This window comes from Sceloporus occidentalis, unplaced genomic scaffold (assembly GCF_023333645.1).
Source record: "Sceloporus occidentalis isolate IW3139 unplaced genomic scaffold, rSceOcc1.0.p SCAF_139, whole genome shotgun sequence".
Taxonomy (NCBI): domain Eukaryota; kingdom Metazoa; phylum Chordata; class Lepidosauria; order Squamata; family Phrynosomatidae; genus Sceloporus; species Sceloporus occidentalis.
In genome coordinates, this window is record NW_028317119.1 from 2014272 (window position 1) to 2302629 (window position 288358).

Consider the following 288358-nt stretch of genomic DNA (forward strand, 5'->3'; position numbering starts at 1 on the left):
GGGCTCTGTAGGGAATGTTGCATATACCATAATGTTCTTTTTTTGTAACCCCTTACTCATTTACATTCCATCGCATGCACAAAAGGCAATGCTGTAGCTCCAAATTTCCACAAATCAACAATTTAAGATGTATCCGTATGACTTACTCTGGGCAAACAAGCAGATACAATAAAATAGTCCAATACTTAATCCTTTTTCCAGTGGCAAACCTAGCACATTTGACACCAGAGGGTGATATTTTTTCACATTTAAAGGTAGTGTCCGTGTTTGAGTGTTGTGACCAGGGGGATAACTAGGAACCACATGTCTCTGGTGCAAAAATTGCCCCATGTGCCCCACCTTCACAAACATGTCCCACAGTACAACCTTGACCCCCAAACAGCTTTTTCTGTGCCATTTTAGACCCCAAAAAGCTTTGTTGCCTGAAACAGCTTGCCTGTGTCATGACTTGCTTTTTCTGCACCAAAAAAGCAGATAATTGGCATTGTAAAAATACCAAAATTCTGGTCACAAACCCTTCAATTTGCAGTAGGAAGGGTTTGTGAAAAAAGTATCTTTTCAGTGTGTACAATTGGTAAAGGGTTATTACCTGTGTTGGTCAGTATAAAAATATACAAATAGAAAAACTCACTAAGCTTGCTCACAGTAAGGGCTTACTCCATCGACTTGCTTTTTGTAAGTGACCAGTTTGTGTACCAAAACAGTTTGTACAACACAAGTTTTAGAGAAACAATAAATTCATTGTTTAAATTGTGTAAGGACTCAAATTCCCTCCATGTATGATGACCAAGATAGATGAAGATGAAGCTTTCACTCAGTGGACATGATGTAAATATCTCCTTACTACAGTTGAACTGAGTTACTGAACAAACTGGCATTTAACCTCTATATCTGTGCAAGCTGTCATCTTTGAGGCAGGTAGGTAGAGGGTGTATCTGTAGGTACAGCCTTATTTCTATACCTGGTGTGGCAAAGCTAGAGAGACTTTCTCTGTCAGTAGCAGGTTGGAGTGTCTCTATTCCCAGCATGAAAGGGTTAATAGATGGAAGTCAGCCCTTTCAGGTGAATTCAATTAATCTGTACTGCAATGTTTAAGGTCAGCCTCTAGAGCAGGGGTCCTCAAACTACGGCCCGCGGGCCACATGCGGCCTGCAGAGCGCATTTACCCGGCCCGCCGGGTGTTTTTGCCTCAGGACATCCATGTGTTCCGAAAGATGCTTTCGGAACACAAGGATGCCTCTGTGAAGTCCCTGCGGCACGCGTTTACTTTAAAAACGCGGGGACCGCCGGGAGCAGGCGCACGCAGCGACGTCACTGACGTCCCATGCGTGCACCCATGGCAACCGAGCGCCGCAATATGCCGGCATATTGCGACGCTCAGCAGTGAAACAGCCGGCACCAGCAAGCGGCTTTTAAACACTGATGCGGAGGAGAGAGAGGGGCGCCTAGCAACCGCTCGGCGCCCCTCGTTCTCCCCCGCATCAAAAAAAAGAAGACAGCCCTTAAAAGCCGCTCGCTGGTGCCCGCTGCTTCACTGCTGGGCGCTGAAATATGACGTCATATTACGGCGCTCAGCAGTGAAGCAGCGGGCACCAGCGAGCGGTGCAGGAAGAAAGAAGCATCGTGAGGAGGGGGGGGGATATATAATGGGTAAGGGGGGAGAGGATATATAATGGGTAAGGGGAGAGAGTATATATAGTGGGTAAGGGGGGAGAGGATATATAATGGGTAAGGGGGGAGAGGAGATATATATAGTGGGTAAGGGGGGAGAGTATATATAGTGGGTAAGGGGGGAGAGGACATATAGTGGGTAAGGGGGGAGAGGACATATAGTGGGTAGGGGGGAGAGGATATATAGTGGGTAGGGGGGAGAGGATATATAGTGGCTAGGGGATGAGGTATATAGTGGTATATAGTGGGTGGGGGGATATATAGTGGGTAGGGGGGGAGGGTATATTTGTTGATTTAACTTTACTTGTTCTTCATTTTAAATATTGTATTTATTCCCGTTTTGTTTCTTCACTTCAAAATAAGATATATGCAGTGTGCATAGGTATTTGTTCATAGTTTTTTTTTTTAACTATAGTCCGGCCCTCCAACGGTCTGAGGGACCGTGAACTGGCCCCCTGTTTAAAAAGTTTGAGGACCCCTGCTCTAGAGGCATTAAGAGTCTGACAACAGGGAGAGAGAGGCAATTAAGCCTGACACTGAGAAAAAGGTACATTTTAACAAGCTTGTGTGTTAGCTTGCTGGTTGGATTGTAACGTTGCTATTCTGATGTTTGTATTTGGAGATTCTTGTCAAGAAGTGGGCCATCCTGCCACACTCTACATACTGCCTCTCTAGCATTGTTTTACTCCTTTACATGCCACATATCATGTGGCTAATAGCGTAACCTAATTAAAGGAACCTAAATATTGCATTTTTTTATTTTGTTTTATTTATTTTTCTCTGACAGAGTGTATACCCCCTGTTTTTTTTATATTTTAGTTTAGTCTTTTTTCCTGCCTGCCTGTGAGCAGTTTTAGCAGTAGAAAAAAGGGAAGTGCTTATGCTGTTGTACAGAGCACTGGCGAACCATATCTCCAGAAGGGTATGGGTCTGAGCCGTAGCTAGCTCTTTTTGCGCCCAAGGCAAGAATGGAAAACTGTGACCCCCCCCCAGCTTTTTTATTTTTTAGGTCGTTTTATACACACTGTCCTTATATACACACACACCTGCCCATATACACATACACTGTCGTTCCTCACAACTGCACTTACGCACACACCTGCTCATTAATACGCATATACACATACACTGTCCTTACGCACAACTGCCTTTATGCACATATACACACACACCAGCTTACAAGCACAAACACATACATACACTGCCTTCACACACACCTGCCCAATGTCTGTCACTCCGGGCCTCTGCTTTAGTGCTGCTATTGATGCAGAGCGCCATGGGTGACGTCATTTGATTCTTCACACGTTCTAAACCCCCCCCCCCGGCATCTCCCCAACCAGTCCTGGAGGCTGCAGCTGTTGATCGGGTGTCTTTGCCCCTCCACTCGCAGCTGCGCCCGAGGCAAGTGCCTCACTTGCCTCACCCTTCCAACGGCCCTGGTATGGATGGTTTATGAATTTAAGGATACACCTTACCAGGAAAGGTTAAAGGATCTTAACATTGATTGCTTGGAAGAAAGACGTGACAGGAGGCATATGATAAAAAAACTTGTCTGTGCATCCATCGATACAGCCAGCCAGCCTGCCTGCCATTTTTCCTGTAGAACACTTAAACATCCATGCTTACAAACCTTCATATATGCTCCCTTCCTCTCGTACCTCCTTACCTCTCCCACAGCTTTCTCTCTTGTGCTCAAATGTTGCTTCCCAATGCCGGTCCAAAATTGTTAACAAAGAATAAGTCTGGCCTGGACTGTCATCTTCCACGACTGCTTGAACTTCTTATGGCTGTCAGAGGTGCTGCTTTCTCCGTTTATTGAGAGGCTACTTGAGGCCCTCCCTACTACTGTGCTCCCTGTCGCACTACTTTCAGTAGGATAATAGTGCCCTTCCTTTACCAGTTTTGTCTGATTTTTGAAGGACTAGCTATCCAAAGCAGCTGGACAGACCATACACTTCGCTCTGACATATACAGTGCCACTAGTGCACAGCATGCCTTTCTTTCACTGACCACACACACACACTGGTGGCTGCCCACATTTTTGAAGAATTGTACTACTGAAACGATTGTAGGCACATTGGGTAAAATGAGGGGCACAACTGGGGAATCCCTTGCACCCATGAAGAGCAGCAGCCATTTGGGCAGAGACCCTGAATACTTTGGGTACCACCTAAGCTCCCCAAAGTCACCGCCTCTGAAATGGACAAAGCCCACCTTTATAAACTGCCGCTACCTTATACTGGCACCAGAAAGCTTTTATCTGGCCAGGGCTCTCCTTAGTGGCCCAGCAGCTGCTTTCATGCCCACCCATTAGTTTCCAAGGGGATAAGGTTTTCTCTGTGACAGTTAGCAAACGCCCAAATAATGCAGCTCTCTCCACACCTGGTGGAAGAGATGGCTTTTAATTTGTGTAATATTGGGGAAATTCAGTCCTGCTACAAGGGGGTACATGTGCCTATCATCCAATCTCCATGCTCTGCTTTCACACTTCCGGTTGTGCGTTCCAAGCCTCGTTCTCAGTCAGAATTGAAATTCTTGCCGCCAAATTCTCTTCCGTTGCAGATAACAGCCTAATTTTAGCTCTTTTCCACTGTATATATAGAAGGTAAGTGAATTGACTGCTATGTGTGTTCCTGCTGTTTTCTTTTGGCTGGGTGCTGTTGCATCTTTCGTTATGTTGGCCCCTGATAATGCTGAGCCGCCCTCTGTCGAGGACAAAACTAAGAAGACTGTTATGAAGTCTAAACATGCCCAATGCTCCGGGTGTCACAAGGCTTTGCAGGATTCAAGGAAGACGCTCTGCTCCGCTTGCCTGAGATCTGTAGCGGATTCTGAGCCGTCTGGGGGTAGGGAGTTTTTGACCGGGCTTAAAGAGGAGATGCAGTCTACCTTCTCTGCCTTCCATCAGACTGTTCCTATTCCTGCCTATCACCACCTTCCAGCGGCACAAGACCCCGCTCTCCTGGGGCATCAGCCTTTGTTCTCAGACTCTGAGTTTGACTATCCTGAGGTAGAGGAAGGTTCCTCGGAGGAAGAAGAGATCCGGGAGGAAACTTCATTTTTGTTCCCGGTAGAAGAGATTGAGACTTTAGTTTCTGCTGTGAGGTCAGCTATGCATTTGGAGGAGGCCTCCACCCGGAAGAGTGACCCTTTCTTTGGTGCCAGCTTCTCCAAGCAGTCTGCCTCGTTTCCTGTTCATCCTGCGCTATCTGACATTATCAAGCAGGAATGGAACCACCCGGAAAGGAGGGTTAACCTGTCCAGACAGGTTAAACGCATGTTTCCCTTTGATGAGGACTTTGCTCAGTTTTGTGCTACCCCGCTGGTAGATACTGCTGTTATGAGGGTCTACAGGAAGACTACTCTGCCGCTTGAGGATGGCTCTCATTTCTCTGACCAGATGGAAAAGAAAGCTGAAGCTGCAGTTAAGAAATCGTTTGAGGCTTCAGCTGCTGTCCTTAAACCTGGAATTTCTCTGCCTCAGTTTCCAGAGCTGTCAAGATTTGGCTCTCCCAGATCGAAGAGGATATTGCTGCCAAGACCTCCAGGGAAACTGGCCTCAAGAATGTTGCTGCCGTGAAACTGGCCGTGGATTTTCTCTGTGATGCCTCCATTGAAAACATCAGAGTCCTGGTTCCTGTCCCTTGGCCAGAACTGTGCCAAGGGGTTTATTCTCCGTTTTTTCCGGTTCCCAAAGAGACCGGGAGGTCTTCGCCTAATCATAGACTTGTGCTTTTTGAACAGTCGTCTCCAGTTCGTCCGGTTCAAGATGGAAACCGTAAGATCCACCCTCGACACCTCATGCCTCAACGACTTCATGGCTTCATTAGATCTGAAGGATGCATATTTCCACGTTCCCATCCATCTCATCAACGTTTCCTGAGAGTGGCGATTCCTTGGGGTACAGCTGTCCAGCATTTTCAGTTTCAAGCCCTTCCATTCGGCTTGTCGGCGGCCCCAAGAGTCTTCAGGAAACTCTTGGCAGTCATGGCGGCCCATCTCCGATTTCAGGGAATCTCAGTCATTCCTTATCTGGACGATTGGCTTATCCATGCCCGGTCAGCGCCGATTCTTTGGGCTCACCTTTCCACGGTGGTCGACACGTTGCAAGATCTCGGCTGGATTCTGAACTGGGACAAATCCTGCACCGTTCCCTCTCAACAACTAGTGTTGCTGAGTCTTTGCCTGGATTCCTGCTCCGGGAAAGCTTGCCTTCCTCCTGCCAGGATCAAGGGAATTTGATTCCTAGTACGCAGGATTCGCTCTGCGCACCGCAGCTCCTTGCGGTTATGCATGTCCCTGCTTGGCAAGATGGTCTCCGCAAAGTATGCGGTGCCCTGAGCTCTGGCCCACATGAGAGTTCTTCAAAGATTTGTCCTCAACCATCTAGAAGACAACCCATTGGCTCTGGACCGGCAGGTCTGTCTTCCTCGGCATGTCAGAGCTTCCCTCTCCTGGTGGCTCCAACTGGACATCCTCGCCGCAGGGAGGAGTTGGTCTCTTGTCTCCAAGGTACTTCTCACCACCGACGCCAGCATCAGAGGATGGGGAGCTACGTTTCAGAACCTGTTCGTGCAGAGTCTTTGGTCTCTAGCTACGAAACTTCTTCCCTCGAACTGTCTGGAGTTACTTGCAGTAGAAAGCGCTGTGCATCACTGGGAGCATCTGCTCACCGGCAAGGACACTTTGCTTCGCTCCGACAATCAGGCAGTGGTAGCCTATGTCAACAGACAGTGGGGCACAAGAAGTCCTCGACGTCTCCGTATATCGCTCAGGATTTCCTTTTGGGCAGAGTCCTGTCACATGACTCTGTCCGCTGTCCACCTCAGAGGGACTTTAAATTCTAAAGCGGATTTCCTGAGCAGAACTCCTGTGCTGAGCGGCGAGTGGGCTCTGCATCCAGCAGCCTTCGACCTCATCCTTACCCGAGATCGACCTTATGGCATCCAGGAAAATGCTCAGATTCCTGTCTTCTGTTCCCTTAGGCCTCAGGATCATCCTTGGCGATAGATGCCTTCGAACAGGAATGGCATTTCCGGCTCGCCTACGTTTTTCCTCCCTTTGCTCTGGTCTCCAGGGTCCTACAGAAAATCAAGAAGTACCATGCCTCCGTGATCCTGATAGCACCAGACTGGCCAAAGCGAGTCTGGTATTCGGACTTGATCACTCTAAGTCTCTCTCCCCCTCTGAAGCTCCCGGCTTGGAGAGACCTTCTGCATCAGGGTTCGTTCCTACACCCAAACCCTGCCATGTTCCACCTGATGGCCTGGAGATTGAACGCGAACTGCTGAGAGCGCAAGGTTTTTCTTTTCCTGTGGCTGAGATGCTTCTGTAGAGTAGAAAGAAGGTTACCTCTCTGCGATACATTAAGATCTGGAAGAGATTTCTGGGTTGGTGTTGTTCCAAGGGAATTTTGCCATCTTCCTGTTCCTCGGCCTCCATTTTGGACTTCTTCCAAGAGGGATTCGACAGTGGACTTCAACCTTCCACTATCAGGGTGCATATTTCTGCCATCAGTGGGTTCGAGCTTATATCTCTGCCTGTGGTCAGACGTTTTGCCAAGGCCATCGTCCGGATGCGTCCTCGCTCTGTTACCAGGATGGTTCCATGAGACTTGAATCTCGTCCTTCTTAGACTCACATTACCTCCTTTTGAGCCTCTTCAGTCGGTTTCTCTGTATTTTCTATCGCTGAAGATGGCCTTTTTAGTAGAATCAGGAGATCGTGGATTGTTGCGGCCATCAACTTGGCATATTCTGCGGTTGGCCAACCTGCTCCTGTGGGGATCCGTGCCCACTCTACTAGGGCGGTCTCCACTTCCTGGGCCGAAAGATGCTGTATTTCGCCTGACCAGATCTGCAAGGCGGGTACTTGGCGAACTGTCCGCGCTTTTGTACAGCATTACCGTATCGACCAAATGGCTCAGGAGGACTCTCTTTTTGGTCGGAAGGTCCTTGGGGCTGTTTTGTGTCAAGTTTTCCCACCCTTCTGCTTTGGTACATCTATCCTTAGTGTCACCTGGGATGGCAGGGAAACAGGAAGTTCTACTTACCGTGAGCTTCTTTATCCTTAGTGTCACCAGGGACTGGCAGGGAAAAGAAGCTCTCGGTAAGTAGAACTTCCTGTTTCTTATCCGAAAAGCCTAGAAGACAAAACATAGAAAACCGACTGGTAGACAGAGTACAATACTTTATCATACTTGTTATGTAGCATGATTTAGAAGCTTAAAATTGTCCTGTCACCAAATATTAACTTCAAAACTGAGTATATGTTATGTTCCTATACCATTCTTGACACATCATAGTTTTAAACTAAAATGCCATTTCCCAAATAGTTGATCACAAGGGCTGCTTACACACATCCCCTACGCAGATAGCACACATCTCTACATGCTTTTAATACGGAATCATGCAATCCCTGTTGCATAAACGCTCTAACTCTGATCAAAAGATTTTGTCTCTCCGATAACGGAGGAGGAACTCTTTAGGAAGGCACCGGGCTCACCGGTTTTATAACCATAACACTTACACTCCCCCATTTACTTGCGATGTTTCAACAAATGTTAACTGGATCCCCCCCCCCCGCAGACATGCGATCTGCTAACATTTGTCTGATTCATAAGGAGGGTAAATCACTGTTAACCTAATCATACTGACCAATTTTATTAATAAACACTGATCTAAAAATGTTCACCAAAATATTGTCCAACTGTTCTTAACACTTCAATGATTAGCTTAATCCACCCTGACCAAGTAGGCTTTATTCTAACAAGGCAGGCAGGTGACAATACCAGAACATCAATTGATCTCCTCTGGTATGCTCTGAACTAAAAAAAAAGTGAGGAGAGCCTTTGACCACCTGGGCTGAACTTGTTCACAACGCAGTGACATTCCCTCTTGCCCCTGCTCTTTAGTATCTCTAGAACTCTTACGCCAAACAATTAGAAGTAATCCCAGGATCAAGGGTATTGGTGTGGGGGAGAAATCCTTTAAAATGGTTGCATATGATATTTCTCAACCTTGCACAACCACTCACAACTGCCACAGATGTCGGATGCCCGATACGCTGGCTCCCGGCGGGCAGATTGCCGCTCGTGGACGCCGGGTTCCTGATCCCACGGTTCCCGGCACCGGCGGGCGGATCGCCACTCACGGATGCCGGGTTCCCGATCCCTCGGTCCCCGGTACCGGTGGGCGGACTGCCGTCCGCGGATGCCGGGAACCCGAGACTGCTTCCCGAAGCTCCAAGACTGGCGTCGACTGCAGGAACTCTGGGGGCGGGGCTATGCCACGTGGCTGGTATCGGGGCAGTGATGGACGGCTGGAGGCTCGGCCATGATGTCATCTTGGAGTCTGATTGGCGCTGGCTTTAAAAACACGGAAATCCGTTTCTCCTGCACCCTGTTGTGTTACTATACTTCGTTTGCTGCTGTGTTCCTGATCTTCGTTAATATTGACCCTTTGCCTGCCAGACTACTCTTTGGATTTTGATTCTGTACCTCTGCCCGGTGATTCATGTACCAGTTTGGCTTGTCTGACTTCCCGCTCTGTGTCTCGACCCTCAGGCTTGTACTACCTGTTCTGTGTCAAACCCTTCGGCACCATTTTACCTGTGGGGTTCGTCTGCAAATTCCTTCACCTTATTTACTCAGTACCTATATCTACCTGCCCACGCTTGGCCTCCTTACTGTTGGGATCCTCTAAGTCCTGGTTCTCTGTTACTAAGGGCCTCTCTCTTGGTATCAGGGGATTGGGCAGAATAACTCCTGCGGTGAGTGCCATTATGCGGGTGGTCGTGACGACAACCTTTCAGTTCTTGTTCCAGATGATTGAAGAATATTCGGTCCTGGCAGGCTCACCAAAGCAGCCATACTGTAGAACAATGGAATGGGTAAATTCGATACCATCTGATTTAGATTGCTGGAGCCACGATATGCTTATCCTCTATCTCTTACTCTTCCATATAAACTTAATAAAAAATTTAAAATGTTTCCTATCATAAATGTGTAAAAGAATTACTACCTGAAGTGCATTTAGCAATTTGGGGAAGCTCACTGTTTTAATCGGGGTAATCCTGTCTGAAAAGGTTAAGTTCAATTTAGCGCAAGCCTGCGATTCAGACTGAATGTTGATTATTTTGGAGGAGATATTTAGCCTTTATAGTAGAAACAGATTATTTGGATTTTGAATCCCAAGATATTCTATGGCGGAGGGAGCCAAGGAGAAACCAAAAGTAGAGATTTGACAAGGGCAGAGATCTGGATTTAATCTTTAAATAAATCTTATATCTCATGACTCCACCTTACTCCTCAAAAGCATTTCAAGCTAGTCCAAGCTTTTTTCCCTAGTGCAAGGGATAGTTTCATAGGGTCTAGAAATAAAAAGTAACAGCTGCCTTTCTCAACTTCCTAGATCCCACCATGCTCCTTTTTAAAGCTTCCAGTCTGTTTTAACTCCATCAGCATAACAGTTCTCACCTGTGTTAACGAGAGAATCACTGACATGTCAGCTGGTCCTTTTTTGGGGGGGCTAAGTTCATTTTCATGACAGGGACTTTGCAATTGATTGCAATACATATGATCACTCTTCATAACATTCTGGAGCATATGCAAATTGCCATCATCTAAAGTGAGGCAGCAGACTTTGAAACTAATATTTGTGTCATTCTCAAAACTGTTGGCCATGACTGTATATATCTGACAGGATCCAGGGTGATGGCAAACAATAAGGGAGGCAGCAGACATCCCTAAAAGAGCATGTTCATCCAAGCCTTCAAGCTGGCCTGTACTGCTGCTATTGCCACCGGCGTAGGAACCGGGGGGACGGACCCCACCCCCAGGAAATCATGCGGGGGGGACCGATAATAGAGAAATTGAGGCGAGTGCCCTCAGGCGCAGCTGTGAGGGGCTGCACAGCTGCCCGATCAGCAGCTGCAGCCTGCATGAATGAAGTAGCGTCCAGTTCCGGTACCTCTTTTACAAATAAAACAAGAGACACTTCTTTATTTCAAAATTTTATTAAACGTCAGATATGGAATTATTTGTCCGCGGTGCGGACTAAATAACTTCAGCACCGCGACACTCAACCTTTATTAATATGTTGCAAAGTGTCAAATATTATTAACACACAAATTTGACACCATATATATCAATAATTTATTGTCAAAACGAAAGCAAACATAACCAATTGTAACCATTTAATAACCACTTTATAACCAAATTAATAACCTGCTGGTATGGGCGTGTCCACCTGTATCCCTGCTGGAACTGGCGGCGTCCCCTAGCGTGGCAGTCACATGACCCTACGATTCACAGGGGCGCATGCCCCTGGAGTGTCCTGCACTTACACCTCTGTGCACCACAAGTAACCATACCTAGATGGTTAACTCCTGCACCGTATCAGCTTAAAAACCAGAGTACCCGGCCAAGGCTGGAGAACGCGACCCCTTGCGCTTCACCGGCTCCCCAACACAGCCTCGGCCCTCTCCAAACCGGACCGAACGTCCAGCAGCCAAATGTCCAAACCTATATCGGACAAATGAACACCATCGTCACGGAACAACCCCGTAACGTCACCCTCCAAGTCCCTATGCCTAACCACGATGCCACCCCTAAAAGCCACAAAACGCGAAACCGACCTATTAACCTGCTTGCGCGCCCTTTCAATACCAGCCAACGAGCTGGCCCCACGCCAACGCAAACGGCGAACTATCTCAGACCAAACCAACACCGTCTCCGGGTAAGCGGCCCAAAGCTGAAGCAGGTCCGCCTTAATATCAGCTATCAGCGCCCAGATAGGAACCGAACATAAATCATTCCCACCGACATGCAGGAGCAGGATCCGAGGCACCCCATGGATCTGAACGTGGCGAGACACCTCCCGGGACACACGATCCCAACGCATACCTCGGAAACCGAGCCAGCGGACCGTCAACAGCACGGGATCAAGACCCAGCTGCCTCCCATTCGGACGCACAGCAGCCCGTCTCGCCGCCCAGAAAACATAGGAATGCCCCAGTATCCAAACTGCTCCTAAAAAAACAAACAAAGAAAAACAAACGTCAAGAAAACAACCTTCACAGCAAATGAGGACGAACATACGACTGAAAACGGCTAGACTCCCACCTACCCAACCTCATAATCACCTCCTGACGCAACCCCCATTGCGCAGCTTCCGTAGCCGCCCCAATCCGGAAGGAATGGGAACCATACTCATTAACCGACAAACCGAGGCTCGCCAGAGCCCGCTTAAACAAGGCAATAAACTGGAACCGGGACAAAGGGGAACCGTCCATATGCAACAGCAAAGGCCCCCCAACCCGAGGCCGTACTGCAAGATAAGCCCCCAGACAGTCATGCGGGCAAACCCCAGACCCAGGCAGAGCCTGCAAAACAATAAAACGCCCCCTGCCCTCCTGGTCCATCTTGGACCTCCGAAGACCCAACCGGACACCCCCACCGGACAGTAAAACATCATCAAACAGCAGGCCCCCAAGGACAGACTTGCTGGGGCTCACAAGCTCACCAATACGGAAGGCACCAAAAAAGGCGAGGACAAACGCCAGCCGAAACAACAAGAACTCCTCCCGCGACACACAAGCCCCGTCTAGAAACGCCACCAAATCCAACAGCAGAGGGTAGGAAACCGGCCTCCTAGAATCACGTCTAACTGCACCCCGCCGATACCCCCGCAGAGCCTGACGGACCATAAAGTGTTTAGTGAAATCAGGCTCACCCCCAGCCTTAAAATGGAAAGCAAGCGCCGCCATCCGGCGACCCAAACCCACAACAGATACCCCACCACTAAACCAATAACCCACCAGCCACAACAGGCCCTCCGCCCTACTAAGACCCTGTTCCAAGTTGGACGCCTCAGCCCAAAAAGCAGTCCATTCACCCCAAACCTGATCGTAAAAACCACGCGTAGAAGGGACCAGGGAACGTTGCAACAGGACCTCTACTCCAGCTCGCCCAGACTCCACATCCAAGCCGGAAAATCCGTGCCCACCTCGTCTGCCCCGGGCGCCAAAGCGAAGAACCGGTCCCACTGCAAACGAGAAAGGGAGTCAGCTATACAATTGTCAACACCAGGAACATGAGAAGCCCTGAGGCACACATTGAGCTGAAGACAACGCAACACCAAGCGCCGCAACAAGCGCAACACGGGAAACGAGGAAGATGTGAGATTAGAAATTGCCTGAACCACCGCAAGGTTGTCACACCAAAACCGAACCTGGCGATTAGCGAGACGATCACCCCAAACCTCCACCGCCACCAAAATGGGAAACAACTCCAAGAAAGTTAAATTCTTAGTTAAACCTGCTCGAGCCCAGCCGGCCGGCCAGCTCCCCACACACCAACTACCCCTAAAATAAGCACCGAACCCCACCGCTCCCGCGGAATCCGTCCACAACTCCAGATCCACGTTAGTGACCGGCTCCTCCATCCACAACGTCCGACCATTATAGTCGCGCAGAAACAAATCCCACACCTCAAGATCCTCCTTCAGGGATCTCGTAAGCCGCACAAAATGATGCGGGGCTGAAACACCCGCAGTCGCCAACGACAAACGCCTCGAAAAGACCCTGCCCATCGGCATCACCCGAGACGCAAAATTCAACTTCCCCAACAAGGACTGCAATTGCCGCAAAGTGACCTTGTGCAGCCGCCGAAAACTCGCAACCAAAAAACGAAGCTCAACCACTTTCGCCTCAGGGAGCCGATAAGACATGTCCCCCGAATCAATTTCAATACCCAAGAAACACAAGGAACTACACGGCCCCTCAGTTTTATCCGGTGCCAACGGGACACCAAAAAGACGCGCCACCTGTTGCATTGTGGCCAACAAAACCGCACACTGAGAAGAACCCGCCGGACCAACACACAAAAAATCGTCTGAATAATGGAAGGGAGACCCGCAACTTCCCTAACCACCCACTCCAGTAATGTGCTAAACTTCTCAAAGTACGAGCAAGAAATGGAGCAACCCATCGGGAGACACCTGTCAACAAAAAACCCATCACCCCAACAACACCCCAATAAATGAAAACTTTCCGGGTGAACAGGCAGGAGACGGAAGGCAGCCTCAATATCAACCTTTGCCAATAACGCCCCCCTACCAGACACCCTCACCCAATGTGCCGCCCTGTCAAAAGACGCGTAAGAAACCGCCGGGTCAATACCATCATTCACCGACTGCCCTTTCGGATACGACAGATGATGGATCAACCGAAACTTGTTTGGTTCCTTTTTGGGAACCAGGCCCAAAGGGGACACCCGAAAATCAGGGATAGGGGGGGAAGGAAACGGACCCGCCATCCTACCCAACCGCACCTCTTTAAGCAACTTGTCAGAAACAACAGACGGGTTGGCAAGCGCTGACTTAAGATTACGCGACCGAGCAGATAAACCCTCAACCTTAGACGGAATGCGAAAACCGTCCCGAAAACCCTCCTCCAGCAACCGGACAGCATCCCGATCGGTGTATTTAATCAGCCACGGCAGCATCATCTCCAGCCGCACTGGAGTCTCCCCTTTTCCCAGCACCGGCCTTACTCCCTTTCTGCCGCTTGAGGCACTTAGTAAGCGGGTGTGCGCCACTACAGCCGGAGCATTCGTGCTTAAAGCGACACAATGTGCCCCACTTGCACTGCCCCTCATTAAACTTCCAGCAGTATCCTTTCTGTTGCCCAGCCGACACCCCTGTTCCGGAAGTACCGGCTCCCGTCTGAAAAGGCTGAGACCCAGGACGACCAGGCGTCATAACACGCAGCCACAGCGCTATATCCTTATGGTCCCAACGGACCCCAGGACGCACCGCCATGTGCTGACGGAACTGCTCATCATACCGCAACCACGCCTGCCCACCATAAACCCGATACGCTTCCCCAATCGAGTCAAGGTAGCAAAATAACCCCGAACAATGCTCAGGCGCTTTCTGACCAATGACACTGGCCAAAATGGCAAAAGCCTGCAGCCAATTAGAAAAGGTGCGAGGAATCAAACGGTATCGCCGCTTCTCCTCATCCTCTTTTTTAGTGGCCTCATTCTTAGATGGCCTATCCAGATTGAACTTCTCCAGAGGAAGGAGCGAAAATATTTCCACATATTCCCCCTTCCAAATCTTGTCCCTCACGTCCTGCTTCAAATGCGTACCCAAAGGAGCCTCAAAACAAACATATATCTCCCCTCGGGCAGCGTCCGCCAGCCGAACAGGATCAACGTCAGCGCGCGAACCCCCAGCAGCCGGGTCGGCAGAAACGCTGCTAGCGCTAACAGGAGCAGTAACAGGCGCAGTAACAGGAGCCGGCGCTACCTGCCCCACAGACCCAGACGGCACCCCAGTCGGTACAACACTACCACTCCCCAAAGCACTGAGACCTGCAGCCCCAGGCGCACTATATGACCCCCACACCTGCGCCGGTGACGCACCCTGACCCCCCAAACCACATGTCGCCACCAGATCACGAAAAACGGAAAGCAATTGGAGCGCTACCGCCGAGCTATCCCCAGAAACCGCAGGTGTGTTCCCCAGCAAAACAGAAGCACTCCCACTACTCCCAGCCAACCCCCCAACAGGTGTAGAGTGCGAAGAAAAGTTAGAAAACAATGGAACCAAATGCTCACCCTGAGATGCAACGCCCCCAGCGGTGGATGTAGAAGGCATAGCCTCCGGGGAATGTGCAGCAGAATCACCGGACCGGAAAGCAGCAGGAGTGTTCATTAGGTCGTCCTCAGCTTCAGTGCGTGGAGCAACTGAGCGACAGCCAGCAGCAGCCTCTCCAGCGTCTCTGCAGCCACCCTGGGCTCCCCGGGCCCCAGCACCGGCCCGCAAGCTGGGCAGTGACACAGCCCGCGTAGGGTTCAGAGCCCTCAGCGGGGAAGCGGCCCCCCGCGATGATCGCACCCGGGCGCGAGCACCGGGGCGCCCAAAATCGCGCCGGCGGCTCCGGACGCTCTGGCCACTGAGCCCTCGACCCCGCCGCCAAGCTCCTCCCCGGCTGCACCTCCGGGTGAGGCCTGCCGGCCCTCCCGGATCTCGCATGACGGGAACTCCGGAGACGCAGCAGCCACTCGCCGGCCAGACACCTCCGGGCTCAGCCTGACGGGGGGGGCGGGAGACCCTGGAACGACCTGTCCTCGACGTCCCAGGGGCAGATGAAGGTCCCGGAGCCGGCGAAGAGGACAGGACCCCGGACAGACGCTCCCGGAGCCACTCGACATCTCCTCCAGCAGCCTCCTGAAGCTCTTGAAACAGGGATTTCATGCTGGACGCCATCAGGAACCTGCAAGACAAAAGGTAAAATTCTCTTGAAAATAATTGCCCCTATAGGCCATGACCCTTCCTTATATACCCCCCGGGAGGGTAATTACCCCCTCCCTTCTGGCCCTGCACGTGCCACCAATACTTAATGCTTTCAGCGCCAAAATTTCCACTTAGTCATGCCTTAACCCCTTAAACAGGCTTGACCATGGGTACCTCGTCCGCACTACATTCATGTGGCCCCTCTGTCCAATTCTTTCCCTCCGGGGCTGTTCTGGACTGGTTGGGGAGGTCACGGATTTCCCTAACCAGTCCAACATTAAGGTAACACTTATCAGTGTGCTCTCTGTCACTGAGCGCCGGGCGACGAGATATGACGTTTATATCCCAGCCCCGGCGCTCAGCATAAACAGCTGTGCGCAACTGCACTGAGAGTGAGCGGCAAACCAGGAGGAAGAGAAAGGAGGAAGAGAAAGGTAAGAGATGTGAAGAACGAAGGGGGGGGGTCTGATGGTAGATATGTGTGTGTGTATATACATATGGTGAGGCATGTATATGGGCAATGTTTATGAATGTGTATGGGCACTTGGGCAGGCATGTGTGTGTGTATAGGGCAGGTGTGTATATGTGCGTGTATGGGCACGCGTATAAAAGGGCAGTGTATGTGCATACGTGTGTGTATATAAGGAGTGTATTTGTCTTATAGTGTATACGTCTCTGTAAGTAAAAAAATGGTTAAAATTAGTGTGTGTCTGTCACTGTATGTAGCATTTGGACACAAGAGAATATTGCGGGGTGCTACTTGGTCTAGGGCATCACTAATACAAAGCGCCACGTGTTAAATCTAGGGGTAGGCAGCGTAAGTGAAGGATGTGTTTGAATGTGTGTCTGGGTATGATAGTGTATGTTATTGTGCACATCTGTTTTTATGGGTATGTTAGTACAGGGCTTGACAAATTTGTTTTAAATCTAGGAGCCAGCTAAAAAAGTTAGGAGCCAGGACTTTTTTTTGCCCCAGCACTAACACTTTGCCCCAGTACTCAGCAATCACAGTCCTGCCCAGACATACCCAGGTTCCAGCATGTACTGGCTGACTTGGCATGATAGGAATACATGCTGAAACCTGGCTTGCTGCCCCCCTTGTATATTGATGCTGCACATCACTTAGAGCCCCCTGTGCCATGCTCCTCCCCCCCACTTACACAACCATGCTATCACACACTGTCAGGAACTTACCGTTCACCCCCGCCGTCCGCGTGTGTCCTCGCCTGGCGGGGACCTCGTTGGCCGTCGGCATCTTCGTCCGCATGTGTCCTCGCCCGGCGGGGACATCGCTGGACTCCGGTGTCTTCGTCCGCGGCCCACGCGGACCGCATCCATGGAGGATAGGCCGCATCCCCTACCTCTCCTACGGCGCACGCCGTGTAGGGCGGACGCCAGAAGGAGATTGACAGCGGGGAGGCGTGTCCTGCGGTCCAGTGACGCAGGTGGGCAGGCAGAGAGGCGGGACAAAGAGGTGACGGACAGTCACCATTAATATGGTATATTGGGGAAGGAGGGCTTATGGGAGGAGTCAGTCTTTAGCGGGCTATTTAAACCTGCAGCCCTGTACATTCATTACTTGATTGTTCTGGTTACCTGCTATAGCCCTCTCCCTTATTGCTGGACACTTGTTTATTGGATTCTCCGGACTTTGACCTTGGCTTGATTATACGGACTTTGCTGATTCTCTCTACCCCTGACTGCGGATTGCTTAACGGTACTGCTTTTTGCCTATTCCTTTTTCCTTCAGTAAATAAATCATTGCTGTTGCATTATCCACTGGTTTTGTGTCTGCTGCTTCACCTGGTGTCTTTCTGCGCTGTGCTCCAACCCCACAAACCTTACACACACACTCATTCATACACCCTCCTTTACCCCCTTACCTGCACTGCAGATCTCTCACACGCAGACTTCCATAGGGGCCCTGCTGATTCTCTCTCTGTCTATCTGCACAAACTTCTCTTGTCCTGCCCACTGGGAGGAGGAATGGAGCAGTCATGTAACGTGAGATGAATTCATGTGACTCCTCTGGCTTCCTGTGGCCAGCGCAAGAGACGCTGCTTGCACAGTAAGACACACAGTTAAGCAGTGCGGCCCCTGCAGGGATTTTTTTTATTTTTTTTTTAATTTAATTTCGTCGTTTTGCCGAAGATGTGTTTCGGCCACCGGTTTGGCTCACAAACACCTAGGCGCCAGGAAAAAATTATCAGTGTTTAGGTATATTAGTGTTGGAATGTTTTCAGCCCTCTCCCCCTCCCGTTTTACTGTTTTTAGTAAATTTGCTGAGTCAGCTATGGGGGCCGGCGGGCAATGTTGATTGACGGCCCTGAGCTGACGATTGATAGGTGTGCATCACCTTACTGTGCTTAGGGGTGGGGGTCACTATATATATGGGAGCCCACCCCGTTTAGGTCACTTTTTCGATTGACCAGGAAAGCTTTCCCTCCCACCCCTCTTTTTTCTGTTTCTTGGCGGTTGGTTATCAAGCTGGCATAGCGCAAGGGTTAACCACCTTAGGTGTGGTTTGACCCGTGGTGCACAGGCCCTCGGCCTAAGTGCAGGACACTCCTTGGGCTTGTGCCTTGGTGAATCCTAGCCGTGACAATGGCTGCCGTGCAGGGGACGCCGGTGGTCTCTACGTTTTTACGGTTTTACGCCTGTGCCAGCCGGTTCGGTTGTTTACAATTTAGGGTTACGATTTGTAGCCTTTATATTTGGTTTACAATTGTTAGTTTTAAGGCTTGCACGTGTCATAGTAAGTCGGGTGGTGCGGCACGTGCATTGCTATATTATATACTATGTTATATGTGTTTACAAATAAAGTTCATTTTACTATGAATAAAGTTATTTATATCTGTGTCACGGTGTGGAAGGCGTAAAGCGGACTGCACCGTGGCCTTATTTTTCCATAGTTGACTATAATAAAGCATTATATTATTTACTTTGTGTTTGTGTATTTATTGTGGGAAGGGGGGTAAAGAGGGCGTCGTATTGGCGCTACCTCAGTCAAGAAAGCCCCAGGCGAGAGCATGGAGCAAGAAGGGCGCATGACTGAGGGGACGACAGGCAGCCCTCTCCCCCTCCCGTTTTCCTGTTTTTAGTAAATTTGCTGAGTCAGCTATGGGGGCCGGCGGGCAATGTTGATTGACGGCCCTGAGCTGACGATTGATAGGTGTGCATCACCTTACTGTGCTTAGGGGTGGGGGTCACTATATATATGGGAGCCCACCCCGTTTAGGTCACTTTTTCGATTGACCAGGAAAGCTTTCCCTCCCTCCCACCCCTCTTTTTTCTGTTTCTTGGCGGTTGGTTATCAAGCTGGCATAGCGCAAGGGTTAACCACCTTAGGTGTGGTTTGACCCGTGGTGCACAGGCCCTCGGCCTAAGTGCAGGACACTCCTTGGGCTTGTGCCTTGGTGAATCCTAGCCGTGACAATGGCTGCCGTGCAGGGGACCCCGGTGGTCTCTACGTTTTTACGGTTTTACGCCTGTGCCAGCCGGTTCGGTTGTTTACAATTTAGGGTTACGATTTGTAGCCTTTATATTTGGTTTACAATTGTTAGTTTTAAGGCTTGCACGTGTCATAGTAAGTCGGGTGGTGCGGCACGTGCATTGCTATATTATATACTATGTTATATGTGTTTACAAATAAAGTTCATTTTACTATGAATAAAGTTATTTATATCTGTGTCACGGTGTGGAAGGCGTAAAGCGGACTGCACCGTGGCCTTATTTTTCCATAGTTGACTATAATAAAGCATTATATTATTTACTTTGTGTTTGTGTATTTATTGTGGGAAGGGGGGTAAAGAGGGCGTCGCATTGGCGCTACCTCAGTCATGTGTGTGTGTGTATGTTATTCAAGTGTTTAAGTGTGTGGATATGTTCCTGTGTGCATGATGTGTTAGGAGTCTTAGATGGTTACTTCAATATATCATAGTAGTCTCTGTGGCCGTGTCCAGTGGGGTCCATCTGTGGTTGTAAGATTTTTCTGTTTCTGTAGGAATTTTCTCCCATTCATCCAGTAGAACGTTTTATGAGCTGGAGGTTATATACCAAGACATTTTGGACAACATTATGCTTCTAACTTTGTGGGAACAGTTTTGGGGAAGGTCCTTTTCTATTCCATCATGACTGTGCCCCAGTGTGAACAGGGAAAAGAAAAAATGTCGGTGCGCTAAGCTAGTCTTGTGCCCCAGTGTACAAAACAAGGTCCATAAAGGCATGGTTGCAAAAATTCCCCACAGAAACACTCCAAATCTTGTCGAAATCGTTCCCAGAAGAGTGGAAGCCGTTATAGCTGCAAAGTGGGGCCAACTACATTTTAATGTCTATGTATTTATAATGCAATGTCATAAAAGTCCCTGTTGGCATAATGGTCAGGTGTCCCAGTACTTGAGACCCAGCATTATTGCAACTTTTTTTATTCAAACATGGTTACATCTCTGGGGGATGACTTGCCATGAAAAACACTAATTCTTCAATTGTATACAATCTTAATAAATGCATATTAATACTGAGAGCACTTGATTTTTGTGTAAATTTGTATTTTATTTACCTTGCTTTATTAGGGCAGCTTAAAACTACAACTCACGGCATCAACCGACCTGTGTTAATAAAATGTTTCTATTTAGATATTAATAGTATTTAAGTGTTGTCTGCTCCCAGACCACAAATGCAGAAAGGGTCAATTGCATCACTGTATTTCTGTAGGATCTTTTGTTTTGTTAAAATCACTGAAATCAGTGGCGGAACTACCGGGGTCGCAGGGGTCACGACTGCGACCGGGCCCTGGAGTTCTGCCAGTCAGGGGGGGCCCAAGGGGTGCCGAGGGATTGCTGAAAACCACCACTCGGCAACTCTTGGGCCCCCCTGACAGTAATCCAGATTGCAGTGTTGGGAGCGTGAGGCGTTTGTCTTGGGTGCCGGCGCTTCACGTCATATGCCGGCGCTCAGCAGTGAAGCACCGGCACCCGAGACAAACGCCTCACGCTCCCAACACAGGAGTTGGCGGTAAGTGACCTACAAAGGGGGGGGTAGGGAGGGAGAGGGTAGATTGTGAGAAGGGGGGTTAGGGAGGGAGAGGGGAGATTGTGAGAAGGTGGGTAGGGAGAGAGAGGGGAGATTGTGAGAAGGTGGGTTAGGGAGGGAGAGGGGAGATTGTGAGAAGGTGGGTTAGGGAGGGAGAGGGGAGATTGTGAGAAGGTGGGTTAGGGAGGGAGAGGGGAGATTGTGAGAAGGTGGGTTAGGGAGGGAGAGGGGAGATTGGGAGAAGGTGGGTTAGGCAGGGAGAGGGTAGGGAGGAAGAGGGTAGATAGTGAGAAAGGGATAGATGGGTTGGGAATGGGGTGGGGACCTTAACAGATTCTCGCACCGGGGCCCTGAGGTTTCTAGTTACGCCCCTGACTGAAATATATGCCAAACTTTTGGTTAATTTTCTTTGACCTGTTTGTTTAATAAATAACTTCTCTGTGAAAACTGAACATGATACACTGAACACACACACACATAAATTTATATAAAAATGAACAATTTCCAGTTTACTGAACAAGAATATACCCTACCAGTAAAAATGCTACCCCCCCAGATTTTTAGGGGTTCCTACGCCCATGGCTATTGCTGCCCTAATATTTACCACTGATTACCTTCCCCAAATGAATCCCCGCTGTAAAACATGTGAGCTATCGGGAAGTATGGGTTGAAACCTCTGTGCCAATATGGTTGTAAAGATCAAATCCTGGTTTAGAAGTGTGACTGGCCTGTATGAAGTCGCCAATGAATGACTTGTTTTGGTTTGGGTAGCAGGATGCCCATTAAAGTCTCAGGGTAACTGGAGCATGATCAGAGATCTGTATCTTCAATACCCCCTCAAGACATGGGGCGACAACCCTGGTGAGATAAGAAAATAATCAATATCAGAAAGGGAACCATGTATTCCAGAAACAAAGGTTTACTCCCTCCCCTGTGGATTCAACACCCTCCAAGAATCTAACAGATCAAAATGGGTCTTAAAAACTCATAGAAACATAGAAAGTGACGGCAGATAAGAACCAGTAGGCCCATCCAGTCTGCCCAGTACTTTCCTTTAGTACTTGCCCTTATCCTATATCTAACTTGGCCTTATGCCTATCCCATGCTTGCTTAAATGACTTTACTGTATTAACATCTACCACTTCTGCTGGAAGGCTATTCCATGCGTCCACTACCCTTTCCGTAAAGTAATATTTTCTGATGTTACCATTAAACCTTTGCACCTCTAGTTTATGCTTGTGTCCTCTTGTTGTGGTAGTATTTCTCCTTTTAAATAAACTATCTTCCTTTACCTTGTTGATTCCCTTTAAGTATTTAAATGTTTCTATCATATCCCCCCTGTCCCGTCTTTTTTCCAGGCTATATAGGTTAAGATCCTTTAACCTGTCCTGGTAAGATTTATCTTGTAATCCATAAACCATTTTAGTAGCCCTTCTCTGCACTTTCTGGAGATACGGTCTCCAGTACTGTACACAATACTCCAAGTGAGGTCTCACCAGTGATCTGTACAACGGCATGAGCACTTCCCTCTTTCTACTCCTAATACCTCTTGCTATACAACCAAGCATTCTGCTAGCATTACCTGCTGCTCTACTGCATTGTCTGCCTACCTTTAAATCCTGAGAAATAATTACCCCTAAATCCCTTTCCTCACACATTGAGGTTAGGACAGTATCAAATATTCTATACTCTGCCCTTGGGTTTTTATGCCCCTGGTGCATTACTTTGCATTTATCTACATTAAATGCCAATTGCCACAGCTCTGACCATTTTTTCCAGTTTACCTAGATCGTTTGCCATTTGGCTTCTTCCTGCAGGAACATCAACCCTGTTGCAAATTTTTGTGTCATCAGCAAATAAACATACCTTTACATCAAGACCATCTGCAATATCACTAATAAAGTTATTAAAGAGAATGGGTCCAAGTACAGATCCCTGAGGTATCCCACTGGTAACAAGACCTTGTTCTGAATATACGCCATTGACTACAACCCTCTGTTGTCTGTCACTCAGCCACTCCTTAATCCATTCAACAACATTGGGATCTAAACCCAGAGATTGCAGTTGATTTATAAGTCTTCTATGTGGGAGAATGTCAAAGGCCTTACTGAAATCCAGATACGCAATGTCTACTGCACCACCTTGATCAATTACTTTAGTCACCCAATCAAAAAAATCAATAAGATTTGTTTGGCAAGATCTTCCTGAGGAAAACCCATGTTGTTTTTGATCTTGAAACCCATGTGACTTCAGATGTTCAACAATCCTTTCCTTTAACATTGTTTCCATTAATTTCCCCACTACAGATGTAAGACTAACTGGCCTGTAGTTGCCCGACTCCTCCCTACTGCCTTTTTTGTGAATGGGCACAACATTCGCTACTTTCCAATCACCAGGGACAACTCCCGTTACCAATGATTCATTAAATATATCAGTTAACGGTTTTGCTAGTACACCCCCAAGCTCTTTTAATAACTTGGGGTGTATCCCATCAGGCCCCATCGACTTATTTGTCTTTACCTTAGACAACTGAAGTAGAACCTCCGTCTCAATAAACTCACATATTTCAAATGATTCAGTCTTTTTTCCCAACTGAGGTCCCATTGCTTCATTTTCATCTGTAAAAACTGAACAGAAATATTCATTGAAGCAGTCAGCTAAACCTTTATCCTCTTCTACATATATTCCTTTTTTTTGGTCTAACTAATCCTTGTTTAACTTTCCTTTTCTCATTTATATATCTAAAAAATGTTTTATCTCCATTTTTTACTGAGAGGCCAATTCGCTCTTCTGCATGTGATTTGGCAGTTCTTATAACTTTCTTTGCCTCTTTCTGCCTAATTTTATAGATCTATCTTCCTTACTTTGGGTATTTTTGTATCTACCAAAGGCTAACTTCTTGTCTTTTACGATTTTGGCCACTTCTGCAGAGTACCACAGCGGTTTCTTAAATTTTTTACTCTTACTGACCAGCCTAATACAATTTTCTGTTATCTTCAATAATACAGCTTTTACAAAATCCCATTTCTCCTGAACGCCATTTAAATTGTGCCAGTCTGATAATACTCCTCTATACATATTCTCATTTTAGAAAAGTCAGCTTTTCTAAAATCTAAAACTTTTGTTTTTGTGTGGTGTGACTCACTGTTCGTATATTAAACCACACAGACTGATGATCACTAGATCCCAAACTTTCACCTACAGAAATATCTGTTAACAAATCTCCATTTGTGAACACTAAATCCAATATGGCCTCCTTACGAGTTGGTTCCTCAACTACCTGTTTTAAAGATAATCCCAGTAAGGAGTTTAGAATATCCGCACTCCGGGTACAACCAGCTACTTTCGTTTTCCAGTTCACATCAGGGAGATTAAAGTCACCCATGATTATAACATCCCCCTTCACTGTCATTTTAGCTATTTCCTCCACTAGTAGATTATCTAGTTCTTCTACTTGTCCTGGGGGTCTATAAATCACACCTATGCGTGTTACTTTACTTTTGCCAAATTGTACTGTAACCCAAACCGACTCTAAGTTCTCCTCACCAACTTGTATTAAGTTAGATTTTATGTTATTTTTTACATATAGGGCCACCCCTCCCCCTTTCTTGCCTTTTCTGTCTTTTCTATATAAAGAGTACCCCGGTATTGATATGTCCCAGTCATTTTTCTCATTATACCATGTCTCAGTAACAGCCACTATATCAACATTCTCAGTTGCCACAACTGTTACAAATTCATGGATCTTATTCCCTAAACTGCGAGCATTTGTAGACATGACCTTTAGCTTGTCATTTAACACCGATGCTGCAATAGCTTTCTGTCCTTGCTTTGGGGGGCAAAATATATGCTTCTCCCTATTATCTGTATAGACCAAGCCCCCACCTGGTTACTAAGTAAATCGCCTTCCCTTTCTATACTGTCTAGCCCGGTATTTAATCCCCCTCCCCATTCCTAGTTTAAAATCTCCTCCAATCGTCTAGCCATTCTCTCCCCAAGCACATTGGACCCTCTTGCATTTAGGTGCAATCCATCACGACTATAGAGATTGTACCCCAAAGCAAAAACAGCCCAGTGCTCTAAAAACCCAAAGCCCTCCTTCTTACACCAAGACTTCAGCCATGCATTTAGCTGCCTAATCTCCCGCTGCCTTTCTGGTGTAGTGCATGGCACAGGTAGTATCTCTGAGAATACTACCTTGGAGGTCCTTTTCTTAATCTTACTACCTAAGTCCCTAAAATTACCTTTTAGGACACTCCATCTTCCTCTTACTATGTCATTGGTGCCAATGTGCACCAAGACAGCTGGATCCTCGCCAGCCCCTCCCAATAATCTATCCACTCTGTCCGCAACATGCCGAACCCGGGCACCTGGGTGACAGCAAACCATTAGGTTGCTGCGATCAGAGCTACAGATTACCCTGTCTGTTTTCCTGATTATTGAATCCCCTACCACCACAACCTGCCTGGGCTTTCCTCCCTTTCGGATCCCCTGCACATTGGATGAGCTGCTCTCCTGGCTGTTAGAGAGAACAGCTTTTTCCGGAAAACCTACCTCTGAGTCTGCCTCTTCCTCTTCCCTTCCCCACTGCAACCACGTCTTACTGTTACCCAGCTATGTGCCTGACTCCCTTCTGACTGATCTCCTCCCTCATTGCTAGGGGCCCCATCTAAACTTTGCTCAGTGAGCAAGAGACTCCTCTCAATGTGCCTCTTCAGAGCACCAACCTCAGCTTCCAGAGAGACCAATTGATCACACTTACCACAGCGATATGGACCCAGGAACTGCTGTTCCAAGCATGCATACATATGGCATGATGTGAGTGAAATCTCCAAGCTTGCTCATACTTTATGAAGGGACGTGAGCACTTACAGAATTTTAACAATTGCTTTATGTCACTTACCCTCCTTTCTCTTACACTCTTGTGTTGCACGAACTGCTGTGGTGCACAAACTGGTCACTTAGAGAATGCAAGCCCCTTACAATGAGCAAGCTCTGTGAGTTTAACCACTTCCTTTATACAGAGCAACACAGTTAATTGATTATAAACCCCACCCTTAACTAATTACACTCTAGCAAATGGGAGGAAAAAAAACCCAAACAGTTATTTTTTTTGTTTTTTTTACCACAAATCCTTCAACCCTCTTGTTGCTAGTTGAGATACAAACCCACTGTTGGTATAGTTAGAATACCACTTCGCTGCTGCTGCTGTGGTGCACAAACTGGTCACTTACAGAAAGCAAGTCACTTAGAGAATGCAAGCCCCTTACAATCTACATCTAACTCCTCCCATGATCAGGTGGCAGGGAACCAGGCAGAGCCCAGTCTATTCAGCACCTGGTCCTGCACCACGTTAGTCACTCCCTAAAACTAATCTGGGCCAGAAAAATCAGCCAAGGTCTCCAGAAGATTACTATAGAAATTACCATTAGGAGCATCGGGCGCATGTACTTTTACTAGGAAGTAGTGTTGGCCAAAGATGGTTATGTCTAAGACAATAAATGGCCCCCTTAGAATCCAATATAGTAGAATGAATATAATAACGCAATGATTTATGCAACAAAACCACCACCCCACTTAATTTAGATGTACAAGAGGCGTTAACACATTAATCGACCCATGGCCCCCTCAAAGAGTTATCTGGCTCACATAGTTTTGCTCTAGAAAAAAAACTCATTGAAGGCTTAAGTTGTTTCAATTTAGATAAGATCATTTTATGCTTAAATGGACTATTAAACTGGCCTCCTGGAATGTTAATGGGTTAAACAAAGAGGTACACTCTGGGCAACTGAGTTTAAACAATTACTATTCAACCCTCATCCTCTTATTTGACAAAACCAAATACATATATTTTACACTGAGCCCCCCTGTGTCCCAGAGCTCAAGGTGGTTCCTCATATACCCCACACACCTGAATTTACTGGAAATGGTTTGAAAATGCAGTACAAACATTAAAACCAAAAACACTAGACAACGAGGGGCCAGCACCAATATAAATTAAAGAATAACAAAGATACTTATCAAAATTCTCTGGCAGCATTAAGACTCTCAAGGCAGGGAGGAACTGTCCATCCCCATCTAAAGCACACTCAGTTCATGAAGTTTGATCTTAGCATCCTGGAACGAACTGGAAAGGTAAGTTTAGCCATCTTAGGTGAATCTCAATTTTGCAGGATGTTTCAAACTCTGGGCTGAATAGTCCTGCAAAATCAGTATTTTACAGTAATTCTGAAGCTGTATGATATGCTGCAAAAATGTGTTTATCTGCAAAGGTCAGGACACATAGCATGATTGGTCTTGGATAGTGGTTAGGGTCTCACATGCGCTGGGTCGACCCCATGGGCTCTCTATAAGCAAAAGTTTGTTCTATGAAAAAGACAATCCAGAGCTTCATGTAGCCACCTTTGGAGCATGAGCTGAGGTTGGTTTGCCCTTACACTTTCCGGGAGCACCAACACTTGTAGATTGTTTCTCCTGCTCCTGTTCTCCAGATCGTCCATCTTATCCGAAAGATGACAGTACTTTTTGACTCTAAATACCCTTTTTATAGTTCTATTTCAGTATTACAGTTGTTTACATACAATACATCTTGTGGTGGCTGGTACTCGCACAACAGTGCCATAGTTAGTATAATTGAACTCAAGGACAGATGGCTTCAGATTTTTTAACAAGAACAACATAAAGCCGGGTGCACCTTGCAGCCAAGTACAGAAATGCACTTCCAAACTGCCCCGGCACTCACCCATGGTATGGAGAGGCGTCACCCGTTGCCTCTCCATACCACCAAGATGGCGACCCAAGGCCTGCAGCAGCCGACCACCATGGGGACCACCTGGGTACCACTCAGAGACCCCCGCTCTGTTATATGTGGAGCGAACCATGATCCCAGACAGTCTACATCCTCCCAGTCAATCAGAGACGCCGGATCCCCAGTGCAGTCATGTGATTAATTTGGCCTCCGACTCCACTCCTGTCCACAAGGCCAACATGGGGCCTAAGCACTCTGACGAGCAAAGACTCCCTGGGTGTAGCTGGTGAGCTCTTGGGCGAATGGAAGCTCAAGTTGGCCAGCAACCTTATCTCCAGCAAACAACGTAGAAACTAGCAGGATAGATGTCTATCCCAATATAGAACGGAAAAAGAAACACCTTCACGAGTGGGTAGGTCTTAAAAAATGAACATAAAATAAATTGAATTACAGTACCCTACAAATCTTGCTGCTCCCGCAGATCAACACTCCTCATAAGTGTTATAACAAATGGTGTATAGGCAAAGGTCGGGGCGCATAGATATGTGGGAAAAAATAAAACAAATATAGTGTAATAAGTTCGTACGAAAAAAATAAAAATAGAGATATTTGTTGCACTCACAAGTGTATTAGAAAATGAAAACTCGTCAAAAATCCATACTCTCTTTCGTCTTTGGAGCTTCTGTGTAGAAGATAGAAAACGAAATAGTGCAATAAAAATAGATATTGTTTAATGAATATAGATTAAAAACTTACAAACAAGTAGGCATAACGACTGGGTTATGCGTAAGAGCAGTGTCCTTTACAAAGGTAAGTAGATGATCATCAAGTCCATGTAAAGTCCGGGTTTCAATAGTTATAAAGTTTTCCAAAATATCTCAACGCGTTTCGCCGATTTTTGTCTCGGCTTCCTCAGGAGAAAATTTAAGAAATCAATCTGTATCCTGTCTGTGTTTTCGCGGTTCTTTTAAAGGTCCCGGCTCGCCGTCTTGTTCTATTTACGTCATTTCGACGTCATCACGTTTAGTCTTTTCTTTTTTCTTTTTTCTTTTCTTTAATCTTGCTCATCATTGAGATTAGAGCCTCACAAGGGACTCCTGTGGGTTTAATGCAGTAAAAGAATTCCCCATCTCTCTTATCTGCATATTCACATTTTTCTTCTTGAGAATCCAAATAAAATCCACATTCACTGTAAACTTCTCGAGTTCCATTGAGAAATAAACCAGTGTATATGATATATTTATATCCAATATTCCTTGCCTTCCATAAGGCTGCCACTCCTTCGCTTGGATGTAATAAAATAATGGATATTCTTATATTCCCCTCCCAAGATAAAATGGGTAATATATTCGTGCCCTTAAAAAGTCTCCACCGTATGTATTCCTTTTTCCCATGTAATCAAACATGTCAACTTGGACAGTTAATGAATCTCCAGTACAATATTTCAGTCTATAATCTAATATGGTTGCTCTGCTGTTTTTACCACTGGTTGTGTCATTTAAACATTTAAAAGATGCATTAGAAATTGTGTGATCTATGGCATTTAAGATCTTGTCTATTTTCACATGAATGTCCTTAGAATCATGAACTGCTGTTGAGTCAACAAATGAGGTCTTTTGTTCTAAATATGCCAAAGGGACAAATGGGAACTTCAACGAAGGCTAGTGGGAGAGAACAAAACACAAAAGCAAAAAAAAACAGTTACAAAGAAAAACTTTATATAATCGAATGAAAGTTATCAGATGGGCCCCGGAGCCAGCCCATTCAAGCAGTGTGTATGAGAGTAGCTGTAATGTGTGATAAGAGTGAAATGGGAGTAAGTTGTGATGTGTGACAGGCATGATGAGAGTAATGAGGTGGTAAGTGTAAAGAAGTGAGTTGTGATGCATGGTAGATATGATGGAAGTGACGTGTGATGGCAGATTGAAGATGTTTTAGTGAGTATCTGTTTTGGTGAGCGTGAGTTGTAGTGTGTATTTGTAACTGGGTGGGAAGCAAGGGGCCAAGTCCCTCCCTGAAAGTTATCATTTGAACCATTGACCCACATACCTTGGCTAATTTCCGATGGACAACGAAGCTAAGAACTAGAATGGCAACTAGAGAAAAAACCCAAATGATCCTCAGAATGTTAGATCTGCACATGTTACTGGTTCTGTAAATAAAGAGAACAGTATTACTTCACAAGATTTACCTGAAATAGTAATGGTATTTACTCCTAACTTAACAGACTATACTTTCTATTTTAAAACAGAATACTTCTTTATAATAAAACAAAAAAGAAGAGCGTGGCGAGGAATTATCCACTACTACAATGATAAACAAATAAGTTGCTTTGCTGGTGTTAGCATGTTATGGCAAGCAGATTCAGTCAGGTCTGGTCCCTTAAGTTAACTCTTACCTCTGCTGTATTTATGATTTGGTTCCAAATGTATCAGTTGTATTTGATTTCTTATGGTAGTACTGTGATTTGTAGTATAGCAACACAAAAAAACATGGAACACATACAGTATCTCACAAAAGTGAGTACACCCCTCACATTTTTGTAAATGTGATAACACTGAAGAAATTGCACTCTGCTACAATGTAAAGTAGTGAGTGTACAATCTGTATAACAGTGTATATTTGCTCTCCCCTCATAATAACTCAACACACAGCCATTCATTTCTAAACCTTGGCTACAAAAGTGAGTACACCCCTACGTGGAAATGTCCAAATTGGGCCCAAAGTGTCAATATATTGTGTGGCCACCATTATTTTCCAGCACTGCCTTAACCCTCTTGGGCATTAAGTCACCAGCTTCACAGGTTGCTACTGTAGACCTCTTCCACTCCTCCATGACAACATCACTGAGCTGGTGGATGTTAGAGACCTTGAGCTCCCCCACCTTCTGTTTGAGGATGATGGCTCAATAGGGTTTAGATCTGGAGACTAGGGCTGAAACAACTATTCGATAAAATCGATAATAATCGATAAGTAAAATCGTTGACAATGATTTTCATTATCGATTAGTCGAATCGATTTTTATCGATTATAAAAAGAGTTTTTTTCAGAGCAAATGCTCTGAAAAACTCCTCTCCTTATATAAGCCGACCTCAAACAGAGATCGGATTATAACACTAGAATCCAGATCCTCCGCAACGCTGCAGGGAACCTGAATTCCCCTCACTGTCAGCCGGTGGGTGTCCGTGCGATATGCACAGACAACTTCCGTCTCTCCCCTCCACTTCCATACACCCCTCTGACTCCTCCCCCTCCCATACACCACTCTGCCTCTCTCCCGACTCCTTGGTGTTTTGCGAACCTCCGTTGCTGACAGGCACATTCACTGCAGCTTCATAGAAGCCTCAGCGTAAGTGAAGGTGAGTAACGGAGGCTGTCTGTGCGCATTGTGCAGACCCCACCAGCTGACAGCGATGTGCACAGACAGCCTCCGTTACTCACCTTCACTTACGCTGAGGCTTCTATGAAGCTGCAGTGAAAGTGCCTGTCAGCAACGGAGGTTCACAAAACACCAGGGAGTCGGGAGAGAGGCAGAGTGGTGTATGGGGGGGGAGTCAGAGGGGTGTATGGGAGCCACCCTTCCATATACCACTCTGGCTCCTCCCCCTCCCATACGCCACTCTGCCTCTCTACCCAGCTCCCTGGTGTCTTGTGAACCTCTGTTGCTGACAGGAGGCAGAGTGGAGTATGGGAGGGGGGAGGAGGCAGAGTGGAGTATGGGAGGGGGAGGAGCCAGAGTGGTGTATGGGAGGGGGAGGAGCCAGAGTGGTGTATGGGAGGGGGAGGAGGCAGAGGGGTGTATGGGAGGGGGGAGGAGGCAGAGTGGTGTATGGGAGGGGGGAGGATGCAGAGTGGTGTATGGGTGAGTTATAGTGGTGTATTGGGGGGTATAATGAATTTCAGGGTAGCAGAGTGGTGTATGGGGGTGTAATGAATTTCAGCGAGGCAGAATGGCATATCTGGGGGAGTTAGAGTGGTGTATAGGGGAGGTAGAGTGGTGTATGGGGGGTATAATGAATTTCAGGGTGGTGCAGGGCATTTATGGGGGCGGAGTGGCATATCAGGGTGCACAGTGGCATATAGGGAGGTAAAAGGCATATAGGGGTATAAGGCATATCGATATTAGGCATATCAGGGGGCATAAGACATATCTGGGGGTAAAAGGTATATCAGGGGGCTCAGTTGCATATCACTGGCATATAAGGAGTATAAGGCATATGAGGGGGCACAGTGGAATCTCTGGCATATAGGAGGTATAAGGCATATATGGGGCAGAGTGGCAAGCTGGGGGTCAGATGTGCATAACTGGGGGCAGTTTGGTAAATAAAGGAAAATATAAACAAGGCTTTTTTCTCATAGTTTTTATTAAATATGAAAAATAGTTAACATATGAATTAATATTTACTAATAACTTTGTATTGAAACCTAGTTTGAGAAACACTGTGTTTGGGTTCTTGTAGCTTTTATTATTATGTCAGTAAAATAAGAAGGTGAATAAAGAGAGAGAGGCCATTGCGATGAAAGTGATGAAAGTGTAAATGGTACGTTTTTTATTACATTATTTTACATTTAAAACAAATTGCATTTTTTTATCCGATTAATCGATTAATCGAAAAAATAATCGGCCAACTAATCGATTATTAAAATAATCATTAGTTGCAGCCCTACTGGAAACATCCTTGGCCAGTCTATAACCTTTACCCTCAGCTTCTTTAGCAAGGCAGTGGTCGTCTTGGAGGTGTGTTTGGGGTCGATATCATGTTGGAATATTGCCCTGCGGCCTAGTCTACTAAGGGAGGGGATCATGCTCTGCTTCAGTATGTCACAGTACATTTTGGCATTCATGGTTCCCTCAATGAACTTTAGCTCCCCAGTGCCGGAAGCACTCATGCAGGCCGAGACCATGACACTCCCACCACCATGCTTGAGTGTAGGCAAGACATACTTGTCTTTGTACTCCTCACCTGGTTTCTGCCACACACGCTTAACACCACCTGAACCAAATAAGTTTATCTTCATATCCATGTCCTTAGTCTGCTTGTCTTCAGCAAACTGTTTGCGGGCTTTCTTGTGCATCATCTTTAGAAGAGGCTTCCTTCTGGGACGACAGCCATGCAGACCAATTTGATGCAGTGTGCGGCATATGGTCATGAGCACTGACAGGCTGACCCCCCACCTCTTTAACCTCTGCAGCAATGCTGGTACCACCCATACGTCTATTTCCCAAAGACAACCTCTGGATATGGCACTTAGCATGTGCACTCAATTTCTTTGGGTGGAACCTGTCCTGTGAAACCACTGTATGGTCTTGCCCACCGTACTGCAGCTCAGGTTTAGGGTCTTGGCAATCTTCTTATAGCCTAGGCCATCTTTATGTAGAGCAGCAATTCTTTTTTTTCAGATCCTCAGAGAGTTCTTCGCCATGAGGTGCCATGTTGAACTTCCAGTGACCGGTATGAGAGAGTGTGAGAGCGATAACACCAAATTTAACACACCTGCTCCCCATTCACACGTGAGCCCTTGTAACACTAACGAGTCACATGACACCGTGGAGGGAAAATGGCTATTTGGGCCCAATTTGGACATTTCCACTTAGGGGCGTACTCACTTTTGTTGCCAAGGTTTAGACAATTAATGTCTGTTGAGTTATTTTGAGGGGACAGCAAATTTACACTGTTATACTGGCCGTACACTCACTACTTTACATTGTAGCAGAGTGCCATTTCTTCAGAGTTATCACATTTATAAAAATGTGAGGGGTGTACTCACTTTTGTGATATACTGTAATCTAATGATATTAGGCAGGCTGGCAGCCGTTTTTTTTGTCATTTCCAGTGACGGAACAAAAAGATCAAATCTCCCTATTTCAAACTAACGTAGTTTAACACTTTGCAGACTGATAGCTGGCTATTTTAGGAAAGAAAATAAGAGTGCAGGCCGAACTAAGCAATGGAATTTGGCTATATGAAATAATAATAATAAGTGGAAGGTTTTGCATCTGAGTCACAAACTGATCAAGATTACCCAAATTGGCAGACCACATGAAATCTTTTTTTCTGAAATTGTGCTGTATCAACTTTATTATTGATGAGAAGAATTTAACTTAGTTAGCATGTGCCAATAATTCAGTTCTCAGCATTGCTAGCACCGCACATGTTGGTACTCAAAATTGGACTTGTGCATTCGTCTTCAGGCGAACATGAAAATGAACACTAAGAGTGTGTTTTCGTGTTTGTTCCGAAGAAATGAAGAACATAAGCGGCGGTAAAACGTAGACGAAGAATCTTCGTTTCTTCATGATCATCTTAATTTTCGCGGCGCGCCTACCAGATTTTCGAAGAGGAGGAAGAGGACACAGATTGCTCGCTCTTGTGACATCATGCTGAGGGTCTCGTCCAATGCCTGTGCTGCTTTTTTTCCATTCAGAAACCGCCTTTATGAGAGCAGAGCTTGCATTAGAGATCTATACATTTTCGCTGTGACTAATTTGGCAACACTGCTGTGCTGCATATGAGTGTTACAGAGAGAGGCTGTTCTGTGTGAGACTGGTAAGCCTCAGCCTGCCATTTCTCACAGCGTACTCTTCTTTAGCTCTACTGAATTAATTTAGTAATTTTAGTTTTTAAGTGCTTCTGTCAACTGTGTAGTGCTGTATAGTTGACAGTTTACACACAGTGCCTCACTATAGTATAGTATAGTTGGACCATCTGACAGAGCTAGCAGCAGAAAGGAGAGTAGTGCTGCTGAAATGGTCAAACTTTACCTCTGTGAAGTTCCTTCTGCGCCTAATGTTGTCCTCTTAGCTATTGGGATGAAAAGAAGAGTGTGTGGCCTGCACTCTCATGGGTTGCGCAGCAGCTACTATCATGTCCGCCAACCACTGTTCAAAGTGAGCGCGTGTTTTCTATGACTGGAAACATACTGAGTCCAGAGCGCTCACGCATTGGCATCTCATCTGATGGAGCAGATTGCCTTTCTTTAATGCAATCTGCCCAAGTTGGGGTACCCAGCTCTTAGCTTGGAAAGTAAATTTTCCCTAATGGTAAAAGTAGTTTATCCCCCTGGTTGCACTTTTTGCGGTGTGGCAACATCTGCTACCTCCGCCGGTGTAGCCAACTTACGCTAGGGCCTAGTGTTTGAGCTCTGGAAGTCCGCTCCCAAATGTCATGGACTGACAGTGTTTGGATGCTTTGCTCTGGGGTGAAACAGGTGAGCGGGTCGTCAATTGCCCACTCATTCACCTTTTCCGTTTCCAATGCTGCTTCTGCTGGTGGTGGTGCCAACGTCTTTTGCCAGTTCGCTATGCCCAAAATGACCCTAATGGTAAGCGTCTGTTTGCGGTGTGGATTGCGCGGTGTGGCAACGCCTGCTACCTCCGCCAGTGTAGCCTTACGCTAGGGCCTAGTGTCTGAGCTCTGGAAGTCCACTGCCAAACGCCATGGACTGACAGTGTTTGGATGCTTTGCTCTAGGGTGAAACAGGTGAGTGGGTCGCCAATTGCCCACTCATTTACTTTTTCCATTTCCAATGCTGCTGGTGGCGCCAGCGTCTCTTTTCTGCCAGTTCGCTTCCTGGCTAGAGTTATGCCCAAAATGTCCCTAATGGTAAGGGTAGTTTCTACCCCAATGGCTGGGTCTGTTTGCAGTGTGGCAACGCCTGCTACCTCCGCCGGAGTAGGCAGCTTACGCTAGGGCCTTGTGTCTGAGCTCTGGAAGTCCACTGCCAAACGTCATGGACTGACAGTGTTTGGATGCTTTGCTCTGGGGTGAAACAGGTGAGTGGGTCGCCAATTGCCCACTCATTTACCTTTTACATTTTTTCAGTCATCTACTTTTTCTCAGCAAATCATGCTTTTTCTTTCATTTCATTTTTTTCTGTCTGATTCATTACCAGCCAAACATAACCTACACATATACACAATTCACAAGGATCTTTCCTGTTTTTTGCCCTGGCCTTTACTTCTACACTCACTAGCCTACAATTAACACTATAACTGACACTTCACCCTATAACCCTAAGATAATATTTGCCTTCCAACAGTTCCAAATTTCCCTACAGTCTATGACACCTGTGAAATTAGCTAAATTTAATCGTAATGCCACATCTACATGCTGGAGATGTGAATTGGAAAAAGGCACATATACTCAGATTTGGTGGAGTTGCATCTTGATACAACATACTTGGAAAGAGTTATTTTACATCTTATCGGAACTCATGAATAGCCATATAAGTTCTACTCCTGAAAAGGCCTTGTTACTGTTACTCACCTGCCCTCGGCTCCCATGTTGCCGCAGCAGCCTCCACGAGGGAGAGGGAGACCTCCCTCCACCGCAGGGCCACCTCCGCAGCAGCCGACACGAGGGAGAGGGAGACCCCCCTCCAACACACGGCCACCTCCGCAGCAGCCGCCACGAAGGAGAGGGAGACCTCCCTCCACCGCAGGGCCGCTTCCACTGCCTTCCTCTGAAGGGCCGCGCAGGAGAGGCAGACCTCCTGGTACACGGCGTCCTGCTGCTGCGCGTACGCGCCCTCTAGTGGCGAACTCGCATACTGCGGGAATTTATGAAGGGAGATTATGCCATCCACAAGATGGCCGCGATTCACAGACACCGGAAGTGATGTCATGAGGGGCTGATGGGAGATTCAGACTTCCTCTGCGGTTTTTCATTTAAACCCCTCAGACCAGTTTCACCTTGCCTTCTGATGGTCGTCTATGCCTTGTGCTAGCACCCAGACAGCGTTTACCTTCTTGATTCCTGTGTTTGACCTCGGCTTGCCTGACTACGTTGTTATCCTGTATCCTGACCTCGGCTTGTTTATCGTTTATCCTGATCTCCTTAATCCTGACCTCGGCTACGTATACCGGGTATCCTGTTCTCCGGAATCCTGACCTCGGCTTGTCTGAACTGTTCTGTCCTGGAGTCCTACCTGACCACGGTGTCTCCAAACTACTTGTACGTGACAGTTACACATGAATTTGATTAATATTTCTGCTAACCAAAAAGCATTGTTTATCCAATGTTTATTGGCTATGAAAATAACTATAGCGAGACACTGGCTGCAAAAAAGATCAATTAATATAGACCATGTGATAAATCAAATTAACCATCAATGCGTAATGGAACGCGGATTCTACCAAGCACAGCAGAAATTATATAAATTTAACAAAGTGTGGAGATCCTGGTTGGTTAAATACCCTAATCCATTTTGGGATTATAGTTAGTAAGGAATCATAATTTATATAAGAAAGAAATCAGCTGAAGGCATGACTGGTACGAATGAAGTATGAATGTGTTCAAAACCCTACTTGTCCTTTTTTTCTTTTGTTTTTAATTAGGACAATCGACCAGTAGATATCTTATGAAAATCGTGGCCTATATGTCTAATAAAGATTTTTTATTAGTCTGTATCAGTAATAGTAATAGTAAGATAATCAAATGCTATAATAATTGTTAAGCGATCTTCTTGAGTGCATGTGATTACTATTATTACTGATGTCATTCTGTTATTGCTGCTGTTTTGTTAAATAAAATAAATAAATAAATAAATAAATAAATAAATTTCCCTACAGTCCCGTTGTTTGCATCCCGTCAACTTTGGAAAGTAAGTATGCCCCTCTGGGTAAGTATGCAAATGTAGGTAAAAATAAATAAAATAAAACAACTTTTATAATATAATAAAATAAATATGAGAAATGTACCTCTTATTTTTAATAACACCCATTAAATTTAAAATTAGGTCTTTATATAAGTCTTTAGAGAAAGTTTGGGAAAAATACCCTGTTACCAGAGTACACCTTCCCCAGTACTTGTCTGACTTGTTAAACCCGATCTACACAAGTATTACTGCAAAAAAATGTAAATCAATATATGAAATTTTCAATTGTGACTCGATCCCAGAACTACTCCCTCACCATAAGAAATGGGAAACTGACCTGAACAAGATATTGACCCTGGATAAATGGAGTAAAGCATTGTCTTTATTTAAGAAGGCCACTATATGCACCAATCACAGAGAACAGTTGTACAAGATGACAACAATATGGTACTACACTCCCGTGAAACTACATTGTTATTATGAGTCTTGTTCGGACAAATGCTGGAGAGGGTGTGGTCAAAGGGGGTCTCTAATCCATATTTTCTGGAACTGCCCTAAATTGAATAAATTGAAAGAAGACTTAAACACGTTAGTTAATCTAGTAGTGGGGAAACCAATAGTAATTCCTCCTGAATCAGCATTACTGAATATAGGTATAGATAAATTGAACTGTCTTGTCCAATTCCCGACAAGTCATATTTTCATTGCATACCGAACCTTGCTTGCGAAACTCTGGAAGACTGCAGTTATACCGGATATTAAAGATATCATAAGCATTGTATCTAAAAATTACATAAATGAACAGATATATGCATGGAGCTCGGGTAGGAGTGACAGAATGCTCTTCATGTAGGATACATGGCTGAAACACTTCCCTAAACAATAGATTACACTATTTACTATAGTTAAAACGAATAATTCATTATCATGAATTGGAGCGGACGAGACACTGGATATGTGAAAACTGATGTGCATCGAGGATTGGTCAAGAGGTGAGATTTGATTAATGGATAGAAATACAGGTCAATCCCTTACGAAAAAATTACTGCAGTTTTTCTGAAGTAATACTGCAGTTTTTTGGACATGAAAAAACTGTAATACTGAACTTTTACTGCAGTATTACTGCACATTTACTGCAGTTTTACTGCATTTGTACTTCACTGTACTGCAGTTTTACTGCAGTTATTTTTGTAAGGAAGTACAAATGCAATAAAGCTGCAGTACATTTAAGTACAACTGTAGGTTTGCAATATAAAAAAAGGTGCAGTAAATGTGCAGTAATACTGCAGTAAAAGTGAAGTATTGCAGTTTTTTCATCTCCAAAAAACTGCAGTATTGCTTCAGAAAAACGGCAGTAATTTTTTCGTAAGGGTTAAATTCTCTATTTTGTTACAGTTTGTTGTGCACATTGCACTTTTTGATTCTAAAAAACTACACTATTTACATTCTCATGACACATAATTACACGACTTTCTTATTCTTATAATAAAATGTTGACAACATAAAAAAAAAATAAAAAAAAAAATATTTAAAATTAGATTATTATTTATAAATAATACATTTTTAACCAAACCAGTGCACTACTACTACTCTTAAACATAACCGTAGATTAACCCTAAGCTATTTTTAGTTTTTGCGCCACATTTTTCCATCCGGATACCTGCCAACACACCTCATTTGTTGATGCCAGACGATTAGACAGACAAGCTGGTGACACTGACAAGCTGTGTATTGGATAGAGATTGTACAGGGAAGGGAACAGAGATAGAACAGACAAGCTGTCTGGAGGCAAAGATGGCACAAGTGAGCTGATTGAGGGCACAGGCAAGCTGTTTGGGGAAAAGATGGCAATCATAAGCTGTGTGGGACAAAGGTGGTATGAGGTCATTTGGGGGGAAATGGCACATTGAGAAATGTTGCTTGGTGAAGTCACAGGCATAGGGCAATTTTCAGACCAGGACCCTGTGGTTTCTAGTTACACCACTGCTCAGGTGTTATATGTGTCTTATCCGGATCCACTAACTTTGTAACCATTTATTTGTTCTAACCTTTCTTAGTTTTTTGGTCAATTTTTTTATCAGCTTTAATGCCTGTATAGTATCATTTAAACTGTAGTTTTTGTTAATAAAGTTAATAAAAAAATATATAAATCAGATGATTCTGAGTAGCTAATTATTAGAGACTCAAAGCCAAAATAAGTAAAGTCTACAGTTTACAATTTATACAGTTTGGCTACCTAGAGGCCCATGAATTTGCATGATAGCCATCATCTGCTTGGGAAGGTCTTTTTATGAGAACTCTGTTCAGAGTTTATATATATTATAAATGCCGTCACTGGCGTAACTACCTCTAGGGAGCCCCCTGTGACCTCTTCTTCCTGTCTCCTCGTTCCGGTTCAAAGATGTTTATAAAGGGAACTTCCGACCTGGTCCGTACTGATTCAGGTTGATAGGGCCCTTTCTAAACTATTAGGACCGGCACGGGGGGACAGAAGTGTATCGGGGTCATGTGACATCACGTGACCCCCGTGGTGAAACAGAGGCTGCTCGCACACTGTGCGCCATCAGCAAGAGAGAAAGCAGCAGTAGCAATGAGAGGTAAGCAGGGGCGGGAGGTGGGACATATGTATAAGCGTTTATGTGTTTGTATATGTATGTGTGTGTGTGTCTATATATATATATATATATATATATATATATATGCATGGATGTGTATGTGTGAGCATGGATGTGTAAGTGGGGTGAGATGTGTTTATGTGTTGTATGTTGGAAGGGGGGGGGCAAATAAGGCACAGACCAGTTGTGTGGGGACAATGATGGCACAGACTAGCTGTTGAAGTTGGGTGGGCCCGGGGGAATTTTCTCACCAGGGCCCTGTGATTTCTAGATACGCCCCTGACTGCAGTTTTCAAATAAATTAAACCATTCATGTATAGTTTGTTGCCCATTAAAAATTTTGTTCCTTACAATCAGCTATTGTTTTACTTTACTGGGAGGGTGGTAGATAAGTGAAACAGCATCCCAGCAGAAGTGGTAGAGGCTAATACAGGGAGGGCATTTTAACATGTATGGGATAGGCATAAAGCTATCATGAATGTAAGACAAGAGCAAGGATGGATTAAAGTCTGAGACTTTCTATTCAGAAAAATGACTAGACTTGATGGCCCAGATGGTTCTTATGTGGCATCAAATTCTTTGTTTCATTACATGTTCTCTCAACAAATGCTGTTATAGTAGAAATCAATTGTGATTGAAATCCATTAAGCCAAATGTATGGTACATGTGACAATGTACAATTTTTCTTATATATATATAACGGTATATACAAGACTTTCAGAAATATCAAACCAAGGAGATTCGGCTACTGAGAATGAAGTGGGTAATCTTAAATCATCAAAATATTTCCTATAATTTCACAGATGTCTTAAAGGCAGTAGCGTACCTAGCGGGGGGCGGGGGGGGCGGTCCGCACCGGGTGCCGCTCATCAGGGGGGTGCCAACTTGCCGGCACCCGGCACCCCTCCAGAGACGGACAGTAATGTCCGCCGCTGGAGGAGCAGGCTCGCAAGGGAGCGGTATCGGAGGTCTTTAACAGACCTCCGGCTCCCTTGAGTGATTTTAAGCCGGGTTCAACCCTTGAACCTGGCTTAAAATCACTCAAGGGAGCCGGAGGTCTGTTAAAGACCTCCGATATCGCTCCTTTGCGATCCGCGCGGCAACAGCTGCTGTGCGCCGGGATTTGTTGTCAGATCCCGGCGCACAACACTGAAGCCACGCCCACTGAACCGGAAGAAATCAGAAGAACTGAAGAAGAGGAGCGAAGAGGAGGAAAAGAAGCTGTAAGGAGAAAAGAGGAAAGGTAGGAAAGCATTCAGTGAGTGAGAGTGGATTGGTATGTGTGTGGATTAGTATATGTGTGGATTGGTATGTGTGGATTGGTATGTGTGTGGATTGGTATGTGTGGATTGGTGTATGTGTGGATTGGTATATGTGTGGATTGGTATATGTGTGGATTGGTATATGTGTGTATTGGTATGTGTGTGGATTAATATATGTGTGAATTGGTGTACGTGTGGATTGGTATGTGTGTGGATTGGTATGTGTGTGGATTGGTATGTGTGTGGATTGGTATGTATGTGGATTGGTATGTGTGGATTGGTGTATGTGTGGATTGGTGTATGTGTGGATTGGTATATGTGTGGATTGGTATACGTGTGGATTGGTATACGTGTGGATTGGTATATGTGTGGATTGGTATGTGTGGATTGGTATATGTCTGGATTGGTGTATGTGTGTGGATTGGTATGTGTGTGGATTAGTATGTGTGGATTGGTATATATGTGGATTGGTGTATGTGTGTGGATTGGTGTGTGTGTGGATTGGTATGTGTGTGGATTGGTATATGTGCGGATTGGTAAGTGTGTGAGAGTGATGGGTGTTATGCTGTACCATTTCCAATGTATTTTTCATTATATAATTATGCTCTAGTACATCATAACTCCCATCACTCTGGGAGCTGGGAGACAGAGGCCTTGCACCCCCACCGCAGGACTCCTGAAAGGTAAGTGAACTTCAAAGAGGGAGAGGGTAGATCGTTAGGAGGGGGTAGATAGGGAGAAGGGAGTGAGGCGGGGGATAGGGGGTAGATAGGGAGAAGGGAGTGAGACGGGGTAGGTAGGACAAAAGGGAGTGAGAAGGGGTAGATAGGGCAATCATACTCCTATCATGCCAAGTCTGCGAGTACATCCTGGAATCTGGGTATGCCTGGGCATGACAGGAATGTGATTGCTGTTAACAATCATATATATATATATATATATATATATATATTAATATTGTTATTTAATTTTTTTGTCCTATTTTGCTGTGTTACTTACTTTAAATAAAAGTGTTAGATTTTTTTTTTATGGTGTGGGGGGGTCATATTCGGTTTCGCCCAGGTAAATGCTGTATTTTCGGTTTCAGTCCAGAATTTGTTTCGGTGCATCCCTACTACTAATGAAGTGGTAGGCCTACACCACATCAATGTTTGGCTTAGTATATAGTGATAGGAGTTATGCTGCACTATTGTCAATGTCTGGCTCAATGTATAGTGATAGGGATTACGCTGTACCACCGTCAATGTGTGCCTCATTATATAGTGATAGGCGTTATGTTGTACCACCGTCATTGTCTGCCTCAGTATATAGTGGTAGGTGTTATGCTGTACAACCGTCAATGTCTGCCTCAGTATATAGTGATAGGTGTTATGCTGTACCACCGTCAATGTCTGCCTCAGTATATATTGATAACAGTAAGTGTTATGCTGTATCACCTTAAGTGTCTGCGCCGGTGTATAATGGTAGAAGCAGTTTTAAAGTGTGTGTGTGGGGGGGTGCCACATACAGGATCCGCCCCAGGTGCCAAATACTCTAGGTATGCCCCTGCTTAAAGGCACACAGTGGCTACTTAGTTAAAAATCAATACATATAGTAGGGTCAAATTAACAGCAGTTCTAATTTGTCAGCCAAATAAAAAAATTCTAGCAAAGAATTGGCTAGTGAGGATTTTAGGTTGTTGCAAATATGTTTTAGCAAAAAATATTTTGTCTTCTAATTTCTCCTTCATATAGCTTAAGCATTACCTTTTAATGTTCACCTTCACCAGCAACACAGTATTTTTCTCTGGTGCTAAAACAGCCAAATGTCATTAGTAGTCCTTCTGCAGGTGATAGTTACAGATCTTACAGGTTAGATCGGTCATTTAGTTAATGTTTTATGCAGACTTTGTGCAGGGTTGGTTTAACTATGGGTGTAGTTTTATTACTTCAGGGTGTGTGTGTGTATGCGTGTGTGTGGTGGAGCCCGTCCTGTGCAGAGATATCACAATGATAAATGCATATGATCCCCGAAATGCTAGTACTCTGGATTTATTTAATTAGATGTAATGTCACTGTAGACTTGTAAGAAATGAAGGGGGACTTTAAAATGTGATATTACATTTTATGCATAGTGTTTTTGGGAAGATTTGGGTTTCTGTAAGACGAGACATCTGGTTTTATAATGTAAGGTCATTTGCACTACATATGGTTTGGAAGAAAGGCTCAGACAGCTGAAGCAGGAGATGTATTAGATGTGTGTATTTTCACATAGACCGTCTATCTCCTCCATAAGTGGGTCAATCAGGAAATCTCTTGAAAGAGTGCAGTGAACAGAAGTGCTGGGTCAGGAGACTCAGAACAAAGCTGAGCAAGAAGCCTGTGGGCTGAGAGAGATTCCCAAGAATGTGCTTGAGTATCCCTTTTTTTTCTGTATGTCATATGTTTTATAACCTGTAACATATATATAATGCATGTTACTGTGTGCTATTACCTGGCTGGGGCTCTGATATATGATAATGCATGGTACTGTGCAATATTATCTGGCTAGGGCTCTGATATAGAAAATGTATGTTACTGTGTGATATTACCTGGCTAGGGCTCTGATATATATAATGCATGTTACTGTGTGATATTACCTGGCTGGGGCTCTGATATATGATAATGCATGTTACTGTGTGATATTACCTGGCTGGGGCTCTGATATAGAAAATGCATGTTACCGTGTGATATTACCTGGCTGGGGCTCTGATATAGAAAATGCATGTTACTGTGTGATAATACCTAGCTGGGGCTCTGATGTAGAAAATGCATGTCCCTCTTTCACATTTTGAAATGTTGGGAATACCTAAAAGAAGAGGAATATTTTTTATTTTATTTTATAAGAAGCATGTTCCCCTGAATCTAGAAGACGATGTTATATCTTTTTATGCTTAAGATGTATATATAAAAGTAGTGACCGTCACAACACATTCTTATCATACAGCCCTATTTCATTTATGTCCACTTATAACTTGTCAGTCTCATTTTACTGACACTTGTTGAAGTAAAGCTTGATTTGGAACATTCTTTAGTCTAATGAAAAAGTCAAACTATGTTACTAGAGCGTTATGTGCTGTGTGTGTCAGAGTTTGATTGTTTAAATACTTCTTTTCAAGAACACACCCAGACAGAAATAAGATTGGTTAGGCTGTTCTAAGAAGCATGACTCACATAGTTGAATGTGTCCCAGGATAGTTATGACCCACATAAAGTTGGTAAAGTTGGGCATTGCCACCAAATATGAAGGAGGGAGCCTGGCGTGTCACCACATCCCTAACATGTATTTGATTTGTTGAGATGATACTGAAATACCAGTGAGGGTGTCTTATATCAGTGAGCCAATAGTTTGTAAGACATTTCCTGGCCTATACTGCTTATAGAGCACTGATGTTGGCATGAGGGATACATCCAGGGCTAGTTACCACTTCCCAACAAAACTGGGGAGGAGCGGGTTCAAAGCCTGTATCAGGAGCTTGTAGAGGAGGGATATGCCATGGTTGGGGAGGGGATCTGTTATGTATAATAGAGCAGATGAGATAGCATATCTATCCAATGGGATAGGGAGTCTATCCAGGAGCACTTGTTAAGAGTTTTTTGAGTGTGGCATGAGAGTAGATACTCCTAACCTCAGCACTGTCTCCCAAAGAGGAACTCTTCCTCCTTACCATGTTCTCTAGGTATTCCTTGATTTGTGCAAGCTTGTTTGGTAGAGAGGGTTTATCACCAGACTATGAGAGGTTATATAACTGTCAATAATAAGTTCCAGAATTCTCTCATAACCTCCATGGGGAGGAAACACTGGGAACCCTGTTTCATGCATATCTTGGGTCCATTTCTTACGCATGCTTTGCAGTAGCGAGATGTGCTAATAGGGTATGAAAAAGTAGTCAATACGTAAATAGGATTGATGAGGGATCCAAAAAAAAGGAAAATCCTTCTACGTTGGGTTCAGGTGCTTCCAGCAAATATAGGCTAGGAGGGTTTTGATTTTTTCTACCACTCATGTGGGGATAGAGGAGTCACCCAATAAGGTTTCTAAATTTAAGTCACCTCCGAAGACAACAACCCCCTCCTGAAAGTGTCTGACTTTGTGTAAGGAGGGAATGCTGAAATAGAGAAAAAGGTGAGTTAAATTAGGGTTAACAAATGGCCCAAAATTTAAAAAAAAAAATAGCCAAAAATGTACGTGATGCTGATTGACCCTCTATCGGGGAGAGCCTCGTAAACCTGGCTAATGATGCTTCTAAGTCTGTCAGGGTTACTCAGCTGATGCCTATGGCCATGCCACCCTCTATATGTTTGATCTTGGAAGCTAAGCAGGGTTTCATCTGGTTAGTATTTGGATGGGAGAGCACCTGGGGATCTTCATGGACTCTTTGGGTCCCTCAGTTGTTGAGCATCTCCAGGACTATAACAAAAATATGTTCTTATATATTGTAGACTATTATAATCAAGCATTTACAAAATACATGTCAGGGGCTTAATGAACAGACCAAATAGAGGAAAGAGCAATAGAAAGAACTAATGGATTTTTTTTATTTTAAAACAGAAGATCTATAACAAAGGAAATAAAGCTGATAAGCTACTTTTAGAATAATAAATAAACAAACAAAAATATCCTATATAAATAAACTTTCCATATCTAACAAAATATAAAGCCCCTGGCTTGAATGAATAGAGCAGGAAGCCAAGTTATCAGAGACATACTTTATTCTACAGTTACTCAGCTTACAGGTTTCTTGGTATCAGTGCCATAACAAGAGTTGTGGTCAACCAGGGCAGAAAACAATTTCGTTCTCCCCCTCCCCATATAACCCTTCCCCACCGTCCATCTGGTTGTGGGGAGTGGATAAAGTAGATCTGACTGGATAAAGTAGATTATCTCTGGATAAGTAAAAATTAAATAGTTCAATTTATTTCTACAGTAAGTAAAGTACCAGGAAACAGATGAACAAATACACACACACCAGGACGGGAAAGGCACTGCCACAACAACACCCAAACACACGCAACAGGACAGGCTCTGCCACACAAATACAATGTATTTTCCACACTGCTTTGTCGTTGATTCCCCTTTTGTGTTCATGCTCCCTTGTGAATTGCCCCCAGCCAGCACCTCCTTTTAGTATTGATTTATGTGATGGCCCCAGCTGCCCCCATTGTGTATTTATGTCCCGTGCCAGCCCCCTTTTAGTATTAATTTATGTGATGCCCCCAGACCCATTTGTGCCCTCCAGCTATTTGTGCCCATTGTGTATTTATACCACTAGCCAGCCCCCTTTTAGTATTGATTTAAGTGATGCCCCCAACCAGCCCCTCCTTGTGTATTAATGCCCGAACACCCTTGTGTATTTTCCCTAGCCTCCCCCCATTGTGTATGTATGCCCCCAGCCAGCACCACTTTTAGCAATTATATATGTAATGCCCAAGCCTTCTCCTCATTGTGTATTGTTGCTTCATCACCTTGTGTAATCATGCCCCCGAGCATTTTGTTACCTGACTTTCATGCCTGCTCTGTGCTCTCCGCCACACAAGGAACTCCAGTGACTTTGGGAGCCCTCTAGTGTCACGTTTCGTCTTCAAGGGGGTGAGACGAAGAGCCATTTTCAAAATCAGCCGGCCAACCCAGAAATCTTCTTGCTTTCTGCACCCGGGGCTGCCACACCGTTTGTCCCCCCTGTTGCAAAACCTAACTGCTCTTGAGCTTTAGGTCATAAAATAATGGCAGGACATTCAAGACAAGTCAATAATAAGTGCCTGAAGTGTCATATATATATATATATATATATATATATACACTGCTCCAAAAATTTAAGGGAACACTAAGATTACACATCTTATATCTGAATGAATGAACTAATCGTATGACATACTTTTGTCTTTACATAGTTGAATGTGCTGACAACAAAATCACACAAAAATTATCAATGGAAATCAAATTTATCAACCCATGGAGGTCTGGATATGGAGTCACACTCAAAATCAAAATGGAAAACCACACTACAGGCTGATCCAACTTTGATGTAATGTCCTTAAAACAAGTCACAATGAGGCTTAGTAGTGTGTGTGGCCTCCACCTGCCCGTATGACCTCCCTACAACGCCTGGGCATGCTCCTGATAAGGTTGCGGATGGTCTCCTGAGGGATGTCCTCCCAGACCTGGACTAAAGCATCCGCCAACTCCTGGACAGTCTGTGGTGCAATGTGGCGTTGGTGGTTGGAGCGAGACATGATGTCCCAGATGTTCCCGGATTCAGGTCTGGGGAACGGGCGGGCCAGTCCATAGCATCAATGCCTTCCTCTTGCAGGAACTGCTGACACACTCCAGCCACATGAGGTCTAGCATTGTCTTGCATTGTCTCACAAGGGGTCTGAGGATCTCATCTCGGTACCTAATGGCAGTCAGGCTACCTCTGGCAAGCACATGGAGGGCTGTGCGGCCCCCAAAGAAATGCCACCCCACACCATTACTGACCCACTGCCAAACCAGTCATGCTGGAGGATGTTGCAGGTAGCAGAACGTTCTCCACAGTGTCTCCAGACTCTGTCACGTCTGTCACATGTGCTCAGTGTGAATCTGCTTTCATCTGTGAAGAGCACAGGGCGCCAGTGGCGAATATGCCAATCCTGGTGTTCTCTGGCAAATGCCAAACGTCCTGCACGGTGTTGGGCTGTAAGCACAACCCCCACTTGTGGACGTCGGGCCCTCATACCATGCTCATGGAGTCTGTTTCTGACCGTTTGAGTGGACGCATGCACATTTGTGGCCTGCTGGAGGTCATTTTGCAGGGCTCTGGCAGTGCAAACCTTCTTGCCACAGCTCGCATTGATGTGCCATCCTGGATGAGCTGCACTACCTGAGCCACTTGTGTGGGTTGTAGACTCCGTCTCACTAGAGTGAAAGCACCGCCAGCATTCAAAAGTGACCAAAACATCAGCCAGGAAGCATAGGAACTGAGAAGTGGTCTGTGGTCACCACCTGCAGAACCACTCCTTTATTGGGGGTGTCTTGCTAATTGCCTATAATTTCCACCTGTTGTCTGTTCCATTTGCACAACAGCATGTGAAATTGATTGTCCATCAGTGTTGCTTCCTGAGTGGACAGTGTGATTTCACAGAAGTGTGATTGACTTCGAGTTACATTGTGTTGTTTAAGTGTTCCCTTAATATTTTAAGCAGTGTGTATATGTATATATATTTACTCACAAAGTCCATTGCACACCATTCCAAATTTCCATATGTCCTGAGAAAAGTCAGCAATGACTGAAACGTCGACTTGACTTTGAATAAAGAGAAATTGTTAATTTAAAGACCTGTAGTGCTGACCATATATATATATATATATATATATAAATACAAAAATAATAAATATTGGTCAGGAGTGCTGAATTGGTCCGGATGAAAATCAGGAGGCACTTTCAATTCAGTAACAAAATTTATTGCCTGGTGCCCACATTCATTCACTCTCCCACACTCTCTCTAACTCCCTCACACTCATTCTTGTTCTCTCTCACGCTCTCCAAATGTCTCCCTACCTTCTCTGCTGACCACTTCTGCTTGTGCTTCCACTTCTGCTTGTTCTCCGTCTTCCCTTTTTCATTTTCTCTCTTTTATCTTCTATGTTTGTCTGCAGACATAACCTTGCACGAATTTCTGCCAAAATGGCGAACCTCCCGGTGACGCCCCCCTGATTCTCTAATGGCCGAAAGCGCCGCCATTTTGGCAGAAGTTCATATGAATCGTCAAATTTGACAAAATTATATGAATTTGCAATTCGTATCAATCATTCGTATGCACATTTACTAAGCAACACTATCATTATTGTCACAGCTGGCCAGTTAATCACATTTACGAACAAATGACAATTTATCATATACAAAATGCTAATCTATCCACAGAAAAATTTCCCATGTCATATTTCACTAATCACTCCTATAGTAAAGAACCTAAATGTTTATTCACCACCTTCTCCATCCCACAGAAACATAGAGAGTGACAGCAGATAATAATTCGGCCCATCTAGTCAGCCCAACCTCTGAGTGCTTTCTTTCTTACTTTCTTTAGTCTCTGGTCTTATTGTATATGTAGTTTAGCCTTATGCCTATTCCATGCTGGCTTAAATGACTTCACTGTATTAACATTTACCACTTCTGCTGAAAGGCTAATATTTCCTAATGTTACTTTTAAACCTTGGCCCTTCTATGTCCTCTTGTTGTGGTAGTATTTCTTCTTTTAACCCCTTGATGACAATTGCCGGTCTGGGCACGTCACCGAAAATCAAGTCGTTAACGACAATTCACGTGCCAGGACCGGCACGTCTTTAAACGGATGCAGAAAGCGATCTATTTTCGCTTCCTGCACCAAAACGGCGTTGCTGTAATGCCTCGACCTCGATCATTCAGCAATGCCATGATCGGCACAAAGGGGCCATTTCTGGCCCCTCCCCGGGGCGTCAACATCCGCCATACTTTGTATGGCGGCGGACGCCCGTTTTAAAAGCGTTTAGGAGGCGATCACTGCGGAGAGCGGTCACAGCCGCAGCTGCCGGTGATCTTCGCCATCAACAAGATGGCGGCGGCCCGGGAAAAAAAACAATAAAGTAGAAAAAGTTTGCTAGAAGGTCTCCAGACCCTCTAGAGAACTCTGGCTCCACTTGCAGGTTGGATACAGGTACTGCATTCAACCATGCAAGTCAATGGAGCTCAGCTTTCTAATCACAGTGTGATTAGTAAAAATAAATTACAAATAAAATAAAATTAATAATAATTAGAAAAAAATAGTAAAAAACCAGTAAAATGTAAAAATAATTTCCCACTGATGTCACTATCAGGGGAACCTTCAAGTTGAAAAAAAATGTTACATTTTTTTTTAAAAAAAGGCAAAAAAAATAAAATATATATATAAAAAATATATTTTTGTGAGCAAGTCCTAAAATTAGCATATTAGCTTAAAACGATTCTCGCATGGAAAGAGTTAAAATACTGGCATATTAAATGCCCATGGGGTGTCTACTTGATGGGGTAAATTGAATTGGCCAGGTTCAACAAGGTCCCAATTAACACGGGGGGAAGGATGGCCACACATCTAATTTCCAATTAGAAAAATGCACACGTACCAAATGTGGCCTTTTAGTTCCCCCCAAAAATGACAAACCCATGCATGTGGGGTACTACTGGTTGCTGAACACATATTGGGGTGTCATGTGACAGCGGCATATACCAGGAGCTGTAAATTCATACATAAAGTAGGTGTGTGTGGGAAAAATACACACACAAAAATACTACTGCAAACTTTGAAAAAATGCTGGTGGTAAAATGTGTGCATGCAAAGAGTTAAAATACCAGCATTTAAAATACCCTGTGGTGTCTAGTTTTCAAAAATATATGGTTTTGTTGGGCACACTGAAATGGCCCGGCTCAAAGATGTACCAAATAGGACATGGGCAGTGGATCCCCAAATGCCAAAGTTCAACATTGAAAAATGTGCATGCCCCAAATGTGGCCCTTTTGCCCCCAAACAGCCAGGCAAAATCATTCATGTGAGGTATCGCTGTACTCAGGAGATGTTGCTGAACACATATTGGGGTGTTTTATGATAGTGACATATACCAGAACCTGTTTATTCATACCTGAAGTAAAATGTGTGTGAAAAAACAAATGCAAAAAAAATTACTACCATAAAGTTTGACAAAGGCTGATGGTAGAATAAGTGCTTGGAAAGGGTTAAAATACTAGCATTTGGAATACCCTGGGCTGTCTAGTTTTCAAAAATATATGACTTGATGGGGTAAATTGCATTGGCCGGGTTCAAAGATACCCGAAATGGCACATGGGGGGAAGAATTACCAGATTTGGAAAAAATGGCTTTGAAATAGCAAAACGCTACCTGTACTTATTGCCCCATAATGTGTAGAAAAAAGCAAAAAAACATAAAAACATTGGGTATTTCTAAACTCAGGACAAATAGTAGAATCTATTTAGCAGGTTTTTTTTATTACCTTTTATAGATGAGTAAAAGATTTTTCAACTAAAAGTTAGAAACAGTCATTTTTTTCTAAATGTTTCACCATATTTTATACTTTTTTTAATAGTAAATAATATGATACAATCAAAACAATGTAATCTAAAGAAAGCCCTTCTTGTCCTGAAAAAAACAATATCTAATGCGTGTGGTTTCAGTAAACGGGAAAGAAGAAAATTAGAGCTAAACACGAGCAGCGCAGAAATGTTAAAACGGCCATTAGTTTGGCAAGATCTTCCTGAAGTAAACCCATGTTATATTGATCTTGAAACCCACGTGACTTTAGATTTTCAGCAATCCTACCCTTTAACATTGTTAGCATAGTTCATTTCCCCACTACTGATTTAACACTCACAGGCATGTAGTTTCCCAACTACTCCCTACTGCCTTTTTTGTGATTGGGTACAACATTTGCTAATTTCCAACCTTCTGGAAGTACTCCCGTTCACAATGAATGTTTAATTAAATCTGTTACCAGTTTTGCCAGTACACCACCAAGCTCTTTAAATAACTTGGGGTGTGTCCCATCACACTGGTGTAACTACAGAGGTTGCAGCTGCCACCGGGCCCGTGCCTCTAGGGAGTGTGACCCCTTTTTCCTGTCTCCTCGTGCCAGTTCAAAATTGTTTAGAAAGGGCCCTTCCAACCTGGACCACACCGATAAACTCATATATATCAAATTACTGTCATATTCTACATACCTTACTTCTTTTGACATCTATAAAACTATTTTTGTTTCACTTTCTTTGTTCTCATTAATTAGGTCACTTTAATTAAATTATTACTAAATTCTAACTTCTTGTTTCTTACTATTTTAGCCACCTCTGTGGAGTACCACAGTGGTTTCTTTAAGTTTTTGCACTTACTGACCAACCTAATACAAGTTTCTGTTACCTTCAATAATCCATCTTTTAAATAATCCAATTTCTGATGGACTCCATTTAAATGGCCCAATCTGATAATGACTCTTAAAGTATTCTCCTATAGTGACACATTTTCTCATTTTAGAAAAGTCAGCTTTTCTAAAATGTAAAACTTTTGTTTTTGTCTGGTGTGACTGTTCATATATTAAACCAGACAGACTAATGATCGCTAGATTTCAAACATTCATCTACAGTACTATTCACTAAAAAACAACATTTGTGAACACGAAATCTAATATGGCTCATCATTTGGTTGCTGCAATCAGAGCCACATATTACCTTGTATCTTAATAATAGAATCCCCTACCACCACAACATGCCTGTGCTTCCCTTCCTTCTGGATCCCCTATACACTGGATGAGCTGCTCTCCCGGTTGTTAGTCTGCCTTCCCAACATGCTCACTTAAATGGGCAAATTTGTTGGGTTGGAAAAACTCAGGACTACTTCCCCCCCCCACCGCAACCATGTCTAGCAGTCACCCAACTATGTGCCTGGCTCTCTTCTGACTGATCTCTTCCCTGATTGCTAGGGACCCCGTCTAAAGTCTGCTTAGTGAGCAAGAGACTCATATTAAGATTGTCAATCTCTCTCAATGTTTTAATATGCCTTTTCAGAGCTCCAAAGTGAGCTTCCAGAGAAGCCAATTGCTAACACTTGCCACAACAGTATGGAGCCAGGAAAACCTGTTCCAAGCATGCATACATATGCCATGATGTACACTGAGTGAGATCTCCAAGCTTGCTCATACTTTATGGAGGGATGTGTGTTCATACAAAATAGAAACAATTAATTTATGACTTACATTGGTTTCTCTTACAACTGCTGTGGTGCACAAACTGACCACTTGCAGAAAGCAAGTCACTTAGAGAAATGCAAGCACTAACCGTGAGCCTACAGGGCAAGAATATGGGGTGAAGTGCATAGGGTGGGGTCAGAGATTCCCATGGGTTATTTCTTTTCAGTTTTAGATGTAAAATGAGGCGAATTTTATAACTTCCCTGCCCCACTGTACACAGGTTGGAGAAAATAAAAAATAAATATAATGTAATGTAAAGAAAAGGGTGATCATAAGCACTTGCTAGGTTAATCGGGTCCTCGGGACACCTTTTTATTGTGTGTATTTTATTGTTTTTTCATTATTGGATATATTGCAGGGTAGTTAAAAGTACATTTTTAAGTTTCGGACAAAGGCATGCAAATTGGAAACTCACTAACCCTCACCTCAGTAAATATACACGTTGCTTTGTGACTTTTAGCATTCAAGGGTATGTTAAATATACATTTAACTGCCTTTTAAAAGCTTTTAAAATAAGATAAATGAGACGTAGGTGCCTATACTGCCTACACATATAAAACTTTTTTCTAACTATGTCTTAACCACTGATGAGTGTTTACCCAGTTCAGTCAAACATATGAATGTGGGAACTTGTCCAAAGCATATTGACTGAATTGATGCGTAAAGGAACTATATACAGCTATTTGACTTAATGTGGAAAAGTAAAACCAATACGTCAGTGTACAAAAATGTGCAACTTAAGCGGACTCAAATTAGTTTAATGAGCCCTCGACAGCTCAGCTTTTTAATAAATTGACCACTTACGTTGTATTTTGTTTATGCTTGGTCTCAGTACTGTCACAAACATGTCATCAGCAAAGGTACTGAGTGCTGTGAATATTTGCTAAAATTAGGAGGACAGTGACATAAGTACAATTCAGGTCCCTAGAGTGAATATAGTGCAGGGGGTGCAGATCTTCGGTACCACAAGATTTTTTGATGTAGAAGTTGACCTTTGAAATTGGCCCTCAACCATGATTTTATGTTGGCATGCATACACAATGTGTTTGTTAACATGCCAAATGTTTAAATTTTGGACAGAATTGTGTTTGGGTGCAGTGTAACAGAGGCACCCAGTGGGATCATGTAATGTGGTCAATGCAGTAGAAGGACAGCAGCTTTTATGGAGAGTTAAAGTGAGTGTTTGTGTGGACTTCCAGCATCTGGCCTTGGGTGGTAAGAGATTTGCCAAACTCAGTCCATGACCTTAGCGCAATGTTACAACTGCTGTCTTCCAGGAGCACATACATAGTTATTTGCCCTAAATCACCTAGCAAGAGGTTGATGATCCCAACAGTGTGGAGGCACAGGTATGACCAGGTCTAATAGGCATTATAGGTGGCAAGCATTGTAGAAATAATCAGATACCAAGATAGATAATACTCCAGGTAGAATTCCAGGATAGGCAGCACCAGATGCCAGATAGCAATGCTAAAATGATGGTTAGCCACAGGTGATTTTGGCTCAGTAAATAGCCATATACAGAACAGTTAGTCAGACAAGCCAGGTATGGTGCACAGGACAGGGCAACAACTTTACCATAGGAATCAATACAACAATCCCAGTACAGCAGAACTATACTAGGGTGCCTCTGCTTAGCAGTTCCGGATTTTTAAATCCGGCCCCTAGTCTTCCCCGCCTCTTTACTGCGTGTCATAGGGGGCGCCCCTGCTGCGTAACACAAGCCCGCTGATTGGAGGATCAGGGGAAGAGGTTGCCACCTGAAGCTCCTCCATTTTGCCCTAAGATAATCCTTGGAGGATCGGGGGAAGGATGTCACCGGAAACTCCGCCCTTTTTGGTGAAAGTTTGCTGAGATGCTATGTCCACGGAGATGTGGAAAAATAAAGAAGAGAGAAAAGAAAAGACAGCAGAATAAGAAGATGCAGAATAAGAAGATGCAAGACACGAAATAGAGACATGTAGAGAGCATAAGAGAGAGAGTGAACGAAAACCCAGGGAAGGAGAGACACCAAAAATATTTAATAAATTGTCCCAAAACCCAAGGAAGGAAGGTCAGCAAAAACTATACTATGTGTGCTAGAAAAAAAGAAAATCCTCATATCCATCCTGAAATGTCATCCTGAGTTCCTGTTAGATTTGTGGTTGTGGCGGTCCACACATCAGGGTAAGGATACACAATGCAGAGTTGGTATTACTTGATGGGTTAAACACAGCAGGAATGTAATGCTGAAGGACAGGGCAGAATATTTCATCAAGGTCGGGTATACCAGTAAAGGACTTGAAACACTAGTACTAAGGGATAAGGCAGGAACACAAGTTAGGGTCAAGCAGAGGTCTGGTCCACAGTTCAAGACTTAGTACAAGGCAAAAACAAGGAAAATTCCCAGAGGCTAAATATAATTCTTGCATGGGAAAGGCCTACAAGGTAAGTGAGGGTAAATGTAGGGGAAAATAAGTGCACACCTAGCGCCTATTATAACTGTCCATGTATTCCCCTGTAAAAACATAGGGCAGGAGTTGCCCCTTAAATTTTTGCTGCACGCTACTCGTAACCACACACCAGCGGCAGTCACCTGTGACCATCAGAGGAGACGAAGATTTCCAGCCGTGTACCAACAGCATGGCAGGGCAAGGTAAGAACAAACGGAAAAGCACTTTTTCATAGCAGGAATAACAGACCATCTGTAAGCATTTACACTGCTGTCCTGGCAAACCACAAGTAACCAGATGCCTATCAGCTGTCTTACGCACCCTCCTATATACCTTCATAGCTTGTGTAACCCAGAAATACTTAGTTGTAACAAAACTGTCAGACGATCATCTGGCAAAAACTGGCAACACTCATAAGTCCCAATCACACCAAACCTTATCATATGCACAGAGTGCTGTAGGCACCAATGACCAAGCAATCTGACCCGCCAATACCAATGGTCCATATCCACATGTAAACTTCCGCTCCAACCATCTCTGCCTCTGGAGCCAAGCTGTGAAAATGATCCCAAATCTGCCAAGATAAAGCATCAGCTATCCCATTAAATGATTCAACACACAAATCACCAGCAAAAAAGAAGATAAGTGGTTAATGCCATAAACCACACTCTGGTTTTCACACCAGAAAGTTATTTTACCATTCATGAATCTCTCACCATTATAGGAACCAATTCAAGTAGTGTCATGTTTTTTGTTAAACCTGCTTGCCACTATTCGCCAGGCCACAAACCTGAAAACCAAGATCTCCTATAAAAATATCAAAACTCATGGCATCTTATAGTCCAAAGCAACATTTCATCATTGAACATCACATCCCTCATGCAGAATGATCTACCATTGTAATTCATCAGAAAAATTTCCATCTTGTGCCTCATGCATCAGTCTAATAAAATGATGAGGTGACTTTATGCCTGATACGACATAGACAACCTATGAAAGAAAACCTGCCTCACATATGGATACAACTCCTGTATCACCCACTCCAGAAAAGTACTAAAAACCATACAACCCATCGGTAGACAATGATCAACCTGAAACTTGCCATTACAATGAAAACTCCTTAGGTAAAAGAGCAACAATCCTTCTTGGGCACTATCTGGGGGTAATCTAACCTTGATTTTAAATTTTTAAGCAACAAAACCCTGGGGAAACAGCTCGGCTGGTAGGCTGAACCACTGCCAGCCACGAATCCTGACACAATCAGACATCCAGCTGCAACTGACAAAGGACCAGGTGTGTCAGCGGCACTACCGTCTTCCTTTCACTCCACTTCCAGCCTGGAAATAGAGCGTTTTCCACTGCTGGCCCTGAATGGGTTGCCTTTTGAGTGGAGACCCGTGCGAGACAGGATGAAGGTGGTGCAGCTTTTATCCACCATCTCTTGCAGACACAAATCTTCTGCCAGTACTGGAGACTTGCCTGCCACGCTGGGCCAGAGGCTGTGGAACTGCGTCATCCATCCAGTAGGACTCCCCACCAGATGCTGCCAGGGAAACTACCCTGCTGGATGGAGATGAAAGGCGCTCCCGCTTTCGCCACTCTCGACATCCAGACTGCCTCCACTTCTCTTGATACCGCAAAAAAAAGGGAAACAAATTACATTTTACTGCCAAGTTTGGCACAGGTTTGCAGTAAAATTATTACATAAAAAGTGTTAATATGCCTTAAGTAAAATACTTTGGTTTATCAACTCATATATATACTTTTGTTGAACATGCTTGATTATTCTGGTCAAAAAACCACTTTCAAATCTAAATTTTTCCAACTTTTTTAGATTTTGTTTCATACTTTAATGATAGTTTATATTAGACTTGGGCACCAGGGGGCTCTTCGTGTTTGTCTTCGTGCTCGTCTTCGGGGGGGGGGAAACTTCGTATTCCGCGAATATTCGCCGGGTCCTGTCTTCTCTTCGGGCGAATATCCGTGGACATTCTTCGTGTTCGTTTTTTCTTAGTTTTCCCCGGTTAAGGGGTTAATACGGGGTTAAAGCTGCTCTGGCGCCAGGAGTTTAAACGTCCGTATGAGCAACTCTATTGGTCGTCAGCAGGGGGCTCGTCTGCCATTGGTTGATGGCAGGCGAGCCCCCTGCTGGCGACCAATAGGGTCGCTCATACAGACTGCTAAACTCCTGGTGCCGTAACTTGTCCGGCAGATCCCACTGGTCTCCCTGTTCTAGCATTTATTAACTGATAGAACAGGGAGACCAGTGGGATCTGCCGGGTAAGTTGCAGCATTGGGATTTTAAAAGTCTGTACGAGCGACTCTGTTGATTATGTTCTTGCGCATGCACAGAATGTTCTTGCGCATGCGCAAAATGTGCTCGCGCATGCGCGGAACGTCACAACGCTTTAGCGCTGACAAATGTCAGCTGATTATCCCATTTGCATCGGCACATTTTTTTTGACGATCTGGTTGTTTGGTTTTACCTAATTCACACTATTTTTTTTTTGGAGTATTAACACTGACTGTTTTTATATGGAACTGCACTGGTTAAATCTCTGTAAATGCCTATTACATACACTGATTGCACATAGTCTATGGGTATTTTATCAATATATTCCCTTTGGGCATTTAATGCATATGGATCTTAATATATTTCTTCACATTTGTTACTGGTTTCTTTTAACATCTGCAAGTATCTCATTTATTTATTATGGGATGTACACTTTTGAATATTTACTTATGTTAATGCATGATCATTAATTATGCTACATGTGTTGCTATATTGGATTGGTCTTTTGATTGGCTATCCGTATATTGATATGTGCTACTTAAGCTCTTACTTTTGAATGTGTGGTTAACTTGAAAAAGACCTCATTGTGAGGTTGAAACATTGGGTTTTTTTCTTCATTCAATAAATCTGCCTGACGCTGGAACCCTTGAGTGCCCGGAGCCTTTATTTATCTACTCTATTAGTCACCATCTCTCTTACGGACCTATAACTCCTGGCGTCATCCTACGGATTCCTGTTACCATTAACCCCTGCAATGCTAAGTAGACAACATAGGATGGAGGCAGTGACTTTTATGGGGGGACGGAACCAGGGAGATTAGCTAGGAGATATTAACGGAGACGCACACTAAAATTCTTCGTTTTCTGCTTCTTCGTGTACGTTTACCAGCTGCCACATTAGCTTATTCGGTATTCAACAACGAAAATGCACCATTCATGTTCGTTTTCATGTTCTCCCGAATATGAATGCACAAGTCTAGCGTTCACAGTCAACTTCTAAATGTTCTCTAAATGACTTGTAATATATGTGGGCTCAGAAAATATCTTAGTATTCCACTAGGTGGCACTCAACAATCATTAATACTCAAAAGAAAAAACAAACAAAAAACACAACAAAACATTATGGAAAAGAGAGAGTGATATTCAGCGCTTCAAATATAAATTCCAGATATATGGTATAATAACACAACTTAAACAGGTATAATACCTTGGTGCTGCAGACCCAACACACTTACCACAAATGTTTAAAAGAGTACACAAAAAGAAAAATAAGGTGCTGCACAAAATTTACAAAAGGCACCACAATATGTGTGAAAATTAAACAATACTGAAATGTATCAAAGTGGACTTTTTAACTATCTCTCCTCCGGTCTTCTGTTATACCGAAAGGAGCTCCTTTCTATTCCCCAGAAAGGGCTCCATTGGCTTTCTAACGAAGGCACCTACTGAAGAGTCCACTTTCATAAATGTAAGTATTGTTTAATTTTCACACATATTATGGTGCCTTTTGTAAATTTTGCGAAGCGCCCTTTTTTCTGTTTTGTATACAACATTATGTCTGACACAATTAAGGCTTTAAGGGATAGAGATGGTCTCCTGTGGAGTCAGTGCAGCAAGTACTTTTTTTTGTAGGGTTTTTTTAATGTTGGAATGGAAGATGTGATTGCATGCAGTGGAATGTGGTGTGGGCTCAAGCAAATGCTTACCCAGGGTCCAATCAATATTAAAGACAGCCCTGATTATAATATGTATACTATATAATATTGTGAAACATTCAGTCCTACTCCATGGGGTTGCATGTGCCTGTCATCTGCCTGCCCTGTGCCCTACTACTACCGCTGCTGCATTTCATTGACCATCCTTACTCTGGGGGAAGTTGTTTTTTTATTTCTATAATATTGGGGAAATTCAGTCCTGCTCCATGGGGATGTGTCTGCCTGCCCTGTGCCCTATTACTATTTCTGCTGCTCTTCTTTGACCAGTCTTACTCTAGGGCACCATTTTATTAAAAAAAATGTCTATAATATTGTGGAGGAAATTCAGTCCTGCCCCACGGGGCTGCATGTGCCTATCATCTGCCAGTGACTGTCTGCACTAGGGTGACCACAGACACGGAAGAGAGGGACGCCAAGCGGTCATTCATGAATAGGTTTTCAGCAACCACTCGGCGCCCCTCACTCTCCTCAAGGTCCCCAGCTCGGTCAGGGTGCTGGCATCTCATATGACGTCATATTCCTGTGCTCAGGAGTGAAGCAGCGCGCACCACGGCAAAGCAGGGAGACAGAGCCCTCGCGCGCCCACCGGAGGGAGAAGGTATATAATGAGAAGGGGGAGAGGGGTAGATAGTGAGAAGGGCAGTAGAGGGGGTAGATAGGGGGGAGGGGGTAGATAGTGAGAAAAGGGAGGAGAGGAAACTATTGAGAAAAGGGGTAGTAGGAATATTGAAATAAATCAAGAGTGAGAATGAATGCACTTTACATATCAGTTGTCTTGAGTTAATTGCAGGTTACTTTGCTATCCGTAGTTTTGAAAAGAAGATCGTTCAGATTGTGTCAGGGTCCATACAACAGATTGTGTCAGGGTCCGTACAACAGACCCAGACGCAGTGACTCACCTGAGTACCCGCTACTCGCGGGTACCAGGTCCAGCAGTGCATCTTCGGTCCTCTCCATTGTCACAGTCCCGTACGCGGCAAACATCGGGATTCCGGGCTGTATCCTCGGGTCCCGCAGACACAGGCAGGCTGATGCCTGTGAACGCCGGGCTCTGGGGTTGGGGACTTCCGAGTTCGATGTCGGCGAGCGGGTGGTCGATCGTCGGCATCGGACGTATAGGGCTTTCTCCGGGGGTCATTCTACCACGCTGCAGCAGCCTGCCCGCAGCAGTGGAGACCCCCTGGGACAGAGACTTACCCGATCCCGGATCCTTCCTACTCCTCGAGGCACTGACAGGGGCGTTTCGTTGCCACGCAACTGGAGGCGTGGTTTGGACGGCCGGCTGGAGCTTCAGCTGTGACATCTTCCTGGGGCGGGGTTAGGTTCTGGCGCCAGATTTAAAAATCCGGAAATGCTCTAGCCAGTTACCCTGTTGTGGTCTATGCGTTCCAAGTTGTGTTGTAGTGTTCCAAGTTGCTTCCAGTTATTTTGACCCTTTGCTTGCCTGACATCTCTTTTGCCTGCCGATTTTGTACTGTTGCTTTGCTGATCCTGTTGCCGAACCTTGCTTGTCTGACTACCCTCTCTGGATTTCGACCTCGGCTTGTATGACTACCCCCTCTGGATTTTGACCACGGCTTGTATGACTACCCCCTCTGGATCTAGACCCCGGCTTGTATGATTTCCTGTGTCTGTGTCCTGACTCGGCTATCCTGACTTCGCTCTGCCTTACACCTTGTACTGCCAACTCCGTTCCTACTACCTATACCTACCTTATCTGGCCTCCTTGCTGTTGGGATCATCTAAATCCTGGGCTGCTGCTGCCAGGGGCTCCTCCTTTGGTTGTAGTATTCCAGGTGGAAAAACTTCCGTGGTGAGTGCCAGTGTAAGGGTGGTCTTGACATCCATCTCCTCTGCATCCCGCATGGCTGCAGCGCGTGCCCTCACTCAACTTTATCTATCCCCACTCAGGCGGGGAATGCGTTTGGGTGATGTCGAGCCAATGGGCGTGGCGTTCTTTAGGCGGCAAGTTTAAAACCGAGCACTGAGCATTGCTCAGTGCTCAGTTATTATGCTTCTTATTGCTATAGCCTTGTTACATTTACCTACCTTGATTCCTGTGTACCAGACCCGGCTATTCCTTGACTCTGCTCACTTACCTTGATACCTGTCTACCAGACCCGGCTATTCCTTGACTCTGCTTACTTACCTTGATTCCTGTGTAACAGACGTGGCTATTCCTTGGACTTCGCTTCCTCAGTGTCCCTACCGTGTACCGACTTTGGCTAGTTACCGACTCTTTGGGCCTTGTCTTCTAAATGCCTTGCTCTTGTTCCTGTGTCCTGCATACTGGACTCCGCTGTGTATATCTACTCCTGCCATCCCCTGACATACTAACTGAGCCCTATGGAGCCCACAGGACTACCCAATGCCATTACAGCTCTGACTCATCAGATGGCGGCTATGAACCAGTCCCTCCAAGAATTACAGGCAGGCCAGAATCACCTGAGGCAACAAGTGCAAGTACTCCAGCTACAGCAAGGCTCCTTGTCTGAAGCAGTCTCAACCCCTCCTGCACCCACACCGGAGGGGGCCTCAGCGCCAGAGCCGTCAGTTCCCCTCCAGAGAGATTCGTACGAAGAGATTCAGTTCCCTGCCGGAGAGATTCGTACCAAGTGGGCACACAATCTCATCTGTAGTCCCCTTCTGGATTCCTGGTCCTCCTTCCACCAAGCACTTGACACGCTCTGTCACGACCCTTTCAGAGCATCCTCTGCTACTACTACCCTAAGATCCCTAAAACAAGGGAGACGGCCGGTGGAGGAATATATCATGGAGTTTAGACGCCTGGCTCTCGATTCATCACGGAACAAGGCGGCACTACACGACCAATTCCGCTGGGGTCTCTCAGACGCCACTATTCCTAATGGAGTTCATCTTGCTTGCTACCCAGATCTACCGTTACCATAGAGAAAGGAGAATGGAATGGCTGACCACCAACTCCACCTGGACCCCTGCTCGCCAGTCGACCACGTCTCAGGAGGATCCAATGCAGATCAGGATTGCGCGAGGGCCCCTGTCCGCAGCAGAGAAGGAGCGACGCAGAAACCTGGGGCTTTGCCTGTACTGTGGCAGAGCAGGCCATACTACTCCAATGGCTAGTGGCCTGTAGCCCATCTACACGTTCGCTCCAACCAGTTGTCTAGCATGTCATCTCACCTCTCCCTCTCTGTCTCCTTGCAGTGGAGTAAGAGATCCATCACTCTGCTGGCAATGATAGACTCTGGAGTAAGTGGCAACTTTGTGGACTCTAAGTACATCCAATCCTTTTCCATCCCGACGAAGAAACACAAGAAACATCCAGTCTCAATCCTACTTGTCGACGGCAGCCCTTTGAAGACCAGTCCCATCGTCTGAGAAATCATCACCTTGCTCATCAAAATAGAAGATAGACACATCGAGTCTCTTCGTTTTGATGTCATACCATCCCCCGTTTCTCGGATTATCCTCGGTCTTCCCTGGTTAAGACTACACAACCCCTCTATCAACTGGGAGACAGGGGTTTTTCGCTTACCTTACTACAACCAGACCTGTCTGAAACAGACGGCAGTCTGCCTTACCCACACAACAAACGCCTCTCAAGAGATACCAATACTGTATAGAAGATTTTTGGACTCTACCCCCTTCTAGACCCTATGATGGTCCCATTAAACTGTACCCCGAGGCGGCCATCTCATTCTGCCAAATTTACCCATTGTCTGAACCCGAATTGGCTGCATTAAAATAATATATTGATGACTCGCCAGGGGTTTCAATCGTCCCTCTACGTCCCCAGCAGGAGCTGGTATATTTTTTGTTCATAAGAAGGACGGCGACCCTGTGTCCTGATGAAAGTCTAATAAACAGACTGAAACGTTGATTAGGAAACTGCAGTTTCTGGAGTGATTATTTAAAGAAGTCCCTGGAGTGCCGGTAACTATTTTTGGATGTTATATCCATCTGGAGATACAGTCTCCAGTACTGTACACAATACTCCAAGTGAGCTCTCACCAGTGCAACGGCATAAGCACTTCCCTTTTTCTACTGCTAATATCTCTCCCTATACAACCAAGCATTCTATTAGCATTTCATGCTGCTCTTTTGCATTGTCTACCTACCTTTAAATCCTCTGAAATAATTACTCCTAAATCCCTTTCCTCTTGTAGAGGTATAGGACAGTATCAAATATTTTATACTCTGCCCTTCGGTTTTTATGCCCTTGGTTCATAGGTGGCATTTATCCACATTAAAGGCCAGTTGCCACAGCTCTGACCATCTTTCCAGTTTCCATAAATAAGTTGCCATTTGGCTTCTCCCTCCAAGAACATCAACCCTTTTGCAATTTTTTGAGTTATCAGCAAAAAGGCACACCTTACCATCAAGACCTACTGCAATATCACTAATAAAAATATTAAAGAGACTGGGTCCAAGTACAGATCCCTAAGGTACCCTACTGGTAACAAGACCTAGCTCCAAAAATACTGCATTGACTACAACCCTCTGTTGTCTGTCACTCATCCACTGCCTAATCCATTCAATATATTGAGATCTAAACTCGGAGATTGCAATTTATAAGTCTTCTATGTGGGACAAAGTCAAAAGCCTTACTGAAATCTAAATACGCAATGTCTACTGCACCACCTTGATCAATTACTTTAGTCACCCAATCCAAAATTCAATAAGATTAGTTTGGCATGATCTTCCTGAGGTAAACCCATGTTGTTTTTTATTTTGAAACTCATGTCACTTCAGATGTTCAACAATCCTTTCCAATAACATTGTTTCCATTAATTTCCCTACCCCCAATGTAAGACTTACTGGCTTGTAGTTGCCAGACTCCTCCCTACTGCCTTTTTTTGTGAATGGGCTCAACATTTGCTAAATTCTAATCCTCTGGAACTACTCCCATTACCAATGATTCGTTAAATCAAATCTGTATATCCCATCAGGGCCCATCGAATTATTTGTCTTTACCTAAGACAAATGAAGTAGACCCTCTGCCTCGAAAAACTCACATGTATCAAATGACAGTCTTTTCTTCCAAACTGAGGCCATTTTCCTTCATTTTCATCTGTAAAAATTGAACAGAAATATTCATTGAGGCAGTCAGCTAGACCTTTATCCTTTTCTACATACCTTTCTTCTTTTATTTTTAATCTTATCACTCCTTATTTTACTTTCCTTACTTATATATATATAAAAAAAATTCTGTGTCTTATTTGGCAGCTCTTATAACTTGCTTTGCTTCTTTCTGCCTAGTCTTATAGATCTGTCTATCTTCATTACTTAGTTTTTTTGGCATTTACTAAAGGCTAACATTAACTATTTTTTGCTCTTACTGACTAGCCTAATACAATTTTCTGTTACCTTCAATAATTCAACTTTTAAATAATCCCATTTCTCCTGGACTTCATTTGAATGGCCCCAGTCTGATAGTGACTCCTTTACACATATTCTTATTTTCGAAAAGTCAGCTTTTCTCAAATCTAAAACTTTTGTTTTTGTTTGGTGTGACTCAGTCACTGTTCATATATTAAACCACACAGACTGATTTTACCTACAGACATATCAGTAAACAAATCTCCATTTGTGAACACTAAATTTGATATGACCTCTTTAGGACAACAACTCGGGTCAAGTGAAGTGCGAAATCTCGGAGTACTCCTTGACAGTGGTTTGTCACTTAAACGTCAAATCTCTGCTGTAAAAAAATATACCTTCTTCCACCTGAGGAACATGGCCAGGTTAGAGCACCTAATCCCACTGGATACTGCTACCCTATGCTATGCATTTGTGACATCTCGTCTGGATTATTGCAACGCACTGTATGTAGGCCTCCCAGAAAAAGAACTTCACAAACTGCAGTCGGCTCACGACGCAGCAGCCAGACTATTAACAAATCAACCCCGTTCACGCCATATTACACCTATTTTACGGTTTCTCCATTGGCTTCCTATCAAATGGCAAATTCACTTTAAGATAGGTGTGTTGTCATTTAAAGCCCTAAAGGACCAGGGACCCTGTTACCTGAAAGAGCTATTAACACCCTATATCCCTGCTCGCCTCTACGATCCACACATATATCTCTTCTATCAATTCCCAAAGTGCGCATGAAATCAGGCTCCAACACATTCTTTCATGCTGCTCCCACATTCTGGAACTCTCTACCACTGTCAATCAGAGAGGCCCCATAGTTACATATAGTTACATAGTTATATAGGCTGAGAAAAGACAGGCGTCCATCAAGTTCAGTCTTTCCTATATCTGTTAATTTGTTGCTGTTGATCCAAAAGAAGGCAAAAAACCCCAGTTTGGCTCTTTCCAATTTTGCACTAACCAGGGAAAAAAATTCCTTCTTGACCCCAAAATGGCAGTCAGATTTCTCCTTGGATCAATAAGCTGTTTCCCCATAATTAAATATTATATCCCCGAATATTATGTTTTTGCAAGTATTCATCCAGTTGCTGTTTAAACGTCTGTACAGACTCTGATAAAACTACCTCTGCAGGCAGAAAATTCCACATCCTTATTGTCCTTACTGTAAAAAAAACCCTTTCCTCTGCTTTAGACTAAATCTCCTTTCTTCCAGTCTAAACGCATGACCATCTTTAGAGACTTTTAAAAAAAAAAAGTCTTAAAACCCATCTTTTCTCCCAATCCTTCAGATAATTTACTCTTTTTCTCTTGTATGCATATACTTGTAAAGTGCTTTGAGTCCCACCGGGAGAAAAGCACTATATCAATACTTGTTGTTGTTGTTGTAGTAAAGATAATCCCAGTATGTAGCTACAACCAGCTACTTTAATCTTCCTGATGTGAACTGGAAAACCAAAGTCACCGGTGATTATAATTTCCCCCTTTCTGTCATTTATCTGTTTCCCCAGTTAGTTGTTTATCTAGCTCTTCTACTTGTCCAGGGGGTCTATAAATCACACCTACACGAGTTACTGTACTGTAACCAAATTGTGATGTACTCAAACTGACTTTCTTTCACATATAGGGCCACCCATCCCCCTTTTTTGCCCTTTCTGTCTTTTCAATATAAAAAGCACCCTGGTATTGCTATTGTCTCAATGCTAAGGTAATTTTGCTCCTGGTCACTCCATTGTGGCACTCTCAACCTTGGTTTCCAGCCCTCATGGAACTCTCCGTTCAGGATCCTCTAGGACTTACAATATTCCAGTCTGTTCTACTAGGTCAGGTCCATCCTCTCATTCTTGATGGCCGTCTCTCCTTGGTTGCCTGGACGATTTTCAGGGGATCAACATTACACAGGACGCTAGAGATTTGCTTAGAGATTCACAGGCTCCAGGTACCCACAAGTCTTATCAGGCAGTATGGAGAACCTGGTCTCATTGATGTATGGAACAGGCTCCTATAATGTTTCTTTTAAAAAAAATTAGCGGAAACCTTTTCCTTTAGGAAAATCATACCGATCTATTAATGTTTTCCGTTCTGCTATTTCCAGTGGTCATGTGGTTCCAAGGAGGGACCCATTGGCAAGGATCCATTAGTTTGCGCCTGAGGATTTGTTCGTGTAGACCTCTTGCTCAACGTTACGATTTCTTTTGGGATGTAGCAGTGCTTTCTAACTGGCCATAAAGTAAGCAAAGGAGTAATGTAAGTTTAGCCTATGACCAGGGGCGTACCTTGAGTATTTGGCACCTGGGGCGGATCCTGTATGTGGCACCCCCCCCAAACACTTTAAAACTGCATAGCTTCTATCGTTATATACTGGCATAGACATTGAAGGTGGTACAGCATTACTGTTATCATTATATACCGAGGCAGACATTGATGTGGTACAGCATAACACCTACCCCTATATACTGAGGCAGACATTGACGGTGGTACAGCATTACACCTATCACTATATACTGAGGCAGACATTGACGGTGGTACAGCGTAATCCCTATCACTATACATTGAGCCAGACATTGATATTAGTGCAGCATAACTCCTATCACTACATACTAAGCCAAACATTGATGTGGTGTAGGCCTACCACTTCATTGTCTGGCTTAGGGATGCACCAAAACAAAACTTCTGGACTGAAACCGAAAATGCAGCATTTACCTGTCCGAAACGGAATATGACCCCCCATCATAAAAAAAATCTCACACTCACAGTAAGTAACACAGCAAAATAGAAAAAAAAACCAATAACAATATTAATATATATATGATTGTTAACAGCAATCACACTCCTATCATGCCCAGGCATACCCAGATTCCAGCATGTACTAGCTGACTTGGCATGATAGGAGTGTGATTGCTGTTAGCATGTCACATGTGCACTGGAGGCATAGAATCAGACATACAAATCCCGTATTTGCAGCTATACAATAATAATGTATGGAAACATAGCAAGAGATAAAACTACAGGCATAGATGATAGTTTTGCACACTGCCCACATAGAACCTGACCAGCACCCAGATTACACACATAGGATTTACCATCTTTGTCCCCAAACAGCATGAGTCAACTTTGTCCCCAAACAGCCCGGCCTGTGCCATCTTTGTCCCATAAACCCCAGCCTGTGTCATCTTGGTCCCCAAGGCTCAAACACCCTGCTTGTGCCAAGCATCTATATACAGCTATCATATACACAAACACTTTAACACTTTAACAAACACTTTAATTTCATTCACATAATTAATTCACACAATCATTTATTCTCTCACCCATTCACACAAATTTACACATTCATTAATGCATTCTCACAAACTCATTAATTATCTCCCTCATTCAGACAATTCATCCACACATTCATTCATTCTCTCACTCATTCTCACTATCTACCTTCCCCCTTTTCTACCCCCTTCTCACTATCTACCCCCCTCCCTTCACACTATCTACCCCCCTCCCTTCACACTATCTACCCTCTCCCCCTTTTTAGTTAAAGGTTTTGAACTTACCATTCAGAAGTCCTGCGGTGGGAGCACGACGCCTCAGTCTTCCTGCTCTGCCGCTGCTTCCTGCTCTGTCGCTGAGTCCTGCTCTGCCGCTGCGTTGCTTCACTGCTGAGCGCCGAAATATGATGTCATATTTCGGCGCTCAGCATGACATGCCGGCACCGCGACGGAGTTGCCGTTGCTAGGCGCCCCTCTCTCTCCCCTCCGCATAAAAAAAAAAATGACGAGGCTGCCGGGGATCCGGGCAATCAGGGACATGTGGTCACCCTGGCCCGTGGCATCCCCCTGATGAGCGACACCCGGGGCGGACCGCCCGCCCCCCGCTAGGTACGCTACTGCCTATGACAATTATAGGCTAAACTTACATTACTCCTTTGCTTACTTTCTTTTCGAAGAGCTTCTGGCATTCGGACCCTAAAAGTCGACGCTATTTCCTTCTTTCCATGATTCGAAAATGAACAAAAACACTTTCAAATTCCATTTCTTATCCGTATCTTATGAACGACTGTAAACTTGCTAGATGCCTTCGCACCTACATTTCATTTGCTTCTAATATTCAGCTTCTCAACTTTTGATCTTGTAGGCTAAACCTTTTCATCCTGTGTCCTCTTCTACCCTAGCACGATGGATCCAGTGGTTACTTACCCTGGCAGGTGTTGATCAACAGTTTGGGTGCATTCCGTCCATGGAGCGGTAGCTTCAGGTGCCTTTTTAGCAGGCAGCTCCCTTTTAGCAGGCAGTCTCCAGGCAGCTGATTGGTCTTGAGCATTTTGCGCATTTTATTTTTGTCTGTTAACTTTGGCGGTATTACCATTATTATCTCAATGTTCAAATTACAAATATGAAGCCTCCTGTCATGCCTTAAAATTTAACAATTATTCTTTTCTTGATGAATGAATAATCGGAATTTTAATAAAGACATGAGGCAAATATTTCCCTACCGCTCTTCTCTTTGTGATGTGTATTATTTTTTACTACATGTGTTTTCTTTTTGTATTAAATGTTAGGTTTTTTCTTTAGGAGATTATTATTGTTATTCAGACTAGATTTTTATTCATCAATTTCTTGCAGTTTGCTGCTATGTATCCCTCTTTTTTCTTCCAGTTTAAAGCCTATTGGGATTCGCTTCCTTGGTTTCCATTCTATCCATTTGACAGTTCAAGTCTACCTTTTCATGGTTTGCGTTCATCAGAAAGAGGAAGAAGGAAGGGCTGCATTCAACTATATTATGTTATATCTTTTTATTAATTGGTTGTGATCTGTTCTATTTTTATCTTTGCTGCTATAGTGACAGTAAAGGAAGATAATGCAAATATGCGCCCCCTGTCTTCATTAAAATTCCAATAATTTGTTCATCAAGACTAGAATAATTGTTAAATTATATATTGTGGGTTTTTTCAGGCTTTCTTTAGATACCATTTTGATCCTTGGGACATTTATCTATGATTTGTAAGAAGATACTGGAAATAATGTCAAAATTTTTGCAGATGACACAAAATTATATAAGTTAATAAAGTTTAAGCATGTTTCTCTGCAAAGAATTTAGACAAAATGGGAGAATGGGCAGTAAATTGGCAGATGTGTTTTAATATAGATATATGTAAAATTATGCACTAGGGTAGGAAAAACAAAAAACTTGGATGTTGGTATTGACAAAAGACTATGCAGTAGTGCACAGTCTCAGACAAGTGTGCTAATGCTAGCAAGATGCTTACGTGTACTAAAAGGGGAATGTGTTTAAGAGATCAAAAACATAATTCTGTCTCTTTATTAGTCATCGGTAAGACCAAATCTCGAATATGCAGTGCAGTTTTAGGCACCAGTACAAAAAAAGGACATACATAAACAGAAAGGAGAAGGGCTACAAAAATGATTAACCCTTTCAGGACCGGGATTTTGATACTAAGGTGTCGCTAAAGGACCGGAGCCGTTTTTGTGTTTTTGCCATGTCTTTCTTCAACTGTAATTTCTCTCTCAATTAGTGCACCCACACAAATCATATCTTGTTTTTTTCAGCACAAGTAGGGCTTTCATTTGAAACCATATTAAGCTGGGTAGTACATTGTTTTGTTTGAAATAAACTGGAAAAAGTGGGGAAAACAATGAAAAAACCGCATTTTTTACAGTTTTGTATACATACAAATTGTACACACATTGAACCAATGGGAAAAAATTATCCAAAATATATTCATTAACTTGTCCTGATTTGGAAACCACCCAACATGGCCAGGATTTTCATCTATTTTGACCAGTATAGGGCAAATATTGCAAGGCATGCATCACGTTTTTGAAATGTAATTTTTTTTCAAATTTGGCATGGTAGTCTAACTGCAATAGTTGTCACAGATACTGATTATAGTAAATAAGTCAAAGTGTACAACTAGGGTCATTTTGACACTTTTCAAACAGGGATTTTATCGCCAATTGCTGCCAAATTTTGAGGTATTTTTATATATATATATATTATTTTTTTTTGCATATGTTGCAATTATGCTTTAGATTTCATATTATATTTTGTATAGAATAGCTGCAACTGCAGAAAAAAACACCAAATTGTGTTCACCAACATCCAACAAGGCTTCACATGCATGGTTCATACATTTTTTGAGGAAGCTATGAGGGCAAAACTGGAACATGCGCATTTTAGTTTTCAAATTTGGAATTTTCAGAAATTGGTTTACTGGGCCCATATCCCATTTGGGAGATTTTGGAAGCCCCCACTGTAAATTACCCCATAAAAGTATATATTTATGAACAGCAGATAAGTCAAGGTATTCAACTAGGGTAATTTTTACAGTTTTCAGGCAGCCATTTCTTCATTGATGTCTGCCAAAGTGCACGGAAAATTTATTTTATTGCGTTTTTAATGAATACATTTCAATGTTGCAATTTATTTCTTGCACAGCATATGGCAACAATGGAAGACAACACCACATTTTGTTCACTATCATCCCCCCGGTTCCAACAAGGCCTCACATGCATGGTTCATGCATTTTTTGAGGAAGCTATGAGAGCAAAACGGGAACATGCGCATTTTAGTTTTCAAATTTGGAATTTTCAGAAATTGGTTTACTGGGCCCATATCCTATTTGGGAGATTTTGGAAGCCCCCACTGTAAATTACCCCATAAAAGTATATATTTATGAACAGCAGACAAGTCAAGGTGTTCAACTAGGGTAGTTTTGACAGTTTTCAGCCAGCCATTTCTTCACTGATGTTCACATCACAAGTTCACAGGGAAATTATTTTATTGCGTTTTTAACGCATACATTTCAATGTTGCATTTAATTTTTTGCACACCATAAGTGCAACAGTGGAAGAAAACACCACATTTTGTTCACCAACATCCCATGATTCCAACGAGGCCTCACATGCATGGTTCATACATTTTTTGAGGAAGCCATGAGGCCATAACTGGAACATGTGCAAGTTTTCAGTAATTCGTTTACTGGGCCCATATCCCATGTGGGGCATTTTTTAAGCCCCCCCCACTGTAAATTACCCCATAAAAGTATATATTTATGAACAGTAGACAAGTCAAGGTGCTCAACTAGGGTAGTTTTGACGGTTTTCAGCCAGCCATTTCTTCACTGATGTCTGCCAAAGTTCACAGGGAAATTATTTTATTGCGTTTTTAACGCATACATAAAAACTGGAACATGCGCATTTCAATTTTTAAACTTTTTTAAATATTTTTTTTGTGACAGGTTTAGGCTACTGACATCAATCAGGGAGACAGATCAATAATCAGCGACTTAAAATGTCACGACAAGTGATCAGGTAATAATTATGTTTTTTTATTTTATTAATAATTTGTGTTTTTTCATAATTACCCTAGATGACCCCTCTCTCTTTGTAGGGAAGGGTCATTCATGGGCTGCCACAATGATCCGATCACTCCTATTGGCCAGGAGTGATCTGATCATTATCAGCCCAGCATTTGACCTGGAAGCACCCTGGACTTTCAGGTCAGTGCTGTTATTTTTTTTTATTATTTTTTTTTAATTTTGTAATTTTATTTATATATTTTTTTTTACATTTTTTTTAACTCTTTCAATGCTGATGCTCCATTGAAGCACAGCATTGACTGATATTTAGTCCCCACAAGCTTGTGGGGACTAATATTAATCCCTGCAATGCTGCGATGGGGGTCATACACAATTGCAGCATTGAAGGGGTTAATTGAGCAAGAGGGGGGTGTGGAGACCAAAGAACCCTGCCTCTGGCAGCTGGGACACAATCTCCCATAGACTGGAGATTGCAGGGGAGGAGTCTCTTTGATCAGTCCTACAGGACTGATCAAAGGGCTTGTGGGGGCTCGTTTTTGCTGTTGCTGGTCTGCTGGGGCTTCCAGGCAGACCACTAGCAGCAGAGCCCCATAAAAAAATGGGAATTAACCCCTTCAATGCCACGGCATTGAAGGGGTTAACGCTGCACTGACGCTCTCATGGAGTGATCAGGCAGCAGGGGGGTGTTGTGTCAGGTCCCCACACTTGTGTGGGGACCCAATCAACACACCACCCCCTTCCCTCAAGCTGCCTGTGACAGCTGAAAATGCGATTGCAGGTTTTTCTGCAATCGCGGTTTCAGCCTACAGAATCACTCCGTGGGAGTGATCGTAGGCTTGGGGGCGGGCTTAGAGAGGCTGTGCTGGTCTTCCCAGACTCCTGGGCAGACAGCAGCAGCAGCGCCCCTGCGATCACCACGATTTTGGCGATGTGGGGGCGGTTTTTGGGGATGACGTACCTGGTACGTCCCGGTCTACCGGTGACCTGTGACCAGGAAGTACCAGGTACGTCCCAGACCTGAAGGGGTTAAAGGAATTTCAGTTTTGAAGAAAGGCTGTCCATATTGGGATTGTTTTCTCTGGAGAAAAAAAGTCTTTGTGGGGATGTTACAAGTACGTTCAAGGTCAATGGATTTCGCTTCAGAAGTCGTACCTTACAGACAACACGTGGATATCCCTTAAGATTGGAAGAAAAGAGACATTTTGGCCTATTTAATCAATATATTCCTTGTACAGGGATGTCCTACATTATGTATCCACTTGTACCATTTGTATTCGCACTAAGTGATCTCATTTAAGCCCTATTGGTCTGCTGCATCCCTTATCTGTGCCCTTCAAGCCATGAGAGGATATAGCAATGGACTTTATAGTCTGCCAAGGTCCATTACTTTAGTCAGAGGCATCCAGTGTACATCTCATTTTTGGAAAGCCTTTTAGTGTTTAGGGATATAGAGGAACCTGTCCACAGCCTTTCACCTGCGAAATAATGGCCAGACTGAAAGGATGAATCAGACGTTGGAACAGTATCTTACATTTCTCATCAACAGGATTACTGGTTGCATTTACTAACCTGTACTGAGTTTGCTTACAACAATCAATTTCATACCACTATTAAGATGGCTCAGTCTTTAAACTCGTATGGCTTCCACCCTGTAACAGTTTCAGATAATGTAACATCTCTGTAGACTCTTTGTCATCACTGAAGTTTCATGTAGGCTACAGAGGTTAACTCTGAACAAGCCGATCGCAAGAGTTGTCCAGCACCACAATACAAGATTGGGGACAGGGAGGAAGTAGCGCCTGATCTCGTGTGGGACATTCACACTAACACATACACTAGCACAACCAAACACACACAATAACACACCCAGGCACACACACTAACATACTCCACACACTATCCAAACTAACAGAAAACAAGTATAAGCCTGCATCAAGGGTAGGTTGAGTTAGAAAATAAAACTGTTAATAAAGAAAGGGTGAAAATAAAAAGAAAGCTGCTAAAATACACATGGAGCATTTCCCAAATGTCTTCCAGGAGCAAAGTACAGCTATAGATGTGGTAAATTGTAGCACCTAGAAACAGGTAGGACTATCATATTCAAAAATACAATATACAATGGATCAAGTACAGATAAAATAGTTTTTCAATAGAAAGTGTCTTTAGTATAAGTGTGTGACTTGTGATTAAAGGTAACCTGAAGAGCTTTGCCAAACGGCTTCCTCAGAGCTATGTGAAGAACAAATAACAATCTTAATTTAGTTTGGTTAATCTAATTTGTAAATAATTGTATGAACACATATGTAGCTAATGAATGCAAGTTAGTATAGTGGCTCTCTGGAGATATTATGAGGGAGTTTTTTCAGTGGTATGATTTAATGGTGGAAATTATTAATGCCCCCCCAGTTTGACTGTGGTATCTTGTGTGCCCCCCCTATATATTGTTTCTAGAGTCGCCACTGACTAAAACGCATACCTGGACACTCATTCTAATACGCACACCCAGACACACACGCTAACACATACACACACAGGCACTCACACAGACACACACCTGGACACTAACACACATACACACTAACTTATGCACACAGACACCTACACTTAAACACATATCTGGACACTCATCCTAACGCGCACACCCAGACACTCACTCTAACACATACACACACACAGAAACTCATACGAAATCACTCATTCTGAGGCTCACTCTAACATGAACACCAACTAAGCCACTTACGCTAACATAACCAGGCACTCAACAGTAGCAATACTCACACGCAGACTGACACTCATACTAACATGCACACACTAACATATCCAGACACACACATAAGCAGACTGTTAGGAACCAGCCTAAGAAGTTGCAGTAAAGGAGTCTAGAATAGAAGTGAATGCATATACCTCAGAATGGCAGGTAGAAGGCAAATGGTTAATCCTACAAACAAATCAGGTCTAGTAAGGGGCAGGAATACAGAGCTAGGGACACAATGTTGCACGCTGTGAGCATCAGCATAAAACCCCTTGAATTTCCTGGTGAATAGGAGTCTCTTGAAAAACATGTGAAAAACCAGATGGATATGTTAGGTGTCAGGTAACTGAAGATGAATTACAGCAAAGCCAATGTATAGTAGGACAGGTATGTCATATATGGGATGTTAGAGACTACACTTTGTCACTCTGGTCGACAGCGAGGCGTTAGGGTACGGCAGCAGTCCTTTTTTGTACTTGTGCAGTGAGCAGAGAAGACAACTGAAGAAACAAATCAATTTTGATGCAATGGGAACTGGACCAGGTATGATTGAACCAGGTATCAGGATAAGGTGGTAACTATAACCGGCAAAGAAAGGGAAGACACCTGTGTGTTAGGGTTCTCATTCTTCCTCCCACACCTTGCTTGATTGTTTGCTTGACTAGCTGTTAATTAGCTAGCCCATTTCTTGCTGTGCTCTGGCTATTTAAGCTGCAAAGGTTCAGTACCTCCCTGCACTTGCTGATTTCTGACCTCCTTGTGCTATCCCATCTTGGTTTCCATTCTTGACACTGCCGCCTTTTGTGTTCCTGACTCTGGTTGTTCTGACTACCCTCTCTGGCTTCTGGTGTCCTGACTCCGGCTCGCCTGACTACCCTGGTTTCTCACTTTGTTTTTTGAACTACAACCCTGGATTGTGCTATTATTATTTTGATTTGTTTAATAAAGATGTTATTTTACTGCACCCTGGTTTGTGGTTCCTGACATTACTTTTAGGACTAACACATAGACCAATTGGTGCTGGCTCTGCAAACTCTCCTGAACCAGGCAGCGCATCTGGATTCGACTCCAATTTCACACAATTTTGTCTCCACATTACCTGGTTGTCCTCGGTTACAGAAGCATAATCCCAGTTTTGACTGGTGCAAAAAGTGATGTATTTGGAAAACTTCAAGCCAGAGAGTTACCTCCTCACATTCCTCCTAGGGGTGAAGTATATCCTCTGTCTTTCACTAAGGCCATGGAGGAGTATGTTGTGGATGCTCTTTCCCACGGGTTCATCTGCAAAACTACCTCTCTGGCAGGTGTAGGCTTTTTCTTTGTGAACCAGAAGGTCGGTGAGTTGAGACCTTGTGTTAAAAGGTCTTAATTGCCTGACCAAAAAAAAGGTATATCCTATATCATTGATTACATACATTTTTAACGGCCTTAAGGGCGCTACGGTCTTCTCTAAATTGGATCTAAGAGGCACATACAATCTCATAGGAAAAACAACATTTAACAACATTACAAATATCTCGGAATGCCCTTCGATTTGTGCAATGCTCCTGCTGTTTTCCAAGAATTCATTAATGATTTCTTATGAGATATGTTGCAACAATGTATGGTCATCTATCTAGATGACATCCTTATTCGTTCTACCTCATTGGAACAAAAACAATGCATCAAATATATATCTATTTAAAAGATAGGGCTGGGTGTCTCCATGAAGACAGGGATGGACATATGGAAATAAAGAAACAGGAACAAAATAGCACTGTATTATATATATTGTAACAAGGTGCAGGTTGTTGTTGTGGAACGGGTATACATTCCCCCTCGATTTTGCAGGGTTTTGTATGACATATAGGGCAGGCTAGTGCTCCACCCCGCAGTTTACATTCACCTGGACTGACACAGGATCCAGGCCAGGAGTTTAAGCTGACTCCAATGCACTGGTCAGCTGCAAGTAATTAGCTGCACTGACTGCAATAAAGCCTTACCTGATGGACAGAGGGAGAGAGAGAGAGAGAGTTTTGTTTGGAAGCAGCAGGGCTTGCTATGTGCAAAAGAGACCATCAAAAAGGTTGGTGAGCTTACGTTCTGTTTAGTTTAGACCCTGAGTAGTGAGGGAGTTATATGTTAGTAAGTGCTCAGACGAGCTAGGGTTTTGTTTATAGGGAATTTGTGTTCTATGTAATTCTGTAAATATCTGCATACGTGGACTACAAATAAATCGTGGTTGATTACCTCACCGAGATGTGGCGTTAATACCCTAGAGGACCGTGCTGTTTGGTACCCTGTGTGGGTGCAGGATCACAATATGATAAAAGCAATAATACCAAATGTATTTAAATACACTCACAAACAACATATCCACTGTCAATCGTTTCAGTGCAATAAAAGCTTAATCAATCAAATCTGTCTTCCACCTTCCAAATCGCTTCAAAGTGCCAGAGTTGTTTAAAGTGCAATGGTGATCAATAAAGTGCTATATGGAATATTCCAAAAAAGCTTAGTTCTTCTCAACCCTCTCCTGAGAAGCAGAGAAAAAATCTGCTGGATAAGGTAACAAGTATATCAAAACACGTAAGATCAAAGTAAAAAAAACAAACAAAAAAAAACATGTTTTGTCGAGGCTATGACTTAATAAATACCCTTAACCCCCCATTGTCCAATCCCCATCCAGTCTTTTAATTAGTTAAATGGATACAGGTGATATTCATCTTCTTTTCTTCGTTATTGAATCTGCCAACTTTTCGCGAGATACCAGTCTCAGTAACGTCAGTTCTTCCCCGGTGTCTGCAGTTCAATTGCTTGTTTTTCTGTGTTCCCTCTTTACGGAGGCTCAAAAGATTTATTAAACACTGGGAATCCATTCCCACCAGCATTTCTATGAAAGGAATAAAAGGAACATGCCCAATTTTTTGTTATATAAAATTGGTTACATGATGGATACAGAAATACATCACTTTATATATAAAAATCCCATAGGTAAGAAATGTCATACATCATTCTCAAAATATTTATGTATATATAATAGTTTTATTTATTTATAGAATGCAAATCATGGCAAAATCCTAGTTAAGGCCTATTGGGACCATAGTCTTTAATTTATGAATCTAAAATCATTCTATTTGTGAAAGTTTTCTTGAGATCTCCTCCTCTCACACCCATAGTCTCTCAATTCTCAAAAAAACTAAATTTTGCCAACTAAAATGAGGATATGTATTACAACATATGGACACTGCATATTTAAGAGACTTTATTTTAATATTGTATATAAGTTCCCTTATTCTTGCACAAAGTTTTCAAAACTTTTGATTGTCTCGTTTTTATGATCTTTAAATCTCTCCATTACTAAATTATTTTTATAGTACCCTCTCGTGAGATAACCTGATTAAATTCCATTTCTTTAAAGAAATCAGTTCCTACGAACTCTAGTTAGCATACCTGGGAACTTCTGGGCTCCGGCTACCCAGATACTTCGCTTGCGGGACGCAGCCAGGACTGCACACTGGGCGGTCCCGCTGTCGTTAATGGGAATTCTTGCTGATGTTGGTGGGTGGTCCCGCTGACGTTAATGGGAGTTCCTGCTGATTCCGGGGCGGTCCCACTAATCCCGGGGCGGTCCCGCTGATTCCAGGGGCGGTCCCACTGATGTTCGGGGGTGGTCCCGACGATGTTCGGGGGTGGCCCCGATGACGGCAGCGGGTACCACCCCAATTTAAAAAAAAAATGAGTGGGGCATGTCAAGACCCTGCGACCCATAGAATTCGGGTCTTGACCCGGAGAACCTATTCTAAAGTAGGATATCATAGCACTAGAAAGGGTGCAGAGGCGGGCTACAAAATTAATAAAAGGAATGGAGCACTATAGTTATGAAGAAAGGTTAACAAATTTTAATCTGTTTAGTTTAGAAAAATGACGCCTCAGAGGGGATATGATAGCATTATAAAAAATATATATGGGGCCAATGAAAACCATTGTGTGGAAATCTGTTCATAAACAGGACTACGCATAGGACACGTAGTCATGCGTTTAGACTAGAAGAAAGGAGATTTAGTCTAAGGCAGAGGAAAAGGTTTTTTACAGTAAGGACAATAAGGATGTGGAATTCTCTGCCTGCAGAGGTAGTTTTATCGGAGTCTTTACAGTCTGTACAGCCGTTTAAACAGCAACTGGATGAATATAATCTTTAATTATGGGGAAACAGCTTATTGATCCAAGGAGAAATCTGACTGCCATTTTGGGGTCAAGAAGGAATTTTTTTCCCTGGTTAGTGCAAAATTGGAAAGAGCCAAACTGGGGTTTTTTTGCCTTCTTTTGGATCAACAGCAATGGATCAACAGATATAGGAAAGGCTGAACTTGATGGACGCATGTCTTTTATCAGCCTATATAACTATGTAACTATGTAACCGGAGAAGCAGTGCTCACCCGGCAATCTCTGGGTCAAACCTGGAGAGTTCCCAGGTATGCTAGTTAGTTCCCCTTTGGATATACCCTTCAATCAATTTGGGTGATGGCAAATTGATCGGTCTATGACACTAGGGTACTCCAAAGACTGAGTGAAAATGGTGTATTTTGCAAAATTGAAAAGTGCGAGTTTCACCAGTTCCAAGTGACATTTCTGGAGTACTTGATTTCTGCCATAGTTTTTGCTTTTTCCATAGGCCTTAAGCCTACACAACAGTTCTTGGGTTTTGTAAACTACTAAAGGAAATTTATTAAGAACCCTACTGACATGATCTGTAAAGAATGCTGTCCCACTCACAAGGAGTCGAGTGCCTCAAGGAAGTGTTTGCTAAGGCTCCTATTTTGCTTTACCCTTAACCCCTTCTACCTTTTGTGTTGGAGGTTGAAGGCACCCTCCTGTCTCAAGTCCTACTGTGGAAAGTCCTTTGCACCCATGTGGATTCTTTTCTAAACAATTATCCTCTTCCTATCTTCTTTCGATTATATAGTCCTGTTTCGCCAATTCTCCACGTTGTCTAAAGAGGAGTGCAATGTCACACCTGTCATTCCGCCTGATCATATCCTGGCCACAATATGTACTAACATCACTTCTCCTCTGGGTAAAGAGATCTTGGCTGAGCAACCTAACAGTAAATGCTTTGTACCAGAGAACCTCTGGGCCAAATTACGAAGAACCTATCATAAAACGAAAGCTGTCACTTGGGCAAAAATCAGATGCTATGGTCCATCTCTTGTCTCTGCTGTTGGTTCAGCCTCAGAAACAAATTCACTGCTTTTGTTGCACTGATTTTATTGTAGACATTCCTGTCTCCAAAAGTCATGCTGTCATCCTCATGGTTGTCGACCGTATCTCCAAAATGCTCAAGGTCTGGCCTCAATATTTATATGGGAGGTCTTTCGTCTTCATGGGTTACCCAAGGAGATGGGTGTTCCTTCTGTAGCCATATGGGAATGTGATGGAAATTTGACTATCCTTTTCCTCTCAGCTTACCTGATCTTGGCAACTGTTCATCCGGAATCCATGCCATATTGTTTTTGTTATTGTTTTTTCTTCTATTATTTTGATTGTTATGCTTGCATTTTAGGTGCCTAGGCTTCTCCTTATTTAAATTCCTTGGTCTCTTGTGCCCTTCTGGTGCCCAAGGACTTTGTCTTGTGCAGTTTTGCTGGATTTTTGTGTGGTGCCTCAAGGGAGTATACAGGTGGTCCTGCTAGGGGTTAGATGGAGATGGACTAAGCCCCATGCAGTACTACATGGTGTATTGGTAATCATATTAATCTGATGTAAAACTGTCTTACCTTGTGCTAAAAATCACCTATTGTTTGCAAACACTTTACATTAAGTTGTCCTTTACTATGGAAAGAGAAGAATAAAATACTTTTGAAACAAAAAAGCAATCTTCTTTGCCCTTCAATAATAAGCAAAGGCTGGTCATGAAATGCAAGTAATTCTGCAATGTATTCAGGCTTCACTTCCAGTTCCAATTCACTAGATATCTCCTACAACATTTGCATTTACTTCCTCCACTGAAGTCTCAAAGCCTTCAAAATCGTCCATAAGGGTGGGAAATAACTTCTTCCACTCACCTTTCACTATTGATTTTTTAACTTCATTCTAGGAATCTCACATCTTTTTTGATAACATTTAGAATTTAGAAGGCTTTTAATTTATTCTGTCTGGGCCCATCAGCTGTATCATTATCCAAGGCAGTTATAGCATCAGCAAACATTTTTCTTAAATTATATGATTTGAAGGTTGCAATCACTCCTTGATCCATAGGCTGGAGAATAAATGTATTATTTACAGGCAGGAAAAAAATGTAATTTTAATTTTCTCCTTGCAGCACGCTGCAGCAATAGGTTTACATTAATCAGTAAACCATGTTGCAAATGGATCAGCAGTCATCCAGATTTTTGTGTTAGATTTATAGTAAACAAGAACCAAATTGTTTATTTTCTTAGGGCCCTAGGGTTGTGTGCTCTATTTGGGTGAACCATCTAAAATGTAAAAAAGAGAGAATTTTTCATCATCAAAAAAAAAGGTTTACACATTCAAGACTAAAAGTGATGAATCTAGAGCCATGACACACTCATATCAAGTCCTTTTTATTCCGCTGCCACAGAAATACCTTGTAAGGGGGAGCCAACTGATTACTTAATCACAATACATGATGTGATACATTAAAATACTACAATTTCATAAAGGGCACAGCAGGACAGACACAAATTACAATGCTCATATACAGGATTTGGGTCATTGCACTTAACGGTAAACATTATAGTTTCTTTTTTTAATATATATAATTTATTTTTTTATATATATCTTTCCCATAACTTTATGCATTTCACCAATCCCACTCACTCTTATCTTATCCCAAAAATAATGGGGAGTTATGGGGAGTTGATCATCATAAAAAATTATTTTATCCTATGTGAATAACTAAAGAGGCGGGACAGTACTTCCGTACAACAGTCTCAATAAGTCAGCAACAATATTATCTTTAAACTGTCTCTATAGATATATTTAATTTCTTATTTTTATTATACATGAAAAGCTTAAGGTTGGCAAATGTACTGATCAAACAGATGACACACCAGTACAGATGGCTATTGGTCATCATGCTGGATTTGATTGTTGCTGTCTTGCTTGTGAACATTTACACACTGTACAACTATTTACAATGGTCATAGCCATAGATAACACAACTTATACTGTCATGAATACAGATTTACTGTAGGTGCAAAAAAAGTCATTACAAGGTGGTGCATTAGCTTGGTCTGTGCACCAAATATTTTATAACTTTCGTATTCTTGGAAACATAACAATTCCCAGAGCAACCTCTTATCACCAATGTTTTGTTATATAAGCCAGTGCTTTACAAGTAACAAATATATGCCTCATGCATGGCGCTCACAGTATAGTTAAGCCTAGAGAAAACATTTAGGTATTAAAACATCCTAAAATACAAATTCATTAAAAAGGGAAGGTAAGCATTTGTTCTAAACACTGCTATCTCAAAATACATGCTCCCAGAGATTATTATTTGGATGAAATTTGGGTGAAAAGTATTCAAGTGTATTTTTAGCAGTTCTGCAATAACATACTATATCAATATACAATATATTCAATTTTGTACTGCCACATATTCTGTGTGAATTACCAAATTATATATTTTCTAGAATCAGCTTCAGAAAAGGAAATACTATTCAAGTATAATCATTATTATTTAACTGTTCCAATTTACATGGTAAAATAGGGGTATTTGTGACACACATCATTTTCCTGTACTTTTATATATTAATACAACATTTATAATTTACAAATGTTGATCCTGAAAAAACCCACATATTGAGAGACTTGCATATTGTGAGAATATAACAATCATTGACTCTAGATCCTTTGTAAGATAGTGTCTGATGATAAATTAGCTCTACTTACTGAAGTTAGAGCATTGGCCCAAGAAAAAAAGGATTGCTATTAAACATAAGTAATGGGTTTTATGTAAGTGTATGTTAGTATACTTTTCTTACAATCAGGAAGAAATGGTGCTCTCAACAGCATTCCACATAGGAAACATTAAACTATAATGAGCTGTGCCCTTGTGGAACTCAAAGGATAAACATATGATTCAAACATTGCTTAGACTAGATAAAAACAATCCATAAAGTAGACTGTAGTCCAACATTCAATATCACATTATTTGATTCAGTCGGCCTTGGCTCTCATTCACAATAACATCAAGTGCACAGATTGGCAAACAAGGATACTTAACATCAGGATCATCTACAGAGAAAAAAATTAAAAATCTTTTTCTAACAAAAATCTGCAATCATTAAAATAAGATGAAACCGTGCAAAGTACTTAAGTAGCAAGCCATGCAGTAGGACAAGACAAAACTTACAGGCTATATGGCTACTAGCCTTTGGCAAAGTGTCCTCAAAGGAGTCAAACATGCCACAAACTTTGAAATGTTATACACACATGGGTTAGAGATACACATTAAGTTTCTCACATAGTTAAATAAAATCATTATACATAACATTTAACTGTTTTAATCATGAACACAATATTACTCTCCAACCCCTACCTCAAATTTGTAATTTGTTGCATAGACAATTAGACATGAATATTGGTTGCTGCAACCCAAAAGGAGTGGAAGCGCCAATGGATAGAGCAATGAGACTGTCAGCATGCTCAACAGGACAGAGAAGGCCCAGCTTTAAAGCAGGACATAGGACAAACTTTACAAGAGTTGTGTAGTTCAAGGTATGGATGACTTGTTCCGTATGGTTACACGCTTCAGGATAAAGAAGAGTCTTGTGTTATACTTCTGAGCATGCCCACTGGTGATGGCTTAGGACTTGAATTGCACAGTCTTTAGAAAAGAAGATTAAGAAAGCCAAGTTCCTAATCTTCACATTGTTTTGTGCTCTTTGTCTGCTCTCTATTGCTTCTAGAGATACCATATGTGCTAAAGTGATTTCAAAATAAAAGAGAAAAACATACAAAAATAATCCACATTAAATACACTGGAGGGCAAAATAAATATGAGGTATATGAGTAAATTAAACTGAGATGGTTAAGGCTGTTCTGAAAAGTAAATAAAAAGTTACCAAAAAAACCCCAAAACACTATAAGGGAAAGGACAGACAAGGGATTTACCATTTACATGGCTAAGTAATGGCTTACTGATTGCTGACAGACATGTCTGGCCAGTATTTTGATTTATAAGTCAGCCAGTCAACACACTGCCTTTCAGAATCCTATGGCCTCATGTGTTTTGTACAATGAACAGTGTTAGGTCCTCATTTCAAAGTTCTCTTCTTTGCAGCCACACATAGTCTTGGATTTGGATTTATGCCCCGCAGATTAAAAGGGAGCATAGGATCATAGTATTGATGCGCAAGGTATTGTTGGTCAAAAGTGGAATGTAATTGGAAAAGTGGAACATGCTGCTCCAAGCCCTCTTTTGGTAGTTCATAAGTGGAGATCATGGAAAAATATATGAAGGTAAACCATAGAAAAGCAAGTACTAATATCTGCAAACTCTGAGTATAATTTCAAACCAGGAATAGTAATAGTAAGTGACAGAATGCATCTCGCTGCCAGGAACAACAGTCTGCAAGAGGTTCTGCTACTTTCTGAAGGATAGAATCACAAGGAAATGTGTTCACAGTGGTTTTCCATCTGTTGATTTGATTCATAAATATATGGAGGTCATGTCTCTGGCATACCAAATACTGCCAAACCATTTTTCTACTTGGAGTTTTTGCTCAGTTCTGCAGACATCCCATCAAGAGAAAGGTCATCTTGTGTTTCACCATATTCCTTATGGACTGGGAAAAAAAAAAATAAGATTATAAAATATATACATAAACTATTTCTGTCATAATAATAGCATAGCTGAGTCAAACAGCAGCCCTTAGCCAATATGAAAAAGGTAATTCATTATGGGGAGGCATTTTTATTATGGCTTCAATACAGAACAACAATATAATTAAGGCAGGCTTTAAGCAACAGAAATACAATTTTGTACCACATCCAGTCTCGAGGTAAAAAAATAACTACATTTAAAATGTTACTGTAACATGCCACTGCCATACTCTGCATTCAAATACCGTATTGGCTAGATTATAGGCGGCACCCTATTATAGGCCGCACCCTAAAAGTTAGGTGCCTTTTTAAAGAAAAATTTTGATTTTTAAAAAAAAAAAAAAGATATACATTGGTGGAATAGTAAAACAGTATTCTAACTAACACAGTGTATTTTAAAAAATTTTGTATCTATTATGCAGTTAGTCAAAATATGTTGAACAGAAAACCATGTTGTACAGAAAACCAATAGCCATTTTAATGCACCTTACTTATAGATGTGCCCCCTTTGCCCCCAGATATGCCACTATGCCCCCAGATATGCCTCTCTGCTCCACCAGATATGCCACTCTGCCCCCTCCAGATATGATGCCACCCTGCCCCCTCCAGATATGATGCCACCCTGCCCCCTCCAGATATGCTGCCACCCTGCCCTCTGAGATATGCTTCCACTCTGCCCCGCAATATATGCTGCCACTCTGCCCCCCGAGATATGCTGCCACTCTGCCCCCTCAAGATATGCTGCCACTCTGCCCCCTCAAGATATGCTGCCACTCTGCCCCCTCAAGATATGCTGCCACTCTGCTCCCTAGATATGCTCCTCCCCTAGACTTACCAATGCAGACTCCCGGGTGTCTAGCGGGGCCGGCGGAGGACATCTGCGCGATACGCGTAGACAACTTCCTGGAGATTCTTAAAGCACATCGAGCAGACGTGCCGGCAGCGGCGGTTGTTTACGCGCATCGCCCCAGCAGCGGTGAGCGTCTGCATGATACGCTTAGACAACCTACCGTGCAGGCACTCCCCCCGTGGAAAGAGCTGGCAGGGAAGGCTGCCTCAGCGCATCGCGTAGACGTCCACAGCTGCCGGAGAGTAGGATCCAGGTCCCCTGCAGCGCTGCGGGGGATCTGTATCCTAAACCTGCTGCCTGGACTGCGCCCGGAACTTTATGTTCAGGGCGTCGGGCAATACGAATTGCGCATTCCTGCGCTAAACCCCGATTATATCATTGCAAAATGCAAATTGAGTGAACAGTAGAAAAGTCTAAATCAAATCAATATTTTGTGTTACCAACCTTTGCCTTCAAAACAACAAATTCTTCTACATACACTTGAAGAGCCAATACACTTGAACAGCAAACTTTGCACCATGGCGAGGCTGAGCACAGGCAATGTTGAAGACCATAAATGCAGTCGGCTAAGGAACCTTATGCAGTAGATGATCAACATCATGCTTGCTTCACTTTGAAATTGAAAGATGTCTAGCACTGCCATCAGCTACCCATTGGCAGAAAACTGCGGGAACCTGGTACACCGGAGCAGTTTGGTCAGAAATGGTCCTCATACAAGACTTGTGGCCAAAAAGCCATATCTCTGACATGGAAACAAGGCCAAGTTTCTCAACTATTCAAAAAAACACTGGAACTAGGGTGCTGAAAAATGGCAGCAGGTTCTCTGGACTGAAATATTTGGCTGAAGAAGAAGACAGTTTGTTCGTCGAAGAGCTGAAGAGCAGCACAAGAATGAGTTTTTGCAGGCAACAGCGAAGCATGGTGGAGCTTCCTTGCATGCTTGGGCCTGCATTTTTCCAAATAGACTTGGGGATTTCGTCAGAATCGATGGTCTCCTCAATGCAGAGAAGTACAGGCAGATACATATCCATCATCTTCTCCTATAATCATAATTCATCTTAAATCTTTCTTGAGCTTCTTTTATTTGTAATGCTTGGAAGCTAGATGGACGAGAGTCTTTTGCTGAAGGTCTTGTTGAGGTGTCTTTTTCCCCAATAAATTGGAAAAGAACAAGGGTTAAATCCATATGTGGAGAACAACAGGGAATACTTGGTGGTAGAGTGAATTGAGTTGTGGCCAAAACTCTGTGACAGGAAGAAGATCAGTGAAGTTGTTCTGTAGATGGTTGGAAAAAAACAACACTACCTGTTCCAGTGTTTGATTTAGATATCCAGTTTATCCGTTTGTTTGAGGATAAAAGGTCCATGATAAATTTAGAGAGAGGAACAGAGGGCCTTCCAAAACTGAATTGAATTGTGTTTTACAATTTTTAATTATTTCCCTGTAGACTTATAATTTCTTTTATAAACATATCAGCTTAGATGGAGGATAAAGGCAGACCTTAAAGGGGTATAAAAAAAGGGGGGAGATTGACAATGAAGTCCATGGTGATTGAAACTCAAGGTTCACAAAGAGCTGGAATACTACACTCACTGGCCACTTTATTAGGTACACCTGTTCAATAGCTAATCAGGGATTTGATTTTGTCAATAAAGTTACTGCTGGCACCAAAGTCAACAATTGCCATATTATTGGCCTTTTCTTTATGCAACTGTAGAAGGAAAAGAGAAATAGTACCATGATCACTTATCACCTCCTAAGCTCTTTTAAAACGGGAGTCCGCCACCATACAGTGTATGGACGTTGACACCCCAAGGAGGGGCCACACGAGGCCCCTGATGCCGATCCCGTTGCAGGATGCATCCATACAGGCCCCACCTTCGGCTGCTAACGTCTTGGTGCCAGATACCACAGCACACCTTCACAAGTCTAGTGGAGTCCATGCCTTGATGGGTCAGGGCTGGCTTGGCAGCAAAAGGGGGACCTAAACAATATTAGGCAGGTGGCCATAATGTTATGGCTGATCTGTGTCTTTTGAATGATAAGTTCTTGGTTTTAATGAATTCACAAAACCCCTATAGATTGCACATATATGAGTTGAACTTGTCAGGGTTTGGAATCTATGGTTCCGGTGGTAATGGACAAAGTATATTGGCTTGCAGTTCTTGCAAAGTCTGTTTGAACTGTTCTTGTTGACAGACTATGTTAAGTATTCAAGTCCATGATTGTCAAGTGTCTGAGATTAAGCTGCTGGCTTCATTTCAGAGGCATTGATATTCTGTTATGCTTACTTGCAATCTGAGGACCAGTCAGTAGAGGGGAGCAGTGAGAATCAGGTGCTATCTGAAGGCCATTAGAGGGAGGCAGAGAAAAGCACAACTGCAGCTCTGTAACAGTGAAACTGAAGAGGATTATACTGCTGCCAATTCAGTACAAACAGTAGCAAAAATGTTATACATTCAGTTTGCATTTTGCTAAATGATAAAAAAATAAACTATTAACATAATATAGTACCGTATTTGCTCGATTATAAGACGAGATTTTTTTAGAGCAAATAGGTCTGACTATGAGACTAGATCCAATTCCCCCGCAACGCTGCAGGGGACCTGGATCCTCCTGTCCCCCGCCCCCACCAACTTACCGGCACGATACGCGTAGACAACTTCCTGGAGATTGTTAAAGCACATCGAGCAGACATGCCGGCAGCGGCGGTTGTTTACGCGCATCGCCCAAGCAGCGGTGAATGTCCCCGGTGAGGGGAACTCTGATCTCTGACAGCCGGGGAAGGTCTGTGCGATGGATGCAGACAACCCCCGCTGCTAACCACTCCTCTTTCAGGCTGCAGCAGAGCAGAAGTTGTCTACGCGAATCGCGTAGCCGTCTACACGCTGCCCGGACAACACACCGGGAGTCAGAAGCACCGGTAAGTTTTATTTTTTTGGGGGGGGGGGGTTAAATGGGGGCATAAGGCATTTCTGTAGGCAGAGTGCTCTATGAATGCCTTTTAACCCCCTTAATGCCACTCTGCCTCCAGAAATGCCTTATACCTCCCTATAAGCCACTCTGCCCCATGCACAGAGTGGCATATAGGGGTATGAGGCATTTCTGAAGGCAGAGTGGCACATAGGGGGTCAAAAGGCATATCATGGGGCACAGTGGCATATAGAGGGTTAAAAGGCATATCATGGGGCACAGTGGCATTTAGAGGGTTAAAAGGCATATCATGGGGCACAGTGGCATATAGGGGGTTTAAGGCATTTATGGGGCAGAGTGACAAGCCTGGGGGCAGATGTGCATAACTGGGGGGCAGGTTGGTAAATAAAAGGAATTAAAAACAAAATATTTTTCTCAATCATAGCTTTTATTAAAAAAAATAGTTTACATGAATTAACATTTACTGGTAAAACTTTTTCCTATAGGGTCGTGTTATATTCAGGCTTTTTCTTTTTTTCCTAAATTAATATTCAGATTTTGGGGGGTCGTCTTATAATCGAGCAAATACGGTATACGTTAGACATTAAAGGAATGGTTAATAAGGGCACTTGGCTGGAAAACAAAGGTAAACATTTAAAATATATAGATTAAATCTCGGATACTAATGGAGCTAAATACAAACTGGTACAAGAATATTTCTCTAGAATACTATGTGATTACTTTTGGTTATTCTGTACTTTACATAAATAAAGGCTTGCCATAAAGTAGAATGATCAGTGTGAATGAAATAAGTTGTATTTTTTATTGTTTAGGTATAGTTTTTGCTTTCACAAACACATATTTATACTATGGAGAATTGGTGAAATAAGGCCACTTAATAGTCTGTGCTATCTTTAAAGCAAGGCTAGAGGCTCCAAATGTCCCTTAAGGGCCAGCAGCAGCCAGTAGCTTCTATTGTGTTTTGGTCTGATCAATTGTGCAGATAAAAGCATGATAATGCCAGTGGCTGCGTTTTAAAAAGCAAGATAAAAATGGCTGTGCACAGCTCTTATGTAACCCTGGCTTAAAGACAGGCTGCCCATATTAAAATGGGTCCTGCTGCTGTATTTTCTAGATCTAGAAGTGGATCAGGACTGGGACTGCACTCGGGGGCTGCTTAGGGTGTTTTTGAACTCCCTTTAACCTGAGAACAATAAATGTGCATAAACTAAAAATTAAGCTAAAAATTCAATTAAAGTGATATCATATAACTTTACAAGGAATCTAAATGCCCTTCTCATCGTCTATGGGGCTACGTATTGCACTGAGGGACCTAAGCAGCTGTTTACTAGACTTGTGCATTTGTCTTCAGGCGAACATGAAGACGAACACGAAGAGTGTATTTTCGTTGTTCGCCCCGAAGAAACAAAGAAGCGAATAAAAACGTACACGAAGACGAAGAGACACAACACGAAGAATCTTTGTGTTAGTCTTCGTCTACTAATCTCCCTGGTTCCTTCCCTATCTAGCCTACCTTATCTCCCCAGCATGGCAGGGGTTGACGGAAGCGGAAATCCGTAGGTTCGGCGTCAGGGGTTAAGGGGCCGTGCAAACGACTCTATTGGTTGCCTGCCGGGTCCTCCCCTGGCATCAGCCAATTGGTTGATGCCAGAGGAAGACCCTGCAGGCGACCAATAGGCTCACTGGCACGGCCTTTTGAACTCCTGACAGCGAACCTACGGATTTCTGCTCCCGTTAACCCCTGAAATGCTGCGGAGGTAACGGGAGCGGAAATCCGTAGGCTCACCGTCAGGGGTTAACTTGGCCGGCAGAGACCACTGGTCTCCCTGCTATAACAGTTAAAGGTCTGTACAAGCGACTTTAGTGGTCGTTCGTACGGACTTTTAACTGGGGTCTCTGCTGGCCAAGTTGCTGGGAAAGGCTTTTAAAAGTCTTTACAAGCGACCCTATTGGTCGCCAGCAGGGGGCTCGTCTGCCATCAACCAATGAAGTACAGGTGTAGATGGCAGAGGAAGCCCCTGCAGGTGACCAATAAACTTGCTTGTACGGACATTTCAACTCCTGGCGCCAAAGCTGCTGTGTAGTCCGTACGTACCGCATTAACCCCCTAAAAAAAACGAACACGAAGAACGCACACAAATATTTGCCCGAACAGAAGACAGGAACAAGCAAATATTCGCGGAATACAAAGATTTTTTCCCCCTACGAAGACGAACACGAAGGGTTGGCCGGCGCCCAAGTCTACTGTTTACTATGTTTATATGGTAGCACCGCCTTTGGCTGTACCGTTTCTATACAGACAGATAGGTTTAGGAGTGGGTAGATTAAAAACCTCTAAAAAATTATACTATACAATTATTGTAGCCTTATTATATACTATTATAAAGATCCTTAACAGTTGATAGTAAATTTAAATAATTAAATATGTAATTATGAGGAAAAGTAAATTGAATATATATATTAATATTTACGTACAGAATATTATCATAAGTAAGTATATGGCTATATTCTCCCATTGATACACTTACTTTTATACTCAGAGTTCTGCGCCGTAATTTATCTTTATTGGTTTAGATGTTTCATGAGTTTTTCCATTATGGTATCTCCACTCTGCTGTCATCCAGTATTTAAAAAACAGAAAAAAGGTATATTTGAGAGATTTAAAGATAAGTGAGAGGGCAACACAGCACTTGAAAACAAAACAGGACAATTAGCAAATTCATATACAATTTGAAGATCAGACAGGAGTTAAATCTAGACTTGGGCACCAGGGGGCTCTTCGTGTTCGTCTTCGTGCTCGTCTTCGGGGGGAAAAAAACCTTCGTATTCCGCGAATATTCGCCCGTTCCTGTCTTCTCTTCGGGCGAATATTCGCGGACATTCTTCGTGCTCGTTTAATCTTCGTTTCCTTCCCGGTTGCCTAGCAGGGGTTAATACGGGGTTAACAACACATCGGAGCAGCAGCAGCTGCCGTGAAGGAACGTGTGTGCAACTCTATTGGTTGTTTCGGCAGGGGGCTGGTCTGGCATCAACGAGTGAATTGCAGAACGCACTTCATTCGTTGATGGCAGGCCAGCCCCCTGCCGAAACGACCAATAGAGTTGCACACACGCACTGAGGTGTACTGTACACAAAATGACCTAGAGACAAATGCTCCAAGGAACTTGGCCTCCGTTTATCATACACAATCACACATCCATAGATGTTTAATAAAAGAATAGGGATTATTTTACATTTTTAAATTAATTTTGGACCACTTGTAATACATGCCTAACATTTGCTACCTATTCACAATGGCATACTTTGCAACAACCCAACTTTTACTGGACAGGACTGGAAAAAAGCAGGACTGTCCACCAAAATCTTGGGTGTGTTGGCAGGTATGCGGATGGAAAAATGTTGGACAAGAACTAAAAAATAGCTTAGGGTTAATGTACGGTTATGTTTAAGATTAGTAGCAGTGCACTGGTTTGGTTAAAGATGTATTATGTCTAAATAATAATTTAATTTTAATTTTAATGGGTTTTAAAAAATTAAGGGGTTTATTTAAATGTATTTTAAAGTTAGATTTATTATTTAGTACTTTATTATATTTATTTAATGTTTATACAAGTGCTACCTACCGAGCTATAACTACCAACGTGTATTTGCATACCTAGATAGCTAAATTAGATGGGACAGGACTGGAAAAAAGCAGGACTGTCCCTGAAAAAGTTGGGTCTGTTGGCAGGTATGTGGATGGAAAAATGTTATAGTATGAAGTGTGAGGTATAGCGTTAATGCTAGTGAGTGTAGAAGTGAAGGCCAGGACAAATAACAAGAGGAAAGGTCCTTGTGATTTGTGCATTGTACGTGTATGTGTTATGTGTGTTATGTGTGTTGTCACTGTGTGTTATATGTGTTGTGTGTTATGTGTTATGTCACTGTGTTATTTGTGTTATTGTGTGTGTTATGTTTGGTTGGTTGGTTGTGTATCAGAAGGAAAATAATGAAATGGAAATGGAAAAGGAAATGGAAAAGGCGAATGAGTGGGCAATTGGCGACCCACTCACCTGTTTCACCCCAGGGCAAAGCACCCAAACCCTGTCAGTCTTAGACGTTTGGCAGCAGACTTCCAGAGCTCAGACACAAGGCCCTAGCGTAAGCTGGCTACACTGGCGGAGGTAGCAGGCGTTGCCACACCGCAGCAAGTGCAACCAGGGGGGAGAAACTGCCCTTACCATTAGGGACATTTGAGGCATGACACTAGCCAGGAAGCGAACTGGCATTGAAGAGACGCTGGCACCACCAGCAGCAGCAGCAGCAGCAGAATTGGTAAAGGCGAATGAGTGGGCAATTGGCGACCCACTCACCTGTTTCACCCCAGGGCAAAGCATCCAAACACTGTCAGTCCTTGGCGTTTGGGAGCGGACTTCCAGAACTCAGACACAAGGCCCTAGCGTAAGCTGGCTACACTGGCGGAGGTAGCAGGCGTTGCCACACCGCAGCAAGTGCAACCAGGGGGGAGAAACTGCCCTTACCATTAGGGACATTTGAGGCATGACACTAGCCAGGAAGCGAACTGGCAGAGAAGAGACGCTGGCACCACCAGCAGCAGCAGCAGAATTGGGAAAGGCGAATGAGTGGGCAATTGGCGACCCACTCACCTGTTTCACCCCAGGGCAAAGCATCCAAAGACTGTCAGTCCTTGGCGTTTGGGAGCGGACTTCTAGAACTCAGACACAAGGCCCTAGCGTAAGCTGGCTACACCGGCGGAGGTAGCAGGCGTTGCCACACCGCAAACAGACGCAGCCAGGGGGGAGAAACTACCCTCTCCATTAGGGACATTTAAGGCATGACACTAGCCAGGAAGCGAACTGGCAGAGAAGAGACGCTGGCACCACCACCACCAGCAGCAGCAGCAGCATTGGAAAAGGCGAATGAGTGGGCAATTGGCGACCCGCTCACCTGTTTCACCCCAGGGCAAAGCATCCAAAGACTGTCAGTCCTTGGCGTTTGGGAGCGGACTTCCAGAACTCAGACACAAGGTCCTAGCGTAAGCTGGCTACACCGGCGGAGGTAGCAGGCGTTGCCACACCGCAAACAGACGCAGCCAGGGGGGAGAAACTACCCTCTCCATTAGGGACATTTAAGGCATGACACTAGCCAGGAAGCGAACTGGCAGAGAAGAGACGCTGGCACCACCACCACCAGCAGCAGCAGCAGCATTGGAAAAGGCGAATGAGTGGGCAATTGGCGACCCGCTCACCTGTTTCACCCCAGGGCAAAGCATCCAAAGACTGTCAGTCCTTGGCGTTTGGGAGCGGACTTCCAGAACTCAGACACAAGGCCCTAGCGTAAGCTGGCTACACTGGCGGAGGTAGCAGGCGTTGCCACACCGCAGCAAGTGCAACCAGGGGGGAGAAACTGCCCTTACCATTAGGGACATTTGAGGCATGACACTAGCCAGGAAGCGAACTGGGATTGAAGAGACGCTGGCACCACCAGCAGCAGCAGCAGAATTGGGAAAGGCGAATGAGTGGGCAATTGGCGACCCACTCACCTGTTTCACCCCAGGGCAAAGCATCCAAACACTGTCAGTCCTTGACGTTTGGGAGCGGACTTCCAGAACTCAGACACAAGGCCTTAGCGTAAGCTGGCTACACTGGCGGAGGTAGCAGGCGTTGCCACACCGCAGCAAGTGCAACCAGGGGGGAGAAACTGCCCTTACCATTAGGGACATTTAAGGCATGACACTAGCCAGGAAGCGAACTGGCAGAGAAGAGACGCTGGCACCACCAGCAGCAGCAGCAGCAGCAGCAGCATTAGAAAAGGTGAATGAGCGGGCAATTGACGACCCGCTCACCTGTTTCACCCCAGGGCAAAGCATCCAAAGACTGTCAGTCCTTGGCGTTTAGGAGCAGACTTCCAGAACTCAGACACTAGGCCCTAGCGTAAATTGGCTACACCGGCGGAGGTAGCAGGCATTGCCACACCGCAACAAGTGCAACCAGGGGGAGAAACTACCCTCTCCATTAGGGACATTTGAGGCATGATTTCAGCCAGGAAGCGAACTGGCAAAAGATGCTGGCACCACCACCAGCAGCAGCGTTGGAAAAGGAAAAAGGTGAATGAGTGGGCAATTGACGACCCGCTCACCTGTTTCACCCCAGGGCAAAGCATGAAAGTCTGTCAGTCCATGGCGTTTGGGAGCGGACTTCCAGAACTCAGACACTAGGCCCTAGCGTAAATTGGCTACACCGGCGGAGGTAGCAGACGTTGCCACACCACAAACACGTGCAACCAGGGGGAGAAACTACCTTAAACATTACAGAGAAAAAAAATTAACTTTCCAAGCTAAGAGCTGGGTAACCCAACTTGGGCAGATTGAATTTAAGAAAGGCAATCTGCTCCATCAGATGAGGTGCCATGCGTGAGCGCTGTGGACTCATAGAAAACACGCGCTCACTTTGAACAGTGGTTGGCGGACATGATAGTAGCTGCTGCGCAACCCATGAGAGTGCAGGCCACACACTCTTCTTTTCATCCCAGTAGCTAAGAGGATCAACATTAGGCAGAAGGAACTTCACAGAGGTAAAGTTTGACCATTTCAGCAGCACTACTCTCCTTTCTGCTGCTAGCTCTGTCAGATGGTCCAACTATACTCCCAAGTGCCTCTTCCCAAAACGCAGCTGCTCCACTCAGCTGTGTTGTGCTGCTTGTGGCACTGCTGCTGATGCTGCTGCTAGGAGTAGCAGAACACATCATCTCTTCCTCCTCCTGCACCTCTCCCTCCTCGGACAGCATTCCCATTTTACGCTGCCAGTCACGCACCTTGTTGACCAATTGCTCCCGGTAGCTACTGAGAACATTAAATTTCAAAGCTAGCTTTCCCTTAATTCTTGGATCGCAAAGGCACGCTAGCATCATTTCGGGACTCTCTTCCATTCGTTTGCGAAGGTGTACTTTTAGCAGATCCTTCAGCTTCCTGGCTATGGCTGCTACGTCAGGATGTAGAGTGCCACCTTGAACAGCCTCACGGTTTCCAAGGAACACATCCATCTTGCTGCCTAGATGGGAGAACACTGGGATTACCTGGGCCAGACTGGCAGTGTTTGAGCTTAAATTTTCTGTGGCATCCCTGAATGGTTTAAGGACTGCCACTAGCTGGGCGATCACTGTCCAATCCTCCCTATTCAATGGAGAGGTAATCCCAATATTGTGCTCTGAGGCAAGATTATGGATTGCCCTCTGCTGCTCCAAAATCCTCTCCAGCATGTCTAACGTGGAGTTCCACCGTGTACTGACATCCTTGCGTAGGCAGTGTACGGGAAGACCTGACCTCTCTTGCTCTTCCCTCAAAAGTTGGCTAGCCTTAACATTATGGTGAAAGTGCCCAGCGATCTTTCTGCAGCGGGACAGAACTACTGCTGCCACATTAGTTCCTTCTGACATTGCTGCCTTCACTACAAAATGGATGATGTGGGCTGCACAGCGCACACCAACAATATGACCATCTCGCAGCGCTTTCACCATATTGGCACCTCCGTCAGTTACCACAAAACCAACTTCAACATTGGTGCCCGCCTCTGCTCCCACCCAAAGGCTAAACATTTTCCTCATTGCATGCAGAATATTTTGGGAAGTGTGCTTTTCATCCATCACTTCTGCATGGAGAAGGAAAGATCGGTAGCCTGCTGCAGCAGCTTCCTTAGACACACCGGGCTGCCACCAGTGTGCTGTCAAAGAAAGAAAGGCATGCTGGCCGCTAGGTGCACTCCACAAATCTGTAGTGAAATGAACAGACTGACCAGCAGCCTTGGAAAGCTCCTCTTTCACTGCTGCAACACAGGACCGATACAATGAGGGCACAATGTTCCTGCTGAAAGTGGAAAGTGACGGAACTGTATATTGTGGAGCCACAGCCGCCATCAATTGTTTGAAAGGCTCCCCTTCGATCATAGAGAAGGATGCCCCTCCAACAGCAATGAACTGACCAATCATTCGCGTTACTTTATTGGCCTGCTGTTTGGGCATTGACCTTTTGGATTGGAATGCCACAAATTGTTCCAGGGTGGGCTGGACATGCAGTGCTCCAACCTGCCTTGGTCTCTGGCTGCCAGCACTAGCTGCTGCTGCTGCTGCTGCTGCTATTGGCTCAGAAGAAGACGCTGTTGGGGTTTTTCCACGGCCACCAGCTATGCTGCCTGCACTAAGTTTTACTTCTGCATCTTTCCCCAATAGCACAGCGTTGTGTTGAGTGCTGAGGTGATGCTTCATGCTAGCACTGGTAAAATGGCCAGACACTTTCCCTCTGCTTATTAGCTTCCCACAATGTTTGCACTTTCCATAGCGCCCTTCTTCAACATTTTCAAAGTGCTCCCAAATTGGGGCGCGCATAGCCTTGGAGTGTGCCTTGGGTGCTGCTCCTACTGCTCAGGGTGGATGAACAGAGGCAGAACTAGTGGTGGTGGGACTGGTGGTAACAGTACTGGCCATAGTGGGACTGCTAAATGCTTTAGATTTGCTAGGTTTTGCTGCTGCTGCTGCTGGTGGTGGTGGTGATGGTGATGATCGTAGCGGAGAAGGTGGAGGCTTAGGGGAAAATTGTGCACTAGTCATTTGGACACTGCTCCCTGAGGAATCTGATTCCTGACCACTCATCTCCTCTACTTCCTCTGGCTCATAGTCTAGCTCTTCATTAGCCAGATCGAATGGAATTCCTGCTAGGCTGGAGCTAAGACTGATATCGTCGTGAGACTCGTGACTAGTAGTAGTGCGAGCAGGAAGAATAGACTCTGCACTTGGCCTCTCAGTCTCAGGCTCCTCTGCTACCTCACTAGGTGGAGTTCCACTATGTGTAGCCCTCTCTCTAACTGTCTTTACAAAAATGTTGTAAGGACTTGGTGGCTTGCTAGAGGTACTAGGAGGACATGGCGTGGCGGTACCAGTGGGAACAGTAGGCGCAGCACTAGTGGTAGAGGCGGTGGGGGTGGTGGTGGTGGTGGTGGTGGTTTTCCCTACAAAGGAATGAGATCGCTTTTGTTTGGGACCCCTCTGAGTCTTGCTGCTAATTTGGCTCTGCTTGGTACCTTGCATGCTGCTTGTGGATGGGGAAGATGCTGCTTGGGGCAAAAGGCACTTCGTTTTAGTCACTGGGCTGGTACTACTTGTGCTACCCTTTAACTTTGAACGTGCTTCTGGTGCTTTAGCCTTTCCGTAAAAAACCATAGAGCTTGTGGGCCTAGCCGCACTACTACTGCCTGCTTTTGTGCCTTTCCTTTACTTGATGATCCTTCAAGCAATGCTTCCCCAAATGATAAGCGAGAGCTTGGCCTACTTGGCCGACTAGACTGACGCAAAGGCTGCATCTTAGAACTGGTGGTGGTGCTGCTGGTGGTGGTGGTGGTGGTGGTGGTGGTGGTAGATGGAGCTTGTCCCTCCTTAGTCCCAAAAGGAGGATCCATTTCAAATTTTGTGTTGTGTGTGTAGTGTAGTGTAGTGTTTAAAAAACTACAAAAAAATAAAAAATAAATTAAAAAAAAGGAAAAACGAATTAAAGACAAAAAAATTAGAGGAAGTTCTCTTCAGTGCTACTGCTTAAAAAGTAAAACTATGCACTACTGCACTGTGCTGTTGTGTGCAATCTGGCAAAGTGCTAAAGTTATTTAAATTATTAACTCAAGATTAACTATTTAATAACTAGCATTATTTTATTTTTAATTTGAATTTACACGGGCCTAAGAGCTTAGCCTACTACTATGCTAGCCTAAAGCTATATTTCCTTACTATAAGTCTACTTCTAGGCAGATGCTCTCAAACCCACTAAGCTAAAGTGAGGTTAAATCAGATTCAGTATGATTTATTAATTATTATTAAGTTATATAATATTAATAGATTAGAAATAATTTACTTATATATTATGTATTATAGATAGAAGAATATAGATTATGAATTAGAATTTAGAATTAGAATTACTTATATTATAGATTATGAATTAGAATTTATATTGTTATATATTATTTATAATATATTATAGATTAAGATTAAAGAAGATTAGAATTATTTTAGTACTACAGCTAGTAGCTTGAAGCTTTGCTTACTACAGCTCGTCACAGTCAATTTTTCTTGAAAAGAATTAGAAATAAAATAAAATGTCACAGCAAAACAGTTAGCTTCACTGCTTGCTGAACAAAAACACACAGCACTTATGCGGCTGCACTCACTAGCCCAACAAGTTCACTTCACTGATGGACTGAGGTGAGCAAAACACTAAGGGTACTTTTAATAAAATTTAAATAAATCTTCGATTCTTCGTGGTTGTGAGTCTTCGTCTTCTCCTACGTTTTGCCGGCACTGTATTCTCTTCGGCGTGTCTTCGGAACGAACAAAAAAAGGCCTCTTCGTGCTCGTTTTCATGTTCGCCCGAAGACGAATGCGCAAGTCTAGTTAAATCATTGCATCACACCTGCAATGGAGGGAGCAATTGTGAGCAGACTGGTTGTGTTAAACGTACACTTTTCTTTTATACAAACATCATTACAAAGACCAACAGCAAATATGATGATGAAATAAAATTGCCCTAGCTTGCAATGTTGAAACAAGCATTTTGGTAAATCATCATGGGTATCCACAGAGCACAGGCAGGTTTTTGTGTGTTAAATCCAAAATCAAAGCTATAAACATTTCTGTTGCCCTACTTTTGTGCCCTTCTGTATTCGGACCTGTTCCGGCATGCACATTTGGCATATTTAGTACTGACAACTCAACTGCACACTTGCTAGCAATTCAACCTACACAAACTCAGCAGCAGAACAGTAGAGGGGGTGTGAGTGGAAAATTATGTGAATAATGCGATGGGATTTGAAGCAACTACAAAATTAATAAACTTCCATGTTGCTGGCGTCTACGCAGGTGAGTAATAAACAAAATGGTATTCTGTATTGTATGAGGTGTCATGTTACATACACTATTACACCATTACACCCATATAAGCTTGTTGGACATCCCATTCCAAAACCATAGGCATTAATATGGAATTTGCCTGAAAGCACTAAATAGTGTAACCCTATATCTTCCTAATATGTTATAGTAGGAACAGTGGCGTCGCTACAGGGGGGAAAGGGGGGGGCAATTTCCCCCCTAGGTTAATCCTTGCCCCCCCTGTTGCCCCCCTGCCGAATTTGGAATAAAGTCGCAATGCGACTTTAAATCCCGTCTTTTTTTTTTTTTTTTATGCGGAGGAGAGAGAGGGTGCAGCCCGCGTAAGATCGGCAGCCAGGGCAACCGATCTTACGCGGGCTACTTACCTGTGGGAGGGTCTTCTGTACTGCATAGAGGAAGCGGAACCTAGCAGAGTTCACGTGACATCACATGACTCTGCTCCAGTCCTGCTTCCTCTGTGCAGTACCAGAGAATGCAGAGGGAGGCCGTGCCCTCTGCTGAAGTCTGTGAGCGGCATCGAGGAGCTGCAGTGCAGGTAAGGGGGTGGGGAGGGTGTTTGAATGAGTATGCGTGATTGAGGGAATTAATCTGTGAATGAATGAGTATATGAATGAATGAGTGTGTGTGTGATAACATGGATGTGTAAGTGCTGGAACCTAGGCATGATGGGACTGTGATTGCTGTTAGCAATCACACTCCTATCATGCCAAGTCAGCCAGTACATGCTGAAACCTAGCTAGCTTCCCCCCTTGTGTATTGATGCTGCCAGCAGTATGGGGTCTGCACATCACTTACAGCCACCCTGTACCAGCATGTACTGGCTGACTTGGCATGATAGGAGTGTGATTGCTAACTGCTAACAGCAATCACAGTCCCATCATGCCTAGGTTCCAGCATTTACTGGTTGGATGTGTAAGTGCTGGAACCTAGGCATGATGGGACTTTGATTTCTGTTAGCAATCACACGCCTATCATGCCAAGTCAGCCAGTACATGCTGAAATCTAGCTAGCTGCCCCCCTTGTGTATTGATGCTGCCAGCAGTATGGGGTCTACACATCACTTACAGCCACCCTGTACCAGCATGTACTGGCTGACCTGGCATGATAGGAGTGTGATTGCTAACAGCAATCACAGCAAGCAGAGTCCCATCATGCCTAGGTACCAGCATTTACTGGTTGCCTGGGTATGATAGGAGTGTGATTGCTGTGTGGACGCCAGGGCTGGCTTTGGGGTGTGCAACCTGTGATCTATGTCTGTAATTTAGGGGGTTTTAAATATACCTTTTAATGACGTGTTTTTATGTGAATTCCAATTGATCTATACCTGCAAAGCTGGGTTTTTGCGTTATTCTGTAGATCCATATCTATATATTTCCATACATTATTTATGTATACCTGCAAATACAGCGTTTGTATGTCTTATTCAGTTGATTAATACCTGCAATGCTGTTTCCATGTATTTATTTGATCTATACCTGCAATGCTACGTTTCATATACTATTGTATACCTGCAAATACAGGATTTGTATGTCTGATTCTGTTTATTTGATATATACCTTCAGTGCTGAGATCACAAGTGAATTTCAGTTGATCTATACATGCAAAGCTTGGTTTGTGTGTTAATGTGTTGATCTATACCTGCTATCGGCAACTGGGGCTAATTTTAATATGTATATGGGCAGCAGGGGCATCAATACACAAGGGTCAAAAACTCTAAGGGGGGTATAAACGACAATGCAGTGTGAAAAATCCATCCTGATGTAGACGTCTGTGACGTAGATTGTGTCCTGCTGTTTGTGTGTTTTTGGTTATCAGTGTAGCAGAGCCTGTCCTCGGGTGTGTGTATAGGTGTTGGTGTGGCAGAGCCTGTCCTGGTGTGTGTTTGGGTGTTGGTGTGGCACAGCCTGTCCTGGTGTGTGTTTGGGTGTTGGTGTGTTTTTGGTTATCAGTGTAGCAGAGCCTGTCCTCGGGTGTGTGTATAGGTGTTGGTGTGGCAGAGCCTGTCCTGGTGTGTGTATAGGTGTTGGTGTGGCAGAGCCTGTCCTGGTGTGTGTTTGGGTGTTGGTGTGGCAGAGCCTGTCCTGGTGTGTGTGTTCAGTTGTCAGTGTGGCAGAGCCTGTCCTAGGGTGTGTGTTTGGGTGTCAGTGTGTCAGAGCCTGTCCTGATGTGTGTGTGTTTGGATGTGGGTGTGGCAGAGCATGTCCTGATGTGTCTGGGTGTCGGTGTGACAGAGCCTGTGTTGGTGTGTGTGTTTGGTCATCTGTTTCCTGGCACTTAACTTACAGTAGGAATTATTTAATGTATATTTATCCAGAGATAAAATGCCCTCCTGAAGTTGTAGTGACTTCAGGGGACAAAACGTTCAAGGCCCTGAAATCATTTAGTGGAAAAGTTATTTATTGTGTTATAATATTTATTTCAAGGATTAGTCGCACTCAATTGTGGCTTCAGGCTTCCCATGTTGAATGATCAAGTATTATTTTAGCCCAATAACAAAAGTATAATTCCATAGCACATTACTTTTGGAAATTATGAATGTGTGCCCCCCCTATATATTATTTCTAGAGTCGCCACTGAGTAGGAATAATTAAACGGTACTGCAACCTAAACCAAATATATACAAATGAAAAAGAAAAGAAAACTTTCACACTAAATATCTAAAACTTTTATTATTTACAAAAAAAAATTGTAAAAGCAATGGCTTAAACTTTGGTGGTAGAATATACAGAATATGCAGATAAAAAAATGTTCTCTGATAATACGGCATAAAATAAATTTATTGTGAGCCTTGGGAACGGGTCTAGTTGGTGTTCTAAGCAGCTTTCAACATTTTCCTTTCTTTTTCTATTCCTACCCCTGCAAGTCTCTACCACATTCACCATAGCTAGTAACAATACTAGAACAAAAAACGTATACATTTTAAGAGGGTCCCTATCAAATCCCTAATGCACATTTCAAGCTACACGTGGGGAAGCCCTGACTATATATCACCATACCTGGGAACTCTCCGGGTTTGATCCGGAGATTGCCGGGTGAAGCACCACTTCTCCAGGTCAAGACCCGAATCCTCCGGGTAGCGGGAGCAGGTTCTTGACATGCCCACTCCCTGCCCATTTTCCCTTTAAATGGAGGTGTTTCCCACCGCCGTCAGCGGGAACACCCATGACGTCAGCTGGAACACCCCCGCCGTCAGCGGGACCTTACACTGACATCAGCCTCATGCACAACAGAAGGACCATAAAGACATGGTTTAACTAGTTTGGTGTGGAGGAACTCCCACCGACGTCACAGTACCGCCCGCAGACGTCAGTGGGCAGTCCTGGCCACGTCCCGCAAGGGAAGGCTCCGGCTACCCGGAGCCCAGAAGTTCCCAGGTATGTATATCGCTATATTAACTGTGGCTAGGAGTGACAGGGGTTTTTGGTGTTTGGCAATTAGGCAGGGGATACCTGTTAGAGTTCAGTTATATATCTCTTCTATCAGGATGCAAGTTAGTCATTTAGAGCTGATACATTTACATTAGAAATAATGATGATGGAATTCTAGTTCATTTATTGTTTTTAATTTATAAATAGTAAACGTTTTAAATGTGTAGTGGGATTTTTTTGTGGTTTTTTTTCATTGCATATTATTGGCCCCCTATTTTTTGTAGTGTGTCTGTGAAAATTCGTAGCCATGCAACTAAACGAGCATTTGTGAGGTCAGGCACTGATATTGGACGACAAGGCCTGCCTCGTAATACGAGTTCCAATTCATCCCAAAGATGGAGGTCAGGGCTCTGTAAAGGCCACTTCAGTTCTTCCACACTAAATTAGTTAAACCATGTCTTTATGGTCCTTCTATTGTGCATGAGGCATTGTCATACTGGAAATGGAAAGGGCCTTCCCCAAACTGGTGCCACAAAGTTGGAAGCATGCAAGTGTTTTAAAATGTATTTGTATGCTGTAGGATTAACATTAGACTTGTGCATTCGTCTTCGGGAAGAGTGCGTTTTTGTGTTCGTTCCGAAGACACGCTGAAGAGAAGACAGCGGCGGTAAAACGTAGGCGAAGACGAAGACACACCACGAAGATCTTCGTGATCGTCTTTGTCTACCACTCTCCCCCCCTTCTAACTTACCTTGGCATCGCGGCAGTTCACGGAAGTGGAAATCCGCAGGTTCGCTGTCACGGGTTACAGGGCAGTGCGAATGAGCCTATTGGTCGCCTACAGGGACCTCCTCTGGCATCAACCAATTGGTTGATGCCAGAAGAAGACCCTGCAGGTAACCAATAGGCTCACTCGCACGGCCTTTGTAACCCCTGACAGCGAACCTATGGATTACTGTAGGTTAAAGGGCCGTGCAAGCGACCAATAGGCTCACTCGCACGGCCCCTTAACCCCTTAAGGTGCAACAAGTGCATCAGGAGCTTAAAAGTCTGTACGAGCGACCAGCAGAGTCGCTTGTACAGACTTTTAAAACCCCAATGCTGCAACTTACCCGGCAGATCCCACTGGTCTCCCTGTTCTATCAGTTAAATGTCCGTACGAGCGACTTTATTGGTCGTTCGTACGGACATTTAACTGATAGAACAGGGAGACCAATAGCATCTGCCGGACCAGGAGTTTAACAGTCTGTACGAGCGACCCTATTGGTCGCCAGCAGGGGGCTCTTCTGCCATCAACCATTGGCAGACGAGCCCCCTGCTGACGACCAATAGAGTTGCTAATACGGACATTTAAACTCCTGGCGCCAGAGCTGCTGCGGTACGCGTTAAACCCGTATTAACCCCTTAACCTGAAAAAACGAAGAAAAACCGAACACGAAGAATGTCCACGAATATTCGCCCGAAGAGAAGACAAGAACAGGCGATTATTCGCGGAATACGAAGATTTTTTTTTCTACGAAGACGAACACGAAGAGCCCCCTGGTGCCCGAGTCTAATTAACATTACCCCTCAGTGGAATGAAGGGAATCAGTCCCAGACCATTATCTCTTCTACACCAAACAATACAGAAGGCGCTACACATTTGGGTAGGTAGTGTTGTCCTGGAATCCACCAAACCAAGATTCATCCATCATACTTCAAGATAGTGAAGCATGATTCATTACTCAAGAGAACAAGTTTCCACTTATTTACAGTCCAGTGGCAGTGTGCTTTTAACTGACATGGAAATTCACTACATGAAGCTTCCAATGCACACTGCTTGTGTTGATGTTGCTTAAAGATGTAGTTTGGAACTTTGTAGTGAGTGATGCTACAAAGGGCAGGTGATTTTTTTTTCATACAATGCTCTGTGAGTGCGCATTGTCTACTGCTTCATGTCTGAACTGTTAACTTCTAGGTGCCTTCACTTCACAAAAATAGTACTTTTCACAGACAGACTGGCAAATTTGGCATCTTAAAGTCACTTTTTAACACCTATACTCAATAATTAGGTGGGGTGTCCACATACTTTTGGCTATGCAGTTAATTTTTATAATATACACATTATAAATAATTAATAAATATGGATCATCATCTGCACTATTCCGAAAAAATCACATACCTCTGAGCACCTGTGAAGGCATTATAAACTCATGCTATATTCCTGTACATCAGCCGTCTATCTCTCCAAACCTATTTTATTTCACTTATATCTTCCCTATCCTATAACCGCAAATGTCTGCTCTCCACATTCTGCCTCCCAGCATCTCCCTCACCTACCCAGTTCCCCCTCCCAAGAGCTTGACACCTACTTTAAAAATTAACACTATCAGGGATAACATCTCCCCCATGGTGTCAATATGGTACCCCGACCTACCACCTTGCCACAACCCACTGTCAACTGCTTCAGATCAGTCACTCCTACTGAAGTCTCAACCCTGTACCCCCAACATCTCCCATCATCCCTTTCTGATGTCCTTACCCCAACCCTAACCAATCTCTTTAACCCCTTCCGTACCGGCATTCTTGTACTGCGTCTTCCCTTGAAGACCGCAGTTTTATGTAAATATTTAAATTCGCTTCGGAATTGAGGGGGAGTGGCTGCTACGGATCGCTGGGGACACCCAGCGGTCAGTAGCAGCTGCCTCTCACGATCCCAGCGTCCATAGCGAAGCTGGATTGCGCATCATCGATGACGTACCTGGCACGTCCCGGTCTGTGGGTGACACACAACCAGGAAGTACCAGGTACGTCACCGGTACGGAAGAGGTTAATCCCTCTCTTTACAACAGTGTATTCCACTGAGACCACACTCACTAAAATTACTAATGACCTCCTCACAGCTAGAAGAAAAGGTCACTTCTTTCTATTCTTGAACCTTTCTCACTTCTCGGTCCACAGACTAATTCAAGCCTAATTCAGTCAGTTTGTACAGTAACCTTTTGTGTGGATCAGTATCAAATGCCTTAGCAAAGTTCTTTGCAGTGAAATTCACCAAATTATAACTTACCTTTCAGAGCTCTCACCAAAAGGAGGAAAATTTCTTGCCAAATGCAGAGACAGCTAAGCAAGGGACAGTAAACTTATGTTAGTTATTATTTATACTACATATACAGCAGGTTATTACAATTTATTTCTGTCCATAAGTGTAATGACATTTAGTAAAAGTTATGAAAGTGAAACAGAATTAAATCTATTGTTGTTGAAACCTTGTATCATTGCATGTCATTTTACCATGTCCACAGTGCTGCACTGTGTGATGAGGTCGAAATAGCTTCAGGAATAAATAACAGCCCACTTGTCACACAGGATTATCGATCAAAACAGCATGGGGTGCATGTACATGGAAAAAAGAAAATATAATAGTGCAATATTGTATGAACAAAAAATAAGGGGACTTCTGGGAGGCGGGCCCTACAGATGGCCGCTTTTTAGCTGTGCTCCGTTACCCCAACCTGCATTCATCTCCATCTACTGGGTTAATAACTTTGCTGTGGCTCCTGGTCTCCTCTACGCGACTGGTAAATCGCCGTCTACATCGACCAGCCGCTATTTTTCTTTTTCTGGCTGTTGGAGCCTATTTTCTCCCGCAACGTGGTTGCGGCCTGGGAGTGAAGGCCTGGTCTGGGGCTTTAGGCTGCAGGTTATACCTCGCAGTGTTGGCGGATTGCTGCTGACTGAATCCCTGCGCAACGCAGTTATATGTTCCCGAGTGCGGCTCCTCCATCCTCCCTTTCTGGTACCGTGGGGGTACCTGCCCCGGCTGTCTTCTCTCCGCACTTCATCACAGGCATGCTACACCCGGTGATTCCCAGCACCTTCCTCTGTCTTCTGTGGCTGCAGTAGCCGGCAGGGTAGGGCTTTCCCCTGCCGTGGGGTTTTTGATTTTGTTTCTTTTGCTGCATTATCCAACTGTTTTATTTTCGGCCTCTGCTTGCACCATTAGTTAGATAAGGGTTCCGGGTGGGTTCTAGTTAGGTTGGGTGGCTGGGTTAGGGTCAGGGTTTTTGTTTTACTTTTTCTCTGCCACTAGTTAGATAAAGGTTAAGGGTGGGCTCTAGAAAGGTTGGGTGGTGGGGCCGGGATTTGGGACTTCTGTTCCATTACTTTCCTCTGTGACACTACGTTGCTGGACTTTCCTACACGTGACTTTCTGCTTATGTCCATGGCTTGAACTTCCCCTTTACTCGCTGGAAGCTCGCGTCAACATTTCTTTCTTACTGAAGATCTCCTTATCCTGCTAATATTGCACTACATATTGTTGATCATACTGTTTCAACTGCACTTAATTTGACGCCATTACACTGTGTCTTATGTCAATTGATTTATTGCTGTTACCGCGTCATACAGGCAACTATTCTAGGGGTTTAACCCCTTGCTGCCTCTACTTCCTTTCCTTCTTCTTTCCCTCTGCTCTCCCCCCTTACTTCTCTTTCTTCCTTTCTATCTCTTCTCTAACTCACCCCCTCCTTCTGACAGGAGGTGCCCGGTGCCCCTGGATTCCATGGAGAAATATATGGATCCCACACCTAAGTCCTCCACCAAACAAGGGAAAGCTCGGGACAAGTTGCATGGAGCCTCTAAATCTGCTCCCGCTCCTCCTTCACCAAAGCGGACATCCCCTGCTGAGACCCTTATCGAATATATACCTCCGCCTCCACTTACGGCACAGGATATTGTCAGTCTGATCTCCCCCCTCTTGGATGTGAAACTCGACAAACTGTCGACCTCAATAGATAATACGCTTGCTGAGCTTACTTCACAAAGCCAGCGGATCGGCGAACTGGAAACAAGAGTTTCAGACCTGGAGGATGATCGCACCTCCTTAACGGCTACTGTACAGGACCAGGCTGTTATTCTTCAATTACAAGATCGCCTGGAGGATTGGGAAAACCGTAGCCGCCGCAACAATATCAGGTTGATAGGACTTCCAGAATCTGAGAAGGCCTCTTCCTTGATGGACATAGTTAGCTCCTGGCTACCGAAATAACTGGGTCTCCTCTCCCCCTATGATACGATACCAGTGGAGAGGGTTCACCGGATTGGTCCAGACAATAAAAGCTCTCAGGCTCGACCTCGTGCGCTTATTTTCCGAGAGCTGAATTTCCAGGATAAAACGAGAATATTTGATGCGTACCGTAAAGTGCTAGAGCTTCACTATCACAGACACCGCTTGTTACTTTTCCAAGACTATTCTGCGGCCGTTGCTGCGAAACGACGACAATTCTCCCAGGTCTGCATGGAATTGTATGCCAAGAAGATTAAGTTTGCCTTGCTGTATCCGGAGAAGTTGAGAGTTCACCATGCCAGTACTTCTTTCCTCTTCGACTCCCCGGAAGACGCTAACCATTTCTTGGCTGATGATCTGGGCTTGTCGACGGCTGTGCCGGCTTCACGGGCGGGTGCCGGGTCCCCTCCTCTCGCTCTTCCTTCTCCTCGTCCCCCCCTCTACCTATGTTACTTCCAAGTAATGCCTGCTACACTTCATTTAATTCTTCAACAATTCTACAGTATCTGCTGTGCTGTTTCACGGTTTTTTGTTTTGTTGGTTTTTTTTGGTGTGTATGTTCTCGCATCATGGGTTGGGTTAAAATGTTGGAAAAAATTAAGAGGTCTTGTTCAATTACTGGGCAAAATATTTGTTGCTTCTGTTCTGTTCTTGTCCCTGAGACATACGATTTCTTTCTACTCCTTAAGAGCTCCGTTTCCCCCGAAAGGGTATGGGCTAATGGATTCTATTTCTACTGCCTCACACGCTTCCACAGATAAGGTACATACTGTCGACTCTTTTCGCCTCATATCCTGGAATGTAGAGGGTCTTAATTCCCCCATAAAACGTAAAAAAATTGTGACCCATCTTAATCAACTTCGTCCTGATATAATCTTTTTATAGGAAACTCATTGGTGTGATCCTGTAACTAACAAATTTACGGCCCCCTGGATTGCCAATTGTTATTCTACATTTTATACCAAGAAATCCAGGGGTACATCCATTATTCTTTCAACACGATTGCTGTTCTCTGTGGAAGCGGAAAGATATGATACTGAAGGGAGGTACACCATATTGAAACTTCGTTTGGGGACAGACTCCTTTACTTTAGTCAATGTGTATGCCCCTAACTCGGGTCAGTGCTCTTTTTTGGCTCGTGTTTACACTACCTTGGCAGAAATCTCTGCTACTAATATTGTTCTGGGGGGAGATTTTAACCTTACCGCTGACCCGGGCCTCGACACTACGTGTATGGCCTCTCGCCCTTCACGACTCCTTTCGGCACCGCTGCTAGATCACTTTCATTTAATTGATACCTGGCGGCATACACATCCCGTGGACAGACAATTTATGTTTTACTCCCACCATCACCACTCTTTTTCTAGACTAGATTATTTTTTTCTCCCTGAGCTGATCAAAGATGCCCATATTTTCCCTATAGCTATTTCTGACCATGCTCCGATAGGGTTGGACCTCATGCTTTCCACTCCCCGATCGTTTTCTTACAATTGGCGATTCCCCTCTAATCTCTTCCACTCTGATAACTTCTGATCTTTTCTTGAGAGGGAATGGCTTAACTACATGGATGACAATATTGCCCATGTCGATGATATTAACTTGTTTTGGGAAGCGTCTAAACCTGTCTTACAAGGTCATATTATCAACTATGTGGAAGGTCGTAGGAAGGAGGCTGAAATGCGGCTCCTGCACCTGGGCCGCGATCTCTCCCGGGCCTATTCTAATGACTCCGCTGAGTCTGCAAGAATTTATAAGGAGGCCAAAGCTCTATATGATGCTTGGGCCACTGAGAAGGCCCAAATCTCTTGTGATTATATGCGTAACAGGTATTTTCGCTGGGGTAACAGAGCAGGGAAACTCCTGGCTAACTTAGTGACTCATTCTAAATATAAGAGACAGTTTGTCACCCACTTGAAAGATGATAACCATGCTCGCACTTCGTCACCTGCTAAAATTACCCAACTGTTAGTAAATTACTTCAGTAGTTTCTATGCTGCGGAACCTGTCATTCTTGATGCTGTTCTTGAGACTTTCCGCTTGGCGCAAATTCCTAAACTCACTCAATGGGATAGGGATTTGTTGGAAGCACCAATCTCTTTACAGGAAATTCGATCCCTTATGAAATCCCTGCCCACTCATAAGATGACGGGGCCCGATGGTCTCAGTGCGGAATATTATAAAATTTTAGCGCTCCATCTGTTATCTCATCTTCGTGAATTATATAATCGTCTTCTTGCTGGTGAGCTGCCCCCGAAATACTTCAATCTTTCTAGGACTGTGCTTATTGCCAAACCTATTCGCGATCCTGAATTAATGTCTTCCTACCGCCAGATCTTCCTCCTTAACCAGGATTTTAAGATTTTAACGGCTATAATGGCCTCTCGTCTCAAACCCATCCTGGCAAGGTTGATAGGTCCGTCCCAGACGGGCTTCCTCCGTGGACGTCATTCTACCCAAAATGTTAGAAGTATGATCTCGGCCATTGCCTCTACTAAATTGTCAAAAAATAAATCTGCCATTATCCTTAGTTGTGATGCGGACAAAGCGTTTGATCGTATTTCGTGGCATTATCTCACATCTTTTTTCAAATTCCATCATTTTGGTATGCGCTTTACTCATTTATTTCAGGCACTCTACAGTTACCCCCTCACTCAACTACTCATTAACGGGCTAAACTTGTAGGAAGGGGCACCCGTCAGGGTGGTCCCCTCTCCCCTTCTAGATCTTTTTGCTCTGTTCCATAGGGTTTCAGGGTTTTTAATTAATGCTACCAAAACGGAAGCCCTTGCTATATTCCCGCAAGCCAGGGATGGGTGGGGTGATCGTTTCCCTTTCCGCTGGACCCCCTCTCCGGCTCTTAATTATCTAGGTCTCTGGATCCCGTCTTCCCTTTCTCAGCTATATAAGTTGAATATCCCTCCCCTTCTACTACAAGTTGACAGTTTACTCAAGTCCTGGGCTAAGTTTCCCCTTTCCTTAAAGGGTAGATGTCACCTGTATAAAATGGCTGCGGTCCCTAAGCTCCTTTATCCTATCCATGTGCTCCCGATCACTCTACGACAAACTGATATACATGCTCACCATCGGTCTCTCCAATGTTTCTTATGGGGTGGTAAACGATCTCGGATTGCCTTAGTAAAACAACCTACCTCTAACGGAGGCTTGAATCTTCCCCATTTACCTGATTATAATCTAGCGGCCAATTGTAGGTATGCGGTGGATTGGATTTTGGATCGTGATCGTTTTGATACCACTAGGTTAGAGTCCCAACTAACTCCTGATATTCGGTTGCCCTCCCTTCTACATCTCTGTAAACACTTATGGCCTCCCGATTTACGCTCGAACCCGCTTTTATACCACACGTACAGGGCATGGACCCAAGTACGGAAGCATTTGGGCTTGGGGTTTTCGCATACTATCTATATGCCCTTGGTTCGTAATCCCAGATTTCAACATGGCAAATCTGCCCCTATTTTCAAGAGACTGGAAATTGAAGGGGGCCTCATTACTGACTTTCTAAGCCCCATGACTTCTCATCCCCTTACCTGGCAACAGTTTTGTGACGAGTTTTCTTCTATTTCTGTCCATCCATTACATTATTTACAACTTCGCAGTTTTATTGTCGGTGTTTTGGCTTTGCTGTCCCCTAGGGATCACAACAATCCTATCGACAGTGTAACCCTTCGCAATCCCTCCAGCCCCCTTACCATGTCCTTTCTTTATGGGCGCATCAGACCTGTTATCGCCTGGGGTTTCCTTAGACAGGGTCTGCCTGCTTGGAAGAAAGACCTCCCAAATATAGAGGAGGCACTAGTTGACGCTACAGTATTGAATTCCAAGCTTTTGGTGTATTACTCCTATAGCGAAATGTTTTTAAAAATCCTGCACCGGGCGTACATGACCCCGAAACTCTATGTCACTACCCGGTTGGGCGATTGTTCTGTTTCAAGTGCGCGGCGCCTGACGCCGATCTATATCATAATCTTTGGACCTGCCCCCATATCGCTAAATTTTGGAGTGACGTTCATCACTATATTGTAACGGTCTTGGGTATTCCTTTCCATTTAACTGTGGAATGGGCTCTTTTTGGGATTTTACCGCCGTCAGACACTCGCCCCTTCACTGCCAGGGAAAAAACTGTATTGCCCACCATCTCAGCGGTTAGTAAAAAGACCATACTAACGCAATGGCTACAACCTGACCCACCGCTTCTTGATATGGCTGTGGGCCGATTACGTTGCATTTTTCATCTGGATTGGCTGGAAGCTACCCTACACAGGGAAGTCAAGGCTAAATCCTTTTTCCAAAAATGGTCTTCCTTTATTGCTATAATGGATGATTCCATCAAACTGTCTCTCTTTAACACCTTCCGTTCCACTGGTTGGTTTTGCCTCCAAATGCTGAAGGGGACCTCCCCTATCCCTGGGTTCCAACCTGCTCTGACTGCGGTTGGGCTGGAGTCTTAATGTATCGCTGCAGTTTATATTACAACCTTTATGCCCATGTGTTTTGCACTTTATCTGCCGATACTTCCTATATATTGTGCTTCCCTCTGCCGTCCAGGTTGTTTATATTATTTGCCTTCTGTGATGGATTCTCCTCTTGTATATGTTTTGATTGTCTCTTACTACTGATATGTACCTTGTATATCTCCTGTGATGATACTACATGCTTACTGTATTTGTATCTTGTATTTTGATTTGCCCTCCTTTCCTTTTTATGTACTTTGCTTGTACAATTTCCTCTTTGAATAAATTGTTTTAAAGAAAAAAAAAATGGATTAAGAACACTTATAAACATGAAGTTTGAAGCAGGCTCGTCAAGAAATATAGAGAAAATACTTCTTTAATATATTCTTTAAAATCTGTAACAGTAAAAGAAATCCAATGGCACAGTATCACACTGGTAGCTCAATAAAAAATTAAGAATACACTTACAGGAGGTAGTGGCACAACGGAAATGTTACGCACAAACGTTCATTAACATACATAGAGTCCCACTTTTTATCATAGGAACGAATATAAGTCGATCTGTGTAATGGTCCCGATGATCTCTCAACGCGTTCCGCCAAGTTTGGACCTGGCTTCCTCAGGAGAAACAATAATAATAATGGAAAATCCACTGAAAAACAGTCTTCCATCAAATGTCCATTTACATTGACTAGGTGATTAACTTCCTCGTTCACATGGACCGCCCACTTTGCGTAATCGCAAAATATATATGCGTATTAAACCATCGTACACCTGCAGAGAGGGACGGCACGTTTGGACAGTCCTCTGGACTAAAATGCTGTCTGCAAGAGCCGAAAAAAACCGCCCCAAAACATCCACCTCTCACAGAATCAGTTATCAAAATCAATTATAAATAGTGACCGTATAAATATAGGATGAAAAAATAATGTAAATAAATAAATACATAAATATATAAAACATCAAGTTAATTAATTGATTATATTCTTTACAGATTTTAAATACATTAAAAAAGTCTTTTTTCTATATTTCTTGACGAGCCTGCTTCAAACTTCTTGTTTGTAAATGTTCATAGTTTTTTTGTTCATACAATATTGCACTTTTAGATTTTTTTCCATGTACATGTGCCATATGCTGTTTTGATCATTATTTTAACACTGAGGGAGTGTTCTTGGGCTGTAGCAGTACTGTAGCAGTACTTTAGAAACGTGACCATCTTTCATTGTTTCTATTAACTCTTCACCTGGGATTGTTGTTGTTTTAACGCAGGATTATTTGCTATGTTAAAGTAATACAGTAGTATAGATACGGAAAAGCATGTAAGTTTTAATGTTACCAACTTTTATAATCAGACTATTATCATGTCCAGTAAGTTACTGTACGGCCAAAAGCTTGATGGGCTGCTTTTCATTTTTGTTCCTGTTTTCAGTAATTTATTTTGCCAATAAACATTGCATATTTGACCTGAAGCCTTACACACAGATAGCCTTTAAAAAAAAGAAGTCTTTCCACTACATATATGTGCTATGCTGTATCTTCACTATTATACTATTGTTATTGGAAAAATGTCATTGGTGTCTCTTACCATCAGTTAGCTTGCCTGCTTGTTCAGCTGCACCTCCTGGTAGAATCTTGGAGAACATGCTTTCTCCCTCTGTGCCTTGCTGTCCTGGTGCTGTTCCAGCAGGTGCTGTAGCTGGTTTTGAACCCAATTTGATACCTAATGGAGAACACATTTAAGGTACTGCTACTGTCCCTACAATGGTTTAACCTGTCCATGTTATGCATGACATCTAAAATGATGAAAGAGCACTTTGTTACTTACAGATAAGAGAATATATGTAACATTTTTATGAACCGATGATATAATATGTTAAACATTGACAAAATACTCGTAATATGAGAACTTACTAAATACTATAATCACCATGTATTCACTTTTTTTTTTTTTTATCATGTTGTGTTCTACTGAGACTTTACATTCTCATTGTTGCTTAAAAAGTAGATTTTACTCAGGATTTATATTGGAATATGCAATTTTATTTGAAATTCTCGACTAAAAATTACTGGAGGCATAATGAAACGATGCATACATATATGGTAATCGTTAAAAGCAACAATACAAAATACATATAGATTAAAATTAAACAGAGATGTAATGGAATAGTAAAAAACAGTTGGGTATACTCACTATTAAGTCAAGTGGTCAGTCTAGTGGTCAATCTAGTGATTAATTTGAATAAGGTTGCATGCCCATGTGTGCTAACCTGTGTTTGGAAGATGGGCCCCATTAAGGCTGTGCACAGAGGAGGATTTTTCAGATCTTATTGGGATCGCTGATCACTCCATCTGCTGGCTAATCACAGGTACTGTGACCAGCAAAGCAGGGCTAAGGAGTCATGCTTTTTGATCACAATGTGATCAAAACCGAAGATCACATGAAGTTTGAATGTAAAATAATGCAATTTTGTATAGTTACTTTTTGGTGGCATTGAGATTATGGGTGTCACTATTCTGTACTTGAAGTTTGATAACCCACCTGTTGGTGGACCTTGCAACTGAGCCTGTGGCCCTCTCCCTGCTTGTGGCACAGGTTTTGCTGCTGTCTTTGAGCTGTCAATCGGTTCAACTTTTGGCTGCAAATTGTAAAGATTCAAAGATTTAGTAAAACATAACATGCAAATGCTCTAGATATAAATTCTAAATAAGTATGGTAATACAAAGTAAATCAATCAACTTGTTTACTTTTATCACAGCTTTTGAGCATAGTAAAGGGTAGAAGACAATGAAGACACCTAATAAACTAATAGAAATTCTAAATATTACCCTGTTAATATACCATAATGACGTTTTTATGCAGTCCCTTGCTAATGAGTGTCATGATATATACTCCATACCAGGTAAAAATGTTGTGTTTATCTACAAGCCATAATGAAATGTGATAATGTTAAGGCTTAAACAGAATCAAACAGTGTTCTCCAGCCTCTGCAACCCCAAATCTACCATATATTCTATAAAAAGAATAAAAATAAAGAGACTGAACCTTTACTGTAAAACCTCATAAAGCCTTTCACAATTTTTAATAATCTGGTGGGTATCCATTATGCACGACAACAAGAAAATATGACATGTATTTACAAGTTACCTAAGGAGTTGGAAGTGAATTAAGAGTTGTATTTTACAGAAAAACTCATAAAGTTCAATATTAACTTCAATATTTTACAGTATATTGTTGTCTTGACAAAGCATCATTTATTGCTCCTAGGAAACTGTCTATTTGGCACATGTAACTATTTCTTTGCAAAAGTACTGTGAAGTATGGATCAACAATCAAATGATACAACATGTGACAAAATGCTAAGTATTAAATACTCTTATTTAAATAGATGTTGTAATATATTATCATTATTATTATGTATATTTGTTTTGCTTACTTGTGCTGGTGGCTGAGCACTAGACTGAGTGGTCTGCTCTGGCTTCACAGTTTGCTGTGTCTGCTCCTGTTGTTGCTGTTGCTGCTGTTGGTGTGGGCGTGAAGATGGTTGACCCTGGGTTCCAGGTTGCTGCTGTGGCTGCTGCTGCTGCTGCTGCTGCTGCTGCTGCTGTGGCTGTGACTGTTGCTGAAGATGTGTTCTCCCTGGCTGATGAGAGCTTTGTTGATGTTGTGTTTGATGATGGGTTGTTTGGTGGGTTGGGACCTGGTGAGAGACTTGTTGTGAAGAGTCTGTTGATTGCTGCTGTCTGGAGTTTTGTTGAGATTGCTGTTGCTTTGGCTGTTGCTGCTGCTGCCCTGATTGCTGCTGTCTCATTTGCTGTGATCCCTGGTGGTGCGTCTGGGATTCAGATTTATGTTGCTGTGATGTTTGTGACTGCCTCTGTGACCTCTGTGATTCTGACATATGGTGGTAAGTTGATGATTGTCTTGATTGTTGGGAATAGTCAGAGGAGCTTGATGGATACCCAGATTGTGATCTTGTATCCGACTGCTGAGACTTCTTCAAAGAGGATGATGGCTGAGAATGTTGACGTGATTCGTGTCTGCTTTGCTCTCTTGGGTGCTGCTTAGATGACCGCCTGGATTGCTCTTCAAGATGACGAGAAGAATGTCTCCCAGCTTCCCCATGATGTCTGTGGTCTTTTGAAGATGAGTGACGAGGCTGAGAATAATCATCATGATGCCACATGTCCTCATCTGGAGGTTCATCATAATCATGATATGTATGCTTAACAGGCATTTTTTTCTGTGATGAGTGACTGTAGTATCTTGATCGTTCAGAACGAGCCTCTCTCGGTTTATCAAACCAATCAGTTTCCTCCTGACTCAAATGATAGGCTTTGGGAACCAAAAACAAATTATGGTCAACTCACGTGACCTTTGTTGATTGTATGTCAAACTGAAGCCATGCAACAATGACATGCATAAAGGATTTGAGAGACAGCACAGGATGATTGCTGAACTTTCACACCATGCGATAGTTTGTTTGCATCATGTGATTACACATAATAAACAGTTAACACCAACAAAGGTTGCAGAAAGCACCACGAACATATAAGAAAAGAGAAAGAAAAATGAGGAGGAAAGGCACTTCATGCAAACTCAGACAGTTCTATGATTTGTATGTGACATAAAAACAGGGTGATTATCTCCAGCATGCTGAAATATCACCACTTAAAGTCTTTACCTTCACTATCTGACACAACACAATGTGAGTCATCCATCATGTAATTTTCTTCTTGCTTGTATATGTGGTTTCTTGGCACTTCCTTGATATGTTCCTGCACATCAGGCAGTGAGTGACTGGAACAGAACTGAGGACAGCTGTCCCCTGTAGACTGAGGCACTGGGCCACCTGATGTACGACACACACCTACAGACTTTCCAGTTGGGCTTACTGGACTTTCCTCTTCAGAAGCCTGTGTTCGCATTGGGGCTCTGCCTCTGCTTTGACTCATGGTAAGAGTAGATGGTTTGGAACTTGATTTATATCTATCTGTACTGTCTCTTTCATAAGATTTGCTCCTGCTACTGCCAGTGTCACGACTTGATTTTTCCAGTCCATAACTAGATGCTGATCTTGAGCGGTTTCCACTACCATAAACTCTGTCATCTTCCTCCATATCTCTGCTGGAAACACCATAGTATTTTTGCTGTTCATAAACATTTTTCTTTAATCCATATGTAATCTCATCCTGAAGCTTTTTTGCTCTTGATGAAACACTACTGCTAGTGCTCACTGATGGTGTTGTAGGGTAAGTAGCTGCCAAGTCAGACTCTACATCTTTTGCTTCCTCAATTGGAGAAAACTTTGAAATTTTCTGCTCCATTCCCTGTTTGCGGTGCTTGCTGCGTTTGGAAGACACCACAGCTGGTGCCAGATTTTTCGAGGAAAGTTTCTGCACCCCAGAATTAGATCCATGTTTGTCTAACCGTGTGGGGTGTCTGGAATCACCATTTCCATAGTAGTAGCTACCGGTACTAGAGTCACGTCCATTGCTATCAGTGCTCCTGTGATAGCTGTTTTTTCCTCTGTAATCTGAACTATGATGGTCATAAACATCCTCTTCAGATTCCTCTTCAGCCCTGGAATAGCAACATGGCTTGACAGAACTGTCTGCTTCAGTATGGCCATTTTTGTCTTTTATGTGACGCCCATTAATATTTTGCTGTTGAGACTGATTCAAGGGCTCCACTTTCTGACTTTCTGTGAAAGGTGGATTTTCATTGGTCAGTTCACTTATATCTTCAATCATTACATAGTTGCGGGGGATATTTTGTTCTAGGTTTGTGTAAAGAGAATCAGTTGAATAACTATTTGAGGGACTTTCTGTTCCATTGCCCCGTTCTGTTTTTCTTACCTCTCTCTTATACTGGTCAAAACTGCTGGCCACTGTAGTGCTACTGAAGGCAATATCTGGAGTGGCTGATGATATGACTACTGTAGGATTTCCAATCACTTCATAGTTTGTTGGAACTTTGTGTTCTAGGTCAGCTAGCATTGTTTGCCTTGGCTTTTGGTGGGTGCTATGGGTTTCGACTGGTGGTTGAAAGCCTGCATTTATAGTGGATTGCAAAGAACCCTGATTTGCAAAGCTGGTTTGAGCTGGAAAAGGATTTGGTGGCCTGAAACCTGTATGGTTTTGCATTCCTAAATCTGATTGATAACTTGTATTTTGAGGAATTGTGTTAGACTGATAGGAACTCTGTGCTGGGTAGCTAGAGTGTTGTATCTGGAAGATACTTTGTGAAGGACCATTGCTCGACACTGGATACTGGGGTTGTTGAAATATTGGTTGCTGAAGGGTGGTGGATACTGGAGTTACTGTTTGGCCTGTGGTGTAATGATAAGTGCTAGGTGTACAAGAAGAAGTAGATGTCTGAAACTGCTGTGTGGTCTGAAATTGAGAATATTGAGAGTTGGCGCTTGTCCTGTTTAAGACACTGCTGCTTTCATACCCTGAAAATCGTATATTGTTGAGCTCACTGTCTGACATATAGTCCCTGTTCTCCCCTAAGCATCTGATATATGAGTAATCTCTTCTGTCCTTTACCAGAGACTCTTTCCTTTGAGTGATCCCAAGTTCTAAATACTTCAGCTTGGCATCAATTTCTTTTTCCTCCTCTTCAAGCTCAGCTTGCTGCTTACGGAGCTTTGTTGATTCTTGCTCAACAATCTTCAAGTCATGATCAATATTTTTAAGAAAACCAACTTTTGGCAGCTGAATGCTTTGACCTCCCATTATCTTCTGATTGAGATTGGGCAAATTGATTTGAGAGTGAGCCTGACTGGTTGTAAGGGGAAGATGAGCTTCATCAGGAGGTGGGCTGGGCAGAGTTCGCTTCACTTTGCGTGTCAAAGTATTTGGCTGGAAGGCTGAAATCTACAACGAATAACATAAATGTAGAGACCTCCCAACAGTTTACACAAAATAAAAAGCTGATAAATATCTAGAAAAAAAAGCTCAAAAACAAACAAAAACTGTCATGTATGTGCAAAAAGTAAAAAAAAAAACATACTCATGTATAGGATAGTGTTACTACCTTAAAACTATGAAAAATACTTAATAATCATAGGTAGGAAAATAATACACCATGTAGAGTGGACCACTTGACGATTACCCTAGATGTATCAATCTCTGTGATAAAAGTATACACTAAAGGGGAGCTATTTGGTCTGTGCACTGAACTAATCAAATCCCAGGGTAATGCATAACTAAAATACTCCTTGCATGCATGAATATATACCCTATAGCATTTTTACACTACCTATTCAGGTTTCTAAAACAAAATATAGATCCATTATTAATATATTATCTGTAATTCCTCCTGAAGAGTAGGCCGAGCTTGATACGAATCAAGTGCACGTTCAGATTCTTGAGACTTATAACTAAAGCTGTATTTATATTTGCATATGGCATCCTTCTTTTGGCACATTTAAACAAAACACACCATGAACTTTAATATAAGATGTTAACCCAAGATCTAAATATGATTTGCTTAATTCATCTAATGTTTTTGGGGTTTTTTTCTGGGGGACAGCACGATTGGTAGCAGTCAGCATATACAAAGACTTAGGGGAACAGTTTATACTTTGCATATATTTCTACTGGACTAACAGGGAGGAGGAGAAGGCCATAGTCCTCACCAAGACTACTACAGAAAAGGAGTATTAATGGCGGAGAGCTTCCCAGAAGCAGCTACATAATCTCTTAATTTTAACATAGTATCTCAACAAGCTGGTGAGTTTGAGTTGCCTAAGAATTGTATCCTAAATATTTGAAAACTGCAGAAAACAACCAGAAAATGTATAATTATAATTTTTAAGGTATCATTATGTTGTATAAGGAATTACTTGGAATTTGTAAAGTTTAACATTTTTTTATTCTAATTAAAATATTTATTATTTACTAGACCAAACAAACATTTAAGAAGCCATAATGGAAGCCATCCTTTAAGAGTAAATAGTTAAACCACATTCCTGGCTGTGTTAGGGTCCCTACCTACCTATTAGGCACTCTAATTTGATAGGCTTGCCTTCCTGTGCAGCACCTTAATTACTAAACTTTCACAGTAAACCAACGGCTGGATCCTGTTAAGTGCTTTATAGAAAGATATTACTGTACCAGGTTAAAACAACAAATATACTGTGCCCTATTAGGCAATAGTTTACCAAAAGGATATGGACACTCTTCCTAATTATTGTATTTAGGCGTTTCAGCCACACCCATTCTCACCCAAATCACCCATCCTCTGCAGAATATGGGAAATTCCTTGTGTCTGCTGGAGTGCTGTAAAGCACGCTGCCACTAGACACTGCAGTGGTAGAAAAATGTTCTCTGAAGTGATGAATCACACTTTATCTGGAAGTCAGATGGACGAATCTGGGATTTTAAAGTATTTGGAGCAGGGAAGAGGGAAAGTAATTTCCTGTTTCAACAGATGATGTTGGACAAGAAGGCTAGGCTTACAATCAGCTTTCCAATTTATCCCACAGATGTTCAATGGGGTTTCGGTCAGGGCCCTGTGCAGGCCACTCGAATTCCTCCACACCAAACTCATCAAACCATGTCTTTATGGACAGTGCTTTGTGCTTTGTGCACTGGGGCACAGTCAGGCTGCACTAGAAAATGACCTTCCCCAAACTGTGCCCACAAAGTTGGAAGCATAACATTAACCAAAATGTCTTTGTATGATGTAGTATTAACATTACCCCTTACTATAATTAAGCAGCCAGCCCAACCCCTGCAAAACAGCCCAGGCTATCATCCCTCAGTAGGCACTATGCATTTCAGTAGGTAACATTTTGTTGGCATCCGCCAAACACAGATTAAGATAGTTAAGTGTGAATCCTTACTCCAGAGAACACATTTACACTTCTCCAGAGCCCAGTGGCAATGTGCTTTACACCATTCCAGCTCATGCTTAGTATTGGGCATAGTCATCTTCAGCTTGTGTGCAGAAATGGAAACCCATAGTGCTTGTGCTGATGTTACTTACAAAGGTAGTTTGGAACTCTGAAGTGAGTGATGCTACAGAGGACAGGTAATGTTTGCTTCAGAACTCAGGGCCTTGCTCTGATGATCTACTACTTTGTGGTAGAGCTGTTGTTAAGCCTAGAAGTTTCCACTTCACAACAATAACACATAGAGTTGACCAAGGCATATCTAGAAGGGCAGAAATTTCATGAACTGACTTGTATAAAACTTATGATAGTGCCACATATAAGGTCACTGCGATCTTTAGTACAACCTATTCTCCTGCCCATTGTTGTCAATGGAGATGGGTGGCTTGATTTTATACACCTGCTAGCAATGGGTGTGGCTGGAACATCTAAACTCAATAAGTAACAAGGCTGTCCACACACTTTTGGTCATAGAGTGTACTAAACAATATACGTATTGTTCCAGTTTTAAACAAATAATGTTTTGTTTATTTGTGCTTAGGCATTTTACGGTCTATAATTATAACTTTAATTAAAACCAGCATTCTGCTTGGTGCAACACACCAAGACGCTAGTCATTATTCAACTTTCACTTTTTTCTCTCAGTGCATGCTTTTTTTTTAAAGTGAAATAAAACCATAACTTACATACCAACTTGAATTTATCAGCCCCGTTATATAAAATCATTACATCTTAACCACAATGCAATATACAGTAAATACAAATACCAATTTACCAAACATAAATGTGGTAATTACAAAAGTAATGATTCTTATAGTATCTAAGTAAATATGCCATGGAATGAAAAGAAGTACTGCTAATTTTCTGTAAGCAAGTTACGATGGCTATATTTACAGCATTCTGACGCAAAAGATGTCATACTTAATTAAATTAACCCAGGTTGATGTTACCCAAAACTAAGCAGAAAAAAATCAGAGCCTTTATTAGATATTAGTATAAACTTTATAAATATAAATTGTTTATAAATATAAATTGTTTATAAATCAATGGTGTGTCTGTTGAATGAAGTGTATAATTATTTGGAAAATAATATGCTGCAAAAAAACCCATGTGTGGGCTAAAAAGAGACCAGAAAGCCTTATTATTTGTGAAAAAGGCAAATGCATATTGCTAATTCAGAATTTAGAGTTCTAAATTTTGCTTCTCTCAAATATTTATTATCCAGACCTTGATATTATTTCATTCATTTTGGGGAACATTAACCTAGGTTAGTTATAAGCAGTTTGATGTTAAGTCTTTTTAGATTTCCTTTTTGTAAATTGGCCACTTTGTGATTTATCAAGAAAATATTTAACATGTTTATTTCCAGTACTTAATCTACTATCTATAATATGGTGGCATTTCTCTTACCTGGCTACCTTGTAGTAACTGATGCTGATACAAAGAAAACCTATCCTTGGAAGTTTCCTCTGAGGTAGGACTGATAGGCTTAGGGTCTGACAAGGATCTTTGCATGGTTTTGATTGGACGAGGTAAGATCTGCTGCCGTTGAGTGCTGTCAGCTGTAAAATGTTTTTGAGGGGTCACATGGGCTTTGTTGAGTCTTTCACTTGAAGCAAATGTGGATTCCAGTAACCTGTGAGGTGAAAGTGGAGACACAGGAGAGTAGAGTACTTGGGGAGACTTAGGGGGCTGACGAGAAACTAGCTGAGAAATTGTGTCTGCTGGCAAATGGGACTGATAACCGATTTCAAGAGGATCAGGCTTCTTTTTGTCAAACTTTGCTGCTCCTTGCTGTCTTGGGAAATTGGTATCTAGGGGCCCTGAAGTTACCATTTGCATGTTAGAAGAATAGGGAGTTACAGTTGTAGGCACACTGATCTGAGGAACAACTATGCCATGGCATTGAGTTTCTGGCTCAGTCTGGCATGCAAGACTTTCACCTCGTTGCGTCTTCTCTGGGGCTGATATGTACTTTATAATCTCAACTTTTGGATCTGGGGTCGTAATATGAATAGATGGTGAAACTCTTTGAAGCTGGTCTGGCTCTGTCTGAACGCAACAATCACTAGTTGTCTGAATAGCTATACTTGAAGTTCCTTTTGAATCATGCTTGCTATCTGAACTAGAATCTGAATGACGAGAAAATCTAGATCGACGCCTTCTCACTGGCTGTTCCCATTCTGCATTGTCTTCATCATCTGTCTGGACGCTGCAGTCGGTACTTCTTTTTGTTCTGCGCCGTCTTGACATGTAAAATCTATCATCGCCGTCCTCGTCATCTGTCTGTACACTGCTATCTGTTATCTTCTTTACAACATATGACTCATTGTTATCTTCTGTATTATATGTATCCCTAAGACGTGGCATTGAGTTTCTTTTCTTAATGGGCCTGTTGACCTCCCAATGCTCATCTGTCTGGAGTGACATCTCCGAGGCAGAATTGGTAAGTGGCCTCTGGGGTACAGGGAAGCGTGATGGTCCTTGAACATCTGGTACTGTAGGAGCCATTGCAATAAAAGGTGGATTAACTGTTGGCCAGTAATGTCCACTTTGCGCAAGGGTCCTCTGCATTTCAATTGCTATTTCAGATACTGTTTGTGGTGGAATTCTCCCAGTTTGCTCACATGCAGGAGGCCCAGTATTTTTTTGCCGTTTCTGCTCCTCAAGCTGTTGTTGAAGTTGCTGCTGCAGCTGTTGAATCTGCTCGAGCTGCAAACGTTGCTGTGCTAGCTGTTCCCGTTGCATTGCAAATTGTGCCTGGCGTTCTTCCTGCTGTTGCTGTAGCACTTGTTGCTTGATAGACTGTAATTCTTGTAGTTCTCTCTGAACCAGCATTTGTTCCTTTTCTCTGTGCCGCTGTAGTTCTAACCGCTCCCTCTCCAATTCTTCATGTAAACGCATTTGCCTTAATGTCTCTAACTCTACTCTTTCTCTTTCAATTTGTAAAAAATGCTCCTGTTGTTTCCTCTGTCTCTCTTCTTCTTTTTCTTTTTCCTCTTTTTCTGCCCCAGGCTTATGGGCCATCCCAGATGACTGAGATTCAGGTCCAGGCTTCTGAGTTGGTTGCTGTTGTTGTTGTTGGTGTGAGTGGCTAGCAGAATTCTGAATCGCAGAAGTTACCAATGTAGGATCTTCATGAGGTCCTGCAATGGTCTGCTCTGACTGTATATTTGAGACAGCAACATTTGAAGATATTGTTGATACAGCAGTGGCTGTAGTGGTGCTTATTGTAGAAGTGCTAGTAGCAATGGAAGTTGCAGCCTTTCCTAAATAAACTGGAGTTTCCATTAATGAAGCTGTGGAGGCAGCTGGAAACCTGCTTACGCCTGGATAACGATATACTGATTGTTGTCCCAATGGCATCCTTGGTGCAACAAGGGGCACTCTGGTTAGACTTGCTAAAGGTACGGGTGTAAAATTTCCTGGACCATAAGGTCTATACAAACCTCTGACCATTGGCCGTAGCACAGAGGCTGGCTGTGTGGTAATAGGGAGTGTTGATGCTATGGGAGTGTTGATGGTTGAGTAAATCATACCATCAGCTGCTCTTACGGTAGCAGGTGATGCATACATTTGTCTAATAGGTCCAGAACGTGGCCCAGATATATTATACTGTGCTAAATTTCTTGCATCTGTGAAATGAGGGCCATACAGCATATTTTGCCTAATGGTCTGTTGATTAGGTATAATAGCGTTTGCTCTAGGTCCAGCGCTTATGGAGCTGGGCCCATACTGCAAAATATCTGAACTGTTTGTATGTCTTCCTCCATATTGCTCCATAGAATTAAGGGCTGCACACATTCTGCTAATTTCCCGAGCTGTTGTTGCGCTATATTGAGCAAGGTTAGATTCTTGAAAATTGGACAAATCTCTTGTAGAATATCTGTAATCAGAGTAGATGTTGGACATTGAATTGTATCTTCTCATGGGTAGTGAATTATTAAATATGTCAGTAGGTTGCCTTAAGTCAGTGAACGAGCCGTACTGTGCTCCCTGACTAAGATAATTCCCATCACTGAAGTTCATGCTGTATGAGTTTTTCATTGTAGACAGGTCCATAGCACCTTCACCTCCAGCAGCGTGATATGGCTGATACAAACCAATATCAGACAGATTGGTTTCTGACATTGATGAAAAAAGCCGCCCTGGGGGTCCGTAGGAAAGAAATTTCTGTTCCTCGTATGAATTATGGCCAGAGGCTGCAGGTGGTGGCAAGGGTTTTGATTCTCTGTAAGAATAGTTATCTGAAGGTTCATGTTCTCTTTGACCATAATACTGAGGCCCAGGTCTTATAGGCTGAGAAGCCTCTCTGGTACCCTTTTCAGGGACTTTAGAAGGGCCGTAGCTACCATTGCAGCTACTACCAAATGGAAACTTGTATACAACATCACAGCATACCACCTGACTTTCAGGTTTCATACCCGTTAGGTCTAATGCATTTGACGCTGGCTCTTCATTCATTAATTTAGTAACTGTACCAGATGCCATCTCATCCAACTGTACCATCATTGTGTGAGACTGGTTTCCAGCCGGATTAACTGGAGCTCGAATATTGCTGGAATCAGGAACTCCTCTATATGCTTCCACAGGTCCTAAGCTTTGTTCCTGCTGGAATTGTCTTGGGACACTACCAATATTATTAATATTTTGAACATTGCTGGTTTGAGAAACTATATCTCTTTTAACCATGGGTGTCACTTGACTGGGAAGATTATACCTTGAAAATATGTCTTTCTGCATTCCACTAGTTTCATCAGTTTTACAAACAGAACTAGAGACAGTATTGTTTATGCTTCCTCTCAGAATGTTAGGTTGACTTGTTTGTTCAAGATGCCTAACTTGAGTCAAGCACATTGCATTTCCAGTTCCTTGCCCAAAATCTACCCTGTTTTGAAAAGGATCGCCATAAACTACTGGTTGTTTTGGCTGTGAAACAATCATGGACGAGGCAACAGTTATGCTAACTGTTGTGACTGTGCCAATGACAGCATGGTTTTGTTCTTGGGCATTTAAATTTACTATCAGAGGCTGCACAGCTGTAGAATGACGTGTTGGAGATTGGTCCATGGTGAGTGAATATCTCCTAGATTCAGTAGCTAAAGATGTAAGGTCCATACCTTGGTCAGTCATAATGACAGGGGCTGCTTTAATCGCAGTTCGTAAATCGACAACACTACTGCTGGGTTTTGGACCAGGCTCCACCCGAGAAGTTCCAGGAACAGAAGATATTCTACATAGTGATATGTTCTCAGAAGGTAAAGAGCCCCAATTATAAGTAGCACAGGAGGGATCTAGGCCAGAGATGGACTCTCCTTTGGAGCTCATTTGCAAACCGGAGGAAGCTGGCCTTTCTATGATTGTGTGTGAATTAGTATAAGTAGACTGCATTTGCTCTTGCTGGGCTTGTGAACTGCTGATTGATGTCTGACTATTACAGTGAAGTGTTTGATGGCGATTAAGTCTAGTTGGGGAGGTGACTGGGGAAGTAGAGCAACTGACACTTTTCGGCTTAGTTTGACTAGATGAATGAGACGCTAAGGTAATAACCATAAAAGGAGATTCTTGAGAAGACTGTTGTCTAGAAAGGCGAGGTGATCTAGTACGGTCAGGTGTCTGTGTGCCTTGAGCAACCTTGTTCAAAGAGGAGAGTGTGGAGGGGGCTGTTGAGACATCAGATGATGGGTTAATACTCTGTGTTTGAGATGAAAATTCTGATGTTGGTTTGCCTACAGGTGACATGCTTATTCTTGGAGAAGAGTGAGTGGGGCTTTGTGTGGGAGAGGTGGGTGAAAGGGGGGGACTTGAGCTCTTAAAAAATGAAATAACTTTTGATGTCAAAGATACACTTGACCTTATATCCCCCTCGCCTTGTACACTGTTTTCTGTAGTAGTTTTGTTTCTATATACATCTTCATTGGATTTATAATCTGGAGTCTCTTTTACTTGTCCATAACTTCTCTGAGTGGGAAAAGAAGATGATGAATCAGAATATGAAAGAGATGTACTTGCACTAGATGATGTGGATGTGATGGCAGCAGATACTCTGCCGTACTGATAACTAGGTGTTTTTGAACTAGGGACAGTGGATGAACTGTGAAATTTGGCCTGATCTTGTCCATCTTTACTGAAGTGCTGTGTTACACGCACATCTGGTATAACTCTTCCTGCATTACTTTCAGAAGAAGCAAATGATACTGGTGCTGAGAGTTGCGTAGGACTTGTTCCAGGAGTGAGTGGCCCACTTGTCTGCTTCAACATTTCATTGTATGCATTTTCTGCATTCAGAAATTGTTTCTCTGGGTAGATGTCTGTCTTCTTTTCCTCCTGTTGTACAGATAAATCAAGTGATGATGATTGGTGCATCCTTGAGATATTCTGTGATGTCTGCAGAATTTCATCATATAGTGTGCCAGGTTTTGATAATTCCATGTTGTAATCATTTTGTAATGAACTTATTCTACCACTATCATAGCTATATTCGTCTATATACTGATATTCAAAATTATTTTGACTTTCTGTACCTATGTACCCAACCTCCTGATAACTACTACCATATATCATGCTTTGTTGTGACTGTTCCATTTGTTGTTTCTGAAACATTTCTGCTTTTCTCATCATCTCTTCGTACACCTCTTCTGCACTCTTTAAAGGCTTGCTACTAGAACAACTTGCTGTTTTCTCAGTTGGAGAATACAAGGACATAAATGTTGGTAAGTTGTATTCACTGCCAGACTTGTATAGTTTAGAACCTATCATTTCAAATCCTTCCGCTTCAGAATCTATAGAGGGTGAGTATTCTGAACAGGAAGACCTATGTAATTCCTCCATTTCAGCAGCTTGCCTAAGTTCCTCTGTGGGGGAAGCATCCTCAATGGGGGACAGGTTACTGGGAGGAGTTTTTGACCTTTCTCTTCTCCTTTGTGCCCTTAGTTCTTCCTTATCTCGTTTAGTTTTGCGTGCAGTGCTTCTAATTCTCTGCTGTTCAACTTCTCTCATTTTTTCCTGCTCTCTTAAGAGTTCCTCTTCCTCCCGTAGTTCTTCTTCTTCTGAGGAATCTTCAATAGTAGGCAACAATGGACCATGGGAGCGATGACGTGCCTTTCTCTGTTGCTTAACCTCCTCCAGTCTCTGTCTTCGACTAGGACTGCTATCACTATCTTCTTCTAGGGATGACATAGATGTAGGAGACGTACCAGAGGTATAACTAGGTGTTGTGGCAGGTAAAGTTGAAGAATATTCCCCTCTAGACCTTTCTTCCGGTGATCCAGTCAAACTTTCCATTTCTAGTTCTGGCTCTCGGTCTAGGCTTATGTCTGTTTCATGGTCAAGTTCCATGTCTCTGCCATAGCTGTTTGTGCTGTTCAACTCAATGGTCTTAAACCGTCTCAATCCTCCCTGTGATGCCGATAAGTCTTCCTCCTCATCAGGTTCAGTTTCTTTCCTGTTTTCCTCATAACCTGAGTTATAGGCCAGTCTCCTTTTAGAAGAGGATGTACTTTTGACTTTTTCAGAATCAGGTTTCTGGCCATTCTTTCCACTAATGTACTTTAAATGGTTGTACTCCTCTTCTTCATCATCAAGATTGTCCTCTTCTGCACTCATTTCTAAAATCTGTCGCCTCATAAACTCTTCATCTGTGAATTCTCCTTTAATTTGCCTTGTTGGCAACGGTGAAAAGCCTTCACTACTGTCCTCAACATAGTCATGTCGTAACTTACTACTAAAATCATCTGAAGACTCAACAATTTCTCTGTGATCCTTTTGGTTTTCCCATTCCAGTGAATCTTCATCTTCTTCTAGAATGTCTTCCAATTCTTCATCTGAATCAAAGGCTTCAGGAGTAATAGATAGGGACTTTGGCCTTTGTTTTTGCTTTTGGTCTTCTCGTAAGCCATGAAACATTTTCCCACTATCACCAAGGGATGTACTTTTTGATTCTAAAAGAGGTCTAACAGAACTTTCTAGTTTAGTGAGCTCAGATGGACTTGGTGGGCTACGTTGAGATAAGCCTGTTGCGTTCAGCTTCTCTTCCTCTTGTTGTACCAGTCCTGCAATTTCACTTTGTGAGCTTGAAATTCCATCTGAAGAATAACCAGTGTCACTTAAGCTTTGAGGGCTGCGTGATAAGTCATGGGCATAAGTTGTGGGCTTGTTTACCTCCTGTGGACAAATATCAATATCAATATCAAATATTATTTTTCACTGACCTATACACAATATAGTTTTGTTATATTCTTTGCTTTATATATATGATTATGAAACACACACTTTTGTGGTTGACACACTGGCAAGTTTGCTATATGAATACATAATTATACACAATAGAAATACTTTAATAGTGAATGCATGAGAAGGCTGGAACAGGAGAAGGGGGCTGAACTGCATGCTTAAAGGACAGAGAAAAGAATGGGGTGATGCAGGTACATGTGTTTAAGGGTAAACATGGATAGTTAAAGAGCTTGGGTTTTTTTACAGTTCTTTTAGGTACCCTATGAGACATATATATATATGTATATGTATAAGATGTCAAAAAAACAGAGTATTGCAGTTTGCAGTGATACTTGTTTTATTTTAAAAGACAAGCTTTCGAGAGTTCTCCTCTCTTCTTCATGGCCGACCTAGAACAGAGATTCCTGTCACAAATGGCTCATTTCAGCTACCTCCACAATTCAAGCTTTCACCCCAATCACACAAAACAAGGTGTCATCTACAGCCAGGCAATTCAATACTACCACATTTGTACTGACACAGAGAACTGAGACAAACACACTGGCAGAGTTATTTCTGAGAAAGGGCTACAGGGAAAAATATATCTGAAGAATTACATCTGTCCTAAGAACACAACAAGAAAGGTTTCTACAGTACAAAGAAAAGGAAAATACAACAAGGCTCCCTCTGGTAGTTACCAACAACCCAACTCTAGGGGAAATATAAAAAATCATTTAAGACCTACAGCCAGTGCTCTCAGAGGACTCCCCATACCTAAAAAAATATTATCTCAGCCCCGGCATTTAAACAACCACCGAACCTGAGAAAAAGATTGGTCTACAACAAACTGACCCCAGAACAGGAGCTTACACAGAATGGCACTGTATCATGCGACAAATCTCACTGCAACTTTGCCAACATATATGTGTAGGGCTGCAACAACTAATCAATAAAATCAATAATAATCGATAATGAAAATGAATGTCATTATCGATTAGTTTAATCGATTTTATGGAATATAAGATGAGGGTTTTTTCAGAGCAAATAGAGGTCAGATAATAACACTAAGACATGCAGGGGACCTGGATCCTCCTCTCTGACAGCTGGTGGTTGTCTGTGTGATGCGCACAGACATCATCCGCTACTGTCCTCCACTTCCGCCGGGGCTTCTATGATGGAGCACCAGTGTGATATGACCTTCCGGTGCTCCACCATAGAAGCTCCAACGGAAGTACCAGTGGCGGAGGTTGCGCGCATTGCACATTGTTAGTTGGCTGCTGGAGAGGTGGATCCCCTGCGCTGTAGGAGACCTGTATCCTCCTCTCTGGCAGCTGGTGGGGGCATGTGCGATGCACACAGACAACCTCTGCTACTGCCGGCACTTCCACTGGCTTGTATGATGGAGCAGCGGCATCACATGACCTTCCAGTGCTCATTCATAGAAGCTCCAGCAAAATTGTCGGCCAGCAGCAGAGGTTTATCTAAGCGCATGGCGCAGGTGTTCACCGGCTGCCCCTACTAGACAATAAGGAGTATGGAGCACTGGGGGGGTGGGCAGAGTGGCATATCTGGGGTATAAGGCATAGCAGAGGGCACTGTGGCAGATAGGGGGTATAATGCATATCTGGGGCAGAAGGGCATATCTGGGGGTATAAGGCATATCTGGGGGGTGCAGAGTGGCATATCAGGTGCTATAAGGCATATCAGAGAGCACAGTGGCATATCAGGGGGATTTAAGGCTTATAGGGTATATAAGGCATATCTGGGGGCAGAGTGGCATATCTGGGGTATGAGGCATATCAGAGGGCACTATGGCATATAGTGGAGTATTAGGCATATCTGGGGAGCAGAGGGATATATCTGGGGTATAAGGCATATCTGGGGAAGGCAGAGTTGCATATCAGGGGGTATAAGGCATATCAGGGGGTATAAGGCATATCAGGGGGTATAAGGCATATCAGGGAGGTATAAGGCATATCAGGGAGGTATAAGGCATATCAAAGGGCACAGTGGCATATCAGGGGGGCAAAAGGCATATAGGTGATATAAGGCATATCTGGGGGGGCGAGTGGCATATCTGGGGTTATAAGGCATACATGGGGTATAAGGCATATCTGGGAGGTAGTGTGGCAAGCTAAAATGTGCATAACTGGTGGGGGGGCAGGTTTGAAAGTTATTTTCAATAAATTTAGTTGCAGTCCTATATAGGTGACAATCACACAGCCAGCTACAACAACAAAACATACACCATTAAGGAATCACATTCCTGCACATCTGCAGTTATAGTGTACATGATACAGTGTTCAGCATGTGACAATCAGTGCTACATTGGAGAAACTGGCCTTAAACTGCATCTCGGAATGAACCTGCACAGAAGCTCTATCAAAAACCACAAGGAAGACAAATATTATGCACTGGTAGGACATCACTTCACCTAGAACGATCACTCCATACAAAACCTCAAAATTAAAATACTGAAAGGGAATTGTAAAGTCTCACACAAACGGAAAATATTTAAGATGAAAATAATAACACTTTTCAATACCATAAAGAAGGGACTTAATGTGGATTCTGGTTTCCTGACACACTACCATAACTTTATATGAACCTACATCTTAATGTCGAATGTATGTCTAATTGTTATACTTATATCTGACGAGTTAATGTGTTTATTGGTTATCCTATGTTTATTTGTTATTTGTGTTATTTGTTGCCCTCGGTTATCTCAATCAATTCTGCAGTTTACACTCCTAGGTGCATCATTTATAACAACCTACTCACCCCCTCCCATTCTCTAACAATATCACTTGTTTAAAGTGCTTTAGACTTGAAGAAGAGAGCAAAACTCTCAAAAGCTTGTCTTTTAAATATCATATTAGTCCAATAAAAAGGTATTATTGCATACTGCAATTGTGTTTTTTACATCTTGTCAAAAGATTATATATATATATATATATATATATATATATATATATATATATATATCAAACAGGATTATTATGAAACACTTCTACTGCTCATGTAATCTCTTTATTGAAGAATTATTAAATCAGTTAAGGGTACCATGCTTTTGTCTTATAATTTGGGCTGAAACTCACCTCTTGATCTTTTGTTTTTAGGGCCTCTACCGACTTGCTATTTTTTGTCCCTGTTTCCTTCTTACCACCCAAGCTTTTTTGTTTTGGCACCAGCTGCTTTGACACCTTTTGAGACTCTGATGGAGTTTTGGATTGGGTTATGTCTTCTGCAGGTTTTCTGTCTTGACTATGAGTTTGAGTTTTAACCTGTTCAGAACTCCTGAGATAGTTTGCTTGGGAAATCTGCTTGTCAAGTTTTGTCTCCACTTGATGTCCTGATGACACTGTTTTTTGCTGCTGACCTACTGTCCCTGTTTGATGTTGGGTTGATGTAGGTCCCAGCTTCTGATGACGTGGAGATGTTGTGTGGCTAGGAGCTGGTTGGTGCAGTGGTGATCCTTTTGTTGGGGGACTTGATAGATGCTTAGGTGATCCTGACGGTGTAACGCCTTGATGTCGAAGAGAACCTGAAAGTTGTGGCTTTGACTGTGGTAGGGGAGAAGGTACAGCATTGCCAAGACTTCCCTCTAAGAGCCTCTGAGTTTGGCAGTTCAAGCACAGCCATTCATTTTTCTAGAATAAGTGAGAAATAATATTTTTTAACATTATCTTAAACATTTTCATATCAATTTATGACACTCATTTAAAATATGGACTGGTATTTTATACACATTAGTTTTTAGGTAAACAAAAACAGGAGAAAAGTTTTACACACTTTTGTAAACATGGCATAAAATGAGCCCACTAGAATGTTTTTTCCTTAATACAGATCCTTATAAACAAGCAGTAGAAAACAAAATTCTACTACGGGTTTTGAAGGCCTAGTCATTCATTTTGATAATGACACTGGGTTTAAGCAATGGGCTGGAGGTAAATCTATTAAAGTAATCGAAAAGCAGTGATACATCTCCAATCTGCATGCCTGTTTCTGGTTTTATACATGTAATATCACATCCTAACAGGCTGAAACATTAATGATATAGATATATCCACTCCATAAGTTTTTCTCGACATAACGTTTTCGTTATTCTCTCATCTAAAATCCTGCCCTTGCACAAAGTTGGCAAATGAGTTGCAATGGTGTAAAAGATTACAAATCTGTGCATGGCAAAATACCATGCTAAGATTGCTGTTCCTGGAATATAAAAAGGAAAATTACTGGAACGTGCCATTTTTCTCTGGCATATTCATAGGGCATTGTAATAACAGATGTGGAATAAATAGTATGATTGTATTATGGGCTTGATTCAGTCAGGATATCCATTGTTTAAAATCAAAAGGCTGGTACTATTCCCCAAACCAGCTCATTCATTCTACACTTGTCATTTTTTGTCTAGCACAAAAGCTTACAGTTGCTGTTTGTTTCATATTCATATTAACCCCTTAACGACCTTTGCCGGTTCAGGACCGTCATGGAAAAACGGTCGCTTAACGACCTTTGACGGTCCTGAACCGTCAAAAAATTAAATAAGCTTAGAAAGTGATCAACGATCACTTTCTTCGCTTAAACGGCGTTACTGTAATGCCTCGATGTCGAGGCATTCAGCAAGGCCGAGATCGGCATCGGGGGCCATGTCTGGCCCCTCCCCGGGGCGTCAACAGCCGCCATACATTGTATGGCTGCGGACGCCCGTTTTAAAAGCGTTTAGGAGGCGATCAACGATCGCCTCCTAAACTTAAATGGTGTCGCTGGAATGCCTCAATCAGGAGGCATCCAGCGACACCAAACACTTACCTCTGGGTGGGCTGTGACCGCTCCGGAGAGCGGTCACAGCCGCAGCTGCCGGTGATCTTCGCCATCAGCGGCGGCCCGGGAAAAAAACCAATAAAGATGAAAGAGTTCACTAGACGGTCTCCTGACCCTCTAGAGAACTCTGGCTCCACTTGCAGGTTGAATACAGGTACTGCACTCAACCATGCAAGTCAATGGAGCCCAGCTTTCTAATCACAATGTGATTAGTAAAATATTCAAAAAATAATAAAATAAAAAAAAAATGGGGAAAAAAAAAGTGCTAACATTTAAAAATAATTATGCAGTGATGTCACTAGATGAACCATCCAGTACCAGCAAAATGCGTAAAAAAATATAAAAAAAAGTATTAAAAAAATAAAATAAAATAAAATAAAGTTTATTATTTTGAGCAAGTGCTAAGATTTCTCAAAAATATCAACAAAGAGTTAAAATAAAAGCACTTCAAATACCCAAGGGGTGTCTAATATATAAAAAAAATGGCTGATGGGGTAAATTGGAGTGGCCGAGCTCAAAGATAGGGCATAGGTACAGACTGACCAAAATGGAGAAAAAAAGCGCACTTCCCAAATGTGGCATTTTAAATCTCAAACAACACGACAAACGACAAACCCATGTCGGGTATCACTGCACTCAGGAGATGTTCCTGAACACACATTGGGGTGTTGTTTGACAGTGACATATACCAGAACCTGTATATCTATAACTAAAGTACAATTTGTGTGAAAAAAATAAATAAAACAAATTACTATTACAAAGTTTGACAAAGTGTAGTTGTATAATTGGTGCATGGAAAGGGTTAAAATAACAGCGATTTGAATACCCTGGGGTGTCTAGTTTTCAAAAATATATGGTTTGACGGGGTTAAATTGAGTTAACCGGCTTCAAAGATATTCCAAAGAGGAGATGGAGGCAGAATGACCAAATGACTACCTGAATTACGCATGCCCCAAAAGTAGCCCTTTACCAGCCAAACAATCTGACAAACCCATGCATGTGGGGTATCGCTGTACTCAGGAGATGTTCCTGAACACACATTGGGGTGTTGTTTGACAGTGGCATATACCAGGACCTGTATATCTATAACTAAAGTACAATTTGTGTGGAAAAAAAAAAAAATTACTATTACAAAGTTTGACAAAGTGTAGTTGTATAATTGGTGCATGGAAAGGGTTAAAATAACAGCATTTGGAATACCCTGGGGTGTCTAGTTTTCAAAAATATATGGTTTGAATGGGTTAAATTGAGTTAACCGGCTTCAAAGATGTTCCAAAGAGGAGATGGAGGCAGACTGACCAGATTTGTTAAAAAAGATTTGGAAATCATAAAACGCTGCTTGTACTTATTGCCCTATAACTTACAAAAAACAGCAAAAAAACATAAAAACATTGGGTATTTCTAAACTCAGGACAAGTAGTAGAATATATTTAGCTAGTTTTTTTACTTGCTTTTTTAGGTGAGTAAAAGATTTTTCAAATAAAAGTCATAAAATGTGGGTTTTTTTCAATTTTTCACCATGTTTTTTTTATTTTTTTTATAGTAAATAAGATGATACGATCAAAATATCTGAAGAAAGCCCATCTTGTCCTGAAAAAAACAATATATAACTTATGTGGGTACACTAAATGGGTGAGGAGAAAATTACAGCTGAACACAAGCACCACAAAAGTATTAAAACAGCCTCGGTCCCACAGGGTACAAAAAGAAAAAACGAGCCCGGTCCTTAAGGGGTTAATATACAAGCACTCATTTAACCTCTACAAATTGCAGAAGCTGGTCTTAGTCAAGTTTAATGACAGAGTTCAAGTTCAGCTCTGTTCCAAGTTAAAAAAAATTCAATATGAGATACGTAAAGAAGTATTACAAAATTACAATAGGAGTATGATGCCTTTAAATTGACAGTGACATATATGCAATTCCTATAAAAGTAAAAATACTGATCTCTAACTATGCAGCCCCTTAAACTCTAAATAAAGTTGATGCTGCCTTAGCCGCTAAGTAAAACTGATTCTGTCCACTTAACTTCATAAAAAAATGATAAAATAAAAGCAATGCTCTCCCCTAATTTCAGAATTAAGTTGATTCTGTCCTCCCTAACCTCAGAATAAAGTTTATGCAGTCCCCTCACCTCAAAAAATGTTTATGATGGCCCGAACCTCAACATAAAGCTTTTGCTGTGCCCCTAATTTCAAAATATAAAACGTCTGAAGGGTCTTTCCCTTGAGAATGCCACTCCTCATGCTATTGACTTTAGAATATTTCTTAAGTACTTTGCTAAAGCAAAAATTTCATTTTTATAGCCTTTGTGAAATAACAGCTCAGGGACCAAAGATTGGCGCTCGCGTTACTGATTGTATTTAGGGTCTGCACTGTTATATGTTGTTTTGCACAGCATCAGTATAATTTGTTCTTTTGCACTCTACTGTATTTGTTGCCCAGAGAGATGTTAGAAATATTGGAATGTTACTCTTAAATGTCTCTCCTATGTCAAAGTGTTCGTCATTTTTCTAGGTTTTTTTGTTTGCTATATATTTTACCATGTGATATAATGTTTTATATCATTTTATTTATATTGTAATTTTAATTTTGCCTTAGTTTTGCGAATGGGCATGCTGCTATGTTATGTTTTGCATATTAAAAATAAATAAAATCGACTTTTTTACCTTTTAGAATGAAATAATTAAAAAAATCTAGATCTAAAAGTATCATCCCTTCACATCATTATGATGAGTTAACTCCCTGCCAGCCAGGGTCATGCCTCCTTTGTCCCTGGATCCAGGAAGGAAATGTTGGTGAGTATGCTAAAGTGTGTGCATTGCTTATTTGACCATATTACTTTTAAGATAGGCTGTATGATGTGAACACTACAGACTGTGCTGCCCAGAGGAGTCCCCATAATGAAGCTGCCACCACAATAGGATACATTTAAAACATTGAGCAGGTTTCTCTGAATCTAGGAATAGACAGGAGTTTCCTTAGCCAGGCATCTGCCAACTATTACCAAATATTCCCTCACACCCCGTGGAAGACACTGCATCAGTTACAATCTACAGAGAGTGCAGAGATGGCTGGGGGATAAACATAGCTCTACCATTCCAATTATTAATACCGTATTGGCTCGGATATAGGCCGCCCTGGATGTGCCGGCACCGGAAGTTGTATACGCGTATTGTGTAGATGTCCCCCCCCCCGGCCCCGCAAAACACCCGGGAGTCTGCTCCGGTAAGTCGGGGGGGCGAGGTTAAACTCGCGTGGGAAGTGCTGGCAGGGGAGGCTGTCTGAGCGTATCGGGGAGTAGGATGCAGGTCCCGCTAGACCCCGAATATAGGCCGCACCCCCACTTTAAAGACTTAAAGTGGGGGAAAAAAGTGCGGCCTATATTCGAGCCAATACGGTAAGTCCCACATACCTAGCTTGACTTTGGCAGACTGGTCTATGACAATGTTGCCATTTACAGGAGCTTCCCAGTAAGAACACAAAGTAAGTAAGAGATGAAAGACCTACCCTGGGGGATTATCCACATGGCAAAGTTGAAATTGAAGTTGAAGTTGAAGTGATTGAAATTGATTCTAGCAGACCCTGACACCTGGCTACCATCCTCACCTTCTCCTGTATCTGTCCCGGTTTGATGGGAGGGATACTAGCTTGCATCCTATAGAAGTCTAACTAGATCCATAAAAAATCTAGAAAAAAAGGGCTAGCGGCAGCTGATGTCTTGTGATGAGCTACCAGGATCTGTAAGCTGTGAAATATCTATACTAGGTGGGTGTCCCGTTTCTAGCAATGGACATAAATTCACCATGTGTGCTGTGGATCTTTAAACCTGCGAAGTGACGCAGAATAGCTTAATGTCCGCTCTCCTCCTGTCAATGGAATAATTACAGTGGAAAACTTGTAGCCTAGCTCCATGGTTTTGTATAAATACAGATCCAATTTCCCTCTGTAGTGCAGGTAGATTAAGCATGTCACATGTCTATATTAACTGAATGCTAGCATGAACTCTGGAATAGACAGGTTTTTGTGGCAAGTCTGGGGTCCCTGGATTTAACCAAATAATGAAAAATCCCTTACAGATGAAAGCCTTGTTCTTTGCGGGATCCAATTAAAAAGGGAGATCAGTTAAATGTTTCCCTTCCTCAAATCGGCTGGTATGAAGTGGGCGGGGGTGATGATTTGGGGGTTTAGTGAACCTAAAGATTGGGCTATGGGGCCTGAGGCTGATGCTACTTCTGAGGTCGACAGGGCTTCTATAGCTGTTATTCTCTCTCCTGGATGTCCTGAATCAAGTTCACCAGGAAGGCCAGCATGGTCCGTATTTGGGAAAAATCCCCTATAGCTCCGGACATTGATGGGCGAGACAGGGAAGCTGAATAATAATAGCCAAAGGGATTAACAGTTTAAAAGGTTCTTTTTTACGAGTGGTCGCTGGGAAAGGGTTGCCTTTTGCAGGCTAGTTTGGACATTAGTCTGGAATAGCCCAGGATTTGAGATCTGGGAATAGGGGGTAGTGGGAATCTCCTCCTGATCTGACTGGACTGACTTCATCACCTAGCAACATGAAAAAATAAGTTAAAAAAAATAGTCTAATAATCTAGGGGTGACCCCATTCCTTCTTGCAATTTCTATTTTGGGAAACCTCTATTTGGAATATTCATGAAAAACTGCAACTGCTCGTACCAAGGGAAAAAGAAAGATCCCTGATAAAATATGAAGAACACCTAAGCTTGATATGAACCTGAAGACATTTCTTTTTCTTTTTTTAGAAAACTAAATTTTCCCATACTGCATAAAGGTCCAGGATCCCCCAGATACTGTCAATTAAGGGACCAGTCCTGAAGGCTCAGAGCACAGGAGAAGGGTTATTGAGTGGCAGCAGTTGTAGAACTGAAGGGGAATGTAGAAAAACCCAGCATCGAAGATACCTGGCAAATGACCCTCCATCATAGTAATATAGCCATGTGTGAAGCCTGGTAGGACCGCACTGTACTGCCCCAATCGAAGCTTGAACTTGACAGTGGGAATAGTCAGAGACACCCCCCCCATTATGTAACAAAACATTTATCCTCCCCTCAGTTCACTTTGTGTCCTTAGAAGCACACCCCCTGCCAATCTACCCTCTTTCCACCCTTCGTCCCGCACCCCTTCACCCGCTTGTGATACCCAGGACCAGCAAAACCCAAGAATCTTTTGACCCCATGAGCTGCTTAATCTCAAAATATATTTTTCACATAAATCTTCACTAAATTAAATTAAAATAAATTGACAAAAAAGATTGTTTCTACAGGTTATTTGTTATGACAGGAAGATTCTGCAAAATGTATTCAGATGCAACTTCAGGATTACAGAAATACTTCACATGCATAGTTTTCTTTTTAGAATTTGCAGTGCAAAAATGTATAGATAGTATTTTTGCGTCCACACCAACTAACCGAAAAAAAGACAAACTATTAAAAAAATGAATAATTGTATCATATGCCATAAAACAATCATTGATGCAAAGTCTTGGCAGAGAGGGACAGGAAGGGCATTGGTACAGAAGTATTTCCTAATACCTTCCTTTTTTTTGTGCCTTTCATTTAGCACCAGTGGGTGGATTGTACAAGGAAAATAGGTCACATGTCTCTTTCCATGGCAACCTGTCTTTGCCAGAATATCAAACACAGAATATCAAAAACGCTATCCCCAATTCCCTCTAACCACCCACCAAAGTAACCTAGTAATTTTTTTTTTTATTTTTTTTATGTAATATATATATTCGTATAAGGATTGGGCGTTTGGGTGTTCAATGGAAGGGTTAATTAGAATGGGTACGAAGGATATTAGAAAATCTATATGATTTTCTATACAATATTCCAGAGCAAACACAATGCTCTTTCTCTCTCTTCCAGATCACAAAGATAGAGGAGGGAGGCAGAGCATCTGGGCTTACAGTCATACGATAGCTGTGATTGGTCATCACATTGATCACATGACTCAACTGGCCACTGATTGGTTCTCATATTACTGTCTTGGATCTTCTGAAGCGGGAACTGGCCAGATGTGGTGTGCATCAGAGTGTGCCATTGTATTTTCTTTTGGATGTACTGGTCGTGAAGGGGTTAAGCTGTGAAAATAAAATATATTTTTTTTCTTCTACATGCCTTACATGGGTACAAAAACAGCAATGATAACAAATGTACTAAAAAAGTCTAAAAACAAAAGGGTCCCTCTTTCGTCAACTGAAACTTGAAGCAACATTAAGTTAGGGATTTAAATGTATTAGTTTGAAGACAAAATATAATAACCTTATCGAAACATGTAACACTGATATCCTCTACTTCAGCATATTTAATATTTAAACCATTTAAGAACATTTTTATTGTAGGATTCATAAGTGTCAATGCCAATTTTAGCATTTATTGTTAAATTATTAATTTTTGAAACGAGTCAACATATGTAGGTAATATGTCTCCATTACAGTGTTTTTCACAAAAGTAGATGACATTTTACAACAGGCTAGTAGGGTAATTTACATGTACATGTTCTGTATTTATTTGTTGTGTTGTTGAAATACACCTGGAAAAACCTGAAGATATACACCTAGTTGTCCATGCATCTGATTACCATATCATTAGTCTAATGTAAACAACTTTGACAATCCCAGCTGTTCAGAGCTAAAACAGGAAGCAAATGAAATTAAGTAATTAACTCCTTTTTATTAAATATCTCAATTAAATGGTAAAGGCATGCTCCATTAGTATCACGTGATTTATTTTGCCCATATTAAATGGGCAGATTAGATGAGGTGAATGGTCATCATCTGCCATCAAATTCTATGTTTCTAAGTTCTATATTTCTGAAGAAAACATTTTTTTCATACCATTAACATAAGTAGACATCATGATAACCCAGCAAATTCTGCAGTGTTATAGCACTATATTTTGTGATTAAAGCTTACATACTATAACACTTACAGTTATGAGCTAAGGTGACCTTTGGGCTCCCACATCCCCTCGAACACCTCAGTGGTTCCCCTATTTGGACGGGTAAGAAGATCCTTGGATTTACCAGACAAGAAGACCTGATGTTCCTGTGTAGCCTAACAATGGCCTAGGCACCTCTACTACCTATTGACTCAAATTACATTGCAAAGGTACAGTCTAAAAACAGTAGTACTGGCTTTCCATATTTCCCCCAGCTAATACAAATTTTAGTTTCACTTGAGAACTTTAAAATGTCACTGTGTGTGGGAATTTATAAATACTATAATGTTTGAGCTACTCTATATGGACAAAAGTATTGGGGCACAACTCTAAATTACGGAATTCAGGTGTTTCAGTCACACCCATTGGCACAGGTGTATTAAATCAAAGATCTAGCCATGCAGTCTGCATTTCCAAGCATTTGTGAAAAACATGGGTCTTTCTGAAGAGCTCAGTGAATTTAAGTGTGGTATTGTGATAGGAATAACTTTGCCACCTTTGCAATAATTCAGTTGGTGAAACTTCATCCCTGCTATTCCACGGTCAACTGTAAGTGGTATTATTGGAAAGTTGAAGCCTTTAGGAACAGCACTAACTCAGCCTCAAAGCGAAAGACTGTGTAAAGTCACAGAGCAAGGTCACTGAGTGCTGAGGTGCATGGTGCATAAAAGTCACCAGTGCTCTGCTCATTTCATAGCTAAAGAGTTCCAAGCTTTGACTGGTATTAATATCAGCATAAAAACTGTGTGGCAGGGACTTCATGGAATGGGCTTCCATGGCTGAGCAGCTGCATGTAAGCCTCACATCAGCAAGTACAATGCCAAGCGTTGGATCGAATGGTGTAAAGCACACTGCCACTGGACTCTAGAGCAGTGGAAACGTGTTCTGTGGAGTGACAAATCACTCTTCTCTGTTTGGAAGTCTAATGGCCATTGTGTCAACTGTAAAGTTAAGTGGAGGAGGGGGCTGTTTTTCAGGGGTTGGGCTAGGCCCCTTTCTTCCAGTTAAGGAAACATTTAATGCTTAAGCATACCAAGACCTTTTGGACAATGCTATGATTGCAACTTTGAGGGAACGGTTTGGGGAAGGCCCTTTTCTATTCTAGCATGATTGTGGCCCATTGCAAAGTCAGGGCAGGCCAGGGCTGGTGGAGTACATGCAATGTCCAAAACAATCTATAACATAATAAGGTCACCAACAAGGCTAACTACATAGGAGAGAAACATGAAGCAAAGCAGGTTTAGGAAAAGGCAAAAAGTGCAAAATGTTGCACAAGATTGGAATGCAGGAATGACAAATTTTGGATGGGTGATACCATAAAACATCCCAGACACAAAAGCCTGTGTGCAGCAAAATCACGCGCATATGTGATCTGGGAGGAGCCAAAGGTACGTCTAGGCATGGAAAAGTACTCTACAACATAGTCATAAAGAGGTCATAAATAAGTACAACTAGAAAACATCTTCAATTGTAAACAAAAAAGGGCTAGTTTTAAAATGTATTTTTTGAGTGGCAATGGTAAGGCTGAGGCTCGGCTACAGCAGGGTCCTCCTTACACAATGTATTGCCTTTTGAATGTATTTATTGTAAGGGGCACTGCTGTAAAAATACAAGATAATGGCCAAAAAAGGTCCTAACTTAAGTGTTGGCTATGTACAGTGTACCAATGAATAAAGCACAGCAAGATGACATTTCAGCCTAATTGGGTTTTTTTTGTTTTTTGTTAGTTAAATTAAACATATGATCATACTGTTCAAGGATGTAGTGTGCACACAATGAATGTTAAAATGTAATAGAACAATCTATATTTTAAAAGTAGCTTTCTTTTTTTCTGTGCTGTAGTTCTGTGATTTTATATTTACAAGAATTATCTACTCAAGAGCTCAAGTAGCATTTTACAAAATTTTACAAAATTTAGACATGATGAATCTGTAATATGATATTGGATGCTTCCAATTACCTGATAAGAGTTTATTTAGCATTCTCATTCCCATATAACCTATCGAACAGTTTACTGTTCAAAAAAGTGGTATAAGCCTTCCCATTTCTATTTGCACCATTACATTTTTATATTTTTATAGGGGTACATGGTTCCTAAGCTTTTGATAACCGAGGCACTGTAGCAGTGCAGTAACTCTCAAGTTCTGGGTTCTCCTGGAGCTTTGAGGGGGGGGGGTGTATATGTAAGCATATGGTTTTAGATTTAGTTAGTGTTTGATTAACTCTATGTTGTTAGAGTGAGTATTAATACCATATTGCCTCGATTATAGGCCGTCCCCGATTATAGGCTGCACCCTTAAAGTTTGGTGCTATTTTAAAGAAAAAAATATTTTTAGAGGAAAAAATACACATGAGTGGAATGGTAAAGCAGTATTTTATCTAATGAACAGTAAAACATGTATTTTATCATTTTTGGTATCTATTATGCCGTTAGTCAGTATAGGTTATATACAAACAGAAATTTGGAAAGCCAACAGCCATTTTAAGGTCCGCCCCCTTCATTCATAATGCACCATATATATAGACCCCTGATATGTTGCTCTGCCCCCCAGATATGCCACTCTTCCCCCTAATATGCTTTATAACCCCTGACATGCCACTCTGCCCCCCTCCCCCAGACTAACCAATGCATCCCCAGTCTCCATGGTGTCTAGCGGGGGCAGCCGGTGGACGTCTACGCGATGCGCGTAGACAACCTCTGCTGCTTCATGCCACTTCCGCTGGGGCTTCTATGCCGACACTCAGTCCAAGAAGCCCCGGCGGAAGTTCTGGCCGGTAGTGCCACCGGACTTCTTTGATGGAGCACCTGAAGGTCATGTCACACCAGCGCTCCATCATAGAAGCCCTGGCGGAAGTACCGACAGCAGGGGGGTTGTATGCATAGCGTTGACGCCCACAGGCTGCCAGAGAGGAGGCTGCCTTCTACAACTGGACCTACGGAACACTCTGCACTATGTATGAGTTATGAGGAATACCTCCAATCAAAGTACATGTGAGGCACAGCTGGATGTAATGGCTGGTAGATTCCAACAGCAGGGGTATGCCTCCAACACCATACAAGCTGCATTAATTGGAGCCAGACAAACATTTTATAGAAGAGATCCAAAACAATGATGGTTTGCTGGGTGTTTGTTACCACCTTTACAACAGCATCACAACATCTGCAACATTGCGGCAACAGATCAAGGGTCGTTGACAAATACACCAAACCTGACTACTACAGATGTTACTGCGTAACTTGGTTGTACATGTCTTTGACCACATATTTCACACACTCGTATTCTAGCAAAAGGTTCAAGATAAAGCGCAGAAATACTTGTACTACAGTTTGTTGTATATTTAATAGCATACCCTCGTGGGATGGAATATGTGGGTAAAAAGGATCTAAACAAAAACAAATTTAGGTGCTTTAATTTGCAAAAAAGTGCTGGTATACACGCATATACAGTGGGAGAAAAAGGCACAAAGCTTAACATGCTTTACGCCTTAAATGGCGCTTACTCATAGGCTAACTTTTTTGTGCAAATAAATACAAGGTATAATTAGGTAAACCCTAATAATTAAAAACCACAACAATGTGATTTATCACTACGTCTGTCACTATTTTAGAAATATTAAAGAATCCAGGTGCATTGATGAAAAATCGATGTATAATATTAAAGTGGTAAAATATGCATACATAACATGTATAAAATACTAATTTGTATTATTGTGCAAGCAGTGCATAATCAAAATATTTAGTACAATACAAGAATGTACAATCAAGAAAATTAAAATTGTAAGTGTATTAAATGTATTAACAGTTACAAAATAAATGCAGATCAGTCTCATTAACTATTAATTGGCTTCATTATATCAAAAGGAATTAGACTTCACTTTATTTTTTTTAGTAATAGTCTTGTTAACAAGGTCAGATGGCTGTTCACCCTACATTAGTATCAGCTGCATAACTAAACCGAAGCCTTTGGTAAATTAGGTCAATCATTCAATTAGTGTTTATAGAGTAGACCAATCATTCAATAAAAATGGTTTCATTATGCTGATGCTATGTCATCTGATCCTGGGGTTTGGTACTGTACAGTGCTTGTGGTCACTGTCTAAAGTCACATCACATGTATCATGTTTTGTATAGACCCCACTGGCTTACCCCCTCTTACTCCCTACCTGATTTTCAATCTTGAAATTAAGGGCATAAACTTTGCTCTCAGTCATCACTGTGTGGATTTGTGTATGCAGCCACCCGGCTACCGGCGGAGGGCAAGATCAGTCACAACACAAGCAGTACAAGGTTCTGGATCATGATGATGAGATCAATTGAGGAACTAAATACAGCTATGATGCTGGTAAAACGGGTTATAACAGTATGTCCGGTGGCAGGGGAGCTGGTGCAAGGGGCAAGTGGGGGCCTCCAGTGTCTCTACTACCTCGTAGTCATATAATGCATATTACGTGACCCGCTGGACACTTCCCTGCTGCCAAGCCCGGGGGGGGGGGTGAAATAACAAGAAGCCCAACCATTTGAGTTAATAGGTAACAAGAACCCCCACCATACCTGCCTCCTCAGTAACCCTACATAAGTGATGTTCTTGGACCATCCTGAGTCTGCTTTAGGGGATGCTACCTTTCATAATTAGCAACTCTGGAAGAATACAGAGATCGCATGCTAAATTTAGACTCTATCATATATAAAATAATGGTATATTTAAGCTATTGCTTTACATTTTGACCTCTGCCTTATAATTTTTCCATTGTTTTATGGTCTCAGACTATGGTCTGCATTTCCGAAAACAAAAGATGTATTTCAATGCAATATGCTCTAAAATATTAGACACTTGGCAGTTAAAAAGCAAATTTCAGAGAACATTATGTTCCTTCTAACACGTTTGTGTAACATAACTGTTGTTCCTTTTAATCAAAGGCTTATATTTCCAGGTTTTTTGCGGAGGAGGCCTGGATATTTTGTTAACAGGATCTGTGTCAGTCCTTCCCACTCACCACCTTGTGAATGTTCAACCAACGAAGATAAAGAGCTTCTAACAACATTGGGAAATATTTTAATTTCATTCCAAATCCAATTAAAACTTTGCTTTGTGCAAAGCTCTCAGTCACACTTCACCATTTAAACTTTTTCATGAGATATATAGCTTTCCTCTTTGCTTTGTCTTTGTTCCTTTCTTCCTATTTATACTGGACATTCCCTTACTACGTCTGTGAAAGTTAAGTACGTAAGTTTTCATGTGTGCACACAAGGAGCATTGTCTAGCGCACACCACCATTCTATTTGTTCTATAGATGGTTATTTGTTTGATGTTTGTTTTTTGCACTTGGTATTTATTTTTATTTTGGAAACTAAATAAAAGACCACAGTCTGTTTTTGTCCATCTTTGTGTCATGTGTTTTTGTTAAAAATCCCTTACAAACAATTGCACTTTACAATGTCGCCACTTAAAACAGGCTTCATTATTGTCACCCCAGTCATGCATATTAAAAATAACCAACACATTGAATGGAATTCTCATGAGGCTCAGCCAGACATACTACCTCCATGAGTGCAGGGCCGGCCTTAGGGGTGTGCAACCTGTGCGGCCGCACAGGGCGCCATGGCAACAGGGGCGCCTGCCCGGGCCTTAACCCCTTCGCGACCTTTGCCGGTTCAGGACCGTCATGATATGAAGGTCACTAAATGACCTTTGACGGTCCTGAACTGTCAAAAAGTAAAATAAGCTTAGAAAGCACAGGGTACAAAACGAAAAATGAGCCCGGTCCTTAACCCCTTAAGGACCAGGCTCTGTTTTACCTTTTGTACCATTGGGACCGAGGCTGTTTTAATACTTTTGCGGTGTTCGTGTTTAGATGTAATTTTCTCTTCACTCATTTAGTGAACCCACACAAATTATATGTTGTTTTTTTCAGGACAAGAAGGGCTTTCTTCAAATACCATTGTTTTAATCATATTATCTAATTTCCCATAAAAAAAATAATAAAATATGATGAAAAATGTAAAAAAAACCCACATTTTCTGACTTTTACCCCAAAAATCTTTTACTCATCCAAAAAAGCTAATGAAAAACCCTACTAAATATATTCTACTATTTGTCCTGAGTTTAGAAATACCCAATGTTTTTATGTTTTTTTGCTTTTTTCTGCATGTTATGGAGCATTAAGTACAGGTAGCGTTTTGCTATTTCAAAACCATTTTTTCCAAATCTGGTAATTCTTCCCCCCATGTACCATTTCGGGTATCTTTGAAGCCGGCCAATGCGATTTACCCCATCAAATCATATATTTTTGAAAACTAGACACCCCAAGGTATTTCAAATGCTAGTATTTTAACCCTTTCCATGCATGAGATTCTACCACCAGCCTTTGCCACACTTTGTGTTAGTATTTTGTTGGTATTTTTTTTTACACAAATTGTACTTTGGGTATACATTTATAGCTCCAGGTATACGTCACTATCAAACAACACCCTAATATGTGTTCAATAACATCTCTCGAGTACAGTGATACCACCCATGCATGGGTTTGACTGCTGTTTGGGGTTAAAAGGCCACATTTGGGAAGTGCGCTTTTTTCCCCCTATTTTGGTCAGTCTGTGCCTATGCCCTATCTTTGAGCCTGGCCACTACAATTTACCTCATAAAACCATATATTTTTGAAAACTAGACACCCCAAGGTACTTAAAATGGTAGTATTTAACCCTTTCCATGCATCAGATTCTACCACCAGCCTTTGCCACACTTTGTGGTAGTATTTTTTTTTTTTTCACACAAATTGTACTTTGGGTATAAATTTATAGCTCCAGGTATACGTCACTATCAAACAACACCCTAATATGTGTTCAGGAACATCTCCCGAGTTCAGTCATACCCCACATGTATGGGTTTGTCTGGTGTTTGAGGTTAAAATGCCACATTTTGGAAGTGCGCTTTTTTTTTCCCCCATTTCGGTCAGTCTGTGCCTATGCCCTATCTTTGAGCCCGGCCACTCCAATTTACCCCATCAAACCATTCATTTTTTTAAATTAGACACCCCTTGGGTATTTGAAATGCTTTTATTTAAATTTTTCCACGTCAGGATTTTTGGGAAGATACAGCGCTAATTTTAGCACTTGCTCATAATAATAAACTTTATTTTTTTATTTTATTTATTTTACTCTTTTTGGACTTTTTTTTTACATTTTGCTGGAACTGGATAGTTCCTCTAAAGCATAATAATTTTTTTTTTTAAGCTTTTTCTTTTTTTCTTTTTTTTTTTTTAATTTTTTTCTTTTTTTTTTAAATATTTTACTAATCACATAGTGATTAGAAAGCTGGCCTCCATTGACTTGTATGGTTGAATGCAGTACCTGTATTCAACCAGCAAGTGGAGCCAGAGTTCTCTAGAAGGTCAGGAGACCGTCTAGCGAACTTTTTCAACTTTATTATTTTTTTTTCCCGGGCCGCCGCCATCTTGCGGATGGTGAAGACTGCGTGCAGCTGCGGCTGTGACCGCTCTCCGGAGCGGTCACAGTCCATCAAGAGGTAAGTGTTTGGTGTCGCTGGATGCCTCCTGATCGAGGCATTCCAGCGACACCATTGAAGTTTAGGAGGTGATCGTTGATCGCCTCCTAAACGCTTTTAAAACGGGCGTCCGCCGCCATACAATGTATGGCGGCTGTTGACGCCCCGGGGAGGGGCCAGACATGGCCCATCATGCCGATCTCGGTGTTGCTGAATGCCTCGACATCGAGGCATTACAGCAACACCGTTTAAGCTTAGAAAGTGATCATTGATCACTTTCTAAGCTTGTTTAAGTCTGATGACGTGTCAGGCACGTCATAGGTCGTTAAGTGACCGTTTTGCATGACGTGCCTGACCCGGCAATGGACGTTAAGGGGTTAAGGGGTTAAATTAAAACATCGTTGTGGGGTTTTTTTTGTTTTTTTTTTTACTTTATTTAAATCCTCCATGTTAAATAAAGTTTTTTTAACTTTATTTAACATGGAGGATGTTAAATAAAGTTAAAACAACAAAAAAACCCACAATGCTTTAATTTAAGTCCCGGGCAGGGGCGCCGATCGGTTGCTCGTGAAGTTTTCAGCAACCGCTTGGCGCCCCTCACTCTCCGTGACTTCATCGCGTTGCCGGCGTTTCATGCTGAGCGGCACCACGACTGAGTCACGGAGAGTGAGGGGCGCCGAGCGGTTGCTGAAAACTCCACGAGCAACCGGGGGAGGCAGTGAGATGGGGCAGAGGGGGGGGGGGCAGTGAGATGGGGCAGAGGGGGGGGGGCAGTGAGATGGGGCAGAGGGGGGAAGGCAGTAAGAACGGGCAGAGGTGGTAGATAGTAAGAAAGGGGAGTTTTGTGACAAGATTTTTTTCCTTTCCTTTTTTGGGATGGGGGGGCGCCACAGGAGTAGTCCGCACAGGGCGCCAGAACACTTAAGGCCGGCTCTGGCTGAGTGTCATGGGAAGTGCAGTCAACAGTAAAGCTGCAGATGCTAGCTGTGAACTACAATTCCCATGATTCTCAGCCAGCCAGGTGTCCACCAAGTAAAAAAAGGCTAATGTTAGCCTCCCTCTCAGGACCCTTACACTCTGCCTTAACACACTCCTCCCCATAAAATACACATATACTGCCCTTACAAACACCTGCCCATACACACACAGACATATACACTGCCCTAACACATGACTGCCCATACACACTGCTTTTACGCACACACACACACACACACTGCCTTTACACACACCTGCCCATAAACACATATATACACACACAGACCTCATGCCCCCTAATGTTGGGGAGATTTTGATCTCCCAACTAGTCCTGCAGGCTGCAGCTGCTGATCGGGCTAAAAAAAAAAGGTAATGTTAGCCTCACTCCTAGGACCCTTACACTCTGCCTTTACACACTTCTCCCCATAAAACACGCATTTACTGCCTTTACACATACCTGCCCATAAACACACATATACATATACACTGCACTTACACATGATTGCCCATACACACTGCTGGTGGCTCAAAAGTTACTGTATCACACAGACACTGCTCAACACTGTTTGTGTGTGGACATTAAAATATCTCACAACTTTTGTCAAAGCTCGTGGTAGTGATTTTTATATGTGTGTGTGTGTGTTTAACACACCTCGGATATGAATTTATAGCTTCTGGTATATGTGTTCAGACAAACATGGCACAAGCAGGGTGTTTAAGCCTTGGGGACCAAGATAACACAGGCAGGGTGTTTATGGGACAAAGATGGCACAGGCCGGGCTGTTTGGGGACAAAGTTGACTCATGCTGGGCTGTTTGGGGACAAAGATGTCAATGAATGCTCAATGTGTGCATGTATTAGCAGAGTTTGTAAGAGCAGTGTGAATGTATATGTGTGTGTATGGGGAGGCATGTGTAAGGGCAGTGTATGCGGGCAGTGCCTATGTGTGTTTATATGGGCAGGCATATGAAGCCTTATCCTCATCTCCCCTGACATAACCCAGCAACTTCTGCCAAAAGGGTGGCACTGAGGTGCGCCCCCCCCGATGTTCCAATCGAGGAAGAGCGTGTCACCGAAAACGCCAACCGAAGGAAATATGGTGATGCTTGTGGTGATGTCCTCTCCTCCAATTGGAGCACCTGAGGGCAATATGGTGGCTTCACCTGAGGGCAATATGGTGGCTTCTGGTGATGCCCTCTCCTAATCCTCATCGGGCCTGCAGGCACCGTGATATTGCCCTCAGTTCACGCTTGCCAGGATGTCCTTTCTGTCACGACCACGAACACCAAGGCACTCACCGCAGAAGTTCTTCTGCTCCGAAACCTCTCACCAAGGGAGACCCTTAGAGACAGGAAGTGGAGGCTGGGATGATTCCAACAGTGAGGAGGCCTGATGCAGGTGGATACATTAAGGGCCGAGTTGGTGTGCAAGGTGCAAAAGCCCAGACAGCCGGAGCGGTAGGCAATAGGAGCTGAGCCGGGGTTAATTCCGGTAACGTGCACAGGATGGCCGGGTCGGTAACAGAGCAGTTAATCAGACGAGCCAGGTCAGTAACAGAGCGGGTAATCAGACGAGCCAGGTCGGTAACAGAGTGGGTAATCAGACGAGCCAGGTCGGTAACAAAGTGGGTAATCAGACGAGCCAAAAAACTGGTAACCAGGATAAGCAGGATAAGGTACAGAATCGTCAGGCAGGCAAGGGTCAAAAACTAAAGCAATAACAACAGCAGCAGCAACTCTGGATACTCAGACCACAACAGGGTACAGAATGAAGCAGTTCCTGGGTTTTTAAACTTGGCGCCCTTACAAGCTCCGCCCCCTGGATCGCGTCATCACAGTTCTGGGCAATCTCCCAGAACTCCGCCTCCGGACCCGTCCAGCTGCGCCCCCCATCAATACAGACAGGAGGAACGCCACTGGACCGGGAGCGGGTAAGTACCGTATACTGGGGATCAGTGCTCCGTCGGGCATCATGATGCCGGACGGCAGCACTGTCCCCAGATCCCACCTTCAAACCTCGATGCCGACGATCGGAAACCCGATCGTCAGCATCGCGGGAGACAACAGTAACCCCTGGAACCGGGCGCTCGCGAGCGGTCCTCCGCCCGTGAGCACTCGCCACCGGGGGAGAGACCAAGACTCCTCGATGCCGGCGATCGAGAGGGATACCCGTCACCCCCGGTAGCGGCTGCTTGCGAGCAGTCCTGCGTACGCGAGCACCCGACACCGAGGGAGAGATCGTAACAGTACCCCCCTCTCGAGGGCCGGCCGTAGGCCGACAATTCCCGGGTTTATGAGGAAATTTCTTATAAAAACGTTTGAGCAACGTGGGAGCATGAAGATCTTTATGAGAGATCCATGATCTCTCCACAGGACCATAACCTTTCCAATGAACTAGGAAACGTAATGAATTACGAATTCTTTTAGCGTCAATACATAGTAACATAGTAACATAGTTCATAAGGTTGCAAAAAGACCAAAGTCCATCAAGTTCAACCTATATACATATTGTGTCCCTACTGTGTTGATCCAGAGGAAGGCAAAAAACCCTTATGAAGCAGATGCCAATTGCCCCATACCAGGGGGAAAATTCCTTCCCGACTCCAAATATGGCAATCAGAATAAATCCCTGGATCAACGTTCTGTCCCTATTAATCTAATATCCATAACTTGTAATATTATTGCTTTCAAGAAACACGTCCAGGCTCCTTTTGAACTCTTTTATTGAGTTTACCATTACCACTTCCTCTGGCAGAGAGTTCCATAATCTCACCGCTCTTACTGTGAGCTTGGATCTCATATTCTTCCTGCGAATCTACAACGACGGACTGAGGACTGGGAGTATATTTAGAGAATCTATTACATACCAGAGGTTTGAGTAAAGAAACGTGAAAAGAACGAGGAATCCGAAGAGAAGGGGGAAGACGTAACTGGTAAGTAACTGGATTAATCTTACGGTCAATACGGAACGGACCAATGTACCTGGGGGCTAGCTTCATGGAGGGGACCTTAAGTTTAATGTTTCTAGTGGATAGGCATACTCTATCACCAATAGCATAGGAAGGTGCCAACCGACGATGTCGATTAGCTTGGCGCCTATACATCTGAGCTGCCTTTGACAGAGCTAAACGTACAGAATTCCACACAGGGGGCAATTTAGAAACATAATAATCAACTGCAGGGACAGAGGATGATTTAAAAGAGCCAGGTAACACCGTAGGGTGAAAACCATAATTACAGAAAAACGGCGAAACGCGGGAGGCTTCATGCATCAAATTATTCTTGGCAAATTCAGCCCAGGGTAGTAACTGAGACCAATCATCTTGATGATCCCCCACAAATAATCTTAGGAATTGTTCTAAGGATTGGTTGACCCTCTCCGTAATGCCATCAGTCTGAGGATGGTACGCTGAAGAAAATGCTAGGGATATACCTAAGGTGTTACAAAAGGTTCTCCAAAATAAAGCAGTAAATTGGACTCCCCTATCCGATACAATTTGCTGAGGAATGCCATGAAGACGAATAATCTCCCCAACAAAAACTGGCACAAGTTCTGGAGCGGAAGGTAACTTTTTAAGAGGAACAAAATGACACATTTTAGAAAATCGATCTACGACGACCAAAATAACAGTGTAACCCTGAGATGGTGGTAGCTCCACAATAAAATCCATAGCCAGGTGTGTCCATGGGCATGAAGGGATTGGCAAAGGATGAAGTAACCCCATAGGTTTTGAATGGGTACTTTTAGCAGTAGTGCAAGAAATACAGGCAGCTACAAATTCCTTACAGTCTTTATTCATGGTAGGCCACCAAAACTGACGTTCAATAATTTCTTTAGTACGTCGTGCACAAGGGTGTCCTGAAGGCAAGGACGAGTGGGCCCAAAGCAACACCTCCTCTCTATCAGCAATAGGAACAAATAAGGTATTCACTGGCCATCTACTGTGAACTGGAGCTTTGGACTGCTGCAGAAGAATCCGAGAAACTAATGGCGATGTCACCCGAGTAGTGATGGAAGCAACGATCTGTAAAGGAGCAAGGATGGGTTCCGGAGTCGGTTTGGAATTAGAAACAACGTCAAATTGCCTAGAAAGAGCATCCGCTTTAATGTTCTTAGAACCTGGGCGAAAAGAAATTATAAATTGGAATCTGGAGAGAAAAAGCGACCATCTAGCTTGCCGAGGGTTGAGCCGTCTAACTCTACTCAAATATTCCAAATTCTTATGATCCGTTAGAATTGTGATAGGGTTTCTGGCCCCCTCAAGTAGGTCTCTCCATTCATGAAGGGACATGATAATGCCCAAAAGTTCTCGATTCCCAACATCATAATGAGATTCCGCCGTGGAGAATTTTTTAGAAAAGTAAGCACAGGGATGAAGTTTATCCGTAAATTCCTTCCTTTGAGATAATACTGCCCCGACCCCCACTTCAGAAGCATCAACTTCAATCACGAATGGTTTAGTAACATCAGGATGTCTCAAAACTGGCGCAGAAGCAAATGCTTGTTTCAAAAAAGAAAATGCTTGGATCGCCTCTTCGGACCAAATATGACAGTCGGCCCCTTTCTTAGTCATAGACGTGAGTGGCGCGACAATCTTAGAGAAATTATGAATGAACTTCCTGTAGTAATTGGCAAATCCTAGAAATCTTTGAAGAGGTTTCAAGGCCTGCGGCTGAGGCCACTCAGAAATGGCCGAGAGTTTTAGTGGGTCCATTTCAAAACCAGAGTTCGAAATAATGTAGCCCAAAAATGACACCTTAGGGACCTCAAAAACGCATTTTTCGATCTCAACCCCCCGTCTTTTTTGGATATGAAAAAAAATCCGGCCCCCGCAGGGGAAGTAGATTTCCTAATAAAACCTTTTCCCAAGTTCTCTTTAATATAATCTTCCAAGGCACGAGATTCCGGCAACAACAATGGGTATGTACGTCCTCTCGGGGGAATAGTGCCATGAAGAAGATCTATAGGACAGTCATATGGACGGTGGGGAGGTAGAACCTCCGCTTGTTTTTTATCAAAAACATCCATATATGCATGGTAAATCCAAGGCACAGAGGAGGGAGAAATAGAGGAAACGGTGGTATTCTTGATTGTTACAGAGGAGAGGCAGGAATGAGCACAGTTAGGACTCCAAGCTAGAATATCTCCCGACTGCCAGCCGATAGAAGGATCATGAATATGAAGCCACGGGAGACCCAGCGGACATCTAGGAGAGGAGATAACATGAAGCCGAATAGATTCTTGATGCAACAATCCAACTGAAAGCAGAAGTGGAGAAGTTTGCAGCGTAATACAGGAGGGATGCAGAGGCCTGCCATCAATAGCCGTAATAGCAATAGGAGGAGTCACTTGGAGGAGCGGAATCTTGAGAAGACCGTCAAACGCTTGGTCAATAAAGGAGCCAGCGGCCCCAGAGTCAATCATATTATTCCATTCTAAAGATACCGGGATAAGTAAACAGTCTTTAGAAGGAGCAGGAGAAGCTTCACCCAGACAATGCTCCTTCACTTGAACTGGGTGCGGTATTTTTCCGGCCTCTTTTTACATGAACGAACAAAGTGGCCCCTCAGTCCACAGTATAAACAGAGCCCCTCATTTCTACGCCGGGTCTTTTCTTCCGGAGTAAGTTTGGCAGCCCCTAGTTGCATAGGTTCTTCCACCGAGGTATTAGGAGTGGTATTTGCAGAAGGAGGAACATATGAAGGAGAACGGTAGAACACTTGTTCAAAATTTCTGGCCTTTTGGGATCGTCTTTCTCTGATCCTATCTAAACGTAGGGCCAAAGCTATAAAGTCCTCCAAATCATTAGTGTCAGGAACCACTTTTTCGCTTTTTTTTTTTGGCTTTTTTATACCTGTGGTGTTTACATCTGCAACCACTAGTGGCCACCCTCCACCCTCTGGAGCACTCAGAACTCAGGTGTGCCTTGTTACCTGGGTTGAGCCCTAGTCCATACATCCAGCTGGGCCTTGTTACCTGGATTACCCTGCCTTTATGAACCTGCCCTGCCCTTCAGTCAGGGCCTTTGTATTGAAGTCTATGGACTTTCCTGCTGTGGCTCTGCACCTGTACTGTTCCTGCTTCCCTGCTTTGTGTCCTTCCAAGTGGACTCCCTGCTTTGTGTCCTTCCAAGTGGACTCCCTGCTTTGTGTCCTTCCAAGTGGACTCCCTGCTTTGTGTCCTTCCAAGTGGGCTGTGTGCCTTTTGTACCCTTCCAAGCGGGCTGTGTGCCTTTTGTACCCTTCCAAGCGGGCTGTGTGCCTTTTGTACCCTTCCAAGCGGGCTGTGTGCCTTTTGTACCCTTCCAAGCGGGCTGTGTGCCTTTCGTACCCTTCCAAGCGGGCTGTGTGCCTTTCGTACCCTTCCAAGCGGGCTGTGTGCCTTTCGTACCCTTCCAAGCGGGCTCTCTGTCTGTCGTGCCCTTCCAAGCGGGCTCTCTGTCGGTCGTGCCCTTCCAAGCGGGCTCTCTGTCGGTCGTGCCCTTCCAAGCGGGCTCTCTGTCGGTCGTGCCCTTCCAAGCGGGCTCTCTGTCGGTCGTGCCCTTCCAAGCGGGCTCTCTGTCTGTCGTGCCCTTCCAAGCGGGCTCCCTGCCAAAAGACTTATTACCTGTATTTTATTTTGCCATACGTCCGGTTACTTGCTTAGACTATATTACCCTTATTTGCTGGTCCTGTTATATACATGAAATACACTGCATTACCTGGATTTCTGTTTGTGGTGTCTTTGTTTGCATAATCATGCACCGTGGGTTACATACTGAACCCCAAGTATCCCCTGCGCATGGGCTCCTACCCGACCTGATCACCCGAGTCCTGACAATTAGGTTGATCTCTGGTAGAAAGTTCATCTTTTAATCTCTCCAAAAGACCGTCATAAAAGGCTGCTATAAGAGCTTCGTTAGTCCAATTAACTTCAGCTGCTCTTGAATTCAATGGCAAATTCTGCTACCGAACGAGATCCTTGAAAAACATGAAGCAGAGAAAGCGAGGCAGTAGCAGCTTTGCCGGGAACGTCAAAGGTCTTGCGGAAGGCGGACATGAAGGAACTACAATTATAAATCAAAGGAGAATCCCTCTCCCATACTGGAGAAGCCCACGCCAAGGCCTTCCCGGTCAGTAGAGATATCACATAGCCCACTTTAGCCTTTTCAGACGAAAACATATGAGGAGAAAGTTCAAACTGGATGAGACATTGGTTCAAAAACCCCCGACAGGAATCTGGATCTCCGTTGTATCTGTTAGGAGCAGGTAATTTAACAGGAACAGCAGATTGACTCCAACAGTTGACCTTGCGCAGATAACACCTTGCCCAACTCAGTGGGAACACCAAGGCACTCACCGCAGAAGTTCTTCTGCTCCGAAACCCCTCACCAAGGGAGACCCTTAGAGACAGGAAGTGGAGGCTGGGATGATTCCAACAGTGAGGAGGCCTGATGCAGGTGGATAAATTAGGGGCCGAGTTGGTGTGCAAGTTGGAAAAGCCCCGACAGCCGGAGCCGGTAGGCAATAGGAGCTGAGCCGGGGTTAAATCCGGTAACGTGCACAGGTTGGCCGGGTCGGTAACAGAGCAGGTAATCAGACGAGCCAGGTCAGTTACAGAGCGGGTAATCAGACGAGCCAGGTCGGTAACAGAGCGGGTAATCAGACGAGCCAGGTCGGTAACAAAACGGGTAATCAGACGAGCCAAAAAACTGGTAACCAGGATAAGCAGGATAAGGTACAGAATCGTCAGGCAAAAGAATCGTCAGGCAGGCAAGGGTCAAAAACTAAAGCAATGACAACAGCAGCAGCAACTCTGGATACTCAGACCACAACAGGGTACAGAATGAAGCAGTTCCTGGGTTTTTAAACTTGGCGCCCTTACAAGCTCTGCCCCCTGGACCGTGTCATCACAGTTCTGGGCAATCTCCCAGTCCAGCCGCGCCCCCATCAATACAGACAGGAGGAACGCCACTGGACCGGGAGCGGATAAGTACCGTATACTGGGGATCAGTGCTCCGTCGGGCATCATGATGCCGGACGGCAGCACTGTCCCCAGATCCCACCTTCAAACCTCGATGCCGATGATCGGAAACCCGATCGTCAGCATCGCGGGAGACAACAGTAACCCACTCGCCACCGAGGGAGAGATCGTGACACTTTCCCTCGAATGGAGGATTGAGAAGAACGTCACCACAGCGCTGCCATTTTCGCAGAAGTTTTTGGGTTATGTTCACAGAGATGTGGATGAAGAATGAAGATTAAGTATTGAAGAGAGAAGAAAAGGGAGAAGATAGAAGAAGAAGACGTGGATTGAAGTGGTCAGCAGAAGCAGAAGAGGTTGGCAGAGAAGGTAGGGAAACATTTAGAGAGTGTGAGAGAGAGTGAAGGAGAATGAGAAAGAGTGTGAGAGAGTGAATCTGGGCACCAGGCAACAAATTCCATTGCATCAAAAATGCCCTTGAATTTTCAACCGAACCGATAGGCAGTGTGTGTATGGACAGGTGTATGTATGTGTATATATGTGTGTGTATAGGCAGGAATGTGTAAGAGCAGCGTATGTGTGTGCATGGGCAGGCATATGTAAGGGCAGTGTATGGGCAGGCATGTGAAAGGGCAGTGTACGCGTATATGTGTGTGTAAGGGCCATGTATGTACGGTGTATGTGTGTATATGGGCAGTGCATATTTGTGTGTATGGGCAGGCATTTGCAAGGGCAGTGTATGTGGTGGTGTGTGTGTGTGTGTGTATGGGGTGGTATGGGCCCCAGTGCATTGCTTTTCCCAGGGCCTACAATGCTGTTAGTAGAGAAGAAATGTTTTGTGTGATCCCTTGGAATAATTTAAAGGGGGTTAGTAGAGTTATCATTGGATCTTTGGCTTCCAGCTGCGTGGCTCTATAACTAGAATTTTCACACCATATGAAGCAATTGAAATTGCAATTGAGCTTATGTTTCACAATTATTTTGCAGTAAAAAAACTTTTTGGGGGCTTTGAGCATAGTGTGTGGGAATTTAGACTCTATTTAAATAATGTACAGTATATGCAACGTGTTTTGCCACAAATGATTCATGGCATAAAGCTACAAAGGCTTTTGTAGTTTTGCATTTTTTTTGTTGTGTTCTAGTTATTTTTAGGTAACAACCTTATTGACAGCTTACTTTAACTATGTATAGACAACTAGTTGTCTATAGTTAAGCTATTAATAACTGTCTATTTCATAAATTAACATATATCATATGATATAGCAAAAAAAGCACAGAAAAAAAGATAATTATTTTCTCATTATATACCGAACCAAATAATCAAAGTAGTGATAACTAAATATTTATTATTTAGAACCCCTGGAATATGACATCCTATCCCACTACCAGTGGCGTCGCTACAGGGGGGCAAGGGGGGGCAATTGCCCCCCCTAGGTTATTCCCTGCCCCCCTGTTGCCCCCCCGCCGAATTTGAAACCCCCCAGGACAGTCCTTGACTGCTAACGACGGCATGGTGCCGTCGCTAGCAGTCCCAGTCAGGTGCTAACAACAGCACCATGCCGTCACTAGCACTTTCTTACCTGGATTGAGGTCTGTGGACCTCCATCACCACCTACCCCGGCGATCTGCCCCTCACACTGAAGGGCATCACCGGGGCCACCCGATCTGCCCGGTGACGTCTCGCGCAATTACGCGATTACGTCACCGCGCAACTTTATTAACAACTGACAATTGTCAGTTAAAGAGGTATGGGGGCATGCTGCTTAGATGCCTGTATCTCAGGCATCTAAGCAGTTACATACCCCTAACATATACCATTGGAAAGGTAATCGCCTCACCTTTCCAACAGTATATAGATTGTAAAAAAAGAATAAAAAATATTAAGTTAAAAAAAATAAAAATGTAAAAAAAATGATTTGGGGGTCTCTTAAGGCAGATAAAAAAAGATCAAAATTGCCTAGAGACCCCCAAATTAAATTATTTAAACATAAAGTAGTTTAACTTTAAAAAAAAAAAAAAAAGTTTACGTATTCTAGCTAAATGATCACTGTGGTAGCCAATGTTACCACAGCGATCATATAGCTATAAAAAGTCACATTCCCTTTTTAAAAATGGCCGATACTAATTTTTAATCCTATGATCCCTTTGATCATGGGGTTAAATTTAGCCAACGGTAGAGGGAGGCAATTTTTGAAATCCTGATGAACTGCAAATATTATTCAAATCAGCCATTTAGCCTGTGCGGTACGTGAGTAACCATCTCATCCCTGGAGCGCCTTGCATTACTGCTCACGTAGGAAGTTAAATTATGGCACAAAAAGTACATATTTGCAAAAACCACATCCCTTGGCGCATCAAATGAGGGGCTGTATGTGTTTCTAGTACAAACCTGGAGTGCGCAAGACACAAATGAACATGTCGCTATAGTTAGAAAAAACATATTTTCAAGCCAAAGCGACATATTCCATCATTATTTGTGCACTCAACTTTTGTCCTAGAAATACATGTAGCCCCTCATTTGAAGCTCCAAGGGATGTAGTTTCTTAACATGGATGATTTGTCTGAATGAGGGAGAGCATGAGTTAATGTGATTGTGTGTATCATAGATGTATAATTGTGGAAGGGCAAAGATGGCACTAGCAGGATGTTTGAGCCTTGGGGAACAGGATGGCACAGGCAGGCTGTATATGGGGAAAAAGATAGCAAATCTTATGTGTGTTATCTGGGTGCTGGTCAGGTTCTATGTGGGCAGTGTGGTTGGGGTGTGCAACCTGTGATCTATGCCTGTAATTTAGGGGTTTTAAATATACCTTTAATGCCGTGTTTTTATGTGAATTCCAATTGAGCTGTACCTGCAAAGCTTGGTTTGTGTGTTCTTCTGTAGATCCATATCTGCTATACTATGTTTCCATACATTATTTATGTATACCTGCAAATACAGGGTTTGTATGTCTTGTTCAGTTGATTAATACCTGCAATGCTGTTTCCATGTATTGATTTGATCTATACCTGCGATGCTACATTTCATATATTATTGTATACCTGTAAATACAGGATTTGTATGTCTGATTCTGTTTATTTGATATATACCTTCAGTGCTGAGATCACAAGTGAATTTCAATTGATCTATACATGCAAAGATGGGTTTGTGTGTTAATGTGTTGATCTATGCCTGCTATCGGCAGCAGGGTCTAATATATATATATATATATTGTTTCTAGAGTCGCCACTGCCCACTACTCAGCATAAACAGACTGTGCAAAGCATGAGGTAGGTCTGGGGAAAGAAATAACATATAAAAGAAAGAAACAGACGAGTTGATGAGATGAGATTGTTTATTTTGAGAGCCCGAGGTTGTGCTCTTCTGTCTTTTTCTGTCGTGCGTTAATCAAAATGTGAAGAAAGTGATCTGTGATCTAAACTGTAGAAGCCACAGTGGAGCAGAGTCCCCAATCTTTGTTTTCTGGGGCATGCACTCCCCGAAAGGATATGCATCCCCTTCCTTCCCACCCAGGCAGAAGCCTTGGGTGGGCCGGATCTTCTAGGATCTCCCTGAAAGGAGATCCACTGAAGTCTTCTCGTCCTCCCATATGAGAAACTTTCTAAGGGGGAGTGGGGGCAAGAAGGCACACACCACTCAGCTCACCAATACTGGACTAAATCTTCAGGGGCTCAGCTTCACTCATCCGAAACCTGAAATCAATCATGCTCTGAATCTGAAAAAACTGAAAAGTGTCGGTGCCAAAACAAGTGCCAGTGAAGGTATCACAGGCCCAGCCAATGGCCGAGGCTATGGCCAATGGCCGAGGTAAAAAAAAGGTGCATCATGAGGAGTCAGAGATACTAGAAATCTGGAAAAGATGAGAATTGAGGGAGAAGAGACTCCAGAAGAAAAAACAATAGAAAAAGACTATAGATATCTTACACTAATTAAGAATTGTGAGTAGACAGTCTCATATTGTTACAAAATAATTTCCAACAATCCTTGAAACTTTTTATTGCAAAAATTTACATTTTTAAAGTAGAATTCAATAAGTTGTTCTCCTAAGTATACTGAAGCTATCTTTTTTATTTTATGGTTTAAATCATTTGATGAATGATAATGCAACAAGTCAATGAGTATTTTATCGGAATATTTTAATGGTGTACTTCTTTTTCAGGTGAGGGAAGCTGCCATAATGAATTTTGAAGCTTTAAGTGGCAAAAATCACAAAGAACATTGTGAACTTATTTTGCAGAATCCATTTATAGTAAGGCATGCCTGTTTATTTACTGGTCAGAAGCAATTTTCTAGCCTGGAAAACTGTAATTATAGCACAATTACACTTTTAACAGAGGTTATTTCTTGCTCCATCAAAACCCTTATGCTTACACCAAGATAATATGGGTGGCATAGTTTATATATATTGAGTATTTCGAGACTTTTCATGTAAACATTTCTATTATTCCAGCATAATGGGCATGAGTTGTTATGAGAGAAAGATTCTGAATGTCCAGTACATCTGGTAAAAGTATGTAATCCAGTATCATTTTACATACCCTATTGTTGTGGCACATTTATATTCTAATTATGGCTATCCGCATTTCTAAGTATACAGAACAAGAAAGCACACGTTGCATTGATTTTTGCAACCGGTGTTAGTGGTCTACAAAGTCAAATGCAAAAAGATTCAAGTTTGCATTTTGTGTCGTTTTGTGGTTTTTTTTTCTGTTTCCCACATGACATGGTCACCAAATGACAGCAATTTCTACAACAATGACGATGTTCTTACTGCATGTGATACATACAGACCGACAAGTTCTCTGTACTTCTTTGCATGATAAAGAACAGTAGAAAAGGCACTAGGTATGGGACAATAATAAGCTTTATACTTCAAAATCATGATGTATTATTATGCTTCATAATAATACAATAAAAAACAGGGAGCAGAGTTACCTATCTACCAAGGTGAGGCACAAAAACCACAAAGAGCCTATGCGGGGCCAACTGTCTTATCTAAAATGCATAGACACTCGCCTCTCGCTGTGCTGCCTAGGAAGCCTAGAAAATGGGTCTGAAAGGGGTTCCACCTGGTCTACCATTAGTATCTTGCCACAACTCACCCCTCATTGCAAGTAAGCACTTAGATAACAGCATATGATCAGTCATTTTAAATTGTCTTGTTATCTATTGTGTGTTGCATCTTTCTTGGAAGTTAATTGTGTGTTTATCTGTACATAAAATGTGCCAGAAGAGGATTAGTCCCTAAACAACATCTAATTATTTGAAGCTTCAGAGCATGTCAGTGGATCAACAAAACAAATGCAAAACTAATGGCATACAATCTGCTGTACAGATTTCTCACATTTGGAAAATGTTTTCTTTAATACCAAAGTTATATTTTTAGTGTGTATGATGAATGCTATCTGATAGCATAATGTGAGATTTGCAGACAGTTGCTTAGCGACCAGCGATGGACCAACCTTACTAGTGTTTTACTCGTTTATTCGTTATTATTTTTTGTACTACAACCATTTATTACTTGTATCAACAACAATTAACATAATAAGCAAAATTCTGGAACAAAAGTTTAGCTTGTTTTTATCAAGAAATATGTTGGAGCAAACCCTAAATAAGAATGTTTTTAGTAATATAAGGAAGGTATTTAACAAGTGTCAAATATCTCTAGTTAAAGCTTACACATGTCACAAGAAATTTCAATATAATTTAAATATGATTCAGATGACGATAGGATTACCTACTAAAACTGAGATAATGAGCATACTTTTCAACATTTCAAATTGCCAAAGAGGCATTAGAGATGTGGTTTAGGGCAGAACTTTCCTGGAAATGTCACTGTGTCCAGGGGCGTTACTAGAAACCACAGGGCACTGGTGTGAAAATTCCCACTAGGCCCCCCAACTTTAACAGCTAGTCTGTGCCATCATTGCCCCCACACAATTGATATGTGGGCAGTGTGTGTGTTTGTAAGCTGGTGTGTGTGTATAGGCAGTCGTGTGTAAGGGCAGTGTATGTGTATATGCATATTAATAGGCAGGTGTGTGTAAGGGCAGTGTATGTGTATATGTGTGTTTATGGGCAGTCGTGTGTAAAGGCAGAAAAAAACCCACAACAAAATAGTTGGGGGGCACAATTTTAAATTTTTGCCTCGGGTGCAAAAGGAGCTAGCTACGGCTCTGCACACAGCCATTAATGTCTAAACCTTGGAAACAAAAGTGAGTACACCCCTATGTGGAAATGTCCAAATTGGGCCCGAAGTGTCAATATTTTGTGTGGCCACCATTATTTTCCAGCACTGCCTTAACCTTCTTGGGCATGGAGTTCACCAGAGCTTCACAGGTTGCCACTGGAGTCCTCCTCCACTCCTCCATGATGACATCATGAGCTGGTGGATGTTAGAAACCTTGCGCTCCCCCACCTTCTGTTTAAGGATGCCCCAGAGATGCTCAAAAGGGTTTAGGTCTGGAGACATGCTTTCCAGTGCATCACCTTTACCCTCAGCTTCTTTAGCAAGGCAGTGGCCGTCTTGGAGGTATGTTTGGGGTCGTTATCATGTTGGAATACTACCCTCCAGCCCAGTCTCCGAAGGGAGGGGATCATGCTCTGCTTCAGTTGGCATTCATTGTTCCCTTAATGAATTGTAGCTCCCCACCGCCGGCAGCACTCATGCAGGCCCAGACCATGACATTCCCACCACCACGCTTGACTGTAGGCAAGACACACTTGTCTTTGTACTCCTCACCTGGTTGCACGTCCCACACGCATCTGAACCAAATAGGGTTATCTTGGTCTGATCGAACCACAGGACATGGTTCCACTAATCTATGTGTTCAGTCTGCTTGTCTTTAGCAAACTGTTTGTGAGCTTTCTTGTGCATCATCTTTAGAAGAGGCTTCCTTCTGGGACGACAGCCATGCAGACCAATTAGATGCAGTGTGCGGCTTAAGGTCTGAGCACTGACAGGCTGACCCCCCGCCCCTTCAACCTTCTGCAGCAATGCTGGCAGCACTCATACATCTGCACGTGCACTCAACTTCTTTGGTCGACCATGGTGAGCTCTGTTCTGAGTGGAACCTGTCCTGTGAAACCGCTGTATGGTCTTGTCCACGGTGCTACAGTTGAGTTTCAGGGTCTTAGCAATCTTCTTATAGCCTAGGCCATCTTTATGTAGAGCAACAATTATTTTTTTCAGATCCTCATAGAGTTCTTTGCCATGAGGTGCCATGTTGAACTTCCAGCGACCAGTATGAGAGAGTGTGAGAGCGATAACACCAAATTTAACACACCTGAGACCTTGTAATGACTCACATAACACCAGGGAGAGAAACTGGCTAATTGGGCCCAATTCAGACATTTCCACTTAGGGGTGTACTCACTTTTGTTGCCAAGATATAATAAAATATTTACAAAAATGTGAGGGGTATACTCACTTTTGTGAGATACTGTACACACACATATACATACATCCCACCTCCCTCCCATCCCCACTTACCTCTTACCGCTTCTGCGGGCTTATTATGCAACTTCTCACACACTGTGCGAGCAGCCCCGATACCCTCTGTCTCCCCGTGCTGGTTCAAAATTGTTTAGAAAGGACCCTTTCAACCTGGACGGCACTGATCCTGGTCGGAAGGGCCATTTCTAAACAATTTTGAACATGTACAAGGAGACAGGAACAAGAGGTCACACCGGGCCCCATAGCGGCATGGTCCTTGAAGTTGCACCAGGGACTATGTCCTGTTGTTTATGTAACAGCTTATTATATTTCTTATAATAGCTAAAGGACACTAAGATGCACTCATAAATGATGATTTGACACTAAACCAAGAATGATTATTATATGATTATAGTTATATAAGACATTTTTTTCTCTTTTACTTATTATGGCACTATCAATAGCAGCAACTGATCATGGATAGTTTACATGATCATCTTAGCAAAGGCAGCCTCTCTGCCACCATACCAAACACAGATCATGCTATTGGGAGATCGAGCTTCAATGTGAGCTGCTGGTCAGTTTCTCTGATCCCTCCATCTAGGTCAACAGCTTCCATATCATCAACAGCTGTTCCAAGGCATCACGTCCCCTTGATAGGCAGAGTGCAAGGATATGATATTATATCCTGAAGATCAGAAGCTGCTATAGAGAAGGTGACCTGGGGTGCTGCCCTGGGTTAAGCCTGGGGCAGCACAGAAGATAAATAAGTTGCTAAACATAATGTTACAAGTTATGTAATGTTTATGTAATTATTAATTATGTATTTTTATGTTTATGTAATTATTATAAACATTATGTAAAGATCATGTAATAAACAATAAAGCGAGCTAAGTCTTGTTATTGTGACATCACTTGCATAAAAACATATTTGAGAGGCTCCATATTGCACTGATAACACTGCAAAAAAAATAAAAAATAATAATAATGTAAAAATGTAAAAAACCCATTGCCCTAGCTCTACATGTAAAAAGTATACCCCCCCCCAATCCGGTTCACTACCCCTAAACCCATGAAGCCATAACATGTAAGGGATGAATGTGGCCCCCTGGGAAATTTAAAAATAGCTATGTAGGGTAGGTCTGTAGTCAGGGGATTTTGCAGAACCTAAATTTGGTCATTGTTCAACGGTGGCACCTATAGTGTAGGAAAATTTTTTAAAAAATTGCAACAAAGAAAATGTTTTTCTCAGTGTTTTGAGTTCAGCACTCAGAATTACTCTTTTTTGCAAGTTTCCATGGTGTCAAATGAAAGTCCTTGTTGTTCTGAAAAAATTTGTGATTTGTGTGGGTACATCAGACACCCACATATGGTGAAAATGGCTCTGGGCCGTAAGTTATCAAAAACCCCTGGGCCTGAAGGGGTTAAAATGTTTTTGGTTTTTTTTGTTTCTCGGGCAGAAAACACCGTGTAATCTGTACAGTTGCCTAAATGTATCAAGTCATAAAACATGGTTGTAATGTCTTCTGCTCTCCTTAATGAATACTTTGTTAAAATATATTTTCTATGTTTTCCACTGGATAATTCTATTTGCTACTTGTTAGGGTGGAAGGGAACATGGAGCTATGGCAGAAATCATCTTACTGAGCAATAATAACACAATTAAAGAGTCAATATTCCAGGGAAAATAAGTAAAATGATAAATGATAAAGCCTTAATCTATATTTAGATTGGATTACAATGTCAGACATATTTGTTAATTTGGTGACTAGAATAGATGTGGCATATCTTCAGGAAAAACATCAAAGATAATAATTTACCAGCACATTAAAAGCCATCTCTGTAAATAACTGTATTCTATATGTATAACATATGTTCAAAACAGTATTTAATGCATATCTCATCTACATATAGTACAATATAAATTGAATTCATTCATATCTGTTACTACCCAGATAAATTGTTTACTGTATATAATGTTTGGTAGGGATGGGATTTTTACATAAAAAAAACTGTCTGGAACCCACACAGAGAATCAGCTCCGTATGCTACAAGGTTTATATGTAAGATGGCGTCTTGGTTTATGCATACCTCAGTGTCTTAAAAAAACAACAAAAAACTTCTGGTTTAGGACAGTGTTAATTCTTTGACGAATTTCAACTTTGTTAAGATATAGAGGCTCCAGCTACCATACACATCTAAAATTTTGAAAACAGTATAATGTATTTTAGATACTGCACATATTATTTTTTTGTTAACATTTTTAAAAGTTCCTACAAAAGTTAGAGCTGCTTTTATACTTCTTCACTCAAACCATTTTTATTTATACAGTTTTGCTTGTACACGAATATCCCTGGTATATTTCACATTCTTGTATTTTTGGTTGAAAAGTGATATACATTTCTATTTTGAATACTCTGTGTTTTAATTGAATTCCTCAACACAAAGACAGCAACACTCCACAGTGTATGTATAATCACCCAGATATATTTGTACCTGGCCGCTATCTACAGTATATGCCATGAAAATGTATGGCATGAAAATATTTAGTTTGTAGTTAAATTACAAATGAGTGCCTCACCCTACTTAAAATAAATGATAGTGGCATCTTTAGCATTACCTTTTAGTAATGTAATTAAGCCATAATGACAATTACTGAAAGGTACTTAATTTGATGAATTTGCAATATTTACACTAATTAAACCCCATAAACTTTGATTTGACATTTACCACTTGCTTCCCAATGTGAAAATATGTGTAATTTGTAGTTTTTGAAGTATTAATGGTTTGCTTTTTTGTGTTACTCCTGTCCTATACACCATAGTGAAACATTAGTATTCTCTACATTTGGAACCATGCCCTCAACTGGTTAACTTTTGCTGATCCTCCACAATATTCAGTTATATATAGATTTTTAATACTGCACTTGAGTAAAACATTTGCAAAAATAGCTCATTAAGTAGTTAAACATTATGTGGAATTTGATAACTCTTCTTACTCCATCCCACCTGATGATGTCCTTGACTTATCCTAAACATTTCTGGAACAGGAACAGGACAACCAGCAAATAATTAATGATATTGGTGTGGATGCTCTTCTACAATCTCCACACAATAGGGCTAATAAGGAGTAACAGTGGCAGAACATTATCAGGGGAAACCAGTGACACTATAAATAAAAGTGCCAAAGTATTCGTTTTTCAAACATATATCGGATTTTTGTTTTCATTTGTTAATTTTACAAAAGGAGATATACAAAACAAACAGAAGGCATACATACAGGGGCGTACCTAGTGTATTTGGCACCTGGGGCGGATCCTGTATGTGGCACCCCCCCCACAAACACTTTAAAACTGCATAGCTTCTATCGTTATATACTGGTGTAGACATTGAAGGTGGTACAGCATTACTGTTATCATTATATATTGAGGCAGACATTGACGGTGGTACAGCATAACACCTATCACTATATACTGAGGCAGACATTGATGGTGGTACAGCGTAATCCCTATGACTATACATTGAGCCAGACATTGATAATAGTGCAGCATAACTCCTATCACTATATACTAAGCCAAACATTGATGTGGTGTAGGCCTACCACTTCATTGTCTGGCTTAGGGATGCACCGGAACTTCTGGACTGAAACCGAAAATGCAGCATTTACCTGTCCGAAACCGAATATGACCCCCCACCATAAAAAAAAATCTCACAGTTTTATTTAAAGTAAGTAACACAGTAAAATAGGACAAAAAAATCCATTAACAATATTAATATATATATATGATTGTTAACAGCAATCACACTCCTATCATGCCCAGGCATACCCAGATTCCAGCATGTACTAGCTGACTTGGCATGATAGGAGTATGATTGCTGTTAGCATCTATATACATCTATCATATACACAAACACTTTAACAGTCACTCACTAATTCACACTTTCATTCACATAATTAATTCACACAATCATTTATTCTCTCACCCATTCACACAAATTTACACATTCATTAATGCATTCTCACAAACTCATTAATTATCTCCCTCATTCAGACAATTCATCCACACATTCACTCATTCTCACTATCTACCTTTCCCCCTTTTCTACCCCCTTCTCACTATCTACCCCCTCTCCCTTCACACTATCTAACCCCCTCCCTCCCTCCCCACTATCTAAACCCCTCCCCACGATCTACCCCCCTCTCCCTCCCTCCCCACTATCTACCCCCCTCTCCCTCCCTCCCTCCCCACTTTCTACCCCCCTCTCCCTCCCTCCCCACTATCTACCCCCCTCTCCCTCCCTCCCCACTTTCTACCCCCCCTCCCTCCCTCCCCACTATCTACCCCCTCTTACCCCCTCTCCCTCCCTCTCAACTATCTACCCCCCTCTCCCTCCCTCCCCACTATCTACACCGCTCTACCTCCCTCCCCACTATCTACCCCCCTCTCCCTCCCTCCCCACTATCTACCCCCCTCTCCCTCCCCACTATCTACTCTCCCTCCCTCCCCACCATGTACCCTCTCGCCCTTTGTTGTTAAAGGTTTTGGACTTACCATTCCGAAGCACGACGCCTCAGTCTTCCTGCTCTGCCGCTGCTTCCTGCTCTGCCGCTGTGCTGCTTCACTGCTGAGCGCCGAAATATGACGTCATATGCCGGCACCACGACGGAGTTAGAAGCCTCGCGAAGGAGACTGAGGGGCGGCGAGCGGTTGCTAGGCACCCCTCTGTCTCCCCCGCGTAAAAAAAAAAATAATAAAAAAAAGACGACGTTGCCGGGGATCCGGGACATGTGGTCACCCTAGCCTGTGGCACCCCCCTGATGAGCGACACCCGGTGCAGAACGCCCCCGCCCCACGCTAGGTACGCTACTGCATACATAACCTAGGAAATCTTTTCTTTTGAGCCTGTTCGCAAGTGCATGTTGGCAAATAGTGAGTTTGCAGCAGTTTGTACTAAAGTCAACTTAGGTTAGCACTTGTTTATGTATGTTGAAAAAAAATCTGATTTATTAACCTTAACTTAGTTCCAACTCAACAAATACACCTTGCGAGTTCCCCTTCATAAACATTAAAAAAGATAAAACAGCTATTGAAACAACAGTTGTGTGTCTATCTAATGTAGGTGGATAGTTTTGTTTAATAATTGGAGTAGGTCTGTTTTAATTTGGATAACTAAAATGATCATAGGTAATTAAGTAGGTCATAAACTGATTCCAACAGGGAATACTATTGAACTTGTTTTAATAGAAGTACCAAATAGCCCACTTTATATAACTTCAAATAGCGGGAGGAACAGTTTTCTACGGGGTGCGGTTAGAAAGAGAAGAGCTTTAGCAAGACTTTTTATGTGACTTTGTGACCATTGGTAGTTAATTACAAAAGTGAGAAAAGCATTTAAAAAACATTGTATTATATATACACAGATTATAAAACATTTTATGTTAAAAGTTATTTGGTAGGGCCGCTCGCAAGCCAAACCCTTAAAAAAGCATACACATGATTCGGATTCCAGGGTGTTTTCTTGTATTCCTACATATGTCTAACCTTGAGAGACCATCTTGGATAATGGTTCAGTAATATAAGTGATGTTACTTTTTTACAAGGCACCTCAGTGGGGTCTTAAACCCAGTCTCCGATCCAACCCTTTTGGAATGTATGAGAGATGACAACATTATTTTGGCAATCTGGTATTCAGATGCTAACCTTGTGAACCACTACAACTAATGGAAAAAGAGCAAGAAAACATATACTTCAGGACTTTCACATTTTTCAAATTCATGCAATAAACAGAAATGGTTTGTTCTAAAAAAGGTTTTAACTAAGTAACAATACACTCACTGTAGCCCAAAACAAGATATAGGCTGTATATCAATCCTTTAAAATGCATACGTTTTGTAAATGCTTGCAGTAAAGGTTGTGCACTGTTGTTTTGCAAAAATTTAACTTTTTGAATATGTTCCAAATGTAATTAGAGCGCATTTCAATGTGCATTTCAAATGCGCTCCTTGCATGTAATCAAATTTCAATGCATTAAAAGTTAGCAATTCTTTAAACCATGGAGATGGAGTCCTTCATTTGCAACATGCCCTCCATCTTGTGTTTATACTCACTCTTACACAGCAGGCAGCTATCCAGATTAACAAACTGAAAGCATACTTCATCTCAGGGAAAAGTGAGCTAGCTAAGGCAGCAAAACAACATCTGAAATCTGTTCAAATTCAGGCAGGTGGTATCTGTTATACACACAAAACAGTGGGAATTTTAGACTTAAATTCCAGTCTTGCATGACATTTTCTATTAATTATATTTTAGATAAAATAGTCCATACACAGATAATTCATTCTCTCATGCTGTTGGGAGACAGAGAGAGAAGGAAGTCTTGCTTTACAGAAAGGAAAATGTATTCAACAGTCAGCCAGCAGACTTACATATATATATGAATTAAAACGCCAGCCATATATATAAAAAATGAGAGCAAATGCCTTTCTGGTGCCTACGATGAGTGTTACTATATTTTTCTTGCCTGTCTATAATAATTATTCTTGTACTATTATTATGTTTGTTGAAACTCTATGTGACATATTTGCTATGTAATAACAAAGAAACACATCAATATTACCATGCACGTTATATATAAGGTAGATTGGATGCTTTAGATGTGCACAAGATTGGAACACAATAGCAAAGTCTAACAGAAACTCTGATTAATACAGGTCACTCCATTGGGAGTAGGGAGTACAACATCGCAGTTGCTGCCTCCCTGTTTGAGGACGGATGCCAAGACATATGAGTAAAATTACTGCACATACTCATGGCGTCCGAGTGGAGTACTAATGGGATGCCAGGGCACTCAGAATAAACAGGAAGGTATACACCCTCCTTGTTTTATTGACACACTTTTAGCTGTCTTTGTTGCTGTTTTTAGATTTCCTACACTAAATGTGCTCATGTTACCCCCATTTTAGCGATTCAAAATGAATCACTAAAATGGGGGTAACATGAGCACATTCAGGAAAAGTTGAGGTTGAGCCAAAAGGCTCAATTCAACTTAGAAGGCCTCATTAAGACTATCCCTGGCATGTTTCTCCTGCACAAAAGGCTAAACTGAGCCTGCATTGTGCATATTTCAATCAGTGAGGTGGATGGTGCTGCAAGGGGAACAGGGTGCAAGACTAAGGTAGTGAAAACAAAAGTTTACTCTTCACATCAAATCCTAATGGTAGCCAGATAATAATTTCTCTTTGTGTGATGCTGTTTATGTGGAGGGAAAATAATTATAACTGCTTTACAAGCATAAGAACGTTAAAATGGTGAGCCTCTTGCCAAGAATATTCATACGGTGATCTTGTTATCAAATTGTTTATCTCAATGGGAGAAACTGTTACTGATATTTCTCAGTATGTGAGATATCAGGCTATGGATGAAACAAAGGCTTACAATTTGGTATGCGAAAAATGCAATTTCTCTTTGAATCTGCTCTCTTATGTCATCAAACAGCCTATGCAGCAGTGGTGAAATTCTACCCAATGTTTTTATGTTTTGGGGTTTTTCGCAATTTAGGGCAATAAGTGCAATTAGCGTTTTCCTATTTCAAAACAATTTTTTTTCTGTGCTCCCTCACGTGGGATTTGGGGCATCTTTGAAGCTGACCAATGCAATTTATTCCCTCAAACCATATATTTCTGAAAACTAGGAACCCCAAGGTATTTCAGATGCTGGTATTTTAACCCTTTCCATGCACATTTTTTTACATGAATTGTAAGTCTTGCACACTTTTAATGCGTGTTACCAAGGAAAAACCTTCAAAGAAATCGTAAGGATACACTGTCAAAGGGATTATAATGGCAGTAGGCATCACTCCAACATCAAAAGACACAATGGGAAATGCAGTATATGTGTTCTCTTTTACTTAAATAATAATTCACACACATACATATATATGTTAACCGAATGCCTGCAATTTAAGTGAGGCACTGTGACAGCAAAGACAAATAACTGAAAAGGAAAAAAGTGCGGAATATAAAAACCAGCATTGCCGATTCATATACAGCAGCTGGCCAACTTGCTCAATATATTCCTAATCAAAGTGATTTCTCCTCCTCTAGAATGCTGTATTCGGCCTAGAAATGTTCTTTTGATTAGCAAGACATAAAGTTAAGCAAGGGGAAGTATTTTAGGCTGCTTTATGTTTTGTGGCCTTGCTGTAAACTCTGATCCTAAACTTGTCAGAAAAAGACTTCAATACATAAAGGATTCAACATCACTTTCAGAATCTCTTAACAGCAGTAAATTTTATTGGCTTTGATGCTATCTTACTTTTTTATATATAAAGGCACTGTTTACATTTGTTTCCATTAAAAAAATACACCCACATACACCAATCAGCCGTAACATTATGACCACCGACAGGTGAAGTGAATAACACTGACAATCTTGTTATCATGGCACCTGTCAGTGAGTAGAATATCAAAAGTGGTCCAATGAAGGAAAAGTGGTGAACCAGAGAAAGGGTCATGAGCGCCCAAAGCTCATTGATCTACATGAGGGGGCAAAATATCTTAATGCTGGTTCTCATAGAACAATGTGAGAACACACTGTGCATCGCAGTATGTTGCGTATAGGGCTGAATAGCCTCAGACCAGTCAGGGTGCCCATGCTGACCCCTGTCCCCTGGCGAAAGGGCCTGCAATGGGCACATGAGCATAAGAACTGGACCACGGAGCAATGAAAGAAGGTTGCCTGGTCTGATGAATCACATTTTCTTTTACATCTTGTGGATGGCTGGGTGTGTGTGCATCGCTTACCTGGAGAACACATGGCACCAGGATGCATCCATGGAGGCCCTACAATATTAGGCAGGCGGTCATAATGTTATTGTTGATCTGTGTGTGTATATATATATACATATATATATATATATATATGTGTGTGTGTATGTGTGTGTATATATATATATATATACCGTATTTGCTCGATTATAAGACAAGGTTTTTTTCAGAGCAAATGCTCTGAAAAATACCCCTTGTCTTATAATCGATGCGGGGAATTCTCTCTGACAGTCGGGGAAGAATCGCATAGACATCTACCCGCTGCCTGGACAACACACCAGGGAGTCAGAACCACCGGTAAGTTTGGGGGGGGGGCGGGGGAGTGTTAAATGGGGGGGCATAAGGCATTTCTGTAGGCAGAGTGCTCTATGAAATACCTTTTAACCCCCTTAATGCCACTCTGCCTCCAGAAATGCCTTTTAGCCCTCTATACGCTACTCTGCCTCCTGAAATATCTTATAACTCCCTATATGCCACTATGCCTCATACTATGCCTTTTAAAGCCCTAAATGCCAGAGTGGCATATAGGGGTATAAGGCATTTCTGGAGGCAGAGTGGCACATAGGGGGTCAAAAGGCATATCATGGCGCACAGTGGCATATAGAGGGTTAAAAAAGGCATATCATGGGGCACATTGGCATTTAGAGGGTTAAAAGGCATATCATGGGGCACAGTGACATATAGGGGGTATAAGGCATTTCTGGAGCAGATGTGCATAACTGGGGGGGGCAGGTTGGAAAATAAAAGGAAATAAAAACAAAATATTTTTCTCAATCATAGCTTTTATTTAAAAAAATTGTTTGTAATGAGTGTAAAGAATGCAGAGTGTAAAGAGTGTAAAGACAAATCGTGGTGGAGCTTCTTATGATCGTCTCCGTTATTCTGGAGAGAAACCCGGAATTTGAATTTCCAGATAAATTCGATCTGGACATTCTAGTGAAGGGGGCTTTTAATGACTTCCAGAAAGACCAGGAACGGCACCAAGCGGAGAAGCAGGACATGGCAGCCTTTTATAACACACCACCGCTGGGCAAGAAGGGAACTTGCAGCTACCTGACAAAGGCTGTCAAACCCAGCACCGAGGACCCGTGTGTGATGAGCTAAAGGTCCAGCCAGGGGACGCGCGCCTGCCTCCCCCAGCCGGTGGCGTCTCTAGGAGTTTTCAACATTATCTCTAATGCTTTTAAAATGCGTTGGTGGCACATGCTTTAAGTGAATAATACGGTGTCAGGTAGCAGAGGCTGTGAGCCTACCCCGTTCCAAAGGATTTCATTACAACAGCCAGTGAAGGACCACGGAACTGCAGTTTCACAAGAGCGTAATACAATGTGTCATTGTATCCCAAACAATGCAAAGTACAACGTCCGCAGGAGATACGCTGCTGTTTGTATGTAGGTGGAATTCTTTGCACAGATAAATACTTACCGCGTGTGCAGTGAACAAACATGTAATAATGATCTGCTTGTGAACTGGAGCAAAGCCACGTCTCTCCAACGTACAGCCGGTCCCAGTAACGTCGATGTGTTGTGTGATATAATGTTACAGAGAATGACAGTGTGGAGTGCAGTTGATTGCATTTTGTTCCACAGCAGATCATACTTTGTTACAAATAGTGATTTTTGCATAATGTACTTTGTTTCCTCGGATTCCTGTATTTTATGACATGTAACTGAAATAAAGAATGCTGATTGCTAAAAAAAAAAAAAATAAAAAAAAAAAAGAATGCATAGTAAAGTACTTACAGAGTGTTTGGGTACGTTAATATGCATTCTTCTATAGTAGGGTTTTCAAGGACATTAGACTGTCACGTTTAAGATCAGGTCTAATTCTAGTATAAGTAAAAGCAGTATGAAATAGACATTCTGAAGATTAATTTTTCCCTCCTATAAAAATAACAACTGAACATACACATGCATATGAAGATAATTTTAGATACATTATTTATAAATGTGCAATGCCAAAAGTAAACAAATGCTAGTTAAATATGTTAATGTGGAATGATTTTTAACCCATATTATGTGGTACATATGTACAGTATATCTGAGATATAACTTGAGTGGTAAGAGTCACACAATGAAGGGGTCCTTACATTTGTTATTTGTCCATTTTTTCTCTGCTGACTAATTAGTAAAGCAAACATTGTCCCACATATCCCTGCCTTTCAATTGTATGACTGTAATTTAACCCATTTAGGAAGCATTTTGAAAATGAATGATTTAAAAATCTATATGTAGTATTATTCAACAAGAATAATCAATGGATTTTAAGACCATTAGCACAGTTTCTGTCATCAATAATATTTATAATAACCCTCAGCCTATACTGCACAGTGATATATGTCAATCACTATTAAAGTTCACTAAAATTTGCATTGAAGAATCACTTATGAAATCATATTGCATAATAATCTTGTATCACCTATAATGGGCACAATGTTAAGAAACATAAACAGATGGAAAACTCTAAAAGTAATTCCATGATATAGTATGTATTTGTTCAGATCAAAAGAGCAATGTGTTTGAAGGGTATTGCTTTGTACATAATACTGTGTATTCTATATTTTGTCTGCCATTGTTCACATCAATTGCAGTCTGAGATATCCAATCAATAAAAGGCTTCTCTTCAGAGACTACCAACACAAGATCACCTTTCTGCTTTTCTTCAAACCACAACATATTAGTCTTGACCTTGTCACCAGGGTCAATAATAAAGATAAGCTTTCAAAAATAGCAGCAAGGAGTTCACAAAATCTCCCACATCACAAATTAACTTTATCATGGTCCAAGTAGGTAAGCAAATGCTAATAACATATTCAACAATGGCATTACCCTAAAATGTACCCATACAGATCTCTAGATACACAAGGAGCACTTAATCTACTTTTCAAGTCACAAAGTATGATAGTAACATTAATTAAATATACCACTCAACAAGAGGCCTGCTAGTGTGATTAAAAAGTGGGTACTGACCTAAGCAATTGAAATAAATTGGCATATACACTTACTGGCCCTTTTATTAGGTACACCTGTTCAATTGCTTGTTAACACATATAGCTAATCAGCCAGCCACATGGCAGCAACTCAATGCATTCAGGAATGTAGACGGGGTCAAGACACATTGCTTAAGTTCAAACCAAGCATCAGAATAGGGAAGAAAGGGGATTTAAGTGACTTTGATCGTGGCATGGTTGTTGGTGCCAGATGGGCTGGTCTGAGTATTTCAGAAACTGCTGATCTACAGGGATTTTCACGCACAACCTTCTCTAAGGTTTACAGAGAATGGTCCAAAAAAAAGAAAACATCCAGTGGGTGTCAGTTGTGTGGACAAAAATGCCTTGTTGATGTCAGAGGTCAGATGAAATGGGCAGACTGGTTTGAGATTACAGAAAGGCCACCGCTCGTTACAACCAAGGTATGCAGAATACCATCTCTGAACACACAACCTGTTTAACCTTGAAGCAGATGGGCTACAGCAGCAGAAGACCACACCAGGTGCCACTCCTGTCAACTAAGAACAGGAAACTGAGGCTATAATTCGCACAGGCTCACCAAAATTGGACGATGGAAGACTGGAAGAACGTTGCCTGGTCTGATGAGTGTCGATTCCAGCTGCAACATTCAGAAGGCAGAGTCAGACATAAACAACCTTGCATCACCGGTTCAGACTGATGGTGGTGGTGTAATGGTGTGGGGGACATTTTCTTGGCACACTTTGGGCCCCTTAGTACCAATTGAGCATTGTTTAAACGCGGCAGCCTACCTGAGCATTGTTGCTGACCATGTCCATCCATTTACCACCACAGTGTACCCATCTACTGATGGCTACTACCAGAAGGATAAATGCACCATGTCACAAAGCTCACATAATCTCAAACTGGTTTCTTGAACATGACAATGTGTTCACTGTACTCCAATGGCCTCCACAGTCACCAGATCTCAATCCAATAGAGCACCTTTGGGATGTGGTGGAAAGGGAGATTCACATCATGGCTGTGTAGCCGACAAATCTGTAGCAACTGTGTGATGCCATCATATCTATATGGACCAAAATCTCTGAGGAATGCTTCAAGCACCTTGTAGAAAGTATGTCAAAAAGAATGAAGGCAGTTCTGAAGGCAAAAATGGGTCCAACCCGGTACTAACAAGGTGAACTTAATAAAGTGGCCAGTGAGTGTATGTTAAACAGTAATTCTGTTATGTAAAAGCAATGTTACCTAAAGAGATGAGATTTAATTGTATTCATTTTAATCACTATAACATACACAATATGGAAACATAGGTATGGGTAGGTCCACAGGAGAAGAGACATGCCACAAAAAGCAAATTATTTTCATAGGTTTGTGAAAATAATTTCTGTGCATAAGTCATTCTTTTCAAATGAGAATCATGTAAAGAGGGGTTAATTCACTGTTTTTATTATTTATTATGAAAGGCCAGACAGAGCTCGTTTCTCTTGACATAATGGCAATGCTGACTTTTACAGACTTATACGTAACTGTCCAGGAGACGCACTTTCTTTCTCCAGCCACTTCTCACCCACTAATGGTTTTCTGGGACTAGCTCCACCCCTACATACAGCCAGCAGCTCCCTTATGGTTGCCTATGATGGGAAGCCCCAGTTATGTATATATGGTCTCACTAATAGTCCTTGCCCTTAATAAGTTAAGTTATATTTCTAGCAGCTCCTCTGTAAATAGCTAAAATTGTGAATGTATTGTGCTGGCTTTACATCGATTTTGGTTCCCAATACGCTTCCCAAAAGTTCAAATGTAATCAAATTTAGCTAGTTTTCCCCACTGTTATTTCATTTTTTCTTTCCTTAGGTTTCTTTTCAGTTGACTACTTTGCGCTTTGTCAGCTGAACAGATTTCAATTTACTTAGCTGTCTCGAAGGGCTTATACGTAAACTCTCTCTCATGTCTTTGCTCAAATCAATAACCAATTACAGTTAAAAGATACAACTTTCCTGCCAAAAATATAGTTATTGTCCCTCATTCCAAATAAAGCATACACTGAAATTGTTAATTATGGAATAAAGTGGTTCAGAAAAAAGTCCCACAAAGAAATTGATTTATTCAGTTTGATTAACCAATCAAGTTTAATTCACCTTTGGTGAGCAACCCTCTTTGTTATGTTTGATTATAAATCCTTTTGATGGACTGTTAGAAAAGGTTGAATTTGGAATGTGAGCTATTTTTGTTCCTGGACATGAACCATGAGCAATATGAGAAACGATTTGAATTAGTTTATTTTTGAAACAACCAAAAAAAAATCTTTATAGACCTCTAAAAAAACTGCTTGGTGGAAGTTGTAGGACTAGTTTGGAGTCATGGCTCTAGAAGTAAGAAAGAGCATACTGGTATTAGGGTACCGATACTCTGTAGAGGAAAGATCGATGCTTATCTCTGTGGAGTATATGTAGTAACAGACGTGAAAGTCCAGAACTGAAGAGGAGCAAACTGGAAGAGTATGGCTGAGGTTATGACTGAGTAGACAAGAAAACAGTTAATATCCATAAAGCACTAAGAAGGTATGTAAACAGCTATGGCAGAACTAAGCACTGACTAGTAGACTTCATAGCTGCAGAGGAAGTAAGAGTGCCTGACAATTCTGCACACACCTGCAGGGGCACATATATCTCACCTTGTACAACCATAGTGCCTTTCTGTGGCTTAAACTGAAAGCTTGAGCTAAAGAATTGTTAGTACTTTCTTGGAAATAAAAATACATTTAGATGGAGATAATTAAACACCACACTAAGCTGATTTAAGGCAATGCCTATGCCTTCATAACATTTCATTGACCAGAGTGGGTGGTTAAGACCAAGGAGTCAGTGTGTGTCTAGTAGACTTCCGAAAACTATACAATTGTTAACATTTAATAATGCGAAAATGCATTTTTGAAATACCGGTATAAAATGACATTAGATTTTTAATGTTTTTAGGTAATACCAGTATTAAATTAAATAAAAAGTATGATGGGATTTGTCTTTAAATAACGGATTCAAATACCCTAAAATGGTGTGTTGTAATCAATTTTCAAACCTCTACCTAATAAACTATATTCTTAGGTGACGCTTAAGACAATATAGCTCTGAGTGTATTCTTTTTCTCCTTTTATATTCTGTTGTGTAGCAATCTTGCATATAACCACTACAGTTTCTAAGTATATCATGTCTGGACTTTGTGCCCCTTTAATGGGCTACGTAGTCCCTTCCACATTACTAGGTCATTCAGGGGTTTGCTCCTTAAAGATTAAAAACTGCCAATTATCTCCTGAAGCCCAATAGGTGGAAATCCTAACAAGCTGTGCCATAAAATTCCTACATACTTATGCATTCTATATGTAGCCACCTGATTTCATCCTATTTGTTCCTTTTTTTCAATGCTGACAATTTCTTTTGTGCAAGAACATTTCAAGATTCTGTTTCTTATATTTAACACATTTAACACTCAAGACAGAAGTGTTAAGCAAATCTCTAAATTTAGAATGGGGCTTCCAACTGCTTTGTGAACAGTTCTTACATCTGTTAATTTGATAATGTCACAATGCTGTGAAACTGAAGTAAAACTGAACTACTTTAGTAATGTTACAAAAACATGCTGGCCAATATACAATACAGCTAAATAAGTCCCCATGGCTCTCTCCTTCCAACTTCAGCAACATTAAAATGCAGACAGTGCAATACACAAAAAGGAAGGTATTTCTTCCCTTGTATAAAATATATTAAAGAGAATAAAGATATGAGGCAGATTTAATCAGTTAGCTGATATTGCTTGTGATATATGTCTGCATTTGAAAAAGATACTGACTTGTGTAGGTCAAAGTCAATATTTGCAATGTCTAGCACTGATAATTGCATTTGCGTACCCTTTACAAATTAAAGAAAACTTTTCCAATGCATCATTCGTGGAAAACTGTTTTTGTGCATTTTCAGCATGTAATTTTGCCAATGTGATATGATCAATTATCCAAGCAGCATTTTTGACACTGCTGCCTCTTAAGTTTTCCATAACAATCCAATTATTTTTTTCATATTATATTTATTTCTTTATGGATCTGTCTGGGCTTACAATATGACATCATATCCCAGGGTTCAGCATTAATCAATGGCAGCACTGCAAGACAGCACGGCGTCCAACTTCACTGCTGAACCCTGGGATATGACGTCATATTCCGGCGCTCAGTATCCCTGGTGGCATCACAGGCCTTGTGTATCACTGCTACCTTGCAATGCTGCCAGCTAATAATACTGAGAAGCAGCATATATGATCTCTCCAACTGGTCCTGCTTCTCCAGCGGCAGGCAGATTAGTCCTCCTCAGAGGAGGCAGCCCAAACTGATCTGGTGCCTACCTTGTTTATAGGTAGCACCAGCCCTGACTACAAGAATGTTCTGCCAAGTCACATGTTGTGTCTATACGTCATGTCATAGGCTTTACCCATGTGTGTCTGTCAGAAGCCTTAGTTGATTTGTAATTTATTTTACAATTGGATATACATTTTCTTTGTTAATGTCAATTATGAGGTAAAGGCAAAGGAACAGAAACAATCACAATCAACACAAACTTTGTTACAGCATTACAAATCATGTCAATTGAACAGAACAGATTGTAGCCTAGCAGAAATGGTCTAAGTGTATCTATAAGGACAGATATATATATATATATATATATATATATATATATATATATATATATATATAATTATGAAACCAATAAAACTTGTAAAAATATCACACACAAAGACAGTACACTCAGCTTTTCCTCGTGCTAAATTTAACCTTTCTATTATGCCAGTGAGCAGTAACTGCTGAATATACTTTCTTATGTTAGAAATTCATCTGCTGAATTTTCAGATTAAAATCCATCTTAATGTCCTATTTTCCCAGATGAATAGACTATTTCCTAAAGACATTTCTCAAATTTGCTCTTATGACACAATTCACTAAATCAGAAGATGTAATTGTCTATATTTTAATTATGTTCACACAGCGGTGTGTATAATTAGCCCCCATTTGCAGTGTGCCATAGTAGCACTTTGGAAGAACATGAAGTTTCTATGTTGGGGGATGAAAATTTCGAAAAATAGATAGCATTTAGAATGTCATCATTTTCATCTGAAAAAAATCATGGTAAATTAAATATAGATTATTGCCTTGTTACCTGAATAAATAACACAACTTGCATATAGTAACACTAGAGTATAAAATACCAATGGGACTCAAAATGGGAAACAAAACAACTCTATAAGCAAATAAAATGTCACAAAGCTGATTTATCTTAAATGAAATATGCACCTTACTTATAGACATGCCAGTCTGCTCCCCTGGTATTTCACTGTACCCCTCAGATGTGCCACTCTGCTCCGGTGATATGCCACTCTGCCCCCACAGATATGCCACTCTGCCTCCTGACATGCTTTTTGCCCCCCCCATATATGCCACTCCGACCCCCAGATATGCCACTGTGTTCCCCTATGTCACTCTGCCCTCAGATATGCCACTCTGCCCTCAAATATGCCACTCTGCTCCCCTAGATATGCCACTCTGCTCCCCTAGATATGCTTTATGCCCCCTGATATGCCACTTTTCCCCACCCCCTCAATTTACCAATCCATCCCCAGACTCCCTGGTGTCTCGTGGGGGCAGCCAGTGGACATCTCCGTCATAGAAGCCCCGGCGGAAGTGCCGGCAGCAGTGGAAGTTGACTGCACGCATGGCACCGATGTTCATCGGCTGCCAGAGAGGGGGATACAGGTCCCCTGCAGCACTGCAGGGGATCCTCCTCTCTGGCAGCTGGTGAACGTCTGCGAGATGCACCCTCCGCTGCTGCTGTCCGGTACGTCCACTGAGGCTTCTATGATGGAGCACCGGAAGGTCATGTAATGCCAGCGCTCCATCATAGAAGCCCCGGCAGAAGTGCCGGCAGCAGCAGGGGTTGTCTGCATCGTGCAGACATCCACCAGCTGCCGGAGAGAAGGATCCATCTCCCCTGCAGCGCTGAGGGGGACCTGGATCCTAACCCTGCTGCTTGCCCACAGCAGGGCTAAATGAAAAAGAGAAAAGAAAAAATGTCGGTGCGCTAAGCTAGTCTCAGGCTCAAATAATACAAATGTATAATATGAGGCCTACCAAACAGTGTGAGCATGCTGCAAATACAGTGTGTTGGCTGTACAATGTATACATTTTTTGTACTAAATGAAAAAGAAACACCTGCCCAGCGCTGGAAACTGCAGGCCCTGGGCGTCGGGCCATATGAATCGCACATTCCTGCGCTAAACCCCCGATTATATGCCACACCCCCACTTTAAAGACTTTTAAGTCTTTAAAAGGGGGGATGCGGCCTATAATTGGGCAAAAATGGTATATGGTTATGTGTCTGTGAACTGAACAGAAAATATGTCATATGTTGTTTATGAAATAAAAGGATAGAACCAGATGTCAGATGAAGACCCAGTGGTGATATACAAGAAAATCTGTGTAGGCTAACACTATCGGTCTCTCAACTCTCTCACGCGCTCTCTGTTTCCCTACCTTCTCTGCTGATGCAATTCTGCTTCTCCCAACCGCATCCACATCTTCTTCATCTCCTATTTTCTCTTCTACCTTTGTCCACATCTCCACAGACATAACCCTGTGGGATCAGAGGAGGACGTCACCTCAAGCGCTCGCTCAAGTTCCACTCGGTTATGTCTGCAGAGATGCGGGCGAAGAAAAAAAAATAGCAGATTTAAGATAGAAGAGAAGTATGAAGACGATGCAGGAGCAGAAGTGGTCAGCAGAAGTGGAAGTGGTCAGCAGAAGTGGAAGTGGCCAGAAGAGAAGGTAGGGAAACATTTAAAGAGGGGGAGAGATAGTGAACAAGAATGCAAGTGTGAGAAAGTGGGTAAGAGTGTGAGTAAATGTAGACCCACACATTTCGGAGACAATTCTGAGCTTTTTGCTTAATTTTTGTCCGATTTGTCTTTGTTTTTGGTGCTTCGCATGAATCGACTAATTTACCAAAATATCACATGCACCTCTAGATTGTAAGCTCACCTGTTGTCTCTGTAGGCCAATTTGTTATGTTACATACTACTTGTTTATGTCCTGTCTACCCATTGTACAGCGCTACGGAATTTGATGGCGCTATATAAAACAATAAATAATAATAATAATGATAATCTCGTACGAATCCAAATGCACAAGTCTAACAGATAAGTATTCTAGAGCACACCATGGCAAAAAATAACTATTGATCTTGCAATATTTAATGTATTCTCTGCATATACCAGACACTGTAAACACTAGACTTGGACAGTGGCTGTTTCCATGCCTCCAACTCTCTGAGGGTAAGCAGAATATGTCAGGAAAACATACACCCATACCCAAGGTTACTACAGAAAGCTCTGTGGGCTTTAGTATTTGCTGCCTTAGAGTTCATCGTAGTAAAAATCCAATTGCTGCTGTAGACTGAAATTGCAGTTTTTATCTTTTCTTGAAGTAATAAGTTTGACACTATTTTGGATAAAAATCAGTCAAGATCATTAAATTCTGTAAATGTATGTTTTCTAGAACTTCTGCTAATATAGAGGCATGATTAAATGATCTTCTGTAAAGTTAGCAGCACTATAGGATGGATTTACAGATACAGCTTAAATAAATAAGCCATATTTCCATATTTGTATTTAAAAATGTATTGTGTTAAGCAAAGAAAATTACTGGATGCAAACAATTGGGATGACTCAACAGAATATTTATGATAAATCAAGTTCCTCCTTGAAATGCACCTAATATAGATCTGGGGTGGAGCAGGAATGATAGGAGAAGAAAGAAATATATAATTCCCACTTTAAGACTTCATAAATGTAATGCTGTAAAAAACAGTTGTGCCACAGTTTACATATTTGTGGTGTTTTGCCAAAGTTTACATAAATATAGTGTTTAGAACACAAATTTTAAATTTTGTTTGTCAATTCAGTAAGAATATTCCCTTTCTTCAAATTGTTAGAGATGCATGTGATATTTTTTAGCCCAAATTAGACCTGTGCATTCAGATTTGTATGAATTTTAACAAAAAATTTATATCATTAATTGGTACGCATGTCCAAAAACGAGGACGAACCATAAGAAAAACAAACACGAAACAGAGAGCTCCAAATTTTTGTTGGCGTTTTATTGTTAACATGATGCTTTAATGCATAGTGGCAAAATATAATGTCATATCCCAGCATTCCATTTTTGTAAATATGTAATACAGATATGGAGAACAAAATATTAGACAATATGTTAGAATAAAATTGTTGTATATACTTCTCCTCTCCCAAACCAATACCACCAATTTACCCCAGCAAAAATGTCCGTGCTAAAATATTTATTTTCCAGAAAAGGAAATAGTAAATAATTAACATGGTCAATATCAGGACACCAAGCGAGGTTCAGATATTGTCAATAATCTGACAGTTCTGTACGTATAGTCTGAACTGGAAGTGTAACAATATAAAAGAACATTTAGTTAAGATTCTGCAGGTCATCTGAAACCCTGAGTATTGAATACCACAATAAAAATACATTTCTATATTTCAGTTATTTTACTTGTGATGTATGGACTAGCACTATGCTCTTTTGCTCTGTCTTTAATTGTTCAAGGATCTTCAATGACTGTGTAGGTGAACAGCGAATGGGTGTTTTACAAACAGTGGTTTGAAATATACCCTTCCTAATGTTCTATTACGTTTTTGTCATATGAATATGTCTGATTGTATGTATTTCCCTTTTTAATACAACATTCCCTTACATTCTCACATGTGATTTCCCCTACCCCTTGAAATGCGTTTTATTTTTGCCAAGAGTGGATTTTGGAATGTCTGTCCCTAATGCTGTTATCCATAGGACAGGCGCATAACATCTGACATGTTTAATTAACAGCTGAGTTGTTTTTTTTAGTTTTAATGTAGTAATATAACAAAATCAGCATGAACATTTACATGCAAGAAGTTGTGAAAAGGGGAGAATTAAATTTATGAAACATTCCATCACAACAGCCTTTAGTGAACATAACCATATTGTGTAGACCAATATTGGGTTTAATCCAAACTTCAAGTGCAAAAAGGGATCTAGATGGTAATATTATCTAGGGATATGCAATTGTTCTTAATTGGTTACTTGCATGTCTTGTGTAATCAATTGCAGAAGTACTGGAAATGGATTTAATCTTTAATTGCAGTGGGGCATTTTAAACCTAAATAGTTTTTCTCATTTCAGCCAGCTTTAAACGTGGACAACAGCAGTGTTGGCTTTCAGCCTGTACACTGAGATTTATAAATCGATCACAACCTGCTCTCAGTCACTTCTCAGATAATCTGTTTTCAATCCTCTGCTCTGATTTTTAATTGGGTGTTTCTCTATTAGCACTTCATGTTATAGATCAGCACAAGTTAAATCATCCTGTGCACCATCTTGAACACCTGTCCCTGTCTAGTTGCAATCTCATGTTAATATTCCCTTAAATGAAGGTGATTGTTCAGAAACTCATGCCCCCTTTAAATCTCTTTATAATAAGGGTTTGTCTCAGGATTCAATAAAAAAAAATTCTAGAAAGGTAACAATCAATTTACCATAAAAAGTATTAAAGCAAAATACAATAAGATCTATGAGTTGTAAAAAGCATAAAGGGCATATGCCACTCATGTTTATTTAATTACCCCCACAACACACAGCAACTCCCCCTTCCCCCAATTAATAGCGGTCATGGGGGTGTTTGTTTCATTTATGTATTTACTTTTACTCAACTACGAAACCTAAAGAAAATAACTGTTAAATAGATTCAATGTTTGTCCTAATTTTAGAAATACCCAAGTTTTTCTGCTTTAAGTTTATGGGGGTTTTTTTGCAAGTTATAGGGGAATAAGTATTTTCCCCTATTTCAAAAACATTTTGGTAATCCTGTCCTCCATGTCCTTTATGGGTCCTCTTTGAAGTAATCATGTCCTCCATGTCCATTTTCAATTTACCTCCATCCATATATTTTTGAAAACTAGACACCCAAGAGTATTTCAAATGCTGTTATTTTAACACTTTCCATGTACTATTTGTACTACAAGCCTTTGCCAACATTTGTGGTAGTAATTTATTTTGTGTTATTTTTAACATACATTGTACTTCAGGTATAAATTTATAGCTCCTTGTATATATCACTTTAAAACAACACCCTAATAGGTGTTCAGCAATATCTCCTGCAGCCCCAGCTGCAGATTTCGGTGTTGCTGAACGAGGTGTTACAGCAACACTGTTTAAGCAAAGAAAGCAACCTTTGATTGATTTCTATGCTTATTTAATAACATGACGTGCCAGGCATGCCATTTGTCGTTAACTGACCATTTTTCCATGACGTGATTGGTTGTTAAGAGATTAAATATAGTGGACCTATAGTCCAAACTAAATTTGCATACCCATGCATGCCCTCACCTATTACTTGCAAATTTTAAAGCCACAGACACTTGCAAGCCGTAGCAAACAACTCACAGTTAATCCTTACCTGGACTGACCTTTCGACTTTGCATTACATTTTTTTTTACTACATTCGGGGATTAAGTCACTAAAATGGGCGATTAGCAAGATTGCAGGATGTCACATTCCTTGTATTGTTATGCTATACTCCCTAAAGTGAAGCATAAAAGTTGCTGTTTCTGACTTCATTTTACATGAATGGCCAATCCCAGTAATTGCTACTCCAAAGAGTAACTACAATATAATAGTATTTTAAATAAATAAGACAATAAAATATACATATGTTACATGATATCTTAAACCTATTGCTAACATTCTCTACACAGAAGGATAGTCAATGGGCAGCTATGAGACTGCAAAATCCACATTAAGAATTGTGTGTGCAACTATGGAAGACCCAGACTGGTTAAATTTGAAATGCCAAATCTAATTTAAAGGTAAGTCATCAACGTTTATTATCATTTTTAAACATGCTTTTCCTGCCAATATTATTTCAAGCCTGCTGGGAATGGTTTACAGCACGACAAATTAAAGACAGTGTTAAAACATTAAGCAGTCAGCTACATTAAACGATAAAAATTTCATGGAGAGATCTCATATGGAAATGCAACAATTCAGGTTAAAATCTATTATTTGATACTCCCAGCCGAATGTGGATATTCATGAGCTGTCCTTAAAGGATACATAGTCTTGATTGACTTAAAAGAAAAACAGTACAAAGTTAGATTATTATTATTTTATTTTTTTAAACGTTTTTATTGTCGCCGGTTAGAAAAACCAAAATACAAATTGACAGTAAGTCACGCAGTAAAGTGGAAAGAATACAAGAGTACAGCACTTCCATAGTGGTCATGTAACTGCTAAGGATACAGTGCTAAACAATGGAAAAGCGTACAAACGCCGATTAACGTGACTGGTATCATACTGCATACAAAGTAGCCACAAATTAAAAATGACATGCCAAGTGACACAAATGAAGTTTTCCATTTTTGTTGTGGGAAGAAAGAAAGAAGAGTAAGGAAAGAGAAAAAGAAAGAGCAGGGAGGGAGTAAAGGGTAGATGAGGAAGAGGGGAGCGGAGATACCGCCGCGACAAAAGTCAATCGGTAATCACAGGTACAACAATGGGGAGCCAGCTACAGTAGGTAGGAATTTAAGAAGCCAAGGATCCCAAATGGCAGAGAATTTGTGCAACTCGTGACGCAGTTTTGCCGTGATGTGTTCCATAATGATGAGATTCCAGATGGCTGATCGAATGTCGTTTGAAGTGGGGGGTGAGCCCTTCCACCTCCTCGCAATAGTAAGCTTGGTCGAAGTACATATTCTGTGGATAAGTTTGTGGTTGGACGACGTCAATTTCGGCTCCTCCATGTCCATAACTAATAAAGCCACCTCCGGGGAACCTTGGAGAGGTATGTCTAGTGATTGAGAAAGATTTTGAAACATTTCTTGCCATAACCGCTGGATGTGAGGGCAGGTCCACCAAACATGGAGATAAGTTCCTGAAGCACCGCAGCCCCGGGAACAATTCGCAGTGGAGGTCGGGAATATATGAGAGAGACGTAGGGGAGAAAGGTACCAATGTGCCACGACTTTGTACAGCCTTTCCTGTACCACAGTGCAGACCGTGAGCTTATGGATATTGGACGCCGCTTTTCCCCATTTTGCAACTGGGAAGAGTTGGTTGAGATCTGAATGCCAACGCTGTCTATAAGACGGTGGATCGGAGTATCGAACTGTTAAAAGATGGCCATAATACGTAGATATAGCAATTCAAACGTTGATGTGACACGAAGCGTTTCTCGAATATTGTCAAATCAGCTAGAGTGTGGTTTGCTAGCATGGCTAGCAGAAAGTGTCTAATTTGGAGGTAGTGAAAAATTTCCGAGGGAGGTATGTCCAAACTCTCACGCAGCAGCTGAAACGACACAATCCCCTGCTGGCGCACCAAGAGGCCTGCCCTCACCAGTCCCCTATCTAACCACCACCGAAAAACTCGAGGATCCAAACCCGCTGGGAACGCTGGCTTATAAAACAAGGGGGTCAGAGGAGAAGGATCGCCTGCGAGAGAATATCGAAAACGACAGGAGCGCCATAGGCCAAGTGAGGCTTGCATCGTCGTTAGAAGACGGGCTGAAGACCAGGTTGAGGTATCCATCCACAGGAGTTGACTCAGCTGACCAGAAGTGATGAAGCCTCGTTCAATATCCACCCAGGGAAGAGTTCCGTCCGGCAGGGACCAGGCCTCCATCTGCGATAGGCAAGCAGCCAGGTAATACAAATAGAGGTGCGGAGCACTCAGTCCTCCCTTGGACCTGTGCATAAACATTGTGCGTTGATTAATTCTGGCTCATTTAAAGTTCCACACAAAACGAAAAACAAAAGATTGAAAGGAGTCCAGGTCGGGTTTGCGAATGGGGATAGGAAGTGCTCGAAACAAATAAAGAAGTTTAGGGAGAATGTTCATTTTGATCGCATAGAGCTTCCCTAACCAGGAAAAGGAGAATTTAGACCACTGCATAATTTCCTTGCGCAGTGTAGACAGCAGCGGCAAGTAGTTCACCTGATACAGTGTCGCTATAGAATTAGTAATGTTTACTCCCAGGTACGTGATAAATGAGGGTTTCCATGCAAAGTTGAAGTTGGATGCTATAGATTGTTGCACTTCACTCCTCAGATTGATGTTCAAAGCCTCACACTTAGAGTTGTTGACTTTATATCCCGATATGCCGGAAAACGTTTGAAGGATGGAGTATAGCTTGGGAACGGATATGAGAGGGTTCGTTATGGTCAACAAAACATCATCCGCAAACAGGCTGAGCTTGTAGTGACAGCTATTGCCAATGGTTCGAGACAGATGGCAAATAAGAGAGGCGACAGCGGACAACCTTGTCTAGTGCCATTGAGTACCCTGAAAGGGGGCGATTCGTGGCCCATAAGTGCAATAGACGCCGTGGGTGAATCATATAACGCCTGAACGCCTCTAAGAAATCTGCCCCCAAAGCCGAGAGTCCGCATCACCTCCCACATGTAAGTCCAATCAACACGGTCGAACGCCTTCTCGGCGTCTAACGCCAAGAGCATCGCCGGCTGAGAGGATGTAGTAGCCACTTCAATGAGGTCAAGAGTGCTCCTGATGTTGTCTGGGGCCTCCCTGCGGGGGATGAACTCGACTTGATCCGGATGGATGATAGTCGAGATGATTGAGCTTAATCGAGACACTAAGATTTTGGCGTACAATTTCGTGTCTGCATTTATGAGGGAGACAGGACGGTAACTCCCATAATTCGCTGGATCCTTCCCCTCCTTGTGAATGACAATGATTCTAGCCGCAAGCATCTCTTTGGGGATAGACGAGCCATCCAGAAACTTGTTATAGAGAGTCAAAAGTTTGTGATGTAGAACCGATGAGAATTTTTTGTAATAAGTGCCAGGTAAGCCATCCGGTCCCGGAGCTTTGGACAGTTTAACGGAAGAGATAGCCCATTTAAGTTCGTCATCAGTGATGGGGGCACTTAAGGAGTCTACTTGAGACGGAGCTAGATGAGGCAGAGGGATCGAGCTCAAGAAGTTGGTAATGTGATCTTTTCCCGATTGGTTAAGGGCTGCTTTGGCTCCATCATACAGCGACTTGTAGAAATCTGCGAACCTCTCCGCTATATCAGTAGGGTTAATCCAGGATACCTGTTTGTGATTTCCTCTGAGAGCGGAGACGTCGAGCCAACATAGCACTCGGCTTGTTAGCTTTATCGAAAAATCGCTGTTTCGTAATAAATTCAATTCTCCTCTCGTCTGTATGATGTCTCGGAGTGTCGCGTCATCCAGGGAACGTTTGTGCTGAGCTTCAAGGAGAGAAAGCTTGTCGGCGAGGGACTTCTCCTCCAAGAGGCGCTGACGCTTGCGGCGAGCGGGCAGTTTGATGAAGGATCCTCTTATAAAGGCTTTGTGAGCCGACCAGACTAGGAGGGGGTCAACCTCAGGCGTTTCATTGAAGTGGAAGTACTCCTGCAGGTCCCTCTGGATGTCGCCCCGCACAGATGGATCCGATAATAGAAATTCATCCAGTCTAAAACTCCGGGAAGCAGACGTAGAGTCCGGGAGACGAAAAGAGCATTCCACCGCCCCGTGATCGGACCACGTAATTGGATGAATCGCGGAAGACATGTCTGCTGTGATTAGATTCTGACTGAAGAGGAGGAAGTCAATACGGGAGTAGGAGCCGTGAGGATGAGAAAAAAAAGAATAATCAAGTGTTTTGGGGTGTAGTAGCCTCCAGACATCCACTAGCGCTGTGGTTCGGGCAAAATCTTTGAGATGCCGCGTATTGGGCGATGCGGTTGACGTAGATTGAGGACTCCTCCTGTCCAGGAAAATGTCCCATGTCCCCCGCCAACGATGATACGGTGAGTACGATACTGCATAAGAATGTCTGTCAGACGATGGTAGAAGGATTCATCACCAGCGGAGGGTGCGTAGACATTCAGAAGAACCGTGGGTTGGTTATGGAGAGATCCTGACAGCAGAAGGTATCTTCCCCACTTATCAGATAACGTCTCCTGAAGTTGAAAACCCAGGGAAGATCTAAAAAAAATACTAACACCGTTCCTTTTCTGTCTCGGGTGCGTAGAATGGTAGTGCGTCCTAAAGGACCTGTGCCAGAAGGAAGGGATGAAGGATTTGCGAAGATGTGTTTCTTGAAGCATAATTATGTCGCAATGGTGTTGCTGGTAATAACGAAACGCCAGTCTCCTCTTGTGTGGAGTGTTGAGGCCTCTTACATTGTGTGAAATGACCTTAACATGACCATAACATGTAACTGCGCATCACTGCGGTGTATGAGACGCTTGTCGGAGTGCTCCAGCAATAGGAATCGAAATAGTAGCGGTAATGGCACCCGGTATCTCCAAAGAGAAAGGGGACAAGAAAGGGGGAAGGAGGAAGGGAAGAAAGGAAAAGAGTCACTTGACTCCGAACATCTACAGGTTCCACGGAGAGGCAAAACCAAGCGACGGTTAAGTAATAGAATGACCATACCGGTCAACAGGGGGATCTAACCGACCACGGAGATCAACGGCCATCCCAACCAGCCCTGTATGTCAACAAGAGCTCCACGTAGATAGGGTAAACACGCTTGTCGAAAACATAAAACACGACGAAAATGTAATTAAACTAGACCCAAATAGTGGCATTCGTGTGTAATAATAAAACAAAAACAGAGTACAAGCGGAGAATCACAAAATGAGCAAAATATCAGTGACGAATGTCAGTAAAGACTTAGCTGTCCTGAGGCATGAAAACCGCATACCAAAGGAATCGGCTGCGTCTCCGCTGCGTACAAGAATGCCGGAGGATGTGTAGAAACGAGTCTTCATGGAAAGATGAACTCGAAAATCAACAGGTGAGTATCAAGGTGCAGAGGAAAAATCAGTCCATCTCCTCATTGAGGGCGAACGACGGGCAGGAGCGCCGTCTTGTAGGGGCATCCGACCACGATGCAGGAACCGCAGCAGAAGCCGATCGTTGGGGTCTCTGGCGACCAGGCTGGAGAGGTGGTAGGTGAAGTTCCTTTAGCAGGGTTTCGGCGGCCGATAGAGATTTGATGGTGATGCTTCTATCATCCCTGGAGGCTTGCAGGGCAAAAGGAAACCGCCAAGATGATCGGTGAGTGGCTTAAACTCTCTGCGACGCTGCAGGGTCCTGGGCGAGAGGTCTGTAAATAGTTGTATAGCCGAGTTATCCAGCTTGGGAGTGATGGAACGTGCCCCTTTCATCAGTGACATCTTGACAGGAAAGTCCCGGAGCTTAGCAATAATGTCCCTCGGCCTGTCCCGGTTGGTAGGTCTCGGTTGCAGAGCCCTATGTGCTCTTTCCACCAAAATCTGTTCCGGAGGAGTGTCAGGTAGCAGCTGGTGAAATATCTTAGACAGCACGTCAGGAATGTCCAGGAAAGACTCAGGTACCCCGCGGATTCGGATGTTATCCCGGCGAGATCTATTTTCAAGATCCTCCTGTGCTTCATGTAGAGAGTGTAATTCGAGTTGTAAGGCCGCAATATCAGACAGCATGTCTTGCTGCGTCTTGTGTAGTGTGGTGTGGTCTCTCTCTCGAGGGTGTCGGTGCGAAGGCCGATGTCCAAAATATCCCGTTTCAGTTCTTTCATTTCGGATCGTATCTGATCCATGAGTTCTTGCTTTACCGTAAGAACTAAGTTCTTGATATCAGCTATGTCTTGTTTGGAGCATGCTGATTCCGCCACCATGTCGACTTGTAGGCCTAAGTGCGCAGGCGGAGAAGGAGCGGGACTTGGAACAGTTTACAGTTTTCTGTGGAAAATGTCCGGTACCGGCGTTTTCTTTGCAGACTTCCGAGCTCCACCAGGCATGCTGCGGGCTTTCCCCAAGTCGAGGAGAAAAATAAAGAGCCGATGAGGGTGCAAAACCGTAGCTAATGTAGGGCAGGATGGGAGAGCAGCATAACTATGCGACCATCTTGTCCCGCGGCCGGCCACACCCCCCACAAAGTTAGATTTTTTAAATCATTAACATAATTTTACGGAATAGCTCATTACTGATAGGCTGCATAAATTGTAATTTTTAGGTTGAGTTGCATAAATTGTATGTTATAATTATAATAGCCCTGAATTGTATTTTATTATGAATATCATTGCATTTTTCTAAAGCAGCAACGGATTCTGTAGCGCTACTTTAATAAAGGGTTTTAAGGTCATGAAGTTTAAAAGGTACATATTCACATAAAAAGCACCCTAGCTTCTTAAAAGTCTAATAGCAATCCTTAGCTGTGTTTGAAATTTCAGAGACATTTCAGTAGCAGTAACATTATTTTATTTTTATCCTTCTGAAATGTTAAAAAAATTTAAAGATTTGGACAAGATACATGGTAACGTAACCTGCAGCAGTTATCGACCACCTAAATGTTAATGTGTTATTTTATGAAAACATATTGTGGGTAATGCCCCTACTACTCAGAGTGTTTGATGCTCAAAGAATATCATTAGTCATTGTAATTTCTTCCATTCTATTAAATCCTTTATGCTGTACAATGAATAACATATCCTCCTACAATACATCATTCAATAACATATAAAGGTGAACATGTTTGTCTCCGCCTCATAAGCGTTGAAAACATGTTTTTGCTGAATTTTTAAGAAACACATTACAATTCTGGAACGTTTTCTGAATTGTTTAAATTTGTTATAGTCTCAAATTTCTGATCAGAAATACTGATTCTGAGAAACTGTCTATATGACATTTCCATTTAAACTGTAAAAAGCCAATACATCTTAAATTCCAGTAAACTGAGTATGCAAGTCAAATGCAGTGAATGAACCATATCTATTATCAATCACCAATAATAACTGGTGAGTTGTTAGGGATACAAATAACAGGATTACAGAAAAAGTTTATTTCTGAAATGTAAAATCATATACAAATAAATGTCATATAATCTGAAAGTAAATCAAATGTATACCCCTGGGCACTACAAATCATCAAGCCCTGCTCCCCGGCCATATTTCCCGCAGCGGTCAGTGTGAACTCCCCCGACATCAACGGGAACTCCCCCGATTTTTAGTGTTGCTATTATTTGGAAATGCATCAAATTGGCAACACTTCTGCTGAGTTAAAAAAAAATGTAAAAAAAGCTAATATTCACACTAGCTTAACATAGCATATTGACACCTTCTATAGCATAGCTTTCACAGCAAAGTTTCACATCAAGTATATTTGACTGTTCTTACCTTTAATTAAAATAACAAGGCACTGGGATAGTATTTCACAGAATATACATAACCAGGACAATACATATATGTTGGAATACTCTTCCACAAAGCATAAAGCTTTACCTTTGGTTGGAAACAATACTTGTTATTACTGACAGAGTATATACGGTAATGCCTTACTTTATTGATATAACATGTTACATATAACTTGTGAACAAGGGATGTCATTTACAAAGACAAATGTAATATCTTCATGCAAGAATTACAGATCAATACAATGTTCATAAACAATAAAACTAGCACTTACATTGCTCCTACTCTGCACAACATGATTATACCATCCATCCATTATAGGTACATCCAATATAGGTAACACTTGTGGGCCTGTTCACCAAGACAAGTGTAACCAAGCTTACCTGGATGCTAAGACTGAAACTTGCAAATTCAACTAACTCAACTAACAAAATATGCAATAGATTTAAATAAAGAAAGAAAACTATTTTTATATTTAAAAGTAAAAAGCCTGTATGCATTACCAATATAAAGCAGAATCATTTATGAAAGTGGAAATCATAATAAATACTGTTCCCATGTTTGTGTGACTCAAACTTTGACACATCACCTTAAAATGTCACCATAGCAGGGATTAGTGCTGATAAATACCAGCTATATTCAAAGTAAATGGAAGAAGAACAAAAGCTAAATGTAAAAGGGATCCAAAAGAGGAGTCATTTACTTTAATATAACATACAGGTTAGAGTCACTGATCACAAGATAGATTAGCTATTCAGGCATTTGGCAGAGAAAGTTAATTAAGTCATCTTGGAAGGCTGTCCAACACAACTCTGTTCAAGCTGTTAATTACAGCTACATAAATGGATTAAGTGACTTGTGTTAAGGAGGTCCTGCATAACACTACTGCTCTTGAAGATTTTAAGTTCAGTAGGTGACAGAAGCACAAAACTATTATGAAACACAGATGCCTCACTCTCCACAATCGACTGGAAGAAAAAATGTGATAGAATATTGGTTTGCCTATTTTATCTCAGTAATATCCCTAAAATAAAATATGCAAATAATAGTAACAATCCAAATTAAGAAAAAAACAAAAATCAATGGCTGACAATAAAAAAACATAGACAAAGAACAACATTGGTACTTAGAGTAATGGTAGGAAATTACTCCCACATAATACTCTGGGTCGACTTTAACAAATGTCTAAAGAGGCAGCTTCAGCCTAAGCATTACTTTAGGGAACTTCAACTGCCACCATAGTCTGGTGGAGGTTTGCTCATCTGAAGGCATAGATTTCCCCCTAAGGCTTCCTTTCTCATGTCCTGAGCACTAGTGTTGTGTTGGTGAGCACATCGAGATAAGACACCGTATGCTGGCATCAGATAATACACAGACCACAGAAGCTACACAGACCTCTACTATGTACAGGTGGGCTGGGGGTCCCGTGCAGGTGACATACAGTAGCTCTAGGCCCCTTTATAATTAAAGGCAGGTTATATTCGCGCTGACCATGGCTGTTCTGCTAAGTTTACTTCCATGTGCTTCTCTGTATTCCTACTAAAGTCACAAAGGTAAGAGGGTGTCACAAAATTAGAAAGGGCTATGTTTTCTGCCCCCCTATTACCCTGTGACTTTGTGTTTTTCATCAAGCCCTCTTAAATTAAATCATATTATAATACAATACATTATTCAAACTATAAAACATTAAGGAAATTAAATACAAGTATGATATCTTGAGATAGCATAGAAATGTTAAATTAGCCATGAGCATTAATGAAATGAATACTGTTATACATTTATCAAGTCACATCTGGCAGGATTGTAGGAACTTTACTGAAATGCAGTCAGGAAATGCCTTAGTGTGCCAGTCAAGTTTTTTCGTTCAGCATTACTTAAGAGCATCTGGAATTCATGCCATGGAGTGATGAAACAGGCAATGGTGGCAAGACAAAAAAGGGTCTTGGGTGGAAAGTATAATAATGCACTATAAAACAGGGTTGAGTGCAGTAAAAAAGATGATTTAGTTGAGCAGTTTCTGTCTTGGTTGCTATTCAGCAATCAAACATGTACAGGGCAGAAAGAAATTAAGCATATAAACAAAAAGCAGATGGGGTTGCAAAAACAAGATCATAGCATATTGGCCTTCATACAAGCCTTCCTTTCTCCTAAGTATATTACAGACATACCCGACAGTAACGTCCACAGTGGATCCAGAGCATGTATGTAAAACAGTAATGTACTTAAAGTGAAGCACTACCTTTTTTCATTCATCAAGGTGTCACTGCACTGCAATCATCAGGTTAACGAGAAGCGCTCAAAAGGCGCATAAACGATGAACAGACATGCTGGCGTCATGCCGTTATGTGTCCGCTCTTGCAAAGGGAGTTTAAATAAACAGGGAAATGGTTGTGCTGTAACTATGTCCTTACTCGCGAGTGCACCTAAAGTGAAGGTCCTTACAGAGGGGTATGCCTGTATTAATAATGTTATTAATCAGATGTGTACCAGAAAGTTTCCATGTGTCCAGATTTAAGAAGTGGAGTCAAAATATAGGTTAACATGGTTGGTGTAACATAGCGGGGAAGAAGAATAGCAATATAAATATTGAAACATTTCATATAATTAATAACATTTAAAAAAGTAAAACTCATATTTAAGCCTCTATAAAGCAAAGGTTCAACTAACATATGGTTCAATGTTATCTCAGGCAAGGTAGAAAAGCAATGAATATATCACAAGTATCAAGGGATATCACAAACTCCTTGTAATTGCCCACAACTAACTATTAGCTATGGGAATGAGACAGTTTCTGCAAATAAATGAAGTTCAATATTTCCAGACAGAATCAAGGTCATGCATGGTGTTGACTGTATTTTTTCTCTTTCTCTGTGCTCCTTGTAGGTCTGACATTATATCACTTTTCGTGCTCGGATTACAGATTTACATCCTGCAATTTAACTCTGAAAATAGATATCACAAACATCTAAAGACTGTATTTTAACTTGTTAACATGTTATTTGCTGCCCCAAAGCATCCATGTTTAAACACCAAAAATCAACATAATTTAAGAGGGCATATAGTTATGGAGACTGGTGGTGAACTAACATATTTCAGTAAATAACATCACATGCACGTAAGGTCGGCATATGGGAGTCAGTACAAAGAGAAGGGTGTATGTGCATACCTCCCAATTGTAGGCGATTGTGAGCTGGTTAGGGACATCAGAGAATCTCCTCTGACTGGTCATCCACATGGTCACCTTGCAATGTATTGAAGCAGAGTTCTGCAATATGACACCACATCCCAGTGTTCTGAATTTATATATATTGCAAAGACAGATAGGTTGATGGTTTTGACCCCAGCACCTTCTCTAATAAACCCCCTACCCCACATCTAACCATGTTTCCAAACAAATGTGTGTCATCTAGGAACCTGAAATGTTGGGGGTATGTATGTTTTAGGTCAGGTATTACCATGAAACATGCATAAGATTAAAACAGGGCTCATCACTTTATTAATTTGAGAGAAGGAAAACGATGGGAGAATGACCAAAGTCATACTTCAAAATCAAAGGTCTCTTTTTAACCAATGTATTATCCAATTATCCACTATGTACGGTACGCATTTATGAAGCAATAGAAATGTATCCTCACTGTTACAATGTGAGGGGGTTAATACACTTTTTATTTGATATAACATTGCTATGCACAAGAGTGATGAAAGACTAATGGCTTATCCTTTTCTGCTGAATCTCACAGTGTCATTCATTACAGGGGCCTTTACATTTAACAAATGAAGACTTCTGCATCATGATTGCCATCTCTGACATTTAGAAATATTAACAGATGTAAAAAAAAAGCAGAGGACCCTGCTGTTATCCATCTGCCATGGAGGGTACCATGAGGAAAAAATATCCCCCAGGTTTTACACACAACAAAGAGAAAAATCATTTTAAATGCAAACTATTATGTAACTAGATTAACCCACTGGGTGCATGATAGCGCTGAGACAAAACCAGTTGTTCAAACTCAGATGGGTTACCAGAAACCTATTATTTTTATATTTCATCTTATTTTGCCATTTTGTCATTATGCCTTTAGCAACATGGATCCAACTGCAGAATATGAAACTCAATGGTGCTGTCTTTTCCCTCAGGGCTGAAATATAGATACATTCATTATTTTTTGTTTAGGCCATTCTACAATTATTACCTCTGTGTTTCTCACATGGAAATCTGACAGAAGATAAGTATCTGACAAATTGATTGAAAGGGCATACGGTTTCTACATTAAAGCCTTTTGTATAAAAGAACATTTACTTGCTCCACATAGTGTTACTGAGTACATCAGTTTAGTACTTGGCAGATTTATTTCACTTCTGTAATGATTGGCTAATCCTTATTCAACTCATTAATATTTTTTGCACCTTTCCCTTTTTGTTCGCCCCCTGGTTGTACCTGGACCAACAGATTTACAAACCACCCAAGGAAGGGCTGCAGAACTGCAGTCCTTGAGGGCTGCATATAGTTCAGAATTAACAGATAACATAGCTTGGGTACAGGTATTTCAAACTATTTTTATTCAGGCAAGGATACACAGAATGTATGCCCTGGTTCCAGCCTTTGATTCCCAGCAACCTTGATGTAAGGCAGACATCTTGGGTGGGGAAATCAGATATTTTATTTGTGGCATGCTTCAGAGTTCTGGAAAAGTACCTACATATCCGTACCGCACTTTCATAGAATATCTAGAATATTGTAACAGAAAAAAACGTGCATCACTGCCAACATTGATAAACCAACATGCCTAGTGGTGCCAGAATACAAAATAACTCTTGGATGAATAATTGAATACATTATACACAACGGGGTTAGTATGTAAAAACCTTGGTGCAGTGTTCGAAATAGGATCTTTTTATGACAGCCATAGAACCATTCTGGAGTAGTTAACATTAGCATTGTACTCACATTGCAATACACAAGGGACATGCAGAATATATCCCTTGTTCTGGTTCTTTTGGGAAAGGAATTTATTTTTTGTAGAAAGTCAACTGTCCACCAAAGGAAAAACAACAAGGGAGTGTTTCCCCCAAGCACAAAATCTGCAGTTTGGAAATTGGTTTGGAAATATGAATTACGTGAATTTTATGATGCTTTCATTTTCATCACCATATTCATTGTGATCGCTGCAAAAAATAGCTTCTCCTAATCCTAGAGCAGATTTCCCATTTTATGGTTAATTCTCTTATCACAAAATGTCAGCCACTAGCTAAGTATTAAGGTCCCATACAATTATGACAATTAAAAAGCTGCATGTTTCAGTGTATTTTAAGTGGAATATATTTCTCAAGTTTGGCATTGTCACACATATTTTAGGAATCGTTAAAAATATATATTATAGATTAACCCTTAATAATAATAACAATATTAATAAATAATTAAAAATATATTAAGGCAGAGTTAAAAAAATAAAAAAAGATAGACATACTTCAAGTAGGAATATGAATTTGAGCATGTTAGAAAACATTAATATGAAGTTGGTTCCCCCCCCCCCCCATGCAGCTATAACAGCTTCTACTCTTCTGGGAATGTTTCTGTGGGAATTTGTGCCCATTCATTCAGTAGCATTTGGGAGGTCAGGCACTGATGTTGGACGATAAGGCCTGGCTCACAATCTCGGTTCTAATTTATCCCAAAAGGTGTTCTCTGGGGTTGAGGTCAGGGCTCTGTGCAGGCCAGTCAAGTTCTTCCACGCCAAATTCATCCAACCATGTCTTTATGGACCTTGCTTTGTACACCACTATAAAGACAAAAGTATTGGGACACCCTGCTTGGATTGATTAACTGTTGCTGACCGGCCTATCTCCTGATTACGCTTTATTTCGGACTGATTAACCGTTGCTGACATGGCCTGTCTCCTGACTATGCTGCATTTCAGATTGATTAACCGTTGATGACCCGGCCTGTCTACAATGCATTTCGGACTGATTAACCGTTGCAGGTGCAGCTTGTTTTTTCCACATTTGGAAACTACCAGTCCTGTTTCTGCCCTTCAGCAGCACCTGTTCCAGTCAAGTCTCTGTGTTCTTATCAGCTTCTCCTTGTTCACCGTTCCACCATTCAAATTAAGGAAGGCTCTTCCTACATACTCTCTTCCTAGCCTCTTCCTACATTCATTAGTTTCATAGTAAATTAACCTAGTAACATTGCAAGTAGAATTGACTACATGACACCAATCTACGTAGGTCTTCTTTTAAAAGTTAGATACTGGGATACTCCTAAGCACCAGGAGCAATGTGGAACAAGGTGGTTGCACACCAATAAATTCATTTAATATTAATCTACAGCTCCGCTTGATTACCTTATATCAAACCAAGGGGCTCTCCAGACTGTTCAAGATCTATAATTTTTCTTCCCATAAACCTGACATGTAGCGAGTTTCATAGCATATACTGAGAATGTGGTAACTTTTCTGAGAGGGTTGATGATAAGTGAAAAGCCTCCCAGCAGAAGTAGTACATGTTAATGAAGTTAGGGAATTCAAACATGCGTGAGATAGGCACTCGGCTACCCTGAACCTAAAAACTAAAAAGAATTAAGCAGACTAAATGGGCCAAGTGGATATCTGCATAATTGCAATATCTGCAGTCAAATACTATGTCTCTATATCTCTAAGTGTATATCCCAGAGCTTAGAATAGAGGACAATGGCTGTGGAGGTAAGTAGTGGGGGAAGGCTGAAGTGCTGTCGAGAGTCAGGCCTAGTGCAGCAATCAGCCAAAGCACATCACTGCCTAGTAGATTTGTGTTATGCAGCAATGCACATGTTAAACGTTAAGCTTCTAATAGGCTAGTGTGTAACTGCCTAGATACGAAAACATTCCAAGTTCTTGTTAACATCTTTATTCAATATACTTGTATAAACCCGCAGTCTGCCTCCATTACCAGCAACTAATGGACTTTAGGCCATCCCTTTTAGCACAAAAAGGCCATAAAGAATTGCCGCAGTGTCTAATGCAGATGCTGACACACAGGGAAAAACTATTATAGTAAGTAATACTCACCTCTGAAATATACTGTAAGTAATTTTTGGTCAATTAATGGAGAAGACATTGTTAATGAAAAGAAAAGTGAGTTACTGCACCACCTATAACAATTTAACAGGCTTTCAAATCCTACTAAAGAAAGCTCCTACATACCAAACAAAGATAGTCTAAAGGGATGTGATCTGTATAACAAATATAATAGTATCTTTTGCTTCTAAAGCAGATAAACACCGTGTAGCTACTTCAGTGGCACTGATATTGGGAAGAACAATACTGTGTTGCAGTGTTACTCGCGTACTGGTGAATAACAGAAGCAGTCTTGTATATCAGTAGGAGGGTGTTATGTTCTGTTCCGATGGTTGACCGCTTACCACAGATAGACTTGACCGGTTTCTTGGAAGATAGTCTTACCTAACAAGAGGAGGTTACTTGACAGGATATCAGTTCTTTTACATATCACCTCCAGAATAATATAATTACAAACCGCATTTGACCCCAGAACAACCTGAGCCTTTGATAAGTATGCAGGCTAAGCTGTGGCACAGACTTAATTTTAGAAGTAGAAATCACTACATTCTGGCATTGTGTAGTCTACAGGGGTATAAAACAATAGTTGTAAAATATGCAGATGTAAAATATTTGCTTTCTTATTGAAAGAGGTTACATATATGTGTGTGTAAATTATATATATATATATATCAAGAAACCAAGAAATATAACACACGCTACATAATCAATTTAAAATGATGCATACCTCTCAATATCTGTAATGAGCAACGAGGGATACATAGACTTGTTATGTGATTTTGATACCTATTTAACTTATATTCAAAGCACAATTTCTGCTATTTATGTACATGCTATTGTGACCTTTGGTGCAGCAGAACACTGTGATACATTAAAAAGTAGAACATCGAAGAGAAAACAGAGACAGGTGGTTTGGGTCACAAGAAGGTACTATAATAAAATTGGATATTTGAGAGCCTACAAATGGTTAAAGATCAGAAACTTAACAGTTGAAGGATCCTATGATAGAAATGTTTGTCACTAATAAGAATCGAACATTCGGTTGTACTTCCCAACATGGCGAGAGGGCCACGTATTCTTGAAGGCTTGAGCCTAGAATCTAAAAATAAAATTCAGTGAGACTAACATATTTTAAGATTTTATTTCAGTTATGGGCTCAACAGTAGACAATCAGCTGTTTGTGCATAGGGGCACAGAATGAAAGTAAATGTCTGCAATCAAGCAATATTTTGCTTTTATTATCACTTCTGAAAGGTATAAATTATCATGGTTTCTAAGTAATTTACTTTTCATTGTTCAACAGAGTCTAATCAGTTATAGTTTAACACATACGTTGTACATAAAATGTCAATCTGTTGCCTCTCTTTATTTCTAAAGTTCTACACAGTGACTCCACATATATACTTTCTTAAGGAAAATTATTTGAGCTGTAAAACAGGCTGTTGTTGAGTTCTGATTCCCCCCATATTTATCAGGGCAGAGGAGCAGCATTTAGCTGTGCTCACTTCCTCTCCTACCCTCCATCAATTTAAGAGAGGGGGTAGGCTTCACCCAGGCCCATGCATTTCCAGCCATAGGCTGTGTCTAATGAAGGAGCCCAAGTAACCATAGGTAAGAAATCAAGAAGTGACATACCCTTTGCTGCATGTATTTCACATGTTCATATCAGCATAGGTGTAATTCTTTATAAAGTTGTGATATATACATACACACAAATAAAAAAGAAAATGGAGTATTAAATTGCTTATTAAAAAATCCCTAAATCTGCCTATTCCTGGTGCCATATTATTTATCCTAACCAAAGAACATGAAGCAAAAAAAAACACTGACTTCACAGTTCTTTGATTTATCTTAAAAAATTAAATGCTGGAAGAGTTCAGTGGCTGGGTGAAATTTTCAATCTCTGAGATCAAACAGTAAGGCTGAGTGTTAGCATTTGCAGTATTAAAGAAAAAGCTGCATTGCTTTGTGTCCAAATATCTAATTGATAAAAGTGTTACAAGTTCCTTAAAAGAGTAACTTTTATACCCTATAACTCTCTACTACTCTGTTAAGCACAATAGCTATTGGCAACATTTGTGCCATTATTATCAAGATGACTTGGATGAGTTAAACATATTTCCCCAAACTGAAGTTGACACTTTAGATTTTGAAGATTATGAGAGTATTAATTTACGGTATGTGTTTATGTAAATAATAATTTTATTATTCAAACCTCCATGTGATAATGCTTAAATATATTTAAATATTTAAACTTTACCCAATTAGCAGTATAAGGCTAGGTTTCCACTTGGGTTTTTGTCCTGCGTTTTTTTTCTTGATGAAAAACGCCAAGAAAACTGCCACTGCATTTTCCTGCGTTTTGGCGTTTTTTTCTGGAGTTTTTTCTGGCGTTTTAGCCTTTCTGTGGAAATTGCTTTTTTTGACCTTAGGCAGTTTTTCCAGCCTTTACAAGTTAGCAGTTTCACCCAGCTAAAAGGGATTAGGATAAATGGCAAGTATCTGCCCCCAATGTCATTTACTTGGTAGACCCCTTTGTCTCTTTTCTGTGGTTTGTAAGGCATGCTTTATTCCGAATGTCTGCTCCTCTAGGAAGATTGGCCCCAAATGATGGTGCAAATTGTTTGCTGTTGCTTTTGGCACGCAGGATCCAGTTGATGCGTCGGGTATGTTTGTTTGTAATGGCATGTTTGTTCCAAATGGTGTAAAATTCAATATGAACTTTGTTTTGTGTGAAACTGTTTGTTTTCAGCCTATTTCTCGTAGGACACACAGATACTGGGTCCATCCTCTGCATTGTAACTGTGGAAAAAACGCCATAAAAAACGCCAAGGCAATAAACCCACATGGCTTTTTCATGGCGTTTTTTCTCTCCCATAGACTTCTATTGGAGAAAAACGCCAAGATTTCCTTGAAAAAACGCCAGAGTGTCAACATGCTGCGATTTTGAAAAACTGCCACAGAGCCCAAAAAAGCAGAAAAACGCCAAAGAGGACTGAAAAAACGCCAGACAGAAAAACGCCAAGTGGAAATGGCATTTTGCGATTTCCTATTGAAAAACAGCTAACATCTGGCTGCTGCGTTTTTCCACAAAAAAAACGCCAGGTGGCGCTATTGGCGTTTTTATGGGCGTTTTTAGCATAAAAAAACCAAGTGGAAACCTAGCCTAACGCTGGTCCTGGGGTGCGACCTAAATGTAGTCCTGGATCCCACACTTGACACATCAGCGGGCCATTTTCATACTCCTCAATATGTTTCCAGGAAAATAAGATCCCTTTTAACTGACCTTTGCCTAGTTTACTGTTGGTAGAGCTCTACACCTTTGCCTAGTTTACTCCACAATTCATACTCGCGTATTGACTATTTTTTCTACCATACTAACTCTCACTTCTACATAGCTCCCGCAGACTGTGAAATGCCCAGGCCCAGAAGGTCTATACTCAAAATATTTGAAGCTTTGTTTTTAAGACCCTGGAGCCGAATTTCATTTCAAGTTGCTTAACTATATCCTACAGGGTATTAAGATTCACAGCCACACAATCTCCCTCATCCCAAAAGAGGGCAAACAACCTGAGATCTGCTCCATTTCACTCTTCACCTCAAGTTCAAAATTCTATCATATCATCTCAAGACAAGTCATGTCACACCTTATCCATCCTGATGAGACAGGGTTTTTAACAGGCTGTGAGGCCCTAGGTTCCACTGTCCCTAGTCTCTCACTGGACAATACCCACCACAAGGTACTTGGTAATGCTGAGGACCTACTATTCGCGAATGCTCACCCCAGACTCACCCTCCTATCATGAAGGAGTTCTGTGCTTATTGAGAACTTTCCAACCTAAAGATCAACAACTCCAAATCAAAAACCCTGAACATCAATCTGTTTCTGCCTGGATGCCAACACTTATGTTTTCCCTTTTACCTATTGTGGAGCCAAGATTAAAGATTTGGGCATATGGCTGATCAATAATCGTTCCCAACAATACCATCTTCACACCACTTTTATCAAAACTACAAAAGGACCTAAGTTTCTGGTGCATTTTAATGATCTCTTGGATGGACAGGATTAACAACTTAAACATGAACATGTTGCCATGTTTATAACACTTTGTTTACCTCCGCTCGCACTATGTTTCTTTTGCTTTATATGGGGGAACAAGAACCTGATTCTTCTGTCTGAGCATTGGCATCCCTATGCACAACTTACCCTGGCGCAGTGGGAAATGATATCCAGAAGGATACTGATGTTCTACAGTGAATTCAGAGAAGGGATACAAAAATGGTGATTTTTAAGAATAAAAATTATTAAGAAAGTCTAAGGGTCTAAACATGAATATCTTAGAGGAGGAAAGAGAGATAGAGAGAGGGCATGGGATAGAAACATTTAAATACATAAAATGATCCAACGAAGTAGAGGAGGGGTGGTTGTTTCAAAGGAGGTGATATGTTAGAATAAGATGTCATAATCGAAAAGTAGAGGGTCGGAAGTTTGGATGTAACGTAAGGAAAATTGTACTTTGCTGAGAGGATCGTAGATAGACAGCCTCCCAGCAGAAATGGTGGAGAGGAGTGAGGGAATGTAAACATGCATGGGATACACATCTAAGTAAAGACTGAGGACTGGTTAAGGTTTGAGTCTTTAAAGAAGGAAAATGGGCAGACAAGATGGGCTCAATTGTTCTTAACTGCAGTCAAATTCACAGTACCTCACAGATCTATCACATACCACAGGTTGAGAAAGTTCCATACTAGATATTTGTTGCCGATATCCAATCGTACCGAAGCACGGGGTCAAAAGATTTGTAACAAAACAAAAATTACTGTACAGCCTACAGCATATTTATGTTTGCAAATTAATGACACTTAAACACTAACACAGTTGCCTTTGTATACAATTTCAGTCCAATATAATCAATGTTATTAGGCCAAGCTATGATAGTAATATTATAGGCATCTGACAGCTCCAACAACACATGGAATCTGAGTAGTTTCTGTGCCATTTGCACCACTGTAAACAATACAGAAGTTATGTGATCTAGGCTGTATCTTGTATAATGCACCATAACGGTTTGTTTACATGTTATTACCCAGAATTTTTGGTTGCAACCAAAGTTTAGGAAGTAGGTTTAGATTTACAGACTAGTCAGTGTGGTGACACAGTTGGGTATATGTATAAAACAATAGCGCAACGTGCTAATGTTGGAACAATCAGCAGGATCATTGTTATACTGTATGGTGACCTCTCAAAATCACAATCTTGGTGGTAGAATCATTTCAGCTGTTTCCCTGGCTGCCATCAAAAGGGTACAACCTTGTCAGTACCTTTGTATGGGGCCCACAGAAGCAGGTGGGCCCAGCCTACCAGATCTGTTATATGCCCCCTCATTGGCCCTTTACTGCTTGCTACTCGAGAGTGAGCCCTTGAGGCCTGCTACACTGGACTGGGCCCTTACAGCTTGCTGCCAGTGTCTGGACCACTGTAGGTTTTTGGGCCAGAATTACCCCAGTTTCAAGGATTTAAGTCTGGGTGGCCTGGTAGTCCTTTTAGGAGGATTGGGGCCTGGTAGCCCCATTGCAAACTTTAGCACCTGGTGGTCCATTGCAAGCATGGGGCAGGACAGTGAGAAAGGCATGGGGCAGGGTGGTGGGAGAAGCATAGGGCAGGCTGTTATGAGAAGCATGTGGTGGGACTGGGCCAAAAGATTTCTGATGGCAGCCCTGTTTTTAGTAAAAATGACTCATTATGCTTTCCGTATAATTTATGTTCTCAACTCTTAGTACAGTTCCCATATATCCTTTAAAATATATAATATGAGTGTGTGAGTCATGTAGTTAAAAATATGGTTACTTTTTTAGGTTTATTACTCAGCACATACGACTTGCATGTCAAGAAGCATCAAGAACATCAGTTTTGGGCATAAATTCATAGAAAAAGATATGATTGAAATTAAAAGAGTACAAAGAAAGGGCTTAAAGGAGCGACCTCATCACAGTGTACAAGTAGTTTCAAGGTCTGAATAACATCTTTGCAGGGTAGGTTCTCATTCCACAGACAGAGCAGGAATGCACTGACTATGGAGGTGATGACTACAGTTAATGCGGAGGTTTTTAAGAATATACTGCATAGATTTTTGGCAACAAAAAGTATTTATAGGTGATTTCATTAATGATTTGCCTAAACATATATTGTCAGTCATTAAACTTTAAAATAATATTATGGAACAAAAGCAGAGTTCTCCTTACCTCAACTAGGTGAGGAGTTGGGTTGAAGCCACACATGTTGCACACTTGCTTTTTACATGATGTGCAGGTGTTATAATTTGTAGGCTCAGTAGAGCCTACATTAAGTTCAGTGTTGCACAATGGGCACATGACTTTCGGCACTTCCTTTGGCTTAACATGCTCAGTCTTCCCTTGTTTGTGAACAGGAGAACTCTCCACTTTGCTTGGTACAGCAGAAACAGGTCCCTGGGACTTTATGCCAACATCTTTGCTTGCATCACTGAAGACTATTTTCGGAGGCACTTTGCCAGGGGACTGCTGGCTTTGTGGGGTTGTTTCTGCGGGAACAGAAATTAGTGTGCTTGCCTGGTTCAAAAGAGAAGCTCCAAAGCCAAACAACTTTCCGGTTAGACCCTCCTGGGCTTGATCTTGGGTTCCATGAATTGAAGCGGATGGGGTTTTTGCTGGAGAACTCCCTAATATCTTCCTTTGTTCAGCTGGAGAAGGTTTTGCTTGAGAATGAAGAGGAGACGATCGTGAAATGTCCTGAGGGGCAGCAGGTTTTGGATGTCCTTGGTTTATCTGCTCTTTTTGTTGGAATGATTGAGCTTTTCCTTGCTGAAGGGGAACTATATTTGAACCTTGACCATTTCCTATGGGTGCATCCATTCCTGCTTTCATCTGGGATGAAGGATGGTGTTGGGTTTGAGACTTATGATGAATTTGGGGTTGATTTGGGGTTTGTGTTTTACTTTGAGCTTGTGATTTATGTTGGCCATGTGGTTCATGTTTAGTCTTCTGTTGATGTTGATTATGTGGTTGAGAAACTGGTTGCTGCTGCATTTGTGATTGTGGTTGCTGTTGTGGTTGCTGTTGTGGTTGCTTCAGTTGTTGCTGTGGTTGTGGCTGAGGATGCTGCAAAGCCGGGGGCTGGGTTTGTGGGGCATGATGCTGTGGAGAAGCTTGAGGTTTTGCTTGTTTGGCAGGGGAATGTGAAGGAGAAAGACCAGGAGAGTGCAGTTGCTGCTGGCTTTTTGATCTAGGAGCCGTAGTCATATCCATCCCTAATGCCCTCTGCATCTGGCAGTTCAAACAAAGCCATTCTTTCACCTTAAAACAAAACATAGGACACAAATAAATTAGGTATTGCAATTTGTACTACTTTAAGGCGTTTTATAATTGAAATGAAAAGGGACAAACGCAATGTTATTTTTGTTAAAAACATGTTCATAAGCCTCCTTGTATTTATTTAAACTGCACCTAGGCTGCATCTAAACCCTGGTGAATGCTCATTTGGGTTTTAAAAATTAGTGTTCCAGGATGCAAATGCAACAGAATGCAGCATTTTGAATAAGTGTTAATAAATGAAATATTTGCCCCTAGAGAGGAATTCTCTGTGACACACTACTGTCGAATTAACTTAATTAAAGAGGCTGCATGAAAACGGCAAGCTTTTGATTACTATAATCCCCATGACACGTAAAGCCTGTACAAATATTGACATATAATACAGTTTATAGGATAATCACCACTGCGCACATAGGACCTCACTGCAAGAAGAGCAAAAAGTTGGAAAAAATAGTAATGCTTAGTGCCACATAGATTCAGTAAATTTTGGTGAAGCAAAAAAAAAGAAGCTACCACATTAGCATTGTCAAAAAAAAGGAGCAATGCTCTTTCTAATTACTCTTATTATCATATGATAAATAGGAAAAGGACAAGTTAGGTTACTATTGATATACAATGATGATGCAAAGACAGCTGAGATTGATTGTATAAAATGTTTTCTGAAAACTTGCCACATACTCAATAGGAAAAAATCATATTGCCATATTAACCCAACAGACTTCCATTATGCCATGTATCCTAACAAAATGTCCAGGTCCTCTGGTAGAAAAACATTGCAAATTGCCATTGCTGTTAGTCATGTAATATATAGGGTGACTTTCCCTGCACCATAGTGAGCTGTTTCTTTATGGTAATTCTAACGAGGTCCTGCTTAATTTTTTCCTCTATAGACTTTTATTAGTCATAATGTCCAGCTGGTTGATTAACACTGAGGTATTCTATTGTTCTCCACAAGGCAGTATGATAAGGAGTCATAGAACTACATGACAAATACCAGCTGCCTTATTGTACTGTACTTTATTATCTTAAAACTAGAACCATATTAAAACAGAAAACGGTACAATATTGTTAAAAACTTCAGATTTTAGACTACATCTTTCATACGATAATTTACTTCTCAGAGAGACTTCAAGGTCACATTACCCATATTCTGAAAATTATTAAATGGCCCTGATCAAGCAGTCTTTGTATTAGTGTAATCATATTTTACTTTTTGGTAATAGAATTGCAGCTGCTGGTATTTCTTTTAACTATACCCACAGAAATATACTGTTTATACAATAGAATGACTTACAGTAGGTGACACTTATCTCTGCTGGTGGTTAAGATTTCTACATTTTCCATATTTGTCTTATGTTTATGAACTACAGACTTTGGAACTTTCAGGGTAAAAGGGACAGATCCTCAGTGTCACACATTCTGGAACGTCTTCATATTGTACGTTGATCTGATCATATGTAAGGCTCCCTGGTGATTTTGCTACCAGAATGATATACCTGCTTTAATGCAAGTGATTCAACTAAGCATATCTTTAATAATGACAAGTCAAGGTTTCCATGTGGACTGGCATTAGAGACATTACATTAACACATTTGCCAGGTCACTCCTTGAATTTTCATGATGGGCTATTCATGGAATAATAATTTAAGAGTTTCGGGGTCAACTCATTTAGAAAGTTTACACATATGTTGATTTGTTTTTTTCCTTCTTCATAGGCTATAATGTCAAATAAAATGTCTTAGAAACCAACCCAACATCCATACATGTGTAAAGTACCCTGGTTAATTTTTCTGAATGATGTTTTAGGTGCAACATCTTCAAGATAGTAAAACATGCATTCAACCCATTGTGTTGATATATAATACAGCCAAGTAAAAGACAGGGCAGATTTCCCTTATGCAAGTTCTGTAAGGATATTGGGCACTTAAAGAAACAAATCCTACCGTATACAGAACAAACAGCTGATAAGCAGATTCAGAAAAACCTACAGGCTAAATCTTATATGGCAGTACATCTCTAAATAGGTACTAAACCCCCACAGGCATCTTCATCTACATGCAAATATGGACCATTTTATTTCTTCTCATTACACCAAATTACACATTATGCTCTATAGTAAAAGCTGCGTTACAGAAATAAAAAATCAGACACATCACAGTATCACAGTGTTCTAATGGTGCTCCGTTACCTCTTTCAAAGACTCCATTAGGCAAAAATGTGCAATCAAAGTAAGAGAAAACAATCCCAAAAAGCTTATGATCATAGGACACATCTAATTCACTAGAAAAACACCGATCTGATATTCCAAGTCATTTAAGGTCTGAGAACATCACAGAGTTAGCAGAATCACACAGCAAAAACAATGACCTCTGCACAGCATGGGATAACAAGAAAGACTTTATATGTGCTTGGCTGTGTTTTCTTACTGTACTACATAATAATTTCTGTGTTTTTATAAATGTACTGGCTGATAAACTGATATCATAATAGCACACATTTTAAAAATAAGATGTTGCTCCTCTTAATTAACATGTATGCACAATATACCGTACTTATACTTCTAATTCATTTTTGTTCTTTTTTTGTAATGCAATACTTGTATTACTTGTGTGTAATGTATTGGTTACAAGGTCACCAAAAGACCATGAGGGATCTGAACAATGGGAGATCAGGATGGATTCCTCTGATCTTGATTATATATAACCCACCCACTGTTGTCTTGCGTGTACATATTTGCCTCCTGGTGCATATGTGTCAATTGCTTTTTCAGTGTGTTTTCTCCTTTTCTTCTGTGTCACTGTTGTTTTTTTCACAACAAGTTTTGGTGGCAAATTTATCTTTGCATTATGTAGGAGCATTATGTATATGCTGCTGCTCTGCAGTGTTAAACATAGTAAAACAAAGGGACTTTGCTGCACAGCCATCAGAAGTGAACTGATCATTATGACAGGGTGTTAAAATGCATTTCTGGAGGCAGAGTGGCATATAGGGGGTTGAAGGGCATTTCTAGAGACAGAAAAGCCTTTTAACCCCCTGTATGCCACTATGTCCCATGATATGCCCCTGCCATATAGTGGTATAAGGCATTTCTGGAGGCAGAGTGGCATATAGGGGGTTAAAAGGCATATCATGAGGCAGAGTGGCATATAGGGGGTTAAAAGGCATATCATGGGGCAGAGTGGCATATAGGAGGGTATAAGGCATTTCTGGGGGCAGAGTGGCAAATAAAAGGAAATAAAAACAAAAACAAATATTTTTCTCAATCACAGCTTTTTTTAATTAATTAAGAAATAAAAGTTTTTTACAAGAATATCGTGAAGAATAATGTGATCACTGTTTTGTTCCGCTGAATAAAATGGAACCTTTTCATCTAAAAATGTTTGCAGTAGCAAATGTTTTGATTCCACTATGTCTAATGTATTTCATTTATTAGGGCTTTCTGGCATTTTAATACAAATAATGTGATTAAAAGAATGTTTATAGTTATTTGTATGGCAAATAGTGTGACTCGGGTATGTATAAGGGGTGCGTGTGGGTAAAAGCGCTCGACCGCAAGATAAACTATGGGGCTGGTCTCCAGGGCTGCCTTTCAGTCCCAGTCCGGCCCTGATCATAGAGAGTGGTCATCCAGGCCTTACAGTTAAAACAACCATACATGCACCTATTATTAATAAATACATATATATTATTAGTTTTACATTTTATTACATTACTGATTTGTACATTTTTGTAAAAAAGTGAAAATTTAGGTTACAGATTGTTATCACAATGTGTAACTCTCAAGTGATCTAATTTACCAGAAAGTAATGTGAACAATGTCTCTTTTAAGAGCAACATACTCTAGTGAATAAAAAGTTAATATGGTATGAGCAACACTATATCCCAGATTACACCACACCCATGTCCAAAGCCTAGTCTATCACCTAACTAAGGAAAACATGATACTCTCCATTATCTCAGATGTCTAGACAATGGCACCTTTGTTGGGGTCTCTGAAGACAAGAAGTTCAGAGCCGTGAGAGGCAGCGCTTTGACGGACTGCCTGCCTATTTTGCTTTAACACCCACCTTGTGGTGTGTAGCTTGGGAGCTGCAATGGATCTCTGTGTTGCAACAGGAAAGGCCTCAATTGATTTTACAGCAACTTAGGTCAATAAGAAGATATCTCCAAGTGGCCTATGATTCCCACTGAACACAAAAACAGGATAGTGTTGCAGCTCAGGTGCATTTGCATTGATCGACTGCTGTCCGTTTGAAACATTTTCCTATGAGAAGCACTTTATCAATGCTAAAAAATAGTGTTTTAATCAGGGCTGGGCCAAGAAATGGTGCTACCTGGGTCCAAGTAGGAAATGCTACCCCTCCTCACCAAAACCACAGCCACATCCATTATGGTACAGTATATTCACACTCTCATTGATGTTCTTTCTCATTTTTTCTCAATGTCTTCGTACCTTCTCTGCTGAGTTCTTGCGACGAATGTTTTACATCTTGAATGCAAAAGGAAAACAACGCTATTCTCTTATTGACTGCAATAAAGAGTGATGTGGATGTCCAAACACGTTTTATGATGGATACATCAGTTTGTAATAATTTATTAAATTTGTTTTAACCAATATGCTAGTGTTTCACAAGTATGTTATCCCTGATCAAACTAATCATTTAGCAGAGTATATTGAGTGCTACCCTGACATTGTTTTATTGTGCTTAACTACCACTAGCCTGACAATAATTAGACAGAGGCAGGGGCGGGCTGGGCCGGGGGGCAATTGCCCCCCAGGCCGCCCTGAATCTACATTAAACGGCCACGCGGCCGCCCCATTTAAGCGGCTGATCCAGCCACACCAGGGCCGTCTTTAACGCCCGCAGCATCCGCAGTAGGCCGTCCGAACTGGGCGGCACACCGAAATGCCATTGCAGCCGATGTGGCTGTGACTCTTAAAGCGGCCAGCGTGTCTTACGGCCGCTTTAAGAGTCACAGCCACATCGGCTGCAATGGTTAATCATTAAGCGGCCGCTTTAAAATCATTAAGCGGCCAGCGTGCCTGCACAGTGCCGCCGAGTGTCCTGTGTGACTCCGCCCCCTTGAGCGGCACGTCACATCGTCAATGTGATGGGCCGCTCAAGGGGGCGGAGTCACACGGAACCGCTCCTCGTGACAGCTAGAAGAGCACGTTGGAGCACAGCAGCAGTGAAGGATGCGGCAAAAACGTAAGTATTAAAAAAATTTAAAAAATACACTTTTGCTGCTGCAGCTAATGAAAAAAGTAAGGATACTTAATTTGGGCACTAACCATATCATTTCTGCCAATTAAAAAAAAAAAATAGTTGGGGTAATAGGCGGAAGGGGAGCCATATTCAAGGGGGGGGCTGCATTGGGACAACAATTAAATGCAAAATGGGGTGGCTAGGGGGTATAAGTACACAAAAGGGTGGTTGGGGCACCACATAAATCAATACACAAAGGTGGGGGGGTGGGGGGCTGGGTTCAAATTACATGGGTCAGTCATTAACACTGCAAAGGGGGGCATCAATACACAAGTGAGGGGGCTGGCTGGGGACATCACATAAATCAATACACAAGGCTGTTGGGGCATAATGTACAAAGGGGGCTGGCTGTTGGCACAAATCCACATGGGGCAATACACAAGGGGCATAATGTACAAAGGGGTCTGGCTGGGGGCACAAATCCACATGGGGCAATACACAAGGGTGTTGGGGGAAATACATTAAAACCAAAGTGGGGGGCTGGCTGGGCATCAATACACAAGGGGGAAAAACAAACAAATAACAAACCAGTGTGGAAAGCATTTTGGATGTGGGTGTGAGTATCGCAGAGCCTGTCCTGGTGTGTGTGTATTTGGATATCGGTGTGGCAGAGCCTGTCCTGGTGTCTGTGTGTTTGGCTGTCTGTGTGGCAGAGCCTGTCCTGGGGTGTGTGTGTGTGTGTGTGTGTGTGTGTGTGTGTTTGGGCGTCGGTGTGGCAGAGCCTGTCCTGGTGTGTGTTTGGATGTTGATGTGGCAGAGCCTGTCCTGGTGTCTGTGTGTTTGGCTGTCTGTGTGGCAGGGCCTGTCATGGTGTGTGTGTGTGTTTGGGTGTCAGTGTGTCAGAGCCTGTCCTGGTGTGTGTGTCTGGGTGTCGGTGTGGCAGAGCCTGTCCTGGTGTGTGTGTCTGGGTGTCGGTGTTGCAGAGCTTGTACTAATGTGTTTGTTTGGGTGTCAGTGTTGCAGAGCTTGTACTGGTGTCAGGGCAGGCTGTTTGGGGACAAAATTGGCTCACCCTGGGCTGTTTGGGGATAAAATTGGCTCACTCTGGACTGTAATTTGTTAATGTTATCTTGGCGCTGGTCGGGTTCTATGTGGGCAGTGTGGACACCAGGGCTGGCTTTGGGGGTGTGCATCCTATGATCTATGCCTGTAATTTAAGGGTTTTTTGCTATTCCTTTAATGCTTAGTTGTTATGTGATTTCCAGTTGATCTGTACCTGCAAAGCTGGGTTTGTGTGTTATTCTGCTATGCTATGTTTGCATACATTATTTATGTATACCTGCAAATACAGAGTTTGTATTTCTTATTCAGTTGATCTATACATGCACGTGCTGTTTACATGTGTTGTTTATTTGATCTATACCTGAACTACCAGGAGTAAGTAAAACAGAGGTGTGGCTTAGTGAATGAGGGACAAAGGGACTCTGGGGATAATTACAGGAAGGGGCCCAAGGAAATGCCATATTTAAATTTTATTTTGTTACAAAGATTAGCTGTTTTTTAATGTATTAAACATAATTTTTTTTACTCCCAGTCCCATCACATTACATCAATATGCGTTAGAAAATCAGGAAAAGATGGGCATGTATAGTGGGCTGATTCGGTGGCGCAACGGGCCACTTGACTAGACTTGCCCCCCAGGCCTTAGGCTGCCAGCCCTCCCCTGGACAGAGGGCTTTATTCACTGTCAACTAGTGAAACTGATAAGCTACAAGAGTTCAAATTTAGATCTGACAATATAATTTACATATTTATATCAATCAGGTTATTTCATTGTTTTTTTCAGGTCATCACTATACATGTGAACACATTTGTCATTTGCAATGCTTTATTATGAAAGACATAATAGACTGTGTAGAACCAATGCAAGGTCACAACAATGAAGGTCTTCACCTGTAATTAACATTCCCTCAAGCATTAGTGTGTGAGCTTATGGTTGCTGGGTCTCTGGTACATGCACTAAGACAGGGCCATCTTTAATCATTTTGAGACCTAATGGACCTCGCCCTCAGCCTACTCACACTTGCTCCGCAGCCCCTGGTAGTGCAATCAAGGTGGAGTGAAGACCTTAACATTATTAATTCCTCTGTTTTGGTCTGTGCATCGCCTGATGAAGGCTATGGGACCTGTCAAATACCAGTGCTTGGCAACAAGTGGGCACACAATGCTGATAGTTGTTGAGTGGGTCCATGGAAATCTGCTGTGTGACCCTTTTACAAAGTGTTAAAGATTGCCCTAACTGGAAAGAGTAAGGTGCCATGCGAAATCCAATCAAATGGGAATATTCAAGGGTAGAGATAGGCAGTACGGGACTTAAATTGGGTCGCACACATTAAGTTGGAGGCAGATTGCGAGTGAAGATGCTGGGACCAATGACAAGTATGCAAAAAGACGTAGCAAAAGACACTGGAGCCTGAAAAAGGGTGGCAACTGGATGGCATTCATTCTTTTGTGCAAAGTGTATTTTCCCTAGTTTATTATAGAGTTTGTGTAACCTACAGCATACCAAAGCATGTCAAGCAATCAACTTTCTTGTCGCAATAATCAGAGCTTTCCTGTTGATCAAACAGTGAGCAATGACTAAATTTGGTACTTTAAAGTTATTTCTATGGTGCTGCTGCTGATTTAGAGTGACGTGTGTAGAGTAAAAGACTATGACTCAATTCGCTTTAAGCATTAGCAGGAAAAAAGCTAGTAGGTGTTTCATAATTGTTTTACGTAAATTTAAATTACCATCTTCAACTGCCTCCAGGCTTTAGGCACGAAAACATTTGCAATTTACATATTTATCATCAAAATATATTTCTGAAAAAAAAACTTTCTTTGTAGAAGGGCAATCACAAATTTGACAGGATTGCTTCCTGTAAAAACTGGTCATCAAAAATATGCAATTGTTTGTATGTGTCACTTTGCTCAGAAGAACAAATCATTTTAGTGACCCCCTCACTTGCTCTTTGGGATTACCATATGCTGTTTTGGGGAAAATCTACACACTTAAAATACAAAGAGAAGATACTGTTGGAAGGCTGTGAGTTACCCCATTAATAAGAATCTAAGTGCTATCTTTATCACCTGTTGTGATTCCAGCCTTACATCTTTTTGTTAAGATAATTCCCCATTCTCCTTGAAATCACAATCCTTTTTTCTAAATGCTACGCAAGAACAATTAGCTTGCTGGACAAAGATTCTATTTTCTACTGAGATCTCCATTAGATTATTTGGGTTTCTTCTGGCGTAGGAGCACTGTCGTAGAAAGCAAATGTAATTGAAATCAAGCATCATGGTGTTTTGCCCTGCTTGAATAAGGTCACAACTGAAAGGCATTGTATTAGTCAGGACTGCCATATACTGCCTGAATGGCTAGGAGATCAGGCTCACTTAACTTTCCCTTTATAGAAGTATTGTATTTCACTTGTTCTATTACTGAAGTAGCACAAACAAAATTCATCAGCTGCTGGTCTAATTGTGGTCTCTCAGAGTGTATACGACACATAATTTGTATGTTTAAATTAATAATATACAGGGTATAATTAAAATACGGAATAGAAAAACATATTTTACTATTGTGTATTCATTATTATTACATAGATAATAATGGTTCCTATTAGTATTTTTGCATGTTATTATTATTATTATTAATTTTGAAAATGAGTCAAACTGTAACATTTTTATGAGCTTGTGTTTACAAAAATAAATTTTCTTTATCTTGGGACATGTTCTCGAAATCAGTCATATTGTAAATGCCTACAGTATATTTTGCCATTGTGCAAGTTATAATTTAATTAAGGTTTGATATATGCAATATATGCATTTTTTCATAGAACTGGATATAGCTGTATTAGCCCAAGAGACAATAAGCCCTTAGTTGAGGTTGACACCTTTTTATTGAGCCAACATAGAAAAAGATATTAAGGTAGATAAGCTTTCTGGATCTCAGAGGTCTCTTCTTCCACAAGATCAAGTAAGTTAATGTAGCTTTACATCTTTTTTGCTCAATAAAAGACACCAATTTCAACAAAATGTTTAATGCAAGATATATCAGGGGTTGACAAACTTGGTTTGGATCTAGGAGACAACTTTTTTCTTCCCCAGTGAGGTTTTTATTTTCCTGGCACCCAAGGTTTGTGGAGCCTTGCCATACCCTAAGATACAATTACACACTCTAACGCCATACAGTAATAGACATGCTAATATCTTATGCTCGCAAACACTAACATCTTACAGTAACACACATGCTAACATTCTACGCTCATGTACAGGCATGCTAACACCATACAATTATACACACCCTATAACACTATATGCTAACATTCACATTCATGCTAATGCCATAGTGTAACATAAACAACACCATACAGGCTAGCACCACTGTAACACTATAGACACATACACACTGAATCTGGCACTACAATACAGTAGAAATACTGACTCCAACACTATACATATACACACTGACTCTGACACTCCACACGCTGCATTTAGGCATGTAGGTGTGGTCAAGACAACTTGCTGAAGTTCAAGCCGAGCATGAGAATCTGGAAGAAAGGGGATTTAAGTGACTTTGAACGTGGCATGGGTGTTGGTGCCAGATGGACTGGTCTGGGTATTTCATAAACTGCTGATCTACTGCGATTTTCACGCGCAACCATCTCTAGGGTTTACAGAAAATAGTCCGTGAGCGGTAGTTGTGTGGGTAAACATGTCTTGTTAATGTTAGAGGTCAGAGGAGAATGTGCAGACTGGTTCGAGATGGCAGAAAGGCAACAGTAACTCAAATAACCACTTGTTACAAAGAAGGTATGCAGAATATCATCTCTGAATGCACAACACGTCGAACCTTGAAGCAGGTGGGCTACAGCAGCAGGTGGGCTACACACTGGTTGCTACTCCTGTCAGCTAAAAACAGGAAACTGAGGCTACAATTGTGCAGCCCACAAATCTGCAGCAACTGCGTGATGCCATCATGTCCATATGGACCAACATCATTTAGGAATGTTTCCAGCTCCTTGTAGAAAGTATGCAACAAAGAATGAAGGAATTGTGAATTCGGCACCCTATGCTTTCCTGTAAGGGTGCAGTGAGGCAGGTGACGTGCATTACGAGATCCCGCTAGGAGCACCTGCTACACTACGCCACCGCAGGAAAGTATAGGGTGGTAGATTCATGATGACACCCCTGCAAAAAACTGGCACCTGGGGTTTGTCGAGCCCTGATATCTATGTTTTCAATATAATTTACTAATTAATATTACTTAATTGTTTGCATTAAAGGGGAAGTTAGAACAGGCTAATTTTGCTTCCTTTGTCACAAGTTTTTGTATATGTGGGAACATCCACGCAATGCTACACCATTATAAGTGGAATGATGGACTGTGTTCTTTGAGGAATAATAAAACAAAATCATCAGCCTTTGCTCTTAACAGTTAATCATTCCCCAGTAAACATGTAGATACTGGAAAGTGATGTTGGGAACAATTCCTCCTAATCATGCTAATGAACAAAAACTGTAAAATGTTATGCTAGCACTGACCTGCAGCTAATACTTAAAATATCACTGAAATCACCTCATTTTGTGATCGATATTATACCTTATGATAATAGGCAAGTACATCTTCCACTCCACAATCTGTTATTTCAATTTCCTTCAGATTGGATGTATACCAATTAAATGACAAGTCCTTTCCATCTGAAGCAAATATGTTACATAAGTAGGCGTGAAGCAACCGTTATGCAAATGTCCTCATTTGTATGGATACAGCATTTCCACTGTGGAGAACATTAAAATCCTCTAGAAGAAATGATAACGATCAAAAACAAAAGCCTGAAACAAATACTATTTTGCCCTTACACATTGCCTTATGATCTCCGTATATTTAAATACACCTATACACATATCAATACAGATCTATATAAATAGATTGATAGGTGGGCACAATTCTAATGGCAGACACAGAATATTTAGTCTTCATTTTAAGTTATACTGCTATATAATATAGCAACCATTAATGTCTGAATGTGTGCCTCGGATTTTTTAAAATATCATCTGCTTTCAACAGACAAATTAAATGAATAGAAAATAGAAAGCACAGGAGTAGCATAATGATGAGAGGCTGAGATTTTAAAGCCTGCCAGTATCTGTTGAAAGCAATGCTTTCATCTAATGACAGCAATACGAGAAAATCCAGTTAATGTTACAAGTTGTTAATAAAATGACACTACTATCGACTTGCAACATTGCTGGGAAAGTCTGTAAATGGTTTATGTAGGTAGACAACTTCATGCAATGCCTTCACTAGTAACAAACAATAATGGCACAGGGTGGCATCTCACAATAGATTCTTGCAGGACCGCTCAGTCCACTGTACAGCAATTGTTGCACAGTCTTTGGTACTTATGGGGTAAAGAATAACATGCAAGTTAATAATGTAAAAACATTTTCTTATTAATCTTAGTGTAGCTTAAATTTATCCCACAACAGAACATGGTATTGTTATTCTGACAGATCACAATTTGTTCCTCCCCATCAAGTACCCACACTCCATTTATGCAATTTCCTTCCAACATAGTCCTAGGCTTTATCTGTAAAAAGACACACATTAACTATTAACCATAATAGTAGAAAAACACTTGGGACTTAAATATCATTGCTTGCCACAATTATATGAAATGTAAATGCTTTATTACCCTCAAGTTAGTCTTGATACCAGAGAACAAACTCAACTATGCCAACAAAAGCACTTCATACAACAAGGCAGATTCACATACAGTTATTTTGTTCTTTGTCAGACTTCATTTAACTGCATCCTGCTGATGAAATGTTAATGGTGCAGGACAGTATAACAGCAGCAAAACTAGTCTATCGGAAAATACACTCAGCAGGCAATACTAGCATTTCAAATATTCAAGTAGAATTTACCTTGAGAAAAGCACCACTTCCCAAGGAAATATATGAATACACTAGACTGAGGTGTCACCTTAATTTATCATTCTTGAGTAGACTGTATAATTTCTCTATCTCATTGTTATCAATGAGCTGATACCAGGGAGAAGAAGACAGAAGAACATAAAAGAGACAGGTTAAGAAGTGGAGCTGTGGAGAAAGAAGACAGGGACAAGGAAGCAGTGGAGAATGTAGGAAGACATTGGGATGGAGCACGATAGCATGAGGAAGCATGTAAATGAGAGTGAGAAATTGTGAGAGAGAGTAAGACTGTGAGAGAGCATGAGTAAGAGTGAAAGAGAATGTGAGAAAGTCAGTCTCTGACCTCTGGGTGCTCCTCCCTCGACCTTCTACAAATCTCCCTGAAGTTCATTTTCCAAACTTAAGACCTCTGCTAGTGAATTTAGCTTTGAACGAATAACGTGGGAAGTCCTATATAATAATAAGCCCTATGCTTTCTTAAAAGTCACTAGTCAATCAGTAAAACTATGCACACTGGAGAGTTGGTAAAGAGTGGCCGCATCACTGAATGTATAACCTTTACAGTTAATGATGGAAATGCTCTTGCTTGCAAAGATCGATAAATCAATTTATTGGCAGACATACTCTGAAATGACTTCATGCATCTAGAATTATTTATACTGGAAATGGGTGATGACCAATAAAAAGTAACATGATGGCATTTTCTCTTAGAGTAAACAATGATTACTCAGTTGTAGAGCGTACTTTCATCGCTGATTTTCATTAATTCCAATGTATTTTACTTAAACATAGTATTTTACATCATGTAACTAGCAAGAATTAAGATTGGGATTGTAATTGGGGTTACCTCGGTCAGATGAGGATTAGGGTTGAAGCCACACTGGTTGCACACTTCATTGTGACACTGTGTACAAGTGTTAAAGTTTGGCTGGTTAGGAGAGGAGGTAAGGTCTGAAGTGTTGCATATAGGACAAAGTGTACTGCTGGGAAGAGGAGCAATTTGTGGAACTGAATACGGAGAAGTGGGAGTGGTGCCTCTGTCTGGAGATGCTGAAGGAGACCTTCCTGCTCTTTGACCTTTGCTTTCAACTTGAAGTGTCCTCCGAGGGGAGTCTGATTGCTGGAGGGATGAAGGGACATGGCTTTTTGTCTCCTTTGTGCTTTCAGTACTTGAGGCAGTCTGTCTAAAAGACTGTGGGGCTGAACTTTGTCCAGCCAAACGTCCAGAATTTTCCAGCCTTCCAGGAGCACTGTAAGAAAAAAAAATAATGTTGGTAATTTATATGACTGTCTTTATAAAGACATGCAGGCAGAAATGCACATTCACCGATCATAGAAAGACAAGCAGCCACACACAAGCACACCTACATGCATGTAACATGTTCACTCACACATACGTTTACATCTACAGTCTGTGAAAAGTAACATTCAAATGCCTGCCACCTCACATGACATCAAACTGTATGTGCACAATCACTTTCACACAAATGCACATTAACCTCTGTCAACAGTGATTAGCTGAAATTATGGGACAAATAGCACGGGAATCCCATGCAGACTCTTCAGAGCTCTGTGGCTGCAAGTTTCTAAAATTGCAAGTGTCCTAACTTTTATGTTACATAAAAAGTAAAACATGAACAGTAAAGTACTATATACCCTAAGTGCATTAATAATTGTTAGGGGTGATTAGGACACTGTCCCCTTAATCATGTTCAAACTATCACACTGAAAATCTCACATCAGGTTTTTTTTAGGTGATTTTTCATGCTTGGCAGATTTATTCTTACCACTATAAGGAAAATTAAGTAACATTTAAAAATGTCCTTCCGGTGTTTTTAGATATTCTGTAATTATTTGACATTAAAGCCAATAGAAAAAAAGCCGTGTAATCAGGGAACGATATCTTGAATATATGCACAAAATACGAAAATCAACTGGTAATAAGATCCTCAAACTGTTATCCTACAGTCCTCTGTATCACATTAATTATACATGGTGAGGCACCACATGTTTTAATCCTCTGTAATCCAGAATGCAAAGGAAATCAATGTTTCAAATAAGTGCAGAAAATGGTGGATATAAGTGTAGACTGTCTGACACTGAAAATCTGTCCATCCTGAGACTGAGTGTTTAATGTCTGCTTTCATTTTGCTATTTAAACAAAAATCTCAAAGGCACAGTGATTCCACAACCTAACAAATCAGATTCCCCTTTTATGTCTTTTTAGAGGTATATGTGTTTAAAATCAATGTAGAATGCAAGATTAGGCTGTTGGATTCTGTGCTGTAGGCGCAGAACAAAGAGCTGCTGCGATCTGTCTTCTTTCACTAGACTAATGTAAAAATAATTCCAGAAAAAGGCTATTAGGGCACGTTCTTTTACGATAACAAGGGAACATATTGTTTCCAAACCAAAGGACAGAGGGGAAATTCAATGAATATTTGGTTTTCTGTTATCTCACGACATTCATGTTACAAGCGCACATAACTGTATTGTATGGTTATCTGGCAAGTATTCCGCTTGGTTGATTTGTTCCATTAATTGTAGAAATCTTTTACTGGGAGGGCTGGATATATATATATATATATATATATATATATATATATATATATATATACATATATTCACATATATTCTTAATCCCAGGTAATGGCATCCATGTTAGGTAAAACATGGCTCTTGTAAAAGAAAGCTTATTTCTAATGTTAACCAAAACAGGCAAAGGAACATCACATCTGCATTAATCCTTTCACTAACTATTGCATTCAGTGTGAAATGTACTTAAGTACGTGTCTCATGTCTGGTTATATACATGAATTGTGATCTCCTCTGTAACAAGATATGCCACCTCACACAAATAAAGAATCCGATATGTGAGACAAAAATGTAAAAGAAAATATCATTCTATAACTGCGAAAAAATTATACTTAGTAGATAAATGTCAACAAACTCTAAGGTCAATGCATGATGCAAGGGATAACAACCAATAGAAACCATTATCAATGTATGGTTCTGGGCTCAGTCTCTTTGCCCTGTTTTTATCCCTCAGGTCTGTGCTGTTGTTCTCCAAACTTACCTTGACCTTGACTTATGTGTTTCTTTTCCATCTGTCCCTTGCATGATTTTTGGGAAAACTTGTCAGAAAGCCCAGGCGCGGCTGACTATAGAGGCTTCAAAGCCTTATGTATGCTCATGTGGCAGGTTGCACCCCCCATCTGAAATGAACGCCTCAGGTGATTTAGAGTATATAGCACAAGGTGACAAAGGTCTATTACAGCTGTACTAGCCATAAACATTTAATGAAAGCCTTAGATATGCTTGGAAGGTGAAGCATTGCCAAATTTAGAACTACCATTTTAATAAAAACAGTCAACCAAGCCCTTCAAATCTACCACTATACTTACTATTTAAATTAAGAAACACGTGTTCCTGATTAAAAGAAACTCCAGGCTCTGCTATATATATGTATTATGCAATTAAAATGTCTACCCCCCCCCCCATTAAAAGCTAGGGTTTATCAGGATAACTAAAGTAAAAATCAGGGGTAGGTACCAACATTGCTCATGGTGGACATTTATTGGGGTCGGTGGTGAACAACTTAATGATGTTCTATAAGGACACTTTGCCTATCCCTAGTAACAATTCTCCTTAAAAATTGTCTTTACACAAAATTGATGTGGTGGCAGAAATTATACTGCGTAATATGTAATAAACTAAACTTATATCACAAAAATAGTAAATACTATACATTAATATATTTCAAACAGCACAGACTCTGTCTTTTCTGCAATGTCATGTCCACTATCACCTATTGGTGCAATAGGTACAATAGAGTTACACATACACATACACTCATGCATTTCTTCCTAAAGACTCAAAATTCTCTTGCCTACATAGAGTTTATTATCAGCAATCATACACATTGCAATACTGACCATTGTTTCAATGGGATCTACATCTTGATACTGAATCAATAAATTGATACAGTATGTAACACTTCTGATTATCAGGCCAGGAGTATATTAAATTGATACTGCATGGAACGTAAGCTCTAAAATCACTGGTATCTCCCTCATTTAATTTTGTCCGAACTGTGGTCGTCGGGGAACGGGTGACGAGAGGCAGGTATTCTGCCTCTCTTTACCAGTTCCCTGACAACCATGGTGAGCTCCGTGGATCTAAAGCTCTGAAACAAAACACTGCTATAATATCAATAATAATACTCAATTTATGAATTGCCATTTTCAGGAAACATGCACAACAAATAAACTTTGTGCTGTCACCGGCAGCAAAGGCAAGCAATAAATCCATTGTAGATTGAAATTCAATTTTTCTAATTGGTGCTCATGACAAGTGCTGCACAGTGATTTAAAGATATTAAACTACGCTAGCAGTACATCTGTCTTCTGTCATAATAGAAATGTTTATTTAAAATTTCATTTCCAGTGTCTCTGGTTATCTTTTGTTAAAACAACTACAAAAGTTTGACTTTAACATAATGATTTGTGCTGTCATCATATGCTGAAATCTAATAATATGTTGACATAACATAATTCTGCAAACGGTTGACCGTAAATATCTATCAATAATAATAATTCATTTGGCTACATTAAATTTGGAAAAGAAAAAAGAGAAATGTTGAGCAGGTACTAAATTTATATCTGTCCAGCATAAAATTCTGTTCCACAGCTTCAGTCTTAACAAAGTTCTTTGCTTAAGTGAAGAAGTCATTCTCATTTTTATGGATGACCAGTTCCTAGAATAAAAAATTGATTTATGCATTGTCTTTAAAGAATTCCTAAAACCATATTGTAAAATGGAGCAGGTTTTCTCCACATCCATGAGTCATCTTCTTTGTAATTTGTATCCAAATTAAAATGGAAGGGTCATTACTTGTGAGAAATTAAATAACAACTAATGAATTTAATTATTTTGCACTAAAAAACAATACAGGTTTGGCTTATTCAAATTTGGTTACATTTTAAGTAAATATACAGTTAGACTTTAGCAGGTCTAAAAATGAGGTAAATACACCTCAGATATACCTCAGATGAACAACAACACATGACATATTACACTGTGCCATGGATTATTCAACCAAAATAAAGTCAAAATGGAGTAGCTATGTGTAAGTGCACCATTGCTGTTTCCATCAGAATTGAGACGCTAAGTAGCAGACAGGAGTTGCTAATCAAATGCCCTTGATTAATTAATCATCGGCAAGTTTGACCACTCCTATAAAAGCTGAAGTTTTAGCAGTTTGTTGGTCTGGAGCATTCGGTGTCAAACTATTTAAAGTCCATCATTCTACAGTGATATAAGTTTGCCGGACAGAAACTGCAAAAAATCCAAGAGTTACATCTCATACTCTACAGGCCTCAGTTAGAATGTTAAATGTTAAAAAGCAAACAACATATCAGCACAAAGACCTCATACCAACTGTCACGCACGGTGGTGGAGGGGTGATATTTGGGTATGTTTGGCAGCCACGGGACCTGGGAACCTTGCAGTCATTTACTTGACCATGAACTACTCTATATACCAAAGTATTCTAGAGTCAAATGTGAGTCCGTCTGCCTGAAAACTAAAGTTTGGTTAGGTCACACAACAGGACAATGATACTAAGTAAACCAGCAAATCTAAAACAGAATGGCTGAAAAAGAAAAGAATCAAGGTGCTTTGGCAGGACCTGCAACAAGTCTCAATGATTTGAGCAACATTGTAAGGAAGAGTGATCCAAAATTCCTCCACAACGATGTGGGAGACTAATAAAGTTTTAAAGAAAATGATTACTTCACGTTATTGCTGCTAAACGTGGTTCTACAAGCTATTGAATCATAAGGTGTACTTAGCTTTTCACACATGGCTTCTCCATTTTGGCTTTATTTGTGTAACATAAATCATGAGGTTGTATTTAGCTAATTTTAGACCTTCTAAGGAACATGTGATTATTATTATTACGGTATATCCTGATATGCAAAACCATAGAATTCAAAGAGGATGTACTTTCTTTTTCACAAGAGTGTATATATATATATATATATATATATATATGTATACTTTATTTATGACAATGAAAGCAAGCTGAAACACTATATAAACTTTTTAAACTAATATATTAAAAAAAAGTTTATGTGGAAGTAAATATTTCTCACTAATGTTCTTAAACTGGTTTGCTCTGTATAATGTGAAGACTTCTATTTAATCTTGAGTATAAGTCTTTATTTAGAAGTATAGAATTCCCTCTTCTTGACTTATGTTTGACTTACTTAACATTCAGTTTGACGAGGTGGTGAACCATTTCAGTTTGCGATGCAGTCACTAAGTTAGTAAACTATTGAGAGATGGCAGCCTATATGTAACTAGTTTGGTCTTGGTTTTACTGTTTCTAAATACAATAAAAAAAGGAAAGGCAAAATTAAATATGTTTACCATTTTAATGGGGGGGTATGCATATTAGTATGCATGTGAGCATTACTGTGTATGTATAAGAGTGTGTGACCATGAATGTGTACGTATGTGTATGTGAGCATGAATGTCTATGCATAAGTGTATGTGAGCATGAATGTTTATGTCTATGTGAGGATGAATGCCTATGTACAAGTGTATTTGAGCATGAATGTCTATGTATAAGTTTATTTATGTTATAAGTTTGTTATGAGCAACAGCAGAGGTTCTCTACGCGCATCGTACCCCCACTAGACACCAGGGAGTCTGAAGCACTGGGGACAAGTCTAGGGATGCATTGGTAAGTCTGGGGGGGCAAAATGGCATATAGGGGGTATAAGGCATATCTGGAGGGCAGAGTGGCAGGCCTGGGGGAGATACGGTAATACATATTTAATAATAATTATATTTATGTGATGTGTGAAAACTACAAATGCCAGAGATCAGGAGATGTGTGTTTGTCTATATTTATGTAAATTTCTGTAATCCTGTGTAGATTATTGATCGTAATGTAGATCTGTTGTTGTACATATTTATATGTTGTTTTTGTATGTCTTAATCACATTGTATCACATACACATGTAATTGTCCACTGTGACCATCAGAGCATAGCTATGGCTGCATTGGTCAGTGCCAGAAAGTATCCCAGAGCCACTATTTTATATTGTATATGTAAGGATACTGGGTGCCGAAGAAGGTAGGAGTCTCGATGCAGGGGCAGGTTCAGATTCAGAGCATGGCTGTAGGCAGGCTGATGATGCATCCAGTTACGGGCTGCGCTCCACTTTAGCCTTAGTCCTTCTCTTGGGCCCCATCTATAGGTGCTCTGAGAACTAGCAGGAAATAAACTTGGGGTGACAAGCTCAGTACAGGCAGGAAACTGGATGCGCACCGGCAAGGCAAGAGGTAGGAGCAAGGCTGGAAGCGCACCGGCAACGCAAGAGGTAGCAGCAATGCTGGAAGCGCACCAGCAAGGCAAGAGGTAGCAGCAACGCTGGAAGCGCACAGGCAAGGAAAGAGGTAGGAGCAAGGCTGGAAGACCTTTGGCAGGGCAAGAGGTAGGAGCAAGGCTGGAAGCCTTCTGGCAGGGCACAAAGCAGGAGCACGGCTGGAAGCCCTCTGGCAGGGCACACGGCAGGAGCACGGCTAGAAGCCCTCTGGCAGGGCACACGGCAGGAGCACGGCTGGAAGCCCTCTGGCAGAGCACACGGTCTGAAGACCTTCCAGCCGTGTGTCCGAGGCACCTTCCCCCCATTCAAGTCCAAGGCGCTTATCCCTATCCGAGTTCCTGCTGTGTTAACATTCCAGCCTCAGCACCCTCTGTCAAGAGACTTACAGCCTGTACTTGCATGTCTTGCCAGCTTCTCCAATACAGACCATATTGTATTACTATTCAGCCTGTGGTGTGTTTTATATATACCTTCCTTCTGGTAATAATGCATTGTGTGGTAGAAACTGAGCCTCTGGTATCCACTGCAACTGGGCTCCTACCTGACCTGCTTACCCGAGCCCTGACAGTATAATCGATACAAAAGTAAACATATTTGCAAAATACACGATATGTCATAATCTGGTAAAGCCAATTGATATACCGTTGCTTTGACTGTTTTAGAAGGGTCATTAACATTTTAAACAAGCTCTTTAAATTATTAGATAAGTGTCTATCAAGGCCTGTCAACCAAATATTGTTCAATAAAACAAGTGTGATTGCATAGCAACTTTTACTCATAAATTCATAACATACATTATATGCTATAGTGAGAAACAAGGCTGAGGCTAGGTAGAGCCAAAATTTAGCTTTGTCTAAAATATCCTATATGTCTTATATTTCCAGATACTCACAATACTTTGTTACTGTCTAATGGTGCCTTTCAACCACACTGTAATGTGAAATAAATATCAATTACAACAATTGTTAAGGAAAGGACAGTCCCTTTCTATTACAGACTATGCTTAGTTTCCTGGTATATCCAGCATGGTGAGATAGGAACAAAAATCATGGCCCATTATGGTTTCATAGTGTTTTCTTTGTGTATAGGAGACATGCTGTTTTAACCAACTCAAAAGTCTACATTTACATATATTTTCATGAGATTCATAAGTATTTGCATAATTCTACTAAACAACCAGGGTCCAGGATATTACCACCTACTGCCACTCCTCTTTATTTTAGCTTTCTACATAGGCATCTGCAAGTTTTATGATGGTTTATGATCATGATGTGATTGTGTACGACAGAAAAAGAGTTGTTCATTCGATCCCATACATTACAAAGGAAAAAAAGAGATGCAAGAGACATGATTCTTATATAGCTTCCTAAAACTAAAAAAGTTACAAACTATATCAATCAAATTATTTTGTGAACCTCATTGAAAGAACAACCTTCCTTTTTGAGCATTGGGAAATAACAGCTGTTTAATGAAATAAACAATGATCTGTGAACAAAGCTTTATATTTCTTTCTTTTGAACATGTCAGGATTTATCAGCATGACTCTAAGCGCCTCTTGGCTAAAATAGAGGGAGATTCCTATTATAAATTATTCTGTCAGGCATACAATGAAATGGATGCGTTACGAAACCTACTGGGGTAAATTACATGCAGTGCTAGTGTAGTGGTATTAGCGTGAAGCCATTAGTGGGACATTAGGAGATAAATTAATAAAAACTGGCTTTCTGTATGTAGTTTTTTAGTAATAATAAACACATATAATTAAATATACCTATAAACATAACAACTAAAGTTTTTTTTTTAAAAAGGCCACATTTCAACAGCCCATGTGATTTGCCATCTTTATTTTTAAACTGTTATAAAACCCTTCCCTTTACTTTTAAAAAAAAGTATTACTATGAAATGACTTATATGCAAATGCATTGCATTTCCCAAAAGTAAGAAAAAAATAATGATTATTAAAACACTCATATCATCAGGCTTCAGCATTAATGCGTAACTAAACAAAATGAATGACATTTAAATGCTTTATCTCTGCAATTTATAATGGATTCAATAAGGTGGCTTCTTTATTTTCTTTCTTTTAAATTAATGGTAAAAAAAAACCCCAATGGATTACTGGTAAATGTTAGAGCACTGATAGTACTAAAAGCCATAATGCTTTCCTACAGTAACTTATTTTTAATGTAACATCGATATGACATAATTTGCCCTTTCCAGACCTATAACAGAACTATAAAATAAGGTATTAGTTTCCAAAGGGTTTTCTTAAGTTATATACAACTTGCCCAATGTTCAAATTCAACCTGTCATCTCTTATCATCTGTCATCTCCATGAAACCCATAGAGGCTTACTTATAATACAAAAAACACCATAAATTGCAAAGGTTCCGTTCAATGCAACATACACGGTAAATGGTCCCGAAGATGTTTAGACTTTATTTTAGCTAATTATCAAGTTTTCTACACTAGGGTTAAGCTGAAAGACTACACTGATTGAAGTTTTAGCTTACCTTTAAATTTGCTAGCTTTCCTGTCATAAAAGGTGTTACGCGTCGATGTAAACAAAACTGGGACATTTGATAACCACGTGACAACACTTGTCACACTTCAGATGTTTACAACATATAAATTAAGTTATTGATCACACATCTATAGTAAGAAATGAGGTAAGCTTTACCAGCTGAGATCATGTGTATCAGTTTTAAGTTGATAGGAGATGTAATTTAATAAGTAATAAAATGTTGGTTCAACACATACATTTGAAGTATGTATATGTTACGAATTATGCATATTTCATGTACAATAGTTAAAAGAATTTGCTTAAAATTTCTAGTACTGGCGTTTTCTAACATGTAACCTCAATCCAATTATTATTATTCTGTTGTTAGCGTGAATCTGCCAAACGAAAAGGTAAAGCATGCTGAAAAGGTATCATATTCCTATTTCAATGGGTTCAAAAGACTTAGGTTAAAGACTTAGGATACATAAAACCATTTAAACCCACTCTCGACAAAATCTTATAATTTACAGTTCAATGCAATAAATAAATATTGTTTACTTGTTAACTTCCTTTTCTTAGAATCTGCAGCATCTGCATAATGATTCCCACCAATAGGTTATATATATTTATATATAACCTTGTTAAGTTCTTGATTGTTGATATGTTCAGGCACACTTTGTAAGGTTGTGTAAAAACAAGTAAGAAAACTTTAGGACAGGATACTGGCTAAATAATTCCTCTGTCAAAGGTTGCCACTGTTTATTTAGTTATGCCAAAAGCTATACTATATGGATAAAAGTATTGGGACACCTGACCGTTACACCAACGGTGTGGAAGAACTTGACTGGCCCTCACAGGCCCTCAACCCCATCAAACACCTTTGGGATTAACTAAAATAAAGATTGCGAGCCAAGTCTTCTGCCTGATCTTTGTCTTTTCCTTGCATAATTATTAAGAAAAGAGAGAAGGCGTACAAGCCAGGGAAACGTCGGCTCAAACCCTCTCATTCAGATGCTGCCCCATGTTAACAACTATACATAAGGGTTTCCGTCAAATACAGGTACGTGTTAGTTTTTTCCTCCTGTTGCAGGCAGGTCTGGTTCGGCTACAACATTGGTTGTCAAGCCAAGCTTGAGTTGGACTCTTACACTGCACAAGGTTTGGCTTATTTTATGCTTGATTCCTGGCCTTGTGTGGGCATAGTTCCAAGCCCTGCAAGGGAAAAAACACTAGGAATATGTAAACATACATGTACACATAAACATGCATACATACATGTATATACAAATATCACTGATTTCATACAAATATGTATAAAATTACTCATTCTGTAAATGGCCAATGTTTCATGGCACTATTATTTATTAATATTTTGTATTAATTACATTTTATTATAACCTAGCACTATTATTTATGTATTAATAAACTATTGTACGCATTCTGACACAACGATAAAACCTTTGTTATATCCTGCTTTAACATTTATCGCCTGCTTGTACTCAACCTCCTGTACAGGCTGCATTGCAAGCCTGAAATTAATGCTGCGATGAGGAGAAGTGCTTACTATGCAACACCAGTCATTTTCCTATCTATTCAGAAGGATCTGTGCATGTGTTGCAAAACCGTACATTCAAAAATACAATATGGAGAATCATCGCGGTAAACAGGCTTCCATGAAAGTCAAATACAGAAACATCCAAAAAGCGATTTCTCAGCAAGAAGCATAGAGGCTACAATCCATTTCATTGCATGGAAGAGCAACGTACATGACAACTAAAAGCTTCTTTTAAGAGAGACTCTAGTATGGAAGATGTCTTCCAGATATACCAATTCTACAATTAAACACATACCCCACAAGGCAAAGGGGTGGTAAACCCTCAGGTATGTTTCATCTGGTTTAAGCAACACCCTGTTATATTATTGTGCAATGCTTTGAATGTGTCAGAACAAGATCTTTATGTTAATTAAGCTTCTCATTACAACACATATGTGTATCTGCCACAGTATGTCAAGTGCATGATATTTTATCCAAGGTTGAACTTGATATTAAAAAACATGACACATAAGTAAGGAGATGGAAGCTAGGTTATATGCATCATAACATATACGAGGTGGATTTCAATATTTCCTTCTTTCATTTTGCACTCCAATTATTCTTTATCAGTGCCCTGTCTCTCTTTTCACCATGTCATTTCCTTGTGCCAACTTTCCCTGTCTCTCTTTTCATTTCCTCTGCCTCTTTCTTTCCAGATATTCAATAAACAACTATGCAGTGAATGTAAAATTTCGTATTGTGGAAACATGCCTTACAATGATAGCCCAGAGCTAAGTCCATGCTTCAAATAACCGCCCTGTGAAGATCTATAATGAAATAGCCAGAGTGGGTAAAATAGGTTACATTATAGGTCAATTTCCCAGAATCCACTGTTTGAACTCTTTCACTACCGCAAGTCAATGACCGACTGCAGCAGTATTTGTATTGTAAAATTGTAAATTGTAAAATATATTTAATTATCCCTCTCACTCAGGGAAAGAATGTTAAAGAATCATATGACATGTAGGAAGGGTTAATGAACAATAATCCATATCAATGGAAAAACAGGCTCCTCTGTGAGTTGCTATTCCACTGAGGAATGATGTCAATATTCAACCGTAATGGAACAATACATTTATGAAGCAAAAAATAGCATAAAAATAATACATTTTCCATGACTGGATTGAATGACAATCCACAAGAAAAATAAATATAAACGAAATTAAAAAAAAACAAGTTGAGGATACATAAGCATAAAATATCAAATCAATAAATGTGAAAACAATACTCCAACCTAATGGTATGCATGAAGCTCGCCCACAGGTTACATGCCAACATGGGAAGATCAAAAATGAATGTCATGTAGACTAGCCCATCGGATGCCTTTATAGGGGGAGGGTATGAGTACAAGATTGAAGATTTAACTTAATGCAGTTAGGTAGCTTCATGTTAGAGCTTCATGTTATAATCATGTTAGTTACTACTTCACATTCAGATTAATTGGTTCATTGATTAATTGTGGACACAATTTGAATATCTCCAAATAGCTGCAGCATATTCTGTTTTCTTACAATTTGCTCAGCAGAAGGCCATGAAGCAGTAAAAATACTAATCAGTAGTTAAGAGGAAAAATGTAATTTTATGCATTTAAAATACCAATTGCTCCTTCTGTCAAGAGAAAGCCAGACTGACCCCTTACTACCCTGTCAATGCAACCATTTGAGATGGGTTTTTTTATTTCACTAGAACTCACCTTCCGTCCATCACTTAGTAAATGGAATCCTAAGGTGTGTACAGAGTCATAAAGGATATGTGGAGCCTATTAATATATAAGGACCATGGTATGTAACAGTATGTAGGTGGACACACATATTGCTCCTGCTTTGGGACCCACAGACCTGCAATGTGCCACATGACGGTAACGTACCCAGCCATGGATTGTATGCAGGGGGAGGCAATGTCCCTGCGGTGTACTCTACAAACGAGAGAACATAGAAGGGAGGAGGTATCCCATTCTGAATCCCCCATGACAGCTCCTGGACTGCATCACGAGGCTACGTGTGGCAGACACGTATTTGCCCTTAACCCCTTAAGATGTAGTCTTCTAATCAATGCTACCATGAATTACAAACTCCACGTAATCCCAGGCTAGGCGGAGCATTGCTCTGTTCCATTCATGCCCATGTTAATGCTCCTTGCTACACATTCCCAGCTGATCCGCAAGCCCATACCCCTTTGCTTTGTGTCCTCCATAGACCTTGTCTCCATACCTGACACCGCCATGTCGTGCCCCGGCCGGTGATGCTCCAGCGCTGCTGGGCCCTTGGAGCTGTCCACGGTTTGGTGCTGAACCCCCGGGCCCGGGGCTAGGAGGTGGCTGATGCTGCCCGACTCCCGCTCCTCCCTCCCCCGCCTCCAGGCTAACCTCGTTCCCCATTCTGCAGTGGGTTTGGGGAGAGGGGGAGAGGGCAGGAGGTGAGTGGTTAAAGAAGCGACAGATAAACTGATGGTAAAGAGGAGGAGAGCAAGCGCCTCACTCGCTGACAGAAACCTCCGCCATCACCAGCTCCCCTGCGCGATCCCGGCTCAGCTGGTCCCGAGGCGCGTGCAAAAATGCCGTGCCCGTCCCCTGAGTACAGCGTGCCCGCGCTCGCTCGCCGGACAAGTAGTCACGTGTTTCTGCCTACTGCTCTAAATACCACACACTCTATTGTAGCTGGCGCACCGTAACCGTATTTCAAAAGTAAACTTCCTACCCGTCAGCCGCAGAGTTTGTGTCCACAAGCCGGTTTCCTTGGAGGTGTTACACAGCTATCCGAATCCACGAACACATTGATTTATTGACCCAAAACACGCAGAAAGGCTTCATCGTAAAATTAGGTTATGGTGCAATATAATATAAAGTGGCTTTATCTCTACTGCCGGGGCTGTCCCTAATAGGGTGCGCGGCCTAAGTTTTGCAGGGCCCCTCTTTGGCAACAACCAGCTCATGATCACCATTGCTTGTAACAGCAGGAGTGTTGATTCTGCTAGGACGACAGGGGAGGGACTGTCCCATCCAAAAATGCGACACATAGGAGGTATGGTATATGACTCCCGTTTTGTAGCATTATAAATTAGGAGTTTCCACCAAAAAGTTATACAATAAATAATTAACTGAGAACTCATTTTACCCATTGTGTTGTATAACATCATTCTATTAATAGGATTGACAGTGTTATAAATAAAAACGAAATTATGGTAAATAATACAAATGTTTTATTTTTATGGTGAGTGCCACATAGTAGAGCGGCTGGGAATGGCCATGAGTCCAAAGCAGATTTATTCCTCAACTTCATATCTTCTTATTCTGAAGATGTCAGGTCTGCCTCTCCGACGTATGGTCGTAGTCTCTGTAACCATAAGAACTATTCTCTCTCCTCTTGGGTTTTGCATGATCCGGTGGCGGCATAAAGGGCAGCTGGGGTTCTCTTGTAGCCAGCGTATTATACAGCGACTATGGAACTGATGTTGACATGGCAGAGCGATTATGGGCTGCCCACGTTCATAGTCCATAAAGCAAATGCTGCATTCTCCAAGAATGTCTTGTTCTCCAATTACCCGCCTCTGAACAATCCTGCCAGGTAATCTCAGACGGATGTTGTTCCTATTTGCCCCTGGAAGCCTCACATCATTGTGCGCATCCACAAGAGGGTTTGCGGTGGGCCTTACTGGGGAACGGCTTCTCGCTCTCTGCCTTGGCATTGTTCTCATCCTCTCTCTGCCACTGGGTCTTGAAACTGGCGGAGTGCCATGTGATGGGGAGGTTATCGGACCGCTTCCAAATGACAGTTGCAATTCTTCTCCCTGGTCTCCCCCAGTCAAGTCAATGACCTCAGACTCTTGTTCCCCCTCTTCAACATCATGTCTTCGGTCAATTATTTCTGCCGGAAGCGATGTATAAATTATTAAAAATGTTTTGACAATTAATATAGGTATAGGCAATAGACTCCCCAAAATTGTAATCGCAGGAAAAACAAACATGCAAAGATTATCTGTTGAATTGTACTAAGAGGTAAAATACTAATGTATAGTACTCTTACCGTCATTTGACATTTTGCTTGTTGGTTTGTTAAGATAGAAATCTGAAATCGATATTCTATGGAAGGAATCCCACGTTCTGGGATTTCTTAGCTAATACTAATAATAATGTAGAGGTACAGCTCTTCTAAATAGCCAACACAGGGTTGATATAGAAGTGCCAGAAAATGTAGTCTGCCTACAACCTCTAAAGCTGTAAACAACTGACATCATAGTAAGACATGACATAGTAAGCATTCCTGCATGAGCATGGTTTTGTAAATTCTGTTATGGATACCAACAATTTGAAGCTTGAAACTGAAATATTTTAAATGTATACCAAGTTGTTTGATTGCCGACTGGAAGCCTACATTCCAAGCACCGACAGGTCTCCTGGATCCATTGAAAGAGTCACCAAGACCAAAATGCCACATTTAGGAAGTGCGCATTTTTTAACTTGGAACTTTTACATCTGGTCCTACTGCCCCATGTCCTAATAGGTCCATCTTTGAAGCCGGCTAATTCAATTTACTCCATCAAACCATATATTTTTGAAAACTAGACACCCCAAGGTATTTCAAATGCTAGTATTTTAACCCTTACCATGCATAAGATTCTACCACCAGCCTTTGCTAAAGTTTGTGGTAGTCATTTTGTCTGTATTTTTTAAAAACAAATTGTACTTCAGATATGAATTTATAGCTCCAGGTATACGCCACTATAAAACACCCCAATGTGTCTTCAGCACCATCTCCCGAGTACAGTGATACCACCCATGCATGGGTTTGTCTGGAGTTTGGGGTTAAAAGGCCCTTTTTGGGAAGTGCGCTCCCCCCCCCATTTTGGTCAGTCTGTGCCTATGCCCTATCTTTGAACCCAGCCACTCAAATTTACCCCATCAAACCATTCATTTTTTTTAATTAGATACCCCTTGGGTATTTGAAATGCTTTTACTTTAACTCTTTCCATGTCAAGATTTTTGGGAAGATTACAGCGCTAATTTCAGCACTTATCTCATAATAATAAACTTTTTATGTTATTCTTTTTGGACTTTTTTTTTTACATTGGATGGTTCCTCTGATGCATAATAATTTTGAAATGTTACCATTAATAACATTTAATATCTTACTAATCACATAGTGATTAGAAAGCTGGGCTCCTTTGACTTGCATGGTTGAATGCACTACCTGTATTCAACCTGCAAGTAGAGCCAGAGTTTTCTAGAGGGTCTGGAGACATTCGGGCAAACTTTTCCAATTTTCATCTTGCGAGTGGCGAAATCCTTGGGTGAGTGTTCAGTGTCGCTGAATGCCTCGTGATCAAGGCATTTCAGACACACCATTGAAGTTTAGGAGGTGATCACTGATCGCCTCCAAAACTTTTAAAACTGGTGTCTGCTGTCATACAGTGTATGGCAGATGTTGACGCCCAAGGGTAGGGGCCAGACATGGCCCATGATGCCGATCTTGGTGTTGCTGAATGCCTCGATTTCCTTGAGGCTTCTACGTATTCCTTGAGTGGCCTGTTCAATAATGGCAAACATATCTTCCTTTGTAGGTACAGAATCTATTTTTTCCTGCCATGATGATTGGAGATTCGGCGTTCGAGCCGGGCACGCCGTCGTCTGCTGGAGAGACTGGCTGGAGCAGTTCGAATAGCAGGTCTATAAAGCATGGCTGATGGTAAATATCCATGCCATTAACCTCTTAATGACAAAGCCCGTACGGGCTCAAAATGCATTGTTTTCAATGGGTTTAGGGACCGCCCATTGTCCTTAATGGGTTAAGTTAAGCTTGTTTTCTTTATTGAGCAGCATAGACTTTTGGCCAAAGACTACAGGTGGAACCCCTCCCAAAAAATTATATACCAAACTCCAGCTCAAAAGAGCCTATGAAATACTTTAAAGTGCATCTCACCAAGTTATCATGATAAACGTGCTCAAAAAAACATATATATACATACCAAACATAATAGTAAGCGTAATGATAGTACAGTATTTTTTTCTCAAGAAACCCCATTTTGGGTTTTTTTCAAATGATATAGTTGTACATATGTGTAGATTGTACACAAAGCCATTACACAACACATCAAAGAGAGGGACACATAAAAAGGGGTTACATTCTTTAACTTTAACTATAGGTACATCATAGATACTTACACCTTTGTAATACTATTTTGCACCTACAATGCACATGTTTTAAGGCCTAAAATCTCATGAACCCCATTGTCATCCTGGCCACCAGTGATGGGAATAGTAGTGTGTGTGTTTTACACAGGCCAAACTCGTACTTTAGCTATATTTCATTTTTAATTGTGTGAATTGATAACATACAACTCTTCAGCATAAATTGTCTTTTCATCTTCATTTCACAGGAACATCAGCAGAACTGCATCATGCTTTCCCAACCTCCTGTCACAGCAATTGGAAGCCAAACTGTAGAATTATCATCAAAATAAAAAATGAAAGTTTATCTGTTCTGTTTTTGGCTTTGCATATCTCTGTGTTTCATTATTAGTAGTGCAGCATGGCCCTGACCTATTATCCGTCCTTTCATAGGACAAGATTTATACATAAAAAATGTACAACTACCTATTGAAAATGTTAATATTGTAATTATACAAACAGCATTTTGTTTGAGACTATACAATGGGACCATTTTTTTTATTTTTTCACACTAGGGTAAGGTGACCACATCCAGTGACTATTTTTAATGTCCACCCCTAGTTAAAAGGGAAATATAGTAGTGTAACCATGTGCTCAGAAGAAATAAAACTATGTGTCATGCAGAGCAGTAATGGTTTTAATGCAGCACAGTATATCTCTTCCATGAGTGTCCGTGCTTAAAGGAGAAGTCTGGTCACTGGGTCACAGTCATAATACCGTTAAGTGATTATCATCTAATAGCAGAGTAACTGGGTTTTCCATTTAACCTAAACTGTTTAAGGATATTCTATTTAAAAATATACTTTAAAAAATAATTTTCATATTTCAAATTTTCCCCTAGAATAAGTTGACTGGGCTTTCATTTTATCAGTATTTCTGTAATGATATGGTGAGGTAGGATCCCCGGATCGCGGAGTGAGCCAGGCCAAACAGGAACCAGGAAGTCAGAGAACCAACCGGGTCAGACAGGTCATCAGGATAAGCCGAATCAGAATCCAGAGACGAGGTCAACAAGCCGAATCAATACCACACGAGCAGGAATCAGGAGCCGAATCAGAGAGACAGGAACGAGGTCAACAAGCCAAGTCAAAACGGAGCAGTCAGTCACAATCAAATGCACAAGCAAGTAGCAAAATACACCAACCAAGGGTGACCCAGAAGAGGAAGTCCAGGATTAACTAGGGAGAGGAGGAGGCGTGTCCTGCATGAAGAGGTCACCCGAGGTTATAAGAGCATGTTACAAATGTAACGTGCAATATTAAGTTTTGACCACACGGTGGTACCTGTTTGCCGCATGGTCGGCCATGCGGTGAAGACGCCGAGCGGGTGGCGGTGGAAGCCTCCTGCACGGGAAGCCACCTGAGGAGGAAGCGTCGCGGGAGCAGCCATGGAGCGGGACCGGAAAGGCAGGTAAGTCCTTACAATTTCAGGTTTTTCCTTAGAATAAGTTATGCATCCTACATACTGCAGGACATTGTTTTAGCAACATATAAAATCAATATATATTTAAAAAATAATCACAGATATGGTTACCCTTTAATAGGGTGCCCACATTGGCCATTGCTTAAAGGACAAGCATAAATCTCACATATTGCTGTTGTGTCTGATGTGGCATGTGTAATTAATATTTGATCCCTTCTCTAAGTTTATACATAGCACAAGACACAAAAGGAAAATGCTTAGCAGACTGTTTCCCGGGAACTTTCTATTACTTTTAGTGTGAAGCATATGGGCCCTTTAAAAGGTAGCACATTGTACACACAAAAAAAAAAAAACTGTGCATCTCACCCTAATTAAGTTGGTCACTGTATATATAAACATAATATACAGTGAACTCCATGCCCAAGAGGGTTAAGGCACTGCTGGAAAATAATGGTGGCCACACAAAATAGACACTTTGGGCCCAATTTGGATGTTTCCACTTAGGGGTGTACTCACTTTGTCGCCAAGGTTTAGACATTAATGGCTGTCTGTTGAGTTATTTTGAGGGGACAGCAAATTTAAACTGTTATATCAGGCCGTACACTCACTACTTTACATTGTAGCAGAGTGTCATTTCTTCAGTGTTGTCACATAAAAACATATAATAAAATATTTACAAAAATGTGAGGGGTGTACTCACTTTTGTGAGATACTGTAAATGAGTGGTTCTGGTAATATGAATTGGCCAAAGCATAATTAAGCTCCTCCGCCACGTCAAGGCACACTCAACAATAGGGTGAGAACCTACTGTCACCTCCTACAGTGAAGGAAATAATTATTTGATCCCCTGTTGATTTTGTACATATGCCCACTGACAAAGACATGATCAGTCTATAATTTTAATGGTAGGCTTATTTGAACAAAATAACAAAAAAATCAGAATAACATATTTCAAAAAAGTTATAAATTGATTTGCATTTTGTTCAGTGAAATAAGTATTTGACCCCTTTGCAAAACATGACTTAGTACTTGGTGGCGAAACCCTTGTTGGCAATCACGGAAGCCAGAAGTTTCTTGTAGTTGGCCACCAGGTTTGCACACATCTCAGGAGGGATTTTGTCCCACTCCTCTTTGCAGATCCTCTCCAAGTCATTAAGGTTTCCAGGCTGACGTTTGGCAACTCCAACCTTTAGCTCCCTCCACAGATTTTCTAGGGGATTATGGTATGGAGACTGGCTAGGCCACTCCAGGACCTTAATGTGCTTCTTCTTGAGCCACTCCTTTGTTGCCTTGGCCGTGTGTTTTTGTTAATTGTCATGCTGGAATAACCATCCACCATCCAATTTCAAAGCCCTGGCTGAGGGAAGGAGGTTCTCACCCAAGATTTGACGGTACATGGCCCCATCCATCGTCCCTTTGATGCAGTGAAGTTGTCCTGTCCCCTTACCAAAAACCACCCCCATGTTTGTCGGTGGGGATGGTGTTCTTGGGGTCATAGGCATCATTCCTCCTCCAAACATGGCGAGTTGAGTTGATGCCACATAGCTTGATTTTGGTCTCATCTGACCACAGCACTATCAACAGCTCTCCTGTGAGTCATTCAGATGTTAATTGGCAAACTTCAGACGGACCTGTACATGTGCTTTATTGAGCTGGGGGACCTTTTGGGCACTGCAATATTTCAGTCCTTCACAGCGCAGTGTGTTACCAATTGTTTTCTTGGTGACTATGGTCCCACCTGCCTTGAGATCATTGACAAGATCCTCCCGTGTAGTTCTGGGCTGATTCCTCACCATTCTCATGATCACTGAAATTCCACGTGGTGAGTTCTTGCATGGAGCCCCAGACCGAGTGTCATGTAGTTACCTCTCATTGCTGCCGTACCTCCATGGCACGCATAGGAGGGTGCGGCACGGTCACATCGCGGGGTGCTGGTCCTCGTGGCGGCGGTCGTCTTCCTTTTCCCCAAGTACTTCACTCGCAGGGAGCTGGAGACCACAGTAATGGAGAGGCACGGCTGCTAACAGAGGTGGCGGTGCTTCCGTGTGCTGTAAGGAGGCCACCTCCCTTAACCCCTTTGTTGCCGGAACAGGCAGGAGGCAGGGTTTTTCCATTAATCCCTTCTTTGGTGGAACAAGCGGGGGCTGGAGCTACGGGGAAGGTGCCTGCTGGTCCTATAAAAGCCCTGGAACCATGATTCAGTTATTCAGAGCTGCTTAATTGCATTCTGTGTCTCCCTGCTGCTGTTATCCTGTCCCTGTGAACCTTCCTTTTTTGACCCGGTTTGTACCCCGTTTTCTGCCTTTTGTCTGCCGCCTGCCTCTAACCCTTGGACAGTGACCTGGATTACTTTGTGTCTGCCACCTGCCCTTGACCCCTGGACAGTGACCTGGATTATATATTTTGCTGTCTACCCATTGCCATTTGAACTGGTTCCTGTTCTCAGTTTCACCACATAGTGGTGCCCCCCCTTCATCGGGTAAGTGTTTTATTTTGTTTTTCTTCCATTTGCGAATAAAGGCACAAGCTGTTGTCACCTTCTCACCAAGCTGCTTGGCGATTGTCTTGCAGCCCATTCTACCCTTGTGTAGGTCTACAATCTTGTCCCTGACATCCTTGGACAGCTCTTTGGTCTTGGCCATGGGGGAGAGTTTGGAATGTGATTGATTACTTCTGTGTGTCTTTTATACAGGTAACAAGCTGAGATTTGGAGCACTACCTTGAAGAGAGTGCTCCTAATCTCAGCTTGTTACCTGTATAAAAGACACCTGGGAGCCAGACATCTTGCTGATTAAAAGGGGATCAAATACTTATTTCACTGAGTAAAATGCTAATCAATTTGTAACTTATTTGAAATGCGTTTTTCTAGATTTTTTATTGTTATTCTGTCTCTTACTGTTCAAATAAACCTACCGTTAAAATTCTAGACTGATCAAGTTTGAAGCAAACAGATGCTCCTCCTTAGGCATAGGTTCCATTGTCTGTATTTTAACTTTTTTGTACTAAGTAATCTTAAGACTTTCTATATATTAATGTTGAGTCTTTTTTGTAATTGTTTGTATAAAATAAAAATAAAAAATATAGACTGATCATGTCTTTGTCAGTGGGCAAACGTACAAAATCAGCAGGGGATCAAATAATTATTTCCCTCACTGTACATAGTGGACACACAAATAAAACGAACAGTGCAGGTGTTCAGAACATGCTCAAATAAGCACAGGTAGCAATTTCATTAGAAAAGGCGTAACTCTTGTTAAACACCAAGACACTAAATTATCCAACTGTACTTATGTGACCAGATTATGAAAATGTGCATTGTCAGGACTTTGAGAATTCCTTTTATGGCATTCTGTCAGTAGCTTGCCTCATAATAAAATATTTTTTACTTTCTTCAAATTAATTTGTGAAAAACAGCTAACAACAAGAGAAAAATAGAATGTTGTATCTTTCAGAAATCTGCAATTATATCTTTCTGACACAGTGAGAACATTGGTAATAGCACAGAGAATAAAGGTGTTGGGGAGGAGTGACAATAAGATTGAGAAGACTTTTTCTATGAAGGACAACCGGCGTGACGTGTACTTGGGACCAAAACGTCTAAATCTGGGGCACTGCCGAAGGCAGTGGAAGGAGTACACACAAGCATGGGGCAGCATGAGAGGCCATTTATTTGTATGCTGCCATTGGCAGTATTGTAGATGCAGTGTCTGTGGCTTTGCAGATGTCATCTCTGCTGATGTTTGGATAAGGGTCGCCCAACGATCTAGTCCTTTAATTTTGTCAGTTGAGTTGCATGCCTGTCAGAACTAGAGACGGAGCGAAGCGCAGGGTTGTGATCAAGGCTTTAATAAGCAAAAGAACACACAACAAAAGCAAGAGGATAATCCCAAGAGTAGTCAAAAACAGTTCAAGGATCAAGGCTGGCAGCAAAGGTTCAATAACGAGATCACAGTCCAAAATCAGGGGCACAGGCAAAAAGAGTAATTCAAAGGGTAGCCAAGGGTCAAAACCAGTAATCCAAATAGAGCGTTCTAAATAGACTGTATAAGGGAGTAGGGAACAAACAGGGACCACAACTTAACAAGCGAGCATTGCATGAAGGGTTTTTATATTGTCAGTAATCAGATACCCCTCCCCTTCACACCTGGCCCCCTGCCCTCTGTATGGGAAGGATAGGAATGAGGTAGGGTGGCTCCACCCCTTCTCCCTCTGAGTATCCACTCCTCCCTGCTTCCACCCTTCCTGCGGGGGAAAAGCCACCAACAGGAATGCGTGTGCTCTTGCCAAGTGCGGTGCACATCTAAATTGAGGCCAGGGATGTAGCCTATCCCGCGGACAGGCGATCCCGCCACGGGGGGACAGCGGCCTGGAACCTGCCCCCCGAGATGAAGACCTACAAGGTGAGGTAGGTTGGAAGTCCCCGATCCTGAAAATGCTATTCAAATACAGTTATATAATATGCTACTTGAGGGGGTCTGTCCTCTGTTTCGATATATATATATATATATATATATATATATATATTTGTCAAAGTTATTGTTTTGGTCTTGTTGTGTAAAGTGTTTTGTTACAGAGCCAATATAGCTTTGAATTTTTAAGTACACAAACCAGGGGATCTCTACATTTCTGCAAAGTTAAAAGGGCTTGTTAGGCCTTTAAGGATGATTCTGACCTTTTTCCATGCGTTGTATATAGTAAGGTGTTTTCTCTAACTCTCTCTGGCAATGATGTGTATGGTATATGTAGGAGAGTAGTCAGTGTGTGTGTGTGTGTGGAGCGCATAACTGTTTCTCTGAAAATGTATCTGTGAATCTATGGGAAAATGTTAGCCAATCAATTGCATGTCGTGCTAGGACAACCAGGTTGCAATGTTTGATATCTGGGAAATTTAGTCCCAATGTCCATGGCGACTGTTTCAATTTGTGAAAACTGATTTGGGGTTTTTTTCCCTTCCATAGATCCATATTCAAATGTTTATCTAACAATTTGAAGTCTGTTGGTTTAATTAGTAAAGGTAGGGATTGCTTAGTGTAAAGCAGTTTGGGGAATCTAATTTTTTATGTTAGAGTGTAGTGTTTCCATAATTTAAGTTCATTTGTAATCTCCTTGATGAACAACTAATTGAGGTTTTTGCCCAACAAAATCCAAAACTTTGAGTGTCTGGAGGGAAAAAAGAGATGTGTCTAAATGTCATGCTTCAGTCTTTATTCATTTTAATCCGTATTATCCTCTGCAGGTATGTAATAAAGAGAGGACATGTGGGTTGGTAGATGGTCAGAGATATATACTGTAAGAGAGTATCATCAGCAGAGGCTGTTAGTTTTTGTTCCATTGTGCTGAATGAAATAGCTTTGAAATCTTAAGAGGCGAGCAGGGTGCAGAGTAAAGGGTCCAAGGCCAAGTCAAAAAGGAGTGGTGACAAGGGGTAACCATGCTGGACCCCCTGACCCAGATAAATCTTCTCTGATTTCAACCCATTTTGACAATGATTTCTGGGTTTGCATTTAAATTGCAGGTAAAGTTCAGAAAGTTCTGTCCAAAGAATCGATTTTTCAATATCCTGTATAAGTGTGGCCATGCCACTGTGTTGAAGGCCTTCTCCCTGACCTCACCACAGCCCCCAGGTCTGTACGGTTGACCCCGGGCTGAGTGGCAGCCCTTCACAAAATCGATGGTGTATTAACAATATTTGTAATCTAGTGACAATTAATTTGCTTAAAATCATTACGTCCTCTTATGGAGCAAAATGGGTCGATAAGATTGTACCTTTGTTAGGCCTTTGCTCGATTACGGTATTAGTAGAGTCAATGTCTGTATGAGGCAATTATTTTGAAAGATATCGTTGTATAATGTCGTAAGGGTTGGTATCACTTGGTGGGAGAATAATTTATAATATTCAGTGGGGAAGCCGTCTGGATCAGGGGCTCTACCGTTGGATAGAGATTGGATAGTTTGTTTTACCTCTTCCTCTGTTATAATAGCATTTCGACTTTCCCTTTGCTAATTTGTTAGTTTGTCTAATTTCACTTTTTGCAGTAATGTTATACCTAATTCCCTTTCATCCTGATCTGCCATGTATAAGTTTCTAAAGAAAGCGGAAAATGTACAATTAATGTCTCTAGTGGCGATTAGAGTTATCTCCCTTTTCAGTAACTATTTAATGGATTGTGTGCCTTGGTTCCCTTGGTTGCCCTGTTCCTTAAAGAGAGTGCTCCTAATCTCTGCTAAAAGACACCTGGGAGCCAGTGTAACGTTCACCCTTCGCTGTATGGACTTGGTTAAACTTTGTGCCATTCATTTCATGCTTCCAGCCACTAGTGGCCGCCCTTGCCACTCAGAACCACTCTGACTTATTATCAGGTCCAGCTGCAGTTGATTTCATGATCAAGACAACCTTTATAAACCTGCCCAGCCCTGCAGTCTGGGCCTTGACATTGATATTTTGGGACTACCTGCTTTGTTCCTGTACCTGCTTTGTTCCTGTACCTGCTTTGTTCCTGTACCTGCTTTGTTCCTGTACCTGCTTTGTTCCTGTACCTGCTTTGTTCCTGTACCTGCTTTGTTCCTGCATTGCGGCCAGCACCCCACAAGAGGACTCCCAAGCTGAGTGCCCTGCAAGCAAACTCCCAAGTTGAGTACCCTGAAAGTGGGCAATCTGCCGTGTGCCCAGCAAGAGGGCTTATCTGCCGTGTGCCCTGCAAGAGGGCTTATCTGCCGTGTGCCCTGCAAGAGGGCTTATCTGCCGTGTGCCCTGCAAGAGGGCTTATCTGCCGTGTGCCCTGCAAGAGGGCTTATCTGCCGTGTGCTTTGTTCCTGCTTTGTTTTGTTTCCTGCCGTGTTCCTGAGTTGCGGCCAGCGCCCCACTAAGTGGACTCCCAAGTCGAGTGCCCTGCAAGTGGGCAACCTGCCGTGTGCCCTGCAAGTGGGCAACCTGCCGTGTGCCCTGCAAGTGGGCAACCTGCCGTGTGCCCTGCAAGTGGGCTTCTAGTCGTGTGCCCTGCAAGAGGGCTTCTAGCCGTGCCGTGTGCCCTGGAAGAGGGCTTCTAGTCGTGTGCCCTGCAAGAGGGCTTCTAGTCGTGCTGTGTGTGCCCCATCCCGAGGGCTTCCTGCCTTGTGTGCCCCATCCCGAGGGCTTCCTGCCGTGTGTGCCCCATACAGAGGGCTTCCTGCCAAGTGACTTTTCTTGTTGATATATTGTTGTTCATCTACAATACAACTCTTAATCCGCATCTCCTGTCTGTGGTTTATTTCCGACGCCTGTCTGTGCCAACCCCAAGCCATCATGCATCGTGGGGTACAGATAGAGCCCCTCGTATCCCCTGCACCTGGGCTCCTTCTCTACCTGAGCCCCAGGTTCGTGACAGCCAGACATCTTGCTGATTGATAGGGGATCAAATACTTATTTCACTGAGTAAAATGCAAATTAATGTATAACTTACTTGAAATGTGTTATTCTGGATTATTGTTGTTGTTCTTTCTCTCACTGTTCAAATAAACCTACCATTAAAATTATGGACTGATCATGTCTTTGTCAGTGGGCAAACGTAGAAAACCAGCAGGGGATCAAATAACTTCTTCCTTCACTGTATGTGTCAGGGTACCAAGAAAACCAGATGGAAACAGGAGATGCTGGTATAAAAAATAGCTTTTATTAAATAATAGAAAAATAGCATAAATAAATGTAAGAATCTTAGTCAAAAATACAAGCCAGGGGTCAAAGCCAAGACAGGTAGTCAGACGAGCTAGGTCAGGAACACAGAAGGCAGTGGAGTCAGGAACAGAAGACAGGTTTAGGAGCCGGGTAAATCACTAAGCCGGGCCAGGGTCAAACACAACCAACATAATCAACAACATCAAAAGAAGCAAGAGCAGGAATTCACAAGGAGGTCTGAAACCATGCAAGGACAGCGAGGTACTTAACGTAGCAGCTTAAATAGCCAGAACACAGCAAAAGGGGCTGGCTAATTAGCAAGTGATCAGGTAGAAGTGTGTACCTGTTTACAATGCAGAAACCAAGTAAGAGCGGGGGAAGAATGAGAACCCTGACAGTATGGTGAGTTCCAATATCGCATATCTACCGTCTATGTAATCTATTATCGATCTACCGTATTTGCTCGACTATAAGACGACCCTGATTATGACGACCCCCAAAAAGCCTGAATATAAGACTACCCTATAAGAAAAAGGTTTAACTCGTAAATATGAATTCACATGTAAACAATTGTTTTCATAATTAATAAAAACTATGATTGAGAAAAATTATTTTTTTATTTGCCAACCTGCCCCCAGTTATGCACATCTGCCCCCCAGATATGCTTTATACCCCCTTATATGCCACTCTGCCCCCCAAAATGCATTTGCATTTGTCTTAGAATCAAGCAAATACGGTAATGTAAATCTTGATTGGCCAGCGTGAAAAAAGTAAGGAAAAACTCCCATAGGTTGTTGGACCTACCAATCACAGCCATAACAATCAATGAGCTTGTAATGGCACCAAAATGGCTTCTAATGGTGGCTACACGTGGCAACGGATTTACGTCACTTGCAATTTGTTTTCGTTAGCTTCGTTGAAGATCCTCCTAATTTCCGTTGATTTATACAAACGCAGAAAACATACAATTTTCTTTAAAAATAAAATTCATACGAAAATGAGTGCACAAGTGACATACATATTCTACCCTTGGTCCCCATGGGGGTAACAGCTGAGTTTTAATACTAATAACCAGAGGCGTATATAGGGTATGGCAGCCATGGCACGTGCCATGGGCGCCATCTCAAGGGGGGCGCCGGTGAGCGGCTTTTAAATGCCGTTTTTTTTTTTATGCGGAGGAGAGAGAGGGGCGCCTAGCAACCGCTCGGCTCCCCTCATTCTCCTCCACGAGCCCTCTACGCCCGTCCCGGTGCCGGCATTTCATGCAGAGCGCCGCAATATGCCTGCACCAGCAAGCGGCTTTTAAACACTGATGCGGGGGAGAGAGAGGGGCGCCCAGCAACCGCTCGGCGCCCCTCGTTCTCCCCCGCATCAAAAAAAAGAAGACAGCGTTTAAAAGCCGCTCGCTGGTGCCCGCTGCTTCACTGCTGGGCGCAGAAATATGACATCATATTACGGCGCTCAGCAGTGAAGCAGCGGGCACCAGCGAGCGGTGCAGGAAGACAGCAGCATCGTGCTCCCGTCGCTGGACTTCAAGGTGAGAGAGGGGGGGTATATAGTGGGTAGGGGGGTATATAGTGGGTAGGGGGGTATATAGTGGGTAAGGGGGGAGAGGGGTTAGAAAGTGATAAGGGAGGGAGAGGGGGTTAGAAAGTGATAAGGGAGGGAGAGGGGGTTAGAAAGTGATAAGGGAGGGAGAGAGGGTTAGAAAGTGATAAGGGAGGGAGAGGGGGTAAAAAGTGATAAGGGAGGGAGAGGGGGGTAGAAAGTGATAAGGGAGGGAGAGGGGGGTAGAAAGTGATAAGGGAGGGAGAGGGGGGTAGAAAGTGATAAGGGAGGGAGAGGGGGGTAGAAAGTGATAAGGGAGGGAGAGGGGGGTAGAAAGTGATAAGGGAGGGAGATGGGGGGTAGAAAGTGATAGGGGAGGGAGAGGGAGTAGATATAAGTAAAGAGTGTGCATTAATGTGTGGATGCATTGAGTGAATGAGAGAGCATGAGTTAATATGTGAATGTATTGTTTGAATGAGGGAGAGCATGAGTTAATGTGTGGATGAATTGTCTGAATGAGGGAGAGCATGAGTTAATGTGTGGATGAATTGTCTGAATGAGGGAGAGCATGAGTTAATGTGTGGATGCATTGAGAGCATGAGTTAATGTGTGGATGAATTGTCTGAATGAGGTAGAGCATGAGTTAATGTGTGGATGAATTGTCTGAATGAGGGAGAGCATGAGTTAATGTGTGGATGAGTTGTCTGAATTAAAGTGTGAATTAGTGAGTGACTGTAAAAGTGTTTGTGTATCATAGATGTATAATTGTGGAAGGGCAAAGATGGCACTAGCAGGAGGTTTGAGCCTTGGGGACCAAGATGGCACAGGCAGGGTGTATATGGCACAAAGATGGCACTGGCCGGACTGTTTGGGGACAAAGTTGACTTGTGCTGGGCTATTTGGGGACAAAGATTGCAAATCTTATGTGTGTAATCTGGGTGCTGGCCAGGTTCTATGTGGGCAGTGTGGACGCCAGGGCTGGCTTTGGGGTGCAACCTGTGATCTATGCCTGTAATTTAGGGGGTTTTAAATATACCTTTAATGCCGTGTTTTTATATGAATTCCAATTGATTTTTATCTGCAAAGCTGGGTTTTTGTGTTATTCTGTAGATCCATATCTGCTATGTCTGATTCTGTTTATTTGATATATACCTTCAGTGCTGAGATCACAAGTGAATTTCAATTGATCTGGGTTTGTGTGTTGATCTATACCTGCTATCGGCAGCAGGGACTAATATTTATATATATATGGGCAGCAGGGGCTAGTAAATGGGTTTTAGATATTTGGACAGGGGCGCAATTTCACTGCTTGCCATAGGCGCTATTTTCAGTAGATACGCCTCTGCTAATAACACTTCCTATGTCTTCTGGGATCATTTGAAGGTTGATAATTTTGGTAGTACCGTATTTGCTCGATTATAAGACAAGGTTTATTTCAGAGCAAATGCTCTGAAAAATACCCCTCGTCTTATAATCGGGGTCGTCTTATAATCAGACCTCAAATAGGTCTGACTATGAGACGACTAAGATCCAGATCCCCCGCAGCTGCAGGGGACCTGGATCCTCCTGTCTCCCCCCCCCCCCGCCCCACTTACCGGTGCTTCTGAGTCCCCGGGGCTGTGCAGCCGGGGCAGTGTGTAGATGTCTACGCGATTCACGTAGACAACTTACGCTGCAGCCGGAAGGAGGTGTGGCTAGCAGCGGGGGTTGTCTGCGTCCATCGCGCAGACCTTCCCCGGCTGTCAGAGATCAGAGTTCCCCGCACCGCACATGGGGGGCATAAGGCATTTCTGCAGGCAGAGTGTTCTATGAAATGCCTTTTAACCCCCTTAATGCCACTCTGCCTACAGAAATGCCTTTTTAATGCTCTATACGCCACTCTGCCTCCTGAAATGCCTTAAACCTACCTATATGCCACTCTGCCCCATAATATGCCTTTTAACCCCCTTAATGCCAGAGTGGCATATAGGGGTATAAGGCATTTCTGGAGGCAGAGTGGCACATAGGGGGTCAAAAGGCATATCATGGGGCACAGTGGCATATAGGGTTAAAAAGCATATCATGGGGTACAGTGGCATATAGGGGGTATAAGGCATTTCTGGGGCAGATGTGCATAACTGGGGGGGGGGCAGGTTGGAAAGTAGAAGGAAATAAAACCAAAATATTTTTCTCAATCATAGCTTTTATTAAAAAAAATAGTTTACATGAATTAACATTTACTGGTAACACTTTTTTCCTATAGGGTCGTCTTATATTAAGGCATTTTCTTTTTTTTCCTAAATTAATATTCAGATTTGGAGGGCCGTCTTATAATCAGGGTCGTCTTATAATCGAGCAAATACAGTATTTTATTTGGGAGGTACACGTATATCCTGAGAAGTGGGTTACCGTTACACTTTGTATATCGTATAAATAGTGGCACTGTTAGTCACACCTGAGGATCCAGGGTTGGATACACTGCGTTTCTTGGAGGAATGGATGACGATGTAACTGGATAATGCCCGTGTGATCGAGTTAAGATACCATTCTAAATAGAGATCTAGGATAGGGTCTCCACTGTTAAAGTCACTAAAAACCGACAATGATGTTGAACACTTACCAGAGTGTGATTAGGGGCAGGTTGATAGCTGAAGTGTTTTTTTCCACCGAAAGCAATGAGAAGTTAACACAAATCAATAAAGGGGATACAGAAGGCAAAAAAGGGAAGGGGACAAGTAACAAAGTAATTAACATGAATATTTCATAACGTATTTTATAAAATAAACAATCTTGTTTTCATATTATTTCCAAATGATTTTTGTCTTCATCCACTGAGGGACCAACAACTCTTTTTCTGTAATCCTACCAACCAACAAGTTTGAAAAATGTTATTCTCAATTTTATGTAACTATAGAAAAAGTATATGGTTAAAATAAGCACACAATAAATTGGTAAAATGAAAAGAATTTATTTCCAAACCAAATATATTTAAAAATTACATATATATACATATATATATATATATATATATATAATATTAAATGATCTATTCACTTAAATGTAAGTATATAATATAAAACACAATTGATGTATCATTAGTAACAAATATATACAATTAAGTCCTTTGATTTAGTAACCCCATGTCTTTTTCCTTTTTCCATTTCTTTATTTCCTGTTTTGTCTTTAAGGATATGATTTTATTTACCTATTTTCATATACCTCTGATGAAGTCATTAGGTGAAACGCATCAGTTCATCTACAATCAGAAAACATACACTGAGTTGAAGAACCTTTATGGACACTAATTTTTTTAACTGTATCAATACTGTGTTCGAAATGCCATCATTATATAGCAATCCAGATCTAGCACGATTCCTATCATAACATAACAAGGCAGACACCCATAAGTATATAGTGAGCGAGATACAGACAGTCGTACAGCATAACTCCCATCACTATAAAGTAAGTCAGACATTCAAGGTGATACAGCAGGACTCCTATCATTATATAGCGATTCAGACACAGACGGTGGAACAGCAGAACTCCCATCAAAATTTTTTTTTGCTTTGCGCTGCCCATTCACTTTCACTCTCATGCACTCTCACTCACACTCGCTCTATCATGCTCTTTCACATTCGCAGTCTCTCACACGCTTACTCAAGCTCTCTTACTCACTATTTCTCACAATGTCCCCCTACTTTCTCCGCCAACTTTTGCATCTTTGTCTCCTTTCCCAAATTCCTGCTCCTTCTCTTGCCTCTTTTTCAGGGGCCATCCAGGCTGCGGAGCTGCATATCTCTGTTTTTCCCTGCCTTGCCTCAGTTCCCATGTTTTGCTGTAATCCGTTTCTGGATTTCTATATGCTCTGTTCTGTGCTAATGATTCCTTGATTCCAGTCTTGCTCTTTGCTTCAACTCTGTTTCCTTTATAAGTTGTGCCCCACCTGTTTGTCATGTTTGTCTCAGTCTGCAGTCTAAAGGTATGTCCTTGGTTTCAGCTTATTAGTGATTCAGTAAGCAGGGTTTAGCGTTAGGACCCACCGAATATTAGAGTACTGGAGTACTCCAACAACTCCAGCGTAGTGGTGGGCTAAGCATACTATGGCCATATGATGTGACAATCTCCAATTGTTATCACATAGTCCTAGGCTAGCTCCTCTACTCATGTTTGTCTATCTTTTATGTACCTTTGCCCTCCTTTCCCTGAATCATCTTTGGATTTCGGTTCCTCTCTCCTCATGTCCCAGTTAAGATGTCGTATCCTTGCTTAAAGGAGAAGCGTCCGAGGTTTCTGGCTCCTCACTCCTTGCCCTGTGTTCCCGGGCCTTGTTCCCTGTCCTTGGTTGTGCCCTGTATCATGTATGTCTTGTCTGCTTATGTTCCTTGCTTTCTCTGTCCCCTTGGCTTGCTGTGTTTCCGCTATATAATCTGCTTAGCTTCCCTACTCCCAGCCTGTGGCATCCTGCACATGATTCTAGTGCTTCTAGTGTTTCATGCCTGCTCCAGGGTGCTTGCAGGATATCTCCAAGTTTTGTTTCAGATTTCCACATCCAGCCGAGTTTAGTTTTGCTTTGTTCTAGACTGCTGCTATATCAGCGCCCTGGTATGTGGCCGCACAACCCTAGATGCCCACCGGGAGAGAGCAGTCACCCTGCACCAGGCCCTGTCCAACTCCACTACTGCTCAATACCTCCTGAACTCCATGTTTGGGCGCTCTGGGTCTTTACAGTCGTCTCTATGGATCCAGTCCCTGACATATAGCCGCAGGCAAAAGGCCAGGAGTTTGCAGAGTGGAGACTGCAGTGCTTTCAGCTCGTCTGCTTCTGTGCTATCCTGGTTCCGGTGTTCAGCTCTTCCTTCCTGTTATGATGCATATCTGTTTCTGGACCCGAGTCTGCAAGAGTCGGCTTCCTCATCCCTGTTCTGTTACCCTGATTACAGTACATCCAAAATACTTGTTGCAATAATTTCTTTTTATAAATATGTTGCAATATTTTGATATATTCAACACACACCTACGACAAATGATCATGGAATAAAGTTGATATAATGTTAAAATTACTGGAGTCTTGGAGTAAATGTATAACATTATTCAGATGAGTAGTTCCCATAAAAGGTGTAAAAGAAAAAACAACGCAGATTGTGTCATTACCAAGGTAGACACTTTTCTGGTATTTATTTAAGAAATATCTTTACATAGCCTATTAATATTTGATTTGTTCTAAGACCTGTTCCCAGGAATAGCTATCTGTGGTACCCACTTCATTGCTTTACATAATTTAGCCCTTACTAATATATTGCTAATAATTGCTGAGGCTTAGTGCCAGAAGTGAATTCTAAATTACATTAAAAATGTCTAAGGTGAGAGGAGATCCCTGCTGTGGCCTAGAAAATATTTTAATAGATTGGAGATTTTATATTTAATGGGATTTATATGGTCACAATTCCACCATATATGATAGAGAATGCCCTTTGTTTTCTTACATCTCCAACATATACCAGAGTTCACTGGTTGAAATGTCCTTAGTATAGAAGGGACCATATACAAGCGATGGAAAACCTTGAAGAAAGACACAGTGAACTGCTTCTCTGAACATATTTCATGATCTGTACCAGTTATCCTCTGGGAACGACTTATGAAAATAATTCTTCCATTTCAGGAGTTTATTAGGTTTTGTTAGCTCTGTGCAGATTGGACCAGTCTTGATCTGAGAATTTGTTTTGAGTCATCTTGTGCTTTAATACATTGATTTAGGATATCTGGTGTTGTTATTGGGTTTAATCCCAAACAGTTCCTGATTCTAAAATTAGGGAAACACTCCTTATTACTGATTTCAAATCTACCTTTAATTTCCTGGAAAGGGAGGATAGTGCAATCAAAAGAAATGTCTGCTAAATCTGCCAAACTATGAAGCTTCTATACCCTTCCAAATGTTTGTTAATTCACAAAGTTCAGATAGTAAAATCGAATAATGTAAATCCGAAGAGTATTTTAGATCAAAGCATAATTTAATTCCAAGGTAGTCGATAAATCTGTACACATAGCAGGAATAACTAACTACTAACTCTTCTATAATGTCCAAAACTGAAGGTATACAAGTTAGTGGAGACGTCATAGTGAGAGTCACATGGTCAGCGTATAATGTGACTATAAACGACTGATTCAAAACTGTGATCCCTTTTACTTGAGCTTAATTCCTGATTAAAGCTGCCAAGGGCTCTATGGACAAAACACATAACATTGGTGCCAGGGGCCATTATGTTAAAATGTCTGATTTTAAAGATGGACCCACAATTCATATCGCCCGACGCAGGTGTTTCTTTTTCAGTTAGCCCTGCTGCAAGTAAGCAGCAGGGTTAGGATCCAGATCCCCTGCAGCGCTGCAGGGGACCTGGTTCCTACTCCCCGGCAGCCGTGTACAAAATTACTGATTCTGTTAATGGTGAACATATATATTTAGCCTCCATGCCTCATTCTAATCTTGGCACTATCATTTATGTATTAATAAGCTATTTACACATTTTGAAAGAAAGATAAAACCTTTGTTATAAATCCTGCGTGTACAGGCTGCATTGCATGCCTGAAATTAATTCTGCGACGGCAAGAAGTGCTTACTATGTAATACATCAAGGTAAACAGGCTTCCATGAAACTGTTTAGGGACAGAAACGTCCAAAAACAGATTTCTCAGCCAGAAGCATAGAGACTGCATTCATTTTATTGCAATCCATTTTATTGCACAGAACAGCAACAAGCTGGACAACTAAAAGCTTCTGTTATAGTCCTGGTCAGTAGCGTTGAGGCAGGAGGAGCAAACCTACAGGCAATGGTGAGGCAAATAGAATGTTCGAGACAGTCCAGAGGGTCGAGGCAGGCTGAGGACAAGTGGTATGGTAAACAACCGTGAGGTTGGGACCGGCAGAGTTCATGCAGAAGTGAGGTAGCAATCAGAGTTCAGGGCAGATATCAGTCAGGAATTGAAATCCAGTAAACGATCCAAAGCCAGGAGAATAACAAAACAGCATAGAGGCACGGGGGAAAACAAATGGAGACTACACAAGGCAAGTACACCACAGCTTGTCCAACGATCAATGACTGTTGAGTGTGAGAGGCGTGCTTTAATAGTGTTCCTGGATTTGTGAGCTGGTTTCTGGTGTGCAAGCACCTCCCCCGGGCCGGTTTACGTTATAAGGATGAATGGGAGACGCCTCTACCCTAATGCCAGTGACTCAGCCCCCTTTTTTTGAGTCCAGGGGGGATGAAACGTCCCCTATGATGGTTTTGGAGGTTTGGCACACTCCCCGCCGTGGATGAGCAGAAATGTATGGAGGAGCAGTGTGGGGAAGCAGAAGAGGAGTGGCGTGCAAGAAATATAAGCCTAGAAATAGCATTTAGGACAGACTGCAGAGGACAGAGTCAAGACAGTGGAATGCCAACCAGAAGAGTGTTGCAGTAGTCAAGACGGGAAATGATAAGTAAATGAACCAGAGTTTTTATGGATTCTTGGGTGAGGAATGGGCGGATGTGAGAGATGTTTTTTAGTTGCAAGCAGCAGGATCTGTTGAGGGACTGAATGTGAGAGAAGAAGGAGAGGTTGGTGTCAAGGATAGCCCCAAGGCATCGGGCCTGATTAGTAGGAGAGATAGTCGTGTTGTTAAAGGTGATATTTGAGAATTCAGGTAGTGGAGTGGAGATGGAAGAAGGGAACATAATGAGTTCATTTTTTAAAAGATTACGTTTCAAGGAAGCGTTGTGACATCCATTAATAGAAGAAAAGCAGTTAGTAATACAGAGACTATTTCTACACGTAGATGATATTGGAGGCCAAATGAGTTGATTAGTTTACCAAGAAATTAAGTATAAAGAGAGAACAGCAGGGGGCCAAGGACTGAACCTTGGGGACGCCAACTGAAAGTGAATGAGGTGATGATGTCTTGCCAGAGAAGCTGACAGAGAAGGAATGGTTAGACAGATATGAAGAGATCCAGGAGAGAGCTGTATCTCGAATGCCTATAGAAGCAAGTGAGTCAAGATGAAGGTGGTAATCAACAGTATCAAAAGCAGCAGAGAGATCCAAGAGTATTATAATGGAGAAGTGACCTTTTGCAAGTCAGGCCCCTACCTTAAAATAGGCTCAGTCAGGACCGGACTGACTGGGCCTATGCGGCCGCATTAACACAGAGCATAAGGGGCATCTGCCCCTTAAGCCCGCTGCAACTGCGACCGGGTCCGCCACTCTAGGGGGCCGGGCAGCCCCAACCAGGGCCGGCCTTAGGGGTGCGCGGCCGCACAGGGCTTAAATTAAAACATCGGGGGTTTTTTTTTGTTTACTTTATTTAACATCCTTCATGTTAAATAAAGTTTGTTTACCTTTATTTAACACAGAGGATGTTAAATAAAGTTTTTAAAAAAACAAAAAAAACCCCCGATGTTTTAATTTAAGCCCTGTGCGGCCGCGAACCCCTAAGGCCGGCCCCCTAGACGGACCCGGTCGCAGTTGCTGCTTACTCTGGCAACAAGGTAAGTAGGGTGAGGGAGGGGGTGCAGTGAGAGGGGGGAGAGGGGTTAGATAGAAAGGGGTAGAGGGGATAGATAGTGAGAGGGGGTACATATTGAGAAGTGGGGAAGGGGGTACATAGTGATAATGGGGAACATAGAAGGGGCAGATAGGAAGGGGATGGGGAGAGGGGGTAGTGTGAATGCGTACAAGAATGAATGAATAAATGTGTGGATGAATTGTGTGAATGCGTATGAGAATTAATGAATTCATGTGTGGATGAATTGCTTGAATGATTTGTGAGACTGCATTAATGAGTATGTGCTAATTATTTGTGTGAATGAGTGAGTAAGTGTTTGTGTCTATCATGAATGTTTAAGTGATTTGGGGAAATGCAAAGATGGTACATGAAGGGTGGGCTTTAACAATAAATAAATAAAAATGGGCTGCTCAGTCTTAAATGCCCGGGTCTATTTTTTGTCCCAGTCCGGGCCTGGCTGTAAGTGATGTGCAGACCCCATATATGTGTGTGCATATATATATATATATATTTTTATTTATTTATTTATTGCTGAATTTTGTCCAACTTTGGTGTGTTCTGAGATCCAGTTCCCCCGCAGTGCTGCCTGTGGGCGTCTGCAACATCCACTTCTGCCGGGGCTTCTATGACGGAGCACCGGCATCACGTGACCTTCCGGTGCTCATTCATAGAAGCCCTGGCGGAAGTGCCGAAAGCAGCAGCTCAGGTTCTCTGCGCGCATCACATGGACCTCCACCGGCTGCCCCACTATACACCAAGGAATCTGGAGCACGGGAAGAAGTCTAAAGAAGCACTGGTAAGTTGGGGAAGGGTAACAGTGGCATACACGGGCCTTTAAAGAGCTTTCTGGAGGCAGACTAGCATATAGGGGTTAACAAGAAGATCAAGGAGGCAGAGTGTCGTATGGGGGTTAACATGAATATCAGGGAGGCAGAGTGGTATATAGGAAGGGTTAAAAAACATATCTGGGAGGCAAAGTGGCACATGGGGGGTATAAGGCATTTCTGGAGAGGCAGAGTGGTATATAAGGGGGGCAGATGTGCATAACTGGTGGCAGGTTGGCAAGTAAAAGGAGATAAAAACAAAAATGTATTTTTCTCAATCATAGTTTTTATTAAATATGAAAAAATAGTTTACATGTGAATTAATATTTACTAGTAAACCTTTTTTCTTAAAGGGTAGTCTTATATTCAGGCTTTTTCTTTTTTTCCTAAATGAAACCCCCGTTTTAACCCCCTTTATGACACTCTGCCTCCAGAAATGCCTTTTAACCCTCTATACGCAACTGTGCCCCATGATATGCCTTTAGACCCCCTATATGCCACTCTACCCCATAATATGCCTTTAAGCCCCCTAAATGCCAGAGTGGCATATAGGGGTATAAGGCATTTCTGGAGGCAGAGTGGCACATAGGGGGTCAAAAGGCATATCATGGGGCACAGTGGCATTTAGAGGGTTAAAAGGCATATCATGGGGCACAGTGGCATATGGGGGTATAAGGCATTTCTAGGGCACAGTGACAAGTCTGGGGGCAGATATGCATAACTGGGGCAGGTTGCAAAATAAAAAAAAATATTTTTCTCAATCATAGCTTTTATAAAAAAAAAATTGTTTACATAGTTAAAATGAATTAACATTTACTAGCAAAACTTTTTTCCTATAGGGTCGTCTTATCTTCAGGCTTTTTTCCTGAATAAATATTCAGATTTTGGGGGGTCATCTTATAATCAGGGTTGTCTTATAATCGAGTAACAATTTTGGTGCGTACCTTACTTTAATTAAAAGTGTGGGTTTTTTAAATTATTATTAAAGGTGAGGGGTCATTTTCAATTTGAACCCTGAACAGTGGCGGATCTACCAGGGTCGCAGGGGGGCCCAAGCCAAGGGGCCGCCCGAAATCTTTTTTAAGTTTTTTTGTTTTTTTTTTAAATAAGGCAGGGGCGTCCAACATGCGGCCCGCGGGCCAAATGCGGCCCGCGAGACCTCGAGGTGCGGCCCGCGTAAGATCGGCAGCCAGGGCAACCGATCTTACACGAGCCGCACCTCAAGCCCTGCTACTTACTTGTGGGAGGGTCTTCTGGACAGCACAGAGGAAGCGGAGTTCACGTGACATCTTACTTCCTCTGTGCTTTAGCAGAGAAGGCAGAGGGAGGCCGCGCCCCCTGCTGAAGTCTGTGAGCGGCATCGAAGGGAGATGCAGTGCAGGTAAGGGGGTGGGGAGGGTGTTTGAATGAGTGTGTGTGTGATTGAGGGAATGAATCTGTGAATTAATGATTATATGAATAAATTAGTGTGTGTGTGATAGCATGGATGTGTAAGTGCTGGAACCTAGGCATGATGGGACTGTGATTGCTGTTAGCAATCACACTCCTATCATGCCAAGTCAGCCAGTACATGCTGAAACCTGGCCAGCTGCCCCCCTTGTGTATTGATGCTGCCAGCAGTATGGGGTCTGCACATCACTTACAGCCATCCTGTACCAGCGTGTATTGGCTGACTTGGCATGATAGGAGTGTGATTGCTAATAGCAATCAGAGTCCCATCATGCCTAGGTTCCAGCATTTACTGGATGGATGTGTAAGTGCTGGAACCTAGGCATGATGGGACTGTGACTACTGTTAGCAATCACACTCCTATCATGCCAAGTCAGCCAGTACATGCTGAAACCTAGCTAGCTGCCCCCCTTGTGTAGTGATGCTGCCAGCAGTATGGGGTCTGCACATCACTTACAGCCACCCTGTACCAGCATGTACTGGCTGACTTGGCATGATAGGAGTGTGATTGCTAACAGCAAGCACAGTCCCATCATGCCTAGGTACCAGCATTTACTGGTTGCCTGGGTATTATAGGAGTGTGATTGCTGTTAGCAATCACACTCCTATCATGCCAAGTCATATTGCTAATTTTGTCCAATTGTGTGTTACCTACTTTTATAAAAAATGTGAGTTTTTATTATTATTTTTAAAGGTGGGGGTCATTTTCAGTTTTGGCTAAGTGAACCCTGAATGTTTTGGTCCACAATTTTCATTTTAGTTCATCCCTAGAATAAATCTAGGGAATCCTGAATTTGTAGTCGCAAAACTTTCAAGGCCCAGAAATCAGTGAGAGGAAGAGTAAAGGTTTTGTGTCATTTTACTTTATTTTAATCTGCATATTTTATTAAAGGCCATATTTTTTGTCACAGTGAAAAATGAGTGCGGCCCGCGCACGTATACAATTCTGATGAAGTGGCCCACTTCAGAAAAAACTTGGACACCCCTGGATTATGCCCTTTGTACATGCGCCCCTTTTTCTTTGATTTTTTTACAGATATGATTCAATATGTAAATTGAATTTGTTGAATTAGTTGAAAAAAAATTGTTGGGTAAAAATCATGTTTTTTTGGGGGGGTGAGGGGGTGGGGGGGCCCTTAACAGATTCTCGCACCCGGGCCCTGAGGCATCTAGTTACGCCCCTGACCCTGAATTTACGGTTTTGGTCCAGAATTTTCATTTCGGTGCATCCCTAGAATAAATAGAACTATTTCATTTGTACTTATCCAGAATCCTGAATTTGTAGTCACTTGAGAGGACAAAACTTTCTAGGCCCAGAAATCATTGAGAGGAAAAGTAAAGGTTTTGTGCCATTTACTTTATTTTAATCTGTATATTTTATTAAAGGCCATATTTTCTCACAGTGACAAATGAGTGCAGCCCACGCACATATACATTTCTGATGAAGTGGCCCAATGCACAAAAACCACGGACACCCCTGCCTTAGAATGATAGCCCAGAACTAAATCCATGCTTCAAAGAACCGCCCTGAGATCAATAGATTGAAATATGCAGAGTGGGTAAAATAGGTTACATTATAGGTCAATTTCCCAGAATCCACTGGTTGAACTCCTTCACTAAAAAAAAAACAACTGGCTCTAGTAGTGATGTGTTTTTATGTTCTTATGTACTAAAAATATAAAATCCAATGTCCCTGCGGTGTACTCTACAAACGGGACAACATAGAAGGGAGGAGGTATCCCATTCTGAACCCCCCATGACAGCTCCTGGACTGCATCACGAGGCTACGTGTGGAAGACACGTAATTGCCCTTAACCCCTTAAGGTGTAGTCTTCTAATCAATGCTACCATGAATTACAAACTCCACGTAATCCCAGGGCTTTGCTAGGCGGAGCATTGCTCTGTTCCATTCATGCCCATGTTAATGCTCCTTGCTACACATTCCCAGCTGATCCGCAAGCCCATACCCCTTGCTCTGTGTCCCTACAGCTTTTTTCTTCACCCCCAATCCCTTGTCTCCATACCTGACACCGCCATGTCGAGCCCCGGTCGGTGATGCTCCAGCCGTGCTTAGCAATGGGAGCTGTCCACGGGTTGGTGCTGAACCCCCGTACCCGGGGCAAGGAGGTGGCTGATGCTGCCCGACTCCCGCTCCTCCCTCCCCCGCGTCCAGGCTGGCCTCGTTCCCCATTCTCCAGTGGGTTTGAGGAGAGGGCAGGAGGTGAGTGGTTAAACAAGCGACAGATAAAGAAGAGGAGAGCAAGCACCTCACTCACTGACAGAAACCTCCGCCATCACCAGCTCCCGTACGCGATCCCGTCTCAGCTGGTCCCGAGGCGCGTGCAAAAATGCCGTGCCCGTCCTCAGAGTACGGCGTGCCCGCGCTCGCTCGCCGGCCAAGTAGTCACGTGGTTCTGCCTTGTGCTCTAAATACCCCGCACACTCTATTGTAATTGGCGCACCATAACCGTAAACTTCCTACCCGTCAGCCGCGGAGTTTGTGTCCACAAGCTGGTTTCCTTGGAGGTGTTACACAGCTATCCGAATCCACGAACACATTGATTTAGTGACCCAAAACACGGAGAAAGGCTTCATCTTAAAATGAGGTTCTGGTGCAATATTCCAAAGTGGCTTTATCTCTACTGCCGGGGCTGCTCCTAATAGGGTGCGCGGCCTAAGTTTTGCAGGGCCCCTCTTTGGCAACAACCAGCTCATGAGCACCATTGCTTGTAACAGCAGGAGTGTGGATTCTGCTAGGACGACAGGGCAGGGACTGTCCCATCCAAAAATGCGACACATAGGAGGTATGGTATATGACTCCCGTTTTGTAGCATTATAAATTAGGAGTTTCCACCAAAAAGTTATACAATAAATAATTAACTGAGAACTCATTTTACCCATTGTGTTGTATAACATCATTCTATTAATAGGATTGACAGTGTTATAAATAAAAACGAAATTATGGTAAATAATACAAATGTTTTATTTTTATGGTGAGTGCCACATAGTAGAGCGGCTGGGAATGGCCATGAGTCCAAAGCAGATTTATTCCTCAACTTCATATCTTCTTATTCTGAAGATGTCAGGTCTGCCTCTCCGACGTATGGTCGTAGTCTCTGTAACCATAAGAACTATTCTCTCTCCTCTTGGGTTTTGCATGATCCGGTGGCGGCATAAAGGGCAGCTGGGGTTCTCTTGTAGCCAGCGTATTATACAGCGACTATGGAACTGATGTTGACATGGCAGAGCGATTATGGGCTGCCCACGTTCATAGTCCATAAAGCAAATGCTGCATTCTCCAAGAATGTCTTGTTCTCCAATTACCCGCCTCTGAACAATCCTGCCAGGTAATCTCAGACGGATGTTGTTCCTATTTGCCCCTGGAAGCCTCACATCATTGTGCGCATCCACAAGAGGGTTTGCGGTGGGCCTTACTGGGGAACGGCTTCTCGCTCTCTGCCTTGGCATTGTTCTCATCCTCTCTCTGCCACTGGGTCTTGAAACTGGCGGAGTGCCATGTGATGGGGAGGTTATCGGACCGCTTCCAAATGACAGTTGCAATTCTTCTCCCTGGTCTCCCCCAGTCAAGTCAATGACCTCAGACTCTTGTTCCCCCTCTTCAACGTCATGTCTTCGGTCAATTATTTCTGCCGGAAGCGATGTATAAATTATTAAAAATGTTTTGACAATTAATATAGGTATAGGCAGTAGACTCCCCAAAATTGTAATCGCAGGAAAAACAAACATGCAAAGATTATCTGTTGAATTGTACTAAGAAGTAAAATACTAATGTATAGTACTCTTACCGTCATTTGACATTTTGCTTGTTGGTTTGTTAAGATAGAAATCTGAAATCGATATTCTATGGAAGGAATCCCACGTTCTGGGATTTCTTAGATAATACTAATAATAATGTAGAGGTACAGCTCTTCTAAATAGCCAACACAGGGTTGATATAGAAGTGCCAGAAAATGTCTGCATACAACCTCTAAAGCTGTAAACAACTGACATCATAGTAAGACATGACATAGTAAGCATTCCTGCATGAGCATGGTTTTGTAAATTCTGTTATGGATACCAACAATTTGAAGCTTGAAACTGAAATATTTTAAATGTATACCAAGTTGTTTGATTGCCGACTGGAAGCCTACATTCCGAGCAGGTCTCCTGGATCCATTGAAAGAGTCACCAAGACCAAAATGCCACATTTAGGAAGTGCGCATTTTTTAACTTGGAACTTTTACATCTGGTCCTACTGCCCCATGTCCTAATAGGTCCATCTTTGAAGCCGGCTAATTCAATTTACTCCATCAAACCATATATTTTTGAAAACTAGACACCCCAAGGTATTTCAAATGCTAGTATTTTAACCCTTTCCATGCATAAGATTCTACCACCAGCCTTTGCTAAAGTTTGTGGTAGTAATTTTGTCTGTATTTTTTAAAAACAAATTGTACTTCGGATATGAATTTATAGCTCCAGGTATACGCCACTATAAAACAACACCCCAATGTGTCTTCAGCACCATCTCCCGAGTACAGTGATACCACCCATGCATGGGTTTGTCTGGAGTTTGGGGTTAAAAGGCCCTTTTTGGGAAGTGCGCTCCCCCCCCCATTTTGGTCAGTCTGTGCCTATGCCCTATCTTTGAACCCAGCCACTCAAATTTACCCCATCAAACCATTCATTTTTTTTAATTAGATACCCCTTGGGTATTTGAAATGCTTTTACTTTAACTCTTTCCATGTCAAGATTTTTGGGAAGATTACAGCGCTAATTTCAGCACTTATCTCGTAATAATAAACTTTTTATGTTATTCTTTTTGGACTTTTTTTTTTTTACATTGGATGGTTCCTCTGATGCATAATAATTTTGAAATGTTACCATTAATAACATTTAATATCTTACTAATCACATAGTGATTAGAAAGCTGGGCTCCTTTGACTTGCATGGTTGAATGCACTACCTGTATTCAACCTGCAAGTGGAGCCAGAGTTTTCTAGAGGGTCTGGAGACATTTGGGCAAACTTTTCCAATTTTCATCTTGCGAGTGGCGAAATCCTTGGGTGAGTGTTCAGTGTCGCTGAATGCCTCGTGATCAAGGCATTTCAGACACACCATTGAAGTTTAGGAGGTGATCGTTGATCGCCTCCAAAACTTTTAAAACTGGTGTCCGCTGTCATACAGTGTATGGCAGATGTTGACGCCCAAGGGTAGGGGCCAGACATGGCCCATGATGCCGATCTTGGTGTTGCTGAATGCCTCGATTTCCTTGAGGCTTCTACGTATTCCTTGGGTGGCCTGTTCAATAATGGCAAACATATCTTCCTTTGTAGGTACAGAATCTATTTTTTTCCTGCCACGCTTGATGATTGGAGTTTCGGTGTTCGAGCCGGGCACGCTATCGTCTGCTGGAGAGACTGGCTGGAGCAGTTCGAATAGCAGGTCTGAAAAGCATGGCTGATGGTAAATATCCATGCCATTAACCCCTTAATGACAAAGCCCGTACGGGCTCAAAATGCATTGTTTTCAATGGGTTTAGGGACCGCCCATTGTCCTTAAGGGGTTAAGTTATGCTTGTTTTCTTTATTGAGCAGCATAGACTTTTGGCCAAAGACTACAGGTGGAACTCCTCCCAAAAAATTATATACCAAACTCCAGCTCAAAAGAGCCTATGAAATACTTTAAAGTGCATCTCACCAAGTTATCATGATAAACGTGCTCAAAAAAACATATATATACATACCAAACATAATAGTAAGCGTAATGATAGTACAATATTTTTTTCTCAAGAAACCCCATTTTGGTTTTTTTTCAAATGATATAGTTGTACATATGTGTAGATTGTACACAAAGCCATTACACAACACATCAAAGAGAGGGACACATAAAAAGGGGTTACATTCTTTAACTTTAACTATAGGTACATCATAGATACTTACACCTTTGTAATACTATTTTGCACCTACAATGCACATGTTTTAAGGCCTAAAATCTCATGAACCCCATTGTCATCCTGGCCACCAGTGATGGGAATAGTAGTGTGTGTGTTTTACACAGGCCAAACTCGTACTTTAGCTATATTTCATTTTTAATTGTGTGAATTGATAACACAACTCTTCAGCATAAATTGTCTTTTCATCTTCATTTCACAGGAACATCAGCAGAACTGCATCATGCTTTCCCAACCTCCTGTCACAGCAATTGGAAGCCAAACTGTAGAATTATCATCAAAATAAAAAATGAAAGTTTATCTGTTCTGTTTTTGACTTTGCATATCTCTGTGTTTCATTATTAGTAGTGCAGCATGGCCCTGACCTATTATCCGTCCTTTCATAGGACAAGATTTATACATAAAAAATGTACAACTACCTATTGAAAATGTTAATATTGTAATTATACAAACAGCATTTTGTTTGAGACTATACAATGGGACCATTTTTTTTATTTTTTCACACTAGGGTAAGGTGACCACATCCAGTGACTATTTTTAATGTCCACCCCTAGTTAAAAGGGAAATATAGTAGTGTAACCATGTGCTCAGAAGAAATAAAACTATGTGTCATGCAGAGCAGTAATGGTTTTAATGCAGCACAGTATATCTCTTCCATGAGTGTCCGTGCTTAAAGGAGAAGTCTGGTCACTGGGTCACAGTCATAATACCGTTAAGTGATTATCATCTAATAGCAGAGTAACTGGGTTTTCCATTTAACCTAAACTGTTTAAGGATATTCTATTTAAAAATATACTTTAAAAAATAATTTTCATATTTCAAATTTTCCCCTAGAATAAGTTGACTGAGCTTTCATTTTATTAGTATTTCTGTAATGATATGGTGAGGTAGGAACCCTCGGATGGCGGAGTGAGCCAGGCCAAACAGGAACCAGGAAGTCAGAGAACCAACCGGGTAAGACAGGTCATCAGGATAAGCCGAATCAGAATCCAGAGACAAGGTCAACAAGCCGAATCAATACCACACGAGCAGGAATCAGGAGCCGAATCAGAGAGACAGGAACGAGGTCAACAAGCCAAGTCAAAACGGAGCAGTCAGTCACAATCAAATGCACAAGCAAGTAGCAAAATACACCAACCAAGGGTGACCCAGAAGAGGAAGTCCAGGATTAACTAGGGAGAGGAGGAGGCGTGTCCTGCATGAAGAGGTCACCCGAGGTTATAAGAGCATGTTACAAATGTAACGTGCAATATTAAGTTTTCACCACACGGTGGTACCTGTTTGCCGCATGGTCGGCCATGCGGTGAAGACGCCGAGCGGGTGGCGGTGGAAGCCTCCTGCACGGGAAGCCACCTGAGGAGGAAGCGTCGCGGGAGCAGCCATGGAGCGGGACCGGAAAGGCAGGTAAGTCCTTACAATTTCAGGTTTTTCCTTAGAATAAGTTATGCATCCTACATACTGCAGGACATTGTTTTAGCAACATATAAAATCAATATATATTTAAAAAATAATCACAGATATGGTTACCCTTTAATAGGGTGCCCACATTGGCCATTGCTTAAAGGACAAGCATAAATCTCACATATTGCTGTTGTGTCTGATGTGGCATGTGTAATTAATATTTGATCCCTTCTCTAAGTTTATACATAGCACAAGACACAAAAGGAAAATGCTTAGCAGACTGTTTCCCGGGAACTTTCTATTACTTTTAGTGTGAAGCATATGGGCCCTTTAAAAGGTAGCACATTGTACACACAAAAAAAAAAAACTGTGCATCTCACCCTAATTAAGTTGGTCACTGTATATATAAACATAATATACAGTGAACTCCATGCCCAAGAGGGTTAAGGCACTGCTGGAAAATAATGGTGGCCACAAAAAATAGACACTTTGGGCCCAATTTGGATGTTTCCACTTAGGGGTGTACTCACTTTGTCGCCAAGGTTTAGACATTAATGGCTGTCTGTTGAGTTATTTTGAGGGGACAGCAAATTTAAACTGTTATATCAGGCCGTACACTCACTACTTTACATTGTAGCAGAGTGTCATTTCTTCAGTGTTGTCACATAAAAACATATAATAAAATATTTACAAAAATGTGAGGGGTGTACTCACTTTTGTGAGATACTGTAAATGAGTGGTTCTGGTAATATGAATTGGCCAAAGCATAATTAAGCTCCTCCGCCACGTCAAGGCACACTCAACAATAGGGTGAGAACCTACTGTCACCTCCTACAGTGAAGGAAATAATTATTTGATCCCCTGTTGATTTTGTACATATGCCCACTGACAAAGACATGATCAGTCTATAATTTTAATGGTAGGCTTATTTGAACAAAATAACAAAAAAATCAGAATAACATATTTCAAAAAAGTTATAAATTGATTTGCATTTTGTTCAGTGAAATAAGTATTTGACCCCTTTGCAAAACATGACTTAGTACTTGGTGGCGAAACCCTTGTTGGCAATCACGGAAGCCAGAAGTTTCTTGTAGTTGGCCACCAGGTTTGCACACATCTCAGGAGGGATTTTGTCCCACTCCTCTTTGCAGATCCTCTCCAAGTCATTAAGGTTTCCAAGCTGACGTTTGGCAACTCCAACCTTTAGCTCCCTCCACAGATTTTCTAGGGGATTATGGTATGGAGACTGGCTAGGCCACTCCAGGACCTTAATGTGCTTCTTCTTGAGCCACTCCTTTGTTGCCTTGGCCGTGTGTTTTTGTTAATTGTCATGCTGGAATAACCATCCACCATCCAATTTCAAAGCCCTGGCTGAGGGAAGGAGGTTCTCACCCAAGATTTGACGGTACATGGCCCCATCCATCGTCCCTTTGATGCAGTGAAGTTGTCCTGTCCCCTTACCAAAAACCACCCCCATGTTTGTCGGTGGGGATGGTGTTCTTGGGGTCATAGGCATCATTCCTCCTCCAAACATGGCGAGTTGAGTTGATGCCACATAGCTTGATTTTGGTCTCATCTGACCACAGCACTATCAACAGTTCTCCTGTGAGTCATTCAGATGTTAATTGGCAAACTTCAGACGGACCTGTACATGTGCTTTATTGAGCTGGGGGACCTTTTGGGCACTGCAATATTTCAGTCCTTCACAGCGTAGTGTGTTACCAATTGTTTTCTTGGTGACTATGGTCCCACCTGCCTTGAGATCATTGACAAGATCCTCCCGTGTAGTTCTGGGCTGATTCCTCACCATTCTCATGATCACTGAAATTCCACGTGGTGAGTTCTTGCATGGAGCCCCAGACCGAGTGTCATGTACCTATATTTGATCCCTTCTCTAAGTTTATACATAGCACAAGACACAAAAGGAAAATGCTTAGCAGACTGTTTCCCGGGAACTTTCTATTACTTTTAGTGTGAAGCATATGGGCCCTTTAAAAGGTAGCACATTGTACACACAAAAAAAAACCTGTGCATCTCACCCTAATTAAGTTGGTCACTGTATATATAAACATAATATACAGTGAACTCCATGCCCAAGAGGGTTAAGGCACTGCTGGAAAATAATGGTGGCCACACAAAATAGACTTCTTTGGTGGAACAAGCGGGGGCTGGAGCTACGGGGAAGGTGCCTGCTGGTCCTATAAAAGCCCTGGAACCATGATTCAGTTATTCAGAGCTGCTTAATTGCATTCTGTGTCTCCCTGCTGCTGTTATCCTGTCCCTGTGAACCTTGCTTTTTTGACCCGGTTTGTACCCCGTTTTCTGCCTTTTGTCTGCCGCCTGCCTCTAACCCTTGGACAGTGACCTGGATTACTTTGTGTCTGCCACCTGCCCTTGACCCCTGGACAGTGACCTGGATTATATCTTTTGCTGTCTACCCATTGCCATTTGAACTGGTTCCTGTTCTCAGTTTCACCACATAGTGGTGCCCCCCCTTCATCGGGTAAGTGTTTTATTTTGTTTTTCTTCCATTTGCGAATAATCGCACAAGCTGTCGTCACCTTCTCACCAAGCTGCTTGGTGATTGTCTTGCAGCCCATTCTACCCTTGTGTAGGTCTACAATCTTGTCCCTGACATCCTTGGACAGCTCTTTGGTCTTGGCCATGGGGGAGAGTTTGGAATGTGATTGATTGCTTCTGTGTGTCTTTTATACAGGTAACAAGCTGAGATTTGGAGCACTACCTTGAAGAGAGTGCTCCTAATCTCAGCTTGTTACCTGTATAAAAGACACCTGGGAGCCAGACATCTTGCTGATTAAAAGGGGATCAAATACTTATTTCACTGAGTAAAATGCTAATCAATTTGTAACTTATTTGAAATGCGTTTTTCTAGATTTTTTATTGTTATTCTGTCTCTTACTGTTCAAATAAACCTACCGTTAAAATTCTAGACTGATCAAGTTTGAAGCAAACCGTTGCTCCTCCTTAGGCATAGGTTCCATTGTCTGTATTTTAACTTTTTTGTACTAAGTAATCTTAAGACTTTCTATATATTAATGTTGAGTCTTTTTTGTAATTGTTTGTATAAAATAAAAATAAAAAATATAGACTGATCATGTCTTTGTCAGTGGGCAAACGTACAAAATCAGCAGGGGATCAAATAATTATTTCCCTCACTGTACATAGTGGACACACAAATAAAACGAACAGTGCAGGTGTTCAGAACATGCTCAAATAAGCACAGGTAGCAATTTCATTAGAAAAGGCGTAACTCTTGTTAAACACCAAGACACTAAATTATCCAACTGTACTTATGTGACCAGATTATGAAAATGTGCATTGTCAGGAGTTTGAGAATTCCTTTTATGGCATTCTGTCAGTAGTTTGCCTCATAATAAAATATTTTTTACTTTCTTCAAATTAATTTGTGAAAAACAACAAGAGAAAAATAGAATGTTGTATCTTTCAGAAATTTGCAATTATATCTTTCTGACACAGTGAGAACATTGGTAATAGCACAGAGAATAAAGGTGTAGGGGAGGAGTGACAATAAGATTGAGAAGACTTTTTCTATGAAGGAGAACCGGCGTGACGAGTACTTGGGACCAAAACGTCTAAATCTGGGGCACTGCCAAAGGCAGTGGAAGGAGTACACACAAGCATGGGGCAGCATGAGAGGCCATTTATTTGTACGCTGCCATCGGCAGTATTGTAGATGCAGTGTCTGTGGCTTTGCAGATGTCATCTCTGCTGATGTTTGGATAAGGGTCGCCCAACGATCTAGTCCTTTAATTTTGTCAGTTGAGTTGCATGCCTGTCAGAACTAGAGAGACGGAGCGAAGTGCAGGGTTGTGATCAAGGCTTTAATAAGCAAAATAACACACAACAAAAGCAAGAGGATAATCCCAAGCAGGCCCGGACTGGCCAACGGGCACATCGGGCATTTGCCCGGTGGGCCGGGCCGCGGCAGGGCCGGATTGACATAGGGGCTGATGGTGCTGCAGCTCCAGGCCCCTACTTTAAAATAGGCCCCTTAAGCCCGCCGCAACTGCGACCGGGTGCGCCACTCTAAGGGTGTGCGGCTGCACAGCATTTAAATTAAAACATCGGGGTTTTTTTTTTTTTTACTTTATTTAACATCCTCTATGTTAAATAAAGTTTTTTCTAACTTTATTTAACATGGAGGATGTTAAATAAAGTAAAAAAAAAAATGTTTTAATGTAAGGCCCTGGTGGGGGCTTCCTGGGCTTAAGGGGCCCTGCGTTAATGCGGCCGTAGAGGCCGCATAGGCCCAGTCAGTCCGGTCCTGACTGGGCCTATTTTAAGGTAGGGGCCTGGAGCTGCAGCTCCATCAGCCCCTAAGTCAATCCGGCCCTGCTATATAGCAATATAGCTTTGAATTTTTAAGTACACAAACCAGGGGATCTCTACATTTCTGCAAAGTTAAAAGGGCTTGTTAGGGCTTTAAGGATGATTCTGACCTTTTTCCATGCGTTGTATATAGTAAGGTGTTTTCTCTAACTCTCTCTGGCAATGATGTGTATGGTATATGTAGGAGAGTAGTCAGTGTGTGTGTGTGTGTGTAGCGCATAACTGTTTCTCTGAAAATGTATCTGTGAATCTATGGGAAAATGTTAGCCAATCAATTGCATGTTGTGCTAGGACAACCAGGTTGCAATGTTTGATATCTGGGAAATGTAGTCCCAATGTCCATGGCGACTGTTTCAATTTGTGAAAACTGATTTGGGTTTTTTTTCCCTTCCATAGATCCATATTCAAATGTTTATCTAACAATTTGAAGTCTGTTGGTTTAATTAGTAAAGGTAGGAATTGCTTAGTGTAAAGCAGTTTGGGGAAACTATTTTTTTATGTTAGAGTGTAGTGTTTCCATAATTTAAGTTCATTTGTAATCTCCTTGATGAATAACTAATTGAGGTTTTTGCCCAACAAAATCCAAAACTTTGAGTGTCTGGAGGGAAAAAAGAGATGTGTCTAAATGTCATGCTTCAGTCTTTATTCATTTTAATCCGTATTACCCTCTGCAGGTATGCAATAAAGAGAGGACATGTGGGTTGGTAGATGGTCAGAGATATATATATACTGTAAGAGAATATCATCAGCAGAGGCTTTTACATTTTGTTCCATTGTGCTGAATGAAATAGCTTTGAAATCTTAAGAGGCGAGCAGGGTGCAGAGTAAAGGGTCCAAGGCCAAGTCAAAAAGGAGTGGTGACAAGGGGTAACCATGCTGGACCCCCTGACCCAGATAAATCTTCTCTGATTTCAACCCATTTGTGACAATGACTTCTGGGTTTGCATTTAAATTGCAGGTAAAGTTCAGAAAGTTCTGTCCAAAGAATCGATTTTTCCATATCCTGTATAAGTGTGGTCATGCCACCGTGTTGAAGGCCTTCTCCCTGACCCCACCACAGCCCCCAGGTCTGTACGGTTGACCCCGGCCTGAGTGGCAGCCCTTGCCACTCAGAACCACTCTGACTTATTATCAGGTCCAGCTGCAGTTGATTTCATGATCAAGACAACCTTTATAAACCTGCCCAGGCCTGCAGTCTGGGCCTTGACATTGATGTTTCGGGACTACCTGCTTTGTTCCTGTACCTGCTTTGTTCCTGTACCTGCTTTGTTCCTGTACCTGGTTTGTTCCTGTACCTGCTTTGTTCCTGCGTTGCGGCCAGCACCCCACAAGAGGACTCCCAAGCTGAGTGCCCTGCAAGCAAACTCCCAAGTTGAGTACCCTGAAAGTGGGCAATCTGCCGTGTGCCCAGCAAGAGGGCTTATCTGCCGTGTGCCCAGCAAGAGGGCTTATCTGCCGTGTGCCCAGCAAGAGGGCTTATCTGCCGTGTGCTATGTTCCTGCTTTGTTTTGTTTCCTGCCGTGTTCCTGAGTTGCGGCCAGCGCCCCACTAAGTGGACTCCCAAGTCGAGTGCCCTGCAAGTGGGCAACCTGCCGTGTGCCCTGCAAGTGGGCTTCTAGTCATGTGCCCTGCAAGAGGGCTTCTAGCCGTGCCGTGTGCCCTGGAAGAGGGCTTCTAGTCGTGTGCCCTGCAAGAGGGCTTCTAGTCGTGCCGTGTGCCCCATCCCGAGGGCTTCCTGCCGTGTGTGCCCCATCCCGAGGGCTTCCTGCCGCGTGTGCCCCATCCCGAGAGCTTCCTGCCGTGTGTGCCCCATCCCGAGGGCTTCCTGCCGTGTGTGCCCCATACAGAGGGCTTCCTGCCAAGTGACTTTCCTTGTTGATATATTGTTGTTCATCTACAATACAACTCTTAATCCGCATCTCCTGTCTGTGGTTTATTTCCGACGCCTGTCTGTACCAACCCCAAGCCATCATGCATCGTGGGGTACAGACAGAGCCCCTCGTATCCCCTGCACCTGGGCTCCTTCTCTACCTGTGCCCCCGGTTCATGACAGCCAGACATCTTGCTGATTGATAGGGGATCAAATACTTATTTCACTGAGTAAAATGCAAATTAATGTATAACTTACTTGAAATGTGTTATTCTGGATTATTGTTGTTGTTCTTTCTCTCACTGTTCAAATAAACCTACCATTAAAATTATGGACTGATCATGTCTTTGTCAGTGGGCAAACGTAGAAAACCAGCAGGGGATCAAATAACTTCTTCCTTCACTGTATGTGTCAGGGTACCAAGAAAACCAGACGGAAACAGGAGATGCTGGTATAAAAAATAGCTTTTATTAAATAATAGAAAAATAGCATAAATAAATGTAAGAATCTTAGTCAAAAATACAAGCTAGGGGTCAAAGCCAAGACAGGTAGTCAGACGAGCTAGGTCAGGAACACAGAAGGCAGTGGAGTCAGGAACAGAAGACAGGTTTAGGAGCCGGGTAAATCACTAAGCCGGGCCAGGGTCAAACACAACCAACATAATCAACAACATCAAAAGAAGCAAGAGCAGGAATTCACAAGGAGGTCTGAAACCATGCAAGGACAGCGAGGTACTTAACATAGCAGCTTAAATAGCCAGAACACAGCAAAAGGGGCTGGCTAATTAGCAAGTGATCAGGTAGAAGTGTGTACCTGTTTACAATGCAGAAACCAAGTAAGAGCGGGGGAAGAATGAGAACACTGACAGTATGGTGAGTTCCAATATCGCATATCTACCGTCTATGTAATCTATTATCGATCTACCGTATTTGCTCGACTATAAGACGACCCTGATTATGACGACCCCCAAAAAGCCTGAATATAAGACTACCCTATAAGAAAAAGGTTTAACTAGTATATATGAATTCACATGTAAACAATTGTTTTCATAATTAATAAAAACTATGATTGAGAAAAATTATTTTTTTATTTTTATTTCCTTTTATTTGCCAACCTGCCCCCAGTTATGCACATCTGCCCCCAGATATGCTTTATACCCCCTTATATGCCACTCTGCCCCCCACAATGCATTTGCATTTCTCTTAGAATCAAGCAAATACGGTAATGTAAATCTTGATTGGCCAGCGTGAAAAAAGTAAGGAAAAACTCCCATAGGTTGTTGGACCTACCAATCACAGCCATAACAATCAATGAGCTTGTAATGGCACCAAAATGGCTTCTAATGGTGGCTACACGTGATTTATACAAACGCAGAAAACATACAATTTTCTTTAAAAATAAAATTCATACGAAAATGAGTGCACAAGTGACATACATATTCTACCCTTGGTCCCCATGGGGGTAACAGCTGAGTTTTAATACTAATAACCAGAGGCGTATATAGGGTATGGCAGCCATGGCACGTGCCATGGGCGCCATCTCAAGGGGGGCGCCGGTGAGCGGCTTTTAAATGCCGTTTTTTTTTTGGATGCGGAGGAGAGAGAGGGGCGCCTAGCAACCGCTCGGCTCCCCTCATTCTCCTCCACGAGCCCTCTACGCCCGTCCCGGTGCCGGCATTTCATGCAGAGCGCCGCAATATGCCTGCGCCAGCGAGCGGCTTTTAAACACTGATGCGGGGGAAAGAGAGGGGCGCCCAGCAACCGCTCGGCGCCCCTCGTTCTCCCCCGCATCAAAAAAAAAGAAGACAGCGTTTAAAAGCCGCTCGCTGGTGCCCGCTGCTTCACTGCTGGGCGCAGAAATATGACATCATATTACAGAGCTCAGCAGTGAAGCAGCGGGCACCAGCCAGCGGTGCAGGAAGACAGCAGCATCGTGCTCCCGTCGCTGGACTTCAAGGTGAGAGAGGGGGGGTATATAGTGGGTAGGGGGGTATATAGTGGGTAAGGGGGGAGAGGGGTTAGAAAGTGATAAGGGAGGGAGAGGGGGTTAGAAAGTGATAAGGGAGAGAGAGGGGGTTAGAAAGTGATAAGGGAGGGAGAGAGGGTTAGAAAGTGATAAGGGAGGGAGAGGGGGGTAGAAAGTGATAAGGGAGGGAGAGGGGGGTAGAAAGTGATAAGGGAGGGAGAGGGGGTAGAAAGTGATAAGGGAGGGAGATGGGGGGTAGAAAGTGATAAGGGAGGGAGATGGGGGGTAGAAAGTGATAGGGGAGGGAGAGGGGGTAGATATAAGTAAAGAGTGCATTAATGTGTGGATGCATTGAGTGAATGAGAGAGAGCATGAGTTAATATGTGAATGTATTGTCTGAATGAGGGAGAGCATGAGTTAATGTGTGGATGAATTGTCTGAATGAGGGAGAGCATGAGTTAATGTGTGGATGCATTGAGAGCATGAGTTAATGTGTGGATGAATTGTCTGAATGAGGTAGAGCATGAGTTAATGTGTGGATGAATTGTCTGAATGAGGGAGAGCATGAGTTAATGTGTGGATGAGTTGTCTGAATTAAAGTGTGAATTAGTGAGTGACTGTAAAAGTGTTTGTGTATCATAGATGTATAATTGTGGAAGGGCAAAGATGGCACTAGCAGGAGGTTTGAACCTTGGGGACCAAGATGGCACAGGCAGGGTGTATATGGCACAAAGATGGCACTGGCCGGACTGTTTGGGGACAAAGTTGACTTGTGCTGGGCTATTTGGGGACAAAGATTGCAAATCTTATGTGTGTAATCTGGGTGCTGGCCAGGTTCTATGTGGGCAGTGTGGACGCCAGGGCTGGCTTTGGGGTGCAACCTGTGATCTATGCCTGTAATTTAGGGGGTTTTAACCCCTTCGTGACAAAGGCTGATTTTACTTTTTGTACCCTTCGTGACAATGGCCGTTTTAACATTTCTGCGCTGCTTGTGTTTAGCTGTAATTTTCTTCTTTCCCGTTTACTGAACCCACACACATTGGATATTGTTTTTTTCAGGACAAGAAGGGCTTTCTTTAGATGACATTGTTTTGATTGTATCATATTATTTACTATTAAAAAAAGTATAAAATATGGTGAAAAATTTAGAAAAAAATGACTGTTTCTAACTATTAGTTGAAAAATCTTTTACTCATCTATAAAATGTAATAAAAAAACCTGCTAAATAGATTCTACTATTTGTCCTGAGTTTAGAAATACCCAATGTTTTTATGTTTTTTTGCTTTTTTCTGCACGTTATGGAGCAATAAGTACAGGTAGCGTTTTGCTATTTCAAAGCCATTTTTTCCAAATCTGGTAATTCTTCCCTCCATGTGCCATTTCGGGTATCTTTGAAGCCGGCCAATGCAATTTACCCCATCAAATCATATATTTTTGAAAACAAGACAGCCCAGGGTATTCCAGATGCTGGTATTTTAACCCTTTCCAAGCACTTATTCTACCATCAGCCTTTGTCAAACTTTATGGTAGTAATTTTTTTGCATTTGTTTTTTCACACACATTTTACTTTAGGTATGAATAAACAGGTTCTGGTATATGTCACTATCATAAAACACCCCAATATGTGTTCAGCAACATCTCCTGAGTACAGCGATACCTCACATGAATGATTTTGCCTGGCTGTTTGGGGGCAAAAGGGCCACATTTGGGGCATGCACATTTTTCAATGTTGAACTTTGGCATTTGGGGATCCACTGCCCATGCCCTATTTGTTACATCTTTGAGCCGGGCCATTTCAGTGTGCCCAATAAAGCTATATATTTTTGAAAACTAGACACCCCAGGGTATTTCAAATGCTAGTATTTTAACTCTTTCCATGCACCATATCTACCACCAGTCTTTGTCAAACTTTGTGATAGTCATTTTTTTTCATTTGTTTTGTCACACACATTTTACTTCAGGTATGAATTAAAAAGTTCTCGTATATGTCACTATCACAAAACACCCCAATATATGTTCAGCAACATCTCCTGAGCGCAGTGATACCCCACATGAATGATTTTGCCTGGCTGTTTGGGGGCAAAAGGGCCACATTTGGGGCATGCACATTTTTCAATGTTGAACTTTGGCATTTGGGGATCCACCGCCCATGCCCTATTTGGTACATCTTTGAGCCGGGCCATTTCAGTGTGCCCAACAAAACCATATATTTTTGAAAACTAGACACCCCAGGGTATTTTAAATGCTGGTATTTTAACTCTTTGCATGCACACATTTTACCACCAGCATTTTTTCAAAGTTTGCAGTAGTATTTTTGTGTGTGTATTTTTCCCACACACACCTACTTTATGTATGAATTTACAGCTCCTGGTATATGCCGCTGTCACACGACACCCCAATATGTGTTCAGCAACATCTCCTGAGTACAGTGATACCCCACATGCATGGGTTTGTCATTTTTGGGGGGAACTAAAAGGCCTTATTTGGTACGTGTGCATTTTTCTAATTGGAAATTAGATGTGTGGCCATCCTTCCCCCCGTGTTAATTGGGACCTTGTTGAACCCGGCCAATTCAATTTACCCCATCAAATCATACATTTTTTTAAAAGTAGACACCCCATGGGCATTTAATATGCCAGTATTTTAACTCTTTCCATGCGAGAATTGTTTTAAGCTAATATGCTAATTTTAGGACTTGCTCACAAAAATATATTTTTTATATATATATATTTTTTTTTTGCCTTTTTTTACTTTTTTTTAACATTTTTTTTCAACTTGAAGGTTCCCCTGATAGTGACATCAGTGGGAAATTATTTTTACATTTTACTGTTTTTTTACTATTTTTTTTCTAATTATTATTAATTTTATTTTCATTTATTTTTTCTAATCTCACTGTGATTAGAAAGCTGAGCTCCATTGACTTGCATGGTTGAATGCAGTACCTATATTCAACCTGCAAGTGGAGCCAGAGTTCTCTAGAGGGTCTGGAGACCGTCTAGCGAACTTTTTAGACTTTATTGTTTTTCTTTATTGAATTTTCCCGGACCGCCGCCATCTTGCTGATGGCGAAGATCACCGGCAGCTGCGGCTGTGACCGCTCTCCGGAGCGGTCACAGTCCATCCCCAGGTAAGTGTTTGGTGTCGCTGGATGCCTCCTGATCGAGCCATTCCAGCGACACCATTTAAGTTTAGGACGCTTTTAAAACGGGCGTCCGCCGCCATACAAAGTATGGCGGATGTTGACGCCCCGGGGAGGGGCCAGAGATGGCCCCTTTGTGCCGATAATGCCTCAAGGTCGAGGCATTACAGCAATGCTGTTTCGGTGCAGAAAGCGAAAATAGATCGCTTTCTGCACCCGTTTAATGACGTGCCGGTCCTGGCACGTCATTTGTCATTATCGACTTGAATTTCCGTGACGTGCCCGGACCGGTAATCGTCATCAAGGGGTTAAATATATCTTTAATGCCGTGTTTTTATGTGAATTCCAATTGATTTTTACCTGCAAAGCTGGGTTTTTGTGTTATTCTGTAGATCCATATCTGCTATGTCTGATTCTGTTTATTTGATATATACCTTCAGTGCTGAGATCACAAGTGAATTTCAATTGATCTGGGTTTGTGTGTTGATCTATACCTGCTATCGGCAGCAGGGACTAATATTTATATATATATGGGCAGCAGGGGCTAGTAAATGGGTTTTAGATATTTGGACAGGGGCGCAATTTCACTGCTTGCCATAGGCGCTATTTTCAGTAGATACGCCTCTGCTAATAACACTTCCTATGTCTTCTGGGATCATTTGAAGGTTGATAATTGTGGTAGTACCGTATTTGCTCGATTATAAGACAAGGTTTATTTCAGAGCAAATGCTCTGAAAAATACCCCTCGTCTTATAATCGGGGTCGTCTTATAATCAGACCTCAAATAGGTCTGACTATGAGACGACTAAGATCCAGATCCCCCGCAGCTGCAGGGGACCTGGATCCTCCTGTCTCCCCCCCCCCCCGCCCCACTTACCGGTGCTTCTGAGTCCCCGGGGCTGTGCAGCCGGGGCAGTGTGTAGATGTCTACGCGATTCACGTAGACAACTTACGCTGCAGCCGGAAGGAGGTGTGGCTAGCAGTGGGGGTTGTCTGCGTCCATCGCGCAGACCTTCCCCGGCTGTCAGAGTTCCCCGCACCGCACATGGGGGGCATAAGGCATTTCTGCAGGCAGAGTGTTCTATGAAATGCCTTTTAACCCCCTTAATGCCACTCTGCCTACAGAAATGCCTTTTTAATGCTCTATACGCCACTCTGCCTCCTGAAATGCCTTAAACCTACCTATATGCCACTCTGCCCCATAATATGCCTTTTAACCCCCTTAATGCCAGAGTGGCATATAGGGGTATAAGGCATTTCTGGAGGCAGAGTGGCACATAGGGGGTCAAAAGGCATATCATGGGGCACAGTGGCATATAGGGTTAAAAGGCATATCATGGGGTATAAGGCATTTCTGGGGCAGATGTGCATAACTGGGGGGGGGCAGGTTGGAAAGTAGAAGGAAATAAAACCAAAATATTTTTCTCAATCATAGCTTTTATTAAAAAAAATAGTTTACATGAATTAACATTTACTGGTAACACTTTTTTCCTATAGGGTCGTCTTATATTAAGGCATTTTCTTTTTTTTCTAAATTAATATTCAGATTTGGAGGGCCGTCTTATAATCAGGGTCGTCTTATAATCGAGCAAATACAGTATTTTATTTGGGAGGTACACGTATATCCTGAGAAGTGGGTTACAGTTACACTCTGTATATCGTATAAATAGTGGCACTGTTAGTCACACCTGAGGATCCAGGGTTGGATACACTGCGTTTCTTGGAGGAATGGATGACGATGTAACTGGATAATGCCTGTGTGATCGAGTTGAGATACCATTCTAAATAGAGATCTAGGATAGGGTCTCCACTGTTAAAGTCACTAAAAACCGACAATGATGTTGAACACTTACCAGAGTGTGATTAGGGGCAGGTTGATAGCTGAAGTGTTTTTTTCCACCGAAAGCAATGAGATGTTAACACAAATCAATAAAGGGGATACAGAAGGCAAAAAGGGAAGGGGACAAGTAACAAAGTAATTAACATGAATATTTCATAACGTATTTTATAAAATAAACAATCTTGTTTTCATATTTCCAAATGATTTTTGTCTTCATCCACTGAGGGACCAACAACTCTTTTTCTGTAATCCTACCAACCAACAAGTTTGAAAAATGTTATTCTCAATTTTATGTAACTATAGAAAAAGTATATGGTTAAAATAAGCACACAATAAATTGGTAAAATGAAAAGAATTTATTTCCAAACCAAATATATTTAAAAATTACATATATATATATATATATATATAATATTAAATGATCTATTCACTTAAATGTAAGTATATAATATAAAACACAATTGATGTATCATTAGTAACAAATATATACAATTAAGTCCTTTGATTTAGTAACCCCATGTCTTTTTCCTTTTTCCATTTCTTTATTTCCTGTTTTGTTTTAAGGATATGATTTTATTTACCTATTTTCATATACCTCTGAGGAAGTCATTAGGTGAAACGCATCAGTTCATCTACAATCAGAAAACATACACTGAGTTGAAGAACCTTTATGGACACTAATTTTTTTAACTGTATCAATACTGTGTTCGAAATGCCATCATTATATAGCAATCCAGATCTAGCACGATTCCTATCATAACATAACAAGCCAGACACCCATAAGTATATAGTGAGCGAGATACAGACAGTCGTACAGCATAACTCCCATCACTATAAAGTAAGTCAGACATTCAAGGTGATACAGCAGGACTCCTATCATTATATAGCGATTCAGACACAGACGGTGGAACAGCAGAACTCCCATCAAAATTTTTTTTTGCTTTGCGCTGCCCATTCACTTTCACTCGCTCTTACTTTCACTCTCATGCACTCTCACTCACACTCGCTCTATCATGCTCTTTCACATTCGCAGTCTCTCACACGCTTACTCAAGCTCTCTTACTCACTGTTTCTCACAATGTCCCCCTACTTTCTCCGCCAACTTTTGCATCTTTGTGTTACGTTTGCATAGATGTGGAAACCAGGATGCAGGAAACAAATGGACCTGTCTCTTCTTGGTCAGATAGTCCAGGCTAGGAGCAGAGAAGTAAACGAGGTCAGGAATCAAGCCGAGGTCGGTACCAGGTATCAGGCAGAGAATGGTCAAAACAAGCCGGGTCAGGAGCCGAGAGGTTAACGTGGTCAGAATTCAGGCCAAGGTCGGTAACAGGCAGCAGGCAGAGAATAGTCAAACAATCCGGGTCAGGAGCTGAGAGGTTAACGTGGTCAGGAATCAAGCCAAGGTCGGTAACAGGCAGCAGGCAGAGAATGGTCAAACAATCCGGGTCAGGAGCTGAGAGGGTAACGTGGTCAGAATTCAAGCCAAGGTCGGTAACAGGAATCAACATAAACAGGTAAACACCAGGTGGATACGGCAGCTAGTTGTAAAAACAACTGAGCACTGAACTGGCATCAGTGCTCTGCTTTTAAACCTGCCGCCCTTCCAGATCCCGCCCCCAACTATGATGACGTCCAATGGACGTGTTTCTCCTCCATAGGGGTAAGAGATCGACAGGGGGGCGTGTCCTGTGACACCGTGGGTGTCCATCACTGTGCGGCGGTTCATTCTTGTGAACCGCCGCGGAAGAGGACCCTGTGTGGCTGGATTGTCCCGGGAGGGGTAAGTACCGAGTACCCGCCAGACGGGGCTGTGACGCCGCGGGTACTCGGGCAACGCACTCCGCACGGGAGCGCGACGCGGTGAGTCCCCCCGGACCGTACTCCGGCCGGGATCGTGACACTTTGTCTCCTTTCCCAAATTCCTGCTCCTTCTCTTGCCTCTTTTTCAGGCTCCATCCAGGCTGCGGAGCTGCATATCTCTGTTTTTCCCTGCCTTGCCTCAGTTCCCATGTTTTGCTGTAATCCGTTTCTGGATTTCTATATGCTCTGTTCTGTGCTAATGATTCCATGATTCCAGTCTTGCTCTTTGCTTCAACTCTGTTTCCTTTATAAGTTGTGCCCCACCTGTTTGTCATGTTTGTCTCAGTCTGCAGTCTAAAGGTATGTCCTTGGTTTTGTGTTAAGATTCAATGTTTGGTTTCAGCTTATTAGTGATTCAGTAAGCAGGGTTTAGCGTTAGGACCCACCGAATATTAGAGTACTGGAGTACTCCAACAACTCCCGCGTAGTGGTGGGCTAAGCATACTATGGCCATATGATGTGACAATCTCCAATTGTTATCACATAGTCCTAGGCTAGCTCCTCTACTCATGTTTGTCTATCTTTTATGTACCTTTGCCCTCCTTTCCCTGAATCATCTTTGGATTTCGGTTCCTCTCTCCTCATGTCCCAGTTAAGATGTCCTATCCTTGCTTAAAGGAGAAGCGTCCGAGGTTTCTGGCTCCTCACTCCTTGCCATGTGTTCCCGGGCCTTGTTCCCTGTCCTTGGTTGTGCCCTGTATCATGTATGTCTTGTCTGCTTATGTTCCTTGCTTTCTCTGTCCCCTTGGCTTGCTGTGTTTCCGCTATATAATCTGCTTAGCTTCCCTACTCCCAGCCTGTGGCATCCTGCACATGATTCTAGTGCTTCTAGTGTTTCATGCCTGCTCCAGGGTGCTTGCAGGATATCTCCAAGTTTTGTTTCAGATTTCCACATCCAGCCAAGTTTATTTTTGCTTTGTTCTGGACTGCTGCTATGTCAGCGCCCTGGTATGTGGCCGCACAACCCTGGATGCCCACCAGGAGAGAGCAGTCACCCTGCACCAGGCCCTGTCCAACTCCACTACTGCTCAATACCTCCTGAACTCCATGTTTGGGCGCTCTGGGTCTTTACAGTCGTCTCTATGGATCCAGTACCTGACATATAGCCGCAGGCAAAAGGCCAGGAGTTTGCAGAGTGGAGACTGCAGTGCTTTCAGCTCGTCTGCTTCTGTGCTTTCCTGGTTCCGGTGTTCAGCTCTTCCTTCCTGTTATGATGCATATCTGTTTCTGGACCCGAGTCTGCAAGAGTCGGCTTCCTCATCCCTGTTCTGTTACCCTGATTACAGTACATCCAAAATACTTGTTGCAATAATTTCTTTTTATAAATATGTTGCAATATTTTGATATATTCAACACACACGTACGACAAATGATCATGGAATAAAGTTGATATAATGTTAAAATTACTGGAGTCTTGGAGTAAATGTATAACATTATTCAGATGAGTAGTTCCCATAAAAGGTGTAAAAGAAAAAACAATGCAGATTGTGTTGTTACCAAGGTAGACACTTTTCTGGTATTTATTTAAGAGTAGGAGACACAGAAATATCTTTACATAGCCTATAAATATTTGATTTGTTCTAAGACCTGTTCCCAGGAATAGCTATCTGTGGTACCCACTTCATTGCTTTACATAATTTAGCCCTTACTAATATATTGCTAATAATTGCTGAGGCTTAGTGCCAGAAGTGAAATCTAAATTACATTAAAAATGTCTAAGGTGAGAAGAGATCCCTGTTGTGGCCTAGAAAATGTTTTAATAGATTGGAGATTTTATATTTAATGGGATTTATATGGTCACAATTCCACCATATATGATATAGAATGCCCTTTGTTTTCTTACATCTCCAACATATACCAGAGTTTACTGGTTGAAATGTCCTTAGTATAGAAGGGACCATATACAAGCGATGGAAAACCTTGAAGAAAGACACAGTGAACTGCTTCTCTGAACATATTTCATGATCTGTACCAGTTATCCTCTGGGAACGACTTATGAAAATCATTCTTCCATTTCAGGAGTTTATTAGGTTTTGTTAGCTCCTGTGCAGATTGGACCAGTCTTGATCTGAGAATTTGTTTTGAGTCATCTTGTGCTTTAATACATTGATTTAGGATATCTGGTGTTGTTATTGGGTTTAATCCCAAACAGTTCCTGATTCTAAAATTAGGGAAACACTCCTTATTACTGATTTCAAATCTATCTTTAATTTCCTGGAAAGGGAGGATAGTGCAATCAGAAGAAATGTCTGCTAAATCTGCCAAACTATGAAGCTTCTATACCCTTCCAAATGTTTGTTAATTCACAAAGTTCAGATAGTAAAATCGAATAATGTAAATCCGAAGAGTATTTTAGATCAAAGCATAAAAGATGGACCCACAATTCATATCGCCCGACGCAGGTGTTTCTGTTTCAGTTAGCCCTGCTGCAAGTAAGCAGCAGGGTTAGGATCCAGATCCCCTGCAGCGCTGCAGGGGACCTGGTTCCTACTCCCCGGCAGCCGTGTACAAAATTACTGATTCTGTTAATGGTGAACATATATATTTAGCCTCCATGCCTCATTCTAATCTTGGCACTATCATTTATGTATTAATAAGCTATTTACACATTTTGAAAGAAAGATAAAACCTTTGTTATAAATCCTGCTTGTACAGGCTGCATTGGATGCCTGAAATTAATTCTGCGACGGCAAGAAGTGCTTACTATGTAACACATCAAGGTAAACAGGCTTCCATGAAACTGTTTAGGGACAGAAACGTCCAAAAACAGATTTCTCAGCCAGAAGCATAGAGACTACATTCATTTTATTGCAATCCATTTTATTGCACAGAACAGCAACAAGCTGGACAACTAAAAGCTTCTGTTATAGTCCTGGTCAGTAGCGTTGAGGCAGGAGGAGCAAACCTACAGGCAATGGTGAGGCAAATAGAATGTTCGAGACAGTCCAGAGGGTCGAGGCAGGCTGAGGACAAGTGGTATGGTAAACAACCGTGAGGTTGGGACCGGCAGAGTTCATGCAGAAGTGAGGTAGCAATCAGAGTTCAGGGCAGATATCAGTCAGGAATTGAAATCCAGTAAACGATCCAAAGCCAGGAGAATAACAAAACAGCATAGAGGCACGGGGGAAAAACAAATGGAGACTACACAAGGCAAGTACACCACAGCTTGTCCAACGATCAATGACTGTTGAGTGTGAGAGGCGTGCTTTAATAGTGTTCCTGGATTTGTGAGCTGGTTTCTGGTGTGCAAGCACCTCCCCCGGGCCGGTTTACGTTATAAGGATGAATGGGAGACGCCTCTACCCTAATGCCAGTGACTCAGCCCCCTTTTTTTGAGTCCAGGGGGGATGAAACGTCCCCTATGATGGTTTTGGAGGTTTGGCACACTCCCCGCTGTGGATGAGCATAAATGTATGGAGGAGCAGTGTGGGGAAGCAAAAGAGGAGCGGCGTGCAAGAAATATAAGCCTAGAAATAGCATTTAGGACAGACTGCAGAGGAGAGAGTCAAGACAGTGGAATGCCAACCAGAAGAGTGTTGCAGTAGTCAAGACGGGAAATGATAAGTAAATGAACCAGAGTTTTTATGGATTCTTGTGTGAGGAATGGGCGGATGTGAGAGATGTTTTTTAGTTGCAAGCGGCAGGATCTGTCGAGGGACTGAATGTGAGAGAAGAAGGAGAGGTTGGTGTCAAGGATAGCCCCAAGGCATCGGGCCTGATTAGTAGGAGAGATAGTCGTGTTGTTAATGGTGATATTTGAGAATTCAGGTAGTGGAGTGGAGATGGAAGAAGGGAACATAATGAGTTCATTTTTTAAAAGATTCTGTTTCAAGGAAGCGTTGTGACATCCATTAATAGAAGAAAAACAGTTAGTAATACATAGACTATTTCTGCATGTAGATGATATTGGAGGCCAAATGAGTTGATTAGGTTACCAAGAAATTAAGTATAAAGAGAGAACAGCAGGGGGCCAAGGACTGAACCTTGGGGACGCCAACTGAAAGTGAATGAGGTGATGATGTCTTGCCAGAGAAGCTGACAGAGAAGGAATGGTTAGACAGATATGAGGAGATCCAGGAGAGAGCTGTATCTCGAATGCCTATAGAAGCAAGTGAGTCAAGAAGAAGGTGGTAATCAACAGTATCAAAAGCAGCAGAGAGATCTAAGAGTATTATAATGGAGAAGTGACCTTTTGCAAGTCATTGGAGACATGTGTTAGAGCTGTTTCAGTAGAGTGAAGGAGTTTGAAACCAGACTGTAGAGGATCAAGGAGGGAATTAGAGGAGAAGAAGTTAGTAAGGTGATTGTACACAATCCATTCAAGCAACTAATCGGTAAAAGGAAGCAGAGAGATAGGGTGGTAGTTAGTCAGACAAGTGGGATCTAAGGAAGGATTTTTCTGAATGGATGTGATAAGTGCATGCTTGAAGGTTGTACAGTTCCAGATGTTCGAGAAAGAATAAATAGGTGGGTAAGAGATGGGCCAAGGGGTGGACGTAGAGACTTTTTGATGTGTGATGGGATGGAGTCAAGGGCACAGATTGTTGGGTGAGTGGAAGAAAGAAGAGTGGCGACCTCTTCTTCTGTAGTATGGGATGAGTAGAGGGAGTGATGGTGGGTGATGTAGGAGGGGTGGCAAAGAAGAGAGGTCTTGTCTAAAGGTTTTGATATTGTCCTTGAAGTGGGTAGCAAGATCTTGGGCGGTGAGAGAGGTTTGTGGTGTGGTTATGGAGGGACAGAGAAGGGAGTTGAAGGTAGAAAAAAGATGTCTCGGGTTGGAAAAAAGGGAGGATATGAGAGTAGAGAAGTAGAGCCATTTGGTGAGAGAGAGGGCAGAGTTGTAGGTGCAAAGCATGAATTTATAGTGAGTAAAATCTTTGCTGGAGCTGAATTTTCTGAAATAGCACTCAGGCACTATGCCCCCCACCCAGACTTTACACTCATCAGCACTTCTGAAGAAAGTGTGTGATTTTGGAATGCTATGGTTGGCGTTTAAATTGTCAGGGGTGACATACAGTAACAGGAGCTATGCTGTCGAGAGATAAGGCAAGTGTATTATTATAAAAAGAGGCTGCTGCGTCTGCACAGGAAAGGGTTAATATGGAAGGTAAGAGAGGTTCCAGTGAGGCTGACAGTTGGGAAAGGGTATTATCTAGTAATG

The 288358-nt window shown here is 42.0% G+C and overlaps 1 protein-coding gene across 1 annotated transcript; it reads right to left on the reverse strand.

Moving 5' to 3' along the window:
* Nucleotides 1-105826: 105826 nt before the first annotated feature.
* Nucleotides 105827-224852, reverse strand: LOC149281114 (protein bassoon-like). Its single transcript, XM_089499783.1, has 12 exons — nucleotides 224809-224852; nucleotides 222580-222982; nucleotides 209245-209526; nucleotides 208438-208998; nucleotides 132823-133042; nucleotides 132491-132702; nucleotides 122592-129344; nucleotides 116964-119160; nucleotides 115722-116614; nucleotides 114821-114917; nucleotides 113867-114001; nucleotides 105827-105867 (listed from the first exon to the last, which is right to left on the reverse strand). The coding sequence occupies exons 1-12, from the start codon at nucleotides 224850-224852 to the stop codon at nucleotides 105827-105829; spliced, it is 11838 nt and encodes a 3945-aa protein (XP_089355909.1).
* Between the last annotated feature and the right edge of the window lie 63506 nt (nucleotides 224853-288358).

Excerpts from the sequence above, each read along its gene's own strand:
- LOC149281114 (XM_089499783.1), bottom strand. The coding sequence starts at position 224,852 with ATGCAAGGGACAGATGGAAAAGAAACACATAAGTCAAGGTCAAG. Across the intron at positions 114,918-115,721 it reads AGTCTAGTGCTCAGCCACCA|CCAAAAGTTGAACCGATTGA; the intron begins GCACAAGTAAGC and ends TACAATTTGCAG. Across the intron at positions 114,002-114,820 it reads GTTGCAAGGTCCACCAACAG|GTATCAAATTGGGTTCAAAA; the intron begins GTGGGTTATCAA and ends GTTCTCCATTAG.